General features: G+C 47.3%; 2 protein-coding genes across 4 annotated transcripts; one reads left to right on the top strand and one right to left on the bottom strand.

Annotated features, from left to right (window-relative positions):
- The first annotated feature begins 119,068 nt into the window (after positions 1-119,068).
- On the top strand, positions 119,069-239,090 carry CTNNA1 (catenin alpha 1). 3 transcript variants are annotated; one of them, XM_082324558.1, is made up of 18 exons: positions 119,069-119,148; positions 135,238-135,344; positions 137,656-137,851; positions 144,676-144,842; positions 145,628-145,747; positions 147,787-148,053; positions 150,711-150,914; positions 189,438-189,518; positions 190,326-190,478; positions 205,464-205,556; positions 216,307-216,463; positions 221,947-222,147; positions 223,242-223,393; positions 226,258-226,368; positions 227,899-228,080; positions 228,843-228,948; positions 235,165-235,299; positions 237,857-239,090. In XM_082324558.1, the coding sequence occupies exons 2-18, from the start codon at positions 135,240-135,242 to the stop codon at positions 238,142-238,144; spliced, it is 2,718 nt and encodes a 905-aa protein (XP_082180684.1). In that variant the 5' UTR covers positions 119,069-119,148; positions 135,238-135,239; the 3' UTR covers positions 238,145-239,090. The 3 variants fall into 3 exon arrangements, with proteins under 3 accessions (XP_082180684.1, XP_082180685.1, XP_082180683.1); XM_082324559.1 differs by having other exon boundaries at positions 119,075-119,153; XM_082324557.1 differs by having other exon boundaries at positions 119,079-119,174.
- Positions 178,966-180,570, bottom strand: LRRTM2 (leucine rich repeat transmembrane neuronal 2; the record flags this gene model as incomplete). Its single annotated transcript, XM_082323685.1, has 1 exon — positions 178,966-180,570. A coding segment is annotated over one exon (1,605 nt), but the record flags the coding sequence as incomplete, so codon positions are not given.
- Positions 239,091-243,793: the final 4,703 nt, after the last annotated feature.

Below are 243,793 nucleotides of genomic sequence, written 5' to 3' on the forward strand. Positions count from 1 at the left end.
TCCCCTCCTCGGGTCTGTAGCTGCACGTGGGCAGACCTTGTATCACAGGCTCTCATTAGACCGCTCGTTCGGGGCAGAGGGTCCGGGCTCTGGAAAACAGCACGGCTTAAAGCATAGGTGTGAGCTGGCTTTTACTTGCTTGCCTGCTGCTCTGCTGGGGCGCAGGCGGTTGGCTGGGGACAAGTCCAGCCACAGCTGGGTTGGGGACCAGCCACGCTGCTGCTCCCACCTCTCCCATCCTCGCTGCAGAAGATAAACAGGGTCAAGCTCCTGCTTCCCCCATAGTGGCCGGGGCTTGGGCAGGATTCGGGCTAGGTCCCATCCCTGCCAGCCTGAGCCTCTCCATCGGGGAGCTGGGAAGCCAGGAGAAGGGCAGATCCAAAACCCCATGGGATCCGGCCCCATGAAACTGCCCACTCCTGCTCACCCTCCATCACTTCCAGTTGCCACCAATGGGACATACCCAAGCCCCGCGCCATGGGGTTTGCTCCCAGCGGAGAAGCGTGTCCATGGCCCCTCCCATACCTGGTCCCAGCGGAGCTCCGCAGAGGACGTGCCCTCCCGCCTTGCCAGCTGAGTGCTTGGGGAGCATCTTCATCCCCGCACGCAGAGAGGAGGCAGCACCTGGAGGCACCGAGACACTGCTGGGACCCCCATCACACCGAACCCCCACTGAAAGCAGGATTCACTCCCAGAAGCCCGGCGCTGGATCCTCCTAACGCCATGGTGGGGTTTGTTTGAATTTCGGCTGCTGCGAGTCACCGAGGTGGCTGATTAAAGGCTTTAATGGGCCATGGAGCAGGTTGATTTGCTGGGAGGCTGCTGTAAAAAGATAGGAAGGCTGCTTAGCGCCTCGGTCACTGGAGGTATAAACAAAGGATGAATTTTGCTAGCACATGTCCACTCTCCTCATAATGAAACGCAAATTGCTCACCAAGAAACTGCTCCGGGATATAGATGTTTGTGAGAGGCTAAATGGCCTTCTTACCGTTTAAATATTTATTCCTTTTCTCACACTTATTTTTTTTAATTTGCAGAAGGCACCGGTGTATAAAAGCTTCAATGCACAACATTTAAAAGGAAGGGAAGTAACTTCTAGCTGGTAAACGCTGCCCCACCGGACCCCCTCCCTGGCTGGTATAACAGCTACATCTCCTACGGTGCCCTAAAGAGCAACATATTTGGGTGCAAAGGGACCCATGGGGATAAAACTCCTGGCTCTGAGAGGCAGCGCTGGCTCTAAACCCCAGCAGAGACCCAAGCAGCATCCCCTGAACAGCATGCAGTGGTGGGGACCCAGCAGTGCTGGCACTGGAGGGATTCTTCGGCATGTTCATGTGCCCCCAAGCCCAGGCAGGGCTGGGAGCTGCCAGTGCCCAAACCCAGCTTTAACCTGGGTCTGGGGCTCAGGGAAGCCTGGCAGCGCGAGAGGCTTTTCCTTTAGAGCATCAATCCCAGGCGGGCTCAGCCCCGGTGCCTGAGACCCTGGACCCAAGGGCTGGCCCAGGGGGTTTCCAGCCCAGAGCCACCCCATCACATCTCCCCACGGAGAGCAATGTCCCCCATGCCGAGGTGTTCTCCAGAGCATTGTGGCCTCCCATCACTCTCCTGCTGGGGACGATTTATGCCAGATATAAATAATCCTCCAACTCAGGCTGCAGGAAGGAGTTATTTGCAGAGGAGGGATGAATCCCGCTGCAGGGTGACGTTCCTCGCATGAGTAATGGCTTTGGTAGCACTATTTTGAGGCTGTCCCCACTGTGAAGAGGTCGAGAGGCAGGGGATGGGATGGGGACAGGGTGGTTTCAGGGTGTCCTTGACCCCAAGCCCCCAGGAACAGGCTGCTGAAAGCATAGGAAGAAAAGGGACAGGAGAGGCTTCCCTTGGCCTTTGCCTGTATCGGTTCAGATCCCTCGCAGGTGACTTCTCAGCTTTCACGCTGTCACTCAGCCTTCAAGAGCAAAGGTTTCCTGATGAAAATAAAAGGAAAACTGGTATATTTGCCACTTCAAGCCAGTGCCTCATTAAAGCCCAAATTCCCTCTCACCGGTGGGGTGAGGGTTTCTCCCCATCTCATTACAGGGCGATAGTCAAAATTACGCAGCATAAACCCAAACACAGAAGGTTGGATGAAGTTGTTGGAAGATGAAGCCACGTCGCCCCTGGCTGCCCCAGTTGCACACAAACAGCCTGGCCCTACCTGCGCAAGCCCTGCTTCGCTCCTGCCTGCACACCCCTCCCTGCCCAGCCGCGAAACGCGGGGCAGGCAGCGCGCGGCGTTGATGGAAAAGTACTGCAGTGAAATGACAGAGATTTCCCTTCCACAATACTGATATTTTAAAGTTATTTATGTACTAAATGTACCAGGGTTGCTATTGTCTCCGCAGCTCCATTTATTGTAAGGCATGCAGCATGAATTTAACATCGAGGGCTTTGTGCCGGGGAGGGCTGCCTGCACCACACGAGCACTGCGGGAAGGAGCGGTTGGAGCCGGCTCTGGCATCCACGCTGCCCTTCCCACCTCTCCAGCGCTGCCTGACCTTGGGCCAGGTCCTTACTGATGCTTTCACCAGGGAAAATGTAGAAATCAAGGTTTGCTCTATAATTTGCTTTTCAGTTGTAGTAAAAGGCAAGCGGAGGTTTAGAGGAGAGCCGAGGGAGCGGGGCAGCAGGGACAGGACAGTGGCGTTAGGGCTCTGAGTGATGCTCCCACTCCCATCCTGGCCCTGGGATGACAGCAGGGTTGGGAGAACATCAGGGAGGGCACCTGAAAGCAGGGATGTGTTGTCCTGCCTGCTCTCCCTGTGACTCAGTTTCCCCACCTGCAGAAGGGGGTGGCTGCAGCGAGCACGGTGTTTGGCAGCCCCGTGGCAAAGGCACCTCGCAAGCCCTGTCCTGGGAGTCAGTTGCCTCAGCGTGCACAGAGCCAGGTCCCTATCCCCAGTGCTCGTCCCAGCTCTGCTTTCTTTGTCACCGAGCGTTGATCCGCCTCAAACAGCTGCATTTCCAGGAGCCCTGGCTGTTTGCGCTCGGCATGACATCACTCTGCTTTGCAGTTTACCTTCTGCTCTTCAGACGAGTTTATTCCTGCCCTTGAATCACTGTTTGGTTTGCAAGTTACTGCCAGCCCGTTGTGCCTCCACGTGGCCCCATCCCTGCTCTGCGCAGCGTCGCTCTGCCCTGGTTCTGCCTCGCATCGCTCGCCCGCTGGGTTTTTCCTGGTGACTGGCTGGCGCTGGGATTTGCACCGCCTGGTTTGATGCCACTTGCCTCTGCCAATCGCCTGCATTTTCTTCTGCCTGTTCCACATTATTAGTCCTTTCCTTCTTCTTTCCCCCTCCCCATCCCCTTATATTATTTGTTGCAATTTGGTTTTCTGACGTTCTGTTGGGTTTTATTTTTCTTGGCGTCGCATCTTTGGGGATTTCACTCACATCATTTCAGCCTGAATTTGCATCGACATCGTTATGTTTCTTCTTTTCATCCTGCCCGATTTTTCTTTAGAGCCAGCACTGTTTCAATGTTCCCTGACACGGTTCGGGGACAGTGCTCTTTGGCCTTATTCTGCAGAGTTTGCCTTCCGCGGCGTGGGGCTGCTCACGCCCGCACGCTTGCCTCGGGCAAGCGCAGGCAGAGCCTGTTTTAGCATTTCTGGGCTGAGCTGGGGAAACGTTCCCGAGTCCATAACAGGAGCGGCTGCTGGCTGCAGGGGCCGTGTCCCAGCTGGAGTGGGAGAGCTGCCTGTAGCCTTGCACCAGCCGGTACCGAGTCAGCACCTTCTTTCTGCCCCCATTTCCCTACTGCCAACGGCAAGATAACAGCGCCTGTCTGCTCTGGCATCTGAGGACTTAAAAGACTATCACTATTATTGAAGTTCACTGCCATGAGATAGTAGATAGATATCATCACAAGGAGAGATCCAAATTCCCATTTCTTTGGCTTAAAGCCGAGCTGGTCGCTTGGGTCAGTTGGCAGGGGTCACTGATGCTCCCCCCTGCTGCACACACCGGGGCATCCACTGCTTCCACGGCCATGGCCCTTCCATGGCCAGCCATGGGGCGCTTCACGTGCTGTGATCATCTCATCCGACCTGGCTGCTCGCCTCCGGGTAGGTACCAGGGCTGGCGAGTCAAGGATGGGTGGGCAGGAATGCCACCCAAAGGCTCCAGGGTATCTGTCCTTCTGGTCCTCACCTGCTGAATGCGCTTAGGAAGCCTGATGAGCTCCCTGGCATCAGGTCCTTCCTTGCTAATGTTAATGTCCAGCCCTGGAAAAACACCGTAGTTACACACAGCACAAGTTGTCTGGGCAGGGACATGCAAGGATGTGACAAACCAGAGCGGGAGGGAGACACTAGGAGTAATGCAGGTATCAGGTCAGTGCTCAAGCGGGGAAAAAACACGTAGGTTCCCCAGATCCCTGCCCAGTGCATTGTCTGCCCAATTAACAGTTCTCATCATGGACTGTTCCCTTGCTGGTGACCTGCTGGGGATGGAGACAGACCGACCACCGCCTGGGACATACCAGCCATCACATAAAGCCTGGGAACATCCTGAGGAGAAGAGGGACCTTGGCAGCAAGAGCACAAACTCCTGGTGCCACCCCCCAAGGTGCAGCCCTGCAAGAAGCTCCGAAAAATAGCAGCAAGACGCCCCGTCACATCACCCCAGTGCATGTGAATTGATGGAGTGTCATGAGGGTGTGAACATGGGGTTGCGTGGCCACTGCTGGCTGCAGGGAAGGACCGTGGCCACGTATCCCTGTGCTGGGCTTTGCTCTGGCGCCAGACACCCACCAGCTGAGCCTTGGCCTTGTGCTGGTTATGGTATTGTGCACAACTTGGTGCTGTGCCCGGAGGTAGAGGCTCTCAAGAAGGAGTGCTCCACCACCATGCTGTGTAATCCTGGCTGCCAAGCGCATCCTCCTGTAAGCCTGCCAAACGGAGCTGGAGCCTCGTCCTACCCCAGATCCCAGCACTTCTGAGCTTGGCTGGGGATGCCAGATTTTACCCTCAGTCAAAAAGAAAAAAAAATAAAAATATGGAGGATGCACAGAGGGAGCCAACAGGAATAACATGATCAGACATCCTGAATCACAGGAAAAACTACAGCACGGCATGTCTGAGCAGAACAGCATGTCGTTGCTAGCAGCCCGCGTACTTCAGCTACTGCTAAGAAGGAGGGATCTCGGCACAGCGGCTAACGGGGGAACTGCGAGTCCCGACTTCGTCAAGTACATCTGAGATCTACATTTAGACTCTCTGGGAAATGCTGGCTGAAAGGAAGCTGGCACGAAATTTCCATTTGCAGTCGCAGGGGTTTGGGGAAAATCAATCTCTTTAGAGTCCTTTGGAAACCTCAGTCTGATGGCTTTAAATATTTACTGTACTCCTGCACACCAGATCCCAAAATTGCAGGGTACATTCTCCCAGGCAGCCGGTTGGTTTAGATGCTGTAAGCCTCCAAAACAGTCTGTGCAGGTACTGATGAAAAACAATCCTTAATATGATTGAGATTTGCAGTTGAAAAACTCTGAAATACTTTTCAATTTGGGAAAAAAACAGAAATAATTCTTGTAACTACAGAGCATTAGTGTCCTTCATGCTCTGGGCTGACAACGAGAGTGGGACAAGGGAAGCCCATGCCCCAGCGAACTGTGCCCACCATCTCCTGCTGCAGGGATCAGCGACAGAAATACCCTCCCAGGGTCATCTCCTGGTGCTTCTGTGGTTTTGGATGACTTGACTGGGGAAACTGGAAGGCAGAGATAATGCTCGTCCTGCTGTGTAGCTAATGACATTGCCATCTTGAAGGCTTTAAAGTGGCCAGAGTGAGCATTAGGAGTCTTTGGGATCCATCATTTTTTCTCTTAAGCATAACAGCAGGTAACATCTGTTTTTCTGCTTTTGAAGATGCCTCTGATGTCCCTGCGTGCTTCAGGGAGAGCCCTTATTCAAACCCTAAAAATTCAACGAGACACTGGAAAGGAAATTTTTCTCACTTTGTTATGGGCTCTCCCGAAATGACCAGCCCATTGACCCACTCCCTCGCCCTACCAGCACAGGCAGCGAGGGCAGGACAGGAGGCTGCTCTGCTCTCCAGGCCATCACAATTGCTGTGATCTGCTTCACCGACACCTAGAGCCCAAATGCCGCAGCTCATTGCAGCTCAGAGCCACCAGCAGCCCCAAGAGCCAGATGCCAAAACAGCTGCCTCCGATGGGCGAGAGGCACAGGGGACATCGGGGACCTGCAGATCCATGGCTGATGGCAAAAACGTTGTACTTCAGCTACAGCATGTTGGATGAGGCTGTCAGAAGCACATCTGGATGGAAATGTCTAAAGGTGACTTGCAAGGAAAGCCTGGAGACTGAGCAGAGCACAGCAAGAGGGTGTCCAGCACCTATCCACGCTGGCCAGGCTGCAGAGGAGGTGGCATGGGGATGTCCTGGTCTCACTCTCCCAGCCAGACTGCCATAGGTCTGTCAATGAAGGACACATCTTCATGTGTTTCAGAGGCACCTGATGATAGTGGAGGGTTTGGGCATCCTCATTCTTCCAGTCCAGAGAGGTCCCGAGAACAGCCAGGAGATACTTCAGTGGCTCATGAAAGATGTCTCGCTGAAGTCCTGCTGTTAACGCGCAGCCTTCACCCTCCCAGCACTGCAGCCCGAAGCGGGTCCCATCCCAGCAGACAGCTCCGGAGGATCCCCTGTGCTGCCCTGCACCGCAGCAGAGAGTCAGGCCAACCTGGGGGTCTCCGACTTTGAGATTGGTCTGAAATCAGCAGCAAAACAGCTGCAGGACACTCAGCAAGGAGTGCAACATAGCAGCTGGTCAGTGAGACTGTGGGCTAACCCCTTCGTTAGGAGGAGGACGATGCTGTTTCACTGCTCTCTCCAGCCCCTGCCTCCCCTGCACCGAGCAGCCGAAGGGAGCACCCCAGAGCTTGGTTCAGGTTGGCCAGGCTCAGCTCCTGCAGCCCATCTCACCCTTCAGCAGGATATCCCAGACCTGCTGAAATGAAGTTATTTTAGCAAGAACGTGCAGATGTGAAAGCGAGATAAATACTGGAGTGAATTCATTAATCATCTCTGGAGAGCTGACAAGCATGCTGGGGGGCCTGCCTGGCAGGGAGAGGAGCGTGCTGGGATTGCTCCCTAACCAAATGGGGCTGACCAGTGAGCTCTGGGCATTGTCCTGGGCACATGAGGTCCCAACGAGGGCATGACCTAACGCAGGTGATGCTGCGATGAGCAGTAAGCCCTCCTCCACAGGGGAAAGCCCCCAGCAAAACACCCTGCCAGGACTCGGGAGCAAACCCCTGTGGGCACTACTCGGACTGATTTGCACTACTGGAAAGTAAAGGCGACAAATCTCACCTGGTGCTTGGTGGGCTGAAGTCTGGCTCTGCATGAAGCCAGCAGGCAGGGTCTTGCTTCAGATGTCCCTCACCACGTGGTCTGGAGCCTGGCTGCCCTGGATGTGCTGCCTGCCCCAAGGTGCACGAGCATTGCTGCAAAGCATGGAGAAAGTGCAGAGATTTAAAAAAAAGATGTGGATGGTTTTGTGAAGGTCTGGACTGGATTCAGCTGCTTGTTTAGCCAGGCCAACACGGCATCAAAAGCTGCCTGAGCAAACAATTTGCTTAATATCTCCCGAGGGGAAAGGGCTGAAACGTCCTTAAGGCTCGCCCCAGCATTTTACCAAAATGTTTATTCCTGGTCATTATAAATCTGCTGGGTGTGCTGCTGGGCAGGCTGTAGCAGGTCATCAGTATCATTCTGAACAACCGGCAGCTCCATGCAAAAGCAAGCTCTTCAAACTCATCGCCCTGTGCTGGATGCCTCCCCACGGCCATCACCACCCAAACCGCAGGACTGATACCCCAGTTCTGCAACCACCCAGAGAGGCAGCGGCACAGGGACGGACACAGCTATTGATGGAGAGGGCCCATGGACCAGTGACCGCTTTGCATCTCTGCAGAGTCATTTAAACCAACACAGCTCACATGGGGCTTAACTTACCCCGCTTTGTCTTGGAGTAAATATCTGCCTATGGCAGAGGGCAGGCAAGAAGCGCAGCCCTGGCCAACCCACCTCCACCAGTGGTCCAGGGAGACCAAGGCTTTTGGTGGCAGCATCTGACTCCAAGCATCCAATAATGAGCAGCCAGCTCACCCCAAAAATGAGGGTCTCAAATATCAGAGGGTTTAAACCTGAATAAATGCTGCGTCACATTCACCAGCTCTGAACCCCAGGGAGGTTACATTGCCAGGATTTCCCCCTTAATTTTAGGGGCTAGTAAGGTTTTGCGGATTTTTTCTTTTCCTCCAATGCCAACTGAGATTTTCACATTGAGATCCACAAAGGTACCCTGCTGCTTTCCAGACCATAATTTACAGGAGATGCATGTGGGAAGCACCAAGCCCACAGTGCCTTTAGGCTTTGACGCATTTGCCCATAGGTCCCACAGACGTAGAGGTGCCTCCTGCACTTTTAGAGTGCCCTGGGACCCCCATCAGCCAGCTACACACCCCAGGGTGCATTTCTGACGCCGCTCCTCAGCTGTGTCCACAAATACACCCTGAGCTTTACTGAAATACCAGAGCCATGAAATCCACAGCAAAACCATTGTCAATGCTGCTATTTATTTCAGTGGGCATCTCCAACACGTCGGAAAGCTAGAAAACAAGGAACAGACAGAATATAACATATACAGCCAGAATCTAACACACTTTCTGGTAAATACACTGGGATGTAGGCTCAGTTGTACAAAATGCAGGACTGTATAAGTGTCTGACAGCTATCGTGATCACTGAGAACCGCCAGAGAAACCAGCTGGGAAACTCACTGCCTCTGGTTCAAAGTTGGCTTATTGATAAAAAAGGAAAAATGAAGAAGCATTAAAGAAACCTCAACAGTAAAACCCCAACCTCGTTCAGCCTGGCTCTTTCACCAGCACTAAAAAAGGGGAAGCAAAGGAAGATGAAATAAAACCAGAGCGCTGCTGGAGCCCTGCCCGTCCCCAAAACCGCCTCACCCATCACTTTCCTGTGGCTCCTGCTGCCACTCGCCTCCGAGCCAGCGGTAATCTTGATTTTAAGGCTGAAACACCAAACAAGGGGGCAGGTGAAAAACCATATTGGCAAAGAAGATAGAAGCACAAGGGATGGCTTCAAGCAGTTACTCGTTACAGAGATCTCACCCAGCTTGGATGCGCCTTCGCTGCAGAGCTAACGGCACACGGTTCTCCCCGGCACGCACCGCCCCGGCACATCCGCAGGGATTTCCCAGGCACATGTGGTAACTCAGGGAGGACAGCAGACACCCAGCCTCTCAAGGGCTTGCACTGTTTGCTTGCCATGGCGTGGGGACAGGACACCGGTCTGTGCAGCCCCAGCACCATGCAGCCCCAGCAAAGGTAGAGCAAATCTTGTACCGAGGATCCGAGTGAGCCCTGCTCCACTGTCAGAGCCCTTGGGTCCAGAGAGCCAGGGAAAAAATAACAGGCTTATCAAAGACTAATTAGGGACCATCCTAGCTCCTCTATAGTCAATAAAGTTTTGCTATTAACTATTACTAGGGCTAGATTTTACCCAAGGAGATTTCCTGTTAAAAACCAGCTTAATTAACACAGGTAGAAAGGCCTTGTAGATCTCCCTACTCCCACACCAGCAACCCAGGCAGTCAGATTATAAACATGCTGCCTTACAGACCTGAAATGGGGATCAAGGCAAGATAAAAGGGACAGAGAGAGCCCAGGGGCTCAGCTTACACATAGGAGCAGGGAGATGGTTCCCTCACGCAGAGCCAGCCAGCCACCCCAAAGCACAGCATCACCCCATACCCCCCCAGCCCATTCCTTTCTGCCCTGCCCAAGCATCCCTCACCCATAAAAGCCCTTCCAGCTCCTGTCCTCGCCGTCCCCCAGTCCTTAACCACCTGGCCTCCCCCAGCAGCCCTTCATTTCTTTAATTGATTTTTCTTCCTGCAGATATTTTAAGCACCTGCTATACCCAGATTGTTTGCTGTCTGACAGAAGCAGGCAGCTTGGCTCTTATCTGTCAGGGTAGATGCAAGCCGAAGCCAGCAGGGTATAGGCCAGCTCTCTTGAAGTTGGGTAACAGCTTTATGTAACTGGAATAAAAGAGCCAAATTCAAGAAAGCTCCTTTTATCCTTGCCCTGCCACAGACTGGAGGGCTTGGATGTGCCAAGAGCTCTGCTTGCGCTGCGGTTCCCCAGCTGGTGGCAGACCTGGGGTTTTGGGCTTGTGGGGTGCACAGCCCACCCCAGGTGCTGAGCAGGTTAAGTGCTTCTCTCCCTCCAGACCAGAGAAAACCATGCTTTGCCTCCTAGCCTGGGAAAGCACGCTTATGTTGGCACAGGGGGTTGCTGCAAAGCTCCAGTTGGGATGTTTGAATTCAGGATTTGGAGGACAGATTTTGCATTAATCAAATAAATGCATCATGTGAGGCATTTTCCATTTAAATGTCTGAAACAGATGCTAACTAAATGATCAGTATGACACGAGCAACATGGTCTGGGTCTAGAGGATACGGGAAGCAGTGGAGAGACTCCCAGGCTGCGAGCTGTGTGCTCAGTCCGTGTGCCAAGCGACCCGCCGAGGACAGAGCCTTGATTAAGTGCTGATTAATCCATGGATGTAGAAAAAGTAATTCTTCAAACTTGCTGCCCAGACTAGAAGAGTAGGAAGGGAGCTCTTCTTCGCAAGACCTCAAAATCCACTGTACAACATGTAGTCATCTCTTACAAAGAGCCAGAAATAATTAATCCAGCTCTAACTTTTCACATAAACCAAGAGTTTTTTCGGTGCTGTGGTGCTGCTTGCTTTCCCCTGTTTGCTTTCATAGAGGAGCCTTTCCTGCAAACTTTCCTAATGCAATAAAGCCACTAGGACTTACGCTCCTGAATGCAATAAAGAAGGGTAGCTTGAATTGGTAGCTGAGCTGCTTATTGCATGAGTGGCAGCCAGATACTGCGGGGAGAGGTGCAAGAGCCAGGCTTAGGGTGATAAAATAGTTCATTTGGGATAAGCATCCAGCAGGACAGGAGTTTGCTAATCCTCCCCTGCACTTGCTGCTTCTGCAGGGAAGAGTAGGAACGTGGCGAGAGCAGGATTTCGTATAGCAGTTTTGGGTCTTTCCAGGAAATATTCAGAAAATACAGTTTCCTAAGCTGATCTGGGAGCTGAGAGAGACTTGAAAATACAAAATAATTGCTGGAAAGGAATCTGAAAATGATAGCTTCTTTTTCTGCATAGCGTTACACTTCACTTCTCCTGATGGAGAGTTCAAGAGCCAGCTCTTTTTCCTCTTTTCATTAACTCCTATGACTACATACATTTGAGAAAAGCTTCCATTAGTCACAGTTGCTTTCCTACTCATCCTTCATGCCTTTCAGCTACAAGACCAGGCTAACTGGTACCCGTATCAAATAGATTTCATGATGACAAGTATTTCCCCAAGTCCAGCTATGATCTGAACATCGTTATGTCTGCATAGCGTTACCTCTTTCCGAGAAGTCACGATTAGTGCAAATGCAGAAAATAATGATTTGGGACAGATACCTAATATCAAACAAAACCTTGCTCTGACTCCTACCATCTCCGGGTGCCAGTGAAGAGCACCAGGCCATGAATGAGCACCGTTAGCAAGATGATCCCTTCCAATTATCTGGAACTGAAAAGGTCTGGCAGAGGGTATCTGCACACTGGGAAACTCCAGTCTCCCCTGAAATAACATCAGCCATCTCTGCCACCCCTTCTGATCTCCAAACTGCCCTAGCCGTGGGCAGGTGGCTGCTCTGGGCATGAGGACCCGAGCAACTTTCCTATCAAGGCTTATATTTTAAAGGTAGCGGTTCCCATATGTGCCTCCTGGTGAAGACCACGTTTTAGTGCAAAGCCTGTATGACGGGCAACAAATCCACCTTCTGCAACTGTGGGGACTACCTTTCCCCTTTCCCAGGCATGAAAAACTCACGGTGAAAGCGAATACTAAGAATGGGCAGCTTAGCAGCTGGAAACGAGGGAGGAAAAGCACTGGGAACATCTGGCAAGCCAGCTCTTGGCAAAAACTGCCTGAGAAGCTGTGCTCCAATGAGTTATCATTTGCCCTTGGTCTGACAAGCGAACAACATATTTTTCCCTTCCCAGCTCACTGCCCACGTGCAGAAATGCAGGCGCGGAGGCAACCGGACAGAAGAGCGGCACTGCCGAGGCGCGTGCCAGGGGTGCAGTGCCCACGAGCCGCTCCAGATGCACGCTCTGCAGTGAAGCGAGCTGCCCAAAGTTGGCACTGTTTGCAAACAGGAGGATCTGTTGGCTCTCCGTGTTGCACAGGCTGTTCCCCTCCGCGCTTGTTTAGCTGGCACCTCAGCCGTGTTACTGGCGTTACACCCTCGTGGGCACGGTGCCACCCTGGCAGATGGGCGTCGTTGCAGATCTACAAGAGGAACAGCGTGCACATCAATTGTCGGTGTATTAGAGGGAGGATTTATGTTCAGGAATGTTAAAACAGCAGCTCATGCAGTGCCCCGACCCCTCTGGTGAAGGAGCTGAGCTGCTGAACGCCCAGGCAGGATGAAGGCTGCAAAGCCACCGTCAGATCCCCGTGCCACCGCGGGGCAGTCAGGGGGCACGGCGGGGACTGGGAGCTGACTGAGAGCACAGGTATTGCCACGCATCTCTATGCTCCTGGCTCCCTGCTAGAGAAATCACTGCATGAAGCCTTGTAGCTCTTTCCCAAGAGCTCAGTCCTCTTCTGGAAGCAGCCACAGGCGCTCCCAGTGCTTCCACGTCAAGGGAATATGAGCATCCTTCTCCACTCCAGCAGAGCCTTTCATAGACAGCTACAGCCCATCCCGACGCTGTGCAGAACACGTTTGGCGTTGGCCTCTTCAATTATTGCAGCTGTAGCTGCTGGGTCTGAGGAGTGACCTCAAAATAACAATAGGGACATGCTGTGAAATTCCTATATGAAACAACAATAAAAAAAAATCTTTATTGCTGTTACTAAAAGTACGAACTGCAGCACTTTGTTCAAGCTGAGTTTTAAGGCCAGGATTTTAAAGCATGCCCAGGGGCATATGTGCCAGTAGTGCATGGCATTGCAGCTCCATGAGGCTCCTTTGAAAATACTGCCCCAAAATCTTAGGACCTGCCCAGTGTTTTGTCTCCTTCTGCATTTTTTATGTCACTCTTGATTTGTACAATGAAAATAAAAAAAATGGGTTTCGGGTCCCTTTGTGCCTATGTATTACTCCTGCAGATGTAGGACGACTGTATTCCAGCAAAAAGGTGTAAATAGATATTGAGACTTCACAAGCAAACAAAATTGGCCACCTAACCTTTGAAGTGCTACTTGCCACTGCTCTCTACTCACATTTCGTGCCCGTTTAAGTGTGTTGTTAGGTACGTGGCCGTACCTACACAGCAAGTAAAGATCTGATGACAAGGCATGCTAGGTGCCTGTGCTTGCTGAGCTGTGCTAGCGGAATACCACCAGCAGGGAAGAGGAGCGCAGAGGCTTCACTGAGCATTGGCGCATCAGGTGGAAACTCTTCCAAGTACCCCGGAGACGCGCTGTCCTTGCCAGAGCACTGCAAAGTCCCTGTGGCCACATCTTTGCTGCAGTTCCTTCCTCAGAAGCTAATTTTCATCAGCGCGAGCAGCACCGTAGCCTGCTCTGCTCTCAGAGCACTGCTCTGCTGCAGAGATGCCCCCTGGTCCACCAGCTTTATGTGCCATCACTCCTGCCTAAGGATTTCTGAAAACACCGCTGCTTATCTGTCGTCCTGTGCATGTTTGCTGGAGAAAGACGCCTTTCCTTCCCCAGGGAACTGTGGCCAAATGGGTGGGGAGCTCCACATTATTTGTAACTGGTTTTTGTTTCCTAGACCACATGCCCCAGTTTCAGTGGCTGTGTCACATCCCTTCTCTTTCAAGTGCTTTTTCATGTTTTTGAATGAAAAGCCATGAAGCACCTCAAGCAGCGTGGCCATGACCGTCTCCATTTATAAGCAAATAAAACTAGGCTTGAGTCTGAACGTCCCTTGTTCACTCAGCGGTGTGCGTATGTGTATATGGATGTAATACTGTTTTTCAGTGGTTTTCCAAGCTGGTTTTGAGGTCTTGTGGTATGCCAGGGACTTGTGGCCAGGTCTTCAGCAGCTCAGAGGGGAGCTCAGCGGGAGAAAGAAAGGGGCAGGGGCAGTGGCAAGCAGATTGCCCACTCTGAGTCACACTGTTTGGAACCACAAATTCCACTCCACTTCTCTGGTCCTCTCCTGGGCAAACAGGACAAGCTCACCAAAGGGCTGGGGTGAGCCTTAAGAGAAAAACAAAAGCTGGGAGAACGGGTAAGGAAAGCAAGCCACACGCGGCAATGCTCCCAGCAATCTCAGATCCAGCCTTGTATGAGAAGACCCATTTGCCGCTTCTGCCAAAGCTCTGATGAGATAGGATAATAAAAATGTGGCCTAGTTTTCATTTTTGCTGTGAGGATAAGCAAGATGAGAAGGTAGTACCATGCAGAGGGCACAGAGCAAAGCTGTCTCTGAATGACTGCATGATTCAGAGTTCAGCTCTACTTCTGTACTTCAACTTTGCTTATGTCTTCAACTTCTAATTTTCATGCACCGTTACACCAGGGAACAGAGGGGCAGATGCAGTCCAAAAGCCAAGACACCTCACAAAGGTTACACATGACTTTTAGGAAAAAAATTCTTTTTTCTTAGTGTCATGATAGCTTAGATTTCAACTTGTGCCATGGAGCTGGCATTGTGGTCATCCATCAGCCAGGAATGCCCTGCAAAGGTAGCAAAGCACGTGAGAAGGAGGAGCTGGAAAGAGTGTTGGCTTCAAGGTGGATGTAATCAAGGACCTTCGGAAATCACGATGCTTCTCTGATAGCTAAATCAAAACATCCCTGGAGTGGTCCTACCATGCCCACAGAAAATGAACATGTCCTGCAGCTACACGCTGTCAACACTGAAGACCCGATATGCCATGACCCTAAAACAGGGTTTTTCACATCTTCTGGGAAATCATCAGCACCTATTCTGGTAATACAATTATTGCTGACTGTTCTTAAAAACAGACTCAGATTTATCTTGCTTTTTAAGACACAATTGCCCACATCATCCTTTCAGTAACACTTATGTGGGCAAGAGCTGATGAGCTCACCCCAGTATTTGCTTCTGGACACTGCACTGAACCGATCCCTGTACCGTTTCGGTTTGGTTCCTCCGACCCACCGGCGGAGGAGGCCCACTCTGTGCAGTGTTGGTGCTCAGGCATTTGGCTGGAGGGGCTTGCAGGCTTTCTACAGCTTTATGTGTCCTCACGGAAAGCTTGAGAAGATGAACGGATCATTTCTCTCACAAGTGCTTATTAAAAATGTGAAATGCATGATGATTGCCTGCCAACCGCCCAATTACTATTTCTGCCCATGACACAGAGGGATGGCGGGAGCATCTCCCAGCCAGGCACAGCTCAAATCAAAGAAGCACAAATTCTCTTATTTCTGTGGGGTCAGGGCTTCTGGCCGAGGACTAGCAGTGCTGGATGGACTTGTTCTCCTCCAACACGAGTAACTGGCACAAGGGATTGTCAGCACTCAGAAGATGAATAAATGAGCAAATTTAGATTGGAAAGGAAGAGGAAGCCTGTTAGATCTTGAATATAGATATCATAGTATCTTGGTAGATACTATGTGAGTTTTAGCTGGTTTTCCTTAATGAAGAAGCTGTACCTGAGCCAGGGAGGAGGCATGCCGTGCCCTCCGCTTGTGCATGGAGGGTAGCTGGTTTTCATAATTTGTTTCTGCCCTAGGGATTCTCCATTTCTTTGGCCAGGCCTCACTCACCATAATGTTACAGCTCAGGAATTGCTGCTGTGCTCGGTGAGGGCACTGGTTTACCAAGTGAGTGTCCAGTCTTGGGCAATGGCCCACCCTGGCTCCTGAGAAGTGCAGGTCTCCATTGGCGCACATGGCAGGTGTGCAAGGCTTTCCTCCGAGGGGGAAGAGGAGATTAACTTGGGCCCTGGAGCATGGTGTTTGATTGCTTCTGTAACGTCATTCACCTGCAAACCCACAGATGTTAGAGGTTGCTGGGGGGGTGCAAGCTTGTGGGAGCAGAAGAGATGGAGAGGTGTCCAAACCCACACACAGGATCAGTAGCGGAGACAGGATTAGAGCAGAAATGTCCCCAATTTTTTTCTCATTCTGTTATCCTACAAATGCTAATAGTGATAGGGGAAGAGGAAAACAACTGAAAGCCAATTACAGGATGCAGACGGTGCCCATTGCCATGTGCATACCGGACACTGCTCACGGGACTCGCCACCCTCAATGCCCACCAAAGGCCTGTTGACATTTTGAGATGGGAGGGGTTCAGTACATTTCCTACCACCACCACTACCAGCAGACAAAGCTAGTTCCAATCAGCAGAAGACCCACAAGCAGGTCAAGCTCAGATCATCTCTCAGATGGGGCTGGCTGAGGAGCAGGAGCTGTGGAGCACAGGCATCACAAGGACAGAGCTGCCCTCCCCCACACCCACCCCAAACACTACTGAGTCAACCCAAGACTTTGCTGGGCTCTAAGGAAGCAGAAAAAACAAGCTATGATGTGCCTAGGCTTGATTTTCACCATGACGTGTAGGAACAGAGCCAGCACAGATGCTGTGGTCCTCTCAGGTCCATACTTGGGACAGCAGAGCTGTTTGAATGGAGGACACAGCCTTCACCATGCAACAGGGTTGCGAAGGGGGTTGGAGGAGCTGTGGCTTGGGGCTGGTGTTTCTTGGCTGTTTTCCCAAGGCAAAGGCCACGCAGCAGGGCTGTCCTTTCCTCTGTCCTTTCCTACCTGTTGTAGCTGCATCATGTCAACCCAACAAGAAAAAGCCCCTCTTCCAAGGGCTCTGCGCTTGGGCTCTGATCATCCTAAAGGGAGGCTGCAGCCCAAAGCACTGGAGGTGGTCTGGCTTTAAACACTGCGTGGAGACCGTCACAGTGTCACTGCTGCTGGGAAGGGCCCTGGTTCCACACACCGTCCTCTCCGATGGAGATGGCCAGGAAGAGCTGGGAAGATGCAGGTCTGGCTTTTCAGTTGAACGTCGCCCAGGATGGCCCATCTGCCTCTCTCTGTTTGACCATGCATGCCTCAAAGTTTCAGGAACTTTTCCCAGGTCTGCTAATGGTTCTTGGCAAAGAGATGGCTCCCACCGCGAGCTCAATGCAGTTTTTACATCTGCAGATTTCTGTTTTTACAGCCTCACAGACATTGCACTGTGCTGCACTTGTATCAATTCTGGAGGTAGTCGTTAGTTGCAGTTGCTTGGGGAAGGCTGCTGAGCTCAGCACTATTAGATTTATAATATGGTCAATCTCATAAAACAAGCTCTAAACTCAGATACTTTAACTCGGGTCCTCCATTTGTCAGACGGTTAAAGCTATGCAGAGATCGCGGTCCTCCACCATGTAGGAGCGCAGTCAGTCCTGCTGGGGAGCTGGGGATGGGTGGACGACCCCTCCGCCTGCAGTGCTAAATGGCCTTCTTCAGTCAAAATCCTCCTCCTCAACAGTCCTGGAAACTCTTTTTTTGGCTGGCGAGTAGGCACTAGGGTCCTCATGCAGGAATAATAACGCTATAGGAGTAGAACCTGAGAGATCATGAAGGAGTTGCCAAGCAGTGAAAACAGCTAGGTATACCTGAGACCTCAGATGCATTGGTGCATACATGGGGAAGATGCATGCAGCCCTGCGAATAAAGGCTTTTGCCATTAAATATTCTCATTTCTATTTGCATTGTTTGGGCCTGAACCCCTTTGCTTCTCTGCCACGCTCCTATTCGGGGCTTTTTGCTCTTGCATGGTGGTGGCAAACATCTCACTGTACCTCCCCAAGAAGTGCAGCCCCGTGCCCCAGACAGTTTGGTGTTGCCAAGCATCTTTAGTAATTAGCCACACCAGCTTCAGGAGTTTTCAGGCCTTGTCTGGTTTTGAACATATTTTAGCTCAAAACATACTTATTTTAGCCTTAATAATTTTTGCAAAAATTATTTAAGTACCTTTTGCTATAACTGCAACTTTGTCTGGGATCAGATGACTCGCACAGCTTGTCGGAGCTGTAAAGCAGTCAGATGTCTGCTGTCTATCCTGTTGTTTTGGGTTTGGTTCAAGTTATATTGTTACCGACCTCTTTTAGCTTAAGTTTTGCTTAGCTTTGTGCAATTGCATGATTTTCCCCTCCATTAAAGAACTCATATCATACAGATAAAAGTTCAAACAAACCATAATAATCGTGGCACAACTAACTGCATAGACCGATGGGAGAGGGGAGACTGTAACCCATAAACAGGCATGAACTTGAAATGTATAAAAATAACCCTGAATGAACCCAAAACCGAAGGGGGACGGCTCGCACTGTGCTCCTCCAGGCAAAGCCCGTGGGAATCTGACGGCTCACCGTGACACCGTGATGGAAGGGCGAGAATTAACACCAGGGAAAGGGTGGAGACGTGGGACTGGGGTTTCATTACCCTTTTCTTTTGCATTGTACCTCCAAAGCAGAAGAGACGTCACTGCTTACAAAGCAGGTCCGTGAGGGACAGTTGGTGGTAGGCTTCCCTGGTGCCAGAGTTTAATCATCTTTATTTCTTTGAGCCTAAAACTAAGAGAAAAATGACCAAAACCCATTAGTTTGGAAAAAAAAAACCCCGCCCACCCAACCAGATGGGTCTGTTTTTAGTTTATAATTAAACTCACCCTCTTGGATGGGAGTGAGAGCTCACTTTTTAATTGGGGAGGGAGCAGGAGATCCTTTCCAGGCTGTTTGCCGGCGAGGAGGAGTTTTGTTCCTGCTGAAAGGGAGCAGCGTGACGAAGCCATGAGCAACTGAAGAAAGGCAGAGGCATTCGCAGTCCTCCCGGCATGCTCCATTATCCTGACAGCTGGAAATGGCCTCATTTTAAACATGGTTAGCTTTTTTTTTCCTAAGGAGCATAAATCTCTGTGGCGATGATGCCATCTGTCCCTCTGAGTACATATGCAGTGGTGCCTGTCTATCCCTCCCCACGGTGATTTTGGACAGAGAGAGTGCTATCACACGCGGTGACAGCAGACCTGAACGGGCAAGAAATATTCCCACATTAGAAGGTTTTCCCAGGACAGAGTAAGGTAACCATCGCTGGTGTACAAGGACTGCTGGAAGAGCTGCCCTGCCATCTCCCAGGAGGTTGCCTTGCCCTTGGGGATGGGGCACAGCCACCGCGGAGGTGCCATCAGTGCCCTGGCTTTGCATGCACGTGGCGTGGAAAAGCCCATGCTATGTGGGATAGAGGCATGTCTCAAACAAAAAGAGAAAAGGGGAAAAAAATGGAAAATGGAAAATAAAATAAAATAATAGAAGGCCCAGCAAAACAAGATTAGCTGATTAGCATCTGTCTCCTCCTGAGTACGTAACTAAAGCCATAGCTGGAGGGATTGCTGCCTGCAGGATGCGGCACGGTGAGCAGCGTCTGCCTGGGCACGGGAGCGATCCGGTGCTCAGCGCCCTTGAGACTGGCTTTCTGTGCACTGGGAGCTTGCAAACAGACACACAGACCCGCACTGCTGTCCAGTGCAGACCAGTTAAGGAGCTGCTTTGGGAAGTGAGTCCAAAGCAAGGGGCTTTGCACGCTGGACATCTCAGCCTGCTCCCTGCTGTGCTCTGGGGACCAGCGCTCAAAAAATTGTGCCCCATAAGCCCAAAACTCCTGAATGAGAGCAAGACAAGTAGATTTACCTCCTGGCTACAAAGGCTCAGCCACCAACTCGTCTTCCCAAGGCTTGCTTGAAAACCCAAGAGGACAAGAGTGCCTTTGGTAAGAGGCTGCCTGAAATGCCTGGAGGTTTTTTGTTTCTTTGTTTTTAAATTATAAACATGATTTTTTAATTCTAAACTAAACATCCAGAGTCTCCTTCCACCTGATGAATGACAGATGCTCTGTCTTACTCCACTGGCTTGGCTTTTCATTTAAATATTTCTCATGGAGGACATACATACTTAGGTTAAAAAGACTAAATGATTTAGATGCAGATGTGTCTTTCTGCTCCCGGACAAGCTGCACCAGGGATGCCTGAAATCACTGGTGCTGATTGAATGGTGGGACTGGAAAATTCATCACACCTCCTCATCCCAGTGCTCCTGGCAGAGGACGCTGCTGGTGTCTCGCACCCCAAGAAATGATAACGCAGAGCATCCTGAAGGCAATTACAGCCCGCAGATAACACGTAATTTGCAATGTTGCTTTAGTTTGACAGCTTCGTGTGAAACAAGATAACAGCTTGTACTAATGAACGTGTGATTTATAAACTGATGGGTCGAACAGTGTTTTTAATGTGACATAAAAGCCCGTGTAAAGGCAGATTAGGGGTACACGTTACCTGGGGCTGATCTCACGTCACGTCTGCCGGCGCCGCAGCAGAAACTGCTTGGCTCTGGGTTATCACTGTTGATAGGAGAGACGGTTTTGCATTGAATTGACTGTATCTGATAAGTTTAAGTCAATCTCTGAATTTCTAATTAGGGGATTAGTTGGAGAAAGGATTGCCTTGCGGAACACTTAATTGTTGTTTTGCTAATTGTCAAGGATCAGGAGTAAGGACCTGCAGTTGCATATTAGTAGCAGCATTAGATGCTAGTGTAGCTGGTTTAACAAGGATGTTATCGCTCTCTTAAAATAATTGATATGGAAAAGCCCCAATATTTTCTTTTTTTCATGAAATGCTGTTCTGTTTCCCTGGATTTTGTTTTCAAAATCTGAAGCATTTTCATAATTTCTGAAATGCAATATAACAAGGGAACAATTTCCTTTAAAACAAAACTTTATTTCTTCCAAGTCATTTAACTTCCAAAAGTTTGAGGTCTTCAGTTAAAAAAAATATACAAAAATTCAGTCTGACCACTTCTAATGAGAGTATCACAATTATGCTTAGCCTTCCACTCAGGATTTCTCTTTACAGGGTCTTGATTCATGGGGGAAATGAACTTGTTTAAAAGTAACAGCTTTTAACAGAAACGTTCTGCTGACTGTTCTCCTTGCACGTTAGCTGTAATCTGTTTCGGCACAACGTCAGGTCCTGGAGGCTGGGACGAGCTCCTTGCTCTGCGCCTGCCTCGTGCTTGCCGAGCAGATTCTGCCCACAGCCTGCTACAGCAACACAACTCATACCAAGAAGGCTACTGTAATTGTTTAAAGAAAAAAAAAACAACTATTTAAAGTCTTTAAAACTTCCAAAGTCAGCACTTGAAGAAACATGAAATGCAATGAATTAATGAGAAACAGAGAATGAATCATTAAAATTGCATCACCTCAACGTGTTCCTGATCGCATCTCCCTTAATGTTCTCACAGTCTGAACAATTGATTAAGAAAACCACCGCAGTACACTAAAAATTGGAAATGGTTAAGAAGAAAGAGGATTAGCAAAGTCTTACAGGAAAGGTCAATTATTTCTCCCAATTTATTGCTAACCTGACATCTGTAAACAAATCACTAGAGGAACTCCCCGAAGACTACACTCTGTCCGACAAGACATCCTAATTAATGAGGATGCGCTATGCAAACACAAACAGAAGCAAGGAGAGATAATATCTAAACTGAGCCTTAAAAAGATGCCGTGGAAATGGTTACCCAGGAGGTTGCGGGAGATCAATAAATGAGAAGAAGGTTCAGGAGAGTCAGAATTTGCTGTGGGGTAAAGGCGAATAATCTTTGCGGTTATCGGAGCTAAGATGGCAAAATGAATTAAATGAGTTCAGAGAGGGCTTAGTGAAACTGGCTTAAAAATGAGAGAGCATTGCTTGCAATTATCCATTGTGCTTCGCGGCAGCTGAGGCCTCAGCCAGAGTTTTTGGGTGCCCTGCCTGCATGGCTTTAGATGCTCTTGGACTTAGTGAGCAGCTCGCTGACCTTCAGCATCTCTGAAGGCCAAGTCATCGTGCTTGGAGAGTGCTCCAAGGAGGTGCCCGATCCCGACGTTGTTCCAGCTGAGTTCCCAGACCCAACGGTCATGTTTTTCTCCTCTCTGGCTGCCGGCTGGCGGCCGTGCCTCGAGAGCCGCACGCACGGCAGCATCCTCTCCACTGGCCAAATCCGCTGGCAGCCGGGCACAGCGCCCACCCCAGAGCCCTCCCCAAGTAAAACTGGATCATGGCAGCTAATATTAAAGATTCCTCTTCATCAGCATCCCAACGATTAAATATGTATAGAGGCATCTGAGATCTAATTTATTTCTTTTGTGTTCTAAATTCCTTTTCTCGTTGGCTTTTTTTGAGCTGCTTATAATTAAGACCTTCAGACAGAGTTCAGCATGGCTGGAAACCAGCCATGGTGTTGTTATATCCGACCTGTTTAAAGTGCATCCCCCTCCTCCTCTCCTAGTCAACCAAGAAATTCTTCTTTATTAATTCCGGTAATGATTTGATTTCCTTCTGTCTTAATGAACAGAGTGACACTGCATTGAGTCACTGATGTGCAACTTGCTGTTTTTTCCCTCCCTTTGGAAAGTTTTCAAAATATTTATGGATTTTAAAAGGAGCAGAGAAAGAAAGAAAATAAAGTTGCATTGTGTTTATTTGGCTAGCGCTCACCCTTCTCTTTCTCATCTGCGGGAACTATAATTCATCCTATTGTCTGGGCTGCCACGGGGCTACCTTTGACTGGCGGATGGATGCCCAGCGTCCCCTCTCCCCTCCGCTCATCCCTCCCTGCCCAGCAGTGCTGGGGATACAGCCAAGCGTGAGGTGCTGTACCGGGGTAAGGGAGCCTGCCTGAGGGGAAGGGCCCCACACCAAGGATCAGAGGCCCGTGTGCCCACTGACCCACAGCTTGGGGGTCTTCTTTAAAGGGGGTCATTGTGAATGTGCTGCTTTGGGAAGTGCTTTGAGGTCTTTAGGCGGACATGAATCCAACCCAATACACATACATCCCAGAGCATCTGCTGGAAAACCCCATACCACAGAATCCAGTCCCTCATAGCAATGGCATGGGCAGCTTTCCTCCATAGTGTCCTCTGCTCCCCTCCCAGCCCCTCGCTACCCCAAAATGCCCGGGAGGAGCAGTCTTTTCCTCTTGCCTGACATAGTTGGATATCAATAACCAAGAAAGCTTCAGGAGCTATAGAAATGGACAGAAAGTGTCTACATCCAGACACTGGTGGGTCCTGTGGGACTTCTGCTGTAGTGTCATGGTTAGGAGCTGCTGATTCACCCTGCGTCCCCGGGACAATGCTGCACCTGGGATGCAAGCCCAGCCAGGAGGAATCCTCATGAAGGATTTCAAGGGCTGTCACCTACATGGGGGGAAAATGTGGGTGCTGAGACAACTGCGGGAGGAGATGGCACCAAACACGCTTAGCAAGGGACGCACCAGGCTCACACAGAAAGTCACTACCTGGCTGGATGCTCCAGTTACAGCTGAGAGGTGATGAACTTTCCAGTCTTGTCAGTCCAGAAAGTCAACAGAAGGATGGCAGGTGATGACTGCCAGGCACAGCGCCAGTAGAGATTAGACTCTGCAAGAAGCACGTGGAGGTGAATGAATGCCCTGCGGGTTCAAAGCAGGCTTACCAGGGGACTGCTCCAAGACAGAGAAGTTGAAGGAGGGAGATGTCTTTGGCAAGCTGAATCATGCTCCTGGGGACTGTGGATGGATTGGATGGACCTTCAGGTCTGATCCAGCTCTTCCCATGTGACATGAGAGACTCTCAGAGTACCTGGAGCAGACCTGGACCCTCAACCCTCAACCTTCAAATGCAAACCCCAAAGCTCAGGTCTTCAGCAGGGCTAGGGGCACGCAGCAAGTGTGGCATTGGGGCAGCATGACCCAAACAGTGAATGGAGACCCCCAGTACGCTGTCAGCCCAGGGCTTCTCAGAAAGGGGTTTTCCATCTCTGTTCCTACCTAAGAGAAGCAATGAGAAGCTATTCCCCTTCCCCTGTGCCCAGGGCTAGGAGTGAAAGGGGCAGACCAACACACCAGCTGGCTCCTGGCAACCCCAGGACACTCCGAATCCCAACATCCTCCACCTCCTGGCTCTGCCCCGGCTGAGTCGGGGCTCCTGGCTCCCGCCCGGCGCGGTGCCTCCAGCTCCCTCCACGCCAGCTCCTGCAAAATCTGCCGGCAGAAGCATCGCTCCCTCCTACAGCCGCGGTGCGCTCTGCAGCGAGGAGCGACTCTCCCTCCAGATGGCTGTAAAGGTTAACAAGGAATTTATTCAGAGTTACATACAAATCAGATTGTCTTTTTTTTCTGAGAGGGAACAAAAACAACCACATAATTTCAAGCCCACACAGGCAGCGCAGCCTTCCAAGGTGGTTCAGTTGCTATAGACGACCGCAGGCAGCCGAGCTGTCACGCTGAGCCCCACGGCATCGCGGGGACCTGCCGTGAGTCAGGGGACGGGGGTGAGCTGCGCTGCCGTCCCCCCGCGCTGCCCCCCACTTGGCACCCGGCTCCAGCCCGGCTCCTCGCCTCCCTCCCGGGATGTACTGGGGAGAGGGATGAGCTGGCTGCCCAGGCTGCCTTCCTACGGTGTTAGGAGGAGCTGCACTTCTCAAGAGTGGTGTCCGGCCCCATCTGGCCATGGCCAGTGGAGATAGGTGGCCTAATGTGGCACAGGGTGCTGAAAAATATGGAAGAACTGGAGATTTGGGGCAGAATCTGAAATCTGATGGTGGTTTTGCCGTCCACCATGGACACTCAGCTTGGAGCTGCTCTGTCCCCGTTGCTCTGCTCCATCTCCCCCCAGGCACCTTTCCTCCCCATCACATGGGAACCCCACAGCTTGTGGCCAAGCCAGTCCCCACAGAAACTCATCATCCTACCTGCAAAACCTTGCCCGTGGTCAGCCAAAGGCCTGCTCCTCGGGGTGCTCTCACCATCCCACTAGCCGATGGCTCATGCTTCAGCTCTTAGGGACCAGAACCACCAAACCCCTTTGGTTTAGTCTGCAAATCACCCAGCACATCTCTGGGCTCCAAGTGGAAAGGGGCAGATGCAGAGATACCTGATATTTTGTTGCCCTTCAAGGCTGACACTAACAGAGCACTGGGTCTGTGATGCTGCAGAGGTCCACAGCAGAGGGGGACTGCTGTAAATGTGAAAGGAAGGGAGATGTTTGTGTATGAAAGCTCCAGGAGAAACACCACATGAGCTACAAGAACCACCTGTTATCGATAACCCGAGGATGCAACCGGCAGCGATGACACTGGGAACCCCCAAGGAGTGGTTTGCACTGAGACCTCCAGCGCCGGATCGCCCCGGGGAACGGTGCTACAGCAGCTCTCGGGGGAGGCACAGCCCGGTGGCAACGGGACTAACGTGGGCTTTCCCCGTGGTGACACACCGTCTGCATTTCAGGCAGCGATCTCCCAGGCCCCCCAGGGCTGGGACATGAATTTCAGACACAGATGGAGTTGTTTTACCAGCCTGATAGACCTCCTCAAAATCTTTAATAAAATAAATTTTTAGAAGTTTCAGATAGAACCAGGGTCAGATACAGAAAAGTCATGGAGGGTATTACTCCCACGTGAAAAACTGTTGCACTCGATTGAGACCAACACAGTCATAAAGGATCACGGGACATGCTGGCGGGTGTCAATCATTTTGTACTGCTTCACTCCCAGCAGACACAACACAAAAGGTTGGCTAGATGTACAAAACTTCCCAAGTTTTTGTCCAGGGCTGCTCTGCTGGCCCTGCTGAAGCGGGCTGTCGGAGCAGTGACATACCCCTCGTCATGTTACGTAGACAGAAATGCGGAGAGCACGGAGGCTGGATTTGGCAGGGAGGAAGAAGAAGAACATTTCTTCCTCCCCTCCGGGAGAAAAGGTGATTTGTCACCAGGTTCCCAGTGATTCCTCTGGGCTTATTAGTGAGGATAGAGGGGAAAAGAGAGGTTTGATTTTGGTTTGCAGAAGGAAAACACACACTCTCAGCTCTACAGGGGCTCCAAGCATCATCTGACATTTTTAAGAGAAGTGCTTCTGGACAGATTGAATCCTGCCATTCTTGCCACACAGCCTTATTGATCAAATAAAGCTGATGCCTGGGCTACTTGGATGGAAGATGCTTCTCCAGCCCTCCCTTTTGGATGCCAATATAGGAAACGAATGGGTTGATTCTGCCCTGCACACAACTGCTCTGCAACGCAAGCCTTGCGAGTTCAAGGCAGACCCTCAAAATAGCCAATATGTTCACCTGGGAATTTTTTAAGCTGTTTAACAGAACCTGGACCACGCGTTTTCACTGGCCTGTTAAATCACACAGTCAAACAGCAAAGAGCAGGAAGAAGAGCTAGAGGAGAAGCTATAATTAGCTATTATCAATAAGAAGAAGCAGCAGAGCACATGCCACATTAGGAATATGCTTATAAAATTTGTTCCTCAGCTGTACATTCGCAACATGTGTGTCTTCTTTTTTAGCATTGATGTGTAGCATAATCCAAAATCTGGCACCATGGGTTTCCCCCCCCAAGCCTGTCCTGTTACCCAAATTGCTTTGGCTTAAAACATTAGTTCCCTTGGGCGTCTGTTATTCGCAGACCTCACGATGCCAACTGAACAGCTTTCAGAAGCTCTGATGTCTCTCTTTTTATTTTATTTTTTTAATACTGTGAATCACTTTATTCTATCCATCTTCTGGAACAATCCCCTGGAGAGTATTGATTCTGCCAAGCATCTGCTTGTGCAGGAAAACCACGGCCATTCCTCCACTGGAAGTTTTCACTCCTTATGGTCATTGAAGGCCCTTCAATCCCATTTCCCGATAAATCCTGGGGGCAATGTATCAAAACAAGTTGTCCCTGCAGATATCTGTTGCTTGGATTGCCTGGAGCCCATCCCCACTGCTCCCAGATGCTTGATGCCCACTGGGACCATGGGCAGCCGCAGGGGCTCTTCTCTCTCATCCCTTCTGTGGGTCACAGTTTTCCCGTGGGTCCATAGGTTTCCCCAAAATTTCTCCTAGAACCTACATGGAGGCTCACTGGAACAGGAGAGGAAGGGACTGGAGAGTGAAATGACAGCTTTTGTTGATGCTCCCAAATTATTTAGGATATTAAGGACAAGGGCTGACTGTGAGAAACTGCAGAAGGACCTTGTGATGAGTGACTGGCCAAGAAAATGACAGGAGAAATTCAGTGTGGATAAATAGCGGTGCACGTGGGAGAAACCATTCCCAACTTCAGAAATAAAAGGATGGGCTCTGAGCTGACTATTAACTCTCAGGAACACGATCTTGGGGTTATAATAGATAGTTCTCTGAAAACATCAGCTCATTGCTCAGCAGAGACCAAAAAAAAAAAAAAAAGGGCATCTTGAATGTTAGGGATTACTCAGAGAAGAACAGAGAGCAAAACAAAAAAAATCATGCCGTCACTGTATAAATCCCCCGTGCACCTACACGTTGAACACCACACAGGTGGAAAGGGATGTAGTAGAGCTGGGAAGGCTTCAAAGAAAGGTGGGAAGGATGATTAAATGTGCTGAATGGCTTTTGGGCAGGGAATGAGTACACAGGTGGGGAGCTGCAATGCTGGAGCTCCCCCATGGTCCTCTACCCATGACGACAAGCCTTTCCCACCTGCTGGGAGACAGCCGGTGGCCACAGCTCAGCCCCTGACTCAGCGGCTCCTCATCAGGGGGTGATTCAAGCCCACACAGGTGCTTTCCCTGGGTTTTGGGTTGGTATTTCTGCCGCCCCCTCCTCTTGCTGCGGAGGAGCTGATGGCCACCACGCACGGCACCGTCCTCCATGGGTGCTGTGTGTCCCCCACGCAGGGCAGGCTGGGCAGGCAGTGTGGGCGCTGAGGAAGAGGAATTGGAGCAGCTTGGCAAAAGAGCAAGGGACGGATGCCAAAAAAATATAAAATAAAAATAAAGGAGGAAGATCTAGCTTCAACTTCTGTTCTTGTAATTCTTCTGTGCTAGCAAATCTGGTGGGAGGAGGAAAAGGAAAAAAGGCAGAAAATCCAGCCCACTGATGGAGGCAGGATTATTGCACTGGAAAGAAAAAAGAAAGCAAGAGAGTTTGGAGCTAAACCCACCCACCACCATTTGAAACAGTCCAAATTCCTCTTCCCAGCCCTAACTCTTGGGTACGCCAGACACTAGGGGAAGTTTTCATCTGTATAGAGGGAGACTCAACACCAAACACTTTCTGGCATTTGGGATCAGGGCAATGGATGGCTGAAAAGAACAGAGAGATCCAGAAAGACAGAATGATGAGAGCAAGGAAACACTTGTGCAAAGGAAACACTTGTGCAAAGTGGCACTAATGAGGACAAGGACACATAGGGTGCACCCTGGGGACTTGTCACCAGCCAGGGTGGCACAGGCGAGGAGCATCACTTGCATCCACGCCGCTGGGGCCACCGCGTCTGCCTGGCTTGTACGTGCACAGTGCCTTGCACCGGTCCTGCCAGCGTGCTGGTGAGCCACCGCAAAGCAGCTGCTTGTGGGAGTGCGTTAATGCGGAGTGAAACCGCCGCCACTGTGGCAGATGGAGCACCAGGTGGGAGCGAGGAGTGGATTTGGGCCGGTGAGATGTTAACAAAACTGTTGCTTCTGCTAATAGTTATCTGCAACTGGCCAACTCCATTGCATGATGTTGTCTCTGCCTTTCTACCTGGAGAGCTGGCATGATTTTTGCAGACAGGATCTGATGTCTAAACACAGCCGCTCCCGACTATTTCTGCATTATCAGTGAACACAGGTTCCCTTTGCAAAGGGAGAAAAAAAATTGAGCGTAAACATGTATATAAGCAAACAGCTCAAACCAGCATTTTTGCAGGATTCAGCTTATCTGCTGCTGGCAGGTTAGCGTGTTGTCATCGGGAAGGATCTCAGGGGAGCGGGAATCAGAGGCGTCCAGAGATTCAGGCTCCCCTTCTGCTGGGTGCAACACAATGAACAAGACCATCCCTTCCTTGACAGCTTGTGCATAAATAGTGAAAGCAGGTCTTGGAGGAAAAAAAGGAGACGCAGGAGTGGAGACATGTCCAAGAACATACACCGATCAGTGACACGGACAGTCCGAGCCTGGCGCACTGCTGTTTCCTGGCCTTTGAATAATGCATCCCCTGAGGTCCTCCTTTCTAAGCTCAGGCACTCCACAGGGTCCTCCTGACAAGGACAGAACAATCCTGGTAGGGAACAGTGGATGATATTTGCAGCTCTTGAGGACTGGGTATAATGTATATCTTCATTTGGTATGCATGGTTTAGCTACGGATATTTATTGCTGGGGCGACTGTCTGCTCCCAGCACGGAGCTCGGACATTCATGGGGCAGCAGACGCCACGCGTAGCAGGAGGACGAGGGCTTCTCACTCTGCCCTTCACAGGGGCATCTTCATCCCTTCCCATTATTTCTTCCTCGTGTCTCCTCCGGCATCCCTGGTGCTGCCGAGACGGAATCGCGGCTCACAAGAAATTATGAGGAAGTCACTTCGTCCTTATATAAATTATTAATTTTAATCACATGAAGAAATAATAGACTCCGCCGCACACTAGCCCTTGCCCGTCAGACAGAGTGTCCTTATGGATGCAATGACTAGATTCACCCTCCTTGGCGATATTTGCAATATTTTGCCATGTTCTGGAGGAGGAAAGGAGTTTCCACTCACTGCTGGGTATTTCTAACTTCCTGCCAAAAGTAGTTTCTTGTGCTTGGAGTGAATTATTTCCCCTTCATCTCCTCCTGTCAAAGTCCTGTCCCGAAATGAAGGAAACCGCCTTTAGGAGAAGATGCTACTCGCTGCGTGGAAGCCTGCGAGAAAGCGTTTAAATTTTGCTTTGCAGTTTCAGATTGGTCCACACGTGAGCTGCAGAGAGCAAACCACCAAGCCAAATCTTGCATCAGCGCAGCCGACAGTCCCACTGCTGCCCGCTCCGCGGGGGCCACCTGTGCTCCCTGTATCGCATGAGGGTGCCGTGCAATAACACGCTCCCGGTGCGAAGCTGCGGATGAGCTGTCGTCCATGGAAGCGGGATGCAAACCCGGCGTGTTGATGAAGGCAGACAGAGTGCCTTGTGGTGGTACGACTCGCTCAGGTTGGTTCAGTCAGATACCCCAAACTAACTAAAATCAGGCGCCTAAAAGCACCCGGAGCCTGTAAAAAGCCTTCGCTGTCCACATCTCCAGAGCAAGCTTGGATATCAGTTCACCATCTTCCTAGCTTGCTTCCAGCGAGAGGGCAATACGTATTTACTGCTTTAATCAAATCTGCAAGGTCAGCACTAGATGAGAGGCAGCTCTCTCCGTTTCATGCCAGGAGCGCAGAAGGAGGGAGGAAGCATCAGCCTGCTCAGTGTGACCAGACCAAAAGGAAAATCCAGACGTCCTCTTCCAAGCCGTCATGCCCCACGGCCACGCTTCCCATCACTGCTTCTCCCGCCCACGCAGCAGACAGGGACCCGGGACCATCTTCTCTCCCTCTCTTTTTGCAAAGCTACTTTAATTAGTGGGGTTGCAAAGGGTCCTTTTACAGAACCATTTCACTTTGCTCTTCCGTTTCTCCATACATCAGGTTTTTTTGTTTCTCTGTGGTTTCACAGGGATGTATACGGGATTATGAATAAGGCATTGTGAGCTGAACTGAATGTGTTATTTAATGAACTGTATGAAATATTAAAGCATGCCTGATATGAAGCATGGTGAATTCTGTAAGAAATAATATATTACACTTGGGGAGGACTGAAGATAATCAAATATAATGAATGAATATAGAATCAGAACACACAGAGCTTAGAGAAGTTAAGTTTTGTTCATTGTGAGCCTGAATTATATGTGACGACGGTTCAAGGCAGGTTCTTCCACCGCATGTTTTCTCCTGTTGTGAATGACATTATTGTATTTTTCCATTTAACATAAATCTATTTTTCGGAAGGCTGCTTCCACCCGAATGGCATCGGCAGATCCCATTAATCACGGTGCTCTCAATCACTCAGAATTATTTAGAGCCTCTTTTCTGTGTCTCAGGCTCTTCCCCCATTTCTGATTAATCTTAAACTAAACTAACTAAATAAATAAAATTGCAAGGATCCAAAGAGCATCCCTGTGAAGATCTTATTTAAGCGAGACACATGTTGACAGCTTAGGAGCTGATCCCGTGCAGGTTAAGAAATTTCTGGTCCTGGAGGTTTCAGGAGGAGGAAAGAGGCTTTTTGGTTCAAAGCAGGAGGCTCCGCTTGGAAAGGAGCTGAAGTCTTGACCTCAGCGGGGCTCAGCCTTCTCCATTTTAGGATCTCTTTCCTCAGGCATAGCCCATCCCATTTGGTCCTGAGCCTCTTCTATGCCTCCAAGAGACATCTGATGGGCCATGGTGGCCATCTGCCACAGGGTGGCTTGTGCCATCCATGTGCCATGGCCAACTGCAAGGATGGGGCTGGAGATGGGTCTACTTTTGGGCTCTACTCTGGGTTTCCACGCCAGGGCTGGATGCCAAACTGAGCCAACCTACTCAAGAAATGTGAGAGAATACCGTTGCTCTGACATTTCTATACCTCTCCACTTCCCAGGTGACGATTGGTGCAGCAATGCCACCCCCTGCCACCTGCCAGGAGCCAGCTACGCCTCAGCAAAGCCAGCTACGCCCCAGCAAAGCCAGCCTTCCAGGTGCTTCTCCAGCAAAAACCCAGTAAATCTCCAGCTGGACGCTTGCATGTGCAAAGGTGCTGCTGTTTCTACAGCTAGAGCAGTCACGGTGAAAACGTGATGGATTTTAAAGCCGGTAGATTTAGCACATCTATGGGCTGTGCACCAAGCACACTGCAAGCAGAGCCAGACTCCTACCTGATACCTCCTGGCAGAGACATACCTGGAGTTGAAGAGAATTGGAAATAGTTGTTTAATTCCCGGTGTCATGGCCAGGGTATGCTGCAGTAAGCAAGATGAATATAGCATTCACATGTTAGAGAGAGTCTTTTCTTGATGGAAATCCCAGGATGCTTGATGAAGCATGCCAACGGCGCATACCCATACGTTAACCCGAGTCCTACATCTTTCTATTAGTTAGTGATATATTTTTATTACTGTTATTCACATCCATATCTGGGGCTTAGAAATATCATATACGTGAGTCACAGGCATCAAGGCCTCCCTTCTGTTGGAGTTCCATGGCACCCCCAGCGCACTGCTGTACGTGAGGGCGCTGAGTGCTGCTGCTGCCGGGCTGTCCAAGGAGCCAGCTCAGCCTCAGCAAACAGCAGAGGCTAAATTATGTACTTGCCAGGTTTGGGGTATTAGGGCTAAAACAAAGATATGGTGTTGGGCAAAACCACAACGGTTGCTTTAAAAGTGCGTCGTGGGGCCAATCTCTGACGAAGGGTGGCTGCTCTACCTCCTCTCTGCAGGTGCAATGGCCCTTCGCTGTTCAGCTGGCTTTGGCTCTTGCTAATAAACTAATTGATTCAGCTTGGCTCTCTGGAGTTCTGAGTAATTTCAATATTGAACCTCAGCTGTAATTAATTCAGTCGATACAGTCAACACAAACCATGGGCAATGCAGGGACACTGGTGCCGCGCTGGGCAGCTCGAGTCGCCCGGGCTGAGCACAGAGAGGGGGACACTGCACAGCTCCCAGGCAGGACAAACACCCCTGGAAAACTTGGCTGGGACACCAGGGACTCCTATCTACTCAAAAAACATCCACAGGACCCCAAAGGATCCAGCACGGATCCAGGAGCCAGCTTCACCTGAGACACCCAGGTCGAACAATGAATGCGTGCTTTGTTTGGAGTAGGAATTTTAGAGTTTGAAGGCGAAATAATTTTAAATGCAAGAGCTTAATAGCCCTGAAAACAGGGCAAAAGGCAAGTGCTCTCGTAGGGACCCCACTCAGCCATACCCCAATTGCCACGCTTTCCCCCAACGGGTGTGGGGAATTGCCCCAGGCTGCCTGCAGCCGGAGCACAAGGCCACCCTGGGCATCCAGGCAGGCAGAACAGGAGCTGAACAAGTGCCTGTCATGTCTGGAATATCAGTCCGGAGCCACGAGACGGGTTTTCTGGAGCCTTGTGAAATCCTGGGTGACAGGGCCTGTGGAGCGACAGCATCGCACCTTGTTCGGAGCAACCCAGCAAGGAAGCCAGGGAGGAGGAAGGACTTTTTTTGCCGGGAGACATAAAGGCTGCTAATAAATAATAGAGGGCAGTGTTATTGCTTTTTTATCTTACGAAGTCAGACCAGCTTATGAAACCCAGACTGGAGCAGAATGCTAATCGGCAAGACTTGGCAAGATGAAGTTATCGCTCCTGACCCAAACAAGAGTTAACTCAAGCCAAAAGGAGAGGAGCCTCCCTTCCCCGGTGTTTTCTGTGCACAGAGCCTGTCTCTCTCCAAATGACTCTGCTGCTACCCTGGAGCATGCCTGGATGCCAGGCAGTTCCTCCCAGTTCCTTCCCCCATTATTGCTCCTCTGATAAATACTGGGGACCGCTGGCGGGGGCTGAGCATGGCACACACGCTGAATGAGACGTGGTCCTTGTCCTGCAGCGTGAAACCACCGTGGGAACGGTCACAAGCTGGGGACTGGGAACCCATCTGTCTGTTATTTAGCCATGGTGCTTTATCTCTTTGCCCTTCTTACCAAACAGGACAGGTGGCTTCTGGAGGCCAAGGATGGTGCCCATCATTGCTGGAGGTGGCGATGACCGCCCTGCCTGGGCTAACGCGCGCTGCATGGAGCCCTGTGCTTTCTGCAGGCCCGTGCTGGGGTGCCAGCTCCAGGAGATGCCTGAAATCTCCAGCAAGTGCAATGCACTCCAGCAATTAACGCTTCTTGAGCTTTCTTAGACATAGAGGAGCAAAGAGGTCAACGGACAAAGCGCAACAGAGCAGCCGTGAGGAAAGGTAATGCAGTTCAGCAGGAAGGGGCAAACAAGGTTGGGAAGCAGAAAGAAAGCAAACAACGAGCTGTTTGGAATGAGAATGTTTCAAAGTTTGATTGTCCAAAGGTGAAATATCAGCTCACTTGCTGAAACCTCCCGGTTACTTTGCCAATCACGTGCAAAGTGCACAAAGCTGTGGGTTACAGCACATTACTGTGCCCGGCACTGTAATGCCAGGGGTGCAGCGGTGTTTTGCTCATAGTCTGGGTAGCAGAAGAACAGCGAAGTGCTGCAAATGTGTTTTGACTTCTATGCTGCTGTTATTTTTCAGCTCTCAGACTCCCGTGCAGGATGCAGCCCTCCAGCTCACATGTCTTTCATCACACAGACTGATTTCAAATAATTCCCCAAGACTTGTTTTTGATAAACTGCTATTTAAGTGTGCTATTTACAGATGGTAGAAGGTGCTATATTAGGAATCAGCGGAGAGCATAATATTCTGTTTATTCACATAGGAGGCACATCTGATCCTCGGCAGCGTCACCTTCGCCGCTGTGCCGGCGCTGGAGGGACGGTCCTTTCCCAGCAGGACCAGCCTCGCCCTACACGCTCGGAGATGCGGCACCAGCTATTTTCACAGCAGCATCTCCCCGCCGGTGCAAACAGGAGCTGCAGGTGATGCTGGCAGAGGTGAGCGCACAGTGCGGCCACTCTCTGTTGGGATCACGTACAGGTTTGTAATGTCACCGCAGCTAGCCCAGGGGACTGGTACCCACGCCACAGCGCTGGCCTCGTGGGCCCATCTATGGCAGTCCTATCTTCACAAAAGTCCTTTCCTGGCCCTGCACATGCTCCAGGGACGCCCTGGCCTCCCGGCGCTTATGTTCTCTGCTCCCTCCCTTGAGACACAGACTAATGCCAGCTGCAGGGAGACTTGTCTGTCTGCCCAGAGAAATTACAGGGCGAGTATTGAAGCACTGTCATCCTCTGAATGATTTTGCCTCCGTCCTTTGTAAGCATGGCACACACAAGCCAGCAAGACTATTTTTCTAATTATTAGATTTTACTGGAAATCAATAAGCAAATAAGATGATTTTTTGGTCCTAATACCTCCATAGCTCTTCTTGCAGGGCCCAGGTATTGCAAAAACCACTCGGAGACTCTTGCAGCGTTGTGATGGATAGCCCGTGTCTAACGCTGCTCAGGCTGTTTGCTGGCAGGTGGGGTTGGATTAGGTCATGAGTATGAGATGGGGTTAACCGTGATGTGAAGATGAAGCCCAAGGTAATTAGCCACTAAGTTCTGCAGGAATTTGGGATACTGGATTCCCTACAAGCCCCACTGCCTCCTCAGAAGGACTCACGTGCATCTCCCTCTGAGAGCCGCCTGAATTGCCTCTTAATTTGAGCCCTGTCAACACAAGAGCTAAATGAAGAGCCATTTTCTATTTGAAGGAGTGCTGTAAGAGAGAGGTAGGCCCTTCTCAGCGTGCAGAGCCAGGCAGCTTATTAGCGGGGCCAGCGTGCTCTGCAGCCATTGCAGCTCTGCCAGCAAGCTGGTGCATCCACGGGCTACAGCCCTGCACCGCCGGCGCGTCCAGCACCTCTCGGTGCACAGCGTTGCGGAGCCGGGAAGAGGTGAGGAAGGGCAATTCCCACTCCTCCGGCAGGATTTTTTATTAGTATTAGGCTTCCTGGAGATCAATAAGTGTATAAGATCATTCTTCATCTTACTGTAAAGAAAAGCTTTTCTCCAAAAATTCTCAATATATATCAGAATATGTATAATATAAAAAAAATATATGTTAATGCTGCAAGGGGGTCTGTTTCAGAAGTCTAGCGTATCTCTTTGCTGAAGCAGTAGAAGAAAACAGTAAAATAGAAGTAATTAAGAAAGGAGGCAAGTCATCAGCAGCACTCAGCACAGCGCAACCCACGCGAAGGCTCTCGCCCCGCTGTAACAGTCCCCTGGGGCTCGCTCCCGCTCACCCCGGCTACCTGGGGAGTGCCAAGTCCTTGGATTAGGAACACGGTTTACAAAGAGACCTTGTGGAGGGGAAAGAAAAAAAAAAAAAAAGAGCTGAGCTGATTTAAACAAACCTGGAGTGAATAAATTAGTGGGGGAGCGGAAACGAGTAGATGGAATTACACAGGAGCGTTACATAAAAGCAGCTGATGTCTGACTCTTGCAATTAATTCAAATTGGGCTGAGCCTGGGCTTTGGGGAAGAATAACTGGTGGGCGGCAGTGAAAGCAAAGAATAAGCAGTCGTGTACCGAACTGGAGGGTGGTGTGTAGCCATGGTCTCTATTAGGGCTGGGTTTAATGAACAGGCTTGTTCAGGACCTGTAAGAATATATCAGTGAAACTCCCCAGTTTTAGGGGCAGCTGGAGGGGCTGGAGGAATAAAGAGAGGGGGCACAGGCAGAGCAGAGACACAGAGAGGGAGGCATGCCTGCACCTCCTGCCCTGCTGGCTCCTGGGCTTACACACAGCCTTTTCTCCATTTCCCCTAAATCTGGAACAGGGACTGCCTGAGGGTGACCTCAGGATTTGGCCGGCAGGGACATGGGGACTCTGTGCTGGAAGGGACCTCCTGGGTCACCAAGCCCATCCCCTGCTCTTGAAGCCCTGGCATCTCACAGGCATCATCTGTGTTAGTGGCTCAGCTCCTCCTGGTGGAAAGCGGTCCAGCGAGCCATGGCTTTCCTGGCCAGGGCCATGCTCCTGGCCGCCGGCGATGTGGATGGGGCACCAAGATATGGGAACAGGGAGGTGACCCTCAACTGCACCTCCTATAACCTGGCAAAGGTGGATGGTGCGGTGATCGCCTGTGAGAGGTCATTACATGTCACAGCTCAGAGCCAAGTGCAGTGATTAAAATCCACCTCGGGCAAAATACCAGCGATCCCTCAGCCCCTGAGCACTAACACCCGTGATGGCATTGCTACTTGTTATCTCTGGGGCTTAGGAAAGAGGCTCAAAGGCAGAGCATCCCCTTGGATCTCAGGCACGCAGGGGCTCCCTGTCTCCGATGGCCCCTTGGGATTTGCCATCAGGCTGCTGGGCTTCCCCCCGGCGACTGCCTGTTCTTCTAAAGGCCCTTGATCTGCGCGCACGAGACAGCTCCCACCGATGTCAAACCTAATGCCGCTAATCCTATTAGTTTCTGTTTAACCTGCCTGAAGTGTCCTGTTTAATCCTGATCTCCAGTCCTTCAAGTGCTTTAACCTTTAGATGGCTTCTGCGCCACATAGCACACCCAGGCATAAAACCTGCCCGTTCCTGTGAGCTGGACATAGAAACAGGCACAAGATAATTCTGATGACCAAGGAGTCAGGGATGTGCAGGGATGGCTAAATTTGGGGTGAACCCAAAGCTTATGAACATGAGTCCCATGGACTCAGCCAGCTTTTGGGCTGGTGCTTCAGCCCAGCTCTGAATTCAGGACAGCGCTCCTGTGATCTAACACGTTGAAGCAATCTTCTCCTGCAGTCTTTATATTTGATAATCTGAGATCTGTGGGAGTCTCTACTTCATAATCCATATATCTTGTGACCCTCTGGAAGCCTGACAACTATTTCATGCTCGGATGGCTCCTTGCTCATCTTCGGCCGTGCAAGAAGAGCGTGTCCTGACTGGCACAGGAGTAGCTCGTATTTCCATCACACTGAGACAGTGATTAAATGCCTTCAGCCAAGCACAAGGCAACTTCAACTGGGTTTGTTCTTTGGGGATGGGGAGGATGGGGAATGAGGCCAGATAAAGCCACAGAAGACCCCGGCTGCGCAGGGGCTGGAAAGCGATGCTTAGAGGTAGGTTCGGCACCTTCAGCAGATCTCAATGGAGTCTGCTGGAAAACTGATCTTGTCTGAAAACCAGGACTACTCCTTGCTCTGGTGGGCAGCCCCAGGTGTCCCCAGGGTCCCCTGGGCTGACGGGGTGCCTTCTGGGTGCCCATGCCAGAGCATGGGGTCTTTGAGTTTCTCGCACCCCTCCTCAACCTGTGATACTCCCTGGGAGGAAACGGGATGGGGAAACTGAGGCACCACTGGACCTAGTTGCTCTCCTTGACCTGTTCTTGGTATGGCTGTGCCATGTAAAGCTCCCCATTGCTCAGCCCCTGCTGCTGGCACTACAATCTGGCAGAACCCCAGCGGTCGCACTGTCCGGCACTACCCAGCCAGGTACAGCAGCTCTCCCCGGCCTCAGTCCAGGCGCCTGGAGCGGTGCCCAGGCAGGATGGTTTAGGAGCAAAGACGGGTTTTGCTCAGCGAGTACAAAACTCCCAGCCGCAAATAAAACCCACTAATAGAAAAACGGTACAAAGGGAGCCGGGCTCTCGGGGCCAGGCTAGAAGTGAGAGCAGTAAATTGGAGGATAAACCGGTTGCCGTAGCTGCTGGTCAGCCCGTATTTCACCATTTCAAGTTGCAGTAAAGAGGAAACATTTTTTTCACGGTTTCATGCCATCATTGCTAAACCTTGCATGTGTAAAGAGTGAGCGTCTTTTACATCCTCATGGGCTTTTCAGTCAATTGAATGCTTTTAATACACTCCCTTCCCCGCTTTCCTTGCTCGTGATGCTAATGCGCACGCATCCCCGCACTCAGGAGTCAGGCACGCTGCCACCGAGATGTCTGCTTGGGCCTCTGATGCCCATCAAATGCAATGAAAATTAAGCATTTAAAGTGAAATTATGGCTCTGGGCCCCCTTTTACTTCTGATTTCCTAACGTTAACCTGAGTATTTCTCCTTTGGGGACTGTTGCCATCCCAAGGTGCCTGTATCAGATGCATAGCCCAAGAGGAGAGATGGGCGTTCCCTCAGGACGCCGGCCGCGGGGTGCAGAGAAACCTCAGCACATCATTCGGAAACAGCTGGGAACGTTTTGGTTGTGCACAGTGCTCTGTAAACATGACCTGTGCAGTCAGCAGCGCAGGACCAGGAGATAAAAAATAGATCATATTTCAATATTTTCACAATTTTCGAGCCAGTCCCTTGAACGCTGGGGACAGACTCAGGCTTTCTGAACCCTGTCCGTCTCCATGCTGCTCTTTATAAACATTGATAAGCCTCCCGGCACTCCCCAGACAGACATATTATCCCTTTTGTAGCTACTGCAGATTAAGGCCCAGCGATAAGTGCTTTTCCAGGAGCTGTAACAAGGATGGTTGGCATAGCTGCCGTAAGAGGTCAGGATTTTCCACGCACCTCCCAACTCCACCTTCCTGCAGCACTGCACAGCTCTACCAACACAGCCCCGCTCCTGCGCCCAGACCTGGGGTCACTGCCAGCTTAGCTGGGGGAGTGAAACGAGGGGATGTGCTGCAGGAGGGTCACAGCAACTCCCCAGCAGGAAAAATTCATTTTCCCAGCATCGGCATACAGCCGCAATAGCCCATGGACTCGTGGGAGTAGACACGAACACGTCCCAGATTCTGCTGCCACAACCCCAAAGCCCACGACCACCTGCACTGGCTCCGGACGTACTTGCAAAGCCCAGGCAAATCAAAGGAGGGGAATGCCAGTAATATACTTGTACAGGAATTAAAGGAGAGACCTGGCTATCAGCCATGCCATAATACAGAAGATCTTGTTGCTACCTGTTTTTTTTATCTTCCATGTCAAACCCCTGGCTGGCTGTGGCAGGCCTGATTAGCTCCGAAATGTCAGCAGCAAGCCCCCATGAGCACGCAGCCGCTTGCTGGCCTCCAGCCCTCGCTTTTCAGCTGCGAGGCTCTAATGAGGACATCAGTGACGCTCTTTATTAAAACAAATGATTGAAGGCAGCGTGCCGCTGCCCAGCCCATGCTGTGCTTGCTGGCGAGTGAACGGTGAGCCCGAGTCGCGGCAGAGAGTGGTGCCAGGGAGGTGGGTGCTGTAATGGGGGGTCTCTGTATGCAACCGTCCTTGCAAAGATGCAGGATCGCTCTGCAGATCAATCCCTCCCTCCTTCCCTCTCTCCCCTTTCATCCCACCTGCCAGCCCTGCTCTTAAATTCTGTTGACTTGGTATTTCACCTAATTTCCTCGCTCTTATGAGAATAACATGGCGAAGTTTAGTCTGAGGTGCCCTCTGAGGGCTCCCACGCTCTTGGGTGTCTACAAACAGCTGAAATCTCTTCTTGTAGAGATATCTGATGTTATCCCAGTGCGGGAGATGGAGAAGAGACTCCATAGCACTTACTGACCCTCCTATCTCCACCCACCTCCTCCATCCAGACCTTCCCAACCTCCTTCCCCACCTTTATCCAGACCTTCCCAGCCTCCTTCCCAACCTCCATCCAGACTTTCCAGCCTCCTTCCCAGACCTTCCCAACCTCCTTCCCCAGAGGCCAAAGTTTATCCAAGGACTTCGGTGTTGACCACTGGCCTTGGAGGAGCTGTTTGCCCTGCGAAAATGAAGCATCATGTTGGCTTCATACATATGTCTGGTAGAACTATGAAATATTATAAAAGATTTAGATTTATCAGTCCGGACAGATTGGCCTCTTTCACTGTGCCTATAAAAGCACTGAATGATGCCATCCATCAACAGGCGGACAGCATCGGCTCTGACTGAGGACCAGGCAATTTTGCGTCGCTGGGGCCAAGTGCCAATTCTTTAAGTAATTCCAGGTTTCATTAAAGAGGCAGCCAGAGGAAGGCATCATTTTGAATTTTTTTTTTTTAAGTCAGCTGTGGGACACTTACAAATGACTGGGGAATTGATGGTGGGTGACTCGTTAAAATTAATTATGGCCATAATTAGGAATATTCAGGAAGAAAATCACAGGAAAAATGGTCCATGGAAGGATATTTTCTATAGACATATTGTAAAATGAAGCAAAAATTTGCAGCTGCTTTATTAATTTAAATAATAACATATGGCTTTTTCTTGCATAGCTTCGGAGGGTTTCTAATGGAGGGAGGCTGCTAGATGAGGCATTTCAGAGGAAATCAAATAGCCTCATAAATAAATGAGTTTTCTTTTTTCAGGGCATAACTATATTCATTCTTACAATATTCATAGAGCATCACATTACAGGGGAAAAGAGTCAGGAGGAGCCTCCAGGCTGCTCCTGCATCCTAAGGACAAACTTCTCCTCCAAGCTGCCGGCTCCTTGACATGAACCTGTCCTGCCTGCGCTTGCAGCAGGGCAGCTCCGTGCAAAACTACGCCTTGCTGTAGTCCTTCGGTCTGCGCCTGCAGCCAGCGAGCAGGACAGGGAGAGGAGGTTATGCCTGCGGGTACGTGGCTGCTCCTCACCCTCCTGCAGCATCCCTCCACAGCGTTACCCTGAGCAGAGATCTCCAGCAGTGCGGTGTGCCTGCTCCAGTGGAAACTGGCGGCAAATCAATGCCACCGTGGGGTCATGAGAGCCACAGGTTATGGCTTCTTCAATGGAGGGGCAAGGTGAAAAGCAGACCCTGGGTACCAGTATGCCCACCTGCAGGTTACTGGGAATTAGGAAAACCACATCACTACCGTGTCCCGCTTGCTCCAGTGACAGGGTGGCCACCACAGGCAGCAAATGTCATGGGGGCTGTGTAGAAATGGGCACAACGTGTCCCCCAGCGCTTGCTGGCAGACCCAGCCCCGGCAGGATCACTGCGGGCCAGCAGAGCCGCGGTAGCCAGCTCCTTTGCAAACCCTCTTTGCTGGCCGCAGGCCCCACCAGCCAGACCCCCGGTGTCACCATGCATCCCACTGCACGTCCTGCTGCTCTGCGGGCTTGTAGGTGGCTGCACAGCCCAGCCTTTGGTTCAATGGCCGTGCTAATTGAGAGGGAGCACTGCGGCATCCAGCTCTGGGTAACGCTGCAGCCACCAGCAGCTTCAGCACGAGTTACTCTGCTCTAACTTTGAAACGGGTGAGGAGGACCCGGGCAGTCCATTTCAACAGAAATGTTGTCCTGTATGTCCAGACACCAGCTGGTATCAAAGGTATCACACCTGGTCACGGCAGAGCATGGCAGGGTCAGTGCTCATGGCACAGACAGAGCAGAATGGGTGCAAACAGAGCCAGGCACAGGATTGCAGGGTCCATCCCAACCTTCCCACAGCAGCAACAAATCCTGCACCCGCTAATGGCATCCCCAGCAGGGCAGGCATCTGGATTCACCATTTGCTCCGTTATCTTGTGCCCCGAGCTACGGAGATTATCTCACTACTTGAACTGGTTTGTGGGTCTGTTGTACCAGTCAGGTACCACAAACACCTACCCTGTGAGCACCTACACAGCAAAGCCATCGCTAGGCACATGTCATCACTCGTGGCTATTTGCTGATCACCCCGTCCCTGCTACATTTGGATCATGGAGACACAAGCAGGAAAATCAGACCTTTGAAGTAATTTGAAAGCACTAGAGCTACAATAAATACGAAAGGCGGCTCAGAGTCCCGAGGGATCTTCCTTTAACCAACTACTGTCTAAGCCCAAAGCACACAAAGCCTACACAACCCTTTCCAAAGGTTCAGCAGGTTTTGGACCCCAACACCAAGAAGCCACGTAAGGGCCGAGGACCTTTTCTTCCTGCGAGACTGGGACATTTACACAGATAACAGAGATAACCGCAGCACTACTATCGTTCGGTTTCGGGGGATGTACCTTGTTGATGAGTCCAAGACATGCTCCTGGGAACAGTGTGAATCCTTGCAAGGCTGCTCCGAATTTCCTCCATTGGGACACCAATCTCTGGGGAAAAAACAAAATTAATCAGCACAGCAAATTAGAGTGGAGGAAAACAGCCGCACGCCCCAGTGTTCATACCCTTTCCAGATACTGGTCCAGCATCTGTGAGTGCTCCTCCGCACTGGCCCCACAGGGACAGCGTGCACGGCAGAGGCTTCTGCCTACTGCTGATTGCAAACCGCTGGAAAATTTATACCAAGAAATTGCTCTCCAAAATTTCCTCGGGGACACACAGCTTTTTGGCAGCAAGGTGAGTGCTGCAGCACAGTGCCTGGGAGCTGTGAGCCCTCGACTCAGGCATGCTGCTGCCTGGTACATGTGTGTCACAGGTCTGTTAGGCTAGGAATAAAGGTCTTGGGGACGCCCCATGTGAAGGAAAGCTCCTGCACATCCCGGCATGGCAGTGGTTTCCAGACCCAACTCCCTCCACACCACTGCACTGAGCTGGGCCAGGTCTCTGCCCCCACACCGCACTGCTCCTCTGCAGAGCAGGGATGCGCCCACTGCTGCCTCGAGCACCCAAGGAGAATTACAGACACAAAGATGGCACACTACGGCTCCCAGGGGGATCCACACCAAAAGGTTAAGAAATTTTAGCTTTATTGGGATTTTTCACTGGTGGATTTTCAACAGAAAGAGCCTGCTGTTCTGTTCTGCGCATTCCTCCACTCAACAGCCCAATTTCCTCCTGACAAAGAAATTCATTAGGAAACTTTCAGGCCGATCCCAACCACGGCATCTAGTTGAAATTGCTCAAATACTCTCCAGAAAACCTTCTTACAATACATCCATCTCCAGCTCCCTTTGCATCCCCCTGGTAACTGATTCAAACTCGTAATGACCTATGAGCCGCCCGCCTGCTTAGTCCAGCTCTGGCGCTCCCCGTACCTGTCACAGCAGAAATATATTCTCACAAATTTATTTCCAAGCAGTATTTCTGTACTGAGGTTGTTTCTCTCAGCCACTCTCTCTCATGTGATAATTGTAGGAGAATTTGCAAAGCTGCAAAAGCCTTTCCCCATTGATTGCTCTTCCCGTGCAAAGCGGGCAGGGGTAGGAAAGGAGGGATTTGAGCAGAGAGCATCCACTGCTGTGGGGGGTCGAGTGATGTGCCGGCCCCATCAGGACATGGAAAAGCAGCGGGAAATCCAGCATGAGGATGAGGAGACGTAACCGGCCACGCTCAAACCATCGTCCCCAAAGGACTGCGCGGTGGCTCATTAGCCACAGAAGAAAGGGCTAATTTTAGATTGGGTGGCAATTAAAAAGCATTGTATTATCCTTCCTGTGCTACAACAGGCTGTCAAAATCTTTGGGTAAAACAGCAGTTAAATGAGGGGCTGACGGGGAGTTACAATAAGGAAAGACAATGGCATCATTATATTGGGATTTATCTTCCTGAGACAGGATTGTCCTCATTATTCAGGAGCGGTGTATCCAAAGGCCACTAATAAGGCTCCCTCCCAGGATGGAGATAAATCCCAAACCTTTCTAAGACTTTTGAATGTAAATGCTCCGTAGCATTCAAAGCGCCCTTTGATTTTGGCATGCACATTGCTCATGCCAGCGCTGCCAGTTCTGCTGGAGGTTAAACGGACTTTGGGGACTTCACAGTCCAGGCCAGCTGGGACCAACGTCTCACTGGGACAAGGGGGCCAGGCTCCTACATTGAATGGACATTTGGATCACCTTGGGAGGGAGCTGGGGAGTCCCACCTACACGGGACCTGGCCACCCAAATTGCCGCAGATACGGTGGCTGCGGCGAGGATCAAATGCCCACGTGGGACAGGATCGGCTCTGTGTGATGTGGAAGCTCTCGATTCAGGGCAGATCAAGGGCATTTGGCAAACCATCTTCTAGAATGCAATGATGAAGAAAATTGGAGGAATCCCAGCAGGAGGAGAGAAGTTTGTAGGATGATGCCAAACTGGCCGGTGTGCCCCTGTCCTCCCCAGCGAGCTGAGGGGGGTGGGAGGCAGGGGAGGGCAGCGTGGGCCTTCAATGCTTTGTAGCATAATTAAATCGCATTGACCAAAAAAAGACCTTCCCATTCATCATGCAGAAAAATCTATGCTTCAGAAATAAGTAGGACGCTTCCTTTTTTAATGTTATAAAATAACAGGGTAAGTATTACATTCAATCCATAGATGGGAGGTGCCGTGTTGTTTCAACCGCTATGCTTTCCCCTTTAGCCTGCTCAAAAAAAAAAAAAAAAAAAATCCTGATAAAAGCCTTAGGTGTTGATATAGATTTGGAAAGGCAAATCAGTTTGGCTGTCAGCAGCAAGGTGGAAAACATGAGTTTTTCTTTCTGCACTAAAAAGGGCTCAGGGGGTGCAAACAGCGTGGGGCTGGCTCCTGCCTCGCCAGTGCTGAAGCTGCTGGTGTCCCCCACCCCAACACCAGCCTGCTTTTCTACGTGTTCAAATGGGCTGGGATGTAACTCAGAAGCTCCTCCTAGCAGAAAGGATGTGGTGTCCACTTGCCAGCCTCCTGATGGAAACCAAATTCCTTTAACGGCACCAATGGTGCCAAATCCCAATGCCGAGGCACTGCCATTCCACCCGCGTAGGTCTGCTGCCTGTCGGAGATGCTGTTACAGGAAAGCTGGAGGAGGGGAGTCCGTAAGTGTCTTTTTTTAAGAGGCGGAGAAACCACAAAAGACTTTTTAATGCGGGGAACAGAGAACTTGTAAGATGGGAATGTCCTGCCCTGCCACCAGGAAGGCAAACCCAGAGCACATGCAGGGTGGGAAACGCTGACAGATCTCTCTCATCTAGCCAAGATCAGGGTAATTTTTAGTAAGAAAAAATAAATTTACTGAGGGCTTCAAGATGACTGCCATAATGGATCTGCAGGAGGCACGTGGGGCGAGATGGGGGAGATGAATTAGAGGCTGATATTGGTGAGACTGTTGTCACTGATGGGGCCTTTGTGGAGAGCAGCACTGCCCATACAGCCCAATGCTGATGAAGGCATTTCTCTTGCAGGAGCTGGACTTGGGGCATTTTTCTGGGCTTTGAGAGTCCAGAGTGCAGCAGATTTGATGCTAAAACTCCCTAACCAGTATCCCTGCTTCTTCCTCCCGTGGCAAACCACCACGGCAAACCATGGCCATCACAGTGCAAGCACTGGGCACCAGGTCCCCACGTCAGCTTGTGGAGATCTCACAGCTCCTCTGGGTTCAGCATCACCCAACACCGTATTCATCCAGTAACAAAACCCTGTGGTTAATTTATCCGACTCTGCCTTGGGATCTTCCCCAGAGCAGCGCAGGAGCACGCAGCATCCAGACCCAGCCCGTGCATCCCGCTGCCTGGTCCCCTGAGCCATGCAACATGGTGCTCTCTCCTCCAGACTGTTTATCTTAACAAAACCATTTAATCTTTGCTGGTTTCTATTTTGCCGTTCAGGAATGAAAACCTTTTAAATAAATAAATATTTAATGACTCCTATTGGGTGCTGGGATGATAATGGGGCTGGTAGGCATGCAGAGCCACGCACCCACAGATAAAACCTGCAGCAAAATGAGGTCTCTTGTTTTATTGTTCCCGATGTTATAAAGATTGACTCTGCTATTAGAGCTTCCTGGAGGATTACTCCGGGATAAAATCTCTGACTAGCAGAATTTAATCAGTTAGTGATGAAAAATAAATTTCAGGTGGCGGCAGCTTTTAAATAGGTGTAACTTTCTTTCTAAAAACATGATATCTGCTCTGCTAATAAACCATTCTGCAGACGTGACCTGCCCAAACCCGCACTACGTGCAGCGGGCCTGGTGTTCCCAGTTACCGGCCCAGAGGGGTTGCGAGTGCTCTGGTCCAGCACTCCATTCCCTGTGGACAAGCCAGAGCAGACCTCAGCCCAGGGACAGCAGAGCAAATTAACAAGGAACTAATTAACAGTAGTCTGGCACTATGAGGGCTTTAGGTACAGCATGCTTGGACAAGAGAAAAGCCTTATTTAATGGTAAAACCAGTAGGGCTGGTTTTTGTTGGGGGTGGATTTGCTCCATCCTCAGCTCTGGGATTGGGGGGCACAGCCCCTCGCCTCCCCCCGCCACCAGAAAGAGGTTTCGTGCTTGGTGCGATTTGAAAAGCACAACCCCAGGAAACAACGTGGGGAGGGGAAGAAGGAGAGCTTAAACCGCAGAGGAGCAGATTGAGGCTGGCAGAGCAAGCGGCCCCGGCCGCGCCAGATGCTCCCGCGGGCTGGGAAGCATTTTAGCTGCTGGCCTCCAAACACAGCAGCTTTGAGCTAACGGCCCTGGCAGCCTCCCGCGAGGAGGAGAGGCTCCATCTGCACCCGGGCCAGCCCAAGGACCCTCGCGGCAGCAGATGAGCCGTGCAAGGGTGGGGGGCTCTGCCTGGGGGCGGCTGTCCCAGCTGGGGGCTGAGGTGCTCCCCTCCTCCTGTCTTTCTCCGCTCCACCCCTGGCTTGGCCAAGTGAAGTTCAGCTATTACACAGTGTCAGGAGATGAATTACATGAAATTATAATTACATTACCCTTGCCTGCTCTGGGCAAAATGCAAAAGGTCATCTTCCCTCCCCTTGCTGCCTGATCTTTTATATGTTAGGCCACTTATAGACACTGCCGTGACATTTACAATAGGTCCAGAAAGAGATGCTGCACAGGCACTTGCATGTTTTTCCTCTTCCAAGGGACTTGATTTGGCTGGGGACAGCCCGAGCTGCACTGAGCCCCTCTGCTTTTGGAGCCGGGGTTTGCTGGAGGGCTGCGTGCTAGCACCCCGCTGGCACAGTGAAGCCAGATGGGTATGCCATTTCCAAAAACAGAGGGACTGCAGGGTTTTCTGGGGGGCAGTCACCCCAGCACACGGCAGCTTTCTCCTCCCTCAGCTTGGAAACTGCTATGACTTTAGGAGCAGCACTGCCTGGGTGGGTGTGAAGTGCTGCCAGCGAGGCCGGTTTGCAGCACAGGAGAGCCCAGAACTGTGCAGAACATGGGACTGCACGGGGCTATGCACCCCAGAGACCTCTGCGGAGCCTTTCACCACTCCTTCACCCTCCCAAGATATATCCCTGAGGATAACTGCACTGTTGAAAGACTTTAGGTACCTTTCAAAGACACATATGAGCTGACGCTAGGGTTGTTGACTTGTGCCTTGATATGAGGTGCAGCACCGACCACCTAAGGCAGGCTCTGCAGCCAGCGCTGAGCACACGCTGCCGCGTAGCCTCAAGCCAGCATCGGAGGTTACTTCAGGCATGCCTGCGAGACCTGAACTCGCAGTGCCATGGACCAAGACAAGACACCGACACCATGGGTTTGGGGTAAAGGCCACCCTGCGACGCAACGCACCCGTGCAGGGCTGGGGTCCCTCGTGGGGAGACGCAGCTCGGGGGTGTGCAGCCCACTCCCGCTCTCATAAGGTGAGAAGCCAATTTCTTGCTTTTCACAGCAATTTTCTTCAACTCCAACGGCTACAAACTACTCTGCTGATTGTAAATAAATACAAGGGGAGCTTAGCCCAAAATAGAAAGCAGAGAAACCTCCCTAGCTCAATAAACTATAATAAGCACTTGCAGGCAGAGAAACTGTAATTTGCAGGGCCAGCTCTCCCTGCGGGATGCAGGCTTGGCCAGGCTCTGGCTCGCTTCCCTTCGTCGCGGTCCATCAAGGATGAGAAGAGGGGGGCCCGGCCCCAAAGCAGCTCTCCCGGGCTGTCCTGCTCCTTGCCCCACCGATGCTGTGGGCTGGAGGCTGGTCCCCACCCGAGGCTGTGTTGGGAGGCAGGGCTGAGCACTGCTGGGTCCCCGGGGGTCTCCTCTGCCATGGGTGTCCCTGCCCAAGGCTGAGGGCACATCCGATTTACAGCTCCCCATGTCAGAGACACCCACTCATAGCGCAGCCCTTGCAGAGGGCTCAGTCACGGTTGTTTCTTTAGGCACCATAAAAAATAAACAAATCAAAGCAAAACGAGTGCCTGTGCACACATCCCTTCTCCTTCCCCTCATCCTGCCATGTCCTCTAAGGCCAGGGCTCCTCCTCCACCTCCTGCCATACCAGGAGCCCCGTCTCTCCCTGCCCCGCAGTAAGCGGGGTCCCCCCTCTGCCAGGACACACCAGTGAGCAGGTCACCGTCCCCCACGCCCCCAGGACCTGCAGGCAGCTATGCCCCAGGACACCAGCAGTGCGGAGAGCAGCAGGGAGGGACAGTAGGATGCTGCCTGCAGTTTGTTTACCCCATCAGCAATGCCACACCGAGAGGTTTAGTGACACAGCTCTTGGCACAGTGAGCATCCCCATGGCAGCTGTCACCCCAAAGAAGGGCTCCGGCTCACCGGCCACTGGGTCCTCTCTCCCTCCAGTGCCTAAAGCAGCTCTCCGAGGTGGGCGGCTTTCCATGAATGGAGGCTCCCACGGGAGGTTAAGAGTACAGGCAGGGATTTTCCAAAGCAGCCAATAAGTACAGGCAGGGATTTTCCAAAGCAGCCGACAGATTTGTGTGACACACCTTTTTAAAAATGAATGAGACACCAAACTCAAGCAGCCTCCGAGCTCTCCGTTGCCCTGGGTAAGGAGGAGAGGAGATGCTGGCTGGGCCAAGGGCTGCTGCTGCCCTTCCTCTGTGAGGACATGGATCCAGCTCCTGCACAGACCAATGCAAAGAAAAGTTTTAAGACCCAAACTCCAACCCAAAATAAAGACTATTTTAGACAACAAGGGTGATTAGCCATGGGAACAGGTCACCAAGAGATGGTGGGCTTCACCATCTCTTTATTTTCCATCAAGTCTCAGTGTCCTTGTCAGCCAGGACCTACTTTAGCCAAGCACATGTTGAGCTACTGGTCCTTCCTGGATGAAATCTATGAATCTCCAAAAAACCAGCAGCAAGCTAATGGCTCCCGAGTCTCTGGAAGGGTCTGCGGATCTGATTCCTTCTTTGTCACTGCTGTGCCTGTCTGCAAACAGCCACTTCCCCTTCAAAATGGATGGGGCTCTTTTACGTGACCTCTTAAAAAGCCTGGAAATCATAAAAGAGCTGTGCCAGCCCTGTCCCAGCAAAGCTTCACTAACAGCCCTCCAGCTCCTGAACGCGTGAGCTGTCACGCAGCAGGGGCCAGCTGGCTCCCGCCAGCCCCCGGCGGTACCGCGCTGAAGTTACGGTGCTCGAGCAGGGCTCGTGTGGATCAGCACGAACTGCCGGGGCACAGAGGAGCTCTCCTCATCGCAGACGCACTCAGGCAGAAAGCTGCACTCAGGCAGGAGAGCGAGACCCATCCGAGACCATGGCTGCACCAGGCAGGGATGTGGGGGGCTGATGAGGGTAGCGGTCTTGGGAGCTAAACCGAAACCCTTTGGTGGGGAGACGTGTTCTTGGCTTAAGTATCATCGGTCGTGATTTCTCATTTGAAGGGTGATGCAGACTGCATGGAAGAAGGTGTCCCCTGCTGAGCGGATGCCCTGCCTGCATAGACATTTACTCTGTGGCTGCCCAAAGACCCAGAAAGAAAAGGCATATGACTCCCACAGACGAGGACAGCTGATCCCCTCCAAAGATCCCTACCCAGAAAGCCCTTTTTTTTGTGGCTCAGAGATGCTTCCCAGCTCCAGGGCACTGGAGGCTTGAAGTGGGCAGTGCCACTCACCCAGCAGTAACAGGCAGGTCCCGGGCAGCACGAGCAGCCTCCCGGGGGAGAGCCAGCACCCCATGGCACACGCAGCCTTTGCAATGACCTCGTTCTTCAAGAAGGAGATGGTCCCCAAGGGTCACCTGGCCCTAGCAGGCAGGAGGGAGGCCCAGTTCAGGCAGCACTGCCAGACCAGTGGGATGTCTCACAGGGCTGCCACCAGCAGTGAGGCAACAGCAGAGTATCCCCATCGCAGGCTCTGGAGTGACAAACACAAGCCGGCGAGCGACTCGCCTCTCACAGGCAGCCTCAGGGGTGAATGACAGAGCTGAACGTCCTCCATGATGCTCCATACACAGCTTCGTGAGAGCACCTTGCCACCACGATGCTCCACGCAAGGCTTCACAAGAGCATCTCACTGGCCTCTCCCTGCTTTTGGTGCTCATCACATTCAGGGGAAATAACGTTCTTTCATCTTCTGTGGCTCTCTGCAGTCCTGCCACACTCCCAAGAGATTCTGTGGCCCCACCAGCTTGGGACCAGTGAGGCCACCATGCCCTCTGGCCACCTTCATCGCTGGCAGCTCTGTGCTAGCCCGGCACAGTATTTTTAGCTGTTTGACTGTAGCAAGTTCCTTCGAGCTTGTGGTTTGCTATTGTTGCTCTCCTTTAATAACCTGTAATAGGTTTTTCTCCTCTAAGATAAGACCTTAGTAGCAGCGGTTTGCCATCGTATCAACAGTATCAGGCATTCTCCTCTGCTGTAGGTACACTGAGATAAAGATTTCAGAGTCCTTTGAGCTATGAAGTAGACCTTTCCACAATAGTAAATGGTGATATTTCCATTCAGTAATGTATTTATATCTTCCCAGTGAGGTCAATAACAGAGTATCCCTTGAGCTGGGAAAAATGATGAGTGATGTCTAGTAATTATAGAGACCATAAGGCAACAGTGAATCTAATTTTGACATTAAAAATCATGACGAGCACCTCCATTGCCTATTTTATTTGCTGGTTTGGACAGTGAGGTCCACCGCTGTGCAAGGAACGGATGTCTGTACACAGGACACGTTTTGGGGTTGTTGGAATCTAAAGCAATTAACTGCTTTTGCCTCTATCAGTTTCCTGGCATTGCGCCTGACCTTGCATACGATTCATCTTCCTCATTTGTGTTAGATGTTTGCAAGTCATCTTGCTTTGAGCAATGTAGGCTGCAGTGGGGATTGAAATGTCTGATATTACCATCCTTCCCCTCTTCCTTACCACTGAGCCAGCCGAAGCACTTTCAGAAAGCATGGTTTATAGCTGCACATTGCAAACAAGCAGTAAGAGTGTACTCTGAAGATGAATTGCACGAAACAACTCTCCAATGAGGTGCATTTTGCATTTCAAACACCATCACTCCAAATGCCCAGCTGTCTTTGCCAGAGGAGTCGATGGAAAAATTGTTTTCATTCCCATTTCACACAAATACCCTTGTTCGTATTTCAGTTTTAGAAATCCAATGCTTTTCCACAGCCGTAAGACCTTACCACCCAAATGCAAGGGTGCAGGAAGGCTTTCCAAGGCTTTCCAAACGCAGGGTGCAGGAAGCCAGCAAGAGCTCTGGCAGATCTACAGACAACGAGGCTTAAAAGCCAGGCTACTCGATTTCTGCCACTTGTTTGGAGAACTGGGTTACTATATTGAGATTTTGGTAAATAAAAGCACGAGGTTTTATTTCTAAAGTCATCGCATATTTTCAGCTTTTTGTGGTATTTTTAATACTTTTCCCTAAAAGTCATAGGAGATGCGACGCTGCTTTTGGAATGATGCAGCATCACAGAAAATAGGGCTGGAAAGGACCTCAAGCATTGGCCCTGCCTTAACGTAGGGTTAGCTCTGTATTATTCCCAAGAGATGTTTCTCCAAACTCTTCTTAAACACTTCTAATGATAGAAACTCCATAGCCTCCCCAGGCAAAACATCCCAGCGCTTAATTGTCCTTACTGTTACAAGATTAGAAATCTCCTTCTCTGCAATTGCAGCACTAATTCCCATCTTGAACCTCTGCAGATTGAACGCAGAATATTCCATCATTTAGATCGTTAGGGAAAATACCGACTCCTATTAGATCAAGGACAGATTCCTGCAGAAAGTCACTCAATCCATCCTTTCATTTGACAGCAAATCATTGACTTCTCTTGTCTGGTTTCCAACCATGTTTTGCACCTCTCCCACAGTAGTTTCATGGAGATCTGCTTACAAACCTTGTTAAAAGGAATATTATGTGAAACACAGCAAAATCCTAGCAAAGCCAAGACATCTGACATCTCTGGCTTCTTCTCAATCCAAAATATTTAGTCTCATCACACACGGAAATCAGATTGGCTTGACACGTGCATGTTTTTTCTTTTGGGGGGGGATTCTTTCTTTTTTTTGGTATTTAGAAATGATATTTTTCTGGTAACTGAATTTAAACCAGTTAGATTACAATGCTCATAACAGTTCTCCATACCTCCCCCTTTTGCCCCTCTGTAAATGCAGATGTTACCTTTGCTTCTGCCAATCTCCTGGAGCATTTTAACAGCCCTGAGATGGCTTCTGCCAGTTCCTTGCCTAACCGAGAATGAAGTTCAGTTTGAAAAATACTTTACTTATCTGCAACTGATCCTTATTACCCTTTATAATCCCTGTAGATTGCGCAGCATTTCACACCCTGAGCTGCTTGGTTTCGTCCCTGCCTGCTCATGCCACCCAACTTGCTGTTGGGACCATGACCTAGCTTTCAGTCCTTGCAGTCTTCCCTGCTCTCCCCCAGGTCAGTGACGAGCCAGAGCTGACCTGAGACAGCCCCTGCCCCGTTTCCCATCTTTCTATTTCCTCAGGTTTGGACGGTTCTGCTGTTTGCCCACAAAAAGACTTGTTTCACCTTAAGGCACATAGGTCAGCAGCCTCACAATATGCAACCATATTTACTAATCACTCATAGTTTTTCTTTAGGTCCCACATCCCCTTCTTCTCTAGCGCTTACAGCAAGCATGCACATCCCTAATACATATAGAAAAACCATCTCCCTTTTCCTCTGTTTCTTCTTCCAAGACAAGTTGCTCCCTGTTCTGGCACCGTCCCATGCACAGGAATTATTTGGCCTCAGTCATGGGCTACCCAGTTGTGCTGTTAAAGAGCTTTCCTGGAGATCTCTTTGTCTGTATCTGTTTGGCTGCTTCTTCAAAGCCTCTACTGAAGTGGACTGGCGTTACTTCACCAGTCTTACGGGTGAAAAGCTAAGCCACAGAGTGAAAAACTGGTTGGCCAAATCCAAGAGCGCAACCCCAGAGGCCTCATTTCCTTAGACTCACTGTCCTCAGGTGGTTAAAGCCACCTCAGGAGTGTTGAACAAAGCCCTAACACATGGATTTTCGTTGTAACCTCCTCCTTCACTCCTTACTAGGCAAGAAAACGCCACTATTTGGTAAAGTGCGGTACACATTCACAGCTCAGTTGCTGTGGTCCTTCTGCCAAGCCAGTCAAACCAACAAATCACTGTCAAATATATCTTATTCCAGTGGCTGGTCACATTGACATGTGCAGAAGATATTAATTCCAAGCTGCTCATCATCCATTTCAGTCAGGAGAGATCAAAAATAGTGTCTGCTACAGGAGGTTCGTGGCTGTGACAGGCTTTTGCTTGATGAGTTAAGAATAGGTGCTCGCAGGATGGAGAGAGAAGGAAGAACAGCTGAAATCTGGGGGCTCCATGCAACTGCACATGAAATCCAGCAAAAGCTATTGCTGAAGCACACTGTACCAGGGGACATAGACAGCTGGGACGTAGCACTAGGATCATATATTACAGCTGGCAACATTACAAACAACTAAAGGACAATTGTCCTGACATTTTTTTATGGCACATATAGTTCTTTTTAATAAGCGTTTCTTTCATAATTGCATCTGTTCCCCAAAGGATTTACTGCGGATTAGGAATCCCATGCGAACACAGGGAAGCAAACTGTGATTAATTATGCTCAACTTGCTCAAGGTGTGCTGTGGGTAGACACACAGAGGCTAAAGATGAAAAAAAAATGGAAAACAAAGTAACTGGGCTGTTTTTTTCCAGCAATGAATCTCTGAGTAGGGAGAAATCCTTCAACACTGCCATCTTCCCGGGCAGTTCAGATAACTGGTGTGGCTTCCTACCCTACAGCATCCAAACACGTTTGGTTTGAATAGACCAGCCAAGTTCAGCAGGACTGCTGCCTGCTTAAAACCGAGCATTAGAGTGTTTTGCTAGAGCTGGGTTTACACTGGGTGGGCACGGAAAGGAGAGACATGGGAAAGCAGAGGGGCTGACTGCCAAGAGGAAACCTGCAAAGGTGGTTCTGCTGCATATCGGTGGTTGTCACCGACAGTCCCTGGAAGCCAGGTGGTCCCTTGCCTTGGGGACAGTGACATGTCTCTGCTTAGCAAACCCCAAAAGGGAGCCAGAGAAAGGAGCAGGACGAGGCTCCCCTAAGCTCTGCTGCATCCCGTTCTCTATTTTGCAGGACCCATGGCCACAGGAGGAAGAGGCCACATTTGGCCAAGTCCCCCCGCCTCTCCCCAGCAGCCCCCGCAGAGAGCAGCTGGCAGAACAGGCACAGTTCGTTAGTGGCGCAAACCCCGCATGCACCTCTGCTAGCTAATCAATAAACCATTTTTCTACTCAACCGAGAGCCATTTGTCACCGACATGATGAAAAATACCCTGCTCATCAGGAGACGGTGCCCACAATCACCAACAAATGGTCGGAGCAGACCAAGATTTCTGGGGTCTCTAGCCCCATCCATGGTGGCCTCATCCTCCTCCTTCCAGGCAGCACCTGCTTCTCTCCCTCTCCTTCCCACTTTGCCAGAAATACATGCCACAGGAATATTTTATCAGAAAACAGGGGTGATCCCCTCCTTTCAAGGCCCCTTACCTTCAAGCTTACCTGGAAGGTGGCCCCTCCACAGGCAACTTGGTCTTAGGAACTATGAACTGTTGTGCAATTAGCACCACATTGAGAAGAAGCTATGAACCGTTGTGCGATTACCACCATGTTGAGGTCCGTAAGAGCTCAGCCCATCTGCAGAATCCCTTAGCTGGACTCAGACACCTGCCCATGTCCCCCGGCAGCCCAGTCGAGTTCAGGGTGTCTGCGTGCAGATGGCAATACCCTAATTACAACTTCATGGTCATTAGTTGAGTAGCACAGGCAGAAGATCTCTGCTCTTTGGGGAGAAGGCTGCTAGTCCTCGTGGCCTCCTGCTCTCACAAAAATAGCACAGCTCATTCTGAAGCTGCTCCAGTTTTGTTTTCCAAGCACTGCCTCTGTCTGCTTCTCAGTCATCTGCTGAGGCTGCTTTCTGTGTTCCCAGGTGTCATCTTTTCCAAGAGGAACACTCTGTCACGCACGGCGTGTGATAAAACAGCACGTGGGAAGCAATGAAAGGGTTAAACATGGAGCTGGAGTTTGAAAACTATTTGATCCAAGCAAGAACATTATTTTAGGATGGGGAATTTCTTCCTCTAATAAATATATACGGGAAGGAAAAACTGCTGCCAATAGAATTACTTATAATGTTATAAACGACAATGGATTTGGGGATGCTGGGGTTTTTTGCACAGCAAGAAAGACTTTTAGACCATTAAGCTAGAGACATTCATTACTTTCTTTCCACACACACGGCGCAAAACAAGGATTCCTAGATCTGAATGCTCAAGAAGGCTACACACTGGTTTGTTCAAAAGTTATGAAGGACACAGCTTTAAATTAAATGAAAAGCAAGAGAGTGATGAAAAATATGGAGACTCCCACTCTCTGGCTGTCGCATTTTACGTGAGTTTGGCAGTGCTCAACTGGGGCACGCTCACAGGAGAGAGAACTGCTCTGGCAGTCTCGGTGTACAGCTGGAGCTGATGCCCATATTGTACCCAAATAACAAAAAAGTATGATGAGCACAACTGCAACGATCACTAATAAATAACAACACTTAATGGTAACTAGATGCTGATGGCCCCACTGATTTTCAAGCATGGAAGACCAGTGTTCATCACTGTTAAGAACCCAGGGACATCACCAGGCACTCATGCAGGTAGAAAAGCCAAAAATACACATGAGAAACTGGGGGGAATGAATTCACACCCTTGGAAAGGTGGCCCTGGTCTGGCCAGGGCTGCCGAGCATGCTGCGAGGCCAGCAGCTGTGGTGCATGTAGCGCTGGAAGGATGGAGGACTGGATGCTGTTTTCAAGATCTGTCAGCTAAGCACTAAATTCCAGTAGAAAAAAAGAAATGAAAGAGCAAGGCAAACAGTTTAAATGAACCCAAGAGGCACATCCAAGTTACAGAGCATGGGAGAGGACAGTCATTCTGGAGACCATGCACTGAAAACATCAAGCAATAAAAATAACATAAAAACTCCCCGGTTTCCTTGTAGCATTGAGTGTCAGTGAGCAGGGAGGAGCTGCTGCCGGGTATGTACAGGTGCTGCTGAGCCGAAATGTTCTGTACTGTGCTCTGATACAGTAATATTCACAGGGGAAAAAGTTGGTATTTGCTGCTGGCAGTTGTACTTAACGAAAAGTGGGATCAATTGGTGAGAGAGACCGAGGCAGAGATGCCATCCATCATTTGAAGCTGGAGAGATGGCTGTGGGCAGCTCCGAGCAGAGGTGAGACGCAGCTGATAAGCACGGCGGCTTCCCAAAGCTCTCACCCTGCCAGGGCCAGCCAGCTTTCCCACAGGCTTTGGCGACAAGGGCATCGGGGAGGCAGGAGGCGAACCACCGCGTCGGGGGCAGCTCTGCGGTGGGCTCAGCCCACGCTGCTGCAGCGATGACGGCCACGAGCGGAGGTGGTGGGAGGGAGGTTGCGGGGCTGAAGGAGCTGGCTGCGGCTGCTCTGGGCCACCCACAGGCCTCCAGCGAGGTCAGCAAGTCTCTGCCAGGTGGCCCGTGGCAGCCCCACGGACCATGCAATTATATGATCAAGGCCGAGAGAGAGGAGATACGGAAAAGCCTAAAAGGGATGCAGGGCTCATGGCTTCGTAGGTAGGACCAGTCTGAACTCCTCTGAAGTGTTTCCCCAAATTAATGCTGTTTGAACGTGACCACATCATTTAGAAAAGCATCCAATCTTAATTTTAAAATCATCAGTGAAGGAGAATCCATCATGAGCCCTAGCAAATTGTTCCAATTGCTGATCACCCATCCTGGGTTTGTCTAGCTTCACCTTTCAACCATCAGATCTTTGCACGCTAAATTGAAAAGCCCTCTGTCAACAATTTGCATCCTTTAACCTTCCCCTGGAGAGCTGCAGTCACTGCAGCATGAGGAGTTTGCTCTAACCTTGAAACTGCCTCTGAAATTACGGCACAAAGAAACTCAGTAACAGAAGTTAAGAGGGGCAAATAGGAGATTTGGGGTCTCGGTGAAAAGACAAATACTAAAAACTGATGTGGAAAAAGGCTTTCTAAAAGAAACCTTTCCTTACGCTGAACTGGTGGACTCATGGGCACAAAGCCTGAGACATGGTGTGGACATCAACAGCTCTTGGCCGTGGCGCAGAGCAGCCCAGGTGCCTGATGGGGAAGATGTCCTTCCTTTCCACCCCAAAACCCTGTGGAAGGCGTCAGGACACCAGCAGGTTTCTGAAACGTTGAAAACAAAACGTGATGCAAAAGCCCTGATGGAGGTGGTGACCCTGCCCATGACACCCTGATGGGGACCCGTGGCCTTGGGCTGCACTGTGGGAGAGGCCGTTGCTGGCCCCGCTCTGCTTGCCAATGGCACGAAATGTCCCTTTATGCTTGAAGGAGGTTTTATGAGGCTTTCCCTGCCAGAAACTGCAGATGACCTGAAGAGGTTGGTATTTGCATGCATCTTACCCCACTGCTGAGGCTTCGAGGTTTAAGCTGCATGGTTGGTGGTGCAGCAGGCTGCGGGGGCTGGCCAGTGGCCGTAGGGACACGCGCCCAGCCGCATCCCTGGACAGCACCTCTGGGAACGAGCCCCGCAGTGCACAGTACAGCTGCTGCAGGGGCATCATTTGCTATTTTCTCATGGTGCGTGGCATCGCCTGCTGCACATCTTGGCCAAAACTGGCTCTGGGTCCCTTCTTTGGTGCAACACACTGGGCTGGACCCAGTGGGGAGGGATGAGGTGACCTTCAGGCTGCACTGGTGGCTCCCCCAGCTCCCTGCCCAGGTGAGCTGTTGCATGACAAGGTGACACCAGTGCTGGAGCCGTTGGGGTCCCCATCCTTTCTTGCTTCTCCCTCAGCAGTGCTAGGAATTTACTTTGAGGGAAGCTGCTGGGCTGTTTTCTGGCTAGGTCCAACCTTACCCTGAGTCATCTCCCCACCCTCGGCAGCCAGTCCTGCTGCACAGACCGGCTTTTTGGGGATGGTTCCTGTTGTTTACCACCAGCTCCTTGTTTCCATGACGATGACTAACACAGTGGCTGACATCATGGAAAGGCCCAGCACAGTGACAGCATCTGCCAGCACGTTACAGGTGTTTCCCCTCTCTGAGTGAGATGCTCATTTGGGCACGAGCATCAACCATGGCAGGGATGCAGCAGGCGCCGTCCTGCTTTCACGCTGGAGCTGATCTTAAGAAGACCCCAAACTACAGGAGTTTGGTACCTATGCAGGCTTTGGGGACAGGTCCCAGCCCTCTGCCATCTGGGTAACACAAGTGCTGCACAAGTATCGTGACTATTGCAATCATTTGCGCAGCACCTTTCAGAGCACCCAGACCACAGAAAGGAGGCAGAGAACATGGCAGGATGAAGCCGGGCAAATCAACACATGCATCTATTGGACCAAGAGGGATTAAATGTTACAGGAAAAGCAAAATGCTCCTTTTCTAACCCAAGATCAAGCTGTGGTTGGGGCAGTGCTTCCAGCACACACCCGGCACGCTTGCACCCCAGCAGCCCTGAGACCCCAAATGCCTGCCATGGAGCCCAGCTGCAGCTGAGAGCAGAGCTCAGGTGCAAGGTGAATAAGTCAGGCAATGCCCAGGAGGGGGAGGGCTGCCCTTTTAGTGCCCTTTTTTCAATGGGGAATGAGATCTGACAGTCTGAACTCAAGGACTGAGAGCTCGGCTCCTGACTGCAGCTATTTAGGCTGAAAGCAGTTAGATCTGGAGGCAATCACAGGTGTCCTGAGCATCCTCGGTGCTTTGTGGTCTCCAGGGATGCCTGGAGGGTCTCATAAAGAGCACAGGGGACGAGTGAAAGGCTTGGCTGTGGATTGCAACCATCATCCGCTCCCCACCTGGGGAGGGTCAGCGCAGAGAGCAGATCTCAGGTTAGTACTGCATGACAAAAGGGCCCGGGGGGATGCTTGGGGCCCAGTGCCTTCGTTTAGACTCCAACAACAAGTTTCCAGGCCTTCCTTCTCCCTATTTTGCTGTCAGCACTTGATGAAATTGCTCACCCAGGCACAATCCCTCGGTCCTTGTGATCTCCCACCCGGTGCTGATCCCCGCACAGAGCTCCCTGGACCTGGTACCCCGCTCCCCACAGACCCCCCATCTTCCCCTTGCCAGCAATTTTGGGATACGCTCTCCATGCATGTTCCAGGGCAGAGGTTGGCCTCAGGCAACAATGTTTTAAAGATGGCAAAAGACTTGAGGCACCGATTTGGTGAAGCTGCAGTCAGCTGCGGGTCCCTGCCACCAGAGCTTGCAGAAATGCTCTCCTTCAGCACACCATGAACACCTCGGGAGCCTGTGAATTCCTTTCTGCCAAGGTTTATGTCTCAGGAGAGCTTAGGGACATCCCCAGGGGAGGTGGCTTTGGGGATCAGCAGCACACGCCATGCTTGAGGATGTATTTCAGCTGCTGCTGTTGCTCGCCGGTGGCTGGGGGGCAGGATGCCGCTCGGGGGCAGGGTGCTCAGGGACCCTAATCTGACATACCAGGGAGGCACTGACTTGCTGGGTCCAGCGGTGGGGGAACAGCACATGGTGGGCTGTCATCCAGCTGGGGATGAGGACGAAATCCAGACAGCATGCTAGGAAGGAGGCTTCACAGTGTAAATCCTTGGGGGTTGCTGCTGGGGGCACAAGCTGGCGAAGCCCAGCCGTGGGCTGAACTCCACAGTGAGTTGCTGGTTCAGTCGCTGCAATGGGAATGGCCAATTTTGCTGTGGAAAATGGCTTAACGAGAGACGCTGAGTGACGATGAGTGGCACCGAGGGGGACAAGGCCACCCGAGCAGCCCAGGGGCAGGTCCTGCCACAGCTCCAAGGCTCTGCCTGCATCCTGCAGCATTTTACGTGGGGCAGGCAGGAGGAGATGCTCTGCTCTGGGTATTTCCAGCTGCTTTACTCCAATTTCTCCAAAGCTGCCCACAGGCAAGGGGATGCCTGTGCGGGATGGCACCGAGCAAACCCTGCTCTCTGGGGGCGCGGGGCTCGCTCCCTGGCTGGCACACTCTGCAATTACCCTTTGGGGGACTTCTGCGATGCCATGGCTGCGGTTTATGCTACACTGAGTCATTGCCAACTTGGTTGTTAATTCATATTAGGGCCAATGTGAACACTGGCGTGATATTTTCCGGGATGATTTCAGACTGTTTACTGCTGCTGTGTTACTATGGCGATTAATGCAGTACCGCTCCATGCGATAGTCCTATTAAACACCTACATGCAGGGCTGTTTCCACCAGGGATGAGCTCCCCAAGCCCTTGGGAGCCTTTGCCCAGCTCCTCCTGCCCATGCCACGGCTTCTCCCTGAGCCCTGTGCTCAGCCGCATCCCCTCCTGCCCATCCCCTGCCCCCAGAAAGGACCACGGAGGGACTTGTTCTATTTTGCCATGCAGTGACTTGACATCCCCAGGGAGTTTCCCAAAATCCCTGAAGCACACAGAGGCGGGCTGGAGGGCGAACACAAGGGCAGAGCCAACCCTGCATGCTGGTCCTCACAGCTACGGGCTTGCATGGCAGGTGTAAGAAGGCGAGATGCCCACAAGCCTCGGGCCATCCATGAGCATCACCTTCAACCTTCGCTTTAAAAATCCAGCCTGACACTGTTAAACACCTTTCTACAACCTCAGCGTGGCCATGGCAAAGCGTAACCCTCCTGTACGTGGCCCTCGCTGTGGGGCTGCTCCCTGGGATGGGCAGCGCTCCCATGGTGGCCCCGTGGCTCTGCCTCACTTGTACGACATGAAGTACCTCACCATGTTGTACACGCAACATCTTTTAGGATTGCTTTCCTCCCAGAAGCCCTGATTCAGTATTTATGAGGCTAATGCTGCCGTTAGTCCCTACTTCCAATGCTGGGTGTTTTCTGGGGGATGCAGAGGCAGGAGGGGACTGCACGCAGGATCCCAGGCAAGATGGCCCCTGGTACAAGCCTGTGGGCATTTGTCAGCAAGAAACGACATGGTTTCTGTGCAACCCACAGGAGAAATAGCTACGGAGCCCAGAATAGCTCCTCGTCTCCCTTTCCCAGCCTGAACACGTGCAGCCACCAGCCCCTGGGGCGAGCAGCTCCCAGAGCTCACAGGAGCAGCCCGGGGGAGTTGTCACTGCGAGGGTCAGCTACCGCAGCGTGGCTTGAACGCCTTGGGCAAACTGTGAGAGGAAAAGAGCTGGGAGGAGAAAAACATCGTTTTCCCTGCCCTCCCCCGAAGGCAGCCTCTCTGCAAGCATCCATCGGCGAGCACAGAGGGCATCGTCTCCCACTCCCCTCTTTGTCCCACACATCTCAACGCCTCCTTGATTCAAGGAGAGCACCCTGTAACCCCGGCCATGCCCTGCGGAGATGCCCGGTGCAGCAGAGGAGCTGCAGCAGATACTGTTTTGCCAACTTCTGGGACAGCTTCTACAAGGGGTGTCTTTACGGGGCTGTTGTAGGATGCTGGACCACAACAGTGGTCCATTACAGGCTACAGTGCATTTTGGGAGCACACCAAGGGAGATGCTGCTCTTTATTCTGCGCCCTGGACTTGCTCCTACCTAGGCAAACCATGAGTATCCAAATCTACACACCATAAAGAGCGGATTTTTATGGCAGACCTGAAACCCAGCTGCATGGCACCCCGCTGATGTGGGATGGCCAGGCCCCTGCCATCCTGGAGGGACAGCAAAGGCCATCTCCTCTGCCTGCACGGCCAAGCCCTTGCAAGGTGAGACCTCCATCCGAGGATGAGCTCCTTCCTCCATGCCAAGCCCTGGCGTGGGGCAGCGGGCACCCTGCCTGGCATGGCTGGCCAGGGGCACAGCCTGCCCCGGGGGACGACCTCTGGCAAACCCCTCAGCCTCGTGAATATTAATCTGCATCCCAAGGAGGCATCTATTTCATCTCCAACTATTGTGTTTTTCTGATATATTTATGAGTCCTCTGTCTCATTAATCTGGTGAGTATTCATAAGACTTTCCTTTCATGCTAGAATAGCTAAGGGCAAAAGCCTCTATTTATCTATTCGATGCCGAGGAACCTTTCTCAGGAGTCAACTGGATGAAAGGTTTTCACCTTTTAAAATCCGTAATAGAGTTTTCCCAGCAATATGTCTTATGTGTTTTAGGAAAAAGTCAACTTCCTCTTTATGGCACACCTCGGGTTCATTTCTTTTATTACCTTGACAAGATAACATTCACCTCCTCTCTCAATGCCTGCCTTTCTTTCCCCAGCCCACATCACCCTCACACAGCATTCCAGCTGAATAGTGATCTGTCATGGCAACAGCCTTATGGGAGAGTCTTTAAAATAAAAAAAATAAAAACTAAATACGCCACAAAAGGTTGCCTAAGCAGCTTTGTGCTCAAATTGCCTTTGGTAGGATTAACCTGGATGCCCTGCTCTTAGCAGGTACGTTCCTGACCTCCTGCGGGCTGGAACCCACCATGCTCTGCCAAAGCCAAGGCTTTACCAAGTGGTTCGCGGCTTATTTGGGGTGCAAATGCTGCTGCGGGCACGCAGAGGAGCGGCACGGGCAGCCTTCCTCCGGGAGCTGGATGTGGACAGAGTCAGGCCTGGGATGGCGACAACCAGGCAGGTCCCTGTCTGCAGGTGCTGGGCGAACGCCTGTGTGTTTTATTGATGGAAACAGCCTGCCCATCTATAACTCTTCATTCCAGGCTGGCCAAGTGCTTGTTTCTAGGGCTCTATAAATAATAACAACTGCTGAGGTCTGGGCTGATTCCCCACGTGAGGCTCCTTTCCATTAGAGCACTCTCTAGTAATTGCTTTTCATTTACTTTCTTTCAGGGGTCTTCTTAGCATTGTATCTAAATCAATATTGTAATTAAACCAAAAATATTTCAGAAAAGCCACAGAGCAGTAAAAACAGGGAAGCAATTACAGGAAACCTTCAAGCATTAGCACCAAAAAGGAAATAAAAGACTAAAAGCTTTCAAACCCCCGTTTGAAACGTTTACAAAACATTTCGGTGCAGCAAATGGCCTTTTAGAGCATTCTCTCCTGGATGGGCCATGGAGTTTGTAGTTCACACTATTTCAGTGTGCGCTGGACTGAAGCATGTCAGGATTATTTCTCCCAGGTTTCTGCCCTCACTTTCTCCCTCCAAGCACACGTCTGTGCACGTGTACCCATGCACAGAGATTTGGGCTCATACCTTCTTTCAGCAAAGGTTCAAACCAAGCCCAACCACTTCCCTCACCTCATTTGCCTAATTACCTCCCACCTCACACCAAACCCAAGAGCCAACGCTAGCCATCCCACTATGGCTTTACTGCTACCAGCTACTTGCAGCATGCTCACACTCTGGCTTCGCAGCCAGCCTCAATTAGAGCCACAACATCGTATTTCCCCTCCTGACACGCTGCAACTGCCCAAATAAAAGAAAGTGCCGCTCGGTGAAGCCCTACCCAATTATCTGATCAAGCAAAGAGAGAGTGAGCAAATGCGCAGGAAACAGATGGGGCTGGTGATGGCTTGAGAAGTCAATCTGTTTGTCTACTAATTATTTAATGTAGGAGACAATTTCAATACTTAACCCCCTTGATCCCGGGAGTTGCTTTGCTGTTAAGTATGGGAGTCAGGCAATGCATTTCTCATTAGCATTTAGCACCGGGAGCTCCGGATTAGCCAGCGTTGAAGTTTTGAATAAAAAATGAACAGGAGTCAGACAGCTTATTCATCATCCACGAGGAAGATGTCAAGTTTGGATATCCCAGCCATTATCATAATTGCCAGTGATATCCATCTATAAATGGACATCCAGCAGCATCAGTCTCCTTTTGCCGCTGCCCGAGCGGTCGGCTCTGCCCACCTGCCCCTTCTCCTTGCGAAGGTCCCAGCTGTTTTGGGAAGGACCTGATACAGAGTCCTACCTTGATGCACAGGTATTGCTGGCAGTGGGGAGGACCCTGATGTCCCCTGCACCGCGCGTGGGTGCTCACAGCCAACACGTGCACAGACAGGAATGGATATAAAGGGGCCGTCTGCTCCGCACACGATGTTATCCAGCACGTCTGATGATCCCACTCGAAGTGGACAGAGATCTTAAATTAAGCAATAGAGCATGGTCTGAGATCAAGTGCTAAGCAGGGCACGGCAAAAATTAAAGCTGCCCTGTGTAAAGGACATGAGCGAGGTGCGATAGCTCCAGAGCGAAGCAACCGCGATTGGAAAGGGGCCATCCCCGCAGCCCGGCAGCTCTGCCCTGCGGGCAGCTGCCCTCGCTCTGCCTCCAGCTTTCAGTGCTGTTACCACCCCAGTGTAAACGTTACATGGGCTCTCATGGCACCTGAAAGGCAGGATCAGGACACAAGCCTTTGGAGATTCACAGGCACTTTCCTTCCCTGGCAGCGCTAAGAAGAAACTCGAGGTTTAAATAAAACATGAAAAAAGGCTGGGAGTGAGCATGCTGGCTGACTCGCTTTGCAAGGTGCTAATATGGCACAGCCATTAATAACTCAGCCCTGGCTCCTGAGTCAATCGCAAGCATCTCTTCCCCAGTGCCCTACCCCCCGGGTGCCTACACCCAGCTTGGCCACGCTGACAGCATTTGGCTCAGCCCGCAGCTGCTTTGAGCAGTGCCCAGGGCCAAACTCTGCTATGGGAGCCCTGATCCCTGCATGCTGACATCTCTGCAACCAGCCACGCCACTCCCCTTGTCTTCAGTCGGGAGCCTACGCTGCTCCTTGCACCATCCAGCCCCTTCCACTGCTCCCTCTCCTTGTCCCGGGGCTGTCTCCCCATCCATGATCCCCTCTAACAGGTACCAGTTTGGCCACACACCCTTCCCCGGCAGCTCGCAGCCAGGATGAAGCAACATCGGTCTCCAAGCCCAAGCAACATCCTTCCCCACCGGGAGCTCAGCAGCGGTGTGGAAGGGGCTGCTTTTACAATGCCCCATAATTTTCGAGTGGTCCAACGCTAACTCTTCCCCTTAAGCTTTACAGCTGCAGGGTCATGTAAATCTCCGGTACGTTATTTATCACCCTGCCCGCGTTTTGCTGCCTACGTGGAGAGCTTTGCAGACGGGCACCTGCGACAGCAACAGGCTGTGCTGAACGCTGTGTTACGGGCAGCGCGGGGCCAGACTCCGACACCCCATCTGCACCCAGGGGAGAGGCTGGAAACCACCAGCACTGCAAACCCGGCTTGCTGCGGGTCCGGGGTAGGCACATAGGCATCCCAGGCAATTCCTCCCTGTTTGCTTGCCCTCACTGAGCAGATCTGTGGGCAATGCCATTAAAGCATCTTGGGCTCTCAGACCCTGGGTGAAATCCCAGGTCCTGGAGTCAGGTGATGGCCAAATCGCACCTGGCACTGAAACAAAAAATATTTCTCCTGCATATACAGGTGTCTGCTGCTTGAACCACCTGCCCAATTCACATCTCCCCTACGTCCAGATGAGCTGCAATGTGTTGAAAGCCAGCGTCACCTTGCTGTGCAAACCTGATCCAGCTGCCACCACTGCCTCCTCCTGAGTGCCCAGAGGGGTCCCAGATCTCCCGGGGTTTGGAGGGATGGATTAGGCTCCTATTTGGCAGCATATATGAAATCATCTTTTCCCCTTCTCCTCTGTTTTATTAAATTCAGCATGTGGTTTTTACGAGAAAAGATAATTACAGAAGAAAAGGTCACTGTTATCTTTGCTCTGTTGTCATGGGTCACCCAAGCTGTTTATTGCATCCTGTCTTGGCTGATCAAAACGCAGGCAGCTTGGGGATGGGCTCAGGGATGCCATGAGCGCATGAAAAGCATTTGGGCTGTCCTTGACCAAACGCTCCCTGGGACTCCGCTTACACATTTCACCAGTATTTTATCCCTATGACTCTCAAAGACCACAAAGCAATGTCCTGCCAGCTGGGGCACGGGGGTGTGTTTGCTAACCGGAGGGGTGAGACCAGCAGCAGGCTGGCACAGAGGGATGCTGCAAGGAGGCTTTTTGCTCATTTTGTTGTAACTTTAGCAGCTAAAGGAAAAAAAAAAAAAACACCACTCATTCCTCTGATTTATGACTCCCGGACTCCACAGGGTCCCCAGCAAGGCTTGCTGGAGAGGGAGGTTAGCACAGGAGCATGGGGCCAGCCAAGGCCTCGGAAAGAGGCACTGCGTGTCTTGTTCTGCTATGGATTTTGTCAACGAGGGCACCTCAGCTCAATGGGTCTGAGGCAGCGAAGAGACACTATGAACCCCCACGCAGAGCAGCCATCTGGCTTGTGTTAAGCTCTGGGTCCCCACTGAAGCCCACGGGGATGGCAGTGCTCCGGGTGAGCTCTGCCCCGGAGGCGGGGCAGGTTTATGGGGGCTGTCTCCCCATATAGCACTCAGATCTCCTGCCACCACCACCCTGCAACATCTTCTGTCTGCCAGGAGCTGGCGAGCCCTTCCCTGCTGCTGTGACCCCACGTGCCAGCCCTGCATCCACCCCATGGTCACACCTCTCCCTCTCCCCAGGGGAGCATTAGGGAAAAACCATCCCTGGCACAACATGGGGGCACTTTTGGGAGACAAGTGCTCCTGCAACAAGGCAAACAGGGAGTACTGCAAGAGATAAGGAGCCCACTGCATTGCCCCAAGACAGCAGCCAGCATCCGGGGCAAAGCAGGGTACCACGCTCACAACAGAGATGCGAAGTGTCTGTCCTCATCCCAAGAGCATTGGCAGCACCCAAATCCTAAAGCCGGGCTGAGAGCTCCCTCCTGCTGTGCCATTCGAGGCTCTCCACAGAGCCCCCAGGCTGCAGCTGGCCCTGCCCCAGCTGCCGTGCCACGCCATGCCACAGCAACATTTGCTGATTCTCCAGAACAAGGTGGGTTTCTGCACAGGAGCAAGGCTGAGGATTCGGGTACCGCTGCAGGGGGGGCGTGTGTGTGTGAAGGGCTGCAGGTCTCCCCTGGTCCTGGCAGCACCTCTTGCCCCCTGCTTGCCCACATGCTCCCAGTGTCCCGTAGATGGTGTCCCCAGCCCCATAAGATGTCCATGCCACAGGGGTAAGAAGGTGCCCCCAGCACTGTGGAGATGCTGTGCTGCAGGAGGGTGTCCTACAGCCACCTCTCTGGGGCAACACCCTCACTCATTGCCATTTTTTGGGTCAGTTGTGGGCTCCTAGGAGCACCGAGCAACCTCAGCCTCCACCCACCAGCAAAACACCTCTGGAGAGGGCACATTTTAGGCACCTTTCCTGCCTCTCCTGCGGGATCTGGCCCTGATGTAAGTGATGAAGCAAGGAGCGGCTTGTTCTTTTCTGCCCATGCTTTTCTCTCGCTGCTCAGTGGCTGGAGATTCATGCCAGGACCTATCTTCCTCTCTCCCTCCCCGGCTCTGGCTGTTCCTCTCTTCTGCCGCTCAGGAGAGGGCTGCAGCCAAATCCTGATGGCTGGCTGGTGCAGGGGAGGCTCTTTCCTCAGCCCTCTCTCCCCCACACGCTCCCTTTTCACCTCTGAACTGGCAGCACAGGCTTCAGGCAGGTGAAAATTGATTTGCAATGAACTGGTGCCCTGCCAACGCCTGACTCATCCATTCACTCCGCATACATCCCCCCCACCGCTCATAAACCATCGTGCTGCCGAGCGGAGAGGGAGCGCTGCAAGAGAGCACAGACATTCAGGAGTTTTAAAAGGGTTTGAGAAAACACTAACACAAACCCAAGCCACACAGCAGGACTGATGAGGAGTCACAGCACGCAGAGACAATATCAAGGATTTACACAGCAGAAGGCAGGCAGCAAAAGGTGAAAATTGGGAACCAAAACCCACTGAGCAAGAGAAGATGGTGAGAGTGTGGCTGGGGAGGGCAAGGTGCTCAACTGATCCACACCGAGAAGCACAGTATATAGAAAGATGGAAAGCTACAGACACAGGGGCTCATGCACGGCTCCCGCTGTGTCTCTCTGTTAACCCAGGACCCTGCCCTGCGTGCTGTGCACGGCTGGCACGCTGGCGGGCTGGGAAAAGCAGCTCTGGAGGAGTCTGTGTTGGAGTCTAACTCACACGAGCCAGTCCCTTGCTCATGGAGGGGGCACCGATTTGCCTCCCAGGGCAAGAAAGTGCCTGGGGCTGGAGCTGCCGTTAATCGGCACCAATCTTTGGAACCTGCTCCTCCCACTGTTGGCTGCAAAGGCCTATCGCCCCCCACGCCAGCTGCCCTTCCCTGCTCTCGGCATGCAGGATTTGATGGCACCATTTTATTGCCACTGATGGATGTGGGATTGCTGGAACCTGCCAAGCCCCATCCCTGAGTTTATCCCAGTTCTCCTGCCCAGCACGTGCCCGCCCGCTGGCCGGGACCCCCGTGGGGTGGTGGGGAGCTGTCATCCTCCAGAGCCACACTCACCCACCTACCCTCAAGCTCAGCCAAGGACACCCCAAATCTAAGAAATCAGCATCAAAGCACCCTCAGAGCCAGCACAGGCGTTCAAGATCTGCTGGGGATTTACACTAAGAGCCTCCCCGGGCTGCTGAGGGTGGGAGCTGGCACAGCTGGAGCCCAGAAGCCAGAGGGGCTGAGCCTTGGGGAGGGATGGAGAATGATGCTCTGGAGGGAGGCAAGAGATGGGAACCAAATAACCCATCACGGCACAGCTCCTCCAGCCCACCCAGGGGACAGAGCGGTCCCCGTCCCCGTCCCCGTCCCCACTCCCTGGCTCTCCATCAATGCAGAGCAGCTATATTTCACATGAGTCTTAGATAATTAAAGTCAAGCAAAAAAATCTAACCCTGAATAGTTAATATACCCACACTGCTCTGCAAAAAAAAAATACAGTCCCTCAACAGGCCTGTTCCAAATAATAATTCAAGTTCTTTAGAAAGCAGGTCAGCAGCACTGAGTAATAAGTTCATTATAATCTAATAAAGTTCATTAGTCCTTGAAAAGTCTAAAATGCAAAAGCAATATTACCGACAAAATCGCCCTCTGGCGGGATCATTTCTGGGTGGGAAAAAAAGGATTTGAGATAAAAGGAAATAAAAATAGGCAGCAAGAATTTGAAATAGGAGAAGACATTGCTGGGAGAATTGGAAACACCTAAAGTACATCCAAAGAGCTGCTTCTCGCCTGCAATAAAAGTGCTGCGCCTCACACATGAAAGAGAAAAGCAGCTATTAATAGCGGGGCAGTCGGGATGGCAGCTCGCTTGTACATGGCTGCCCAGCCACCGCTCTGTGGTGAACAGTTGGAAAAAGAAAAATCCCTGCACAAGTGATAATAAAAGCCCTTAATTCAATGTCAGCGGGGTCCGGGTTTGAAGAAAAAAAAGGAGGCGATGCGCGATTCGGCTCTCAGCCGCGCAGGGACATCTGTATTCAGGTCCCCTGCGTGCACATATTGCTCCTGCAAAGTCAACAAGAGGAATGAAGGAAAGCAAACAAATACCTGGGAGCCTCCTGGCACTGCCGGCACGGCCAGCCCCGCTGCCCGGCTCTGCACCTCGGAGCCGGCAATAACCTTGTGCACATGTATCCGCTGAAAAGTCATCATGTGCACGCGCTTGCAGGATGGGACCTGCAGTTGTAAAAGCTTTGGGGCAGCATCTGTGCAGCGCAATAAAAAACAGGAAAGTAACAAATGCTGGTCCCAGCAGCAGGAGAGGTTGTGAGCATCACGGGTTTGCACCTGAACGCAGCTACTGAATAACTACTGCTTGCTGTCCTGCTTTTGCTGGATCCAAATTAAGTAGGGAACAGGGAATCAGCTGCAAATCTGATTTTTTACCCAGCCGGGCAGCTGCTCTGAGGCAGCTGCCTGGGAGGGTAGGGGTCCCGGGGACGGAGCCGACGCGCTGGCACCCACTGCTGCCCGCCCTGCTGCAAAGGGCAAGGGCAGCACGGACTGGCCAGAGCGTGGGCAGGTAACCCACCGAGCCGGCTGCAGGAATAAATCCCCACTAATGAGAGCCGGGGACAGTGCAGACGAGGGCCAGCACACAAATAAGAGAGCTGGGAGGATGTGCCCTTTAATGCAGGTTTTGTGGTTGATCCACTGGGATTTTGTACTCTGCAGAAAAATTACTAGTTTGTCCGAATTTTGACATTTCAGCAGAGGCACCAAATCAGAGGTGGCTTTGGCAGGCAAACTGGGGAGCAGTGCTGTTCCCCTAGGATGGAGAGAGGAGACCAAGGGCAGAGAGCTGTCCCGGGGGGCAGCCACCCCTGTCCCCAGGGACCCCCAGGGCTTTTGGTGCCCTGGTTCCCAAATACTCCTTGCACCTCCCTGGGTGGATGGAGTCCTGGGGGGAGAGCCCAGCGCTGCTGCCACCCCACGGGGAGTGGGAATGGGGTCTCTGCAGGCAGCAGGGATGGGTCAGACCAGGCAGCTGCTGCCACTCCTTCCCCTGCTCTGCCTGTTCTGGTCTTTGTCCTCTGGGAAACGGGATCAGATGCTGAGAAGAAGAACAGCAGCAATTTCTCCAGCACATATTGACTAATTTTTTCTCTTTCCACCCCCAAAAAGACAGTTATTGCCATCCTTAACATCTTCTAGACAGTGGCCAAACAAGGTTATAAAAGCTCACTTTGCTTAAAAGGAACAGGGATGGGGGGGAGGTGTTAAAATAAATACTTCACTTGAGACTTCATGTTTCAAGCCTTTAAACTGATTTTCCTTCTTTTTCTCTATCTCCAGCGAAAGGCCAACACATTTTAAAAAAATAATTGTTTGTGGTTAGGGACAGTTTTTCACTGGATGCTTAACTTGGCCCACAGACTCATCCCTCAGCTGCTGCCACAGCCGTGGGACACGAGATGCTCGCCAGCCCTGGGGCAAACCGAAGGACTTTGATAAAAAGCCACAACTACAAAAGCGAGCCTCAGACCTGCAGCCACCTCCGCAGCCCTGCCATCAGGAAAATAAGAACAACACCCGCATGGCAGCAGCACCACAACCCACAGCCGCCTCCCGGGTAGGATGGAGTGCTGCGGGGTGGAGAACAACGAGGTTCCCGGGAGTGGTAAAGGTAAAGTCAAATTTTGGGCCAAAACAGTTAGTCTGAGCCTTTATAAATAAAAAAATACCCATACATGACATCTGGAATTATTGAAGAGCTTGCCTGAATACAAACAGAGCCTCGTGCAGCGTTACTGCCCACCAGGGACACCGAGGCACGAAGAAAAGCTTCAGCTTTTACAGGTAGCGCTCAGCGTCGAGAGGTGATTTATAGCCAGCACGCAGGAGGGAAAACTCTTTCCATATACAGCCCTCTTTGCTGCGCAGCTATAATTATATATTACACTGAACTGCCCTTGCTACACACTGAAGGGCAGAGGAAATGAAAAGCCGTATCACATTTTTCTGACATTGCCCATTTCTTACATTGCACCGATGCCACGTCAGACCCACGTGCCGTGGCGTCTGCAGCGCGCTGGGAAGCCCAAGCGCTCTTACAGATCAAATTGATGCATGATAGGTAACGTCTCCTGGTTTTCTTTGCCGACGGGATCGCACGACGCCAATTAGATAAAGCATGTCACCACGGGGACACAGATATGTCCGGCTTCTTGCGGGCAAAAGAAGATGGTGAAGCAGGAGCCAGCCCCAGCTCAGATCCTTGCTGAAGCCCTGGGCGCAAGAGGGTGGGCAGGGAGGGAGGTCCTCAGGCCAGCTCTGGACCCTGGGGTTCCAGCACTTCCTTATGAACCTACCGTGGTGGTTTTTGCAGGAAAAACTGCAAATTCCTGTGCAAACGCAGCTGCAGAGGTGGGTTTGCTGGTGACCCCTCCAAGGCTGGCTGGCGGCAGGACCCCGGTGCGTTGAGCGCCCATGGAGGAACGCTCTGCATCACTTGTTTCCTGGGCCCACCTTCGGGTTCCAGCATCACAACTGCAGAAATACCGACTCCAACTGCAGAAATACTGACTCCCTCCTGGAGCTGCAATGAGAAACTCCACAGTATCATTACCAGACATCTTCAGCAAGCAATGCTTCAGAGGGCACGTTTTTGTCGGGGCCGCTTTGTGTTCGCTGGAGCCAGCGCTGGTGATGTTCAGTGCTGAGGATGCAGCATCAGGCTTGTTCCTCACCCCGGGGTAATTTGTCTCAATCAGCCACAGAGGAGAAAAATAAAGATCTGAAGGAAGAACACCACAATCTATTCAAACTACAGGAGAACATATTGGGAAAGAGCTTGAGGTAATGACCTTAAAGATTGATTCTCTTAACCAACATTGTGATGGGCTGTAAATTAAAGCTAGAGGGATGGGGAAAAGGCTGCAATTATCAGAATATTGTGAAGCTGAGAGAAAATATGAAGTGGCAGAGAAAAATTTCATTATAATTAGAGATAGTGTTTCAGATTCCGATTTCAGTGACACTATGTAAATTCAAAATAATTCCAGAGGAACAAGCTGTATTTCCTCAGAGGCACCCCAGCATCCCAGGTGCCTTCAGGACACAAGGGGGAAAAGGAGAATGTATTTCTTGGTTGTTTCCTAGAGTCTAGATACATCACCGGTAGCTGGAAAAATTCAGAGCTAAACAGTTTTCTGGTAGAAATTAGTGATTTGTCAAAACTGGGAAGTTCCATGGTGATTCTGATCAAGTGCAGCTGGAAACAGGCAGGGCTGGGACTGCCCTTGAAACAGATTCTCCAGGCTCCAATGGTCCACAGGGCCAGGGCAGAATTTCACGCCTCTCCAGGGAGGGAAATATGATGTTATGTCACATCAGAACAGATCTAAAATCCAGAAAAAAAAACCCTGAGGGCACAGATGCCTTCAGACACATCTGCTCTCAGAGCAGATCCCTGTAGGAAGCATATCCAACAGCACCTACGCATGACACAGCCCTTTGACAAGTGATGCAAAACCTAGCTTAAAATTGCTCATCAAATGATGTTAGGGGGCAAACACAGCCTATTCCAACCCAAATATAGCTGCAGACTACAAATCATCTAGAGTTAAAAGAGAAGGATATCTAAAGGTCCAGCAGCAGGATCTGAGGAGGAAGGGATGGGAGATGCAGGCTCAGTGTGAAATCCTCCTGCCTTTGAAGTCAACAGGAGTTTAGTCTTTGACTTCAGCAGAGCGAGGATTTCACAGGTGTCTATAAACAGATCTGAGGCAGTTCTTCAGGGGAGTTTGGACAACACAGGCTGTATCCTGGTTTCACCCCAGGGAGCTGGGCGGTGGCGTTTGAGGCCAGCAGGCAGGAGCTGGACCCGTGTCTGAGCCGGCCAAAGCAGCTCATGCATCTGTATCCTGATGCAGTGCAAGGCACAGTCACTGCCCATGACCGATTTGGGCTGCTCCTGGTGCTTTGCCATGACCAAGGACCCTGTTTAAGGTGCAGGTTTTCCATCTCCATTTAACAGCAAGGATCCGCCAGCCACGTTACACCTCTCAGCCCAGGGATGCCACACTGGCAGCAAACCCGCACGGAGGGCAGTACCCTGCCCCAGGAGGGGGAACTATCCCCCAGAGATGCTCAGCACTAAGTTAGCTGAGCAATTTCAGTGCTGCAATGAGATAAAGATGGACTAAGGCCAGAGCAGAGCTGGGGGACTAAACACTTTCAGATTTGACTGCAGATGGACAGCACAACATCCCTAGGTCCATGAGTAGGCACATGTATTTCTGCAGGGAGGCAGTGCCTCGTATGGGCTGCCCAACCATGCTTGGAGACAGTATTTCCAAGCCCAGGATGAGATGGCTTCCTACCACAGCCAGTCTGCAAGTGAGAGAGGTTTCTTTAAACTAGGCTTTTTGAGGAAGCATGCACTCCAATTTTGCGTCGATCCTTCAAACTGGAGAGGTTTGGCAAAGTTCACATTAGGATCATTTGCTTGTCCAGTAACAACAGGTATGTGTGCAGAAGCAGATTTCCGTGTGACATTACAATACTGGCAGAAATCCTTATGCATTTAGAGCAGCAAAAAGTGCTTCCAGCTTTTGTCTCGGAGAGAACTGGCATAAGCCCTGCAACGAAAGTACCTCCAGCTGGTGCGAGGTGAGCCTATGCCAGGAGGGCTTGCAGGTCTAGCGCTACCTTGTCTAGCATGGGCCATGCTTACACTGTGAGCGGGACAGATGTGGCACATCACATCAAATTAGTGTGACGCTAAAACACTCGTAACATGCCTGCACGAGCAGTGACTTGCAACAAGACCGTGTGGAGGGCTCCTGCAGTGGGAACTACCCTAGAAATGGTCCCACTGCTGCCTGCTTGAAGGTTAGCACAGTGACAGGTTGCAACAGCATTTAAATCATGTGTCTCCAGGAGATGTTGCTTTCCTGGAGCTGTTTTGTTTCCTAGAGCTGTGGATACATCTCCCAGCACCTTGGCTGGTACAGTCTTTTCCCAACACAGTTCCCAAGCACCCTGCATCCTTGTACTGGTATTTCTTCCCCCCAAACCTTGCCAATATCAAGGGAGTTAAAATAATGAGATATAATCTTCCCACAGCTCTGTGATTCTGGATGATGGAAGAACAGACATTTGCTACTTGGACCAATAATTCAAGATGAAAGGAAAAGATATCACAACACCAAAATATGGGACTATATTCTGGTTTCTGCAGAGATTCCGTGGAGACAATAAACAGCATGATCCAGCAGCAATGGCACCAGCCTTGGGCTCCTGAGACCTGGCTCTCCTGGTGACCAATTTGAAGGTTGAAAGCAGCAGCTTTTCTAGCACATCTGTTGCTGGGATTGACCGTGGCTGTTGGTGGGCAGGACTGACTGCTTGGAGGCAGTGGCCATGGACCAGGCAGGTAGTGCAGGGCTACAATCCGAGCTCTGCTCAGGAATTTCCAGCTGGTGCCACTTGCCAAGTCTGAACACAAAGGACAGAAACAAGAGGGAGAGAAGACCTGGTCCCAGCACGGGGTAGTTTGGATGGGGACCCTGCCCCGGTCTTCCTCCCAGAACAAGCAGCAAATCAAGGTCCTGGCTTGCAGCAAGGTCAGAAGCACTTCGTTTGGGCAGCGAGTCTCTCCTCATGCAGCACTGTATAAAATAGTCCCTTGCTTTATAACTCCTGGCACACAGGCAACACTTGGCCTCAGATCCCCTTTTAAATTCCTCACACTCTTCGATTTTCTGCTCTCCATGTTCAGGGCCAAAATTGACTTCATGCATTATAACCCTCTGGTTTATGCTACTGAGGGGCACCTTCCCCAACTCACTGCTCTACCTGGCTGGAAATATTTAAAATATTTCTTTTGATCTGGGTTTTTCAAAGACTAATGCAAGTTTTAAAAATACTAACACTGGTTCACGACCAGCGGAACAGTATTTGTAGTAGACGGGTTGTTCTAGAGACGGGTTCCTGCAATGAAAAGCAGGGCTTTGCTGGCACTGGGTAACTGGGCACCCAGCTGTCGGCACTCCAGTTGTCCACCCTCAGTGCAGGCTCTCAGTGTTTCCCACTCATTGCACATCACAATACCCCTCCGTGCTGCTTTCATGGACAATTTCACAGGGGTGCAAGGAGATCAACCAGCTGGTCAGAGGCTGCTGACAAGGCGGGGCTGAGGGTAGGTACCCCGGCTTGCCGCATGTTGTGCTGACCACTAGATCCCACGGTTTGCATCACACCTCCGTCCCCAACCTCAGCCTATCGCCCTGTACCTCCTAGTTTGCACTTAGCGTTTTACAGGGTTGAAAACAGTGAAGAAAGACAGCGAGCACTGAAAGTAGGAGAGAGTGTGGGAGTTTGATTTGAAGTCAGGAATGGTGTCAGCATTCATGACTGCTGTAATTGCAGAACAACATCGCCTCTCTGAAGAGCAAACGCCAGCAGTGCTCTGGCCCCGATCCAGCCACTGGCTGCCCAAAGGGCTTCTGTGCTTTGAGCTGGACCACGGAGCCCACTGGGCTTTGCTGTGCTATAGCAGCTTCCCACAGCACACACACAGGGTGCAGATTTTCCAGGGGTGTGGAGCATCCCAGGGGCACAAGCTCTGGCAGCTCCCTCACCCTCTGCAAGCTTTGCACGCTGGCAAGCATCACATCAGTGGTGAACACCATCTCAGCAAACCAAGGAACAAAAATCAGGCTGCTGGCCTGAGTGACATCCTACAAATAAATCACTTGTCTTTGCAAAAATCACTGGAATATGAGGCTGAGCCAGACCACTGCCCACCACCCCGATGGGCTTTGCTGCAGTGGGCTCCAGCTGTTTCTGAGGAGCTTCCCACACAGCCCAGGAGACATCCACATACACATTGACCTGCAGAGTCCACATCTCAGCAGCGCTCCTGCATGGGATGGGTGCAGGCTGCAAGGCTGCCTGCGGTGGAAGAACCATGCTGCTGGTCCAACAGCCCCTGTGCTGCGTGGGATGGAGCAAAGAGCATCTGTTTCTCAGCCAGGGTCCCCGCTCCAAATCAATTCCTGAACAAGCCAAACTCCAGGCTCCAGCCTGATATTTTGGCAGGTGCTTATAGCTTCTGCACAGAGGCACTGGCTCCCTCCTCTCTGCAGCGCAGCCTGGAGAGCCCCTCCTGCTTGCTGTGGATGTTCACCCCGGATCTGACCTGCTCACGGCTAGCCAGGGCAATGCCAAGGTGGCTAGCACAGCTCAGGTCCCCAGGAACCCTTGGGGCCTTTGAAACCACCCATGACACTTAGACCCAACACACGGGGACAGCAGACTACCCAGATCTGCATCTGATGGGCTAAAGCCCCAGCAGACTGGAAGCACCAAAGGACCACACTACATCAGCTGCGACAACCAAATACCCTGGCCACCACATACATGTGCCCTTCAGAGGGATGGTGTTGGGTTAGCCACAGCTGTGGATTTGGCTTTGGAGGCATGGATGGTTTCACCAGCACTTCCCCCTGCATGAGTGCGCACAGTGCAAGTGTCCACACCACGGATGGGTGCAGGCTCTGGCAGCAAGGTTTATTAACCGCTCTGCTCTAGGGTTTGTTTCCCTGATAGAAAATGCTACATACAAATATATTGACTTTCTTTAATCCCTACTAAACGCAACAAAAGCAGACATTGAGTTTCTGCTCTGCCATACTAACATGGTGCACACCAGAGGCAAACTCCGCAGCTCCTCCTGGGGAGGCTGGATGCATGTGGGAAGGACACAGAGACCTGGCCTCTGCTCGCGAGGAAGGAAAGGGCACTCAAGCCGGCAGGCTCCAGCCCCTCCTGTCTGCTGCACCCGTCCTGATGGAGCCGACCCATAGTCTCCTTCTCCAGGTAACGTGACTGCCCTTGACTGATGTAGAGCATGGGAGCATCATAGGGTTGCTATGAGGAAGGTGTTAAAGATAACATGGCTACTGGAAAGGGCAGGATGGAGTATTTGGATGGATACAGAACAACCTGATTTCTTTTGTGCTCCCCCCGTCCCCTCTGCAGGACACTGACCCCACCACCTCATGGATGAGATTCCTATGCCATGTCCAACCCTTTGCCCCGACTTCATCTTGCAGAGTCCAGCCAAACAATCTTGTAATCTCCTAACGGATGGCTCAGCGTAAGTGCTTTTGAAAACACAATACGAAGTGGGAACAGGAGGCAGATTCGTATTCCAGGCCTGTGCCAGCATGATAACAACCACCCCGCAGCGTGGTGACAGGGCTGCAAATCCCACCCTGCCTCAGCCTGGCAGCCGCTGCCTCGGCAAGCTCCGGGCTTGGGCTACGCTCGCTGGCACATGAAGACGGATTTCATCAGCAACCAGGAGCTCAATTACCCCACTCCAATTAATGTAAGATTTTGCAGAGATACCTTTTGCAGCGCTGACGAATGGAGCTAAGGTTAAGGGGGTACAGGGCACCAGTGCTGGCCCCGCATATACCCACACCACCTTACCCAGCTCTTTTGAACGCAAAGGGAGAAAGGATGGACCAGATTAGCAGCTGTGAGTATATAGCGTGAATACAATGAACCTGCTCATGTCAAGCTTGGCACTTTGAGATGATATTAGAAGATAATCATTTCACTTGGCATTGTCTGCAGGTGAACAGAGCCAGGCTTCTGCAAAGTCTGTGAAAACATGAGCACTAGAGGCAGGACTTTCCAAAACACCCATGTGATGTAGGAGCAAGCCCCCCACGATTTTTCAAGATACCCCTAAATGCTCTCCAGATGCCCAGCCCATGATCTGCAGATGCACAAGCAATCACCTGGCACACAAAGCGATGGAAATCCAGCCTCCTGCTGCTTACTGCGTCAGACCCCTGCTTGAGCAAGGGCTGCTCTTTCCCCCCGAGCAGAGCCCTGCTCCGTCCCCAACCTCGCCCTCCTTCACCACCACCTGGGCTTCAGCGCTGCCCCCACACTTAGCATTTTCTCTATAATATGCACCCAGCCCCACATTATTGAAATATATGCCCGTGAACCTCAGGATGTGGCAGAGGACGCCGAGGCGGTGACATGCAGCGGGGAGGCTGCCAGCCCGTCAATACAGAGCCCAGCTCGTTATTTATGTGCGCTGACTCTGGGGCCTCCTCAGACACCGCCTGAATCCTAATGCCACAGCCCTCCTTAGAGTGGCTTCGCTATGTTGCAAAGACAAACTCCCTCAGATGACAGGGGAGCAGGTTTATTGCTAAATATGAGCTTTTTATGATTGCAACGTGCCAAGATAAGGAGCCAGGAACAGTCACACGTGTAGGGGGAACGGACTCAGCGAGCAAAAAATCAGTGCCCGGTCTAGGGCACGCGTACCAGCACGTAGCTCAGATCTCCAGCCCTTCGCCTGCAAGACGTGCTGCCATGGCAAGGACAGAGAAATAGCTGCTGGGCTCACTTGGGCAGAAGCACCCAACAGTGTGCTTATATTTTCCTGGCCCCCTTTCAGTCTCGCTTTGCTTCGCTCTTTCTGATTTAAAAAAGTGATCTGCAGCTTCAAGCAGATATTTGAAGCAAGCTGAGTGCTGTTCTCAATGAAAAAAGAAATCCCAAAGCCTTCTCCTCTGGAAAAAGGACAGGTTTGCTTTTATTAGGTTGGAATTGCACTTTGGACTTGCTTCTATGTCATGTTTTATGTTTTCCAAGCACTGCATAGGATTAGCTAGTTAATTAATACTTAGTATTATCCTCACAGATGGAGAGAGCTTCTAAGAACTTAAGGTAAAATATTTTAGCAATACAGATTTGTGCCAACCTAAATTTATACTCCTAAGCATAATGAGATTAGTAACAGGAAAAAAAACAAAATGAGAGCAATAAAATACAGATCCTTTGTATGCATATACCGGTCTTTTTGCCTTTAGAAGTCCCATTCTCACCCTACACAGCAAGAAGAGGTTTAAACTCCTCCTTTCATTTTGAATCAAAGTGGAGATAATCAGCCAGGGCGCGAGGACCTTGCAGGAGCTGCAGAACGGCAAGCGGCATTGCAAGGGACCGGTGACCGGCTGCGATGCTCTGCAGGGGCACAGCCAGCCCAAATCGCAGCGGCGGGGGTCTGGCTGCGCACCCCTCCGCTCCCCAGCTCCAGGTCTGCCGTAGCCCATCCCCATCGTTGTGTGGGTCCAGACAGGGCTGAGCTGAGCCCGTGGTGACACTCAATGCTGTCATCCAGCTACTGTGTCTGCTGCAGATCTGCAAGATTTGTGGCTGCTTGTGCCGCTGTCCCCAGACCAGTCACTGCCCCATGGCTACCAAAAGGGCTGAGCACAGCTAAAGCATCCCATGTGGGAGTGCAAGATAAAGCCGGCTCAGCCACTGCTCATTCCCACCTCCAGACCTGAAGATTTTTGAATATTTTCCTGCTCCAAGTCAGACAGAAAAATAAAAATCACTAAAAGGAATCCAGACGAGGTCACTAAACATTTTATTTTGAAATACTTCTTTTCACACCAACCTTTTCAACTACTTTCAATAGAAGTTTCAGTTAAACTGTTTTGACAGAGATTTTTGAAGGTTGCTTCAAGATGGAAAAATTCAGATTTGCACTGAAAAATGTAAAAATAAGGTATAAATTCAAAGCTGGATCTAGCTCAGGTTGGGTTTGCTTTTGGCGGGGGGGGCAGAACAGATCTCCACAGCTCCTTCCAGCCTAAGCTTCTCCATGTTTCCACGCAAACTATTTTAAAACACTTTCAAATATTTTGTCAGGAAGAGCCATCTCAAAAAATAGCCTTTTTGTCAACAGTTGAATCTTAGCAGTAAAAGAGCATTTCACTTGAAAAACACCATTGGACTCAGTGGGCTCCGTAACTTCATACGTTCCCAGCTCAAATCAAACTCAGCTGTGACTTGCTCCCAGTTTGGCTGCTCTTCCCCCCAGATTACATGGCTCCACTTAGGTCATTTAAGAAGAGAAAATCCTGAGCAATTAGACAGGGCTGAATTTTATCTTCTGTTTCATGTGAAGCTTGCCTAGCACAGGCTAGAAAAGCAAATACAAGGGGGATGGCATCACGCTAAGCAGGTTTAGGGTCTGGCTGAGTCCCTGGAGATGGTTTCAGGTGTACACAGGCTGCCCACAGGCTGCTCTGGTTTTCGGGGTGTTTGCAGCATCTGGCACTCCTGTTTCCCAGCCTCCATCCCCAAGCACCCAGCGTTGAGACAGCCTCTGAATCACAACTCCCAGCCCCACATCTCCTACACCTGCAGAGCAGCTTGGAGCTCCCAACACCAAGCCCATCCCACACAGCACACACGGTATCACCATTTCCCAGCCACACAGGTACATGAGTCACGCCATCCTTTCAGGCTCTATTTCTGGCTCCCAACATGCACAACAGGATCAATAGCTGATGTGTCAACATCCCCCTTTATTTTACCTTCCCCAGAGCAGCACCCCATCCATCTGGGGGTGAGGACATGCCCATGGCAGCAGTGCTGCAGCTCACCACTTACAGGCTGCCGGGGTTGTTTGCTCCCCAAACATTTCACTTATGGGGAGATGGGTCTGGTAGGATTTAGGGGGTCAGAGCTAAAAGTTGGTGTGGGTGGAGGGAGAGTTGCACATCTCCCATTGCTTGGGCATGGCCGGCTCCACGGACAACATGGAAGTCTCACCTGGAGTTAGGGCAGCTGAGTCTGCATTGCTCCTGCTCTCTGATGTTATTATGGGAAGCAGCAATTGTTGGCAGTCTGGTAGAGGAAAAAACCCAAATTCTCTGGGGACTTGACCAGAGAATTAGGAACAACTAAGCAAGGGCAACAAAAGGCCTCCTTGCTGGAGCACCGCTCTCCAGCCTGGGATGAGAGCAACCCTGGAGCAGCCTATGCAAGGGTCCTCTCCCTAACCTTCTGCTCCTGTTACATGGGAGGACAAGGGGGCAGCCTGCAGGTCCCATTTTTTCCACAGGGGAAAGAAAGCAGCTCCTGCCTCGGCCAGGGGACAACGATGCTGCTCCCTGCTGAGGACAGCTTGGCCAGGTAGACATGGCCTTCCCCTGGGTGTTCCCAGCAAAGACTAGCTGCTCCTTTGATTCTGGGCAAGGAAAGATGATCCTTTGAGCAGAAGCTTCCTGCAGCCTTCCCAGCTGTGCAGGATTATCATCTCAGTTACACCTTAAAATAGACCAGAGCATTTGCCTCATTCGCTTTGTGTGGAGACAGCGATAATTAGAACAAAGAGGAGACTGAACTTTGCAGCAATGGGAACTTCAGTGGGGAGAGATCACATTGGCAGGAAAATCAATCCAGTGCAAAAAGGGAAAAGGAAAATCAAGCCACAAGGCCGGAGCTGCTTCAATAAGGCTAACAGCATGTTCAGCCAAATTAGGGGCCCCCAATTAGACAGCTCAGCTTAAGCAAAGACTGGCAGAAGATCTGCCAGGAAAAAAAAATCTGACCTAAATAAGACATTTTCCAAGATGAGATCAGTGTGGAGAGCACCTGTGGTCCAGAGCAATGCATCCATCCTCAGCTGGGTCTAGCTCCAAACCAGGAGGGTCCCGTCGTGCTCTCGCTGGCCACAGCAGCACTGGTCCCCGTTGAAGGGGGGCCAGGCTTGCAGGGGAGGCACAGCCACCAGGTGAGACATCCCAGAAGGAGTTAAACCACACACTGCAGGAATATTAATTCAGGCCTCTTGTTTGTAATCTTAAGAATTTAATTTTAGAAATTACAGCTCATCAGGAATTACTCACTGAACCTGGAAGCAACAGACTGAAAGGAAGGAGTACAAGCGCTCCTGCCAGCCACTTCTCAAAAATAGCAGGACACAGGAGCCAGCCTGGAGAGGGAGCAGAGCCACCGCCTCCAGGGCCATCCAACACCGGGACCAGGAGCAGCGCAGCGGGACGGTCTGGGAAACTCTAGGAACATGAAGAGCACTGACGCAAAGTGCTGAAGAGGTGACAGAGAAGGTCCCGCCGGTGTGGGGTGACAGTGCCAGCCCTGCTCGCCCCATGGCTGGTGCTCTCCGCTGCAGGGTGCAGCATCCCACACCAGCAACCAAGGGTCTGCCCCACTCTCCCTCTCCCTCTCCAGCACAGCAAAGTTTATGCCTGCCCAAACAGCACACAAGCCTGAAGCCAGGCTGAGACAGGCACAGCATCCCCAAAACCCCGTGCCACACGCCAAGCCCCTGCTACAGACACGGTTGGGAATCACAACAGGATACTTTGTGGTTTGGGGTCTGTGATGGGTCTTTTTCTGCTTCTGAGCATAACTCGTCCCCACTGCACGCACAGGGCTTGGGCAGCACAGCCTGATCTCCCTCTGAGCCTCAAATCCTTCTGCCAGTGTGTGGGAGTCAGGAGCTTTGAGAAATCATCAGTGGTGAGCTTGGAAACGAGAGCACAAGGGCACTGTGATCGAGGAGAAAGCCATGTAAGCACCTCTCAGCCTCCTGTCATACTGCAGTGCCCCAGCACAAACCTCTTCAGGGCCTGGTTGGCAGTGCAAACAGGGCCAGATCCAGGGCTGGTGTAAGCCAGCATCATCCTTGCTGTTTGCAGCAGTCCTCTGCCAGGCCAGGGGTCAGGGAGCCCAGCAAAGCCCCTGCATGGGGCAATGTAGCTTGCCCAGCCCTTGCAAGCTGGGAAGGGGCTTCTGCAAGAGAGCAATTGCTGCGTGTGGAGCCAGGAGGGTTGCAGGGGGTAGGGATGTACTTAAGGTGCCCCTGTACCTCACAGGGTTGTGTTGCTGTGCGTCCCCCTACATCCTGCCCCAGGCTCCTGCCGGTCTCTGCCGGGGATGGAGACCGGCCCGCTGCTGTCACCTCTGTATCCCGATGGTGACCTTTAGGAAAAGATGCTGGACAGGCTCTTGGATCAGCAGCCCAGGAGGGGACCACAGCTAGGACAGGCAGCAGAGTCCCCAGGGACCCTGCTGTCACTCCCAGCCCTGCTCCTGCAGCTGTAGCACACAGATTTGTAACATGCCTACGGGGCCCAGAAACAGAAAGCTCCATGTGCTATATTTAGCCTCTTGTTTATGGAAATACATAATTTGGTTTCATAATGGATTCTGTAGACTATTAATTCATTTGTGGTGTTTGGAGAGGACAGAAGTTAGCCCAGACTCGGCAGCCCACCTCGCCCCATGCCAGCACGCTGCTGCGGGGCCACCCGGCATCGCGTTCCCGGGCCGTGCTCTGCCTTTCTTCGTGCCTTTGGCATCCTCAGGAAATTATACAGCATTATTAAACAACCTTGCTCTGACCCAGCCAACCAATTCTGAGGCAACAGTGGCCACACACACAACACTCACTTTAACAAGTAATTATGTTTTCCCTCAATATTACCTCCAGCCTTGTTGGGAGCCTGGGCCCCCCCAGCTCGGCAGCCCCCCACCTCTGAACAAGAACCACAACCCCCTCCAGCACCTCAAGCTGCAGCCTGTGCTCCCAATCTGAATTTCAATTAAAGCTAACATTATTTCGCTGTCACCCAGTCAGAAAGCATTACAACACATTGCACGGCGGATGCAGTTGGAGGCAAAACAATTCCCATTGAGAGGGTCTCCCTGGGCACTCGCTCTAAACGACACCCATTTATGGTAGCTTTCCAGTTAGCATTTAGGTTAAACCCAGAGCATTATTTAAATAATCATCTAAATGGCACTGCTTAGCCTCTGAGGCCTCCAGAAGTTCACCAGAAGGTAAAGCCTCATGAGTCAGAGAAGGCCATAGGAAGAGGGGACCCGGCTGGTGGCTGGTACCAGCCCAGGGCCACCCCGATGCTCAGCCCCACGCTCCTGGGAGCGGGACACAGCCCAGGGGGACCCCCACCCACCTCCCCCTCCCTTGCCTCCAGCCCACAGCCCCGCTTTACACTCTAATTTCTGCAAAAATGATAAGTTTAATTTGAAAGGGCATAATTCTTAATTTATGTGTTGTCATGAACAAAGACAGCAAAAGTAGGTCATTTCATTATCTGCTGCCTGAATATTTTGCCAAGGAGCCAAGAGATAAAGCTAAACAAAATCATCACCCAAGGTTTGGGATTCGTTTGTAAAAAAAAAAAAATATTATGGTTATTTTTCTACTTGCTTGATTTGCACATCTTGGATTGCAGAGCATATTTAGTTTGGCTTTATAGCATGCATTTATTGTGACTGTCATATTCGATAATGCTGCCTATAGTCAAAGAGCAATCTTTCACGGATACAGTGTCTCAATTTATAATTCAATATCACAGCTTTGAGAACTTGTACAATAAGTCAGCCAACAACAAAAAAGCCTAAAATGTCTCTGTGCAAATAAACACGTCAGTGCATGAATGAACACCTTCCAAGAAAGCGACTGCCAGCTTCCCTCCTTGCTTCATACCTCTGCAGTCAGCTGAAGGACGCGAGGGATGGAGAAGCCCAGCCTGTGGGAGCTGTGCCCAGGTCCTTCCTTATGATTTTGGGAGATGCTGCCAGGGCAGGGAGAACAGCTCAAGTGGGACAGGGACCGTGCCGTCTGCTTTGTGACTCCATGAAGGAGCCCTCGCTTGCAGGCTCACCACATCACAACAGGCACCTCACCACCTCTCAGCAGCACCCAGGAGGACCCGGCCATGTCAAGACCCCACCAAGGCTTGGCTTCTCCTCAACACGCAGAGGAAGACACCCCCCATTGCACACAGCCCTTGGGACAGACACAGCCATACCTGGAAGAGCAGCGATGACGCAGTGACAGCTGCCCATACACTAAGTCCTACCGCACCCTGGGTGCAGCACCTGGGCCCCCAGCCCCCTGCCCACAGGTAGGAGCCCCACCAAAGCCCAAACACCCCCCCCAGCTAAGGCCATACTGCTTTCCTACCTGTGTCTAGTCCTGCCCTCTGCTGTCCTGCCTCATTGGCTGGTCTCTTGCGGGATCCAGCCCCATCTCCTGCATGGTTTTAGACTGGCAGTGTAGCCTTGCTTTCAGCTGGTCCTGATGTCATTTCACTGTGCTTGGGGCTGTTGAGGAACCTGTTGTCACCACCATCCTGCTCAGCCCCATGAACCAGTGCTGATAGTGCCTAGAGTGGTGAGGACAGTGCTGGGGCCAGCAGAGCAGAGCAGCCCCTGCTGCTCCCTGGGAGCTGGCTCAGGCTGATAGGGAAGAGCTGGAGCTTATATAGAGCTGGGTCCCAAGTAGGGCTGGTCAGGGCAATTAAGACCAGTAACAAAAGCAGGGCCTGGCATATCTTTGTTGGTCAGAGTGGTTCCCTTGCTGTAAGTGGAGATGATGTACCTCTGTGTGTACTACTGGGATGGAAAGTACCTTCTGGCTCTTGGCAGCTGGAGGGATCTTTGGCTGGAGCTGCTACTGTCACAGCTCCTGGTCCCAGCACCTCTTGGTGTGCCAGAGGTAGGCACAGCAGCCTGGCCCCAACTGGCAGGGCTGTGCCCCCACCAGAGAAGCCTTTTTCTGAGCCTTGGGGAATACAACCCTAAGGTACAGAAGGGGGAGCAGGTCCAAGTGTAGCCTAGGCTGGGTCAGGATGCTGGGTCAGGATGCTGGGTGCTAGAGCTGCAGTCTGGAATCATGCCCAGCTCTGCCTGATGAGATACAGCTTTGGATGTGATCCCTGAGCCTTTGCTTGCTGGTAGCATCTCATCTGCAAGGGGCACGCTCCTGTTTCCCACCATGCATGAGAGTATCCCCACCCGGAGCAGAGCTGCCAGTGGACTCTGGAGCTTGGTGGTGTGGGGAGCATGGCTGTTGCTGACCACAAGCTTGACAATATAGAACCTTTAGAAGCCTCAGGCGAGCAGGAAAGGCAAATAGCAGCTTCTGTATCCATCTTCAAGCGAACTTTGTGATTATTTGAGGCTGCATTCATGTATGTTGAGCTGACAACCTTTGTGTGCTTTCCCAGGGCAGTGTGTTTTGGGAGTGAGCAGACTGCAGGGATGGAGGAGCGGACCCCAGGGACCCCAAAACTGAGGGGGGTGAATCGCAGGTGGCACTGCTGCCCTGAGAGCACAGACCTGGCTCAGCTGCTTGGGAGGGAGACCCTCCGCCTCCCTGTGCCAGGGTTAGAGCTCTGCTTTGACGCAGCCCTGTGTATGGGGGGGAGCTAGGCTCTGCCTTTGATTAATTTTAGGAGGGGGGCAACACACCCAGTCCCTGTGTGTAGTGCTGGAGGAGTGACAGAGCCCCGGGCTAAACAGGGTTTCATGAGATGTTTAGCATCTACAGGTGGTGCTAAGGATGGGAAGCTCCTCCGCCTGGTTCTGTGCCCACTCTTGCAGCAGAGGAGAGCTCTTCCCCTCCTCCACCTGCACAGCTTTCCGTGGCCAACAGCGGACGCACACGTGGCAAACGGGGTCGTTGCACAGCGGCGGCTCCCCAGGATGACAGGATCCCTGGTGCTGCAGAGGTCAACGGATCAGCCGACTCCGCCAGGCCCTCTGCGCGTGCAATTAATTTGCACCAGTGAGACAAGTGAAAATTAAACTCTGCACCCAGGCAATCGATCTGGCAGCTGCTCTGCCTGCTGCCGTAGGGAAATGCCTTGCAGATGGGGAGGGAGGGGTCAGGGGGTTTGCTGGGAGACCCCCACCCAGCTCAGAAACCCTTGGCAGGTCCTTGAGAGCAAAGCTGCACCACTGGCATGAGCATCCACTGCTAATTCTGCCTCCAGAGTGTGGCACGCTCCAGCAGACTGTGGCAGATTGTTTGCAGTCAGTCAGCAAAGGGGGGGGAAAGACTTAACATATTGAGTTATTTCAGCTCCCAAGCACAACTGAGGAAATTACGACATTCTCAGACAACAAGAGGTTCAATTCTTTGAGGATGCTGTGAATTACTGCTGTAGCCTGATGTGAGGCAGCCGCCCGGCCATCTCCTCCCATTGCCAAGGGCCAATTTCTGCTGTACGGTGTGTTTTTTCCTTCTCCAGTGCTTGCTGCTGCATGTGTTGTCATTGGTGTAAAGGTCCCCATCGACTTTGAAGCCCCAAGCCCCAGGGACCTCATTGTTACCCCAGTTTCAGGAGCTCTCTGAGCAGGGACAGCACGACCCAGCTCACCCCATGGAGCCCCAGAGGTAATCTGTGCCTTCCACTCGGTCCTTGTTAGACCTGCATTCCTCAGTTCCCCTGAGAGAGGGTTTGGAGGAGGTTTTGTAGACCTTCACTCAAGTCCAATGGATAGCAGAGGAGGGCCAGCCATCCTTTTTAACCCAGGGTGATGATCTGGCAGAGCAGAAGACCCAATTGCACAGAGCCCTAAAGGATAACCTGCGGTCATTCTGCCTCCTGTCAGACATGAATTTCATTTCCAGAGGGCTGCATCATGAATGATGCCGAGTGCTTGCATTTTTTCGTAACAGATGGACCGATCTATAGACATTAAATAAGACTGAACAGTTTTCCTTTTGCCTGCTGACGTATAAAATGGGTTTGTGTGAGGACTAGGGAGCAGAGGTGGGAAACATCTTTATCTGCTAATGATCCTGTGAATTATACATGTTTAGTATTCATGCATCTGAAGAAGAGGCAAACATAGCCATTTTCTGTGGAATGACCTTTACCAGCAGCCAATACATTTACATTTAATTTAGAATTACAATTATTAGGTCAACTTGGGAGCAAGTGGAACTTACATTTATTGAGAAGAGAGAAAAATTGCTGTTCCTGCCCTCATCCAGCAAAACGCTGGTTTTCTCTTAAATAAACCACTCAAACACGATCTCTAGCAGGGAGCCAAGCAGCATCCCAGATGCATTTGAGCAGCATCGCTTGTGTGTTTTGGCTGGATGAAGTCTGGGGACTGAGTTTGATCCAGCGCCCATTGAAGCGTGGCATGGGCTTTGGTGAGTATCGATCAAGGGGCTTCCATTGCCCACTGCTGCGCGTTGGATGAAGCCAGAGGCAGGACCATACGGCTGAGGGGCAGCATCTCCATTTGGACACCGAGGTTATAGCCTTGGCTCTGGACTGTCCTTCTGGAGCAAAGCATCTGCAGCTCCGCCTGTTTAGGCGGCGATTTTGCTGGGGCCAGCGTGGCTCCTGCGTGTGGCAGTAGCGTTTCTGAGGGGTTGGGGCTGTCACCGTTTGGAGGAGGTGGCCCTGGCTGGAGGGGGACCCGGCGGGACCGAGGACATCACGCTGTCCCTGCCCCAGCTTTTGCCATGCCCTTGGCAAACCTCTTCACTTGACCTGTCTGGGTGCTTCCCAAGGTCAATTCCCTTGGGGATGGGACCCTCTCCATCGGGAAATGCTGGCTTGCTTGGGTTCTCAGCTCTCCTTCTGCCAAAATGCAGGTGGGAAATCACCAACACATCACCCAGGGATGAGCAAGTGGGAGTGAATGGGGCTGAAGGGGAAGGAGTCGGATGCATAAGCTGGGGGGGGGGGGGGGGGGCGCGGAGTGGATTCTCTTCTATCTTGTATGCAGCCTTGTTCATCCCTGTGTCTCAAACCCACGCTCTCTTCCCGCAGCCTCAGGGCTCAGACCCCCCAGATGAGGTTGCACGGGGTCAGGCAGGGCACCCGGCTCTTCCTTGCCCACATCCCTGCTGCCAGCCCGGACGAGGTCCCTGGCATGACCCGCTGCGGGCTGCGCAAGCCCTGTTGGTTGACTGGGAAAGTAGCTCCTAAGGTGCTGAATTGGAGCCCTGGGGACCAAACCTTGACCAAAGCCACACTGCAATGGGAGCAAGTGCCCAGCTGTGACCTGGAGCGGATCCTGCACCTGCTGTGTGCTGGCCCCACAGAGCCCAGGAAGAAAGAGGCCCTGGGGAAAGCAGCATACAGTCCTTACGCTGTGTCTGCCTGTCCCTTGTACAGGTGCTCCTTTTGCAAGCAGCTTCTTTTCCAGCCCAGCTCTTATCCTCCCTCTTCTGCTAAACCCCTACAATGTTCCTGAGAGACAAGGCGGGACCTGTCCCACTGTGGCACAGGAGCCTTCAGGCTGGATTGCACACTCTGTCCCGTACCGATTAGAGGGGACCGACAGCACTAACCCGCACCAGCGGCGCCCATCACAGAGCAAACACGGGGGGACACGAGTCACGGCCTCCAAGAGGCAGAGCCACAGAGCAAGCTGCAGCAGGTGATGCTGTTCGGGGGAAAGGGTGACACAGACAGATCACCCCAGTTATTACCTGCGGCACAGGGATAACTAAGCAGGGAGCTGTGGAAACACCAGCCTGGCAGGGCGATTGGGGGATGCAGGCAGAGGCATCCAGGCTGGGCGCATCCCCCCTGCCCGGGGGGAAGCCCTCATCCCCCCATCTCTTTGCCACCTTTGCGCATGTGGGCACAGCTTGTCCCAGGAGTTTCCTTACAGACAGACCACCTGCTTTGGGACAAGGCTGTCACATGTCACCCCTGCTCCACAGCAGGCAGCAGGGCTGCCGGCTCAGCACAGATGAAACTATTGGGGTCTTTCTGCCATCCCCCGCTCCCCGATAACCCTTTCTGTGCATCCAGCCAGGCTTGTCCCGCTCACAGCTACAGAGAAGTTCACCTGGGGTTTATTAGGGTAACCTCCCTGAAGGCTTCAGAGGTGCCTGTAAAAATTTAATTAATTTAATGCCTGTAATGCACGTTGACCAGGTTATTGCAAGTATTTCTGCGTGCACCGAGCCATCGCAGCTTTGGTGGCACAGCGGGACACCATGGGGGGTTTGGGGAGGGTTGGGGATGGTGGCAGCATCACCGTGTCATGGCAGTCAGCTTCACACACTGCAAAACTGATGTGCTGTCCTTAGAAGTGATGCTGAGGATGCTCTGTACTCGCCCATTACCACAGAGAGCTCCTGGGAGGAGAGGGGAGGTGCAGCTCTAGCAAAGGGCTTTACTGGAGTGCAGGAGGAAAGGAGCAAACAAGCTACACTAGGCAATAATGTGGCACCCCCGACCCCAAATTAGCAGGCAGAAAGAATCACGTTTCAGCTGATGTTTAATTTGCACACAAAAGGCGCAAAGCCCGTGCCCACCGCAGCCCAGGAGCCCAGCAAGACAAAAGACCCCTGGCAGATTAGCAGCCCCCTCATGCCATAAACCTAAAGAATGGTCTCTTGTATTTATTTCTAAGCTCTGTAATGTGCCAGCAGAGTATGTCGCACTGTAGCTCAATAATCACAAAGCACTACACACACATTAACAAGCAATTTCTCATTAAAGTCACCGTGTGTGCCATGGATGGGAGCACAGAAGCATCCCCCGGGCTCCTTCGTCTCCCTCAGCTCCCGGCTCCGGCTGCTCAGACGGCTGCCGCCATGCTGCTTCGCTTCATCCAGGCGCATACCGGCGTTTAGGGGCTTTTCTGAGCTCCTTCATCTCCAGCTCTGCAGATGTTTGTGGAGCTCAACAGGCTGCAAGGAAACATCCAGTTCCTGCAAGGCTGGAATCCCCTGCAACCGGCAGGGAAATGGGGGTGGTCCCCAAATGCTGTCCCAGTGCAGGCTTGCGAGAGGAGCGTCACCACTCTGCTAGGTCCCCAGAGCCCCCAGGTGTCCCATGGGATGGCCAACATCCCTGCTCCAGGACGGTGAAATGCCCCCCGGCACTGCTGCCGCCACTGTAGCCGTGCAGCCAGCACGGGGGTACCCAGCCCCACAGCTGGGCTGTGCGCAGGCCACGGCCAGCTTCTGCCTTGTGGTCATCAAGGGCAGGTGAGATGTCCCATAATGTCCCCGTTCCTGGGAGAACCTTGTGCTGGCTAGGGTAGGGATGCCAGGGGTATGAGAGATAGGTATGATGAGGATGGGGTAGGATGCCAGCCCTCCAAAACCCACGATCCCACGTGCATGCCAAGAAACACGGTGATGACCCTGGCGAGAGAGCTGGGCACATGGCAAGCTCAGGGCGGGCAGCAGGAGTGGGTGCCACAGGCATGCCCCTGGAGCTGAAGCTGGAAGGGCTGACCAGGGGCTCTAAGTCACATCATGGTAAACAATATGAATTTTTTCTATATACAGATTGTATAGAAATATAATCTTTCTTTTACATAGAAATATATAAAAAATACTCTATTTTTCAGTGAGTTTCTGAGCTGGGCTGTCTTGGTCCTTCTTGCCATTTACACGGGGAAAAACAGTGATTTATTTTCTCCCCAGGCCCCTTTAGGGAAAGGCAGAGGGGCTCCCGGCAGCCCTGGAGAGGTGCCGAGGTGCATGCTAGGGCCTGAGCACAGGCGCTGCTGCTGTGGCTGAACACTGCTGGTTTACGTCAGCCGGAGACCGTGGGGGAAGACAAAAATCTCAGCCCACCTGTATTAACTTCCCCTGGCACAAGCAGCATTTCACCTTTCCTGACATCCTCCGTGGGGGTCCCGCATTCTCAGCGGTGCCCATCGGGGCAGTGCCTGTGGTGGGGCAATGGTGCTCAGAGCACTGGCATCACTGCGGGATGGGGGCCAGGGGGTGAGGGCGGGCCTTTGCTTGCTGGAAGAGGTTCCATCTCTCCACATTCCCATTAAAATCCCCTTTTGTTGATCTAGGGGAAAACACAAGACCCAGATGTTCCTGGTTTGGGGAATTTCCCGATTCCCTTCAGTGGGTGCAGTGAAATCCTGGCCATTTCCTTGCTGAGATCTTCAAAGGCATCCCTCGGGAGAGCGGCTGGCGAGGTAGGAACAGGCAGGATTGTAAGGATGTCTGCAGGCAGCCGGGGATGCTGAAGCCGTGGCGGGGAGGACAGCCCTGCCAGCCCTGCCTGCCCGCGGCTCCGGCTGCCTGCGGGCCACGTCCCTCCCGGGGGACTGCAGCCTTGCCATGCCCTGCAGTCCCCACAGCCCTTCAAATGCCAGAATAAGGCTGTGACGGGGGAAAAAACATTTTATATATACATGTACACATATATATGTGTATCCATATATATATCTATATGTTCCCACCCAGCATGGGGAAGGGGACAGGGGCCTCTGTGGACCCTCCACCAGCGGGTGGGTGGGCGGCAGGAGGGGGTGATGTGCCAGGAGGCTGCAGCTCTGAGCCGTGCCCATGTGTTTTTATCCTGTCAGAGACTCCTGACTGAACCTTTAACGAGGAGTTCCCAACGAGGAGTTGGGTGAGCACCTCACATCTCATTTGGGAGAGCAGCTTTTAAGAGGCAAATAAGCTATTTTTATGACTTCCTTGGCTCCCAGCACAGCCTTGCACTGGGGATGCGACTCTGCTCAGTGCATCCTTCCGGACAGCGGCAAATCTCGGGCTCGTGGTCTCCTCTGCTAATTGGGAGGAGACAAAGGCAGGCTGGGATGCTCCATCCCAGCTCACTCTCCTCGGCAGTGTCCTTGCCAGACAGGCTGCCAGCGCCATGTAGCTGGTGCCCGGCTGTGCCATTGAATATCCATGCTGGGATGCCTCCTTGGAGTGGGATGGCAGCTGCTCGGGCACTGATGTGCGGATGCAACGTGCCCTCCTGAGCCTGGCCCACCACTGCTGGCCCTCCTCGCACGAATGTCGAAGCGGTTCCTGAGGTCCCAGTGCATCCGACTGGCCCGTGCATGGAAGGCACAGCATGCCCTGGAATGTCGCTCTTGGCTCCTCTTCCTCACCCTTCCTCCTCCTCTGCTGCAGTCAGGCTCTGTCCCTGCCCTTTTCCCAAGCGTGGACCCCACAGAAGACAAAAGCCAGGAGGCATTGGCACTGACACACAGCAAAGCTGCTTTTCCCCACCGCAGTCCCTCAATGCGGCTGGTGGTGGCTGTCTGCGGTTGCCCCAATTAGGCAGCGAGCGTGGAGCGTGCACCTTGAGCGGGAAGCATGCACCACGAGCAAGGAGCGTGCACCGAGGGGCTGCAAGGCGCCCGGCTGCCGGCCAGGGCTCCCCCGAGAGTCCCGGGGAGCTCCCCCGCCACCCCCAGCCTGGCTCTCCGCCACGCTCCCGGCCTACCCAGCGCGGGGCCAGCACCTTTCATCTTGGGTCTTTCATTCCCGGCTCAGTGGGAGCAGCTGAACCTGCGCTGGAGCTAACTGAAAGCCACATCAGAGCGAGGGACGGGGAGCTGAAAGCAGCACACAGCTATTTCATCATCCGGCCTGACAAAGACACGCTCGCTTAAATCCATTGCTGGAATTTTATTTTCAAGCCCGTCGCAGGCCTGAAAAGGTTATCGAAGCTGTTTGGACACAGTCCCGCAGGGGAATTCAGCTGAAGAGCTACTTTCTCTAAGCCAGCACCTTTGTCTCCCGGGCTCTGTGATCAGATCAGTGCTGCAGCTCAGGTGAAGTTCATCGTTGTGCCGCTGAAAGCTGCCTTGCAGGATGGCCAAACCGAGCGCCGGCGGCTCTGGTCCCCCGTCAGGGCTCTCCTCCGTGGGTGGGATGAGTGGCTGTTCCCACCATGTGCAGCCAGCTCCATCCGGGAATCCTCAGCGGCATCGCAGAGGCAGGCTCTCGCCATCAAACTAAGCCTTGCTCTCATTTATATGGGTCTGAATTCAGAGCCCCTTTGGATTTTGGCCTGGTGTTAAGAGCTGTAAACATGGCTCTGAAACGTTCACCCTCTCCACAATGCTTGGAGAGATGATTTCTCCAAGTCGATGCCCAACAGCCTCCTGCAAAGCACATCAAAGCCAGCTTCAGTGTACTGCTGCCCAACCACCCTGCGCCTCGGTCACCCATCGCCGCCCAGGCATGAGGCCAGCGTTGGATGCAAAGCTCTCCTGCCGCAGAGAGCTCGTGGTTTCCATTAAAGCGCTCAAGAAAGGAATTGCCGTGAGTTTCTCATGGAGCGAGGACACGTCGCGGGAGGAGAGAGGACTGGCGAGATAAGAGGAGAGGGAATGCCAGCCTGGAGACCAGGGTCGGGCGTCCGGGCTGGTGAGAGGCTCTTCGCCAGATGAGAGGAGAGAAGGAGCACCTCTGTCTTATGAATAACCTCCCAATATGTGTTTAAGAAATGGCAGAATATCACATAATCCATAGACTGACCTAGACGTAGCAGGGCCCAAACGAAAAGGCTAATTATCACTTTGGTTCTCCAACGGTGCTGCTTTCTCCCTTGTGTTGAGGTACAGAGCTGGTAGGAAGCCATGAAGGGGTCTAAAAATCTCTTGCAGAGTCCATCACCGGCAGTGGGAAGAAGCCCGATGTCCACAAGGGACTCTGGATCCAGCTGCAAGTGCAAGGACCTCTAAACACCCGCTCAAAGGGCCGTCCCTCGCTGAAGTCCCGCTCCAAGCAGGCTGTGCCAGAGGTGGCCCCCACAGAGGGTGACACGCTGGTGGGCCTCTGCCCGGCGGGGAAAGCCCTTCTTTCCCTGGGGGCAAACCACGGACCAGGATCTGGCGGCTCCTCTGCCGCTGTGCGTCATGCAAGGCTCAGAGGAGCGAGCCCTCTGCCAGCACGTCCACGACCTTCAGCACCTTCTGGCCTTCTCCTCCCACCCAGGCATGGGTCCCACCAGCAGAACCCATCTCCTTCTCCGTGGCAGGGACTGAGGGAGCAGGTAAACAGCACAGATCTATTTAAAAGCATTTAAAGCCCAAGCAAAGCCCCACACTATCCATTTCCTTAAACAGGCTGGTTGGAAGACCTCCAGCTGGGCCATTAGCTCAGGTAAGTTCTCCACCACCCAGCCATGTCGCCTTTCTGCCTCATAAAAAGAAATACATTAAAAACACGTATTTACTCCTGAAATTGGCTTCAGCAGTGCTGAGCATCCCTGGAGTGATGAGTTTCGCTCCACACACCCAGCCGCTTCCCGTGAAAAAAGCTTATTTTAAATTAAGAAAATAAACCTGAGCAGGAGTTTGGCTGCGCCGTTAACCCTTGCATACCACAGCGTGCACAATGCCAGCAGCTGAGGAAATACCCTTCTGTGTATTAAATCCTGGGCTTGGCGGTGATGATGTCCCCAAAGAGATCTTCAAGGGCTGTGTGCTCTCCTACCTAAAAGGATTTCTTCAGGTTGCAGAGACACACACAGCCAAGCCGAGAAATGCCAAGACGAGGACGGCGTGCGGCAGGATCCAGCCCATCATGCACACCGCTCTGCCTGCGTGCCGCAAGGACTGCCCGCGAAGGATGCAGGGCAGCGAGCATCACTTTGGTACCCAGGTTTTGCACTGCTCAGCAGAGCCGAGGGTATTGATTTCTGCCCGGGCTGCCACATGGTGCTCATTGTTAGTCTCTGAGCGCTTCTCAAAAAACCCATCTATTTTCCCAGCTCTCTTGCCATGTACCAAGGTATTTTCATCTCTATTTTGCAAGCGGGGAATTGAGGCAGGGTGGTTCAGGGGGAAAACAGCCGCTCATTTCACACGCCCCATTGGAGCTGTCTGAGGATGAAGCACTCCCCGGCACTTTGTGTGTTCAAAGCAGAGCTCTGGGTGTAGCTGTACCTGCACGCTGGGCTCCGGGCTCATTTTCACCCTGTAGCACAGGCAGCGCTGGGGCTTTGCCAAACGCCATGGAGGCAAGATGCAGCCCCAGGAGACAGCAGTATCCACTGAGCCAGCAAAATAAATCGGAGCTCCTGACTTGCGCTGCTGGGGCTTGAAACAGCAACGCTCTCTCAGGGGTGATGCAGGGACGGCGGCTTCGCCGTGACTCCCCTGGGCTGGAGGAGGTTTGCAGCCGGAGGCTGCGGTGCGGCTGTGCTCTTTGCTGCTCCTGCTGCAGCCACCCCTCCTCCTCGGTGGCTCCTGCTCGGGTCACCCGTGAGGCAGGGCTGTTCTCCCTCACCCTGCAAGGACATGGGGGCCTGGGGAGCATCGCCCGCAGCACCTCCGCATCGCTCAGGGCACCAGGAGCATCATTCAGGGCACATCATGAGCGAGAGAAACTATAGCTCTGAGTCCAACATGCAGAGTGCATGCACAAGTATGTGTGTGTGCACATCTGGGTGCACATGCATGTGCACGTGTGTGTGCACGTGGGGACCATGCACAAAGCGGCCCAGGCTGCAGGACTAGCTTTGGCCTCTCCTGCTGCAATTGTTTTAACAGTCCCTGAAGCTCTGCAAGGACCCTGCATCACCCAGGATCAGGTTTTGCCCAGGACGGGCCCCCGCCCCGGGGCTGCAGCAGGGTGGGTAAGAGGCTTTTCAGTGCTGCTTGCTCCCAGTTGTGCACTGGTCTAGGGACTGGTCACTCAGAGCTGCAGGTATTTCCAGAAGGAGCAGTTTCCCTGAGCCTGGCATCATTTCAGCACATTTGAAACAAGCCGCAGAGATCTTCCAGGGAGCCCAGGAAGCGTAAGAGATGCTCATCGGCTCAGCAAGACTGAGGTCTGATAAAAGTGAGGGATCAGACTGATAAACCCCCAAGTTAACTAGCTAAAAAGATACGATTAATAACTGACTGTGTGCAGGCGAAAAGCCTGGTGTAGAAAAGAAATAATCTTCTTATGATGTGAGCGTAACCACCATTTCAGGTTTCCTGAAAGCAGCTAGAGATTCAAAGGAGTCACTCTGGCAGGGCTTACTTTGGCTTGATGCCTTAACTAGGAGGAGAGATGTCTTCTCTGGAGGGGTGGCCACAGAGCCCGGCCCAGGCGTCCCCTCGCGCCCTGCCCTGGCTCCTACCCCTCCGTGCCCTCAGCAGAGGAACAAGCAAGAGCCCATTCCCAACGAAATGATAAACCCGGGAGCCGCAGTGACTCATGTGCTGGGGATGACTCATGAAATCATACTAAGCCGCAGCTTTTTTCGGCTTGGGGACAGAGGCAAAGACCACTTCTGGCCATGAAGGGGCTTGTGGCCCTTCCCAGTGTCGTGCCCTGGGGCAGGCCTCCCCAGTCTGGGCACTGATTCGGTCCTCTCTCAGCAGGGATGCCCAATATTGAGCTTTGCCTTGTTTTCCTGGTTATGAGATGACCCTTCTTTCATGGGAAAATACTTTTTAAAGGGTGGAGGTAATATGGCCAAACATGACAGGAATGCCGGCAAGCACACATGACGTCTCCTTGGCCATCGAAGCAGGCATCTGGCTCAGAGCATCCCCTTTTCTTTAGCAGAGATGATGGAAGGGGATACAATTTAAGTGGAGGAAACGCGTGCGATGATTAAACGCCCCTCTCCTCTGGATTAAACAAAGGAGGCCACGGAGCAGACTTTGGCTGCTGGTGGAAATGAATAGGAGACAGAGCAAGAGTGAACATCCCAGACCTAGCAGTGGGAATCCCGAGGGCTGCAGAGATCAGCTCCGTCACCACGGAGGCTGTCCCCGTCCGCTCTGCACGGTGACACAGCCAGAGCCACCGATGCCAGCTTGGAGTGACGTGGGGTGAAAGGGACCCCCTGCTTCAGCATCGCCCTGCAGTTCAACCCCTGTCTGTGCCATCAGAACCATCGCTGCTGGCTCTTGGAGGCCAAGCCTCAGCCCAGATGGGCAGTGATGGAGATATGGGGGTTTTCTGAGTTTGCAGCAGATTTTTCCAGCCTTTTCCCAGAAGAGACTTCATCGCCAATTCCAAAATATCATTTACAACCAAGAAACTCTTCACCTTGCCTTTGGGCATGAATTTTTCCTTCTGCTTAGATTAGCGCACTGAGCACTCAGGGTTATTTCACGTCATCTCTTGGTGGCACTGCGACTAATTAGCTTCCAAGGACATGGTGCACTGCCACGACGAGGGCAGGCTTCACGTGGACTTCTCCTCCTCTTCCCTTTGCGTCATGGATCATCTCCTTGATATGTGGAGACTAATGATGAATTCCTGGTGGGACACGGGGGTTAGTCCGGGGGGACTGTGCTGAAGCAGCTGAGGAGCTTCCTGGACAGAGGAAGCTGCAGCTGCACTGGAGAATAATGGGAGCATCCGCTTGTTTAGAAAAGGTGTTAAAATCTTCTGCCCTGCGTTTGGTCTGATAGCTGCACAGTGGATTAAGCAAAGACATTTACACCTTTCGTTTAATAAAGGCATATCTGAGCATTTGACTCTCCTTCATTATTAAATACCAGGCTCTTGGTAGAAGACAAGAAAGGAAAAATAATTTTTCTTTTGTTTTAGCATCTATTTTCTTTCCTCCTGAGTACATCATCCTGCCCTGATATCAGGGGTTGCTGGAGGACACATGGTGTGGGAGCATCTTCATCCACTGCCACCAAAGGACCGTAATGCAGGAGACCCCTCTTCTGCAAATGCCAAATTTCTAATTTTGCCACAAAATTAATCACAAAATCACCCATTTCCCCCGAGAGCCTGTGAAACCTCGTGAAAGGAAAGCCAGGCTTGTTCAGAAACAGCTCCCCTTGCCAGTGCCGTCTCCAGGGCAGATCCCGGGGTGCCAGGAGGGGTTCGCAGACCCCAGCCAGTGGGGAGACCTGTCCCCCTCGACCCTCACCCCAAAACCGCACCATCTCTTTTCCTGGCTGCTCCCCTGATTGCATTTTGCTTTGAGCTCTTTGCTGGAAGCGGCTCCCGTCGGGACACCCGGAGCCACAGTCCGACTTGGTGGGACACGGCTGGGCTCTTCGGCCAACGTCCCCGGCCACCCACTGGGGCTCGTGCCACCGTCCCCTCTTGTGCAGCAGCGTGAAAAGCGCTGGGCCAGCGTTGCTATTCAGTGCTGGCTATTTATATCCCGAGAGGGAGCTGAGGACCAGCCACACAGCTGAGCCAGCCCATGTGAGCGGGAGATATTTTTAAGCACAAATTTTGAAAAGGCTGGTAATGAACCCACAGCTTCGCTCAGCAGCAGCTGCACCCGCTCCCCAGCCGGCTGCCCCCGGCTGCCACCTCCGCCCGGAGGGCCAGGGCCGGCACCCCACCTTGGCCTGGGGAGATGCTCCGTGGGAAGCACATTTGTGTCCTGGGTTGTGAGCGGGGAGGTCAGGGCGCAGTGTGATGAGCTGGCACGGCCCCAGTGGCTGCAAACCTGCTGCCTGGCTCAGCGCTGGGCTCTCCGTGCCAGCCAGACCGGCTTTATCCTCCCAACAGCCCGAGATGTTACAGTCGGGGCAATTACAGCCCACTTTTAATTGTACACAAGTTACCAGGTGCCATTTGGGCAAACCAAGCGTGACGCATGAGCCCATTGGGCAACAGGTCCAGCAGCTCTGCTGTGAAAAATCTCCTGTTGCAGCAGCCCTCGGTGTCTGGCCGGTCCCACCGCCTGCTCGTGTCCTCGTGCGTGGCCGTGGTGGGATGGATGCCCCATGCCCTTGCCCCGCTGGGTCCCCGGGGTATGCTGGTGACATTGGAGCTGACCCAGCCACGACAAGCCTCACCTGTCCTCCGGACCTGTGCTGGTGCTGACACCCTCCTGGCACACAGGGAACTCGCCGTGCAGGGGCTGCATGGTCCTCCCGCTGCGGCCCCAATCCCGGCAGCATCCCCCGGTCAGGCAGCTCATCCTGCCGGCCCGGCACTGCGCAGATGGAGGGGGGATTAACACAGATACCGCGCTCGGTCTGGGCCCCTCATCTGCCAGGGCCGAGTCAATGCTGCCCTCAGCTCAGCTCCGCAGCCCTCTCTCCATTATACATCACAGCCACTGTGCTGCTGAAAGCTTCGTCAAAGCCCCGTTTGCGCTCCCCAGGCACAGCCGGGCTGTGGCCAGTCTCCCCAGGGGACCCTCGCCCAGGACCCCCCTGCAGCAGGCAGACGGGGTTCCTGCCTCTCCCCAAGCCCAGCGCTGTGAGTGCCAGCATCGCAGCTTCCCTCGTGCTCCTCCATCCCTTCTGCCAGGAATCCCAGTGGGTCCCAGGTCCCAGATCCCTGGGGCTGCACAGGGAGATTCATTCGGACCCTTTTTGGGGCTCCTGGCCAAGGGGGATGAGCCCTGAGCAGTGCAGGGAGGACCCCATCACCCAAAGGGCTCCCCAAAGCAGGAGGGAGGGAGGTGGGAGATGGGGGTGCTGGGGGTGCACCTCTGTGCCGGGGCTCCCCGAAGCTGAGCCCGGGGATGCACCCAGCACCCCGCTGGGAGGGTGCCCGCAGCCTCCCCGCACTCAGGGTGCTGCAGGGGATTTAGGGGGGATTTATGGGGAGATTTGAAATGTCCCTTCTGGTTCTCCTCCGCCCCCAGCCTGGCCGGCTCGAGCAGCCCCGGGAGCCAGCCCTGGCTGTGGGGTGGCTGTATCCCCACTGGGGCAGGGGGAGCTGCCCCAGGGCCGGCAGGGAGCTGGCTCGGTGCATGCAGGGCTTCTTCCGCTCTGAGGCAATGCTTGCAGCCATGCAAAGAGGCAGCAGCTCCAAGCAATGCTTCGGGCATCAGCAAGTGGAAATCAATGCAAAAACAATGGGAGCAACTTGGGGAGGAAAATACTGAGTCACTTTCAGCCTGAGTTTGGGAAAAGTAAGTTTCCCTGAATGCTAAAGAAAATCATATGTTCCAGGTTCCCCTTTCTCTTTTACATTTTTCTCCTGAGAAAACAAAGTCCCTGGCTCAAATCTAAGCTTTCGCTTGGTTTCGTTGGAAATCAGCAGGACTGTAAAGTAATTACAGCTGAGTTGAAGACAGGTCCAGGTCTGGAGCAGGGGGTGTACGGGCGCAGGAGCCAGCCCTGGTTCCTGCTGGCCCCTGGTTCCTGCTGGCCCCTGGTTCCTGCTGAGCCCCTGGGCCAGGACAACTTTAGGGACCGCCACCCCCCTTGCGGACAGCCCGCGGCTGCGGCCATGCTGGCTGCTTCCCAAGCAGCCCTGAGATGCCTTGGCTGGGGCTTCCTCACCTGTGAAAGAGAGGGAAGGGGATGGTGAGTGCCTGCAAGCCTGAATCCGTCCCTTGCACTTAGGGAACCCCCCGGATGAGAGGAATGGGTTGGGGAGCAGCACCCTAAACACGCCAGACCTTGGCCGTTTCATCTCCCCATCCCCTCACACACGCGCAGTCAGGTTTTTATCCTCTCTGGGGCTAATCCATCTGGCATTATATCCAAGTGAAAAACTCCTGCTGATCCCAGCCAGTCAGGTTGGGACCCTGGGTGGGGTGGTGGAAGGCAATCCAGGAACCCTCTTTGGGGATGGACACCTTTGCCCCCTGCAATAAGACACGGGACATGCTGGCAGAGCAAGGTGGGGACCCACCGAAGCAGAGCCTTCCCCCCAGCCAGACCTTTTGCAATCCATATGATTTGTTTTCATTTTCCTGACTTTTTTTTTCCCAAGCCAGGTGTGTTTGAGCCTCTGGGCCGGGGAAGAGCCGGAGCTGGGGGCTGTCGCGGCTCTTCTCTCTCCATTAGCTCTCTTATTGAGTTGTCTTTCGCACCATTCACAGCAGTGAAATCCGCTACAGGCGTATTAAGGATTCTCCATGCAAAACTGATAAGCTGAAGCCTCATTATTATCCTGCAAAGTGATTATCTTTCCTTGATGAAGTCTCATATTTGCCCAATTTCAGATGGAAACCTTCCCCTTTTCAATTTGAGACTAATTCATTTCTTGACTCCTGGTTACAGTGCAAGATATCACAAACACTCCCAGCCTCGGCTGGCTCTGATTTATATTGTTAAGAATCATTTACTTGCTATTAAAATGAGCCTTCGGGGTTTTTGCAAACAAGCTGGATTAGCTAACAGTAAAAACATTTGCTTTTCATAAACAGCGATTTCAGGCTACGAAACCATCTGGGAGGGGATTGAAACAGCCAGAGCTTCCCTGGGGCTGGGGGTGGAGGAGGACTAGAAGGGACATTTCAAATCTCCCCATAAATCCCCCCTAAATCCCCTGCAGCACCCCCGAGCGCGGGGAGGCTGCAGGCACCCTCCCAGCGGAGTGCTGGGTGCATCCCCGGGCTCAGCTTCGGGGAGCCCTGGCACAGAGGTGCACCCCCAGCACCCCCATCTCCCACCTCCCTCCCTCCTGCTTTGGGGAGCCCTTTGGGCGATGGGGTCCTCCCTGCACCGCTCGGAGCTCGTCCCCCATTGCCCGGGAGCCCTGAAAAGGGTCCGGACACGTCCCCCTACACAGTCCCGGGGAATCAGGACCTGCACGCTGCAACACAGGCCTCGGGTGCAGATGTCACCTAGCAGCGTATCCTTCATAATTAAGATAATTAACAATAGGATCATGTAATTGGCAAACCCTCCTGCTCTTGGCTCCTCTTTTACAGCTGCTCCAGGCTCTGAGCAACAAGAGGACAAACCCACCCCGTACACATTAACAGATCATTCCAACAACCCTCTCAAAACATTAACTTGGCCCAAGCCTGAGGATTTAGAATGCAAAGACCCCAAATCCCAGCTTGGAGACCCAGCACCCTGGGCATTTCAGAGAACTAATGAGGAGGAGCAGAGTCGGGGTAGGGGAGATGCCGGGCAGCCCCCTCTGCCCCCCTGCAGCCGGGTACCCAAGGGGCTTGGCAGCAGCTGGTGGAGGGACGTCGGAGCTCAGTCACTTGGAGAGAAACCAAGAAGAGGGTCTTAAAATCACTGAGTGTAAATATAGCACAAACCCAACACTGGGATCTTTGCAAAAAGCTCCAGCCGTGCTTAAAACTGAAGACACACTCTAGCAGGACGGTTTCGTGGAGTTGGATGTTTCTACTTCGGTAAAAGCGAGAGGGATTTTGCGGTGTGCCCAACATTGGCGTCACACCCAGGGAGCGGGGCAGCTTTGGGCAGGAGGCAGGACTCCTGTGGCACTTCGAAAGCATCTGCTTGGGTGGCTGGGTGCAATTCAGCAAGAATGGGGGTTTCAGAAAGAAACTGTGACCGCTCTGAGCTGCTTTGGCCCTGGTGTAGGTGGGGGTATACCGGCTGCAGGTGCCGGCAGCAATAATAGAATAATAAAAGTCTGGATGCTCCATCCCTGCCTGTCTTTGTTCAGTAGCTGAAGGATTTAAATCCTTGCTAATTTTCAAATAGTGTATTGGGAGGGGGATTGGGGCTTTTTTTTTTTTTTTTCCCCAGGAAATGGAATGTACTTAAATTGAATATAAAATTGAATTCAATTTTAGGACATTGGTTGGCACGCTGGCATTTCCCAGCCCATCGCCCAGCAGGATGGATGCTCACGGCAGGGGGAGGACACTGCCACCGCCAAGGGGTCCCAGCGTTATGACTATGCCCCAAGCTCTTAAAAGAGCCATAACTCTGCAGATGAAGCAGCCTGCAGTTCTTTATGTTTTTAAGGTGAGATTTCCCCATCTCAGGAATGGAAAAGGGCAGGGGAGGGCTGGGCTGGCTGCCCCCAGCTCTGCAAACTGCTCCTGGGGGGATTTTTCAGCCCACCTGGGTTTGAGCTTTGAACGAGGGGTTTCTTCCAGGCCTGTGCCTGGCGTGCATCTGTCACAAGCCTTGAACAGCAGAAAGGGCAACTTCCTTTCAATACTGAACGGCAAAACTCACACATGCCACGAGCAAATCACCTGTACGTTTAATTTACAAAAGCAATTAAGCTTATTCTCTTCCCTGGTTGCTGAAGCCGGGACAAGCGATGGGTATTTTTCTACTGTTGTGCACCCACAAGAGCTTTGTTGCCTCTAACCGCATTGCTTCCTTTTTTTTATTTGCCAAAATAAATTGCTTTTTGCATGGAGGTTGTAATCTGCAGGCTTTGCCAAGCAGATCGGCCCCTGGCCTCAGCCACGCAGGGGGACACGACCCCTCGCCAGCCCTTTCGGAGCATCCCCGGCCGGCTGCTGGAGCCTGGCCTCGGTGCGGAGGTGCAGCAGAGGATGGGTGGCCACATTCAGCTCCAGGGATGGACTCTGCCGACTGGAAGAAATGCATCTCCATGGGAAGCACAGAGACCTCCCCAGCCCCAGCCTGGAGCTGCTGGTCTACCCATGGTGAGATAAAATCCAGATAATGCGTCTTTTCGAGCAGCTGCCCAGCAGCACGTGGAGGTTATCCCCCGCTGGAGGTTATCGCCCGGTGCTGCTTGTCCCCAGGTGCTGCTCGCCCGCAGCTGCTGTTCACCACATCACATTTTAAGGGACCAAGAGCAGCTGCCCCTTGCTGAGGTGGAGGGGATGACAGCAGAGCTGGTCATTGTCCCCAGCTGGTGGCTGCGGTGAGAAAACCCCTGCGTGTGCTCACCTACAAATGGCTTAGAGAGGGAGCACCCAGCCCATGGCAAAGACACAGAGTGGGGTGATTTATGCTCCCAGGCAAGGAGAGCACCCTGCCCACAGCCAGCAAAGCTCTGCTGACCCAAGGGAGATGGTGGTGCAGGGTGCTGTAGCCATGCTCCTGCCTGTCCTCCCTCGGTGCCGGGGTGCTGTGAGGTCTCTGTGCCCTGCACAGCCCAGCCTGGTGTGGCCGTGGGCTGGCGGGATGGGATGGGATGGGATGGGATGGGATGGGATGGGATGGGGGCAAGGGGAGCTGAAAGAGCCAGGGGGTTTGCACGGGCTGCAGCTGTGTACACAAGTACATCAGCAAGCGGTGGCTCCAGCTGAGCTATTATGTCTCCTTTTGAAGCCTGTTTGTTCGGTGCTTTGGTAACAGGACAGAAACCTCACAACCTGTGTCAAAGGTATTTATGTCTGCTCTAATTAAGAAGCCTGAGGATGCTGCAAAGCTGCTGTGAGCGTGTCAGTGCTGTCCTCCCTCCAGGCTGCTGGGCTGGAAGGAAGCTCAGCAGAAAAGGGCTGGCCCGGAGAAAAAATAAGTCATCTCCTGGCTATCCCAGGCGAGTCTGCCGGCAAAGCAGCTCCTCCGCAGGCAAGGCGGCCGTGCCCTGGCTGCTCAGGGCTGCTGGGGGTGGCAGGATTAGGGCCGCTCAGGGGGATGTGGGTTTGTGTGAGCCGAGATGCTCAGTGATGTGGGTTTCTGCATCTTTTTGCTCGGAGACCTGACTGTTGTGGCTTTTCGTGGCATTGATTTGTGGCTTATCGTACTGCTCGGGGTGCTGCTGACATAGCTTAGGAGCATCTTCCCAAAGGCAGAAAGCCTGTTTGGGGGAGGAGGGGATGCGGTTCCCTAAGCCATGATGGCTCCCTGGGTGTTGGTGACGGATATCGGTGTGGAGCTGAGCTCTGCAGCCATGGTACCCAACAGAGAGGGTTCTGCTGCCTGCCAGGTCCTCTTGTGCATCCCAACCCCATGCCTGTCCCTCCGTCAGTGCAAGCAGCTAAATGCTAGTTTTACAACAGATTTATCTTTTTTGTTTGTTAAAAATATAAAATAAAAAAATCATTAGAGAAAATGTTCGTGGGAAAGCCCTGCCAGGCTGATGCAGAGGGCTCCTCTGGGTGTGCATCCATGGTCATGTCTGTCCTCCACCTGCCAGGAGGAGAGATACGAGCGTCCCAGGGCCGGGGCAGGCAGCTGCCTGCGCAGGCAGCCACTCACACCTGCTGGTCTGTGCCAGCCCACCAGCCTCGCAGAGGCAGTCGCAAACACTTGCAGGTTTTATGCAGGATTTTATGTTCCTTTTTATCTGAATTTGGATGCAATTCTGATGTAAAGGATGTGGTGTTGGGCCAGAGCCCCCCGCAGTGTGGCAGCCCCTGGGGAGGCTGAGGGAGCAATTGAGGGTCTCTATCACCTGTAACTGAGGGGCTGAAGGCTTCTAGAGCTGGGGTGGCATTGGAGCCCTGTTCTCAGTGAGCACTAATAAAGCTTTTCTTTCCCTGAATTTGTCTAATCCCTTCTGAGCCCACTGATGGGTTTTGGCTTCCAGAGATCTTGAGGCCGTGAGGTCCACAATTTGGCAGTACTAGGAAAAGGTCCTTCTTTTGCTCACAGCCCCCTCCCTGATGGTTTGGTTACTTGAGCAGAAGGGGAAGGTTTTCCCTCCCAAAGGATCTGTCTTTCACAGCCCACCCAGGCAGGTTCCTCTTTACACTAAAAATCCCTTGGGTTTATTTGCCTGCCACAGAGCTTCCCCAAAAGCTCTGCCAAAAGCCTCTCTCACAAGCTGGGTGACAACCACGTTTCCTGCTCTTCTGCATCAAAGCAAAACCTGAGAAACAGCTTTATAGCGGAAAGCAGAGCAAAGGCAGCAGAAGACAGCCAAGCTGCCGTGAAAGCTGCTGGGATGCCGGGAGCTGCGCTGGGGTCTCTGCCTCGCTGAGCGCAGGGTAAGCCCAGCCTGCAGCCGAGCTGCCGGCAGCCAAGCTGCGCCGGCCTCCCCGCAGGCGCTGCGGTGGCCGTAGGCGAGTAGGCAGCTGGGAATTACGCCCTGGCTCCACCACGCAGCTGAAGCTGCCGCTGCTTGTTGTGGTACAACCCAGAAGTGATTAGAGTGCTGTGAAAATCACCATCCTGTCCTTGCCTACGGTAAGGTGCCTCCTTCAGGTGCTGTTTTAAGGATGCTCTGCTGGTCTGGGTGATGGATGTGTGGCAGAGCAATCCTGCTGGATCCTGACCTTCCCGGCTGCGCGTGGTGTGGCAGGGTCTCACCGAGCTGCTGGAGCAGTGTCCTGCTCCAACACCATACGCTGCAAGCATGAACTGGCCTGGGAAACTTTTCATTAACTTCAGGCTCCTAAAGAGGCAATTGGCTTTTGTATTTTAGGTTAAAAGCTACCGGAACACTTTAGAAGCCCATATTTAATTGCCTCATTCTTTCCTGGTATTAAAAACCCCAAAAAATCAACAACCACCCCACAAAATGAGATATTTTAAGAAATTTTCAAAGCATTAAAATGGCCAAAGAGGAGAAATGGCTGTGTGGAAAGAGAAGAGGGACAGATTTCTGCTGGTGGGTGGTGGCTCTTGCCCTGATTACCTGGGGATCGAGGGGCTCTCGCTCATGCTTAGTCCACTTGATTCACTTTGAAGGAGCAACTTGGGCTTGTATAGACAGTCAAGCCTTAGGCAGAAGGTCTCCTCGATAGCAAGGTTAAGATGCTGTCTTGGTGAGCTGAGGTCACTGCTCAAAAGGCCGCTCTTGCCTCCCAAAGACCTCTAAGCAGGACGCTAATTCCCTCTAGTTATCAGCCATGGCTTCCTCTGATTACATGCGGTATTTATTTGGTGACTGGATAATTTGAACCTATAGAGTTATTAATTATGACCTTAATCTGATCATTGCTTTGTTCCATTTTTAATTAGCTTAGTAAAACTGAAGTCATTTAACTTGGTAATATACTTGCTTAAGTGCATGTCTGATTGCATATCCTTTTTATATCCATCAGAAGCAGTCGGGACTGGCTCACTCCATCAAACTGCAACCTGGGGCATGAACTTTGAGCAAACCTCGAGAAATATTAAGTTTACAAGCAGGCTGCTCTGCTTCCAAGCGGCTGAGTAGTCCCCTATACCTGTGTTATAGCTGGCTGCATGGATAAAATGTGCCAGCGCCAGGCAGTGGAGGAGAAAATGGGGATTTGAACCCCAGCATCTGTGCAATCAAGAATCTGCCTTTTTCTAATCAGCACGAGGGACCGTTCCATCTGGACACAAGGTTTAGAAGAGCACAAACCCAGGTGTTTTAGTGGGCACCGCACCACTACTCCTGAGCGGAGGGAGCTCAGTCTGTGCACGCTCTCGTGGCTATCGGTCAGCGGAGACTTGCAAGCAGATGGATGGTTTGGAGTTATCTGCTCTCAACAATTTTAGTGATGCTCATGGGAAGCTTTTATCCTGGGCTCTTGGAAGGAAACCGAAGCTGCTAGCAGAGGGCATGGGGCTGGGCAGTCCTGACTGCATCTCGGGCCTGCCAGCATTAAGACATCCCCAACTGCACAGGCCAGCTGGGCAGCAGGGCTCGGATTTTATAGCCTTTGATGCTGACATCTGATGACTCATTTATGGTCCAAGGGCTGAGATTTCCCTAATCTGGGATCTTGCTGCATTCCCAGCTCCCCTGGGTTACACAGGGCAAATCATTTCCTTGGTTTGCCCGTCTGTAAGGAGGGGATAATGGTGCTGGCTGCTGAGCCCTTTGGGAGCCATGGATTTGAAGTGCTCTCACTGGAAGGGGTTTACAATTGCTCTTCCCAACTTCCCTACTTTTAGACTTGCACAGGGTTTTGGATGGCTTCTGCAAATGTAAGGAGATACTGTGGGGCTCCGCCTGCCCTAAAAATACGTGCTGCTGCTCTGCGCCGCAAAGTACCTGTTGCACTATCCCCCAGGGACGCATCCATGCCCGGTGGTAACTGCTAAGCTGATATAGCTACAGTGGTTTAGAGGAGGTGCTGGAGGTGAATATGTGGCACTGATGAGATTTTTAAACACAGCAGTAGAACAAGAAAGTAGCAGTAGTTTAATAAAAAGTCATGTTTTACCCTTTTTCTCCCCTCCTGATTGCATTGCCAGCCCTTGCACGAGCACTTGTGCCAGGCTTTGGCGGAGCCGTGGTGGCAGAGGATTGCGGCACGGCTGTGGCAAGCCGAGACCAGAGTGTGTGCAGGTTTACCAACATCGCATTGCCGTTGCATCTTAAGGCGGATCCCAGGGCAGAGGCGCTGGGATCATGAGGCATGAGAGTGCTAATGAAACAGAACCACTTTCCCGCCATGTTTTCTACTTTCTCTGCTTAATTCACAGCAGGGCAGTTCCACATCCATCCTCTCGGGATTGAATTTAAGTAGAACTGTATTTAATCGCCTGTTTCATTAATCCCTAATATTCTCTGTGCAGACCTTGCTAACGGAGCTGTTGCAGGAAGGCAGTGCTGAGGTGGGAAGGAATTAAACAGCTTTATCCTAACAGAAAGCCAACCCACCAGTTTCTCAGCTGCCAAATGCTGTAACCCTACTGGTTTCACTGGAGGATGTGGCCCAAAGTCTCCTGAGCGCCAGAGCGTCATGCTGTGAAAGAAGGATGAATGCTGTGGAGCCAGAGCAGGGCGATGCTTCCCTCAGAACTGGACCGAAAGAGCTTCTTGCTGGCGTTTGCACCAGTCAGGTTCTGTTAGGGCATGGTTGTCCCTAACCCCTGGGACCACCTCCAAGTTATCCAGGGTGAGCGTTCCCTTCGGCTTTCACCTTTTTCCCTGGAAAACGCAGGTGGCAGGACCAGTTCCCACTTGCTGCAGGGTAAGGGGTGGCCCCCATGTTCGCCAGTCTCAGGGCTGCAGCGGGGAAGGATGCGGCTGCGGAGGATTGCCATGGTTACAGGCACTTTCCTCATCATCCTTGTGGTTTGTAACCACTGCTCAGGGCAATGCACCACAAAGCAGCCGAGCAAAAGGCGCCGGGATTTCAGACCCCTCCCGATGTCCATGTTCCCCAGGACGGGGAGGATCGAGTCTGTTCCCCAGGAGGGAGTAGGGGAGCCCAGTTGGAGGTTCCCTTCTTCTGGCCTAAATTAGGCCAGTGAAGGTACTTCACTTGGCTTCAAACCATCCCTCCCCATTGTTCTCCCCATGCCACTGCCTGTCCACGAGCACCAGGCAAAAACAGTGAGGAATTCAGTAAGGGTGAGAGACTCTGCACAGCCATAACTATTCATTTATGTTCAGAAGCCACACAAAATTTTTCCAGCCCCTGTCTAGCAGTCATGTGATGCTTGCTGTCTTTCTGTCCTCTGGTCTCTCGTCTTTGCTCTCCCTTTCATCTCTTCTTGTTGCTCCTTATGTCATGCATCACCTTGGATTATGGTCCCTTCCTTCACTGGGCAGAGACCCACGATGCCTGCTCCCTATGCTGGGCCCTTGGCAAGTGGCAGCTCTTCCAAAACACAGGGCAGGGCGGGGGAAAATAAAAGGCAAGTTTAGGCAGATAATCCTCCTCTGGAGGAACTCCCACAGGTTTCCTCCTAAAAGCTGTTAAATCTCCAAAGCATCCCTTCGACACAACATCTGTGGGTCTACAAAACCTGTCCTTTCTCCCTGATCTGCCAGAAGCAGCCTGTACTTAAGGAACCACCCACCCCACCTAACTGGTGATAATTAACACCCAGGCATGAAAGCAACAGTTGGCAAACCTCAGGGTTGTGATAATTTGGGTTTGACCGTGTCCCTGTGTGAACTGGCTCTGCTTCGGGGTGCTTGCACCCTGCTTTTGGGCACTAGTTCTTCCTCCTTGTTCCTCATTACCCCATCCAGATCTCATTACTCTCGGGCATTGTGCAAGCAGTGGGTGATGGGGACCGGCACACTCTGCTCCAGCAGGACAAATGAGTTTGGTTTTTTTTTTTTCCCCAGCATTTCAGCTGTAAATAATTGAGCATTTTAAAACTCCGTTTCTGCCACAAGACTCCAGAGGAAAGCGTTTGGATCTGATATACAGATATATATTTTTAAGCAGTGAGAGATTGATTTGTGCTGGTCCTGCCCAGCTGACACCTGCATTCGGTCACCTCAGAAAGGCTCAGCCTGCTCCTGCAAAGAGGAAAAATTGCCGCCTCCTGAGCAGCCCTGCTGCAATACTTGTGCTCGAGGACACAGCGGTGTCCCAAGCTCTGGCAGTGGCACCTGGGAGATTTGCTGCTCCGGACAGGGTGCAGCATCAAGCCATCTACCCCGGAGCATCCCACGGCAGAGCAAAGCAAATGCCGAGGGCAGCCAAAGCCAGGGCAGTGAGGTAGCCCTCTGCAGGGACCTGCCACGGGAACAGGCCCATTTCCCCTGGCATGGGCAAGGAGCAGAACTCCCCCACGGTTCAGGCTGGTTTCCAGGGAGGAATAACAGCTCCGAGCCTCAAGGCCTTTTAACTGGCTCTTCCTGCTGTTGCTTTCTGAAAATAACAATAGTGGGAGGTTTATGTTCCTTCTCTTTTTTCTTAATTCAATCTTTTCAGTGATGTTACAATTGCTTAAGTGGAGCTTTCCCTGATGTGGTGTCAGGGTAAACTGTGTGGCAAAATTACAGCCAGCTGAATTAGCACTGTGTTTTCTGCTGCTCTGGAGCATTTGCAACAATTATTAGCTTTCTAGTGCCTAAGCGGGTAGAGTGTGATCCTTCCACCAGCTCCCAACTCTCCAGTTCTCTCCATGCTCCGGATGGCACCAAGACCTGTCCAAAGTGCAGCTCGAGCTCTTGGCATGATTTGAAGTGCCTGACATCATGCCCGCAGCGCCCTCTCCACAGCAATGCCACCTATGGGTACCGCCAACAAGCTGGTGAGCAGAAATATGCTAAAGTTGCCAATGCTTTCCTGGAAAGATCCAGAAATAAGCAAATACCTTTACATACGCTATCTATCTCCCCTTTTTTTTTATCTAATACAGCTATGCACACAGATGGGTGAGACCCTTTATTTTCTGGGAAGCTGCACAGACAGCCCTTTGGCACCTCATGCTCTGCAAGCCGGACTCAGGTGAGTCCATCCATTCTGCCCACGCTTTAAAGCCATGTAACTAACCCGAGGTAGCTCCTCGTCCCAAAACTAGAATTTCTCTGAGTTTGCTTAAACCATTGGGCAAAGTGGGTTGAGATAAGTAGGGCAAGGACAGGAGAAGAAACATGTATGTTCTCGAATGAGAAAGCCAGGGCAAGGATGCTGCTCTTCTGATTGGCAACTGCACACAGGCTGGATGGATCCAGATGGATAGGTGAGACTGGAGCTTCGCATTTCTACCACTGTGTCAAGTGTGCAGAAACATATCCTGTGCAGTGACCAAGTGTCTGGAGAGCCGGGAGCGATCATTCAGAGGCATGGGAAAGCCCCAGACATACCACATAGGAGACATCACTGAACCCAGCAGGATGCTTTGTAAGTCAGTGTTACTTTTTCCTCTCTCACAGAAGAGCGAGCAGAGATCAGCAGAAAAAATTGCTGGGTGTGATGCTCATCCTCTTGCTACAATACCACAGGAGGTGGGAAACCCTACTAATTTTTCTCCTGGTTAAAAAGGATCCTGGTAAAAGGATTTATTCAAGTCTTGTTAGAAAATGCTGCCCCATTCTTCCCTCACCCCGGGGTACAGACACACAGCATGGCTGCTTGCCCACGCGGACAAGCTCAAAGATGGGGAGGAAATGTGATTTTTCCCTGATGGCTTTCCTCCTAGTAATCTTAGCTGCTGTTTGTAATGGCAGCAGATACCACATCCTCAGACAAAATCTGCTTTTCAAGCGATGATGTCCTTTTTTATAATAAATGCTGCCAACTCCCAGAAGTGATAGCTCACAAACAATCAGTGAGAGGACAATGGGAATGCTCTTTAGGATGCTGTGCAGAATAGATCATCCACTGTACAGCAACAAATCAAATTTAGGGAGAAAGAATTTGAAAACAAATTACCAGCAAGATATTTCAAGCTGACAGCAATTTGGAGCAACTTAGGTCTGTCTGGTAAGAACTGTATTCCTTTTATTTCCCTGTCAATAGCAGCTACCTCATAAGATCGGTTTCTTGTTGATAACTCTCTTGTCTGGAACAGAAACTCCTGAGCACACTTAAGTTGATAACTCTCTCTTTGATCACATTTTGGTAGCAATGCTTTTCACCTTGACGACAGGATTTCTCCCTTTGGATGAAGTTTCAATGCCTAAAAAGCCACGTGGTTTTGGGATTTCCAGCCTCAGGGCCTTCTGGTGCAGTGCAGGCAGCGTGGTCCTGGGCTTGGATTCAGGGCTGGGAACAGTGGGGATAGGAACTTGGGGTAGGAGCTGTGCGGATATGACCACTAACCTGCTCTGCCTCAGTTTCCCTGCTACTACAACAGTATAAAAACTGCTCCTAAGTATTTCTCTCTTCATGGGAGAGGGATAATTAACATCTGCTAGTAATACCTTCCCCTCGGAAATGCTGAAACTTGAAGGATTAAGGGTGCTCCTCCACGCCAGCCTGCACCTCTTTGTGTGCCTAGAGGAGCTAAGCGGAGCTTTGCCCGGCATGTGCGAGTTAGCAGGAGCAGACAGGGAAGGGAGTATCAGATATGGTGCAACCACAGACTCAGCGTACGCGCACAGCCCTGCCCTCGCTCTGGGTTAACGTAGCAGGTGGAGCTCAAGCGCAGTATGGCCAAGAGAGACGCTTGGGTGGAGGTAGAAGTCGGGAGCGATCCCACTCGGCACACATGGGATGTGCATTTCTCCAGCATCCCGTTAACATAGCGCTGAGGACTCATCTTTTGCTGAATGTGGTGCTAGGTGTGTTAATTATGGCGGCACGTCATTAATGTCCGCCAGTCGGCACGGAGGGAGGAATGTGCTGGGGGTAGAAGGGAATGCAGCAGTGCTGACATACCCCAAGCAGGAGAGACATAAAACCAGTGCGCTAGTGTGTAATTTGACTGCAATTTCTCGTCGGGAAGCAATGAAAGTTTATGACTAGCCGTGGCAATGCCCATGTATCTCTTCCAGAAAGTGGCAGATAAAAATAGGCTGAAATTGCACTAAGAAAAAGAGAATTTTGACATTCTTTTGAAAACTCTTTGCAGCCAAGTGCTCCCAGCCTGTTTTGGCCAAGTACTTAGTAAGAGGGATGCCAGCTCTGGCTGACAGTCATTTCAGTTGCCCTTGGTTTAGCACAAGCCAGGCCCTGCTCATCGGCAGAAATAAGTCTCTGCCGAGGGAAGTCAAACAAGCAGGGAGATTCAACTAGTGTAGTCTTCTGAAACAGAAACGAAGGGATTCATACCAGTTTAGCAAAGCCCTAGCTCTCCTTGGGGGTCACGTCAGCCTTGGGACAGGAGGGCTGTTTCCACGTTGTTCTCAATTGCTCCACTTGATGGTTGGGGCCAGCTTTTACCTTGCTGAAGCCTCGTGCGATGCTGCTGAGCTTCCAGGGAGCATGAAAGGGATTTTGGTGCTCCGTGTGTAGGGTCAGGTACTGTCAGCATGGGATTTGTTTCCTCCACTGGCTTCTGCTTTGTGTCTAGCATTTGGGAATAACTTATGCATCGGGAGGGAGGAAAGCCTTGATCCGATAACGGTTTAAATTTGTAGCTTAAGTTGTGGTCCTTTAACACCCTAAATTAACATCACCCAGTCCTTGTTTTGCACTGCATCCCCCCGGATAAAGAAAGCAATCTATGATGCCTATTTATTCAAGCGGTGCCTTAGAAACTAAAATCTTATTGCCTATTCTCCATGGATATGAAATACTCAGTGATGTAACAGAGGCTCCATTTAAAATTAAGAATTTTTTTCCCCAGTGCCCTTGGCTAAGCCTTCCTTCTCTGCACGGTCCCACCTCTCCAGCAACCACATTTCAATGGTGCTCTACGCCCTTAGTCTTCACAGCATTTTAGGATCTTTCCAGATGGAAAGTGCCATAGAAGTGTAAAACCTTATTAATTAAAGGCTGAAACAGATGCAGTGTGTGGAGGTCAGTGACTCATGCAGTAGGATTCTCAGGCTTCTGCTATGCATTGCCTCAGGGCACTTTTTTGAATGTTCCCTTCTCTGGGGCTATGACAGTTTATTACACAAAGGCTGTGCGAACTGGAGGTGAATGCAAACTACGCCAGCTAGGCCGTTCCCTAGTTGGCAAAGCAGCAACCAGTGAACCCAGTTCATGCTGAGCCTTTTGGGACAGCATAATTTCTCCTCATTATGGTTTCTGCCTGTTTTTTTCAGGACGCCTGTGCTGTAGTGTGTGTGCGTGGGGGGACGCTGCTCAGTGCCGGCAGCCCCTGGGCTCGTGGCCATGCTGGCGTTATGGATTGCTTCTGGGTTTCTCTTTCCAAAGGCTCCAGGGGCACTTGGCGACGGAGGAAGAGACAGTGTTTCGGTTAGGATCCGGTGGCTTCCTGAGTATGAACCCGGGCATGTTTCTAGAAGACAGTTTTTCTTGGAGAGGGTGGGCAGTGATGGTTATTACGCAGCAGTCATAAGGCCTGGAGCAGCAAGCACCCGTGGCTGTAGCTCTGGCTGGCACAGCCTGTGCCGACCTCGGAGGCATTGCAGCGTTGATCAGGGCAGCAAGGTCTGATCCTCGGGCAGCCAGCGGCGCCAGAAGGAGCCCCAGTGTACATGCAGATGTACTGGTAAATCCCTTCTCCTCCTGACTGAGGTTCGTTTAATCGAGGTGGGTGCTTTAGTTATTCTGCTGCGATGTACAGCTTAGGTGGCGTGGCTGCAGTCCCACCAAAAGCACCACCTACATGTGTTTCCACCACGCTAACGCAGTCCTGAGGCATGCATGCCCCCGGGACACTGGGATTTGCTTCCTGGCTGGGCGGATGTTGATTCCTAACTGGATCCTGGGAGGCGATCTTACTTCTTTATGTATCTGAGCCCTGAAGAGGAATGGTGGTGCCTCCCAGCTGCAGGGGAAGGCTGAGGCCAATACTGGGGAGGCCCCAGGACTCGATGCCATAGCATGCATGAGATGATGTTTGTGCCAGACCCTCAATTTTGTCACTTTGCTACGTTTCTGGCTTCATCGGAGCCACCAGTCCTCAGAGGATGCTGCATTTTGGGGTAACCCCCATAGCAAAGCTCGCCCAGCTTGCGAGGTCCCTGCCCTGCTCCTGGCCCCCTCGCTGGCAGACCAGGGACAGGCACCCCTGCAGAGACAAGCAGAGGTGACAAGGCTGCGCCGTGTAACTGCTCCTCCGCAGTCGGCGCAGCTGGTGGCACAGCACGGCTGCCCTGGGGCTGTCCTTGCTGCACAGCATGACATCAGCTTGCAGATAGCCTCAACCCTCTGGTATTTGGACTCTGAGACTCTTTTATCATATTTTTAGTTTTTCCTTTTTCTATTGGTTGACTGCTGCCCATTCAGCATCTCCTGCAGCGACTTCCGTCCATTATTACACCGCTCCACATCTTTTCCACTTTTCCTTATTCCTTTTATTTCCTTCCCTCTCTCATTCCCTCTTTATTCCCCCATTACCACCTCCCATCCCAGCAGTCCTGTCTTTGCACCCCTCACTTCTCTTTCAACACTCACTTCTCACAAATAACAAAACTAAACCGCTCTTTTTAAAAAACACAAAGATCAAACACACGTTTTGAAACAGGCACGAACGGACGCACGGAGCAACTACTTCATTTTCAGCAATGTTGTCACAGAAATAGGAAGTTCCAGCTGAAGCATATAATTTATACCCTGTGTGTGCTGGGACTAGCAGACAGCGTAGTTATACCAGGTGCTACGTAAACAAGACCCCCGTGGCACTCAAACCTACCCCAGGATTTAACAGCGAAAGGGCAGCTTTCCTGCTGTGACTACGCCCACATGGGTGTCTTCAGGTGGCACCAGGCAGGGATTGCCCTTGTGCACACATCTGACTAATGAGGATACGCTGCCAGGAGTGCGCAACTGCCAACCACGGTCTGCTCTTACGTGCTACACCGACTCGAATTGCCCTAACAGCCGAGACTGAAAGCGTTTGTTTATTTTATGCACTTAACAACCTACCTGCAGTATCGCTGTGGCGGCCTCTCCTCCTCGCCTGTTCTCTCCCCTGGTTTATGTTTGGTTTTCACCTAGCGAAAAGGGGCAAGAGAAACATTTAAAAAAAAAAAAAACAAACAGAAAAATGGGATTACAAAACCACAAACACTGCTAAAAGGGAGATTTGGGGTCAAGCAGAAAACTTCTAACTCATTTCAGAAAATGGATTAGATTTCAAGCTGCCGGCCAGCCTGATGCTGTCTTAATGACATTTACTGGATGGGAAGTGTTAGCTATTGTTCCTGGGTGCCTGTCTAAACAACGCCCTGCATTTTAGTCTCCTTGACAGAGACTGCCACCATGTTCCAGAGAGAGCTGTTAATTAAGAGACAAAGTCCAATCTCAACCTAGCTGGCTCTATTTTTACATTATTTTTTGTTTGCTCAGTCTGTTAACTCGCTCCATGAACCAACAGGGCTGCCAGCTGATCTCCTACTTTTTCCCTCACTTTTCAGCAGTGCGGTGCAGAACGTGTGATTCTCCACAACTCCAGGCCTTCTACCTTTGAGTTTGTTGTTTTAAAAGGGATTTTTTTTTTAAATCTGACATTTTGTCCTGAAAGGATGTGAGACGTGCGGAACTGCCGAATGGGGAAGCCACCACAGGAGGCCAAGACATGATATTAAAAGGAGTAATGAAAGAAAGGAAGCTATTGAAGTGTAAACTCAATTTTACTGAGAGTATGCTACAGATCAGAAATGAGTAGTTTGAATCCCTGGTGCAACTGACACCAAAATATTAATGGTTTGGTACAAGCAGGAAATACAAAGAGCTTAAAAAATCTGTTTGCTCTGTGTTTCCAGAGGACAGCCTGTTTGTTAAGGCACTGAAGACCCTATATTATTTTAATAACATGTATCTCAGTCAGTATCATAATTACAGATCTCACTTTCTTCCGATTAACTTCGCTCACCGACAAGGTTGGACTCTTGATCCCTATTTTCTTTCTGGATTGTAAAACAACAGTACTCCGTTTATTTCCTTGTCTTGGATCCCTTTCTGGGATTAAACCTGCAGGAAGGAAAAATGCAATCTAAATCGCTGCAGGACACCGTCTGTCTTCCTGCAGTAAAGGCTTGTAGGAGTACGGCAAAAATAGGAAACACAGCCCTGCTAATGCCATTGAAGCAGGACCCGGAGGAAAGTCACAGTCCTGAACCATGGTGTGCCTGTGCCGTGAGGCTGACCTGGGGGGCCAGCCCCCTCGGGAATCTGCAGGGCTGCCCGTCTCCCTCGGCTAAATTACGTACCTGGAATGAACCTGCCTCCCTGGTAGGTTGCCCAATCTCCTCTGTTTTGCTTAATATCAAAGGATGGAGTGAGTAGATTCAGGTATCTCAGAAGTGCTGGCAAATGAGTCATGAAACGTATTAAATTTATGAAATTGTTTTTACAATCCAGCACAAGTGTAAGTTCTGTAGAGACATTTGTATTAAAAACCATCTCAAAACACGCCATGAAAAATCCCAGAGTAATTTGTCGTAGGATAAAAACGGTCCCTCTCGCACAAGGGGCTGAGACTTTTCAAAGAAAACTTTGAAATGAATTACTGCTCGAAGACAACCCTTTCCACCCGCAAACCGACCTCTCTGGGTTGAGGCTGCGTCCCTAAAACCTCCGTCTCTTCTGAGGGGCTCTGGTGGCCCTCTGGGATTTCTCCTCCTCTGTGTTCTTGTTATTTCATTTGCATGAAAACAAGAGTTTTCCTAAAAGCAACATCTCTCAAGAAGGTAATTAGGTTTATTAAAACATTGATTTACAAACCCAGGACCCGCCACCTCCCGGTTCTCCGCAGACCTTTCGCCTCCCGCGTCACCTCAGGAAGACGAAGGCAGGTTTTGACCTACGATTTTTTTGACTCTGCCTTCAAAAAACGACGTCCACCCGGGCTCGGAGAGTCTGAATGGAGGGGGGGGGGGTGAGGGGAAACCTGCTTTTTCACCTCAGGGGACGAAGCCCGCCACGTCGCGGCTCTGTGGAGGGGCTGGAGGCGGGCGGGAGACCCGCGGAGCGCCCTGAGGGCCTCCAGCCCTCACCTGTCGGCGGGCGGTGCCGGGAAGGGCGCGGAGGCGGCGCGGCGGGCGGTGCCGGGAAGAGCGGCCGGGCCGGGCCGGGGAACGCGGGGCGGGGAGGCGGCCGGAAGAGCCGATTTCCTCAGCGGGACGGGAGCGGTGTGGAGAGAGGAGAGAGAGACAAAGCGGCCGAGGGCCGGACCGAAGCGAGTTAGGCGGCGGTGAGGTGATCCTCCTGCTTCCCCCGGTAAAGTTGTGGGGTCCTCGGGTGCGGCCCCGCCGCCCCGTTTCTCTCACTTGGAAAGTTTTGAGCGGTGAGGCGGGCTGGGCCCTGCCGGCCGCCGGTTCTCTGTGAGGGGCGGCGGGAGGCTGGGAGGGGGGGAGGCAGAGGACGCGGCCCGGCCCGGCGGAGAGGAGCGGGCCGCGCCGCCGCCCGTGGGGCGTGGGCCCGGGCCGCGCTCGGAGGCCGCGCTGCGCCAGGCCGGTGTGGGGCGGCGGCTGGGGGCCGGTGTGGGGCCGGGCGGGAGCCGGCTGTGTTTTGGGTTGCTGAGCGTGATTTTCCGGAGGAAAAGCGCCGGACGAGCCCGGTTTCTGGAGAAGTTTCGGTGGCAGCGGGGCTGTGGGGAGAGGCTCCTCCCCGCGCAGCCGGGCACAGCCCGGCGGGGCCGCCCCGGCGCCGCTCCCCGGCGGTGGGCCGGGCAGGGCGGCTGCGGGCTGGGCTGCCCGCCCGGCCGGCGGCACCGGCTTGGTCTTGGCCCTGCTGTGAGCCTCCTTCTCCTTTCGGCCCCCCGAGTTTCTCTCGGCGGCGCGGCTGGAGCGAGCATCCTCCCTCTCGCTCGAGTTGGTGTCTCTGTTTCGGTCCACGGAACAGCCTCTCTTCCCTGGGAACACCCCCCTCTCCTTAGCTTGGCTCTGCCGCGTTTTTTGACACCCACCTCTAATCTGCTAGTGTGCAGTAAAGCGAGTGCTTCTCCTTCGCTGACAAGAAGTTGTGTGCTACTTTTTACAGCCAAAAAGTAGGGAGAGTGTGTCAACTCTCAGCCGCCGGTTTATGCACGACCCTTGTCCCTGCTGCAGTCATGGGGTGGCTGGGCAGTGAGCATCAGCTGGCCTTGATTCATGACTCACACTGGTTCAAACCATGTGAAATCTTTAAGGCTGAAAGCTTGCAGGAAAGCGTGTGGCGCGCTTATATTTAGTGAAGCATTGGATGTGGTCAAGGCGCGCTTCCCTGCCTGTCTGCCCTTGGCCTGCCTGCCCTGCCCAGGAGGCGACGGGTGTCTTCTGGCGAGGGCCATCGATCCCTCACTCGCCCAGTCTGGGGTGTGAGCCTCCGTGACCCTGTCCTCGTTCCAGCTTTCAGAGTTATGACTCAAGGCATGTCTGGGTTATCTGTATTGAACTAGTCTGGGAGCTCTTTGCTGCCTCCCCGCCCCCCCCTTTTTAATTTTCCTTTGTCTTTTGTTTTTTGAGATGGGGGTTGTGTGAAAGGTATTCTTGGTGCTTGAGTTCCTGGTTTCCTGCGTTTTTCGTGCCCTGTGAGTGGGGAAGCGGGGAGGTGGGAGAGGCTCTTGTGCTAATGCACATCCTCAGTCCTGCTGGCTATGCCAGGCTTCCAGTACTTTCAAGCCCAGCTAAAGGCTGTGGTTTGTTTTGGTTTGGTCTTCTTCAGCTCCTGGGTTGGTTTGTAGGCAGGTTTGGGTTTAAATGGAGGTGAAAGCCCAACTTACTTTACAATATGTGCGGTCTTTCAGGTACCCTTTGGCTTGTCTTGAGACGCTAAGGCCACGTTAAGTGTTCAGTAGGGCTTGTTTCTCCCTGCTGAATCGAAACTTTTTGTTTAAAAAGGGCATAATTTTATGTTGAGTCACTAACTGTTTTTTGTTTACAGAGAAACAGTTTTTAAAACATCAAGGAAATGTTTTTTGACTTTTCTTGGGAGAAACAGACAAAGGCTTATTAGTTGTTTTTTTTTTTTTTTTTTTTTTTAAAAGGCTTTGCCCTAACCTTTTTCATAATAAACAACATGCCTTCAGTCTTTGGTTTTTTTTCAGCCAGCTCTAATAATAGTCCTCTGCATCAGAGATTAACAGTTTACGCAAGGTGGCAGGGGGGAGCACAGTGGGCAGAGATTAGAAATACCCTGCCCAAACTGATGATTTAAAATACCAACATAAACATTTACCTCACAATAAATTCTCAAGCTTTGGGAAACATCAGCATTTCTGTGCTGACATATGTAATGGCAGACATTAATGTCCAGCTTCTTCGCAGGGCTTCTGTTGGTCTGATAAAGTTAGCTGAAAGATGTAATAGAAAAGTAATTTGTGGTTTTTTTCCAGCAGTGTGAGTATCTTCCTTCTGCAGCTGTAAGATCAAGAAACTGATCTTGAAAAAGGATCCACATCAGTAGAAATGTTTGAGCTGGAAATGCACTTTAGTGGGTCTTCAGCCCTGCCTTGAAATTATATCTGCTGTTACTATTTGATTTCTGAATTACCTTTCTTATGCAGGAATTAGTTAAGCTCACAAAAATATTTAGCGACAAAACCAGTCTACTTATCATAGGTGGCTAGTAAGGCTAGTCTAGAGTGAGTACCTACATGGCCATGATATTTCTGTTAAAGGACTTGCTGTATTCAGTTCTACTGGCATCTCTTGGCTTTGCTGGACGCTAAAGGAAACATGATGAATAAAAGAGGACTGAGTAGTATTTTGTTAGGACAGCGCCATGTTGAGACAGTCATCCAACACGGTGATGTATGCCTGTTGTTGTTTTCTACTATTGTGCCTTAACTGGAAATCGCTCAAATTCTTGTGCCATGGAACTTTAATGTAACCTTGAGGATTTGGATCCTTTACTACTCTGGGAATTCACCCTAATTTATAGCTAATCTGGAAGAGCTCTATTCCGTGCGTTTATAGCTCATGCGTTGGTTAAACAGAGTTGCATCTTTAGAGAAAGTGCAGATGTTTGATAATTACTACTTTTAACTCCATACTATTTTAATCCAGCGTTTGAGACTTAAAATAGAGCCTAACCACAAAATTGTGTACCAGCACCCTTACTGAAGGAGCTACGCTCAAAAGATGAGTGTTGAGAGTGACCTGCTGTGCCGGAAAGCAGAGCTGGGTGCAAATAGGTTTATTGAGGTAAAGGAATTGCTGGAGGAATGCAATCACCACAACTGTAAGTGGGATCTTTCTCCTTGAATGACACAGACTCGTTATCTTCCATTCAGGATGAGAATGGGTGTTAACTCTGGTTTCTGGTGTGCAATAGGTTAGTATAGACTCTTCTGTTGGCAAATCTGATACTTAAATATGACTCATAATTCCTCCTTGACGTTTTTTTTATTTAAAGAGCCAGCTACCTTTTCGCTAAGCATGATTACATATTTTTGCCTGTTAATCCCAGATGTACTATGGAAAACATCTGCTAGTCCTTTGACATGTGTTTATAAATAGCTCTGGTGGAATCAGAGAGGAGTAACCTTTTCCCCCTGTGCTTTATAAAGTGATACAAGTTATTAAATATGCAGATCTAAACTAACATAGTTTGCAAAGGGAAATTCTCCCCCAATCTATTGACATTCCCTTCTGTTATAATTTTTCTAATTTACAAGACAGCTACTTGATTAATCATTTAGACTCCTAAGAATCTCTTTTGAAAGGCTTTAAGTTCAGGCACCTATGGATGGAAAAAGAAAACTTGAGGCCAGCTATAGCTGAAGGACCAACAGTTACCAAGGTAGAGAGTGGAACAGTACTGAGAACATGAAACCAAGCTGGATGCCGATGGGTTCCCCAGGAGATGTTTTCATACATTGAATGATGCACGGAGGGAGGAGTGTTGATGTACGTTACAATCTAAGAGCGAGTTAAACTCCTGTAGTGTTTCCAAGGCAGTGAGGGGGTTGAGAGCAAAGAAGTTAAGGAACTAGCAGCAGTGTAGCAGGTAGGATTTCACTGTTGATAATATGAGATACAACTTAAGCTTGCGGTGTGCTTTCTTTCCAAACACCACCCAGTTTTCTAAGCTATCTGTGCCCTGTTATGGAACAGGTATGCGTATGGCTGTAATGCTTCAGAAGAATTTCTGTGTGGAGCCGATGTTGAGGAGCAAATGAGATGTTAGTCGAAGTTAGAGTAGAATATGCTGTAGACCCATTAGTGTACCCTGTTCTGGAGTAGCCTTCAACAGCTACTTAAAGAGACTGAAACTAGTGAGCTTGTGGATAGCTGATAAAGGATCAGGAGAATAAGATTTTTTTAATTTTTCTTTTCCTGGAAAGTAACTGAAGGAAATGAGGAGAGAGTGTAGGCCAGTCACTTCTGTCCTTGCTGTTGTTCAGCACAAGATCAAGAGGGCATTTAGATAAATACTATATTTGCTTCTTTTCAGTTAATAAGTCAATAAGAATTAGTGCTATCTGGAACATGTGGCCTTAATGCCATGCGTGGGTTTTTTTCCCCCCTTCCACTGCCTTTCTCACTCCCCCAAGGGTTCAGAGAGTTTTCATTCACTGTTTTATTCTGGGTACTTTTCTAGGCAGAGCAGGTCAGTATTCATCTTTGCAAAGTGCTCTTGAGATCTTCAGCTGAGGCCATAGATGGGTAACTGTGGTTTTTTTTAGTTGACTAGAATAACAAAGTCAGAAACAGCGTTGTTGAATAGCAGAGGACAGAACTGGTGGTATGCTGAGAAGCAAGGAGGTACAAGTGGGTGTTCCTGTGTGTAAATGCAACTAATCAAAATGTACAAGCTGCCCGTTCTGTACCTGCTTTCTTGCAAGTATGTCCTTGTAATGTATACTTCTAAAACTAATTTCCTTTATCATGACTTAAAGACCTAGAGAATCTCATTGCTCGATGTTGAAGAGTTGCTCAAGATCTGGGATGATTCATGATGGACTGTGGACATGTATGCAAGTGACAAGTCTCTTATAAACCTCACGTACAACTTCCCATAAAGTTCATTTCAGCCAGTACCTGATGTCCAGGCGTTTCAGAGTCTAAGCATCTTAAACTTAAATTATTTATTCATTTAAAGGACAAGAAGTTGAACAGTGAACTGAAAGTCGTGCACAGGGGACTTGATGCGATCTGATTACTGTAGCTGAGAGGTCCATCCAGCCTAGCGTCCTGTCTCCATGACGCTCATCATGAGGTTTTGGTTGTTCTGCTCCCATCAACTTTTTATTAGTCTAGCCCTTGTCTGAGGCCCTAAATTACAAGCCTTTTGCCTGGCCTTGGCCAAGCTGGCTGTTAGCAACACCAGGAGGAGAGAATAAGACAGGAACTCTGGGGGTTGTTTCCATTCTCACTGCTTGTCACACTGACCAGTGTCCTCTGGCTCCTTTGATGCCTTTGAGAAGTGATGGATGCTCTTGGGTGGTGTCTGGTGTCCCCCTCTGGTTCCCTGATGATAATTTTTGACCCTTGCCACCTTTCTTTTTATTGACCCCCACAATCCTTTGGCTTCCCTTCCCTGTATTCTCCCCCCACCTTTTTCTTAGCTGGTGGCAGTGTATAAAGCCATCCCTAAAAGGGAAAGCAACAGGCAAGCAATAAAACAAGCAATAAATAAGAAAAGGGCAGTCGAGTAGCATTGCTTCCCTAAGGTGCTGTGCCAAGCTCCTGCAGCGTAGGAGCTTCCCGAGCCAGGAGTTGGAGCGCGGGCTGACTTCTGTTCTGCAGATTTGTCCAGCGGCTCTCGTGGCCGGTGCCCAGCGCCGGCAGGAGCGCTGCTCAGCTTCTGATGCTGGTGAGCTCGTCTGCAGGTGCAGACTGTCCGTCCCTCCATTGTATTCAGTAGGCTCAGTTCAATGACTTAATTTCTTTTAAATTTAGAAACCTGCTTGAGAGTTGAAAGGCTTCATGCAAGGTACAAGTAAAATCAAAGACATGACATTTTTTGAGAGAGTGAAAAGCAAGGATCTGCTTTGGCTGAATGGAAAGCTCTGGAGTGGTTTAAATTTCTATACAAAGTATGGCTTTGTAGTTACTGCCACTTCCACTTTTTGGAAGATGTGTTTAATTACAAACCACTGCCATTACAGCTGGAAACACATTTCCTAACTAACATTAAACAATGCATCCTGAAAGCAGAGATGTGGGGAAGGCTTTTAGGAAAGTGAGCATATCCCTTATTTGTTACTCCACGGCACTTCCACTGCTGGTGGAGTCCTCAATCACAATACTCTTATTTTGTACTGGTACAGTGAAGAGGGCAAATGATTGTGTGTGTGTTTTTTTTCCCCCTCTCCTAGCTGGGATTAGGGAGAAAAAAATAATGATGTAAGATGCAATAAATAGTAGCCAAAAAAAAAAAAAAAAAAGCTAGAAGGTTTATTTGTAGCTAAACAGAATAATACAAATCAGTTGTGCAGGCTTAAAAGCTTATAACCTCAAGAAAAAAAAAGTTAATTTCTGGTCTGTATGCATCAGTACTTTGGCATCAGGTGTTTTAAGCTGTTTTACTTAGTTTGCAGGAATTGGTTAAGCCAACTTGATTATGTTTAACAGAATATTATCATGGGCCTAGGGAAAAGTCAGTGGTTATCGGTGAAAGACGCAGTGTTCAGCAGAACCGGAGGCAAAGTGCTGGTGCAAAGCCAATTGAGCAGGATTTCTTAGCTCATCTGTTTTTTGTTCGGTAGCTTTGTCTTGTTTCCTGTTCCTGGGGGTGAGGAGAAGGGGTGGAGAGAGAAAATGTGTCTTTAATCAGATCTAAGTTGGTTTCCACTCAGTAAATGGCTGTGTTACTAGCTTAAAATCCCTTTTTTTCCGGCAAGACCAGCCAAGCGATGACTCTTACCTCACAAACCTTCCGGTTCCTTCCTGTTGCTTTTATGAATTGTGGGAGGGTCAATGACTTTTTTTTTTTTTAAACAAAAGTGGCTTTAATTGGTCATCCATATGCTACGGCAGTGACTTGAAAGGGTTCCTGTCCAGGCGGATCTTTGTTAGCCCTGATTCTTGTGCACCACTGTGCACCCTTAGCGAGTTTGTACTCGACAGAAGGTGGTTATGGCTTTGCAGGTAACTCTGGTAAGCATGCAAAAATTAATTGCACCAGTGTGTGTTTGTTACTTGCTTTGCTCTTCTGGAGAAGCTGCAAAGTTCTCATCAGTTGGTGCCCTCTGTGTTCTCAGTGTATGCAGCCGTGTTGACAGTTTGCAGGGAGAGGAGATGGTGCATGTTAGAGCATCCTACCTTACATATTCTTCCAGATAACTGCAGTCATTTAGAAGATGCTTAACTCATCCAAACAAGGCTTGTACATTACATTCATGTTAGCTCTTCTTCTGGGGGTTGTTTTTGTGTTTTTTCTCCCTTCTTAACTCGCAGCATGTGTTGGTGGAGCTGCAAGTTGAGAGTTGTCTGGGGGTGTGCAGTGATGGTGCAACCCTTCTTCCCGTGAAAGTAATTCATTGTTTATAGCTAAGAGATGCTGTTGAAGGGTGCCGTGAGCTTAAAGGGAAATTCTTGGCCTTATCACTTGTGGGTTTTGTTATTTCTTAAAAAAACCAATTGTTTTGTAATTTTTAGATAAGACTGACAGTGTTCCTGAATCAAGGTGGAGGACTGAAAAAGGAATTCTAAACACCCTTTTTTCTAGGAACTTTAGAAAACATCTTATGTTGAAGAATCTTTGCCCTCATGTTCTCTTTTGCTTCAGTGGGTGCTCTTCTTTTAGTAGCTTTTGCAAATGGAGAAAACTATGGAAAGCTGTTTTCACTCTGGCAACACTATAAATTTTTGTTACATAATCTTTAGTTGCTACTATGCTGGGCATGCAATTGAGAAAGAATATGGTATTTAGTCTGTTAATATAAGACTGTCCATTTCCTCCATTTTTAAGCAAATTGTCTCTTACCAAACCTCTAATTATAGGAGTCTCGTTTTTTCAAAACGTGTGTGTCAGCTCAAACAACTCCAGTATTTGTATACTTTTGACTGTTTTAAAATTGTTAATGAAGGTCTAGAATTAGACGATGGGGTCAGCTAAAAGCACCAAAGGGTATTGCATAACAACATATCAATTTAGGAATGAAAATGCGGTTTGAGTGGGGTCAGATTCTGGTTATTTCTGACTCTGTAGCTTAAACGGCACTTTTTATTGCAGATTGAGCGCCGAAGATGATCGGAACAAAAATACCTAGGTTTTCTTTTCCTTTTATTGCCAGCCATCAGTGGTTTTTTGCAAGCTAAGCGAGAATTAATTTTGCAGCACTGGCAAATTCTTGTGCCAACTGATAAAGTAGGCTAATTTATAACAAACTTTTTTCATTTGAGGAATACTTGTGGCAAAAATTAATTTGTTAAAAGGTTGCCCCTTCTTGCGTTCATTGCTAACTTACGGTTGGTAATTGGAGCCTGTGTTAGCATAGTTTGGGGTTCGAAGAGCCGTGCTCTGTAGCCACAGCCTAGTTATTATATCTTCACTGACTGTGTGTCCCTAGGGTCTGAAACGCATGCTGTGGTTCTGAGAGTGGCAGTAGGCTGTTCTTCCATTCTTTCCTAATGACTTTAGGGAAGCTTTACACCGTTTTTCCCCCTCAAGGGTGGGAAGAAACACTGTGAGGTTGGAAGGGCTCTCAGTAGTTGCATCAAAGTGGTCCAACAGATGTACAAGTCTCACCTGGGATCTACTATCCCTCTCTCCAGGCTGAGCCCCCTTATTTTGTTTGCAAGTGCTATCCATATAGGCTTAAATGTGAGAAATGTGGCTGAGAGAGGGCTGGCGTTTGGGAGTTTGAAGTTACCATCGCTGCAGGGACAAGTTAGTTGAAAGTTACTGCTTTTTGCTTAAAATGCAGGTGTGTTGCCCTTCTGCATGGCCAGAGCATCACAGTCCTGATCTAAAGAGCATACAGCTGAAATACAGCAGTTAAAAAATGTAGTCATTACTTGTTCTGATTTTGGAAGTTATCTTTCATGGTGTTAGTATTGCACAACTTCGGCATAAAATGCATCAAAGTTATTGTGAAGACTGGATTTTTTATTAGTAGTAATAGCTCACTGCTCATGACACTTTTTTTTTTTTTTTTTTAAGAAAAAGCATGTGTTTTTTAGAAAACACATGTTTAGAAAAAGCATCAGTTTTCTTTATGTAGTTGGAATCCTGCTTGTGTTTTGGAAACTGAAAACTGTGCAGAAATAAATTTGACGCTTGTTGGGACATAGCGGGATATCCATCTGGACAGTTAAACGGGTATAAACATGAGTTTGGTTCTTGCATTCTTCTAGGATGTCATCCACGAACCGGAGCCTTAGTATGACATAAATAAGTCACTGATTGCCCGTGCTTGCTGTGAATTGGCTTGCCATGCACCTCCTTTCTAGCTCCTTTGAGGCAAAGCAATCCTGGCAAAAATAAAATGGTCAGAGCCGAATGCTTACGTAACTGAAGGCAAGAGGCTGTTGTTAGCACTGGCATCTCTAAAAAACGGTTTATTTGTGGTTGTGAAATCACTGCTGTGGTCCCAGGAACACTCGAATGAAGCTGCTTGTGCAGAGCGTGCCTTCCATCCTCTTAACGATAGCTAGACCAAAATGAAGGTGTGAAAACCTGTTGTTACAGAGCGCGTTCCTGGTTTTGGAATGAAAATAAGTTACTTGAATCTATGGTACTACAGCAGTTGGGAAGCTGTTAAGGAGATAGCACGTACCGCTTTGGCAAGCGTGGTGCATCTTAATCTGGTGATATGCCCCATGCCTGCTTTCGTGTGACGGAGCACGGTACAGGGCAGGCTGTCCTTCCAGGGGGGAAAAGGTGACGGGCTCTCTCTGGCATGCTGCTGGCTTCAGTAACAAGGCAGCAGGCAGGAGATAACACCCGTGTTGTAGAAGAGAAAACAAAGTTATAAACTTCATTGAATGTTGTGTGGTTTTTTTTTTTTTTTTTGTAGGGACACCAGATGAGGTTGCATCTCTTAACTCAGTAGCAAGGTCTAAAGATTTGCTAAACAAACAGAGTAGAGAAGCATTGGTTTGTTACTGGCTGTGCAAGGCTTTCTGATGAGTGGTTTCAGATGCCTCTCTATAGGCCTTCTCCACAAGAGCAACAGAGAGAAAAAAACATGAAAATAGATGAGGAGAGCTGGGTCTGGAATGGTACTGGTGAGCAATAGGCTAATCTGAACCGGAATTTCTTCTTTTTACTTGGCTGGTTACTACAGTCTGTGGAAAAAACGTGTAGCAAAGTTGAATACGCTCAAATGACAGAAATGTTTTGATAATCAAAGAATATAGCCAATGCAACATCTGAGTTTGTATTCATATTTCAGATTGTGAAATTCTAATGGTAGGGATTTCTAGGGTGGTAGTACCTTCATGGCTTTAATGGTGGAGGAGAAGATTTGGTATCTGAGCAGACAAAATCTAAGGTTGAAGGCTATGTTAGAAGAAGATGATTGTTTTTAGTTGTGTATACTTGGCGTTAAATAAAAACAGCTTAAATCAAACCCGCTTAAATCCTTCTTAAAAAGCATCACATATACCAAACATCCTTGACTAGCAGCTATCGAGCCGCTGAGAGGAGTAGTGCTTTATTTGTGGAACGGGGCAGACACATTCATTTGGAAACTGTGAAGGGAAAGAGGAAAGAATGAAACATTTTTCTTTTTTTCCTCCATGCTCTTAGTGATATGGAAAACAGTTTTGAACTGTCAGCAGGGCATGATGAAACCCTTGCATATGAGCTGGCTTTAATATGAAGTGTGCCTTAACCTTTTTCAGACCAAAAATAGTCATAAGATTTGTGTTAATGGTGTATGTTAGATACCCAGTTCCCACAGATCTTCACCTGCTCTGCTTTGTCCTCCGCCTTCATCAGGGGTATCAGGGGTAAAGGATCCCTGCTGGTTATCAGATGGGTTAGGTACTTGGGTAACAAACCACACAAAGCCAAGAGGATTCCTTTGGGAGCAGGGAAGCTGATTCACTTTCTGGCTGGAAGATGAAGCTGAGCGCTTGTGTTGTGAATCCCACCAGGTTCCATGCTTGTGACTTGGGTGATGGAATAAGGGCTCTTCTCATTCCTTTGCCCAGAATATCCAAAGACAGTCTGCGAGCATGGTAGAGGACAGGACTATCATTCAAAATGACTGTGACTGCTTAGAGAAACATGAGAGAAAGAAATAAGCTGCAAAATAATGCAGTCAAGTACATATTACTATGCCCAGGCACAATCAGTTGCACAAAATGGGGAACAACTAGGTGGGTAGCAGAAAGGGCGTTAAAATGGAGAATATCCTCCCAGGTATAAAATGTTCTTGTACTGTACTCTTTTGTTAGATTTTTTTGGATAGCATAATGCTTGAATTCAGCATGTGGTCTGTTGTGCTTGGCCCAGGTTAGCCCCCCACTGTGCTAGTGAGACCACTGTTTGAATACAGCCTTCCCTAAGAAAAACCAAAAGAATGGTGAATGTAGTTAAAAGCTTTTAGAAAGCAGCCTGTCAGGGTAGTTAAAATTTGAAGACTGATAGAAGATGGCATGTGAAACACTCTTCGGGTAGCACAAGGTGATGGGACTTAAGCTGCAGCACAGAAGATGGGCAGTTAGATCTTCTGCTGTGTAACCAAAAGAGATTTGCTGTGGTCCAGAGGCTGGGAGGCTGCGGGATCTCCTGGTACAGAGCAGGTTGAACGTACCAGCTCGGGAGTGCCTGAGATGCAGCCAGTACCGCCTTTGGGTGCGCGTGGGAGCGCAACCTGGAAAAACAGGACCATGAGCACTAGGCCTTTCTGTGATTCTGTGGGTGTGCAGAGATCGCTTTTGAAATAGTGCTCCTTCATGGGCTTTTGGAAAAGCCTTGGGTGCCTTCAGGACACTTCTGCAAAGAAGCCACAGAGCTACATTCCTATGCTTGTCAAAGTCTAGAAATTATTTGCATGCCAGTATTCTGGAAGTAGGTATCTGAAGTTATTCTTAAAACCTTGAATTACCAGTTTTTGAAAACACTACGACCTTTAGTTGTGGCTTTTGGAAAGAGCGCTGTGTGCATATCTCCTTCAGTGTGTTCACGGCGGGCCAGCTCGTTGGACGTGGTATGTAAATGCAGCCCCAGCAGCTTAATACATCCTTCTGCTCAGCTCTGTGCCCTCACCTCTCCCCAGCAGGGCTGGGACCTGCCCTGGGGTGCGCTTCGGAAGCAGAGCTCATCAGTGCTGCTGCTGCAGTCCTGTTCTCTCCCTGTGCAGTCCTACCTCCTCCTTCAGGACAGTAAGCTGGCAAGGTAATCTTTATAGCTACTGGCTTACTCTGAGGCCGTTTTAGCTCCCTGAAGTGGCTCACCGCATCAGGTGTGTGCCAGTGTGGGTACCCATTTGAGGCAGGTTTGTGGCAGGGAAACGAGTGGTAGGACTGTGGCAACATTTGTTTAAAGTGTAAGGGAAACCTCTTCTTAAGCTTTAGCCATTGCCAAGATCTTGATTCCTTATATAAAGCAAGGGGCAAGTTGTCCTGGGGTGGCTCTGCATGCAGAGCTGCTTGTTGGCTGGAAATGGTGAAGTTTCTGGAGGCAACAGGGAAATCTGGAAGTGCCGCCTTTAAACTGCTGTTCTTTTCCCACCTTTGTGTCCTTGCAAGCGCACTAAACCCCAATGAGATATAATTGCATTACTCTTGAACCATCTACGACAATAACGAGCATCATCACAACCGGTGTAATAACCTGAAGGGTTTACAGTTAGTGTGCTGGGCTGTGAGCATGGTTTAAGGTTGGGGCTTCACGTGTCTGAGCATTAGATGTGCTGGGAAGGCGTTCTGTCCGTGCAGCGGCTCTGCTTGACGCTCTGTTTTCAGTGGCACCTGGTTCAGCTCAGCAGTGACATCCAACTTTACGCCATGTTTCCACTTGAAGGGCTTTGCCAACGGTGCCAGCTGACGTAGCCTTCGCTGGTTCTGCTCGCAGCGGTATCTGTGGTGGCACGGTGAACCAGATGGGGATCTCAGCCCACCCTGCAAAAATGGATTTCTTTCCCTCCAGCCAAATCAGTTTTCTTCCCCATCTGGTTAATCGTTCAGCTGTGGGGAAAGCTGTGCCAGTGCAGAGGGGGTGTGATGTGAAGATGGGAATGAGTTCCTAGAGGGGTGTGGGAGGATGAACGTTGGTTTTTAAGCAGCTTTCCTGCTGCTTATGAAACCACAGGCTGGGCAACCGCAACTCCTTGTGCGGTGGTGTCTTTCTATATATTCCAGCACTTCAGATTCAGCGTCGCTTGCTCTCTTCTGCTCTGTGGTCCGTGCTGCTTTGTCCTTGAAATTCCTGCTTTGAGTGCGTGCGCTGCTGCGTGTCCCGTGCATGGTAGGTCTGTGGCGTGGAGAACCCGTTCCCATATCAGCTGGGTCATCCCAGCTGTCTGAAAGCAGTGCTGTGCTGCCCTGCGGTTGGATGGTCGGGTCTGTCTTCCAGAGGATGTCCTCTGTCTTTATGAGATGTTGCAGTTACTGCAGGCATCGTGGGAATCGTCGTGTGCTCTCCGAGAGCCAACAATTGAGCGCTCTGCTACAATATCCTCTGACTTGGTTTGCTACCTGTTACAATATTTTAATTCAGTGAGGCAAGAGGCTGAGCAGTTGCAGGGACGAGACAGGTTCCAGAGAATTAGAGTGTTCTTGTGGCAGGAGTGCAGCCCTGCTTTAACGTGGCCCTGGCAGTTGTCCTCTTATCCCCTAAACCCACCCCATTCACGCATGTGTTTGTAAGCTATGGCCTGTTACTGTATTCTTAACACGTATTTAATTGAATAAACATATTTACTACAATGTACAAATGATACCCAAGTCATTGCTACCAAACAGTGTGTTTGATATCAACCTATGTTTTTTAGATAAATTTCGATGAAGTTCCTACTAAGTGGTTTTATAGACCATTACTTTTGGCCAATTCGTGAGCTATCACACTGCTGTGTTTTCAGGTGAATTGCCTTCATTATCCTACTAATACAATTAGTGTGTCTTCTCATGGTTACCCCGTCCTGCACTTTGTTTCTGCGAGAGGCATAACAGCATTAAAAATATAGAAACAGCTTTTACCTAGAAACTTAATGGGCTTTCCAGAGCCCTGGGTACGTTTCTCAGAAATCATGAAGGCTTTCAGTGTATTTTTCTTGGCTGCTTAGATAGGAAGCGTTTGCACCGAGCTAATCAGGAGGGAATAAACCAGTGAAATTCCTTGTTGAGGGTGGGATGTTACCGGGGGTGAAGAGCGTTTCACAGCTTGCCCTGTGCCAGCATCGGGGCTGTGGCACACACCAGTGCGAAGCTGGACTGGCAAAAGTAAAAGGAGGTGATTGGGAGAGAAGGCTTGTTAGTGAGTTCACAGGACTTAGCGATAAGCGTCAGAGGTAAGGTGAGGAAGAGGAGGTGGCCATCCCCCACCCTCCTGCAGTCAGCTCACTGCAGGGGGTCTCTAGAGCTGCAGCCTGGCATGCCTTCTGCTGCAGGAGCTGGGACCCTTCAGCTGCGCCTTCAAGCTTTGATATAAAACTATCATCAGAACTGTTATATGTATACTAGCATGGGTCAGTCTCTTCCTATTCTTTCCCCCCCCCCCCCCCCCCCCCAGCTTTTTAAGTTTTCTTTCTCTCCAGCAATGTAGGCACTTGGAGTGTGGGTGTAAGTGGAAAGCTGAACGCAGGTTAGGTGAACATTCCTGCTTTGCACCTTGCAAAGTTGTACTTCAGTGTATGACAGCGTGTAGGCTTTTCAGGGCAAAGATGTGTTTTCAGTAGCGTAGCGAGTACTTAATCTATTGTATCGTGCCTGTGGCGGGAGGAAGCCTATGTCACGTCTCGGGATCAGCCTGACATGGAGGTGCTGTTGACTGAAGCCAGGTGATGCTAAGCCCTGACTTCTTTATGCCCTCCCAGGCTGAGTTTCTTGAGTGCCCCAGAGATTTTATTCTTCAGTGTGGGAAACAAGCAGCCACGTCTGTGCTGTTTCTGCATGTTTAGCTGTCGGTGTAAAACGGTTGGTTGTCAGTATGTGTCGTAAACATCATTGGTTACCAAAATTAGTGCCTTGCCTCCTGCTTCTTAAAAATAATGGGATGTTGTGCTCGTCTGGCAGCTCGGGGACATCTGGTGCTGTCAGAGCAATCTGTCTGCTGAGGTGCTATACAGACAATGCCCTGTCCAGAGTAAGAGTTAAAAATATCGGCTAATAAGCTTTAAAAAAATTTCAACAGTAGGTGCTTAGGAAAAGGGGTGGAAGGAGACTTTGGAAATGTATTTATCTTCCTGACTTTTTTACAAATAAAAAGTTAGAAACGTGGGTTTAGTCTAATCTTGAATTTTGAGGGCAACACAAAGCAGGAAGAGCTGGAATCTGTTAAGTCTGAAGTGGTATGAACTGGTTTTATGGACCTGTAGATACTTTAAATCCATTTTTTACTGAAATGATGGTTCTGGTTATTCCTTTGTTGTGCTGTACAGCATCACAGTGTTAATCTAGTGATCTGTTGTAGCTCATTATTAGACTCCTGGTTTCAAAAGCAGAGCTACTTTAGCAGTTTCACTAAACTTTTCCCATAATCATATTGCTGTTCCATTGGGATGTTGATATAAAACTGTAATGGGAAGGGACGGCTCAGTGACAGCTCTTAACAGATCTCTTCATGCACATCTGCTTTTCCCTCCTATGTAAATGTTAAGGGGAAGTGCAGTAGGTACATAAGCTGTAAATATGAACCAACTGGATTTTCTGGCTTTATAAGGCTTATATTCACTATTTTACCTTTGTACTTCCAAAAGGTGAATTAGATGAATGGATAAGTTGAATGGGTTGGGTTAGAACCTGGCTCCTGGTTTTACAAAGCGTTTGGGGTAGAGACTCATGGTGGAGCTGAGAAAACTGGCAGCTTTCTGGTGCTTTTGAAGTCGCCGTGTTCCCTTCTGCTCCCCGAAGACCTTGGGCTGTGTCTTTTTTCATTGCTTGGGGACCACTGAGGAGTAGACCAAACATTGCCTGTCTTGTCATTGCTCTGATAACATACTGTGGCTTTTGAATAGGTTTTGGTGTGGGTTTGTTTCTTTGGTTTTTGTTTTTATTTTCTACCCAAAACATACAGGTAATGTCTGTATATTTGTCATAACAAGCAATTTTTTTAAACTGTCACCAGTTGAACCAAAACTGATATTTCTGGGGACATAACCTTAACTGGTGTATAACCTTCACTTACACCGAATGGATGTGTTGTGTGTTTAATAGCCTCCATTTTAATTTATTTTTAAAATACATTCCAACAGCATTAATAATTAAAAGAATGTATTCATGTAGCTCTTTTCTTCTTCTAGAAATGACTGCCGTTACTGCAGGCAACGTTAACTTCAAATGGGACCCCAAAAGCTTGGAGATAAGAACACTGGCGGTTGAAAGACTACTTGAGCCTCTTGTTACACAGGTAGGGGAAAAAAAAGGGGCAAAAACCCCTTCATAAGGATTATTACCTGTTTTGCTGTATTATTTCAATTAAGTAACTTTCAAAGCTTAAATTCCAGAAGTAAAAACACTACAAAACTAAAGATGGAAAAAAGTGTGTAAGTAAATTCTTTGTTCAGTTTTATTGTAGCGAAGTTATTGGGTGTGAATCTAGAAAGACCGTGGTTCTTCAGCACCTGATAAGACACAGTATTTCAATAAGAGGTGCAGAAATGCATGTTAGTAACTAATGTTCTGTTTCGGCTGTGCTGTTTCTCACCTGTATTTTGGGTGGTACGCTGCTTATTTGTTGAGTCTCTAAAAAGCTGTGCTAGGTATCATTTAGAAACTGATAGTCAGGAATGACAAGAGTCTCTTGCAATGAAGCCGTTAGTGCCTGCCACAAGTAGGGTCTCATAAGTTGTTGGGTTTGTTTGTTTGTTTGTTTTCTTTTTCTTCTTTGAGATTACCTGTGTTTAGACTTCCCTTTGGAAGGAGGTTCAAGTAAACAGTGAAATGTGTGGTGGGGGATGTTTGCAATGTGTCTAGAACTTCCTTGTGTTCTAAATAGATTACCGACCCCTCCTAACCGAGTTCTACCTGGGAAGTATGCTTTCATGGCATTTGTTACTGTGTCAGTATATCTTTCAGAAGATATGCATGCTTTGTTTTCATTTCTGTCTACGCTTCATGCTGGGTTTGCGAATAAAAGCTTATTTCTGCCTGGTGTATGTTGCCCAGTGAAATGCACTGAAGAATATAGGAAAGCTAGAGTCAGTCTTGTAAATGTAAGCTATGTGTGTTGGGCATTTTGAAGATTCTTGGCAGAGGCTTTCTAGGTCTGGAAGAGAAGGTGCACTGGAGACAGTTAACTCATCTTCTTTAGCATTGTTTTCCTGAAATATGAAATTTTAAAAATGACAGTGTGAACTGGACACAACTCCTGCTAAGCACAAACTGCAATGATCAGGTTCTGTTCCCAGTATTAACATACCTTTAATTGCCAAGCTGCTGTCCGTACCTGCCGTTGGTTCCCTGCGGATATTCAGATGGGCAGTTGGATGATCTACTATATAGCTTTTTAGCCAGAGTTACTGATCGAGTCTTTTCTTAAGAGAAGTTGTCCTGATTTGGCAAACTTAACGGAGCAAACTTGTTTATAAGACCTTTTTGTCCAAGTTCAGTGTCTGTAACTTATTCCTCAAGTAGCACAATTGGCTGTACTGGCAATCCCGAATGTTGTGAACGATGTGACTGGCGTTTTGCAGAGAGGAAAGTAGAGTGTGGTCTTCTTGCAACTTGTTCTTCATTTGTGGTACATGGTGAACTGAGACTAACCAATACAAATGTGCACCATCAACTGACAGCGATATTCCCAACTGATGGCTTTCCCTCTCTGAATCAACCTACTGAGAAGATGGATTCAGCTCTGAGGACCTTTATGTCAGCAGTCCTTGGGCTTTCCTGAGTAGTAATATTTTTCGTGTTGTAATTTAATGTCCCTCTGAAATAGCTTTTTTATGCATTTTCCTAGACTTAACAAAAAGGAGAGGGGAAAAAAAAAAAAACAGGCAAATGGAAAAGTGTGTGTGGATTTTCTGACATCTATCTATATTTGATTGAAGGGGATGGATCCTGAGCTAACAGAGTACCTGGTGGTCATCTGGCTGCAGGTGACCAGCTCGTAGCAGGGTGTCAGTCTAAAACATAAAACTTGGAAATATTTGTTGATTGCAGGAGGATTGTGAGAGTTCAGTTTTGGTTGTTTTAGGGAAATAATGGGCTCTAGGAAGTCCTTTGCTCTGCATTTAGTCCATTGGCTGTAGTACTGTTTTGGACTGAAAAGAAACTGTGTTGCTAGATTTCTGTAGGTAATGGTTTCAGCCTTGTTTGGGGTCTTTTATGCCGGGAGAGCTATCCCAAACTAATTATCCCCAACTTGGTTTCTTTTTATGTGGTGCCAAATAGCTCTGGCCTGTTACTGAGATTGCAGTTTATCAAAAATACAAATAGATCTCAATTCTTGAAATCAAATGTTCAGGTCTGCTGCCGATAAGAAAAATCTCTAAGCAGTTTAGCTGAATTTATAATGCTCATTAAGGAATCAAGAAGCATGGTGATGTTTAAAGAGACGTGAAAAACACTTGTTTGTGAGTTTAATGTTTGGAACAGGCCATAGTGCAGTTATTAGCAATACACTGTCTAGAAAAAATACACTTGGCCTTGCTGTCAAATTGATAAACTTCTAGTTTGTTTCATGTGTTTTGTTTTTTTCCCTCCATCTATGCCTTTAGGTAACAACACTGGTTAACACTAGCAACAAGGGCCCCTCTAATAAAAAGCGAGGGCGTTCTAAAAAGGCCCATGTTTTGGCTGCTTCAGTTGAACAAGCAACAGAGAATTTCCTGGAGAAAGGAGACAAAATTGCGAAAGAGAGCCAGTTCCTTAAAGAGGAGCTGGTAGCGGCTGTGGAAGATGTTCGTAAGCAAGGTAAGAGCGTGTATCTGATAGCTTGGAAAACTATGATTTTTCAGAGTAAGTAGAACTGTTCCCGTTTCCCTTTTGCTGTTATTTCTGCACCTCTCCACTTGTGTAGATTCTCGGCTTGTCTTGCTGGCCTCCTTGAGGAATAATGTGAACTGGGCAGATCTGGAAATTGGATGTCCCAAGTAGAGATTGAGAAGAGAGGCAGAATGGCCGATTCTTCGAAGAGCATTTAAAACTCAGTTTAGGTTAAAAAGTAAACTCCCCCCCCTCCCCCCCCCGTTATGGAACTACGTCTCAAATATGTCAATAACTTCTTCAATATTTGAATGTGTACAAAACAGCATTGTAGGAGGAAGAGCCGAGTGTTGACTTGACAGAGCTGGGTGTCTTGAATATGCAAAATGTAAACAGCAACAGAATGTGAGGACCTTGATTAAATATTCCAGGCTTCCTCCCCCACATCTAGTATTGATTCTTATCATTTTCTTTTTTACTTTCTTGGAGAAGACCTGCAAGAAAAGCCTATGGAGCTGGCTTACTCTGAAATATGCACTAGTAAATATTGTTGCTCATAAATCATTTATCATTCTTCCAGTCATGAGCCTTCTCTATGCTTCAGTGAAACCCAGTCAACTGGTATTAATGGTGGCTGCTGCTGCTGCAAAAAAAGGAAAGCTCATTAGCATTAATTACTTGTTTGTAGCTGAAGTTGCGCAGTGAAATATTAGTTGAAAATGGTTTTAAGTTCTGGATGAGCCTGGTTGATAGACCAAAGAAAGATCAACATAAGAAGGCTGCAATATAAGGGGCTAATTGAGTTGGCTTAATTTAACAACAACAAACAACAGCAAGAGAGACGCCTTTGTCTTGAAGCCTTTAATTCTTGGTGCTTGCCTGATTGCTGCTCAGAATCGAGAGTCAAGAGCTCATCTGTGAGTACCTTCAAATGACTCGTAGAGATATTAGCGAGCAAGGGAGCTGTACTCAGTCCTCGGGATTGAGAAGTTCCTTCAGCTGAATTTGTAGTTGCAGTGAGAAACTGGTAGGAAGGAGAGACTGATATAAAAATCTTCAGGATGACCCTTTCACTTGTTTCTTGGCCCCTGCTTGATTTTGAGACTACACACAAACTTGATGCCAAAACCTCCCTGCTCTGTTGATTTTTGACAGAGGAGGTGGAGTTCATAGCTGAGAGGTGCTGGAGTGAAATAACTTCCCACCTTAATGTCATTTCACTTCTTCCTCCCTTTTTACTGTTTGCAGCTTGCATAAAATCTGGTGCATAGAGAGGATAGCTGTATCTGTTTTCCGAAGCTGAGTGGATGATGATTTGCCCGAATACGACTGGTGCCCACTGCTGTTTGTGGGGATGCAGTCACAGCAGAGCTGGGCTGCTGGGGCAGCACGACCAGGGATAAAAGCCTGTGCCCCGTCACGGTGCCAGCGTTCGGTCAGGTTTAGCAGAGCAGCTCTTTGTAAGGAAATTAAAAAACAAACCTTTGAGGAAATTAGAAGCAAATGGTGAAAAATGAGATGCAACAGAGGGAAGGCTTATTGCTGCCAATGCCCAGGGGAGGACTGCAGTTCTCAGTAGTGCTAATAACAGCAAGGAGATACAGACTCTCAAGGTGCATGTTTATATACAGCCCATGCACTTCAGAAGCGTTTCCAGTATTGCGGTAGAGCAGTTGAATTCGTGAGTTGGAGGAATGAGGGAAGTGTAACAGAAAGCTCGTGCTTAGCAAAACTTCCAGGTGTTGGTGCCTTTTTCTGCCTTTTGCAATGGGGGGCGAAAGTGGAGAGGAGAATTTGGGTGTCTTGGTCAGCAGTAGGGTGATCATGAACTGGCAGTATCTGTGTGTCTGACGGCAGCTGTGGAATTATAGATTTATAGCACAATTTATCTTCAGCAGAAGACAGGAAAATAGAATTAATAATGCTTCTATTTAGAGTAGGGAGCGGTTTAGTTACCATAATAAAAAAAGATGAATGAATGTAGACAGAGGTTATGAAGATGATTAGGACAATAGATAACTTGTCTCATCAGAGAAAATTAAAAATTTTTTTTTTAGCCTAGCAAGAAGAAGATTGAGAGGGTACACGATTTTAGTGAGCACGCTTGTTCATAAAATCCCATTTGTTGGGGGTAAAAACAAAGAAGTGAAAAGAGCTATTTAGAATGAATGATAGTGTGGCTGCATACTAAATCAATATAAGTGGATCTTCAAAGTCTTCCTGATTTTTACAATGGAAGAATAAATTACAACTTGCTTTAAATATTAAACAAGTTCATGAAATATCCTAAAGTAAGATTCCTGGCCCTTTAAAGCTTTGGACTTCTGATTTCTTTCAAAGTAGTGAAACTTCTTAAAATAAAATTTTGAACAGAATACTGGAGACAAAGAACCAAAGTGTTTTTCAGAATAGATCCTGCTGTGGTTATAGAAAAGATTTAGTACCAGGAAAACGTCTGATGTGAATGTCTTGGATTTCAGCATCCTTGCAGCATTTGTTACATTAATTTCTGCCATTGGAGTTTTGCTGGGTAATAGAAGGGGCAATGTTGGTCTTGCCCAGTCTCACTCCCTGCACTATAAGCTCTTTGTAGGATTTTACCTTCTTAGAAAGCATTAAAGGCTGGTTGTACATTGAAATGGTCAGCTCTTCTGGTGCTGTTGGGAGGTGTTTTGGAACTGAACCAGTTTCTTACCCAAGTGCTTGGCACTGAGGCAGGTTGCAAACTCTGGGGTCAAGAAGGAAATTTCTTTTGGGTCAGGCTGACAAGGCTACGCCTGTTTTCCTGGAGTACTGATGACTGCAGGTCACTGCCTTGATGTATCTGTATGCTAGTGTGAGGATCCAGGGTATTAGCTATGCTCTTACTGTTGTGTTTCTTCCAATGGTAATTTTACATAAAAGACCAAAAATTAAAGCTTAACATTAAAAAGCTTAAGCCTGTGCATAGGGTTTGAGGTAGGAGAATGGATGAATGGGCTTGTGAATCCTGTGGACTTTGATCATGTTTCATGGTTGCAGATGGAGGCGACTGAAGCTACTGGTTCAGCGTGGCGTCTTTCCGCCCTGTGTTTATGAGTGAAACTTTCTCCAAAACTGAACAGTAAGGCAGATTATGAAAGGGTAAAACTTTTTTTTTTTTTCAACAGCACTTCACACAAGATGCATGGCTTAAGGATTTCCAAGGAACAGGAGGAGGCCAGTTGCGGAATAAATTGAAGTTAAACATTGAATTGTTCTTGGAAAACTCAACTTTAAAATTCTGTTGTGACCAGTTAGCTTAATTTCTTGGAAGGGTGCAAAGAGTTCTCGGATGTTTTCTTGCAAGAAAAAGGCTTTAGGAGTGTTTAGGAGTGTATTAGAAGTAATCCTTCAGCCAAGGACTCGGGATCTTTGAAAAGCCATAACCTAAGGGAGTTCTGAGACAGCTCTTGGCAAACTGTAGGAGGAGCGTTGTAGGCAGTATATGGATTTAATTGAAGACAAGCTTAAGGAATTAACAGAAGCTTTTGTTGCCATAAGTTGCCAACCCCCATGTTGATACGGCAAAAGGAGATACGGGGCCTTGTCCTTTATAGTAGGAAGCAAGGGCAGCCTGTTGTGACACTCATGGTGGACATCGAAGGTGGTATTAGTGGTAAGATAGGACTTCAGTATCCAGAATAGTAGAATCTTGAAACTCTGATTTCATGCTTGCCTTCATTTGGTGGAGAATAGGCAACCTCTAGGGAACTGTGATAGGGTGTAATGAGCAGGTAGAGGTATGGCCTGATGGCAGTCTTTGCATTTCTAATACTGCCAGCAAAGCGGCCTGGAGATGGGCTTTGAACTGGAAGGTGCTGAAGGCTTCAAGGTGATGTGTGGGCACGAATGTCTAGCTTGGGAAAAAAACATCAGTGCCCACCTGTGTCCTAGGTCTTCCCTGCCTTGCCTTGCCTGTCTTCTCTGCCGCTTTCCCGTTCTGTCAGTGTTGGTATAAAGAAAGCCCTCTCTGTCATGGTCATCGTGTACCGCGCTGCTGAGGAGGATTAATAGTGCTGTCTGAAAGTGCTGTCAGACCCTGTGGGCATGGTGGGAATGAGACTAGAAAATGGTAATTTTCTTTTGATGGACTAAAATCTTACTATTTCTCAAATGGGCTTTGTTCCATTAGATTTAATTGAATTCTTAGTGCTTTATTGACAAGATCATAGTATGGCTACTGTTGCCTCTTTTTTTCCTGACTCTGTTTTATTATCTTTCCCTTGTAATATCCAGTGAAAATCTAAGGTTATATTGGAAAAAGAGATTACTCATATCAGAATTCGTACCAGCTGTATAATCTGAGTCTTATAGTCTGACTCTTCTGCAGTGCATTTCTTTTAACTCTTGGAATCCTGCTTTCAAACTTGCTCTGTTACCTCTGGTTCAAATTTGAAAATGAGAAGATTATGCTGGATCCAATTTGAACTGCTAATGCGCACACATAATGCAGTAACTGCATACTTAGGCCAGGGCAGAGTTAGTTCCCTCCTACCCTTTGAATAGAGCTAAAATAACTACCCCGTGTTGCTTTTTCTTTATAAAAGAAGTCTGCAAGCCAGTTTTCTTTAATTTGCAGAAAAAAATATATATATGCGCAACAAGTTTAAATATAATCTTCCTTTAATTCTGGGAAGCTGGTTATCTTTTGACACCCTGACAAGCTGTTTGAAACTCACTAAATCTTTTAAAGTCTCTTGTTAAAATAAAAATGAATAGCATTTTATTTCAGGATGGGCTTGTAAGGTTGTAATTTAAGAGATGGGTACAGGATAATTTTGGGTTTTAACCTTGTTAGCAGTTTCTGAGATTCAGATGAAGTGAGTGGCCACCTCTCTAAGTTGTTTTAAAAGGAAATAAATGAAAACAACATTCCTCTCTTTTGGGAGTTGGAAATGTGGGAATTTTACATATAAGTAAATAAGGGAGGAAATATTTGTAGTGAATTTTGGTTCTGGCATATGTCCTCAAAGCCTGAGACTGTTAATAGATATCATACTTGTGGTGGTGACATAAATTTCACTATTATTAGCCTCTTCCAGAAGGAATAAAGAAAGGGTCATGTCAGCTATGTAGGGGTTTTATAATCTCATGGCTGGTTGCAGTTTTTCAGCATTGGAGATGCATCATCTTTCACCCATCTGGAAATCTCAGGCTCTTAACACTTGTTAAAATAATGAGTTGTGGTCCTCAAAAAGCTGGGTAAAGGGATAGCTTTAGATTGGTATTTATAGCTGGTCTGTACTTGGACAGAAGCTTTTTTCATATGTCACGGTATTGAAGTAGCATATTTTTTACTTTAAAATGTTGTATGCCACTCTTTGTCATATTATTTAAGATGATGGAAGGGTGTTACATAGGAGGGAGCGTTTGAACAGAATTGAGTGTCTTGCTGTAGTTGCTTGGACAGGCTGGCAGCTGTGTTTGGGCTGTATTTAGCTATGAAGGTGTAGAGTGCTTGGGTGCTACAAACTCTTCCAGGGCAAGATATTAATTGCTTAATGGTAAGTATGTGGATGGTTAACCAGTTGTAGGTATTTTTGAGTACCTAAAATCATAGTTTAAAAAAAAAAAAAGTCATTAAATAAATCCCCCGTACTGGGGATACGCTGCAGTGATTGCCTAGCTGTGGGAGCAGGCAGGCCGTCAGCAGGATGATGCCACTGCATCATCTTGAGACTTCGGTGCAAATCTCGCCCAGCCCCGTTTGGTAGTGGGCTCGATGGGAGTCACTGTCAGCTTTCACTTGTGAAAGCACTATTTGAGGTTCCTGTCTTGTCTGAGATGTGCTATTTTTGTTTTGGCATTTGGCCATATGGATGCTTTTTCATACAGGTTTGGGAAGCCTCTGACACAGCAGTTAGTTATAACTCGGTTCGCCTGCTTCCTGGTCATCTCCAGCTGCCCGCAAATCTTTGGCCTTGAGTACCTAGCATTTTTTAAACTAAATCCTAGCTGTTCACCAAATGTTTCTGAAATGCAAAGAGATCCAAGAATAATAATGTGGATTCCAAAACTTGCTGCTGTGTAGGAACTGTGGTACTGGAAGCAAAATGCTGCCCCAGAAATGGGGGGGGAGAAATCCAAAATTTACTCTGACTATGTGCAGACATTACTTCTATGCTTTCCAAATGCCTTCTGGAGGAATTTCTCTAGCTGTGTAAAGTGGCCTTTGCTTTTCATAGTTAACCAATTGCATTGCTACCATCTGAAACCCAAATTCTTTCCTCCTGCACCAGATGCAGACCCACAGGCTATGAAACGTTGAAGCATTTTACGAAGCGGTGCCTCGCTTTGAATGCAAACCAGGGCATATCCAGCCAGGTCATCGCTCCGAGTTGTTTACAGTCCCATGAGCTGTGGCATTTCCTTGTGTGTTTACAGTACTTTTCTGCTGCTTTTTGCTCAACTCCTACATGCACACAAATCAAAGCTTTTGCTTAAGCTTTGAAAGCATTGTAGTTTGTGAAATAACTGCAGTCCTGCATGTAATAGCGAAGGCATGCTGAATTTGCCTCTCCAGAGGATTCTGGTGTGTTAAAACACCTGTACAATTGGAAATAAGGTCCAAAGTGTTAGTTCCCAGCCCTTTCTTCCTGCACAAGCCCTTCTACCCTGATGCCATGTGGTAACCATAGTTGGAGGTAGCTACACGCAGTCTTAATTGCTGGCTGTATTTAAGCAAATGCATTTTGTTTTCAAGACTTAGATTGGCTTGCCCAGGAATCCTTACAGCCCCTTCAGAACTGCTGTGTGATGTTAAACTCAGACCATCTTCTCCCCTTGTGCAGGTGACTTGATGAAGAGCGCTTCGGGGGAGTTTGCAGATGACCCCTGCTCCTCCGTGAAACGAGGGAACATGGTCCGAGCGGCGCGCGCCCTCCTCTCTGCCGTTACTCGACTGCTGATTTTGGCTGACATGGCAGATGTCTACAAGCTGCTTGTGCAACTTAAAGTAGTAAGTGTAGTTCTTTGCTGTGATTTGCTTTGCCGTGCCTGGCACACCAGGCGTGCTCTGTCGAGTGGCTTCGTTTCATGCAAGTGTGCTGGCCCGGTGTGTGCGCTGTCAGCGGCTCGCTTCTGGAGCAGGGAGGTTTTCGGGTTTTTCCTCTGAGCAAAACGTGTGCAATGGGTGTTTGTCACTTGTTTTTACACTCATTGTCAGTAGTTTTTGACATTGTGTTGCACCTTATTTTGAACTTTTAGTATTGCAACTGAATGCGCTATGGTCTGCAACTGTAGGTGATGACCAGCTTTTTTCATCTTAAAGAAATAATTTGGCTTTCTTTATAACCAGTGCTCCCTTGTAGCTACTAGGGATGAGTAGCTTCAGTTGACTAAATAAAGTGAATGTGGAATATTTGAGGAAGCCTTTTCTTCCCACGCGCAAGAGGGTGGGTGGGTGGTTTGTACAGAATTTGAAATGAAATGAGATTCGATACTGGGCCCGCTTTTGTGGCAGGGTTTTGAGGACTCTCCTCGTGCCCTTCAACAGCCACTGCTGCAGCTCTGCCAGGGCCCTGGGCTCCTTCATACTCTTTCAGATCCACGTACTTGCCTGTCTCTGGTAGCTGGTGACTATTAAGTAGTAGCTAAGCCTTGAGTACTCCAAAAGTATCTCCAAAAAATAAAAAGGGGCAGAGGAAGATTGCTTTCTCTGTCTGCTATGAAGTACATTCTGAATTACTTTCTGAACTGTGGACTGTATTCCTTGGAAAAATATGTGAATATGTATTCTTTTAGGTGGAAGAAGGTATCTTGAAACTAAGAAATGCTGGCACGGAGCAAGATTTGGGTATCCAGTACAAAGCCCTCAAACCAGAAGTGGACAAGCTTAACATAATGGCTGCCAAAAGACAACAGGTATAGTGATGGCAGCTCTCTCTTCTGTATATTATTTCTTCTTTTTCTTTTTCAAAATAAGAAAGTAAGGCAGCCTTGCTGCTCTTGGACAGTACCCATTGCTACTAATACTTTTTTTTTTTTTTTAAACTTTATTTTTATTGTTGAGTACTTTGTGTTGCACTCTGCCATGTTTAGGACATTTGAGCTTGCCTGGTGAGCAGAAAGTCTGCTCAGCTGTAGTGTACTGCTTCTGACGGAACTTGTTCTGGTAGCATTTGTTTACGTTAATGCTTTAGTACCTTCCTGAAATGCTGCTTCCCAAGACTTGCGCTTCCCATTTTGAAGTGGTGCAGGTGTGGGTAAGGAAGGAGAATTGAGATGCGACTCGGTGCCTGGTGCGCTCACCACTAGACCGCACTGCCTTTGTGGTTCGCACAGACAGACTGAATGTGTCCATTTTTAAACAGGGAGCAAAAGTCACGGCTGGGCACCGAATTACAGCTCTTTCGAAGAAAATGAGTGGCGATGCTGGTTAGTCTTGCGCTGAAATGCCCATTTGAGAAGGGGTTTAAAATCCTATTTGTTATGTGTATGTTCTGTGTTTGGATAGCTTGTGCTTAACCTTAAATTGCATGTAAAATTTGTTTTGTTCAGCAGCACTGTTGTGACTCATTCTTGTGTAGGTAAGTTTTCAAAAGAAAGCAGAGGTGTGGGCTTTTATCAGAAATGGCATAATTCTTGTAGAGTGTTTTTTGTTTGTTTGTTCTGCTGATATGTACAAACCAAAACTGCTTATGCACCTCTGACACTGCTTGGTTTTTTGCTCAGATTAATCTTTGAAAATAAACTGGGTGCAGTCTAAAATGGATTGCCAGTTGGTTATGTATCTAAAATCTGATTGCAGTAAATGGGAGTAGGGTTGTGATGGCAATGCAATAAATGTTCTTCAACTGCTTTGTGATGGATTGTTCCACACTATGGGAAGCGGTTGTACTAAATCTGTAGATCTGTAAAGCCTGCGTGGAGTGCCCTCCCTGCTTAGTGTGCATCTTAGAGGTCACATATTACCCATTCATTTTGAAGAATCTGACAGATTTTTTTCCTTTTCTCAGTAAGGTAGCCCACTTCTTCATTTTCCCACCTCTTCATAAGATTTAAGAGGTAACTTTAAAATGTTCACACTGCTAATAACTGTGTTCATTCTTCCTTTTATAAACTTACTGCTCATGGTGGACTCAGAAGCTTTGTCTATTCATAGTGCTTCTATTCCAAAACAGAGGTGATGGTGCTTTAGAGAATTGCAGCAGTGAGTGTTTGGAAAAGACCTATGGACTCACTAATCTTAAATTAGCAGTAGTTACAGTCACTGGATTAACTTCGTCTCATTGAAGATGAACAAGAAGTTGAATGAGATGATATACTCGTTCTTCTAAAATTAAGTATCCGAGTCTCTTGAGGAGAGTAAACTCCATCTTCTAGGTGTGATGAAAGAAAACATTCTGGTTGTGAGTCTTGGAGTTTAAAGAAGATCTTGCTTCTCATGTGCAACTACAAGACAAGTGTGCAGGGGAAGCCTCTCATTCATTAGATAGTTAAGAATTATCTTGGTTCTTAAGTTACCTAAAAATGTAAGGTATTCTGTTTTGAGGATTTATATTTCCTTGTGATTCTGTAGATGTAATGCAAACTGGAAGGAGTGGGGAGAAAAATGTGTGCTCCCAACTTCTGCGTCCACCTGATTTACAGGTGTTACCAGCTTTCAGAATGCTGGTCCTCTACTGTGGCGAGGAGCAAAAATCCAACCTCAGATTTTGAATTGTGGAGTTGACTTGCCCTACGGTACTTATTTTTTTTCTTTTTTTTTTTTTTTGTCTTCATGAAGCTGTTGTGTTTTGAAATTAGTTGAGCCCTTAAGAATAGAGATATTCAATCAGAAGACAGATTTGAGCATACTAGGCAAAGAACCTGCCTTTTTTTGAAGATGCAGGGAGCCAGTGTATGGATGTTAAATGTGGGGAATGTTCTCAAACACTTTTTTTCTTTAATTTTCCTAATAGGAATTGAAAGATGTGGGTCACCGTGATCAAATGGCGGCAGCCAGAGGAATTCTGCAGAAGAACGTTCCCATTCTTTATACGGCATCCCAGGCCTGTCTGCAGCACCCTGACGTAGCTGCTTACAAAGCTAACAGGGACTTGATCTACAAACAGCTTCAGCAGGCGGTCACGGGCATCTCAAACGCAGCTCAAGCAACTGCATCAGATGATGCTGCCCAGCAGCAGGGTGGAGGTGGAGAGCTGGCTTATGCTCTGAACAACTTTGATGTAAGTTTTAAACCCTTCATGTAAAATAAGTGGTAACTCCAACTCTTCTGTTTGTTCACCTGATTTACTAGCAACAGCTTGCTTTTTTTTAATATTGCCTGAAAGATCATTTTCTACTGAAATACAGCAAGTCCCAGGTGAAGTAGGCTTTTATTTTTTTAAAAAGTTTTTTTTAAAACTAGGATTGATGGAATATAGAAAGTTATATATGCAGTTCTGGGTGATTGAAGGCTGTCAAGTTAAACTAGCTCTGAAATAGCAGTTAGCCTACTGCTACATTAGATGTAAGCCCTTGGTTTATTTGAAATTGATTATTTCATAATATATTTATGTAATGTATTCTTGTAGGTGACAGAAGTGACTTATTAAAAGTGAATAATGTATTTGGAATTTCCCAAACTACCTATTGAGGGGAACATGAAGTAGGACATGTAATATGATCTTTGGTTGGGAATGAAGTCATTTCACACTGATGTGTTGTACTGATCTGTCGTATTCTTTATCTTGCATTCAGTAAGTTACTGAGGATAGCCATGCATTTTTACTGAGAACGCTTTTCTTTTGAAGCCAGTATCCTGTGTCTACCACCAATTCAGCCTCTGAATTTTGAACACCTTGGCACTAACTTACCTCTAAAACTTTAATATTGCAAAGCTGTCACTCAAAAGGTGTTTAATACTTTTGTTTTTGCCAGATATTGCTCACCTTCTCCTTCTTGCTCTTACCACTCTTGCTCCTCCCCTACGTTACTTTCTCTGCCATGTTTCTTTTACCAGGATAAAGTATTATTTGAGTTCTCTCTGTGCCCAGTGTGAAGCCTTTCTATGTGGTCTCTTGGGTAACAAGAGGATGTCATGGTTGTCTTGATCTTTGTGACTGTGTCTTCAGTTTTAAGTCTGCTTTTCAGTTGTATGTTCAGCAACGTAAGTCTTAAGAATGTGCCTCAGGCTGGCACCCAAGGGATTGCAGGTTTGAGCAGATATTTTGGGGAGGGGAAGGCACGTCTTGTAATAGCACACAACATTAAGGACTGACTTGGGTATGTAGAATTGAAGAAGCAGTTCAGTTCAGGTTCATGGATTGGCTAATCTAGCTTAAACCATTTAATGTGATTTCTGATATATGGCCATATTTTACTATATGAACTCTCTAATGTATGGCTGGAGACTTTTTTTGAGTGTTGCGGTTCATGGGGAGCTTTTGAGCTTTTAGTTCTGCTTTGTGAGGCACTCTCATAGCAGCAGGGCATGTTCAGCAGGCCAGCTTCAGTGCACGTTGTGCGCGATAGCTTTGTCATCTCATTCCTGCCAAAGGAGACTGACAAAGCAAATGTGTTCAGCTTCTCAGCAGATGTTATCCCTGCACTTCATTTCCTGCTAACGTTTGAGTGTTATTGCGCTCTTGTAATAGAGGCTTTGCACACACACGCCCCCAAATACTCCAGTGTTTTTACTGTGATGGTAAAATATTAAATGGCTACCAGAAGATAACAAGATAATCATTATCTCTGTTTTTGATGGTGCAGTTCTGGAGTTGTAGCATACTACCATTGTACTATCTGCACAGCTAAAAGTTTCAGGAAAAACGAGGAGCATGTTGGAGAGCGCGTGCCATGTTCTAATCCTGCCGCGAAGGCTGCGTGGCTACTCCGTAGGGAGACGAAGTGTGCTGGCTGGTGGAAGAAGTAGTGGCTGCGACGTTGCTGTTGAAGTTAGCTGGCATACAAACCGATTGCGAAAACTCCCATTTCAAGAAAACTTTGGGGCTTCTTTTTGTAAAGAATTGGCAACATCCTGCCCTCCTGCCCCTGTAGTGGGAAGAAAACCCACCCAAACCCTAAACAAACCACCAAACCTTGAAATGGCCGAATAATTTTTCCTTAGTAAGTTGCAAACCTGTTTAGATAAACCACCTGGAAGTACTTGCAAGGTGATAAATACTACACCGCTTCTTCCTGGTGAACTTCTGTGGGTGCTGGTATTGACCCCTTGAAAAGCAGATGCATCAGTACTGCTGTTTCAGGCTTAAGTCTCTTGGTGTGAGCTGTGCTTAGTAATACTCTGTTGCGATAAACCTGTGATAGTTTTCCGCCATGAAGAAATCAATTTTAGTGCTGTTTGAAACATTCGCGTTGATGTTTCACTTTGAGAATTTTTGAGAATACTGTTGTATTTACCTGCATAACGGTGAAGAGAAGAAAGACTGCATAAACTAGGACAACAGAGCACTATATATAGGGCTAATTTTGGACGTTTGTTTCCCTTGGTTTTTTTTGTTCGTGATGGGATAATTATATCTGACAAGTTAACTAGTGAAGGCATGTCCGGATTGACATGTAGTTAAGAAGAGTTCTGTACTTTGAAACTTATTTGTGCTGGCACATTTGATTTTTGCCATTCATGTAACAAGGCTTCCTGTGGCCAAGTTTTGTTTAGCTGTCAAAACAGCACAAGAAATGACTAGTAATGTAATCTGCTGGGGAACCTTCAGTAATTTTACAAAACTACTCGTGAAAATTGTCCTCGGTGCCAAAATTGTGTGATGTTTGCCTTTTATGCCCAATCAGGGGGTTGCTGTAAATGTTGGTTGTCTTGATGACTTAACAGTAACTTATTGCTTGGTCTGATTACTAATTTCCAAAACCTTTATTTTACTAGAAACAAATTATTGTGGATCCATCGACCTTCAGTGAAGAACGTTTTAGGCCTTCCCTGGAAGAGCGCCTGGAGAGCATCATTAGCGGAGCAGCCCTGATGGCTGATTCATCCTGCACACGTGATGACCGACGGGAACGTATAGTTGCCGAGTGTAATGCAGTGCGACAGGCCTTGCAGGATCTACTTTCAGAATACATGGGGAATGTGAGTATCTTCTGTTCCGTTTGTTTAGTTTGTCTGGTTTTTAACTCCATGCGATTATATAAATGCGGAATTGAAGCTGTGTGTCTCGAAGCTGGTTTGTTCTGTTCCCAAAAAGAATTTGAACACTAACCAGTACTCCTGAAAGGTTTGTCAGGTGGCAGGATCAAACATACTTGAATCATCAGTGATACTTATCTTAAAATTGATCTCTAGTCTTCCAAGCATCTATTATCATCATAAAGTGTTAACCCTTCGGCACTGTTTTTATTTTATGACTGTTAATATTGGTTTGTATAGATATTCAATAGAATTAGTCTGTTTTTTCGCCTCGGTTTGCATAAGGTAACTTGGCTTATGGAAAAAGTAGTACTTCTTCACTTCTGTCGAAGCTTGGAAAGCTTAACTGTGTCATCTTTTTGGCTAAAGGCATAGATTCTGAGAATCAAGTTAATTACTGTTGCTACTCCGTTTGAGTAGAGGTGATGTTTGAAGTTTGGTATAAATGCCAGACTCTGAGCAGTTTTCTTTCAGTATTTAGGCAATTGATGTGCACACAGTATTTGAAGCTTGAGAGTATTTCTGCAGTTGGAGTAAGTGTCATGTCATGCGGATGAGCTTCTGCGTTTGAGAGCATCGTGATATAATATGGGACTTCCCTCCTCCCCATTACCTCTTTGTTCTTATCCCAGTGGGTTTGAATCTGAATAGCTCTTGCTGTGTTGAGATGAGGTTGGGATGTCATAAGATTTAGACTACATCTAGTCTTTAAACTTAAATACCGTTAAAGTTGATTTCAGATGAAAAGTTGCAGAAATGGCAACAACTTAAGCCAACTGCGTGGCTTGTAGCACTGTGACAAGTAAAATTGGCTGAAGAAATCTTGATGGGATGAGGTGAAGCCTTATTTATGCTTTTGAGCATGTTTGAGGTAAAACTTAGCTCAGAGGTACTTTTTTTTTTTGACAGTAGAATTCATTTAGGAACATCACTGTGTTCTGCACCTTACCTTCAAATCTTTTGGCAAAAGCTACTTCAGCATAGAATAAAACTGGTCCAAAGTCTGCCATGTGTGGATTAGGTGGTGTAATTTGGAGAACAGATGCAGTGTGTGGTACAGAGAAAGTAAACCAAGGATTGCTGTTTACCAAAGACAAGGACAAAGTAATTGAACAAAACTGAAAGCTGAGTCTTATATAGCCTGCGGGCTGAGCTAGGTACTTCGTGTAGTCTGTCTTAATTGCTTGTGAAAGTAGCTTGCGCTCAGCATTGACATTATATAGAACTTAACGCTGCAGCTGGGAAGCAAGCTGCTAAGTTGTGCCATTTAAAATTCCTTTCAGAGCAGGGTGTTTTATTAGTATATGATGCATCTGTAATAATCCCTCAAACAAATGTGCTGCTGGATTGGATGAAGCCCTGTCGGGATGATTCAGAATAAAACATCCACCAAATGCTAATTAAAAATGTGGAAGAGGTAAATGCTCAGTCTTGCACGTGAGACTTGGTGGCATTTTTCTCACCGAAAGTTGGTCAGCGCCTGCCTAAGACTGCAGAGCTCTGGCTTCCTTTTGCAGAAATGCCTGTCCTCCTCCTCGGCTGTGTACTGTTGTCTCTGATATGCAAGTTAAAGTAATCACGCTGAGATGGAAAGAATGTATTCCCTGTGTTATCTCTTTTAACACATTGTGAAATTAGTGGAGCATACTGAATTTTTTAAAGTCACTGCTATGTTATGATTGTAGACAGTGTAGTTGGGGAAATGAGATTAGAAATTCAGTGAAATGGAGTGGAAAAGGCAATTGATAAATTATGGTGAAAATGTGGGATGGTGTGTAAAAATCCATACTGAGGGTAGAAAAAAATCCCCCTCTGGTTAAGCTGAAGAATGAATAACGGCTGGGAATCTAAACGGTGAAGAAGGTTTGATACATCTACAGGAAGAGCAGGGATGTGCTGGCTTACAGCGGTGGCAGAGGAGATGCCGTATCATGTATATGCATGATATACCTACAGCTACGGTACCCAGCCGGCGCCTGTTGTGCTTTTCTCCTTTGAAGAAGGAAATGAATTGGGCATTAAATCTCTTAATTGCACAGTACTTGCAGTGCATCATAAATCTTATATAAGTGCTAGAATAAGAGGTATTTATTGGCCAAGTGTAAAAATTCAGAGAGAAGGTTGGATGAGGAATGCACTGGAAAGGTTGAAGCAGGGGAATGTCTTGAGGCAGATTTGCTTTTGCTTTTAAATGCCTTCTGTTTTAGTGACTTCCTCTAGCTTTTGGGTTTTCGGATCTCTGGTAGTAAAACGGCTGTTGTTTCCTCGATGGTTTAACTCAAAGTTTAGTGTTTTGGACCCATAGTTTAACTGTCTCTCTGGGCCTGTCCCCAAGGGTCTGTAAGTCTGCAAGCGTTGCAGGCTGTGTTACAGTGTGGGGCAGAAGTTTCTATCTGAGTAACAGTTTTCAGTAATAAGCTGAATTGTAGGATCTTTTGACCCCTGCTGCACCTGCTGGCGTGATGATGAAGCCTGTGATTGTGCCCCGAAAAGAAGGGCAAGATTTGCTTGTTCAGTACTTTGTTAACGGCAGTTTGTATTCCCTTTTCTTAGGTTGGTGTGCGTGTTATTTCCTTTCCCATCTGGCACACTTATCCTGCCATTTTCAAGAGTAGCCTGACTTGGTCACACTAAATTTTGTACGTCAATGCCAATAACCTGTCTCAGCAGTGGTCAATAGTGGATGCCTACAAGAAAGAGGATGGTAACAGGGAGGTGTGTAGTTTTACTTGCCCAAAGTATCCCCCAAGTGCCAGCAGCCCGCAGCTCAGATACTTCCAGAGGTAGCGTTGCTGACTGTGTTCAATGGCTCTCGATGGACTTTTCCCCAATGAATCGGTATGGTTTCTTTCTGAACCCTTATAAACTTACAGCATCCATAATCTTTGTTAGCAAGGAGTTCTCCTGCTTAAATAGGCATGTGAAGAAACATCTCCATTTGTTTTGAAGCACAGTGACCTTCTGCCTGTTCTGTTGGATGTTTCCTCCATCTCATTTAGGAAAAGACCCTGAGCCAGTTACTCCTTGCTCATCCTTTCCTATGCCACTTACATTGTTTCAGGGCCACATCATATAGGAGACTTTGGCCTTATCTTCCTCAGAATGAAGTGTCCTAGTTTTATTAGGTGATTGCCATAAACAAGATATTCCAACACCTCCTCTCAGCTTTGGCTGTGCCTTCATTATCAAACAGCATGGTGGATTAGGATGGGATTTGTGCAGTGAATTAGGACTCGATGCCTCTGCTTATCTGCATTTCACAGAAGTTTGCATCAGCTGATTTTAGCCTAGTCCTGTGGACTGGGTGCTAGTTAGCTTTTGGTGTGGTAGTGGCTGTCTCCTTGTTTAGAGTCGCTCGGAGAATCCAGCTCATGGCCCAAGAAGCCTCTGAGATGAGAATCAGAGTGTGCGAAGCGGCAGTGATGGGGAGATGAGTTTCAAAAGTGCACTTCTGATCTGAGCCAAAATGCTGGTGTAAAGACGTTCCACAGTCTCCTCCTGCACCTTGTCTGGATCTTCAGATTCCCTTGGAGATTTGGAGACCAGAACTGCATCTGCCGTTGAGGATTCAGGCAGTGTCATGGTTTCTTGTGGTTTTTTTCTTTAGTCCTGTAACTAACGATGCCTAACACTTGATTTGCTTTCTGATAGCTGCTGAGCACTGAGGTGGTATCTTGATGAAACGGCTGCCATCAAGATTTAGCTTCTGAGTCATGGTGGTAGGAGTCTGTTTCTGTGGATGTCATGTTAGATGGTCTTTCCCATGTGCATCACTTATGACTTATGTCCACTGGACTTCATCTGCCATTTTATTACCCAGCCCCTTGGTTTATAAGCCACATTCCTTAAAATGCCAGCTGTTCATCCCTTAATTGTAGCATCTGATTCTTTAGCTTTTTCCCCTCATCTTCCACTTCGCCTAGGGAGAGCTGGTTTCCATTATGGCTTTTGCTCACTTCTCACGATTCCAACAGAAAATAGTTTTCCTTTTTAAACTTGCACTGCAGATCCCTCCTGGATTGAAATAGCAAACACTCATGTCTATATGCGTTTGATTGTTATTACTTGGGGTAAAGTTGATTCTTACTGCTAGTGCTGAATAGCAGAGCAAGGATGGGAAGGCCTAAAAAAAATTTATTATTGACTCTGATTAGCATTGTAAAAGCGGAGTAGTCCAAGGTCTCGGATCTGGGATCAAGTGCCTGGAATGCAATAAATTGACCACATCAGTCATAGCTAAGTTTGCAATATAACTAATTGATTGCAAGATCCAGATCTTTGTGTCATCTGTTGCAGTCAGGCATTCTTGGTGTGTATTTTCTTAATTAAATGAAAAAATTTCAAAGCATATTTGAGTTTAGTTGGACATCGATACCAGACTTACGCAGGGGAAGAGGACAGAACAAAGCATCTACTTAAATGATGTTCAAGATTAATAGTACACCAATGAAGAAGTTAGTAAGAAAGCTAGGATCCTGAGTACAGCAATATAACAAAATATAACAGAAACAGTCTTTTGTGTCTAACTCCATAATCTTCTGTGGGTAGACATTGACCGGTTGCAGTTTGCTCTAAATAAGAAGTACGAAGCAGAATATTTTTTGACACTACTACCAACTTAGCCCAGTGTTGCCTTTGCACTAGTAGCTGGTGTGATACCTCTCGCAGTGCAGAGAGCAGGTACAATTCTTGTCAATGTCTCTGCTTTTCTGTACTGTACTAGTCAACTCTGCCTCAAATTTATATGTGTAGTTTCCAGTGCAGGTATGTTGTCTAAACTATGTAAAGTGAATGCATAAAAAAAGAACACCTCGGCTGATAGAGCTGAAATATTTCTGAGAAGCTGGTATGTAGAATGGAGAGGTAAGAAAATGTGTCTACAGACACAAAAATCCACAAACTTTAAGTTGTGACAGGGTATGTGCTCTGCGCTGTACCTCTCCATGGGTGTTATTAGCACAGAACTTGGGGAGCTTGCCTTGATTTTAGCTGCTGTGTTAAATATGGTAAACAGGAGATGATGGTTTTTGGGGTTGAGGTTTAGTGGGTTAGAAAGTGCAGGCCATCCACTGGAAATTTAACCAGAAGGTTCCAGTCTGCTCTCAGTTTATGTTGAACTTGCAGAAGACATCACTTATCCGATTGACATGTAAGACTGGAAATAAAAACTTCCTTAAGCTTTTGACAGTCCATTTTTATTGCTTGATGCAAGCGTCCTGAGGGATGGGGACAGTTCGGCTTCTTTCCATAAGCGCTGTTTTAGAGCCATTCAACAGCAGGGATCAGAGGTGTCCAGTTCTATTTAGTATGCACAGAAATGTGCAGAGCGCTCTCATTTTAAGTCTGTTCTGTACCCCATCAATTTCTAATGCATATATAGCTACCCTTTCATACACACACCAGTGACTCGGACACGTGCTAGCATAAACTTTGTCAGAAATTCTAGTTTGGCTAGTGTGGAATGCGAACCCAGAGTCCCATTGTGTACAACATGCTCTTGTACAATAAAATCCCTTGTTACTACATTTGGAAATGATAAATCATGTTACATAAAGTAGCTTGACAGGTCCTATTTCAATGGGAATTTTAATGCTTTCCTATTAACATTCTGACTGTGTCCTTGACTGTCTGGATTGCATTAGAGGTGCTTGGCAGCAAATGGAGAAAAACCATTGGGGGCTGGTTTCAGAGCAGGCATTCCAGGCACAGATTATTTCAGCTGATTTCTTTTCCAGTTTCCGTCTTCTGTTTGGCCTTAAGTGGTTGAGTACCATAGCTGAGTGTGTTTGGGGGTGGGGGTTGTATTTCTTTTCATGCTAGAGATTTTAATCTAATTTACAACCATATAGTACAACTTGAAGGTAGGTGAGGTGGTCGAACCCCAGGTTGCTGCACTACACTGCCTAGTAGAAACGCTTGCATGCTGGCCAGTGTGGTTTGGCTCTCAGGGTATCTGAAGTAGGTCTCAACACTTCTGGGTTCAGACTTGGTGGTCTCATAACTTGCTAAATGCTTGTTTTGCACCCTGTTTCTGTGTTTAGTGTGCTTATGGAAATATACTACTCCAAACAAGTACTGTTTCCTCAATCTTAATTGCACTGTTTTGCTTTTCTTCTCTAAGCTTCTTTGAGCATCTCTGATGCTTGAAAATGAATGGGCAAGAAAGTGCCTAGCTTATCTTTTCAATATCTTTTGGGAGAAATAATTCTGTCTTCTGAACTACCAGCGAAGGGTATTTCTACTCCTGACACACTTGCGATCTACAGAATGGAGATGTGTTTTCATTATGAATTTGCCTATTAATAATGTTGATCCACAGCTTTGTATCCCCATGAAGGATCCAAGCTTGGAAAGGAATGCGTGTGAATTTTAACATGACTGTAAAACTTATTTACAGCAAGTATCTATATATTTGAAAGGGCTCTTGCATAGCCCTTTTAATGAAAGTAACTGTTTCTGTGGAAATAGATGTGAATTAAAATGGCAGACCAATCCATATTTATGATAGAGATGCTGATAAAAATTCTGCCTTGAGATAATCTACACTTTCTTTTTTAATATTGTTTCTGTCAGTTTAAGATGCTTGAATGCTGACGTGATGGACGTGGTTTGAAAGCCTGGATGGATTTTCCTGTCATGGACTTCGCTGTTCAGTAAAGAGAGCTACGCTGTTATGCTGGGCACTAATTTCCATAGACATTATCAGTTTGACGAAGATGCTGCTTTCAAAAACAAAACATTTTTGAAGTGATACAGTTCTTAAGTTTAATGCTTACAGGCTGACATAGAGTAAATAATTCAGCATACTTGGAGTGAAGCCTGATGCAGATGATGAGAATTTCACACTGCATCAGTTGGGCATTTTTGGGCCGTGGAAACAAGCCTCCAGATTGCTTACCCAACATCGTCCTGGTTTGGGACTTAGCATGGGGTATGTTTTCAGAAGACATTCTGGGAACTTTTATTTCTTAGGCAGTAATAGAAGATGAGGGCCTATAGAAATAAATGGAGTCCAGCTCAGGCAAAGCTTTATCAGCCTTGTGAGCTTTGGGTTTTAAAGCTCTTCAGAGCTCCCTGTCATCCCAGCAGTTAACTCTGAGCTTGTCCTGATGTGCATGTGGAATTGCTGGTTTAGGGATCCCAAACAACTGCTGCCATGAGGGTGCTCAGCCTTGGAGGGGAAGGAGGGCAGCACATCTGGGCTCCGGTTGTTTGTCGTGGCTGGTGGTAAGCGTCCGTGCAGCCAGCCTCTGCTGAGGCTACCAGTTAATTTATGCAAGTGGCACAACTTAAAAGTTCTGAATAATTTTTCAGGCCCAAGGCAGCCTTTGTGCTATGCAGTGAGAATGCATTTCATAAACAAGCATATGGCTGGCTTTATGCCTGCTTAAAGAAACCCAGCAAAGCCCAACACTCATACCTGAAGTCTAGTTCGAGCATAAGCTTAATCTATTGAAATCTTAAATCATTGCTCTTCTCCATCCGCTACCTTCAGCCTTTGCTGCTTGTTTGGTGCAGAATTACCAGTAATAACTCTTAAATTGGGTAGATTTGACAGTAGCTGGGTCTTAGTCTAGACTGTCTTGTACAGCAGTACTCGACCTGGCAGTCTTTCCACGCTTTTCGGCATTTGTGTTGTAGGCTCTTAACATGTGTAAAAGCAGGAAGGTTGCTGCCCTCACTTACAATGCTTACTCCATTTATGTGTGCAGCAGAATTGAAACCTAATGCTATCTCTAAACTTGAGAATTGAGTCCTGTAGATACCTTGCATGACAGTAAAGGCTTCCATCCTACCCCATCCCTCCTTTCCTCCCCCACCCCCTTAGGTTGGTATTGATGAAACATCTACTTTTTTCCTTTCTTGTTAGACATAGTCCATCTCCAATGTTAACACGTATTAGTTATCTTCTAATATTACATTACAAATCCAGACTTTTCTTAATCTAATTTTGATCAAATAACAGTTAAGACTGGTGGAAGGAAGACCTGAAATAATAAGGTGTGCACACTTGTTTGTGATACTGCGGTTGGCATTTAGCAGCACTTTACTTTTGTTGAGCTGTAAACCATTTTACATAAATACGCTATAATGCTATGCATGGATTCTGCTTTAAAATTCTGTGTTTTGTGACTTAATTCATTTGAGTTCTGCCGTTTTGCAGGAAAATATTTGAACTGTATAGGCCTACGTAAGCTGAAATATATAGTCACCCCTAATTGAAGCTCCTTTTGGTGATCCCTGAGTACTCTCTCAAAGCCAAAACTGAGGAGTATAGATGGAACAGAGCATGTAAGTTTGTGCAGTGACTACTGATCTGTGGATAAACAGTCTTTTAGCCTCTAGCAGGATCATGCTCTCAGTGTGCAGAAGTATTACACACACAACTGGGCTTTTGAATTTCTCTTGTTGGAGGAAAGGGATGATGGAATTATTACAAAGTTGGAATACTATAGTTCTTGCATTACAACAAAATACTTGCATCTCAAGTCCTGGACTTCCCCTTTTTCCTTTAGCCTTGATCTAATACAAACTGTGGATTAAGTTCCTGTCTTTCTGCAAGATGGGATTCAGAAGATAATGAAGTGAAAGAATGAGGACAGTTGCTGTCCATGTACACACGTATCCATGTTACTGTCTGGTACCGCTTACATCCTCTCCGGTTCTCCAGTGATGTGCAAAACCTGTCATGCTCTTTTTTTCTCTTTGCTTTCCAATAGCTCTTCACCTTTTGTATAGATCCCAATGCGAGCAGTAGAGGTCTTGATGGGAACCCAGAATTTCTATCCTCGATGTGGTATTTAATATCTAGACTGTGCTCTTTGCTTAACCTGTTTTATCCTGTGTAAGAAAGCTGATGTTCTGTAATGCTCATAATGTATCCCGGAGCTTTAGACTTGCTTTATCCCAGAAAGTCAACTGAATCAATACAGAATAATTGGCATTTGTAGCTTATCCAAGTAGTGGCAGCCCTCTTGAATGTAAATAGAGGCGGAAGAGTGACTTAATCCTCCTTATGTCTGAGAAAAGGATGAGGGTTAAGCTGTATCTTGGAAAGCTGTTGAAATAGAAGAGAAAATTTTGGCTTCCTTCTGGTCTGCACAGGGACATGTTTCTTCAGCAGGAGGGACAGGAGTTAGAGGCAAATGGACAGAGGAGAAACAGGAGAGGCAACTTGTATATGCCAGGGTTAAAAATCTTTTGCTCAAAGCTATTTGAAAAGACTTACTTCATGACTTTGGAGACTGTATACTCAAAAATGATTCTTGCTGAATTGGCACTCTAAAAGAGTGGTTTCTTTACAATAACAGCAACAAACCTATAGGCTCTCAGGCCAAGAACTTCCTTACAAAGGTGTGTTAAAAGATGCAATTTCCTTAGTGCCAGTTAAAAAACATTTTTCCTGGGCATCAGGCCATAAGGGGAAAACCAGAGCATTTGCAAAATTAGCAGTAGTCAGTGAAAAGGCAAAGTCGCATGCTTCTGAGCTCACTTTTGCGAATAACTATGCCTTTCATAAATTAAGTGTATTTTTCTCTAACGTCTGTATGTTTCAGATTGAATGCAAATGTTGCGTGATGTGCAGCCATTCGTGGATTATTGACTCATACTGCATATATGTTAACCTCTGACTGTCAAGAAAAAAGGGTTTTGTCATTCATTGGGTGCTCTACTGCTGCCATATGTGGCCAGAAAAAAAAAATTGCTTCTCAGCTCAGAATCTCTTCTGTATGCCTGAGGTGCTGTCATCTATGGTTTACTGAATATGATAACTTGAATTGACATTATCAGTTACTTTTATGAAACCTGTGGAAAGAACTTGGAAAATGAAGCCTGGTAGCTCTTTGGGGGGGGGGGGGGGGGGGGCACAACCCAAAACCAACCAAAAAAACCCAAAAAAGGCTTCAAAAATGAAAGGTTCTTGGTTTAGAAACTGTTTAACTCTGTAGGTATGGTATTTTGAGAGCTAAGTCTCTGTGGAGCAAAGGAAACGTGGGTGATGTGGGATTGTGCAGTGGAATAACTGGAGAGGGATGAGGTACAGTTCTGGTGGATGCAAACAAGTTAGTCTTGGTGGCTGCAGACTGATTTACCAGCTCTGCTGGGCTGCGGGGTTCAGGCAGCAGGCAGGTGCCCTTGGCGGGGGGGTTCTCTGGCCACCTAGCTGTTTCTGCTTCTTGCCTGCTCCAGATTTTCCTTCTACCTTGCCTTTCATCTGATGCATTTTAGGGAATATATTTTGGTCTTATATTTAAAAGATGGACTCCTTAAAAAAAAAAAAATAGACTTTTTATTGCCTTTGTGTTGATTGAATTTTGGACTAAGGTTCCCACCTGCAAGCAAGGCAGGTATCTTTGTGGATTTTTTTGTTTTGTTTTTGTTTTATAATGACAGATTAAGATTTGTCCATGCAGTGTGAAGCTGCACATAGGGGCAGTTTGGGGGAGTCAGGGCATTTGCTATCTTAAACTATTCAAGACTTCAGATAATTCTGATACTCTTAAATTTTTTTTATGTTGTCTTGATGTATAAATGTAGTTGCATAATTCTCTCAATTTAAAGAATTACACACACAAATATTAAGGGATGCTGGAGATCCTGAAGTATCTTCCTGCGACTTCTTTGAGACACCTCTCGTTATGTGTTTGAGACTTATCTGTATTTTGAAGTTTTTTTTACTGATATCAACTTGTGACTGTTTGTATTGACAGGTTTCAGGTTCATTCCAGATGTTAGTTAGCAATTAGCAACATTGGTACATGATGCTTTAAAAAAATCCTGTTTCCTGAGTAGAAGATAACCCTCGGGCTTGTTTGTAGCACATGTAGTCTGTCCTGTATCTATCTTGATGGATGTTTCTCCTTTTCAAGCTTCCCATCAGTTGAATTACAGCTGTGAATGTCAGTGGTGGCCCAAGTCATATACCTCTATTTACATGCTATCCTCACGTTTATTAACCTAATACTGTGCATTGCTTTTAATGCTTTCATTTTATTCAAAACATCTTAACTAAACCCCAGCAATTGATTCTACTTGTGTAGAGGTTGAGCCGCTGCCTATGTTGTATTGCCCAGGTGGCTTCTGTGTCTGTGGCTTCAGTTTAATTTCCCTTTCTTCAAAGGGTTCATGTGTGTATCTTCCCCACCTCACCAGTCACCTTCTTGGACTGTGTAGGGAAAAACTTGGAACGTGGGGCTTGCTCGCTCTTCCCTGCTATGCCTTTGAACCTCTCCTTTGAGGACTGTCTTTATTGAGTCATTTTGGGGGAAGAAGGTGACATGAGAGCTCTGATGTCAAGTACAAAATAAGACTGCAGCTATATCATTTGATACTGTTCCCCTTAAATGCCAAATTGTGAATTTCCTTAGAGGCAGAATGAGTTTTTGGGCACCTCTCCAGGAGTCAAAGAATCCCAATTCTAGAGGTCACTGGACTGAAAAAAGCCAAGAAAATGAGAAATTAATGCAGAAAAAACTGAAATGTTTAAAAAAGAAAAAAGTTGAAAGCCCTTCTGTCTTGCACCTGAGCAGTTGACCCCTTGTAGGAGATAATGGCCTACAAGATGATTGTATTTCTTTCTGCGAGATCTTTTAATTAAGGAAGGCAGGGTCTTCACAAACTTAAAAGTTTTATGTTCTTGTGTTGCGAGAGCTGGTTTGAAGCAGGCTTGGCACTCTTGTAGCTGCAGGTAAGATTGCTGCCCAGGTTCACCTGGGTACAGTGGTCTCCTGCTCATCTCCCACTTCTGTTATCATGCACACATTTTTCTTGCCCCGAAAGGCTGCTCCTATATATGCAGATGCTATGGGACTCCACTACGGGAACTGCGACTAAAATGACGGAGGAAATCCTGTAAGGAATGTGTGTGTAGAGAAAACGGTAGTCGTTAAGCAGCAAATCTTCATGTCCTGGTACTCTCCCGTATGCTATCATGAAGACTTAATCACAGAGGATGTAAAACTGGCTTTTTGGTGACAGGTGCTGAAATCTCCAAACTTCCTCTAAATTTTATCCTCCATCAGTTTTGTGGTGCTGTGGAAACATCTCCCCCACCCCCTCATCTCTCAGCTGGAGTTTAGGGAATCTTTTTGAAAGAGCAGGACTATATCAGGTACACAGGGAACTCGTATCCCCTGGGAGTATTCCTGGTGTCATTTCCAGTAGATGGACTAATTTATTTTATGCATTTTGTAAGCTTGCTCTATGACTTTGGTTATATTATTTCTGGAGCAGTGCCTATGTAAAGGGAAGGGTGCTTTCAGTACTAGACTGCAGTGAAGTGTATATTCAGTTAAAGCTTATTTCTTGGTGTAAAACTGAATTTAACCAGCTGGGTTTTTCAGATCACTGTCAGCTTAAGTACATTCAATTTCCCTGTTTTTCTGTGCCAGATTGTACAGTTCTGTACATTAATTCTGTTTGTTTTGAATAGCTTTTGCTTTATCATCTATCTAATGCTAATTTAAGTAATCTATCTAATGATTTCTTTACAAGCAGAGGCTGATACAATAAAAACGTGAAATACCTCTGCATCCCATAGCGCTCTGTTTGCTTTACTTTCTGAACGCTTACCGTAGGTGATGCTGCCTTCCCTCTCCACCTCAGATGTGCTGACTGTTCCGAAAGGGTTTATTTCCTTTGACATTTGTTTTCTTTTGAAGAAGGGCAGCCACTTCGTATGTGTCAGGCTTGTGCTGGAATTTTAAATACTTTAATGCATTCTCATTATCTGCAAGGGTGGCTGGCTAATTAGTTAGCTTAGTAAATAATGGCTTGATAGTGTCTCTGTAAAGGATGACGTTATGCATGCCACGTTTTTAGTGCCTTTTTAATCCTGCACGGTTCCTCGGTGAGTCACTTGCGTTAGGTAAATGGAGGTGATGCGAATAAGGTTGCTGGCTTTCTTTAACTGCAACCAGCGGTGTCAACCTCGCGGTCAGCGAGGGCATTCTTGTTTCAAGCAATTTGGTCTTCTGTGGAGGCAAGTGAAGTTACTGAGATGCATGTGTGGGAGGGAGAGGAGATCCTTCTGATTTTGGTGCTGGTAAGACTAGAGGTGCTCGGCAGCTAGTCTCCCAACAGTTAGTCAGCTTTTGATGCTATTTCCAGTTTTTAATGCCTTTTGCTTCCTGTCAAAGGCAACTTCATATCTAGGTTTTTGTTGCTATATTGCAGGTTAAGGCTGCTGAATCCCTTTCTACAGGAAATACTTAAAAATCTGTCACACACTAAAGCTATTTATATTTCTAATAATGAATAAAGGATACATTAATTCTAGCTTTGAATGTCTTATGACTGTATTGGTAGGATTGTTTTATTATCTGTTTCTCCGAGCTGCCTTGCCAGGAGTTAGGTGGCTTTATTCCCAGATTTATAATGCATTCTCTTCCTCTCGGAAAGGGCATATGCTATCTTGGCTCACTCTTTTTAATTTGAGTTTTGCAGGGGTCTGTGGTGTTCCAATTTTAGTTGTTCTATTTCTAAAGCCTTTTACATGCATGTAAAATATGATAAAAACTAAAATATTTCAAGGCTCTTACAATTACTGCAGGTGTAAACTTCAGCCTGCTTTTCATATTTCTGGATATATCTATTAGTTCATATAATTCGCAAAGGAAAAACTTGAGATATTCTTTAGATAAGGTTACTAATTAACATAAAAATGAAAACCCAAGCCTGTAAAGGTGGCTCCACAGTAGCGGATTACTCACCAGCCCCAGCAGCTGTCTTGTGGCTCCTGCAGAAGCGTTTTGTCCCTCTGATTTGGTATTCTGAGACGTTCTCCCATCCATCCTGCTACTCCCATTTACCCAGCCATACTGAAAGTGAGATGAATTGACCTGTAGCCAAGTTTAACTAGTTGTCATTCAACAAAATCGCTTGTGAGGAAACAGCTGTAAGTATTGACAAAATATTGTTGCTGCCCTCCTTGAGCTCCTCGGTTGTCATTCACCAGTAGCCTGGATTAGGCCTCACCTGATTGCACAGCAGTCGCGGGTGATCCAGTATCATTTTTGCCCGAATGCTGCATGAAGAAACACTGTAGGTTTAAAATAGAGCTTTTTATCAGTAATTCTGATACATCTCTGGGGTCTGCATAGACCCACGTTGTAAGACTGCGGAGGCTGTTTGTTGCAGCACAGTGCTGACTCGCTGCTTTTCCATTGCATGCTTTCTTCTGCTCTCTGCTGGGCTGGGTGGGAGCTGGCCGTGGGGCTGTGGTCCGGGATGGCCCAGGAGGAGCCGCCTGCCCCGGCAGCCCTTGGTGCTGCAGAGGCGCAACCGGCCGCAGCGGAGCAGCCCGGACCCGGGTCGCTGGAGTCCCGAGCCCCAGCTCTGGCACGTACGCTGCCTGCTCACCGTGGGGAGGGAAGAGAAGAGGAACACAAGCTTGCGAACTCCTGAAGGAGTAGGATGCCAGACCCACTGCAAAATAACCTCTTTACACCTGGAGTTGTGTAAAATAGAGCCTAGGCACTCTTCTGCCCCCCATCTGTTGACTGCCCATGAACTGCCATCTCATGGAGGTCTCTGGGGAGGAAGCCTGCTGCTTGAAGGGGGGGGTGGGGACCCAGAGAACTTAACCAGGTGCAAGTTAGAGCCCTTCAGCCTGGCTCTCAACTGGAGCTCAACTGGAAAACATGTTCAAGGTAACAAGAAACAAACCTCCTACCTGAAATCTCTTGCAGAATGTGTATTTGCTTTGTTAATGCTAGGTCCAAGTCTGGCTTGTAGAGTCCTAACTTTGCCCCAGTATTGTGATTTAATGGAAACTAGGAAAACTCGGTTCAATGAAAACTGAGTTTTAGCATATCATGTATTATTGCCAATTTCAGTTTCCTTCTGAGCTCTTAAGGAAAAGATGCATGTTGTTGCAGGATGATTTTCTTGGCACCTTGGCACTTTCCTACCACTACTTATCTGTATGAATAGGTGTTTTTGCCTCAGTGGTGGAAATGTGTTGCAGAGGTATAGAACCTATGTGCTCTATATCATAAAACTTACGCTGTTAACTTCTTTTCATGTAAGAACAAGCCTTAAGAGAACACCGGTAGCTCCATTAACTGGTAGTGGCACAAAAGTGGTACAAAATGACTCTGTTGTTTTCCAGACCAGACAGACATCTCTCTGCATCCCTTCCCTTCCTCCCCCACATCACCGGTGAAAATAATAGTAAAAAAAATTACTTTCTGCTGTTGCAATGCCACTTTCCCCCTCAAGAAATAATACATTGATAACACTAGACAGTAATTTTAAAGGTTTGATTTCACCGTTGCTTAAAAGAGGACTTGCTCAGTTACTGTTGCCTGTGAAGATATTTGAAATTGCTAGTTAACCCTGCAGCTGGAGCCCAAGGGGTGTGTGTATAGACAAGTTAGTTAGTAACTGGGTTCCTGCGTGGGCTGGGGACAAAACTTATCACTTCCTATGGTCAAGATTTGATTGTCCTTAAGCTGTGAACTGCTTACAAACCAGCCCCAGCGTCTGCTAACCAGACCTGGCATTTTCCGCCGCTCCCAGCATTGCCCTCGGGTGGGAATTCTGAAGCAAGTTACAGGGATTAGGAATGGATTTTAGCCTGGAGTAGTCCTGAAGATTCTGGTCAGCTGCCATTAAAGTTAAAAGATGTTATGAAATTTGGAAGAAGACTAACTTGTGTGTTCTTCTGATGTTCCTTTTTTGTTAGGGAACAGACCCTGCAAGAGTGAAGTTGCAAATTATAGCTCTCATATGAGGAAGTAAGGCTTTTGGAGGCTTTTTTTAATATTAATGAAGATACTGGAAATATGTTACTAATTTGAAATATCTGTTTCAAAGGCAGTGGAATGCTTTTGATAACATACTGGTAAAATAGGCCTTCCCTGATTATAACTGCATTACATAAAAAAAAAAAATAACCAAACCACTTTTCAAAATAGAAATCAGGCTGTGTAATGGCCTTGGTAGAAGCTGTGGTAATAATCAAAGTCATCCTCTTTTCTGCTCAGAATACTGTGGGTTTTTTTTTCCCTGGCTGAGATCACTGAAACCTGTTCTTGTTCTTTATCATATTTTGCACCTTGTGTCTGTGAGCAATCTGCGTCAAGTATGTGGACTTGGCATTTAGTCCTAATTCTTTCAGTAGTTTAAAACATTTGTCTTGCATAAGCAAATGTAGGAAACGGTATATAGTAATTATTTAAAAAAAAAAAAAAAACAAAACACATTAGGATTAAAGTCAGTAATATTTTTAGCATAGTTTACCCATTTAAATCAATTTATGGCAACTGAGCAATACTTAGACCAGCTGGAGGTTTAGGTGACCAGGAGATACCCGAAGTGCAAGACAGATGACCTGCAGCTGGTAATGGGTAAAAAGCTCAGAAAAAGGCATTTGTAAAGTAGTAGGCACACTATTTTAACAGACGTAGGTTTAAGGTGAGATGATATGGTCAGAGCCGATGTACTTTTATATAGATAAAGATAATGAATTATTGGTTAACATAACAGCGGACTCTGGTACTAAGATAATATCTATATCCTTGCAACTGTCTCTGTGCAGAGATTCCCATCTGCAGATGCCCAAACCCTTCTTGAAACTGGCTGTTTAGAAGTTTTTCTGCCCTCTGTAGGTAAACTTCCCCATTAGTGAGGGGGCTTTTTTTGAGATTTAATTTTGATTTTTAAACATTGCTTTCAATTAGTACTCCAGGATCACTGGTTACATATATTTCATACTGTTTCAGGTGGATTTACTGTGTCACATCTCTATTATATTATTTTTTTATTCATTGCATATGTGTGCAGAATTAATGTTTTAGAGGAATGGGGTGGTTGGGTTATTTTGTTGTTTACGTAACCTCATCTTTTTGGAGTGGTTTCATTGTATTTTCACGGTTCCCAGCGGGTGTCTGATGGTCAGTGAGTACAGACTAAATTTTGTTCTTGACTGTTACAGCACGGGTTGAAGTCGGAGGAGTTGCAGTGAATAGAATGTGCTGCAATGTAGCTAGGTTTGCATAAACAATTGAAACTGGTTTTTAAAGCTGATGATCACTTACTCATTTGCCTGATGAAGATTACTATTTTTTAATAAATGGACAGTAAAAGTAGGTGTCAGAAAGTTCCTATTTTGATGATGCAGCTTTACTGTGGTATATTCAAATGATCGAGTGCCCACTAAGAAGAAAGCAGTCTGTAGTCTAGTAGCATCAGCTCATTTGAATGTAGTATAAAACTTTTTTATGTGTCTCTGGACACTCTCATTGGCATGCTTTGTCAAGTTAATTGTTGTCCATAGACAGTTGTAGATATGAAGGGGTAATATCCCTGAATTTATCTGCGTGGTGCACTGGAGTCGTTCTCCACTTTGTCAGTGCTTTCATTTGTCCACCGTGTTTTACGGCGTGCTGTCAGACAGCTGTTAGTCACGGGAAGATCCTGGAGTAGTCTTGAGCTGCGTTAGAGGAGGGTGCTGAGCACCTGTCGTGGTTTAACCCCAGCCAGCAACTAAGCACCACGCAGCCGCTCGCTCACTCCCCCCCCAGTGGGATGGGGGAGAGAATCAGAAGGGTAAAAGGGAGAAAACTCGTGGGTTGAGATAAGAACAGTTTAATAATCGAAGTAAAATAAATTAGAACAGTTAAATAGGCAAAGCAAAAACCGTGCACGCAAACAAAACAGAACAAGGAATTCATTCACTACTTCCCATCGTCAGGCAGGTGTTCAGCCATCCCCAGGAAAGCAGGGCTCCATCACGCGTAATGGTTACTTGGGAGGACAAACGCCATCATGCCCAATGTCCCCCCTTCCTTCTTCTTCCCCCAGCTTATATATACTGAGCATGATGTCATATGGTATGGAATAGCCCTTGGGCCAGTCTGGGCCAGCACTCCCCCCGGCTGTGCCCCCTCCCAGCTTCTTGTGCACCCGGCAGAGCATGGGCAGTTGAAAAGTCCTTTACCACTGTGAGCGCCACTTAGCAACTACTTAGCAAGAACAAAACGTCAGTGTATCCTCGACATTGTTCTCATCCTAAACCCAAAACACAGCCCCATACCGGCTACCAAGACGAAAATTAACTCTATCCCAGCTGAAACCAGGACAGCACCTTTTCACGTTCCAGGTCTCCACGTAACGTTACTGCTTTTGTGCCAAGGCTTTTTGTGCCACAACCTCGCTGCGTGTCAGGTGGTGTTTGCTGTCCCGGTCCCTGCTGGTGAGGGTACATCTCTGCAGCATGGGAGCAAGAGCTTTGAATTCATTCCATAAACACTTTTCAGATTTGGAGCAAAGTGGTGGTTTCCTCCAAGTTTCAGATTTGTCAACAAATACTTACATCGCTGACAAATCCAAAACTTGGAGTGGAAGAGGCATTGCAACTTGTTCAGCAGTTCCCAGCACTGAAGGTATATTGAAGTCGCACATGTGGTCTGTAAATAGCTGAAATGCCTTCGTCCTGATTTCATTGTTACGCGGTGGACTACGTGGGTGTTTAATTATTTTAACTATGGACAGCAGCTGTCCCTCATCCAAAGGACTGACATATTTTAGCTGGTCTAGACACTTGCTCTCCACTCACAGGCAGAGAGTAGTACCTGGCACAAGCTCATTACACGTGGGACATTGAGCATGCTGCTTTGTAGTTTCAGTAAGGGATGTACAGACGTCTTCTCAAAGTTACCTGTCACTGTAGACTGCAGTGACTTGTCAAAGGTACCTGTTATTTTTGTTTTGCTTAGGAGCATAGTGTCATGTTGGAGATGTAGTACCTGCCAAAGCTTACTGTATTTTTTTTTTCTGTAGTTCAACCTAATCAAATGTCTAATCTTAGCCTTTTTTGAAGTTTCTGGTGTCTTAGGACTGGATGCTAATTGCAGGCAAAAGGCATCTGTCATGTAGTCAAAGCTGTCTTATTTCCAAGTTCCACAGCTGCCATGGTGCTAATAGATGTCCCAGAGCTAAACCGGTTATCCATAAAGAATATAAACTAGAGGTGGCTTTCTCTTGCTGCCTGCCCTGTGGCTGTTGAGTTCTTGAAGGCCTGAACCCTAAAGATAATGCACTCGATACCTATAGAACTTCCAGCTGTCATTAGGAGTTACCAAACTTGGCTGCCTATGCTCCGGGTCTGCCTTGCAGTGGTCTGCTGCTCCCCTGGGTGCTGACCTAGGCGTCTCTCGTACCTGGAAGCAGTGACACAGCTATTTCCATCTTCAGGACTATCTGGAAAGACTGAGGAGGAATTCCTTAACCTTTAAATTATTCAACCAGAATTTCAAACGTGGAGTTAATCCTAAGTCTCTGTAGACCTTGGTACAACAGATGTTGCTGTTCGTTTGGGGATGGCATGCTTCAGGGCTAGACTCGATCAATAAGTAGCTGTACATCTTTACTGAAGCATGTTGTCTTATCCTGAGGACAACATAGATGATGCTTTAATATCTCTTGCTCTTTAAATGCGAGGTACGCGGCTAGACCTGGGGGCTTGCAGAATGGCCCACTGTGTGGTTTTCCCAACTTAGTAGTTTGTTCCTGGCTCGCATCCTTTGATAGGTGTGTGCTGAGGATGCTCGCTGCGTGACTCTCTTCTGGGTCGGGTGAGTTGGCTTGGGTAGCTACGATTTACTTACTCAAAGCAGAGATTGTTAACAAAGCTTCTGGAAGTGTCTGCAGTGCAGGGGAATGCATATGTGTTTTCCCCTCGTGAACTGTTGTGTGGTGCCTTTAGAGATGGAAACTCTCTTGTAGCCTGTGTCCCTGTCCCCGTTCCTATGTTCTTACTCCTAACAGATTGTGTCATTATTAGCGTTACTAAGAGCTCTATTAATTTTACAGGTTTTTCTTCTCTGAAAGATTAAAAACTTAAGGTGGTATCAGGGTTGAAGCAATCTGTTTGAGGGCAGAAATTGATAGGCCCAGCGAACAGCACATGGCTTTTGAGGCAGAGGTTCTGGATAAGTGATGGATTATTTAGGACTTAGTTAAAGGGAAGAGAGTAAATGCATCCTAATAAGAATACTTGCTGTAGGGTTGAGCTGGATTCCGCATTAACACTCTTCTCAATATTTTTAACTCTTTGCAAACGTATAAGTAAAACTACTTTTTGCAGTAAGCTTTTCTGCAGTATTTTGTATACTTCATAAAGGATATTTCAAGAATGTTTGTAGCTATAGAGTGGAGAAGTATCTTGGAAGGACCTTTCTACTTGAAATGCATTTCCTGTATCTAGTGCTGTCTTTAATCTCACGCGGTCTTGCAAAACCCGTTCTACCTATTAAATATGTAGTAAAGCTGTTCTGTTTGGTAGAAGATTGTATGTTTAAACAACAGAAGTCCTCATTGCTCCTGTATTTTAAGATTAAAAATTCAGCTGCAACACTACCTTCAGATTCAGAGCCATTAGAATGGATTTTTCAGATTTATTCTCCTGATTATAATACAGAAAATGAATTGCTTTTGACTGTAAAGAATTATGACCCATTCATTATTTAAGAACCTTCTTGATGGATGAACCTTTTCCACTTACTTCAAGACTTTTCATGAAATAAGGCTGCTTTTTTAAACGGGTATAAAGCATAATGCACCTATATGACAGTGGATGCACTGCACACTCTTTAGGGGTAAGAGTTGGTGGAAAAGAAAACCAGCTCTTTCTCTGTGTCCAGTTTGCTTGAGTATTCAACATACAAGTAGCAGAGCCTGCTGGGAGAAAACAGGGGTAAGTTACTTGAGCAGCATTTAAAGTAAATACTTTGGTTTTTTTGAAAGGAAGATTTATTAGTTTCTTAAAATGTGCTGGTAGTAGAGAATACCGCTTTAGTTTTGCTTGTGTGTGTATTGGAAGTGTTTGTGTTACACACTGGGGAGAATACCTTGTATGTGACTCAGGATATATTCCCCTCTGGTCACTGTTCAGCTCCTAGCAGCTGTTTCTTATGCTGCCAATTCAGAAGGTCTCAGATGATTTTTGTATGTATTTAAGCCTTTGGTCTCATCCTTTTAGCAGACCAAGAAAGAAGAAAAAGTCAGATTTCTTAGACCTTGTTGATTAAAGCCAGCAGAAGAACTAAAATAATGTTTTGGTTACCTCTCAGCCCAGAAACATTTGCTGAATGCCCTTAGTAGCCAAACCTCTTCAGTCATGCATCACAGAAACAAACATGAAATTTTGTTAATGAGGCAATTGTAGTCTTTTTATTTTTTATTTTTTTTCTTCCACAGAACCATAGAATGGTTTGGGTTGGAAGGGACCTTTTAAAGGTCATCTGGTCCAACCTCCCCCTGCAATGAGCAGGGACATCTTCAACCAGATCAGGTTGCTCAGAGCCCCGTCCAGCCTGACCTTGAATGTTTCCAGGGATGGGGCATCTACCACCTCTCTGGGCAACCTGTCCCAGTGTTTCACCACCCTCGTCTTAAAGAATTTCTGCCAAAATAACTCCCAGAGCATGTAGTTCCTGGTGTCAAATATGACAGATAAAGCTTGAATTCACTGTAGTACAATTGTTTTCCTAGTATCTTCATGGTAATGAAATTGTTGATTAGGTAACAATGATTTCATAAAGCTTCCTTAAGAACAGATTACAGTGAATATTAACATTGGGGTTTTATGGTGGATGAACACTTGCACTGAATTCTGTCCCTTAGCCTGTACACTCACCAGAGGAGGGAGTCGGCGCTTTCCCAGATGTGCTGCAGTTTTCAGTTCATTTGTGCAGTCCTCTCCGGTCAGATTCTTGAGTCTCAATTTTTTTGCAGTTGTCTTAACACAGCCTATATTTAAAAGTAAGTTGCTAGTGATGTTGACATTTCCTTGTTACTAATTGGACTTAAAGGTTTTGCATAGTATATTCAGAATACCATTTTTTCTCTTATGTATCTTACCTTTGCTTGTGAAAACAACTTTTTTTTTTTCATTTGAGAGATGCTTTTTATTTTAAAATTAGTCTCTGAGAGTTTAAGAAAATAAATTTATCGTGTGCTTCTTTGAAGTATTAGAAGGATTTGGGAGACAGTTAGCCAACTGACATTTAAAACCCTTGAGAACTTGTTTCAGCTAAACCTTTTGCAAAAAAGTAAATGCAGCTAAGGCTTAGTTACTAAAATGATTTTATCTGGCAGTTCAGTGCATGTAATCATCTTGGAACATCCTGAAACTTGTTCTTTTGTTCAGCTGTTCTATCAAGGCTTTTGGGTTGTGTCCGTGAACTTGTCACTTCTCTAAATAAGAAATCTTTCTCATGTTACTGAAGCATTGTGATTTTGAACGTTACGTTCATTGCGGTAGCCCATATAAAAAGCACTTCTTGTACAGGGAATGTATTTCTGACACTTTCTAGATGGCTGTAATTCAGAGCTGAAGTGATGTCTTGCTAGTTTGACATCTCTAAATGATATGGGTTGTTTGTCCTTGCTAAATTCTTGGCAAGGTGGTCCTGTTGGAAATGCCATGCTCCTGGCTGGCACCGTGACCAAGGGTTGGTCGACCAGGCGACCCAAGGGGAACACCCAGGGTTAGAGCCAGGTCTCAGCAGCCCCGCAGGCAGCCGCTGCCAGGTCGTGCCGAGGCTCACGCTGGCGCGCTGGAGAGGATGCTGCTGCCTGTGCTGTTTCTGATGCAGGGTACTCACAGGGGGTCAGTCTCAAGGGCCGAGACTTTGGCTTTGGCTTGGTTTTCACTCTCTCATCTCACTTGTACAAACAATTTTTGCTAGTCAAGAGACATCTTGTTTGAGAAGAACCCATGCAGACCAGCTCATTTATTGTAGTAAAACAGAAAGTGCTGTATTTGATACGATTATGGCAGATGGACTGGCCCAAACCTGACTTGTCTGCTTTGGATAGTGCTGATGTGCTCTTAAACTGCAGAGGATGTAGATGAGTCTTTACGTATTGTGAAAGAATGAGCTTTTGACACCTCTGTTTGAAAAGGGAGGAAGAAAGAGGCAAATTCAGTTTTACAGTATACACAATTTTAATAACAAAATTTTTCTGTACACTGCACTTTGTTTTACTCCATTACTTACACCCCCTCCCACCAGAAAGTGGCTCTTTAAACATAATTTAAATACAATGCATCTAAGACTCCTTCTTTTTAATCTCTGGTTGCTAAGCTGGTAGAATAGTTCACTCACTAATGTTTTCATGATGGTAAAAAGAAAAATGGGGTGGGTTTTGTTTGGTTTTTTTTACAAAGGACTGGTTGAAGGATAGCAGGTGCAGCTTTTCATTGCTTACACCAGAGGTGCACAAGCTGCATGGTGCTTTACCCTTAGATAGCACAAGCTTTGTCCTGTCTGAGGCTTGATGATATCCATCAAAGCTTCTATTACCTTTCCCTAGATATCTCTCAAAAGGTTTTTACACAAGATGTGAAATGCTGAATTTCCAGATGACTCTGAAATGATCTTTAAGCATCCTGCTAGCGTGATGGCTAAAAAAGCAAAGCCTGGCACCAGTTCTAGCGTATGGGACTCTGCGATGGAGAAGGGCGTGGGGAGGGAGGAGCTGCTGCTGTGCAACTGCTCTTGATTTTTATTGTTTCCTTGCTTGTTCCTTTCTTGAGGGGATGAGAAATACTGTATCTGTCTCTGAACTTTTAATTTTTATGGAAAATTTCGTAAGAAAGATGAAATTCAGCTTCTGGGTAGGTTTCGTAGGTCTGAACAGATGGATTTTGATAGCTACGCAGATCACAAAATTAAATCAACTTTATTTTCATTAAAATAGTACAGAAATTAACTTCGACACATTAAAAAATAAGTGTGTACTGTAGATTTCTGGTTTATAGCCACTGGGTATTTCTGATTTTACATGTTAGCAATAGGCCACTGTCTTTTGGGGGGGGTAATGGGACATAAGCTCAGATGCTTAGATTTGCATGCAGGCTAGGCTTATCGCTGAAAAATCAGATAATTTCTGCTTGGGGGAAAAGCAAACAAAAACAAACATTGATACAGCGGCATTAATTATGTTTCCATCTGATAGGAAATGGGAGCTCTGTGCAGAGGAACACTTCAGCTGGAGACTAAATGCTAACCCATTTTACTCTTTATCGGGTAATTCTTAGTTGTGTGCATTTAAACGATGATCTAATGCAGAGCGACTAACGAGAGGGGAACAGAAAGCATTAATTCAGACGTGTTCCAGTATGATGACTCAAAAATTGAACTTGTGCTGCTACATTTGCGTTTCACTGACACGAGGGCGGGGAGGAGGAAAAGCTGGCTGGAGATCGGTGAGGCTGGAGGAGATCTCTGCATGGGACAAGGATCTCAAGAGCGGTAGAAGAAATTTTCATTTCTAAAAGGCCCTGAACACCTGCATGAGGCTGTGCCTAGAGGTGGTGAAGCACCTATAATGCCATTTAGTATCTGTAGAAACTGAGGCTGTGCAGCAGAGGTAATATCTGGGGAGAGCAAGTTAACAACCTCTTGTCATCAGCCAGTGCTCATACTGAAATACGATGAATTTAAACCAAATTGTGGTTCTTGTTCCATAAACAAAATAAATCAGAGACTGCTGAGTAACGCAATTATTACAATACCCTCCTTGCCTGGAAGAGTCACAAGCAATTGAGAATGGAAGACAGTGACTTGTTTAAAAAAAAAAAAAAAAAATTAACAGCCTCTGGTCGTGTCCTTGTGTAGAGCGATGGCTTTGCCTGCCGTTTGCTGTCCCTCCTGAGGGAATTCAAGTTGACTTCACTGCTAGTGTTTGACATTCTGCGAGTTTTATGATACCTGTTACCCTAAATGTAATGTTTGCGGAATTGCTTTGCTTATGCCTGGAACCTGGCAACAAATGGTTTTGGAAATGGCAGACATAAACCACGGCATTTGGGAGATTGGCTGCGTATTAGCGTGTAGTACAGAGAGTCAAAGTAAAATTGAACAGTGCCGTGCTAGGCTGCGCCTGCTGGCTTCCTGCTTTGCTGTCTGCAAGCCAAGGCAGCACTGCAGGACCAGTGGGAACTGGGGATACTGGTGGGGAGAGAAGTTGGGCACCTGGGTGTGATTGCTTTAAGAGACACTGGAACAGTGCTTTAGTGCTTGGAAATCGGTATGAGTGGCTGGGGTGGAGAAGAGGATTCAATCCAGCATTGCTGGAACATCGGTCTTTACTCTTCTTGGGCATCGTCATAAGCTAATAAAGATGGAGTGGGCTTCTGCACAGAGCTGGGGTGTTGGGAAAGCATCTCCTCGGGAGGAACCTCAGCACTTCAGTCAAGCAGCCACTTCTCGTTACTGTGTGGAAGACTGACGTGGTGCCTTTTGAACCGTCTTGCAGCAAGGGTTTCTGCTGGGCGTGGAGGAGAAAGGTGGAATTCCTTCTTGCAAATGCAGCTGAGGACACCAGAGTTCAGTATTGACATCTGATGGTTGATGATAGTGTAGCAAGATTATTTGGCTGCCAGTATAATTAATGAGTTCAGTTATAACTTTGTCTCTGCTGGTACCCTACAGCTGTACATGAAAATCATTCACGAAAGTGTCTGCTTTCCATTTTCCCCTGGCGCAGACGATGGTGTGGGTTAACACAAGGTAAGGGAGGTGCGCAGGCAGGGGCAGGTTGTTGGTGAGGCAGCGATGCACGCTCGCCTGCCCAGAGCAGGGCAAAAGCCTGGAGGTAAGGGAAGAGCGGTGAGCGCTTTCTTGGGGTAAGGAATGAAGCAAGTCTTTCTACAAGCAGCTAAATACCCTTGGATACCAGTACATTTTTGTATTTATCAGCTTAGGTCTGGCCTTCTGGCTCATGTGGGATTTAATCATACAGAATATTTGCTCTTTGTCCACCTGCCCTGCAGGATTTTTTGTATTCAGTTAAAAGCAGTAATTGATTTCCTAGAATAGGTGTAAATCGGCTCACCGTAGTATGAAGAGTTACGAGGGTTCAAAGGTATCTCTATGGAAAACCATTAGAATTCACTGAAGCTCTTCTGTTAAAGTACAGAGTCACAGGAAGTAAACAAGATATTTGTTTTATAATAAGGGCACTGTATGTAAAAGTAAAATGATGCAAATTAATATCTTCAAAACCAGTAACTGAAAAATCTTTATGTAAAATCTTAACAGAAGTCACACTTATCTTGCTATAATTGCCTTGGACGAATTCATTTCACAATAAAACATCAAACTGTTGTATAATTGCACCCTAAATACCTCACTAAGTGGTAATACAGATATATAAAAGCAGAGTGAAATAGCAAACAGATTTTTATGCAGTGATTTTTCTGTTTAAAAAGTTTGCGGAATAGTTTAGTACAACACAATTAGCATACTGTAATTACTGATTTGTTCAAGGTATGTCAACACTGTGAGGAATTTCTTCGTCGGTGTGTGCTGGTAATTGTTTAACACTGCAGCATTGGACACAACACATTTTTTTTAGTTATACATACATGTATATATATATATAAAAAAATTTCCATCCCTCTGGTCCTTTTAGCTTTGGTTAGAATGTTTACAATATTTGAGCAGTTGACTTAAAAATAATGTAATCCTTTGCAGACCCCCCCACCCCCCGCCCCCGTGGCATCTGAGTACCACCGTTGCTGCATAGATCTGCAAATATTTACATATAATTTCATAATATAGTATAAATAGCAATATGGTACTTCTCGCTAAAGAAATCAAATTACTCCTTAAGAATGAGGTGCGTGTGTGTATGTATATTTATATATGATTTTTTTTAAATGGCATACTAGTTTAGATTCTGTCTCAGATCAAGTAAGAAACGAAACATTTTTCAGTGAACTATTCTATAAACTAATTACATTTTTCTAACTTATCAGAAGGTAGTTCTTTTTTTTTTTTTTTGAACTGGTAATTACCTTGAATTTTGGAAGAGGAGGACAAGTGAGAGCTTATATTACAGGGGCTAATTCTGTCTCCAGAGAAACCAGTGGAGTTAGTGCATGAAAATAGCTTCCAGGCGAGAGGAAGCCTCGGCTGGGGGGGTAGCGGGGGGACAAAGAGAGGCTTCTTCCTTCCTTCCCTTTTCTCCTTAACCTCGCGGCTGGTATTTACTTTTAATTAAGAAAAACTTGCATTAAGGGTATTTACACATGAAAAGGTGTTGAAATGCTGTTTGTTCATAGTCATAAGTAATTAGCCTGAATTCATGAAAAGCATCATCAAGTCAAACCAGAGAGCTGATAAGAATTGAATGCACTTAATATTTAGAATCGATCCCATCGTACTGAGCCTTCCTAAATAAGCTACGCTGCCGACTTTGTAAGTGCCTGGAGAGTCGTCCTGCTAATTTGTGATCATCCTGCTAATTTGTGACTGTGTGAACTGCTCCTTTCTGTATCAGTTGTGAGCTTAGCAGGGTCCGTGTAAGCACGTCAAACTATGAATGCAGATAGGAGAACTATTTAAAATGACCGGTCCCCAATGCACTTAAATCCCCACCTGGACCTTCGTTGTCCTTTTTTTTTTTTTTTCTTTTTTTCTTTTTTTCTTTTTTTTGTTTCCCCTCCCCTTTTTAACTGGAGTGAAATTATCAGAGGAGGAAAATCTTCCTCCACGGCTGCCTTTAAAGTGAACAGAGCCAGCTGGAGCGTTTGGGATCCTACAGCTGCAGTGGAACAAACGGAGCGTATGTCCCCCCCGAGATCTCTGTACAGATACCCAGTATCCTTCCCCTCGGACTGTTTTCATTAGAAAAAGTAGAATATGGAGACTTGGGTATAAATGTTTACACACAGTCATATAATTACATAACATGACACATTTTACATAGTTTGAGGTGAGCATCTTTTTAGACTTTTAAACATTAGGAGTGCAAGTTTAATGTAATCATTGCTTCTTTAACACTGAAAATATTATGGATTTATTTTTTTAAAAAACTTAAAAATACTGCACCACTCCATAAACAATGTTTCCATTAAGTAGCTTGGAAAATTAGGCTTTATGTCAACATTTGTAAAAATTAGAATCTGATGTAGGTCCCCTACAATTTTAAAATAGGTTACTTATCTGATTTAATTTTTGATGGCATGTAGGTATTATACTTCACATTCTTTATACGGCAGCTGCTGACACTTGCACTGTCCGTAGCCATTAATGATGATGAAGGGTCCTTCGTGGGTGGGTTCGTATTCGTTATAGGGTCCTTGGTCTGACATGTTTGCCATATGCAGCCGTGTTTGGGATCGGAGCTGCCTGTGGTTTTGAATCATTGAGCACTGCCTAATTCTTCTTAATGTGGGAGGGCAGCACTTCCTGGAGATGAACACTATAAAAATGATAAAAAAGAAAGAAAACAATAAAGCCATTGTTCCTGTAATTACCCTCTGAGTGAAGATGGCATTGTTTGGCTCAGGGAAATGTTCTTCAGTGGTAACGACCATGCCTGCTGTAGTTGGAATCTCTTTGTCTCCCATATGGAAATGAGAAGAGCTTATTCTTTTCGTGTACTCGGTAGTCGGAACTGTGTACGTCGTAGCCACGGACGTAACAACAGTCGATAAATTCCAGCAAAGCTGAAAACCATACACTGCATCCAGAATATCCTCTCCCTGGGTGTGGTCGGGGCTGTGGCAGAGGATGGAGTGCTCCCACCGACCTTGGAAGCCACTCAACCATGTGGCCAAGGCGCAGATCTTTGGGCTGCATTCCCACAGATTGCCGGAGAGGCCCACGGTGGTGAGGGATGTCAGCGAACTTAGGATCTTGGAATCCAGAGTGGTGAGCTTGTTGTTATCCATTAGGAGGGTTTTAAGGTTAGGCATAGTTTCAAAGACGGTTAGGTCGATGGCTTTGATTTCGTTTCCAGTCAAATCGAGCTTTTCTAAGGTGCCCCAGGTCCACTCCATCCCACATGTCAAGTTGCTAATTTTGTTCCACTGCAAGAAGAGCGTGTGCAGGCTGCTCAGCCGGAGGAAGTGAGCAAAATTAATCTTTGTCAGCTGGTTGTGCTCTAGGTGAAGCTCCCTCAGCTTGATTAATCCTGCAAATCCGTTGCGAGCCAAACTTCGCAAGCGGTTTGTGCTCAAATCCAGGAACTCCAGGCTACGACAGTCCCAAAACAGGCGGACCGGGATGGTCCGCAGGGAGTTGGATCGCAAGTGCAAGGTCTGTAGCTTGCGAAGGCCGTAGAAGAGCTCGGGGTGCAGAGAGGATAACTGATTAAAAGAGAGGTCCAAATTCTGCAGGTTAAGCAGCTGGCTAAAAGTTGTGTTTGGCAAATGAAAGATTTTGTTGGAACTTAAGACTAATTCCTTAAGTTTATACAGTCCTTGAAAAGAATCTTCTCTGACTGTTGCAATTTGATTATGATCTAAGTGAAGCCAAGTAAGTTGACTGAAGCTTGCAAATTGATCCCTTTCAAGTTCAGAAATATAATTGTGCCTCAGTGACAAACCTAGCGAGCCCTTTTCAGTGGTGTTTGGCACTGAGTGAAACCCCTGAGAGTCACAGTAAAAGAGCAGCTTCTCACAGCGACATTTTGGTGGACAAGCCATGCCCAAGGCAGGCAGCATTTTTAAAACCATACTCATTGCATATAGTGCTGCCAGCATACGAGCCCCTAATGGCCACTTGAAATGTAAGCCTGCAGAATATAATTTAGGAAAACAACAAGATAGGATAGCCTTATCAGTATACTTTGAACATCACGATGGAAGATTTCACTGCAGATAACATTGCCATGCATTTCCGACAAGCTAATTCTAAATGCAAGAAACAACTTACTACGAAACACAGAATACTTGGATATTACACTTAGGATGAGTCTTTATCTCTATTACGGAGGATTACAGTGTCACAATCGGAAAACAATTTTTTTTTCATAAGGTTCAGTGCAGAAAAATTTGCTTTAGCACCTAACTGCTCCTTTAAAGCATAGCCGGTCATTCATTATACAAGGTATATAGAAACGTAGGAACTTACCCATTCTTTTGAGTACATTGGAGGTTGCATTCAGTCGTAGTTTTAGACTCAACGCGGTGAGTCTGTAAAAGGCTCTAATGTAAGACAGCCTTTGAATAATTTACTGGGTTTAGTGTCCTTTAATATTAGTGCAAAATTGAATCCACGATGCTCTCTTGGAATATTCCTTTTGAAATCACTGGCTTGATCTCCTCTGACAGGTCTGCAATTTTTAAATCAAGGCTTAATACAAGTTTTCGTCCTCTGTGGCTGCTCAGCTGTTTAATTGAAGCTCACGTTCTCTTTTTCCGCAGCTGTGGCTTCCTTTAGTCCTAACTTGTTGATGGCAGATGGGTGGCTTATTGCTGAGAGAAGCTCCTGTAGTAGCATGAGTGCATTTACTGAAAAGCTTTTCAGGGAAGCGGTACAAGAATGGATTTGCTTATGCGCTGCGACCACACAGGGCTGTATATAGGCTGACGTCACCTGGTGACGTGCCTTTTGTTTGGGTTTTCCAGAAGCTTTGCTGTTTTAAAGCATTGTGGTGCATACTGTGATCGTGTTAAAGACCACTGATAGAGGGGGAAAAAAATCAACGGTAGGAGTCCTTCGTCCCCACGACAGAGGGAATAGGAAAGACTTGCGCCACCCCGCTTCCCCCTCCTACATTTGCGCTGGCTGTATTCAGCTGGTGTTAAAAGCAGCGCAGAGCTGCGGTTGGAAGTGCCTTAGTGCTAGCTGCTGCCTGTTTTCTGTTAAATATCGCCGCATAAAAGGAACTTTTAGATGTGAAGTAGTCACAGTTTGAACAGAGGATGCTGGTTAGCACCAGCTTTTCGCAGAGGTGAGAGGGATTTGGCAGCTTACAGCTACGCATAACAACTGTGTGCGACTGTGGTCCCTGCAAAAGTGGTAAAGGGAGAGAACAGTCATTTAGATGAAGGTGGTGTGTCAAAGTACAGCACACAGCCCGGGAGCAAAGGACAGGAGCGAATGTTTCAAGCGATGAGAAATTTCTGGAAAAAGCAAAGCTTGCGTTAGAGCACAGGAAAAATTTAATTGGAATCCAGCTTGACAGCATGCAGTTACGAAATCTGTTGGTTTGGTGGGTTTTTTTGGTTTTTTTTTTTCTTCCCCCTCAAACAGTGGCTTTTGTACTCACTTTTTCCCAGGGACTGGAGTGCAGGAGGAGAAGTCGTGAGGTTGGCATTTACCATCAGGGCTCAGAGCAGTTTGAGGGCTTCCTTGCAGTCACCGATTACATTCTGGTGTTCTGTGCCCCCCCGTGAAAGGGGGGACATTACTGCCCTTAGCATCTCGCTGCAGGGTAGGTCCATAACAGTTATCCCGTGTGTGTTAGAGTTGCAGAAATTTGCATTTGCAGAAACGGTGACCCTGCAAAGCTGTCTGTGCTGTTACAGCTGAGCTGGCCTCTGGCCGGAGCGTGCACAGACAGCGTGGAGGAGGCAAATGTCCTGTCATGGCTGCTTGCTTTAAAAGTTCATTGCCCTTTTATCTGGAGCATACTCTCCTCCGGGTCAGCTGGTACTGAAAGGTAAATGAACAGACTCGATTTAAATTTATTTTTAGGGTTTTAGGATTTTTGCATGGATGTGCAGGAAAGCCTTTGGAGCAGCTGCTCTGGCCTTGACTTCATGTGGATGAGGCAAGGGGGTGTTAGCTTCCTTCTCCAAGCAGCTTGAGTAAGTTTCTTTTTATTTTCACCTTGAGATATAGAGCAATAATACAGCAGAAGACACTTGAAAATGTTTGCTCTGTAGTGGCAGGGTATCACTTATGACCTCAAGATATGGGATGAGGTGAGAGTAACAAACTTCCCATGCTGCTTGAGGAAGATGAAGAATTGTGTCAAAAGAAGATTTTAAAATAAGATGGCTGTTTACCTTTGTTATTAAGCTTTGGTTCCTTAGAGGTACTTATTTAAACTAAGACTTGCTGTTTTCTGCCTGCCGCTCCCTTCGCTGTCCTGTGGTGTAATTGTAATACTGACTGCGGTACTTCTTTTGTGGTGGGCTGTCCTGTCCAGAGTGGACTGAAGGGAAGTGCTACGTGGAAAGTAAAGGGGATGGAGAAGGTGAACTCCTTAAAAACAAACAAAAAGAAAACCTCAAACCCACCCAAAAAAACCAAAGCAAAACAGAAAAAATCCATCCCCAGCCCATCAGGAAAGTAAAAAATGATAAAGCAAATTAGGAAATGCTAGGTAAACTTCTTAAATTGCTCTGCTACAGTAAATATTTTGCTCTAGAGTGAAAGAAATACATGCCAAGAAATTATATAAACCTATTTAAAGAGTTTCTTCATGTTTAATGTTCACTGTACAAAAAGTACAGAAGCTGAAATCCAGCCTTAGCTGTCAGCTGCCAGCTGTCTGATGGAACCACTGCGCTGAAGTACCTGTGGTTGCGCTTCTCATAGCGGCTCATCTGGTGCAAAATCCTGATTTGAAGTGTTGATTTGAATTTTAACAACATTTAAATATGATAACATAACATTTAAAAACAACATTCCAAAGGGTGCAATTAACAAAATGATAACGGCTATAAGGTCAAATGTTACTCCTCTCCTGTGCTAGCTCTTTTCGCTATTACCAGGAGGCTGAAATTAGGTATCTTTTAGAAACATTTTGCTTTTTTGCATCAGTATCTGTAAGATAAGATTAACATTGTGTAATTTGGCACAGAGTTAAAAGTTAATGTTCAAACACGGTAAGTTGCTTCCTTTCTAAAGCTCTCCATTCTTTGGCCCGTAACCAAACAAGGGCTATTTAGCACCTTGCCAGTGAGTTTCCTGTTTGGGAAACTGTTAACGCGAACTTTATGGGCGCTTTTCTTAGCGAAACATGTTTTTATGTGCACTTGCCATGAAATAACAGATACTACCAAAAACGTGCATCCGATTCCCTGAAGTCTGGAACTCTGCAGTAATATTCACATTGTTCCTCGAGAGCTGCTTGGGGTGTCGAGGTGTAACAGGCTGGGAATAAACCCCAGCTGTCCGCAAAACTCACGCGCTTGTGTTTCTCCCAAGACTGAAAACTCACTTGCATGCTGAGGAAAGCCACGTACGAGTGCCATCTGGGGACTTCTGCCAGAAAGAGTGCTTCCAACTAACGGCCCAAATCGTCACATGCAACACGGAGAGGGAAGATGGCATGTCCGCCTTGGGAATAAGCTTGCTAGGACCAAATAACCCTCTCGGGGGCTTCTCCCTTGCCCCACTCCGTGAGCAGCAAAAGAACTGGTTTTCCTGCTAAACATGCATGCTGGAAAAGTAGAATTGCACCCTGAGGCTAGCGTTGTCATTTAGTTAGGCTGACATCTTGTGGAAGCCTTCCTAGTGTATTAAGAACAACAAATAAGCTGATTTTACTTGATGTAGATGTGGGCTGCGTGACTTACTTGTGCTGTGGGCTTGGAGGACGGCAGGCCCTGGAGTTGCGGGTGAGGGTGGGGCACCCGGGACTTGCAGTCGTGTGTGTGGCACCATGCAAACAGACAGCTCACCCTTCTGCCTGAAGAAATGATTGCGTTAATTTTTGCTGGATGTTAGCACATCGGGGATCACGGGAGTATATGCTGCTTTTTTGCTAAAAGATAGCCTTTGTGCTGTGTCAGTGAGGCTGTGAGGCAGAGGAGACGAGCACAGACGTGTGGCTGTAGCGTTACCGTGCACGTGCTGTCACTTGGATGCGCTACCATGGAGCTGGGTTAGCGGTGAGCCCCAAGAAGTGAACCCACAAGAAAAGGGCATGTCCAAGGCAGTGCATCGTCAACAGACGTGTCTGGCTCTTCAGGCTAGCCGCAGAGGTCCTTTGGGCGAGGGCGGTGGGAGGGATGGGACAGGGCACCATAGGCTTTGTCATTGTCTTCCTGGGAGCAACGCGTGTTGTGCCATAGCGTGGTGACTGTCACCTCCCTGTCTGGCAGCTCTCTGCACCTGGCCCTGGTTGCCCATTTTAATTCCTCTTGTACCAGGATGAGTGCAGGAGCCGGCCTTCCCCTCTCCGTGGGCACTGAGGGGAGCGTGGGGCCGCCGTGGCCGCAGCCTGGCAGCGGGGAGGGACGTCAGGGTGGGTGGGAGCAGCATGGCATGGCAAGCTGCGCAGGAGGGGGAGTGCAGCCATCTTCATTCTGATTCAGGTTCTTGTTGAACCCTAGACAACGGATGATTCAGGTTCTTGTTGAATGATGGATGATATGCAGTCCCCGTGCTTTGGTGAGCTACGGGCTTGCCCTGAGAGACTCCTTCCCGCAACAAACGGGCATATAGTCCTGCTTCCGCAACCATCGGACCTCAGATACGAAAACACCACTGAAATTCACGTGTGTCATACTTTGCTGCTTACCCTTCCTGGTCTTGAATCAGCACTGTTATATCTGGAATTTGTTTGCAGCCCTTGTATCATGGTAATAGAGAGGTATGGATGGTTATCCTTTGTAGACGTGTAATTAGGCTAGGTGTCAAGGCAAAAATGAAGCATGTGACAAACTGAATCTGAGCACTGAGTCTTCTGTCTCCCTACGAAGCACCGCTCGGCAGTGGTGCGCTGACATACAACTGCCTTTGCCACTGCTTGCCCAGAGGAAGGTATGCCAAACACTCATTTTTCACTTATTAAATCACCATCATTAACCACGATGCTGCCTGTTGTACAAACAGCTCAGAAGACAATTCATAGATTACCTGAAGCAGAAACCTCTCTGCAAACCATCTTTTTTAGGTAATTGCGTGGCGGGTGGCAGGCAGGGCAGTGGTGGCTCTCGGTCATGCGGTGGTGGCACATCTGGCTCACATCTGGGTGCTGATTAGGGGAGCAGGGATGCTGGGCTCTGCAGGGGTGGGTGCGCTGTGAGGGCTGGCGCTGGGCAGGAGGCACCGTTTCTTTCAATAGCTCTGTAGTCTTAGCTTAACCTAAACTGACAATGAACCACTGAGATTAACAGTGAAAGTTTTTGATATTTAGCTATAAAAACATGGTTTTGTGAGTAACTCATTGCAATACATGCGCTGCTGATCCTGGTGGCTTTAAGACAGCATTCATGCACCACCACCACCACCACCACCGTGCTCTGTTACCTTTATAAATCAGCTGGGGTTAGATTTTAACATCAGTAGCTGCAGGAAAAACTTTGTTCAGATTTTTCTTTTGGTTTTGTTTTAATTCAGATGGCAGGCCTACAAAGGGAATGCTTTGTGACAGAGATGGTGATTCCACTTGCCTCCCTGTATACAAATCCCCTTTCTTTGCTTTAAGCCATTAAAACAAGCCCTAGTGGGGATAGCTGTGTGAGCTGGAACAGCAAGGATGCGACAGTGACTGCTTGTGTTGCTTTCCAAGCTGGGTAGCAATGGTGGTGGAAGAGCAGAGATTGTGGGGGGGTGGGGGAAATGAGCAATTTTTAACACCAGTTCTAGCCTCTTTGATAAAGATCTGATTTAATTTAAAGTAAATTTACACGGTGGCTAAATTTATTATCCGTGATACTGGACAGAGCTGTAGTATCATACTGCAAAATGACTGACATGGTCAACATGACCCTATTAAATCTACTGAATCTATTAGCTGCTTACTGACTGCAGAGCCTGTGATTCCCTCAGCAGAGTTTTGTGTTGAATATCGGAAAATCCTATTAGTAATCTGAATATTCAGGCTTCACTATTGTGAGTCCTCCTGATCCTATGGATAAGAGAAGCTGATAGCTGGGATGTGTCGTGCTGCCGGTTCATTAGTTGGCTTCTCAGTGAAAATTTAGATTAAAAACAAGGACCAGTTTTTTAATAGTAGGGGTAATGGGTTACTGGAACAAATTACCCAGAGGTGGTGAACTGTCACTTGGAGCCTTTAAAACACGATTTATTACTTGAAAGAGGACTTGTTGAGTGGAACCAATGGGTAAAATTCATGGGGTGTGTGGGAGCCTGGACAAAGTGACTGTTGTGGTCAAGGATGATCTTCAGTGTGCTTATGTGCCCTGGAGGGCTTGTGCAGCCGCAGGCTGTCCGGCTCTTCGTGGGCTCCAGTGGCCACTGTCCCACTAGCTGCCTCTACCTGGACCTAATGGGGCGTAATTGGTCCCGCAGTTAGTGTTTTATGTTTCATTTTGTGCAAAAAAGGTCAAGAAACTTCAGATGGGCAAAACTTGATGGCCTTGTCTCTGGGCCAGGGCCTTGGTTAGAATTGGCTGTGATGATTTAAGATGTTAATAACAACAGGGTCTCTCTAGCCACAGAGGTGTGGGCATCTGTCGTGTTCATCCTGCTCTGCCCCGCTGCACCAGCGAAGGAGCCAGGTTAGTAGCTATATGTGCTAAACTGTTGAATTACTGCAGCTAAATTAGCCCAGCGTTTTATGTTGAAACCTTCAGGAGGAAATTCTGTTAATACTTTTGACGAGGTTCTGTACTAAAATTTCTGAATGCCAACAAGGTGGAAATAAACTGGAGCTGCCTTGCTAAAATCTAATGGGTTTAGATTATACAGCTCTTTCTGTGCTAATACGTGGTGTAGCTTAATAGGAACGCATCAACAGTATGAAATTGGTGCTGCTTGGGCACGCAATGTTTTCATTGCATGCTTTTCAGGGCATTTTACATAGAACTGGTTGTGGTCTGGTCTCATGAACTGAAAGTCCATTAGTGGAAGTCAGCTCTTGGTTTTCCTCTCATCCAAAAGGCATCTGGTCCTCGTGTACCGAGGCTGCTCTGGGCTGTGAAGCCAGGGACAGCAAAGTGGAAGCGATGGGTGGACTCGCTTCGAAAGCATGCTCCTGCTTCGCGTTAAAATGGTAATGTAGGGGCACCCAGGGAGAAGTAAAATGGCACTTCTTGGAATAGCTGAATGTTTGGCTTTCTACATAATAGATGAGTATATATCTTAGATCCAAAGATATTCCTGGAAAAAAACGCCCACATGTGCATGGGGGTGCCATGGGTTCAGTAAAATGGTCACGTTGTAATAGGTAAACTGGTGTGAAAGCATGAGAAAGAGCAAGCAGCTGCAATTGCAGGTTTATGTCTCAGGGCAGGCTTTTAGTTTGTGCAGTGCCAGTTGGCAGGTTTCAGGTTTTCGGGCAAATTGCCTGCTGCAAGGAGCCCGCTGCCCGCCTCGGGGTGCAGGCAGCGCCCACCGCCACCAGCGCGCTCGGACTGCGGCTTGGGACAAAGCCATCGCGTTCAAGGCAAGCTGAAAGGGGATTTCTAGCCTAACTGAGTTTCGGTTTTCATATCCACCAAGCATGGGAACAGCAAACTGTTCGATACATAGGTAGCATTAATCTTCACTTTATTTCGAGACTTCAGCTTTGATTTTTGAATGTGGAGTGAAGAACGGGCCAACACCAGGTCTGCCGAAGGCTGTGGCGTAGTGAGAATGAGCTCCTGGTTTTAATTTCAGTCCCTCTTCAGTTACCTTTTGTGATGAGAATCAAATTGCTTGATCAGGGAGGTGACAAATCTTCAATAATTCATTAAACTATAATGACTTTGCAGCATCCTGATCCCCACCCCCTGATTTTGTTTAATTTTTATTTCTGCTGTAGAGTGGACTCCATGTTTTAGATTCAAGGCTGCCTATCCAGGTATTTCAAACCAGCCTGTCACCTGGAAAACTGATAACTGGCATACCTTCACTTCAGTGCTACTAAATGGTTTTTCTTCTCAACAGCATAATTCTATTGATCGTGGCTTAGAACTTCAGAAATTGGATTGTGGTTGCATAAAGTGTGTTTCAAAAGTCTAATATAAGCTCCATTATACAGAAAAACAAAAAAAATTGTTTTATCTAACACTCCCAATGTGATACAAATTACGATATTTTTGACCCAGTGTCTGCTTAGAAAGAGAGAAGCTGCCACTGCTTCTTGGCCCCTTGCCCTCTCTTTAACAACAGGGCTAATGCAAAACTTGCTGTATTGAAACTTGGCAAAATCCATCTCTCAGCGGGTGGGCCTGGATACTTACTTGAAATGTTGGGTTTCATCCCCTTCAAATGGTTTATAAGGATTTTACCTTTAAGATAATTGATTTTGGGGTTTTGACCAATTGCCAAAGAGCAGTCTTCTCTGATCGTTAGGTACGAAGGCGTGTAAGGGAGCACTTGTATCGGGTGCGCAGCCCTGCGGACTGCTTGCGTGGTGCTCGTACCTGCAGGTTGAAGGCAGCGTGGGAGATGTTTGCGTGCAATGCGCTGGCCTCGGGCGACCTCGACAGCCGAGGCCGTAGAAGACTGAGGATTGAAGCAGGGCTGTTCTGGGCTCGATGCAGTGCCAGCCGTGGGGTGGTTGACTGAGCTGGCAGAAAAATCTGAAACTCAGAGGTTGAATATGGTCTCCAGCTGATAAGGAGCAGAAAGACAGCTAGATTTATGAAACCATCCTTTTCTTCTGAAAGAAACCTGAAGAGTGTTAAAGCTACAATCTTGAGATGTCAGATGTTCCTGTACTGCCCAAGCAGGCAGAGACTTTACTTCTAGTGTGCATAATCACTTAAAAAAAAAAAAAAGCAGCAGACAATGTACTTGAAATGAATAATACTGGTTTTACTTTGAGACCCTGAATACCCATTTACCCCTGTCACTTGTTTTTCAGGCTGGACGCAAAGAAAGAAGTGATGCATTGAACTCTGCAATTGATAAAATGACCAAAAAGACCAGAGACTTGCGTAGACAGGTAATTAATATATAAAGTTGATACTTGTTGAGATGAATGCATTCCTGCATGTTTACCCTCTTGGAAATAGGTTATCTGTTGGTTTGTTTCCAGTGGCAGTGGGCTTCCCTGCTTGTATTTAGTGAATTAAAAGCTAGAAGCTTCCAGTGCCTGGTTCACAGGGAAGCATGGGGTGGAAATGCAATCCCCTGTTAACCGTGTAATAAAGATGTTGGATTCTCAGTCATCCTTGTGCCAAGAGAGATTTAAAAAAAAAAAACCAAAACAAAACAAACTTCACATTTTATGGATTTTGAACATAATCAGGTATGTTTTACAGTTTTGACGGCATTCATGCCAGAGAGGTTATTTTCTTTGAGGACTTTATTTATGTAACATCAATCTTTTATCTGTTTGTTTTTTAAAGCAATATATCCCCCCTTTCAAGTAAATGTGAATATGGATCAAGTTTGTTGAAAAATGCTTTTATTCTAGTAGAAAAATAAAAAAGTTAAATCAGCATGTTGTTTAATCACCTGAGGGAAAGCAGCAAATTTACTCAGACAAAACCAATATGAGCTGCTAAATCAATATTTGTGGCTAAACTGGTGACTTGCACTTATATAACTAATCCAGTTTTTTAAGGAGATTTAATTTAAATTGAAGCAAAAAGTGTATAGACAAGACTTAGTGCAGGGAAAGCCTTGACCACACAAAGGAAAAAGGATCAATGACAAAAGTACTTAAGCTTTACATATGAATACAGTAAAAAGAAAACAGCAGTGGAACACTACTGAAAAATATCTCATTCTTTTATTTTTATTTCAGCTCCGCAAAGCTGTTATGGACCATGTATCAGACTCTTTTCTGGAAACAAACGTTCCGCTTTTAGTATTGATTGAAGCTGCCAAGAATGGGAACGAAAAAGAAGTTAAAGAATATGCCCAGGTTTTCCGTGAACATGCCAACAAATTGATTGAGGTAAGATGGTACAAATTAAAATTAAATTATCACTAGTTAAATTAAGGCAAGACTAAGCAAGCCACACTTTTCATTTCTGTTGAAACAAATACCAAATTCTGTAATAAATTTGCTTTTTAAATTTTATTTTAATGAATTTAAATACAATTTAATTTAATATTTAAATAATTAAAAATGTAAGCTTATCAAAAAGCAGCAGCTACTGTTACATAGCTGTCATGGTTTAACCCCAGCTGGCAACAGTGTACCACCCAGCTGCTCGCTCACTCCCCCGCAGTGGGATGGGGGAGAGAATCGGAAGAGTAAAAGTGAGAAAACTCGTGGATTGAGATAAAGACAGTTTAATAGGTAAAGCCAGGGCTGTGCACGCAAGCAAAAGAAAACAAGGAATTCATTCCCTGCTTCCCGTCGGCAGGCGGGTGTTCAGCCATCCCCAGGAAAGCAGGGCTCCATCACGCGTAACGGTTACTTGGGAAGACAAATGCCATTGCTCTGAACGTCCTCCCCTTCCGTCTTCTTCCCCCAGCTTTCTATGCTGAGCATGATATCCTATGGTGTGGGATATCCCTTTCGTCAGTTGGGGTCAGCTGTCCCAGCTGTGTCCCCTCCCAGCTTCTTGTGCACCCCCAGCCTGCTCACTGGTGGGGTGGGGTGAGAAGCAGAAAAGGCCTTGACTCTGTGTAAGCACTGCTCAGCAATGACTAAAACATCCCTGTGTTATCAACACTGTTTCCAGCACAAATCCAAAACATAGCCCCATGCTAGCTACTATGAAGAAAATTATCATAGAATCATAGAATTCCAGGTTGGAAGGGACCTCAAGGATCATCTGGTCCAGCCTTTCTAGGCAAGAGCCCAGTCTAGACGAGATGGCCCAGCACCATGTCCAGCTGAGTCTTAAACGTGTTCAGTGTAGCAGAGCCAACCACTTCCCTGGGGAGATTATTCCAATGATGGACTGTTCTCATTGTGAAAAATTTTCCTCTTGTGTCCAATCGGAATCTCCCTGGGAGTAACTTGTACCCGTTATCCCTTGTCCTCACCCTGTGACTCCTTGTAAAAAGGGAGCCACCATCTTCTTTGTAGCTCCCCTTTAAGTACTGGTACATGGTGATGAGATCACCTCTAAGCCTCCTTTTCTCAAGGCTGAACAAACCCAGCTCTCTCAGCCTGTCCCCATATGGCAGGCTGCCCAGACCCTTGATCATCTTGGTGGCCCTTCTCTGGACCCCCTCCAGCCTGTCCACATCTTTTTTTGTATTAACTCTATCCCAGCCAAAACCAGCACAATAGTCCATGTAGTTTTAGATATTATACAATGCAAGTACATTATGCCGTTACCTTTACTTGATTTGTTAATTGGAGATGGTGATAACAGGGTAAGGGAGACTGGCATGACTGTCCTGCTGCACAATTTGGCCCATTGCTTGAAGCCTGGCATTTTTTTTCTGTTCAGTAAAATACCAGTAAATATCAACAGGCCTTTTATGTGAAGACTTTTAGAATGAAAACCTGCTTGAGTATGTGTAAAGAGCAAACAACGGTCAAACAGAAAACTCTCAATAACAAAAAAACTGATCCCTGCCACCTTTTTCTGATAAAAACCCAAAGGCTCTGACACTGCTGTTACTCCAGGCTAAAGCTAATCTGTGGGAAGATCAGCTTACGTGGGCCTGACCTGTCTTAACTAAAATGCATCAAAGATCATTGGTCTACTAATAAATGTGATAGTTTTCCAAGAGGTAGTGTTTTTATGAAGAGCAACGTAAGTTCATATCCCGTATTCATAGATACATCTCGGTAACCTTGTCCTCTTGCCATTGGTTTCGCATGAGAGTTTTGTGCCTGCTGATGCTAAATGCCAAGGAGCAAACGTCTATAGGTATTGTTGAAGAAACATGCCACTAAGAATAAACTTCAAAAACTCCTCCTGTGCACTTCAGTACACTTTGAGGCATCAGCTGGCTCGTGTGCTTAACCTCAGCGGCTACCTGGGAACTCAGATACTGCTTAATGTATTTTTGCTCTCTTGGTATCGCTGCGTTTGATAATTGAGTCCATGCGTCTCCTAGGCTCATCAGGGATACGTTCAACACAACTTGACAGGTTTAAATTATTCAACAATAAGACTTACCAAACACCAGTAAAAGTAGTTTCTGACTCTCGCTCGCTATATTTTTCTCACTTTTTTTTAAAGCCTTAGGGGCTCTGAGCATGGTGTGCAACTGCCCCATAGTCCGGGGTGCGTCAAGCTAGTCCAGCTCTTCAGAGTTGGTGTCTGAGCAATGAAAATCTTCAATTCTTCGAAGGTATCCGTTCTTCACTTCTGGCCTGCCGCATTTCAGTGTAAATGCCATCTTCATATAGTTTTAAAGTTATTTTATTCTAAATTTTAAGTAACTAACATTGTTCAACAAAACGGCAGGCGGAAGACGGTGCTGCTGTGCCCCTGCCTTGGCAGCAGGGTACGGCCATGCCACGCGCAGTAGTGGGAACACTGTGAAGTGAGTTTTGTCTAAAGCTTCCCTTCTTCATGTTGCAAGCCTAACTTACCTAGAAAATTACTTTTAGGGCTTGTTTATAGGAAGGTGACTGGCATAACAATAGCAGTACCTATTCTGCCATAGTTCTGACACCACACGTGGAGTTTATTGGCATAATTACGAAGGAGTAATTGCGCTGCTCCATCTGCGAGCTTCCCTCCCACTCTTGCTAGGTGAGCCCTTGCTCCCTGCTCCTTCAGAATAGGTGTGCCGCCTGAAAAGCAACAGGTGGCCGTCCTCACCGGCGTGTAAGAGCGGTTTTTACTGACCTTACCTTGTGTACAAAATGCCAAGCTGCAAATGAGTTTTACAGAACCTCTATTCAGGCAAACAGTCTCTCTTTCAAGAAAGACTATTCCCCTGAAAGTATGCATTAAACAATATTTCTGACTGGCATCAAAAGGTTCTGCTAAAATGATATGCTGCTGCAACAACTTTTTGAAGGCTTGCATATTGCTTTTGCTGTCTAAAATGTAACTATAGCTATAGAGTAGCATGATCTAGATGGCTTCTAAACCTCTTCCATGAATGTAGATGGATTAATATATACACTTAGCTTTGACAGAAGGGGAATAGTACTCCTGCAGAGCCCTTGTCTCAAGGGGATAGAGAGCCACTGCGGAGTCATATGCGATGTCAAATTTACTGTGAAGGAAGACAGGTCGGGGTGGGTTGCACTTACAATGTCTCGGTGTGTCTCTGCCAGAATGGAGAAGGATGTTTGCAAGTTCCCATATGATTCTGCTCTCGGGCAGAAAACTCAGCTGCAGGTATCTCGAGAAACAATAAAAGATTGTGTAAGAGCAAAACAGAAGATGTTCCACTTGGTGAAATGAGAAGTGATTGCTTCCACCTGATTTCAGTGGAAGATAAGTGTGCTGGGGAGTTTATCGTAACTACCCTCAGAAATGCTGCTGAGTGACTCAAGACATCAAATGTGACAAAACAGCTGCAGTGCAGAATGGAGCTGTGTTGTGTATCACGCTGTGATTGACAGGCTCCTGTTTCAGATGTAGCAGAGAACGTGTCCTTTCCTTTAATGCGAACTGATGGGAAGAAACGCACGTAAGAGACCTGCTCTGCACTAGGTAACTCGACAGAACCCCATCTGAATTAGTGAGAAGTTTTACGTGTTGGATTTAGGACCCCTTTGTCCTGTGACCTGGAGGAGTCAGTGCTGCTCTCCTGGTGAACCAGCCACTAGAGGGGACTGTGATATATATATATATATATATATTTTTTTTTTTTTTTTTGGGACACCAGCCTGTTGCAGGTATTGGCTAGACTGGCGGAGTGGCAGTGCTGCTTCTGCCCTGGGTTAGCATGGGGAGTTCTTGCTCCTGCAGTGCAGAGGTGTTTATGGGCCCTCCAAGTAGCAGTAAAGAGATGCAAGCATATGATCTGGGTAATTTGATTTTGAAATGTTCCCTTCTTGGCAGCAGAGCACTGTCTGCTTTGTGGTTCCTAAAGTCCAGGCAGCCAAATTTGACCAAAAGGTGCAATAACCACAGAAATGTGATTTGCCTGCTGGGTCTCTATCTTCTAGAGAAACCATACCAAAGCCGTGTCCCAAAGGGCTTCCATCTGATTTGTTTTTCATGTGGTAAAATACTAACCCCCTTATCCTGCCTTTTGAAAACTGAGTAACGTTGAAATAGTAAAATGAGACTTGTCTCAGTTGAATAATACATTTCAAAGATAGCTTTCAAAATTGCTCTGTACTAACAGTCCATTAACTAGCTAGCACTCTCCCTGAATTTTGTTAAAGGAGTTTAATTCAGGAATTGAGAAGCCAATTTAAATGCAGCACACAAGAATAACAGAAGAGACAGCATTTCGGGAACCAGTGTAAGAAAAAGTTAAATTCACTCATGAACTGTGGAAGTCTTCCTAATTTACAGGTTGTAAAGTACTTGCTGGCATTCCAGTGGTTTTTACAACGCTGGATAAAGTGGCCTTGGCTCTCTAACCTGTAACTTTGCTCTTGAGGAAAGACAGCTTGGCATTGGCATCCTTAGATTTAATGTTCCTCCCTAGAAGAAACTAGGTTGTCCTGCAACTCGGTGCTCGTTTTTAATGATGTCACTTAGCACCACGCTGACTTTTTGTTTGTCCCAGTCTTTGAAGTGTGCTTGTGCCCAAGTTGCCTTTGTACCGCTCCCTGTAGCCACTGCGGTGACGCTTCTGGCTGTTCTCTGAAAAGTGAAAAAGCCGTAAATGTTAAGAAGAAACTTTTGCTACACTATTGAATGCTTTAGAAAAATAAAAATTAGGTTGTCGGTTTGTCACTGTTTTATACTGTGTAGTTTTAATGGAAAAGTTTTTCAGACCTTAAGAAATTAGGTAGTTAAAAGGGAGATGAGGACAGAGTCCAGGTTAAAACCTTCCAGTAGTTTGCTTTCTGAAGAATATTTTGGGAAGGGAGAGTTTGTAATTCCTTGAAAACAGCAAATAATCTCGTCTTATTCTGGAACCCAGTACCCCTGTGTCAAATGTTTTTCTGAAATTTTATTTTTAAGTCTCTTTCTCAGAGAAACTTTGGTAAGACCAGGGAGGTGAAAGCTCTCAATGATATTTCATAAGCATCAGTTTTTTTCCAATTGCTTTAATTTATCTGAAAAGACTGCTCTGTGCCTTTTTTAATGCCCTGGGTTGTATCTTGCATATGGAGAGATGATTTTCTCATCTTCAGTGAAAACCCATGAACAGATGCAGACTGCAAATTTATTTGCTTGGAAAGAATCACATTTGGGCACTTGGAACTCCATAAGCTATCCGTAGCCTCTCACGCTGACATTTTCCCCTTCTGTAGCCCTAACTGTCTAGCCTGATGTCCTAGAGTAATTCTTCAGACCTCAGTCTAAAAACACCCCTCTCCAAAAGCCCAAAGCCTTGCACACTTGCAACGTTTTTATTGCAGTTTACCCTAATTTGCCCATACTTGCAGCCTGTATATTCTTCAGAGAATGTAACAGCTGCAGGTTTTTTACATGTGAAAGGCTTTTAAAAAAATCTGGAGTGGGTAAAACATAGCTTGGGTTTAAAATAATAGCTAGCTTTTGGACTTCTGACAGAGCAAAGGTTTTGAAAAACTGAGGCTTGCCTATCCTCTGTTCATGAGATAGAACTTACCTGGGCATAGGTAATTTACCTTTGTGATAAAGGTATGCGCTTGGGGTTTGTGCATCTTATACATAAGAAGCATGGAACAAAAGTGTCCAGCAGATCCAGAAATAAATCTGGTCTCACAAGATTATCCTTTGTGTCTATTAGCCACCTGATTTCTAAAGCTTATACAAAGTTTATAAAACTAGCATCTTTGGAGGTGGGAGTGGACTGGCTTTGCTCATTCTTTAAATATTCTTTCTTCATGCTTGCCATCAAAGGTATGTATCAGTACTGAAAGACAGAGATGATTTATCTTGGGTGAAAAGTGCAGACAAGCACAGCACTTGACACCCAAATCAAATACTGACTTGGAATGATTTTCTGAATCTTTGGGTATATTAATCTCAAAACTTGGCATTTTCCGGGCTAGGGTCATTATCAGTCATTACTGTGGTATCCAAGCACCTATTTTTCTTGTTCACTAAGCTAATTTACAGGGATCAAAAAATCTGCAAACTCAGGGTTGTCTTTTACTTGCTTTTATTTTGAAGGTAATTGTGTATTACAAGGGAAATGTCCTTGCGCTATGGTCTGGAGAAGAGAGGCAGGGTTAGTCTAACTCAAGACTGATTTCCCATTTTAAGACGGAGAGCAAAATGTCTCTTCCAAAGAACAAGCACATTGTCTGTAATTTGTCTACAGATCACCTTGGCAGCAATTTAAAACAAATGTCTCCGGTAAATGACCAGTAATGTGCCCTCTAAAGTCTGACACTCTTCAAGAACCGATGCACTTCCCTTGTAAGTTCATTTTATTAGTCAACTAATGTATAAATAAATTAAATTCAACTTGTAGAACATGCTTTCCTTACATTCATAATCAGTAAAGTAGGAAAGCCTCAGCAGAAAAAAAGTTCTTCCATTTTCCAGCAAAACTGGATATACAAATATAATACATCATACATAAGTAAAGGCAAGTGACCTTTTAACTGAATAACTTTTGTTCTTGTAAGGTTTTTTTTTTTTGAGGCCAATCTTCTAATGCTACATGAAATTATGTATGAAAGGGTCCGTAGAATGCTGGTAGAGATTAAAAATCGTGTTGGAAGAGGAATAAGAGACTTCAGGATAATCTTTCTGTTGAGATTTCGTTGTAAGTACACATGGGAGAAGCAAGGTAATCAGTAATCGGACAGTGAAACTGATGGGAGAGATGAAGTGATTGAAGATGAATTTGAACCCTCGCATATCTGGACAGCGCTCGGGGTGTTCAGAGACATTCTTCTATTGGAAAATCATCCCGGTTAGCTGCTGCTACGTGGAGGAGAGGCGTTTCTGCCGTACCTTTTCCGTAGGGGCAGTCATTATGTTGGATGACTGTTGAGAGTGCGGGGCTTGGTCTTTAAACACTTGGGCCAAGGGAGATGTGAAGGGTGTAGAAGTGGAAGGTGAATGAGGTTAGGGTTTGGAAAGCTGTGTTAATGTCCTTTTACCCCACTAGAAACAGCCCTGTACTTACTCTGTTCCTTTTTCCTTTGGAAACAAATAGAAGGATTTGGGGAAGGGGAAATCTGTGAAAGAGGTCAGGAACTATAAGCACGGTTGAGTATAGGTGCTGTTGACATGATGTCTTCAGAGGTAGGTAAAAAGCAATCGAGTCCTGGCCAATTTTATTTTCCAGATATTTGAGTCTTAATTCCAACAGCATTTTTAAGTAGCTTTTTAGGTACAGCTTTTATAGATGTAGCATAAGTGTTTTAATTCTTGATATATAACTTCTATGTTGCCTTTTACATGCCTTGATGCATGTCTGGATTTTCATCATCTTAGTCATTAGCAGTATCGGAATATTAGTCATGTAGTGTCATCAAGGAGTTGCCTGAAGTCTGTGTAGAGCTCATTCCTCTTACTATTTTGTTGCCTTCTTCAAGAGCGTAATGTACTTTAATAATTACCATTAAACTTGCCATGAACAGTTGTCTGAATTGCCAAAAACTGGTTTAAACAGCTAATAATAGGCACTGAGTTGGAAGCCTTTAATAAGACCATAATGCAGCATGCTCTGAGTGATAAGCAAAATGAGATTGGAAAGAATTACGATTTCCACTTTGATAAATGGAAAGGCTTTTTTGGATAAGGGTAATTATTCAGGTACTGTCCAAATATGACTACTAGAAACACTTTTATTTTAAAGAAGAACACTTGTGTTGCTAAGAAGCATCTAAGGTAAGGATTCGCTTTGAAAGTTTTAGCTTCGGATCAGATCTGCGTTACATACCAGCGGTGTGATTTCTGTCATGGTAGCTCAGATCGACTTGTGTAACTAATGTGTTTTGTGCTTATAACAACATTTTATCACTTTAGCTTGTTTGTCTGAGGAAGGAATAGTTCCCGTGCCAATAGTTACATCTGCTGCTACAGCTGCATCTACGAGGGGCACGGTGCCCACGTAGCACACTGCTATTCCTTTACCAGCTCTGCTCTCTGTCAGGTCTATAGAAAGGATAATCTACTAGTTTCGAAATGAAGGTATTCCTGTACTGCGAGCACTTACAGATGTATTAATGCCCTTCAAACACCTCTTCCCCCCTCTTTGATTGAAAAACTTTCCTGTTGGCAAGAGAGAGAAGTGCTCTCCCTTCTGCACTTGCTGCTCAGTAAATGTGAGCCCGGTTCGGTTTGTCATGATGCACAAACTCTGGGTTTGCCCAACTGTGTGAAAAATCTCCCTTCTTTATGAGACCGTGACAACACGTGGAGTTGCACTCTGTTGGAGAAGGATATTTACTCCAGGTATGGAAGAGGCTCGCCAGTGCTGAAAAGGGCTTTCGTGGGACAGCTATACCTGGAATGGCACCGGGTAGCTGAAGAGGTAGTTGGAGCCACATGCAAAGCTGTATTCTTTAACTAGATTTTTAGACACACAGACACAACTGAAAAGGTGCAAGTTTTGAGATTTGATCCCAGAAGAAAAGTGGTTACCCATGAAAAGATAAGCAATTGCCTCAATATTATAGGGAGCTGAAAGTACATAATATATTGTCACTGATCCCCTTCCTCTTTCAATCAGTTGCCAGCCTGTTGAAATAAAAACAACAACAACCCTGGAACCCCCATTTCTCATTGTCTAAAACTTTTGATTCAAAAATGAAAATAATTTGCTTGCCATTTTTTTGTTCCATCTAGCTGAAATTTCCCCTCCATGCATTTATAACCAGACTCGAAATTAAAATTGCTCTTGTCTTCTGCATGAGGTTGCAGAGCTCTAGAAATAGCAGTTATCTCAATTTTATTCCATCGTTCCCCTCAGTGCTTTACATCTGGAGTCCTTCTGTGTGTGGCTTGTTTTATTTAAATACTTTTACTGTTTTAAGTTAATACATTGGGATTCTGTTGCACACAACAAGCTCGTGCAAGGTACTTTCTGTGGAGCTGCAGCCACTTGCAACTACTCAAGTCACATGAAAAGACAGAGCCGTTAACAGCATGACTCCTGGTGATTTGCTCCAGAGTCCCTATGGACTTGAACCAAAGTCCCCCTGCCGTCCTTACACGCGTTAAAAAAGTGAAACTGTTTTACGTAATTCATAATTGGCTATGCCTCTGCAAAACCAGTGAGTTTGTAGGATTATAGCTGTCATGCAGACTTCTCCCTCATGCAGTTCCTATTAGGACTGGACGTTAAAATACTCCCATTTGTCTTGAATATTCGTAGTGTATGAGAGAATAAATGTATGGACTTACTGAATAATAAAAATCTTTTTTTTTAAGAGGGATGGAAACTGCGTAATTGACACATCTCTTCTGGGAGTCCTCAGTTGCCACTTAGTTTTGCCAGAACAGTTGTTTCTGCTGATGAATTAATTTCATGGGCTTTGACCACCATAAAGTGAATCTGGACTGTTTTCTTAGTATGGGGGAGGAAGAAATTAGATGTGCTGCTATTGAATTTTGTGAGAATGTCAGATACACTTTCCTTTAGCAGGCCCTCAAGAAGAAAATGTTGAATTCTGTCCATTCTTTTTTTGAATTTTAAATGGGGGATTTTAAACTGCTTAAAAGTGGTAACTTGCATTCCCAGAGAAATTATAAAATAAAAATAAAATAGAACAAGTTCTGAAGTTTAATCAGAAATTAAAATGCCAGGAACACCTTTGAAAAGCTTTGTTTTCGTGTTGCTTAAATTCCCAAATTTTCTGTGTATAAATGAGTTTGTGTTTGTTATTTTTGCACAGCGGTTTGTGAGCATCAGTTATCAGAGGATACTGGTTAATGTTAAACTGAAAAGTTGAGTTTTTCAATAAGAGGATCATCTGAAAGCTCTTACTTCTGCAATGCTATTTTTACAACTGCGGTTGCAAATGAGAGTAGTCAGACTCTTAGAATTCAATTAGTGTGTGTTTGTCTCCTGCGTAGCGATATATAATCCTTATTTATAACAATGCTGCGTGGCAGAGACAGCTCTGACAATTTTAAACTGTGCAATAATAAACACATTACAGAACCTTCTTTGGATTACGCCATTGCTGGATGATTGCATCAAGCACCCATTTAGGAGGGCTTTGTGTATTTGACTTTCTGAAGAAGCTGTCCTAAAAACATGACCTGTAAACGAGGAGGAAAAAGTTGGTGTTGCTTCTCTGAAGTCAATCCAGGTGCATGAAGCAAAGACTTTGATACAAGCTTTCAGTATCAGTCTTTGAAATCCTTGAAAAAGAAGATATAATGTGTTAGAGATTATAGTTTCTTTTTTCTCTTGCATTTTTGTGTCTCTTACTGAAAAAGCAATTTGTCAGTCCTTTAATAAACAGCTCTATGTAAAGTAACCCCTCTACCTAAGCTAGGATGCCAGTGCAAAGAAAAAGTTTAACAAGTACAAAGTTGTAGCAGCATGTCTCCATTATTTTCAACAGCGTAATTTAAGCAGCTTAGTGATGACCCCAAGCTCATGTAATTGAGGCTGCTATAGCCTTTGAATTGCTGGAAGATGCAGCTCCTTAGTAATTATCTGAACAAATTTCAAGTTAAAATCAAAAATGTATTTCAGGTGAAAAAAGTAAAAACTGCCTGTTGTGAAAGGTGGCAGTTGTCTTACAACAGCTGACAACACAAACATAGGCTGGCAAATTTTCACTAATGGTGGAAAAAGCTGCTTGAGAAATGTCAAGATTTTTCCTGATTTAAAATTAGTAAATTCTGAAGAATCAAAATAACTAGAGTTGGAGATGGAATCACTCTGTGACAGATGGCACAATATTTTTATATTAGAATTATACTTTCCTGTTAATAACGTATTCTCAATTGACCCTTTGCACTGAGATGGTGCCCACCTCTAGAAGGAACCAGTTAACTAATGCCTCCTCCAAAGGCATCATCTCATCTTGCAGTACTCTGATCTCATCATTAATACCAATCAGATTTGAGTTTCAAAAACGGATCAGTGCATGAAACCTACTTTCCAGATCAGTTCTTCAGCTTTGAGTTTTACTTGGCTCCAGTTCATTAGTTCAGTTTGTAGAAATGGCTGTGTCTGTGCACTTCTCGCTAATGCTCGGTGCATTTGTTGCTGGGGGTAAAGTTAAGCTCAGCCATCTAAACATCAGCAGCTGCTTTGGGTCCGTCTTGCCTTTTGGAATACATGAAGCCGTCTCTGGGAGATGGTTGTATACTCTGTGAACTAGGAGAGCCTTGATACTGCATGGAAAAGATGCTTTTAAATTGGTCTGTCAGTGCTGCAAGAGGTATCTCTGAACCGTGTCAGTCTAATTTCTCTAGTCTGTCTTCATTCCCTATGTATTTTTAACTTTTTTCAAGAGATTGCTTGTTATGGTTGATTACATTATTTGCGCTTTTTTTTTTTGTCTCCTTTGATGCCTGTGCCAGTAGTGCTTATGTAAAGGGGCTTGATTATATTGAATGGTAAGAATGAACAAATGCAGCGGGAATTCAATTGCTGTTTTGCTCTCAAGCACAAGTGTTCTTTCTAAATCAAGTCTGACCACTTGCTATGTCAGTCAGCTACATCGTTGGAGGCATGGAGAAACTATTTCATTTACATTTTGATTTAAGGGAAATTTTTGTTTGCTTGAGGTGCTCTATTTTATTTGGAAGTTTTAGAAATGTATGATTTCAAAGTGCTCTGTATGCTTTAAAACAAATTTGGCTGTAGTCAGTCTTCATCTCAGCTGCAAAATCCTACCTATTATGCGTACCTGTTAAATAGCTGGCCAGCAGTACCCTATCCTCTCTATGGACAGGGAGTTTGAAGTTATTTGTCAAATATCACACAGGAGTTATTGACGATGGGTTCTTTCAGGTAGTTTTAAAATTAGATTTCTTAATCATGCAACCGTCCACCTGAGCTGGTACACGGAATTTTAGAATTCATGCTATAGAGCATCTGACAATTAATGATAACTTAAAATACCTCACTGTAACGTCATTTACAACTTGATTAGTTAGTTGACATAGCTCTTCTTAAATTTCAGGTTTTAAGAGGTTTCTGAGTGTTTTCCAATAGTTTGACAGAGTCTTCCTACGGTTGCAGTAAATGCTGGATTGCTGTGAATTTAGGGCCGTGTCCTGCAGCGCTCTAAAGTCGTTTCTGCTGCTGCCACATCCCTCCTTTGCTCTGATGTTCAGCAAATAGTTTGTTGGGAAGTTTGTGTGCTAATCTGGCAGAGAAACTAATCCACCAAAGCAAATAGCTTTCTTTTGACAAGCATGCTGAAATGAAGTGTTGAGATTTGGAGACGCAGCAGTAGGATGGGATGCGGCAGCCAACAGTTGGATTGTCTTTAAACTGCCAAAGACCCTCAGTCAGGGAAGCACACACGCTTCTTTCATAAAGGTTGGCAGTCCCAGTCAGGCAATTTCTAAAGAAGAATTGCCATCAGTGAGGTATTCAGAAGAAAAATGACGGTTCAAAAATGACTGTGCAAAAAAGCAAAATTTCATCATACCATGGCGGGGACACTCAATTATAAACTTCTTTGCCTCTCTGTATTCAGACAGAGCAGGGTTTCTGTGCGCTTGATTCATCGCACTTGGCTTGAGAGAGAGCACAACATCTCCAGATATCGGAGAGGCTGATTTTGTAGTGCTTCAATGTCGCTTTTATTCAGCTCCTACTCAATAGAGCTTTGTGTTCTTCTTGCTCCTAGAGATTGTAACTGCTGCTGTGGAGGCAGAAACGATGTGGAAATATGGACCATAAAAAATATTGGCAAACTGGTGTTTCTCAAAAATATGACCTGTGCTTAAAACAACGGCAAAATCTTTATTTGACTTTTAAATCATGGCATCTTACTGTCTTTTGATTTTTTTTTTTTTTGAGCCTCTAAACAAAAGCATAATATACTACAGCTTACTGCGAACTAGGGATTTAAGACATTGCAGATCTACAGAGGAAAAAACCCTATGTTCAACAGAAAATCTCTTTTTGATAGGGCATTATAGAGAGTACAGCTGTTTGGTGGTAGTGCCGTGCAGAGAGGAGCTGAGCTGGAGACTGTAGCAAATGTGGTAACAGCAAGGAGGGAGAAAAGAGCTTGGCTAAGCTGGGTGCGAGCTGCACGACCTCGCAGTGAACTGAAGACTTACTGCCACTCCACCTCTTGATATGTAGGTCTTATCTACGAAGACTAGTGGAAAAGAACGTTGAGGAGTAGCACACTAATATTGCTGAAAGCTGGCAGAGTTTTCTGTGTCGTGTTGATGCTGCACAGTCTTTCTCTCAACTTCAGTTTGTTTTCATCCAAATATGTGCCGTTGCATCTGTTTACTTGGTGGTTCAGTGCTGGAAACATACCTCTCTTCTTGACAGCGCATGGGTTTACATCTTTTGTAACTTGATTTGGAGCTGGAGAGAGGAACAGACTGTGTGCTTTGCAATGGGAACTTGCTTTTTGGTCCCAAAATTAATAATGGGATTGATGAAAAACACCGTTCAAGTATGTTGGCATGTGGTTGACGGTTTGTGGGACAGTAATGTATTCTGTGTGGGAACATCTGTCGTAAGGGAACGGCTTAGGGAGGGGGAAAAGCACATGATGTAGTTGCAGATACTAGTTCAAAATGACTTGTGTATATGAATGCACGGGATAGTTTAATTAAAGGGAGAATGGAATTTCCCCAGCTTATGGAGAAAAGTATATGGAGAAAACTGGTTCACTGGTGTTACCGAGCATCTGCTGGCTTGTGATGATGCTTTTACAGCACATTTACTGAGGGGTTTTGCAGGTTGCTCTGTCTCTGAAAGGACAGTACTCAGTGTTCATCTCAGTTCACTTTGTGCTATTTTTACAGCTTTCTGTGTTCAAATGGCTCAGAATAACATGCTTGTCATTCACCTGTCAGCTAAGGAATGTAACTTACTTCAGACTTCCTTCCCCTGAGAGTAGCTCCGATATGAGGAATATCTGCAATTACCAAAAAATTCTGTGCTGTCCCCTTCCTGTGTGCTCTTAAAAGGCAAGTGTTTACAAAAGGTCCTCTGTTTCAAATGACCTAGTTAAGGATGCTGCTGTGCAGCAGGTCAAGGTTTTGGAGTAAAGTTTTCAGCATCACCAGATGCTATTCAAATCTTGGAGAATCGTGGATGGATCTTCAAGATCACGTGTACCAGCAAATAGTTTTATTCGATGAATCACAGCATAAATGGAGGGCTGAAGGAACACGTGCCTGATACTGCAGTTTTTGGCTAGATAAGAAGTACATCAAGTAGTTTAAGCCAATGCATTCAAATACCTGTATCCTGTCGCAGAGGCGCGCTCTGTGCAACGCCAGCAAAACAGCTTGAGCTTTGCATCACCACTGCACCATTTGCATAGGTGAATTGCTTGACGAGCCTCCAAGTTCTTTTGTGTTGACACGCAGTAGGATATAGAAATGTTTCAAGAAAAAAGGAAGCATTCCTGCACTTATGGACATGAGAAGAATTAATCCTTGGATGCATGGGAGCTGGATTGGTTTTTTAATTGTGTGATTGCTGCTGTCTCACTCGAGTGGGAATGGGCTTTTTAACTGTAAGTGCTGCCAGTGATGCTCTTGTACCTTTTTTCTGGAGAGAACTTCACTAAATCAGTGGTAACAATGATCTGTCTGTCCTGTTTGAATGACTATGGTTTTATGATTTTGATGTGCTATGATTTTATGGCTAGAGAAGGGGCAGATGTCATTAGTGGTTTCAAAACTGGTTAGAACTGAACAAATGTGGACACTTTATATTTCATGATGGGTTACTGGTCACTGGGGGTATGTAAAAAGTTTCCTACAGAGAGAAGTAAAACCCAGTTTTAACAGTTGTGTTTTGTGTTCTCCCACCTCTGACACAGGTTGCCAACTTGGCCTGTTCCATCTCAAACAACGAAGAAGGTGTGAAATTGGTTCGCATGTCAGCCAGCCAGCTTGAAGCCCTGTGTCCCCAGGTAATGAAGAGCATAAGAACATAAGACATACCCTAATAAGTTGGGCAACTGGTCCTGCTTAGAACGTGTTCCAGCCTCTTAGTGTCTGTCTATGGACTTGCTGCAGAACTTGGCTTTTTCCTTAATACATGTAGAGAATGAAATGCTGTGTAGGCATCATGACTTAGAAACTTTAAAATCTACAACAAAGTAATTAGTGATATGAATGGGTCTGTTTTACATAATAGCTCTAATTTCATTTGGCCAGGGTATTCTAGTAACCTGCGAGACAGTAAACTGGTGAAACTTCAGTGGTTTACTGTGCCTGTCCATGTTGCAGGAAGATGTCTTGTGAAGACGCTACCACTGCTCCTGTGCATGCTATAAGATGATTTATAGGCAAAAAATAATATATCTAAGTAGAATATAAATATGCCAAAAAAATCTTCTCAATAGAGTAGGATCAGAGGAAGCTCGCTATGCGTGAAGAGTTTTGAACCTGGCTGAGACTACCTTTTAATTAATAACTTTTTAATGGAAACGAGGAAATTAAGTTTATATAAGCACTAGACTATCCTCTTCCATTTTGACAGCCCTGATGTTTTAAATATCAACAACTAGATACTTGGATGAACTGCTGAAGACTACAGTGCACTGTTAATTCTTGTAATTTACATTTTTTAAAGCAACAGGAAATTCAGAACTAAAACATACAAATAAGCTGTTGTTGGTAACAAGGAGCTAATGGAAAATATGTACTCAAAAAATTCGTCAAATGACATTTTGTGAAAATAAGGTGTATTGTCTCAGGATTGTTTGGAATTTGTTCAGGTTTTCCTATATGCATTGGTCCTTTTAAAACCAGCTGAAAGGGAGGGAGAGATGTACACCTGTACCCGCCTCAGCAGGAGGGGAATTTTGAGGAATAGGTGAAGGTAGTGTGAGAAGCAGGACTATTTTACCTTTTCTATTGCTTTTAAGTAACAGTGCTATTAAATAGGTGAAGCTAGGCACCTGAACATAAAACATTAAATACTACCTAGGAGGCCTTTTGGCATCCTGGGGTGGAATTCTGTGGTTCCTGCTCCTGGATCAGACCCTGGGGCCGGTGCATCAGCTGTGTTGGCCGTGCAGTTCTTTGCCTCCCACGTCTGGGGCAAGCGGTACGTACGGCTTGTTAAAACCAAAGGTCAATTTTTACAGTTGGAACAAAGCATGTGGAAGAAAAAGCTTTTAAAAAGACATCTCATCTGGTATAAGGGCTTGCTCTTTCCCAAAGTAACCAACTAGGCTGGATGTAACTTTTTTTTTTTTAGTTATCTCCAAGAATATGAGTGTCTAATGCATGTTGCGCCAAATAAATGCTGATGCTTTTGAAAATAATCATCTTAAGAAAGTTAAGTTTTCTTTGAACCTAAATGTTTCTGGTAGTTGCCCAAGCCTGCGGTGTGTTTTTCCCCTCCCCATTGCTGAAGTTGTATGCATTCCAAACTCTATCTTTGCTTTTCTGACAACTGCTTATTTAAGTAAATCTACCCCTTTATAAAATAAACACCATGATAGTCAACATGAAATAATTAACAAACTACAGCCAATAGTCACCAAATTAGTCACATATACTGAAGTGCAGTTGTTAACCTTTGACTTCAGGGATTATGGATAATACCTTTAACACGCATTGGAAGCTTTGATTATCTATAAATGGACAAGGGCTATAACTGATGGATTTTGGCTTCGCAAAGGTCACATATCTGAACTTCAAAGCCTGCCCTTCAGATGCTCCACTGCACAGTCTTGCCTTAATTTCAGGGTCGTCACCAAGAGATTAGTAAATGACACTGTAGATGTTCATAGCACTTGAAAGAGTGCTTTTATATTACATTACATGTTCTCTGGTTGATTCTTTAATGAACTAAGAGTATTTAAACATGTTGGGAATCCTGAGAGATCATTAGGGGCACTTGTCTAAACTGTTTTACAAATGGCATCTGTGTTTTCTCCTAACAATACAGAAGTTTGTTTTATGCCAGTCTAATCGACGCAGCACGCTATCGTCCTTCTCGACTGCGTTACTGAACGGTCCCCAAACTTTGGTTATTCTGTATAATCTCTAAATGCTTCTAGATATAAAGAACAGCATAGTGGGATTTTGTTTCCGTTTTTAGACAATATGTTTGTTCTGCAGTTTATTCCTGATGAGAGATTCCTGATGATGAGATTCGCAGCTGCTTCTTGAATCCTTTTAGGTGGCTGTGCTGAACAAACGTGTGAATTAGGCATAAAATACAGATTTAATCTGACATTATCTGCTTTTTTTTTTTTTTTTTTTTTTGCTTAGATGGTATTTTTCCAGGAAGATGCTGGATTCAGAATGAGTCAAGTCAATCAGTAATTACAATAGTCTCTGAAACTCCAGTGAATATATCAGTATCACACAGAAATATGATGTATGAAATTTAATTCAAGGTATTGCTGTGGTTGAAAGGATGAAACTGAAATTTCATGCACTTGAGTTCCAAGTAACCTGTTAAATAGCTTAGCTGAGTAGAGGCCATTCTGGGAGCAGGGAACTCCTGGTTAAAGAGTGATTTCTGCAGAAATCAATCTGTAGAGTTAATTATAAAAGCTTTATCCCAAATAGAGTAGTTATTCAGTCCCTTGCCGTAACTAGCCACCTTGAGCCGGCAGCAGGAGTAAGGAACATGCAACACTTCAAACTGGTTAGGGAAGACTTGGAAGTTTTGTCCGTAAGGACAAGAAGTCAGTCATTGCTAATGTCACCTACGGGTTCAGATGTTCTCAGGTTTGAAATTTAATTCTTTGAGGAAAAAGAAGAAGCGGGAAAATTTTCATCTGAAAAGTCTCTACAAAAGCAAGCAGTTAAATTTGTTTAGTGTGGCTATGTTACTGGAAATCAGCCCTTCCTCAAGAGTAACATCATCGTTCCTGTTTGTGAGTCCCCAGCCAGTTAACACAGAAGTTAATGCGAAGTTGGAGACTTAATGTGATATTTAGAGCTCCCTTTTGATGGTGCAGAAGGAACTCTTAGGAAGAGCTGTGCATGCTCCTTAGTAGCCAACTGGGTGACTTGTGTTAGTCTAGGTTTACAGGGGAGAAATAAGGCAGCGTTAGGGGATCACTGGTGTTTTTCTTCATGAAGCCTTGACTTACAAGCCTACCTGAATTCTCTTCTTTTTGAGGACATGCGTTGCTGAAAGTCTGTAAATCAAAGTGAAACTACTTTGTCCAGCATCTCGCAGGAGTTACCTGTAGTCCTGCAGCTTCACGCCTTGCTAGGTGGGGGGGGAAACAGGTCAGTCTATGGTGGGTTAAGATGAAGAAACAAAAGTCCTCCATCACTACAGTTAAATGTTTGTTGGGTTTTTTGTTTTTTTTTTTTTTTGTTTTTGTTTTTTTTTTTTAAATGCTTGAGATGCCTTTCATAAGGGAAATGGAAAAGTACTGCTGTGAAATGCTTGGAATAGTTGCCTGTGCTTCCATTTGCCTAGCAGAGCGCTGGGGGAAGTTGTCTTTGCCTTCTTGCTAAACACAGAGCTTGCCAATGGTAAATTAGCAAAAGATTTTGTTTATCTCGACTCGAAAACCTGGATCCTTGCTCGTAACTCTGGCTTCTGAGTTCTGTTTCCAAGAAGTACTTGCTTTGGGAGCCTGCAAAAGCTGTTTTGTAACAGCATTTTGCATTAAAGATGTCTGAGAAGAGAGCTTAACCATAGGAGTGTTTCTGATCATACAAGCTGTAGGTGTTTAGAAAGCAAGAGTGAAAATGCCCCAGTACAGCTCTTGAAAAGAAAGAGTGTTGCTCCAGCCTTTTGATGTGACAGTCTGCTGTCACTTGCAGCAGCTTTTACCAGCTATATGTTGACTTTCTTGTTCTTTAAAGCCTCTGTGAAGTTCATCTATAGACTTTTAACCAAATTGCAGTCAGGCTGAGAGTTTTAGAAAATAATTATAGATTAGAATTTCCATCAGGTTGGGTGTTTGCTTCTGCCAGCAAAAGCTGGAGCCCCTTGCCCTTGAGACTCATCACCTTCTGGGAAGTGGGTTGCAGGGGCAGGGTAGACCTGCACCTCCCTGGTGTGGACACACAGGACCTGCTCTGAGCCAGTGCTGGTTGCCTTTCTCCTCTGCTGCCCAAACAGCTCATCCTCCTTAGAAGCCTTGGGAGAGCACCAGGCAGCGTCTCTGCGTGTCCTTTCCACGCTCCCTCCATACCTACCTTGGCACAGACAGCACGCTTGGCGTAGCTCACCCTCCCCTGCACGGTCAAGCAAGTGTTGCCCATTAAACAGATGCCGGATACTTCTTGGATTAAATTACATTTTTTATAAAAATAAATTGGCTCTTCTCATATTAACATCTTGTTTTAATAATTGCTGTTCCACATCCTTACATTCCAATTTTGAAATGCTTGAAAAGCAATTTGCTGCTTATAGATTTCTGATGAGGCAGATGGTTACATATGCTGATCACACCTACTGACACAGATAGAAAAAACACCAAAGCATAAGGAATCCCATGTAGAGGTTCCAAATAGCACAAAAACTTTTGTTTAAAAGTTGCAGCATCTTAGAGAAACAAAAAACCCCTCCAATCCCCCGCCTCAAATCAACCAAACCCAAACGTGACCTGCAGGCTTTCTCTCCTCCTTGAGTCCCCAATTACTGCCAGTTCCCTGGTGGCTGCTGGAGAAGGAGATAACTTAATTTTTCTTGCAGTAAAGACTTAACATTGAACAATTGTCCCCTTTTTTCTTCTCTTTGAAAGACTGTCAGATTTTTTGAATGTACTAACTAGCAGATGTCTCCAGACTGTTTAATTACAGGTGCTCGAAGCATTTTATTGGCATTGAGTAGAAATACTTACATTAAAAACTTCACACTTGGGTTGCAGTTTTGTATCATGCAGTCTTGCTGTGAAGCAGAACGAGCACAGGACAGGAGTGGCCGTCGAAGAAACAATATTAGAAACTCTAGCAGTTACTGGTGGATAAAAAGAAGCAAAGATAGGAAAAAGGGATTCAGTTCTGTAGAAAGAGGTATGAGTGTGCCAGGACCCTATGTTTTCATCGCAGGCACAGTATGATCTGTGGAGTGCAGTAGCAGAACAGCTTCCAGAAAAGACAGAGACCCTGAAACCCCCAGAGCTTCAGCACTTGAAATCAGTGAAATACAAAATGAATCAACACAAATGGACACCAAAACAAATGGCACCAAAATTCTTGCAGCTTCTGCATTGACTGGTACTATAATATCAGTCCTCAGCTACAAATGAAAATGCTTTTACTATATAGGAGGAAGTTGATAGGATAATTATGTATACGCAAGATGCAAATAGTAAATACTTTGACAGCAGTATACGCTAACCTGGAAAAGGTCATGTTATTCCAGTAAAAGTGTGCATCTGTGGGTCATTTAGCACTGTAACAACAGGCATAAATCTCTCTGCAGAGATGGCTGCAGTCACTCTGTGTGTAACTGGCAGGAAAGTGCTCAAAGTACCTTTTATACATTGGAGCAAAGTATTGGAAATCAAAGCAAACTTTTCCTTCTTTTGGTGCATCAGCCTCTGTACAATTGCTGGTCGCTGCCATTATCGCTAGAGAAAGTGCAAAACAATCTTCTGTATGTTTTGCTTCCAGGCATTTTGGCTCATCAGAGTCTGCAGAGTGCTTTTTGCTGTATTGAAGTATGTAGAGGGTTAGCACACGTAGACATGTAGATGCAAAGCTGGGGTTGAATGTAACTGGAAGCGACTTAAATGTCCTGCTTATGAACCGGTTTTTCCACTCAGAGTAAAATGCAATTAGGAGCAGGGAAGGAGACATGAGTAGGGTGAATGCTGGAGGTAACTTTGGCATCTGGCATATGTAAAATTAAATTATGAGCAGCTTCTTACAAACTGCCAGTAAGCAAGCTATGCTGCTTTAATACAGAAAAATGTGAGCGCTAAAATCCACTGGAGCAAGGGGAGTCCTGGCTGGGCTCAGCTGGTGCGGCAGCTTTGGTGGTAAGGTCATGAATTCATTTGTTGACCATTTGGAAAGCTGTGCTCCAAGAATTGTGCTATGGCTTCTACCTTACAACTAGCCCTCCGTATCGCAGGAGCGCCTGTGAGGCAGCGATAAAATAGAGCGAATAAGGGGCACTGCATGGTGCGAATACCAGTTCTGGCAGGTTGAACAAGAGACTTCTTCCACTCGGCCTTGCACTGAGGCTACTCCAAAAGGCATCTTCCCAAAGCAAACTTGATCCCGCTGTCTGCTTGACAAGTTCCCTTTTCACCCACTCCAGAATAAAACTGATTTTCACATCCCAGCTGGGGCTTGGTTGGTGCGCGTCCCTTTTTTCTCCACCCTGAGATGATAGCTGATGGGTGGGTGCTTGTTTTATTAGCTTTTTTTTTGTACAAATGCAAAGTATCCTGGATTTGAAGGTCATGGAACTACTTTCCAACTCATTACCCAAATGCCACAAGAAAGCTGGTAAATGAAGATCTTTATTTAAAAACAAACAAGTGAGTTACTTAAGGACAGCAGCTTTTTTTGGTTGTAAAGAAAAGGTGTGTAGTAAGGAGAGGGGAGAGGACTGGGTGTTGCTTTAGAGCTTTTGAAACTGAAAAACTCCTTCTTATTGTGGCACAGTAACATCCTAAAACTAATACTACAGGGAACAGGGCAAAGTTAAACCAGCTGCAGACAGTCTCCTGTGAAGAGCAAAAAGTCCCTATCAGAAAGACTGAGGCAAAAAATAAAAAGTGCTTATAGGCATTGAAATGGAGAGTTATGTGGCTTATGGACATTGTGTGCGCTGAGACTATGTAAAGATACAACAGGTAGGGATTGCAATGCAAAATAAATAGGTGATCGTTTTCTTCTCCCAAGTCGTGTTTCTTCCTTTGGCCATGCCAAGTGTTCAAAACTGTTCTTTGTAGGAACACCACCATGTATAAGAGCTTTCTTCTGGCCTCTATCAGTCTTTCAGATGGGATGCTATAAAGGTGAGGCTGGAAGTCATCCTAAATTATGCCCAAAAGAATTCATTCTGGGTGATCCAGTGGCTTTAATTTACCCACAAGTGTATCTATTCTGTCCTGGAATAGCTGTGTCTTTTGAGAGAGCTTCTGGTCAAAGTAGCTGCAGTCTTGTAACCCAGGCAGAAGTCACCCTTCAGGGAACCTTGGAGAGTCCTGCCCTGCAAAGGTATAAATCTATAAATTCAGTCTGACATCTTTAATTTCAATAGGGAAAATTAAAAAAAAAAAAAAAAAAAAAAAAAAAAAAAAAAAAAGGAAGCAGGTTCTTCCTGTGAGAAGAGGATTTGAGGTACAGATTGCAAGTCTTTTGAATCCTAAGCCTCCCCGATCTCGGGGTGTGCGTTGCCAAGTCCTGGCTGCTGCCGCAGGAAGCTGCGAGGCGGCGGAGATCGACTCCAAGTAACTCACTGGAACCACGTTATCGAGTGTTGGGCTGTCTGACTTGAACATTGCAATTGCTACATGAAACAAAGCACCGATAAAAATAGTGTGTTTTCTTGCCATGCTTCATTTCCTTCTGGATAGTCTCAAAATGTCCCTGTTTGATTCTTTTCTTTGTACAACTTCAATGAGTCATTGTGATCACAGTACTCTGGCAGCGTTTTCAAAAGCTTTGAAATACAGAATATTTCCCTGAAATTGCCAAATGTTTTACATGGAAGCGGCTACATTTCAGGTAGTCTGGCCGTGTTCTTCCTATTTTTCGAACTATATATATCTCCTTCACGTAAGAGTTACTCATATTTTAAATTAGTTGCCCAATACTTCATGTTTTTTGGAGAAGCAATAGTGTACTTTAATTGCTCCCTTCCCCCTCCCCACCAAGCGCTCATTTTTAGATAATAAAGGAATCGCAGTCCTGCTACATACAGAGACTATTTAAGATCCAGCATCCCTGTCCTTTTCCCACGTCTATCTAAGCATCTGTTGGAAAATAAATCAGTTGCTCTGTGCTGGATACCAGGCATCATGTAAGAGCACATGTACTTGAACAGATAATTTGCAGGGTTTTGGCAGTAATCCCTGGGACATTACCCCAAGCAGATGTGTGAGACGTGTCCAGGATAACTTGCCTACGTACATGCTACGCTGTACATATTTGGCAGAGCGAAGGGTCTGATCGCCCCTGCTAAAACAGAACGTTGGAACCACTTTGCACATGGAGATAGAGTATGTGCTACAAAAAAGGACTGTTAAGCTGCATCTGCTGTCTTGAATTTCTTCCTGAGCACGTGCATACCTGTGTGGGTTTCCTAAGCTGTAGTTTTGTCTTCAGTTCCACAGTGACACTTGATAGCCTTTGACTTCCCCACCATCTCTAGCACTGCTGGCTGCTTTCCAAATGCAAGACATGTCTGTTTGTAAGGGAGATCTTACACGCTAGTTTTCCTTGGCCATTTTTTAAAAATATTTGCCTTGGCCATGCGTTTTTGCTGTTGTAATGTACAAAAAACTGTCCTTTTTTCAGTTGGACAAGCTGCCTGTTGGGAGGACGATGGTGCAGCTTGTGCCGCCTGCATTTGGATTTGGTGACGGCGCCCTGTTTGAGTTTCTTGAGCACTTGCAGAGCCCTCCACCTATGACAGCTCTTCTATTACATGTGGAGAGTTCCTTGATGTGGGCATCTGGGGTTGGACACGTGCTGTGGACAAAGATTAATTGTTTGGACAGCTGCTGCTGTCCAGACATACACCACGCAGGTACACAGGCCATATGTTCCTTCAGCATTAATGCTGACCTGTCTCAGTGCTTAAAGGATGTTTTCGTATCTGATATTAGTCAACGTAGCTAGAAGAGAGCAGGAGAAAATGTCCTAACCCTTGGTATGACCATCTTTTCTGTCTCAGTAGTTACGGTTACTATTAGGATAAAAGCTGAGACCAGATTTCTGGAGCGTTGTCTGTTTTACCCTTTCTGTTTCCAGGATGCTTGTTATTTGGATTCACCTTCATAAAACTTTGGATATCTAGATTTTGATTGTTAGGTGGATAATTCATTGCATCAATCAGACTGGGGCAAGAAATAGTGTTGCAGACCTCTTGAGCAGAGGACAGTTTCTTTTCTAAAACCTCTATTTCTGTTTGATTTTAAATTTTTAAACATCATTTTCTTGGGTGTTGCAAGGCTTTTTTCGGGGCTTTCAGGACTTGAGAACCATGATTTTAATGGGCAGCGTGAGGGTAGCTGGCCAGCGTGCCCCATGGCCGGCAGCAGCGCTCTCTCTGAAGGGACACCTGGTTCCTGCAGCTGCCTACACAGAAGGTGTGACTTCAGTGCCTGCTTTGAGGAATGGGAAGCAGCAGAGGACCCCATGTTCTTCATGAAGGACAGGGGTACTGTCGTTATTGGCAGGGTTCACAGGCACGTTTCGTCCCCATGGGTCTCCTGAACAGGTTGTAGCTCATGCCAGACTGTTTCTCGCATTTGTCTGTGTGATCGAACCCATCGAGCTCGTTGTGATTTGTGACCCAGACTTGCAGCCTCCATCTCCAGAGGCAGGATGGTAGCGTGGAGAGCAGTATAGCTTTTCTGTGGATTTTCCTCGGTCACTGCTCATTTCTAGCCTCCGTCGGGTGAATCAGCCTCCTTCTCCTGCCTGATTCATTCAGTGCCGTCGTGATACGTTTGACATCACCATCGTCTCCATGGTTAGTGAGTTATATATTTTTTTAAATGCTTTGTGATACTTTTAAACGGAGCAGGTAGGAAAGTAGATTTTGGAAAACCAGGAACATCTGGTGCTTGCATGTTTTCTTTGACAACTTTGTGAAATTAATATGGTCCTAAAATAGAGAAAAAAATTATGCATTGAACTTATAAGTTAATTAGCGCTAACTCTCAGGTGCTTGAAAACAAGGTTAGGATTGTCCTGTCGCTCTGACTGCGGATGGTTTCTCAGCCTGGCACGTTTCCAGGTCATTCTGCTGGAGCGTAGTGCAGCAGGAACAGGAGCAGGCTTTTGAGATTGCTTTCTTCCCACACCTGAAGAGGCTTTTTTGGTCAGTTAGTTGGCACAGCAGAAACTTTGTTACCTGGTAGTATGTGTAGCATTTGTTCTGCTTAGAAAAACAAGGATCTGGAGTAAATTACAGTCTTAGGGTTTGAAGAAAACGAGTAGGGGGGTGTTCAGGAGGAGCATCAAATAGTGGCCTCTCCTTCTATGCCCTGGCTAATCTAGCTCTTCCACAGCTGTAACAGAAATCTCAAGGTACTATAACAATTACCGGCAAGGTACAGAGTAAAGCTTTAAGGAAAAGAAAATAAATACAAATTTTATCTTTAATTTTATGTTTGCATATTGTTTCTACTTTAGACTGTGTAAGATTAATCCTTTTTTGACCTTTTTTCTCAGGTTCTGGCAAATAGCTTAGGAAACGCAGCCTCCAGTGTACTAAATGTCATCCTGTCTAAAATATTTAACAACACAACTTGCACTCAGAAAGCAACACCTTTTTAACATGAGCTGTTAAAGAAAGGTGAAGCTAGCTCGTGTGAATACTTGCCAAGTGTTTTTGTTTGTAATAACTAACCATAATAAATGTGGAAGCAGGTATGAGTTGGATGTGAGAGCAACAGAATAAACACTTTTGTGTTTAAACATCAAGTTCCTGAAAACTTATTAAACTTGCCTTGTTTGCTGTTGAGTTCATTGGATAAACATATGGAAACTAATTGTTTCGTTAAGGGTATGTTTTAAAAATCCAGAGGTGTTTTACAGGTCATTAACGCTGCACTGGCTCTGGCTGCTAAGCCCCAAAGCAAGCTGGCTCAAGAAAACATGGATCTCTTCAAAGAGCAGTGGGAGAAGCAAGTCCGCGTGCTGACAGATGCTGTTGATGACATCACTTCCATTGATGATTTCCTGGCTGTATCAGGTAATCAGGGGTTCGATCTCAGAAATAATTATTTTTGTAACTGAGCTTATTCCTGGAAATGGGTGGTTTCTATACATGTTCTGGAGTCTTCTCAGGTTTTTGGAATGGATGGTGTTGGTACGCTTCACCTGGCAAGCATCTTCTGCCGAGCGAGGTGTGAAAATAGAGCAGGAGATCTTGGCACAAGAAGAGGTATTTTTATAGCGTGAAAACAGCGATAGTTTAGTTCAGCAGGTACTGTAGAAACCTGTCATTGCACTTACAGCATGTGCATGCATAAATGTATATATTTACATGTCAGTAGGCAGATCAGCTTAAACATAGCGAAAGACACTTTATGTCTCAAGATTTTGAATTGCTAGCTGAACTACTGATGAATTACTATCTACCTACTGAAGACAAACCTCACTGGTAACATTGGGGGAAATAGAATATGTTTATGTTCAAGTTATGAACTAGCAAAAAATACGATCTCTCAATTCACCTTAGACTCTTATGTAAAACAAAAATATCAAACCATGGTCGTACAAGTTAATTAAAATAAAACTGTTCCTGTAGAAAATGTTATGGGAATATTTTTAACCATGTCAGATTCAGTAAAGTTTTTAAAGAAGATTGGATAATTATAATAGATTAATAATTCTATTTGGCAAAGTGCTTGCCAAGATAATCTGTTTTATCAGCATCATTGATAAAGACCTACTATTAGCTGCTGTGACCTAGAAATAAGGGGGGCACTTTTATTTCCACATCCTCTAATTCTGCTCTCATCAGAGGACACGGTGATATAACCACATGAATTGTGTCTGCGATAGCATTCACAAGTTACCACTACAAACTGAGGGTCTAATTTTCCTGGTGCAAGCAGGCTTGGGCATCTCAAGTGACCTAAAAACTGGTTGTAAAGAGAGATTTCACAGGAAGATGTGTTGCATTGGAAGTACCAGGTGAACGTATCTAGGAAATGTAGACAAAAACTTGCAGGCCTGAATTAAAAGACCATCCTTTTTTAATATTAAAAAAAGAAAGGGGGGGGAACAACCAAAACCCAAGTAATGTTTCTATGGTGAGTCACCTGTATTATCATACGTGTCGTATTGTGGTTCCCTGGGTTCTGAATAGAAATTTTCTTTGCAGTGAGTTAGCATAAATTTATTAGGCAATTGAATGTCCTGGTTCTTTGTATCTGTCTGCGTGCTTGTCGTTGCAGCAGTAGTTGAAATTGCACAGCTGCAAGGAGCCTATTTCTGGGGAAATATATTTAGAGAGAATTGTGTGCTGAAGTTCACAGCTCCACTTGGAGTTTGCCCACAAGAGCACAAAACATTTTAAAGAGAAAGAGCTGTTAGTCTGTGAAAACGCAGTCTGTATAAGCTGCCTTCCTGTATTTCACTTCCAGGTGTGGCTCAAAATGGGTTGAGCCACTGGAACTGAGTGGTCTCCATCCTCGTACAGGGCATTCGAGGAGATGGGTGCTCTGCTTTAGAGGGGACAGGTTATGGTGTTGGCCCACTGCTGAGTTGCTCTGAAGAGTTTCAAGGGCTTGGCAATAAGCAGGGGATGCTTCTTTTCTGAGGCAGTGACATGCTGACTTGGGAGAGACTTCACCTCGAGTGTGTGCTTGCCACCCAAAATGATGCCATGGAAATGCTGTAGTTTGAGACTACTTCAGATCCTCAAGTGCATTCAGCAATTATTTGTATGTGCTGCATTATCGAAGAGATGTTAGAAAAATATTAAAGCAATAAATATTGCTTTAAATATTATTTGTTTGAAGTTTGATAAATATTTTCCATATAAATGCCACAACTCCAATTCATCTGCTAAAAGCTTAAACATCTTTTTGGATAAAATTGTGATGAGTATGATTTATACCAGGTTCCATTTGGGGTTATTAGGATGTTTGTGCATAGTAGGGTTTTATCGGTTACTAACTGGGATGTAAGCAGAATTAAAAAGTGTCCTTGTGGGTCTGTGTGTGTGTGTGTCTGTATACATATAATAGCACATTCCTACAGCATGTTGTGCTGTCCATCACGAAGCGTATGCTTCATTGTTCAGTTTATGCTACAGAATTGTATTAACTATGCACAAGTACAGCTTGATGAAAGAGATGTTGGTTTTAGGTAATAGCAGACTCGTACAAGAATAAGGATACCTAAATGCACAGTGTTGCAGATAAGCTTGCAGGTTACATTATGTGAAGGGCATAGCATGAGAAAGGCCCTGTTGAGTTAGGACGATGGTCTGGTGGTGGCTAATTGTCAGTGCATGGGAGATTAATAGCAGAGGGATCCCGTAGACTGAAGATCTTTCCTATATGCTCCCAACCATGAGTGATTTGCAGCTCAGGGAGCTCCAGCGTCAGAGGTGCTATCTACTGAACAGTCCTTGACAGATTTTTCTCATTTAAGCTTCTGTTAGTTGCTCTTCCAACCATTGTAAACCGCTGGCATCTCCATCATCCTGTGCAAAATTCACAGCTTAACTGTGCTTTGTGTGAAGAACCTCCTCATTTTTGCAGTGTCGGCTATTCGCTTCATTTGATGCCCCTAGTTGTAGTAAAAGATGGTGAAGAGGTTTTTTCCCTACTATGCTGTTTGTAAATGTACAGACTTCTGTTGTACACTTAGTCAGTCATCTATTTCTTGACTGCTGAGTCTTTGCCTGTTTTCATTATTCCTCATTTCAAAGCTTTTCTGTACCTTCTGTAATTCTTATCCCTCTTGTCAGTGCCTTCCCTAAGCACTCTGGGTGTGTTTGTGTGCCCACTATCTCTGTTCTTTAGAGCAGAGATTGTGTAATTGTCAAATCCAATGTTCTGAAATTACCTGGATCTCCCTTGAGACCCTCTAAAAAAAAATCATTCCATTTGCTGCCTTCTGTTCCTCTGCTGCTGACAGAGGTTTACGCGAGAGACTGCCCTTCACAGTGAGCTATTTTGTCTTAAGAGCCTCCAGATGAATATTGCCTGGGCCCGATGATTGTCCTTCTTCGTTACAAGATGAATACTGTATTTACGAGTGTATGAACACTCAATAATTTGTTCCATAACCATGGCTACTGACACTGCTGCTTGACCTGGTTCCTCCAGCATCCCTTCTCAAGAGAGGGTCCAGCATGGAAATTGTTCTGAGACCTTCCATATGGGACACAGCAGAGAAGCAGAGTTACATTTATGCATCTGTGGCTTTATCTCCTGACTGTTGCTCTTAGGTTGTGATCTCCTGTAGCCCCCAGACTCCCTCACAGACTTCTTGGGATGTTTGCTTAATCCCTTTAATGGGGAGGTGGGTGGAGGTGGAAGGTGTTTGGTGGGGGTGGATTGAGGATTGACAGCCTTGGGGGACTTCTGTTAGCTTTTCACAGTTTTATGTATTTCCTTCTTTGATCTAAAAATCATTTTTATTGTAAAAATGTCTTTCCTCTTACCCTCTTACCTTGTTGCCAAACCACACCGTATTTTCCCTGTAGTTATTTCGGTAAGACAAGATCCCTTTGCCGTTGCCTGTGTTATATTCTATGTTCTATTCTGTTGATGTGAGATTTTTCTGTGGCTCAGCAGCAGGAAGGCTGTTAGCTTTGATGCAGGACGGCATTATCACGTCCCCAAAGGTACTGGCGATGAACCCGTGTGTCAGCATTTCTTGGGCTCTGCCACCCTGGCCTTAGCAGATGGCATTTTGTGCCAGACACTTGTGGTCCATATGCCTGTAGGACAGGTAGCAGTGGTTGTATATACAAGCGCACAGAACAGTGTCAAGTCTGATTTGCTATCGTCCGAATGGAGAGTATAACCAGAGTGGATGCACCTGACAGTCCCGTACTTCCCCGGGGGCCCTTGCAGGCTGCCCTGGGAGGGATTGTCTTTCCATAGAAGCATCTTCCTGGCAACTTTGCATCTGCAAAAGACATTAAATGATCAGCAGGCACTTAAATATTCATCCTCGTTTTGTCCATGCCTTTTATTAAAGTTCATATAATCCAAAGAGGCTTTTAAATGGTCTGTGGCTTAATTTATTCGTTAAGGAATTCAAGCAATAAACAGTCGGTGTTTTGGCCTGACGCCGGTGCTTTTTCTTTTTACTGTTGCAACTTGCAGGGATGTCTGTCTCTTGCTTTAAATACCAAAACTCCGTGTGCTCCTTGCTGCAGCTCTTGTACCTTGGCTGCCTGCTCACTGACTTGTCAAATCACTAATGAACCTGTGCTTACTCTCTCTTAGGGCCACATTCTGCCCTCAGCTGAACTTGTTCAGGCTGAGTTGCTTCAGAGGTATTTCACAAGTGTAATTTTTGTCCAGGTTGCTTACAGAAGTCTCAGAATATTGCACCTGGCTCTGTTAATTTTATGTAAATTAAGCGTAACTCTTCCAGCAGCAATCCTTTCAGCCAGTTTATACAAATCCTCTATCAGTCAACTCTATGTGCTTCTCGTCTCTACAAATGCTGCAAAATGGCTCTTTTACTACCTGCATAGGGAATAAAAGCCACTTCAGTGGCGCGGATTGGCAGTGTAGCATGATTAAGTCAATGGTAAGTAACACTGGAAACTATTTTAAGTGACAGCAGAAATGTTTCCAAGTTGGTTTCTTACCAAGCAGCCCAACTGCTGATGTTGGATGGCAATGTCGAAGTGTTGGTACTGATATATTAAAGAGGTCTCTAACAGTGCTTGGAAGACCTTTTGGGTAGGTTTCCTCAATGAGGATCCCCAAATGAGGATCCCAACCTCTCTAGGCATCTTCAGAAATCTCTTAGGGGTTTTTACTCATTTTGGGCCTCTTGGACTTGATAAATGGGGGAAAATATCTCTGTATAAGAAGGAAAACGTATATTCTGAAAGTAAATTACAGGCAGGGGTCCTGGCTTTATTTTCTGTTTTCTTAAGAGGCAATGAGTACTCTGTCGCTGGAACGCTTTCTGCATAAATCACCACATATGTTATGTGTCTTAAATTTGGATGGAGGACTAACAGTTTAATATTCTGTGATGGTGTGTGTGTGGTTGTAGGAAAACACTATGTAGGAAGCTAGAAACGTGCAGCGAGTGCCCCAGTCTATTAGAGCGTTGAGTGGGTTAGGTGTGGCACTGGGGAGGGTGCCTCATCGCCCCACACACGTGGCATGACGGAGGAGTGGCTTGCAAATATTTGGAATAAGGGCTTTGGCGGTCCAGGGGAGGAGTATGGAAAGAAACACGTTAGGGAGAATTCAGCTGAACTCAGCTTTTCTGTTGGTAAAACTGAGTAAAAACGGGGGCAAGAAGTGTGGATGCCAGTAGGCGAATGGACCGATGGGTTTTTTTTGACAGCTGGTTGGGACAGTCAGCTGTTTGCTGGTCATGGCAAGCTTAAAAATTAATGCTTTACGGCATCTTGTTGGACGTTTCATAGAGCAGGTCACAAACTGAGAAATTGCAATGCTGATGACTGCAACAGAAAAGAAGATATTACCGTCTAAATCCTTCTTCTTTTACCACCAGAGAATCATATTTTAGAAGATGTAAACAAATGTGTCATTGCTCTCCAAGAAAAAGATGTTGATGGTTTAGACCGCACAGCTGGTGCAATTCGAGGACGTGCTGCTAGAGTCATTCATGTTGTCACTTCTGAAATGGATAACTACGAACCTGGAGTCTACACTGAGAAGGTGTTGGAAGCAACGAAGTTATTGTCCAACACAGGTAAGAGCTGGTTACTCCCAAGATCCCTGAATTCATATTGCTTACAAGCACACGGACAACCAGATACTCTACCTGTGAAATCTATTAAAGACTCTATTTACATACTATAATGAAAATTAGTGGGGGTTGTTTGCAGAGCTGTTGCAAAATGAGAAATGTAATTTTGCTGTGTTGACTGGCTTAAAACTCAGCAGTGCACAAGGTTTCCCTGAATGAGCTTGCTGTCACTGACTGAGCTGTAGAAAGCTAAACACACCGGGGAATGAGTCCCAAACAGTGAGCCAGGGCTTGAAAGTTATGCTGATCGTCTTGCAGTATTGTACCAGGCTCTGTCAGTGTTCAGGATCCAGGAAGAAGATTTCTGCCTATTGGCTCAGTAGAATAAATTTGGGGTAATAATTCAGGGTAAACTTTGTAAAATATCTTTATAACTGTTAAAGAAACATGGTAGTTTGTAGTCACCCACCCCTAAACGATAAATTAGGGTGTTTCCTGTGAACTGGCTGGTAGCATCCATAAAGGCAAGGAATTATTCTGCTTGCTTCAGTGAGTGCTGTGCCAACTATTAGTTGTTGGGTTTGCTTTAATTACACCTTTGATGAAGAATCAAGGGTGACACTGAAGAAACAAACAGACTGTAAATGGTTCTGTGATGTTCTTCCTGGGCTGCAGTGGGTCACTGAAGTACAGCAGTGCAAGCAGTGCACTCTTCCAGTGCCTTCTTAAACTTGAGCTTTGTCGTGGTAATATTCTTTTCCACAAAAGTGATGTACATCTACAGAGAATATTAAACACATGCTTAATATTTTCTCCCATAGATTCTAACTGCTTCCCCAGTGTTTTCTCCTTGTCCACTAGAAGAGTGTGATAAACTTTTCACTGTCTAAGGGGAAAAAAACAAATAGCAGCATAGTAAAAAGAAATTGAAGTGAATGTAAGACTTGAGCTACAGTATTGGTGTCCTTCTATAACAAATGTTTTGAATTTAAATGGAACCACTGCAGAGTTTCCAGTGATAATTAACAACGAGGCACACACACACAGAAAATGGCACCGGGGTGGGGACTGACTGTTATTTTGTGTTCATAATTCAGTTATGCCGCGGTTTACTGAGCAAGTAGAAGCTGCTGTGGAAGCACTGAGTTCAGACCCTGCTCAGCCAATGGATGAAAACGAATTTATCGATGCTTCGCGACTGGTGTATGATGGAATACGAGATATCAGGAAAGCCGTACTGATGATCCGGGTGAGCATAACTGACTTAAACAGCCCTCTGTTTTTCTGCTCACTTTCCCTCACCTCTGTTGAACTCACATGCATCAGTTTTACTGAGAGCAGACAGTGTAAGATTTTTGTTTGGCTCATATTAACATTCTGAGTCTTAAAAACTGCTAATCACTCTGTGGAGTACTTCAGAAGTACGTTTTGATTCAAATTCATTAAACAGATCTGAGCATCAACGATAGCCAGAGTTGTGATGCTAAATACCCTTCACGCATCTTTTGTAATATCATGTTAATGCCTTGCTTGTTAATGTGCTAAAATCAGTGACCTTTGATTTAACAACAGCAAGTGGATTCTTAACTGTAGATGGTTTTTGACGGTTTGAGAGCTTAGAAATAAAACCTGATGGCTCTCTATTAAGTAAATTTTGAGAATTAATGCTAGTTAGTCAAAAACAGGTTTGGATGAGTTCAGTCTGTAGTTCCTAGAGCATGTAATTCGTTAATTGGCTAACCTCAGTAAACAGGGACCAGTTCATAGAGGCTTTGTCTCTTCTGTGTTTGCGTGTTTCAGGTGCAGTGAGTGTAACTTCCAAGTCCTAATTTCTGGGAGGTCAGGTAGCATTAGACTGGTAGGAGGCATGTGGGGAGGAGGCAGAAGGGCTCCTGCAGTTGATTGAAGGGATGCAGAAAAGAAAGTTCTGGTTGAGGCTGACCTATGGGCTTATTTCTTGAATCTTAGCGTGGTAAAAATGGGCAAGAGCCAGAGACAGCCAAAACAAATGCAGGGGGTTTATTCCTTTTATTCTTTTTCCCTTGTACCCCTCTGACTCAAACGTAAATGCCTTGTGGGGAAACTGACTTTGTCTTTCAGAACGGTAACCATGGCAGATGCATTTTGGTGATGGAGGATGAGGATGTACAGCCCCAGAATATATGTGATTAGAGTAACCATTGCAATAGTATCTTCTATGTTTGCTGCTTAAAGCAAAGAATCAGATGAAAAATCAGAAGAAAAGCTGACAACCACATATGTGCTCTCCATATATTTTTTTTCAAACTTAAGCTCAGGATTTACCGACAACCAATGTTAAATGAAGATACCAGTGCTTTCCTGCTATGCAGACAAACCAGTTTGATTCACCCCCTGCTAAAGTCCTTGTTATTCAGGACATGAAAGCATGACTGCCAATTCCACGTCGTCAGTAATTAGCCGAGCTGGCGATGCCAGGAATCCTGACGTTTCCCCTTGCGCCGCGTCTCTGATGTCAGGGTGCCACGGCTTTATTGCAGCTGCCAGTAGCTAACGGCAGCTCACTGGTGACACATCAGCGACCTATAAAAAAGTTAAAATGTTAGTATTTGTTGTCCAAAGGGCTGTGAGGTTCTAGAATGCATTTAGGATAGGAGAGTCATCCAAATGGAGATGCCAGGCCACCACTTCTCCAGGGCATTGTCTCAGACTCGACCACAGGAGTAACCACGCTCGCAGGGGGATGCTGCTAAGCTTGGATGGGGCAAACAAGCTGCTTCGCTTGAAACTTTGTCCGGTGGCAGTTGTTCTTTACAGCATCCAGAAGGAAAAGTCACTCAAGCACCTAATTCTTGTGTTTATGCAGTGTGTTTTCAAAACTAAAATCTTACTGTGTCTGTAGGTTATTGAAGTAAAGCTCTTTCCTCCCCAGTCCCCAGGCAATCTCTCATCACCCCCAGAGGAGTTTTTGCTCTCAATGACAGGTTGAAAGGCAGAATTACACTTTGTATGCCCCAGGTTGTTTGGGCTTTGGGATGGATGGGAAGAGAAGGGGGCTTGAGAATCATAAACAGTTTCTAAAGATGCAGCATAACTAGTTTCTTTAATTTTTTTCACTTTTTAAAATATCGATACACTGAGCTACTTACTAGTATATGTCCTTATGATGATTTTGTGAATATACTCTGTTCTTCAAGGCATGGAGAGGAGACAGTGGCTGAAATACCCTAGGTCTTGATTGTCAGCATACTCACCTTTGCTTTTTGGCAACTATTTTGTGTATCCATCTTTATTTTAACTGTATCACAAGATGTCTGTATTGGAAAGCAAGTTTGTAAAATTCAAATCATGGGAAAGAAATATGAAGAACAGGGACTTTATTTGCATCTTGTCTCTTAATCACAATTTATGGCATATATCAATGAAGTTCTTTGTTGATCCAGCTCTGCAAAATAGTCATGAAGTGCAAAAATGTAGTATTTTGACAAACATGCTGTTTAAACTTCATAAGCTTTATAAAAAGTTTGCCAGCTATAGACTGGCAGTAGCAAAAATAAACCTAGGCAAGCAGGAACTAGGTCAGATGTGTTTAGCCTACAGCATAGAAGCTGGCCCTTACTAGCTAAAAATTTTCAGCTTTTCCTGGGGGATAAGAATAAATTTCGATATATTTTATCTGTTGTTAATTTAGTTGATGCTTTGATTCATAATTGTGCTAAAGACGACGCCTGTGGTTTTGAACCAGGCCTTAAAGCTGTGTGTAATTTTAGCTTCAGAATCTCAAGTGAAGCTTTTACATTTAACCACGTTGCAAAAATACTGTTCGTTGTGCAAAAACTTTTTTTCTGTGTTTCAAATCCTGAGTGCATTAGCGTCCTGACAAATCTCAGATGTTTAGTTACTGGTATGTAATTTTGGGGATCCCTATGGTGTTTAACATGAGCAGTCAAGCATATGTAATCACACGTGTTCACAAGCTGGATACAGTCCTTGTATTTACCTTTTTGTTGAAAACATGGAATAATTTTTACCTTCACTTATTTCCATTCTCTGTACTTGAAAAACAATATTCTTGTTGATTTTTAGAGTCATGAAATCTGTTGTTTGACTCTGACTGAATTACTCTTTCCTCAGACTCCTGAAGAGCTGGATGATTCTGACTTTGAGACTGAGGATTTTGACGTCCGAAGCAGAACAAGTATTCAGACTGAAGATGATCAGCTCATTGCTGGACAAAGTGCAAGGGTAAGGAAGAAATCTGAGCATTATAAAACTGTGACCTGCCTTCAAGAAACAGTTCAACTGGCTTTGAAAATCCAGGTTAAATTTTTTGTGGGTGGTGGTGAAAATGTTGAATCAGAAAACTGGCATTCAGTTTTCTTCTGAAAAGGAAGTTAAGTGACATGCAGCATGTGTTGGTCTGATGGACGTCAGAAACGCCTATGTTTTATTTTGGATGTACTGAAAGATCAAAATCCTTTTAATACTGATGAACTATGTTATACTTTGACATCGCAGACGTTGTAGGCGCTGACATTAAATTAGGTGAGCTCCTGCAGGGAGATATGGGGCAAATCATTCCATTGTACTAATGTTATTTTCAACACACAAATACTAAATTTATGGGCAAGAAATAGATAACTCTGCAATTCAGGCATTTTTGTACAAAATGTCTTCTCACGCATGTGTTGGTGTGTGTTTGGCCACTGAGCATTTAATCAAGGCAATGTTGAGAGGAGCTCAAAAATGGAATAATTGAAACTAACTGCATTTCCTATGACTGTTAAAAATGAAAGCATTGATAGGCAATATATAATCATTAATAGGTGAAAACTTAAAATTAGTACATTGAAGGAAAAACAGGCCTTACCTATTGTTTTTATTTGACATGTCCCCTTCTGGATCAATAACAATTTACACTCTTGGGAGAGTGCCAGGAAAGGTTTTTTGTGAAGGCTCTTCTAGCCTGAAACCAGGCAAGAAGTAGCTAGGCCTTATTTATCAAGCTTCTGCCGCGTTGGCTTTAAAATTAGACTAACTGAGAGTATTTTTTATGTTCTCCTTCCTTGTACAGGCACTCTCTATTCCTGTATCCCTCTCTCCCCTTTTATTTAAATACAGACATTTCTAATTTACCTTTTAGCACAGCTGCTGCCAGAGGCTTTTTTTTGTACCGAAGACTCCTTTTCACCTGCTCCTGGAGGCATGAATGCTCCTAGAATTTATGAAGGCAAGGGCACTGAGGCTCATACAGGCTGTAAACCTAGTCTAATAGATTTTATTCAGGAGTAAGCACATACTCTTCATTTTCACTTACTCCTTCCTCCGTATGCATTTTTCAAAATAGTACACCTAGTTTTTTGCAGGAAAGAGACTCGTAATATTTCTTCTGTGCATTGCAACGCTGAAAGATACCCAAGTGGAACTTCCTTTTGAAACTCTTAAATTTTGTAGAAAAGGCAAGTCCCTCCTCTTTATGCAGTTTTTCTTTGATGGATGGTAATATCTGGCAAATTTGTTTGGTGCCTAACAATTTTATCATGCAAATGCCCGTGTTCAGGTGTCAGCTTGTCTTTCTGGGCACTCTTTCTTAAGAAAGACCATAAACTTTAGTTCAAAATGGAAGGAAATGGTTCTGTAAAGCCCCTAGGTAGAGGATTGCTATTAAAGTTTTATCCCCCATCTTCATGACTTAAATTGGTTATTAGTGAAATGTTCCAAAAAGCCTTCTACAAGCGGCGGCATAAAGCAATGTGAGAAAACTCTCTCTTTCAGGCTATCATGGCTCAGCTCCCTCAAGAGCAGAAAGCTAAGATTGCTGAGCAAGTTGCAAGCTTCCAGGAAGAAAAGAGTAAATTGGATGCTGAAGTATCAAAATGGGATGACAGCGGTAATGATATAATTGTTCTGGCCAAACAAATGTGCATGATTATGATGGAAATGACAGACTTCACCAGGTGAGTCTTTTTAATTTGTGCACACACCGCCTTCTCTCAGAACTGGCTGGGATGCTGATCTTTCAATGAAATATTTTGCAAGTACTCATAAGAGTCTTGCTTCTTATAATTTCCTTTAGATGTTACCCTATTAAAGCCTGAGTATTAACTCGGGAAGTGCATTACTATGCAGTGACTGGGCGGTAATAACTGTTTAAATTGATCTATAGATACAGAGAAGTTATTGCCTGTCTTTCTTTCTTTCTTAAGGGTGATTTTTGTCCCAAGGAATATATATATATATATATTTGCTCAGTTTCTTACAACATTAAATTCTATGGGCTTCTTGATATTGCTATACTGCAGAAATAGTTCCTAGTACGGTTATTTGCAAAAGAAAGAGAGCAGTTTTGATGCCTTTTGAAATTAATTTACCAGATTTTATACAACACTATTTTTTAAATTTGATGTTGCATTCCATGGAAATTGCAAATCTGTCATCTAAAATGTTATCTCTTATCATCATTAGGTTGCTTAAAAGGGTAAAATTTAAGATGTTTTTATTCCTAGATTTAAAATACGGGGAGGGGCTGGAAGGGGGAAACTGTCTTGAAAATGAAGGTGCTGTAATGGCTACACCTGCCTGTTTCTGTGCAACCTTATTCATGCAGTTTGGGCGAGGCATCACTTCCAGTACTATATGGAACAGGATGAGTAAAGCAATATATAGTTCACTCTTCCAGTTTTCTGGTGCTAGAAGGTAGACTCTGTTCTGTTTTGCAGAGGTAAAGGTCCACTGAAAAATACGTCAGATGTGATTAGTGCAGCCAAGAAGATTGCAGAGGCTGGGTCAAGGATGGACAAGCTGGGACGGACTATTGCTGACCATGTAAGTCACAATTCATCTTCATAAGCCTCCAGCACGAATGAGCAATAGGAGATCTTTCAGTACTGCAGACATGATGAACAGAAGAAAATGTGTTTAGTTTTGATGTTTTGGGGTTTTTTTAACTGATTTTCCAGATTTGCTGCTAGAAAATTCTAGCCTTTCCTTTCTAGCTGCTCTCCTGCCATCCTAAGCAGTGTAAGCGGCTAAATATGTCCAGCAGTAACACTTGCAGCTCCTTGGATTAAATCAAGCACCTACCATTTTAAGGTAGCGATATGCCAACACTGCTTCACGTCACATAGTATCTAGGCCAATTTCTCTAACTGAAGAGGATGGAAACTGAATTCGTGTTGCTTCTGTCATGCTCAGAATATGCCCAATGCTTTCCAAAGCAATGACGAGACTGCACAGGCAACTCCATAATCATTGTACGTGGCCTGTTGCACAACCTTTAATATTATTTTTGAGACAGCTTTTTAATATTAACAATTCTCAAATGCCCCGTAGACTGACTGGTGAGATTGTCAAAACGCTCTAGTATTTTTTTTCATTGTCTAGTCAGCGTTGATGAGGACTTTGAGGGAGGCACATAGTGACCCAAGCATTTTCTACACTGTCCCAGGCTGTTGTGCGTGGTGTTGTGCTATATGTACAAAGGTATTTGAAAAGAATTCTATAGGATTGAATGAATATGGGCCAGCTCAGGGTTTTATGCACTGCATCTGCCTGTCCTGAGCCACTTCAGAAACTGGGTTGGGCCAAGCAAAAGCGCCTTTGGTGTCGGTCCACACCCAAATTGCAGAGAAACATCAGCATTAGTAATAATATTCTGCCTTCAAGAGAGACCCTGAAATGCAGGTAGGTTAAGTCTGAGATCATGGACTAAACTTTATTTTGTACAGCTGTCACTTGCTTTTCAGGCCTTCTCTGAATGTAAATTCATAATGCAAGGTTTTAAATAAAACCGTGTTCCTTTGGAAGTAAATCTTTGTAATGCAGATCTCTCTTTAAATGTTGCATCCAGAGGATGTCGTCTTCACCCTAATTTATTAATGATGCAGTGAGAAATGTTCGATGGGGAGATAAAGTCGAAAAGTGCTTTTTAAAATAGGTCTCCTTGCTATAGCATTTTGACAACCGTATTTCTGGAAGAATCAGGTGCGCTGCTGCTGTAGGTAAATGAAGCAAAGAGCAGTTTGCGTTATAGATCTCAGGGGATCCTGGGCTGAAGGTTTACAATGTGGTTTTTTTTTTTTTTTTTTTAATTCACATGTTTTATGCAAACGTGGTATATGGTTTTCTGCACCAAGCCATTTCAAAATATAGAAGAAAACTAAATGGCTCCTTTTAGAAGAAGTAAAGTCCCTAAAAATGTAAAATATTAAGCACATGTTTGAAGATAAATATGAGCAGGACGGTACAGTTAGTCATTTTGACAAGAATATAGCTTTTTTTCCTGACTCCATACTCTACTAATACTTTCAGCTTGCATATTTCATTAGATATGCTTACATGCTCTTTAGAAACTTGTTAATGTAGAACTATCTGACAGTTACAGAGGACGTACAGTGCAACCATTTCAGCGGAGCACTAATGCCTTCCTATGCCTAATACGGGCCTTTAACAGATGGATGGGGTTTTATGTCCTGTTCGCCATGTGACACCGGGTGAATCATGGCCCCTCGTGTTAGTGTGTCAGGAACTCCTGACTCCTGCCGTCAGGCAGTTTTACAGCACATTTCCTTTGAAACCATAAAAGCTATTATCCAAGGTATTTCACGTCTCTTGAAAAGTGTCTAGCCATCAGCTGGCAGATTTTCCCAAAGGTGTTCCATCTTTCACTCAAAGCAGCAGTCTGCTTGTTTTGAATGGGGGAATGCGAAGAAGTTATGAGTACGACACAAATGAAAATGATGTGCAGCAAGACAATGATTCTCCATATTATTTTTTTTTTCAATGTTGAAATACTTGCAAAGCAACAGAAAAATTCTGTTGCTTTTTCTCTTTGGTAGTGGTGGGAGGTTGTATCAGTATCTGATCATTAAATGGAAAGGAGCTGGGGGGAAGGGGAGAGATTGCCCCACTTCCCAGTGAAACGCTCCAGCAGGCTCTTGCTGTCGGGACTGGTCCATGCGCTGCGGAGGCTGGTCCGGGGATGTGCTCCGGGCACAGGCTGACGGCTGTCCTGGATGGGGGCTGCTGGCACGCGTTGCCACGTGCCTGTCCTGCCACGGCGGCTGCTTCCCCTAAATGCCTGCTCCCGGCTTCTCTAACCAAACAGTGCCGAGCCCGGCTGTTATGTAGGGCTGGCAGGGGCATTTTGTTGTGAATTATTGCTGCCCTAAACTGGAGATGGAGTGGGAGGAAGAAAAGTCTCTGTGCTTGCTTGCTTACACCTACCAGACACGGGGGGGGGGGGTGGGGGTTGTGTGCTTGTCTTAATCAGCACACACCACAGGAGAGCTCTTCTGCCTTTCCCTGCCCCTTTTCTTTGCAAAAAGGGAGAAAAAGGTGATTCTGCTTCTCCACAGGCTCAGCTGGGGTGGTAGGAAGCAAACGTGTGTGCGTGTTTGCTCTGTCCAGGATGGATCCTGGATTTGACTTCGAGCAGCCAGCTTAGCTTTTGCCAACAACCACCATGGAGTCTGTGGCAGCATCTCATTTTGTCATTTTGGGGGGTTTGGGGAGGTGGGGTGTCCTCCAACACACATTTGTTTCTGTCTACAATGCAGCTATCTGCTGCGACCGTGTTGTGGGAATCATCCCAAGCTAGCTCTGCAGACGGGTTTTTTTGTGTCTGTGGCTGTTGTAGGTTAATGCGATAATGTAATCTTTCTTAATCAGTGTTGAAATTGTTGCCTTTTGGGTTTTTTGGTTTTTATCTGAGTGTTCCTGCGTAGGAAGGGACAGGGCTCGTACAGTCATCTGCAGTGCCTTTTGTTGATGTTCTTTTTTATCTTGTGCTACATCTCTATTCAAACATCATCTGTCTTTGAACTGAATTCTCTATTCTGCTCATAGAAATAGCACACAGAGTCAAGGATGTGGTTTTCCAACTCACGTCATATTGATATATACAACCGAATAATATTTCCTATTCCACTGCTTCCCCCACTAATGTTTTTCTGTCTCCTTCAGCCACTGGTAAACATGCCGCAGCCTCTTTCCTTGAGAGTGTCTTTCCTTAAATGGTTTCCATAAACTCACAACCATAAAGTACCTTGAATTGTTTAGCGGTCCTTCTGACATGCCGTATTGTGCATTTGTCAACATTCAATTCAATCTGCCGCTGCGCTGCTCGTTCACTTTGTTAGATGAGCTGTTTGGGAGATGGAGAGCATTTTCCAAAATGGTAATTTCAGCTTTTCATTAGCTCTTTGGCCGATGCTATTTGTGGACTTTCTCTAAAACATCTTGTACTGCTGACTAATATTGATTAGCTTAAAAAATTAACCTGCAAGCTTTGCTGCTTTGTTATTCACGGTTTTCGCTTCACTGATGGAAGCAACGTGCCTACGTAAGAGTTGCAGATACTTGGGGTGTTTTCATGAGCTTTCCTTGGGAATAAGAAGGTGATTTCTGTAGTTTATGGACACACAGGGTCAGATGCCCATAAAGCCATCCAGATCTCCACAGCCTGTGTTGCACAGCCTGATCTGCTTGTCCCAGCTTGCCAAAAATCCCGTCGTAGCGCATTGTGTGTACGTGTGTGTGTGCTGCCTTAGATCACAGCTCAGCAGCCTGCCATACAGAGGCATCGTTAGATGCAACATATAGTACAGCTGTTTTCTCTCCGCTGTGCTGAAATACCACATTGGCTTAAAAAACCCACTTGTTCTGGCCCTGGAAAAAAACAAATTCATGTATTAGCTACACTCACCTTCCTTTCAGAGCTAAACGGCTGCGACGGCAGATCAGTTACTGGTGTGGGAAGCAAATGGTCCGTCTGAATGTGAGCCCCTGTTTGCACACCACTGCTTGTGCGACGTGACGGTCTGTTCTGGCGCAGTCTCCTTTTGTGCCTTTTATATACAGGGAAACTTTGGATCCTGCTTCCATCTTGTACAGCTAGAACTGTAGCTAAGGAGAGAAGGTCTGCAGTGAGAATTAGGGCTCAGACCCTGCTGCTGGCACCCAAGAGGGGATTTTTACCTTGCTCTGAAAGGAGAGGAGAGGCTGTGTGGCCATAAGCAATAAACCTGAGCTTCAGCGAAGCCTAAAGTAGTAAATCGGTGCTACATTTAAGGTTATTCTTCCAAGCATACCGTGTCTATTATGAATCTTCATTTGACAGTCCGTTGTGCAGGATCAGGGTACTAGATGGGATGGGATTTTGCTGTGAACAGGGGTGTGTGGAGAAGAGCTCTCGCAGGCTGTGCCGCTCTCGGAATCACAGCAGGGTCTGGTTGGTGGGAAGAGCAAGCAGGTGCTGGGTGAAGAGACGTGGATGCTGCTTAGACCAAGACTCTTCTTTCCTTGTCATATCTAATCACTGGTAAATCACTGCGGCCGCTTGTGGTTTCTGTGGTGGTTTTGGTGCTTGTCTGGAGGCAGCCAGTGCCAGGCTTCTCCGGGACGAGCAGCTGGGTGGGCAGACCTGCAGCTAACGCGCTGCCTGGAGGAGAGAAGGGGAGGGTGGTGTGCCCTGCTTGCCGTCGAGTCAAGCTGAGCTGTGGGGCCAGGCAAAAGCATTTGGATTTTGTACGGGAGTGCATGCGTGTGTATAGGGTGCTAGAAAGCCTGCAGTTAGTGATCGGGGATTGTGTACCAAGACCCTGGATGGCGGAGATTTAAGGAGTTTCTGGATGGGGTGCAACCGTCTAGGAAGGATGGAGATCACTGCAGAGTCTGCCTTCGGTCTACCAGAACATGACCTGTCGGGCCGTAATATCCCCGGCATCCCTACTGCAATAGCTTCTGCCATCGTGAATATATCCAGGCTGGTTTAAAATCTGTTACCTTGGGCACTGCTTGCAGCACAGCCAGTGATGTCTGGAGGTCAGAGCTGGCCAGCGGCCCAAGTATTTACCCAGTCGCGAGATGTTTGGTGCCCCGCGCTGGGGTGCAGCAGCCCTCGGTGCCCCGCTAGTGCCGCATGCACAGGGCAGGAGCGTGGCACGCATGTCCTTGGGTTTCTTCATCAGCAGCGTGAGAGGCTGGTGGGCAAAGGGTCTGTGGAGTTCAGTGCGTGCCAGCTGCTTTAGTCACTAGTCTTCATACGGCCAGAGCGTGCCGGTAGATCTGAGATGGCCCGTTATTCTTCGGAGAAGCGATGCTGGCCCCCATGCTCACTGCCGGTTTTAAAGCTACTGCGGGACTGGCGTGGGTAGTAAAAGGCTTCCCGTAGCCTTTTTGTCTTATACTTGCAGATCCCGTTCTGGACTGTGGCCGCCCCTCAGCAGGGCTCCTCTTGTTTTGAAATCCAGCGTGAGACTGGCTCATTAATCATCTCGCCGCTCGGCTCTGCAAAGCCAGGGATGGCCCTTCGTTTCTGTCCGAGAAAACAGCTTTCTGAACTGCACTGCAGTCTCCAGTACCTACGTAGTCTTTCAATTGCAAAGCTGAAAAAGTTACTTTTATCTTACGGATGAGTGCTTCAGCAAGCACTTTAAAAATTTTATTTCATGCCTGGTGAGGAATCTAGTTTCCACGCTGCTAAGAAATGGGAGCAGAAGTCAGGAAAATATCTACTTTCTGGATATAATTGAGTAACTGTCAGGTTTATCATTTCCTAGCTTTAAATACTTAAGATTGGAAATCGAGGCTGGATTTGGTAACATCTGCTAGTTGCAACTTTAGGTCTTGGATGTCAATCCATTGCTGCTGTGTCCTGTGCAGTGTACAGGGAGGACCTTTTGTAGTTAAAAAACCTGCTCTGGAAAGGTTAGGTAACCCTCCTCCTCCTCCTCCTCCTCCTCCTCCTCCTCCTCCTCGCAGGGACCTCAAGGGCAGCTGTGCAGCTGAAAGGATCCCGGTGATTTTGTCCAGCGGCTGCCGCTGTGTTCTGATAGCCCGTGTTTATTGCTTCTGTTTTTTTCTGTGTATTTAGTGATGCCCAGGTATTGCTCATTTGTCTTTTGAAAACCAAAGCTCAGCGGAAAGTGGAATAATCTCTGGAGCACCTTTGCTATTTCAGAATTGTCTGGTTTCTCCCTAAATGATTTCTGTTTCAGTTTTCGTGATTGCAAAGTGAAACTTGACCTTTTGTTTTTCCAGTGCCCCGATTCTGCATGCAAGCAGGACCTCCTAGCCTACCTGCAGCGCATCGCGCTGTATTGCCATCAGCTGAATATCTGTAGCAAAGTGAAGGCTGAAGTTCAAAACCTCGGAGGGGAGCTGGTTGTGTCTGGGGTATGTATGAGCTATGACATGTCCGGTTCATGCGGTTTTTCTTCCACGGGTAACAATTATTCCAAGCTAAGCTTTTACGCTAAACAGTATAGAATATAGACAAAAGATTTTGGAGCATTCAGTCAAAGTTTTAATGTATGCAGAGTTTATAATACTGCCTGTATTGCCTCATTGTTCTTGGAGGAAACACTGTTTCAAAGGGGGGAAAGTACAAATACAGACTTCACTTTTCCTTACTCAGCTATGTTTGTAGACAGATTCACTTTACCTTTGTGTAATCTACTGTTTTTCCAGACTGTTTTTCACTCTTTGTGAGGTTAAATCACTTTAATCAGCATAGCTAAACCCACCCCATGTCCCTGCACAGCCTTGGAACATACTGGGGTCCTGCAATGCTCCAGAGATATTAATATTTCAAAATAGCCGTGCCCTGACGAGTGCAGGGATTTTTAGCGGCTGCTCTGTTTTATGACAGCTGAAAGCTGCCGTAGGCCAGCCTGCTTCCATATTCTAGCCATTACTTAGCAAGTAAGTTTTTCACTGTAGTTCATGAAATGCTTCCTCCTAAGGGGAATCTAGAAGATGGATATGTGGGGGGAGGGAAGTAGAGCTAAATTCTTAATTTCTTCTGGCGTATTCTTCCTTGCCCTAGACAGGTATGTTTGATCACGTTGGTGCTTTTGCCCATCCGTGTCATGACTGAGGTAGGAGGTTTGAAGAAGGGGCAGAAATGGCTGGTAGTCCAGTATTGCTATCTGAATCGTTAAAAGCAAATGCAAAAAAAACTACCCCTTCTGCCATTGAGATATTTCAAATGCTTAAACTTATTAGCACATCTTTTTTTCTCGCAAACAAGCTAGAATTGTAGAACGAGTGCCTGGGGACAGCAGCAGCTGAGGGAGGTCTGCAGCAACCTGCTGCAGAAGCAGCGGTGGGGATGGACCACCCTTGCATCAGCTTGGCACCTTCGCAGGGGAGCCGGGCTTCTCTGCTGCACCTCCTGCTGCTGCCAGTCCCACGTGCTCGGATTTCCAGCACAGCGGAGCCGAGTGATGAGATGTAATGAAACATGTGTTGCTGTGCGTCTCTGTTGCATGCCTGATGTCCTATTAGCTGGAAGGCTGAAGGCATCGTGCTGTCAAAGGAGTAGATGTGTCATTATGCAATAATACGTACTCCAGGGTTTTACTGCAGTTATTCAGTGTCTTCAGAATTTACATACCCTTCTGCCATAAATTAGTTATATGAACAGGCTGGCATCTGTAGTCTAATCTCCTGGTTTTATCTGTTCTCCACGAGTCTGTCCACTGGGGCTAACTATTGCCAGTAGTAGTGTTAAGCTTCTATCAGATTATCAGATGAAAGCCTCTGCCAGTCCAGGGACTTCACCTGTCTAAAAGTAAAATTCTCTTCAACATTGACATCCTGCCCTATCCATATACTGCAGAAGTTTTGTGAAAGCAGAGCTATAACCAAGGCAGTAAGAGCTTGCACCCTAAGCAATCTGACAATTCATTTAGAAAAGTACCTCCTTGCTTTCATTGCATTTAATATGATTCTTCCTGCTGTGAAGATTCATGGAAATAGTCAAATGCAGTGAAAGTGTTTTCCAGCGTAATGACTGGGGCGAGGAAAGGAGACGACACTGGTTTGCTGGAGGGCGCAGATCAGATCTGCCGTTGTGGTGCTCAAAACACAGCGTGATGGAAAGGAAGGTACCAGCACCAGTAGAAAAGCAACCAGCCTCCTGCTCAATTTATTTTGCTGCTAGATAAGCAAGTGGCTTCAAGGTTTTTCCCAAAACCTTCCTCAGATGTCTACAACGCTGGAATTTAAGTGTGTTAGAAGCAGCTGAGCTCTTGTGTAAGCTTAGCAGAGATGCAGAAATCCTGCCCAAGACCAAAACCCTGCCCAGACCGTTCGGCATTCCCAAGCCGGAGGTCCCGCCTGGAGCAGGGCACGGGAGCAGGGCACGGGCACCCAGCTGAGGTCACCTCCGTGGTCCTCCCCTCTCTCTCCCACCCCGCCCCGTTTTTGGCTCTTCATCTCTGCCATGTGCTAAAGCTTCGGCAAATACATTTTTTTTTTCCTCATTTTAATGCTCTTGTGAATCAGGACCCACCTGGGAAAGGGCTCCAGGCCTGGCTGAAGATGCAGTTGCGTTCCTTCCTTTCTAATACAACTTAATATTCTAGGGTGATTTAAACATTTATTATTGGTGATTAAGATATTATTACAGCTTTATTAATTTCATTAGAGCCTAAGCTACTGTTAAAACTTAGTCACAAAAGCAAACAGCAGCGTACACATCTTTGCGATTGCCATTAATATGGAAAAGGCACAGGTCATGGGCAAACATTGGTGGCACAAGGCAGGTTTTCACCAGTTAATGTCCAAAGAAAAGTACCGCCTTGAATTTGGAACCTCAGATTTCAAAAGAAAACCCAGAAAAATCCGTTTTTGAGTGCTTTTGCACCCCAGGACTATCATGTTTTCTGGAATACTGTATTTGTGTGGGTTTTATGGCGTGTAACAATCGCATGTTACCGTTTGGCAGGTGGACAGTGCCATGTCTCTTATCCAAGCAGCCAAGAACCTGATGAACGCGGTGGTGCAAACCGTGAAGGCTTCCTACGTGGCATCGACCAAGTACCAGAAGTCCCAGGGCATGGCTTCGCTCAATCTTCCCGCCGTCTCTTGGAAGATGAAGGCTCCGGAGAAGAAGCCCCTGGTCAAAAGGGAGAAACAAGACGAAACCCAAACTAAAATCAAGAGAGCGTCCCAGAAGAAACACGTTAACCCGGTGCAGGCTCTCAGTGAATTCAAGGCGATGGAGAGTATTTAAAGAGAGGTCTCTGTCTTGGTTATTTTTTTCTCTAGCCCACTACTGCTACTTCCAGAACTCTACTTTTAATATTCTAAGGATTTTTCAAAAGTTTACTATTCCTCAAAATGTATTTACTTAATATAATTTTGATAACTTTGTTTAGATTCCGTGGGGAAATACTCAAATTTCTAAGTCCTATCAATATAGCTTCAGCCTGCGGAAGTGTGTTAATTTAGATTGCTTTTAGATTTCAGGGGTGTATTTCTAGCGGAAAATTATTTTGTATAATCTTGCTTTAAATAAAATATTCTATAACCAAAGAGGATTTTACAGTAACACTAACGGTTAACACTAATAGTTGAATCATGCTACTCAGAGACTGCAGTTTTTCATTGTGATCAAGAGAGGAAAATTAGATCTTTTCACTCTAAAAAAAAAATTAATTAAGGTATTGTATGTATTAGTGTATTCCTGCTGTTGGGGTGGAGAGGGAACAAGCTTTGTACGCTTAAAGGAGTATGAAACTGCAGCAGGCGCTAGCTGCGCTGCCGCAACAGCCCAACCACAACTGGAAAACATCTGAAACATCTGGACAAACTGTACACCCGTGCCTGGGTGTTGCTGGGGCTGGCGGCAGGAGGGGGCTGTCTTCGGAGGCGCGCTTGGTGGTGCGCGGTTACGTGATGCCGCCGCTCCCGGGCTGCGTCAGAGCTGCTGCCGCTCCCAGGCGTGCCTGGCGCACGGGCACCCATGCCTGGCGCACGGGCACCCGTGGGTGACTTCGCTGCTGGCCTCTTCGGAGGGGGTTTCGCACGCGTCTCTGCTGGGGGAGCACCCGGAGCAAATCCAGTAAAACATGGAGGCGGCTGATCACTCCTGTATGCCACCGGACGGGAATTTTAATGCCTGGTTACAAATTACTAATGTATTTTGCTGCGGGACACTAATAAAGTTGCTTTTACCAGCCGGTGTATTGTGGTGCTGTGAATGGAGCGGGCTCCCAGCCCGCCCCTGCTCCCCCTCCCCGGCATTCAGATGCAAATCGGCTTTGTACTCATTTCTCATAATTGCTCTGCATCCCGCCTTGGGCTTCCAAAGGCACCCAGCAAATAATGTTTGCTCAGGCTGCAATTTAGACTATACATTATTTGCGATAACTATAGCTACAAGGTATAATTTTGCTGTCTTACTTAAATTTTATGAATTTCGGTGTGTTTTACACTTACCAATAAAGTCCAGTATTTGAGAAGAAGTGCCTGCGCAGGTCAAAGTTGCATTTGCTGTTTCTGTAAAGCACCCATTAACATGGAAAGCAGCCTGTTCTGTAGTTAATGTTGTAAACTGCATCTCAATTTTAGAGCCGATCCTTGGCACTGTTATGTTATAATTTTATTTATCTTGATCGGCTTATAATTTACTATATCAAGGTTATTGCTGTCACGTTACCAAAATGCTGATCAGAATTAAGCTAAATAGTTCTTGGGATATTTTTGCCAAATTTATTATGTTTTCAAGCATTTTAGCCCCTTGAGTACAGATAATAAACAGCTGAATTATATACGAGTTTTCATATGCCTTTAACGTCTGAACAGGCATCTGCGGGGAGGGTAAGCTCGCGTGCTCGTCCTGCTGGCGCTCAAGAGTTAATGAAATCGATAAGCTGTCCATCTTGTTGTTTTACATGTAATTATTAACTACTTTTACACAAAATGTTTTTTTTTCTCTCCTGGTATTAACGTAGTTGTCTTAAAGGCTGCATTCCCTGGGCTGTTTTGTGGCTCTCTTCACATCGCTCCCCCCAAAATGCAGTCCATTAATGAGCTTTAAACCCATATATTAAGATGCACAGACATTTATATGCATTTAGCTTTTAAATAAAGGTTAGTTTATTTTATGCTACAAATTAAAATACCGTTCCGTGAAAGCTGGTTTGCAAACCCAGGTGGGAAGCAGGAGGCCGGGGGAAGCTCGTGCCCCTTCACGACGGGGCGCGGGGGCCAAACGCCCCGGCTCGCCCCTCTCCCGGCGCCCAGGAGTCGCCCCTCCGGCGGGAACCGCGCGTGGGCGCGGAGGAGAGGCGCGGCCAGGGGAGCCACGAAGGGCTGTGCGGTATTTAAGTACCCTGTTCAGGAGCGCATCAGCAGGGGCTGGGGGAAGGCCAAACCCTGTCGCCCCACAGCAGAGGGAGGATTTCGTGTCAGTAAATCCAGGTTTCGGTTTCGGTGCTGCGGTATAAATAGCTGGGTACGTGGTTATCGATGCCTGGGCGGCTGCTGCTCACCAGGACGGGCCGTGGGCTCAGCAAAGATCTGCTCTGAAACCCGGGGTGAATTCCTGCGTGACCTCTTCACAAACGGGCTCCATCGGCCCGGCGGGTGACCTCGCTTAAACGAGCCGGGGCTGCGGCAAGGGAGTTTTGATCGCGTCCATCAGGGACGGATGGTGCTTTCGAAATCTGTGCCCGCGAGTTGTATGCGAAGATGAAAGCCAGATCTGGCGGGCCCGGAGGAGGGCGGGTGAGCCGCAATTCCTCGTTCCAGAGCGGCAATTCCTCGTTCCAGAGCGAACCCAAAGCCCTGCAGCTCGGGAGCCCGGCACAGGAGCAGCTCCTACTCCTGTTGCCCCGAGCAAAGCGGCCACGGGGCCGCCAGCTTCTTCAGCGCCGGACCCATGACCCTGCGAGGGGGTGGCTCGGTGGGTTAAAAATAAATGTGAATACACCGATGCCGTTGGGTCAGCTAATTTCAGTCTTAACCAAAACCTCCCGTGTGGGAGCGGCAGCATCACTTCAGGGCAGCGGTGCTGCGCTGCAGAGCGAAGGGGGTCCGGGCGCGAGCGGAGCTGTAACTTTATTAGAGAGCCAATTGAAAAGAATTACAGTAATTACTGCTTGATGTAATTAAGCGCTGGGGAAAGGCTGGTGCAGTTGGTCTCCGCTGCGGCTGCTGGAGGGGAACACTCTCCTCCTCCAGGAGGGAACGAGCGCGGCCCTGCCAGGCTGCAAAAGCTGCGCGGGTGCGAGGTGGGAAAGCTGTTCAGCCGCCTTCCCCGATGGCGTGCGGGGAGCGCGGCCTCGCCCTGCCTTCCCTGGCTGCTCGGCATCGCGCTCGGGTCGACGGAGAAATCACGGGGCTCCGGGGGCTGGGGACGGCGGGGCCCCGCGGTGGCTCTGGGCAGGGCAGGGCGGTGGGACCCCCCTGCCCGCCAGCTTGCGTGGGTGGGCGCTGGGCACGGCTGCTCCCAGTCACCGCCTGAAACGCCGAAATATTTGTTGGACAGGAAGGATTTGGGGTTTGTTTTTTCACTGCGGTGGGATGGCAGCGCCCGGTGAGGCCGTGCCCGAGCCCAGCACCCCGGCAGCCCTCCTGCCCGCCCCGGGAGCAGGGGCCTGGCTGTACAGGCACGCTCGGGGAGATGAACCCGTGTTATCTTCTAAAGTGTATTAGTGAAACACATTAAATCCCCAGGAGACAGCATTATTCCAAATTTCAAGTGCTCTTAATTCAATTCAGTGGTGAATCAAGCCACTCTGAATTTATGCCGCTTTAATTGCGTGTGAAGGCTTCGCAGTGAGGTTTAATGCCGTTTAACGAATGCCTTTTCCGTTCAGGGCTCTCCCTTCGCTCACACCAGCAGCCCCCGGAGGGGCGGCCGCGGGTGGGGGCTCCCCTGGCCGGCGGGGGGACCCCGGTGGGTGGGAGGGGACGGGACGGGACGGGTGCGGGGGGGGGGCAAAGCACCCGGGGCTGCATTTTCTAATGGCAGGACGGGCAGCGCAGGCATGGGCGCCGGGTTCAAAGCAAGCTGAGGCAGCCTCAAATACGCAACAAGGGCGGAGTGGGTGGTGAGGGGTGTGTGGGGTCAAAACCCCCAACAAATGGGTGGGGAAGGAAAAAAAAAAAAAAAAAAATCCATTAAGGGGCAGCAGATGCTCCGACGGTGAAGGCTGAGGACTTCCCTGCGCTGTGGATTTTGGAGGCTGGAGACATCCCAGGCCGATGGCCTCTGCTCCAAGCCCCCTCCCTGCTTGCTGCATGCCGGGATTTGGGTTTGGGGGAGCTCAGGCTGAGGCAGCACCCCCTCCTGATGTGCTTGTGGGGAAATAACGCTGGTGCTGGCCTGGGCACACGCTCAATGCCGGCCCAGACAGACTGTGGCTTAATGCCTTACCCCAGCTTGGGGGTGTGGGGAGCAGGAAGGACCCTGTTATCTCCAAAATCAAGGATGAAAAAGTCCCTATCCCACCACCTCTCCGCTGGCACCACGGAGCTGCAGGGGCTGGTGAGCCCTGCCCGGGGCCTCCGTCTGCCCCGGGACCCTCCCAGTCCCTGCTTGCTCCGTGCTGGGGCCGTGGTCCCAGCGCCGAGGAGCCGCAGCCACGGTCCCGGCAGTGGGCAGAGGTGCCGTGCCGTCCCGCGGGAAGCTGCGGGAATTCGGGTCAGCGGGACGCGACGCCCCATGGCGTGGGGCGGGCAGCAACTGGGGCAGGCCAGGCCTGTCCCTCTCATGTCCCCATCGCTTTCCTGCCCGCTGCCGCCAAGGGAGAGGCAGGCAGCAGCCCCATCATTACGCTGGGCTGCAGACCAGCGACGCCGTTTTGGGAGCAAACCTGTCATTAGCAGGGACACCAGCCTGGGCTGGCGTCTATGGATGGGGAAATCAGCCCAGCGCTCGCCTGCGCTTCTCCATCACCCTCTGGGGACACCGGGGCAGGGAAGGCAGGTTGCCTCCGTCTCAGGCTGCAGCCCCCAAGGCTGAAGCCTGCTCGTGGCTGCCCTATGGCACAGCCCTTGTTGGCCCCTGAGACCCCACGGCTGCCACCACCTCACCCTGCCACCGCCCTGGCAGCGCTCCCATCGCTCCCCGCAGGGGCAGAGCCGGGCAGCCTGGACGTGGTGGCCCCTGCGACCCACACCAGCTCCGGCCTGGGAGCACCCCTGGGGCCACCCCACACCCCTCCCCGCATGGAGCGGGGCCACCCGCAGTGCCCATCCCTCCAGCTCCACTGCTCCTGCATTGCGCCCATCCCCGTGGCATCCAGGCACCGGCGGGAGGAAGGCCTTTCCCTGCAGTGGGGGACATTGGGAAAGGGGGAGCTGCCACACGGCAGGGGGGCCAGTGGCACGTGCCAGCCACTGCACCGTGACGCTCCTGTGCCCAGGGCTGCAAGGCGGTGTTTGTCGGAGCATCAGGGCCGGCCGCCAGCGATGCCAGGGAATGCGCGGTGCCCGGGGCAGGCGTTGGGGGCCATGCCGGCGGGAAGAGGGCACCTGGGGGCTGGGATGGGGTTGGAGAGCAGAGGGGCGGTCTCCCTGCCCATGCTTGTGCATGGCACTGCCAGAGCTAAACCACGTGGGTAATCATCCGTGTTTTACTTAATGCGCTCAGTGTTCAATATTTCCAGGTGATTTACGTTAATTTGTTGTATTAAGCCACTGAAGGGAGTTGCACTGGCAGCAGTCAGCGCCCGGCAGCTGGGGGGCTGCAGCGGCACGGCACGGCCCTGGGCAGCACCCCACAGCCGGGACCCCCGAGCGCAGGGACCCCCGCGGCTGGGGGAGGCGAGGGCTGGGGTCAGGGGGGCGGGAGGGCTCTCACTCCTAATGCACCAACCAGCCGGGGCCACGGGGGTGCCCCGTGCCCGGCAGCCTGGCCCCCGCCAAGAGC

The sequence above is a fragment of the Platalea leucorodia genome, assembly GCF_965183815.1.
Source record: "Platalea leucorodia genome assembly, chromosome: 11".
NCBI lineage: Eukaryota > Metazoa > Chordata > Aves > Pelecaniformes > Threskiornithidae > Platalea > Platalea leucorodia.

What these genes read in the sequence shown, in the direction of transcription:
- CTNNA1 (XM_082324558.1), top strand. Translation starts at nt 135,240, where the DNA reads ATGACTGCCGTTACTGCAGGCAACGTTAACTTCAAATGGGACCCCAAA. An exon ending in TGCTTGTGCAACTTAAAGTA is followed by an intron (nt 144,843 to 145,627) that starts GTAAGTGTAGTT and finishes GTATTCTTTTAG; the next exon opens with GTGGAAGAAGGTATCTTGAA. An exon ending in TTGAAGCCCTGTGTCCCCAG is followed by an intron (nt 205,557 to 216,306) that starts GTAATGAAGAGC and finishes GGTGTTTTACAG; the next exon opens with GTCATTAACGCTGCACTGGC.